The sequence below is a fragment of the Ptychodera flava genome (genome assembly GCF_041260155.1).
Source record: "Ptychodera flava strain L36383 chromosome 3 unlocalized genomic scaffold, AS_Pfla_20210202 Scaffold_27__1_contigs__length_13241970_pilon, whole genome shotgun sequence".
Classification (NCBI taxonomy): Eukaryota; Metazoa; Hemichordata; class Enteropneusta; family Ptychoderidae; genus Ptychodera; species Ptychodera flava.
Window position 1 is genome coordinate 11,527,534 of NW_027248281.1, and position 288,358 is coordinate 11,815,891.

Genomic DNA, 288,358 nt, shown 5'->3' on the forward strand with positions numbered 1-288,358 from the left:
ACTTTATATTTGCTAGTCAGAAAGTTTCTGTTTTGCTAAGTATGTGCTTAACAGCTATGCTTGTTCATGTAGTTTGCCCTAGACGACTTTCTAACACTATCCTTGTTCCAATTATCAAAGACAAAAATAGTGATATTACAGATAAAAACAATTATCGTCCTGTTGCACTTTCCACTATTGCTTCTAAAATAATTGAACTTGTTTTATTGCGTCACATTGATTCTTATCTGGGAACGACTGATAACCAATTTGGTTTTAAGTCAGGACATTCCACTGATATGTGCGTCTTTATTTTGAAGGAAATTATCAATTATTATAGACAACATGGTAGTAATGTATTTATCACATTTATGGACGCCTCTAAGGCTTTTGACAGAGTGAACCATTGGACGCTTTTCAAGAAATTAATTCAACGTAAAATTCCCATTTACCTTGTCAGATTCTTGTCAAATGGTATCGAACTCAAACTATTATTATTCGTTGGGGTACATGTTTATCTGAGGGTTTTACTGTCACTAACGGTGTAAAGCAAGGTGGTATTTTATCACCAAAGCTCTTTAATATCTATATTGATAATTTGAGTGTTCTCTTATCAAACTTGAATACTGGCTGTAATATTGGTGGCATTTTTGTTAATCACTTAATGTACGCGGATGATATCTGCTTGATTAGTCCTTCTGTCAAAGGTACACAAAAGTTAATAGATCTCTGTACTCATTATAGTGATATTCATGACATCATTTCAACAGTAAAAAGACTAACTGTATGTGCGTGTTTGCGAATCACAGTAAGATTCGGCGCATTCCATGTGTGTATCTGAACGGGGTTAAATTAACCTTTGTTGTTAAGAAAAAACATCTAGGGTTCGTGTTAACTGACCATTTCAGAGATGATGATGACATTGAGCGGCAGACGAGATATTTTTACGTAGTAGCGAATATGCTAATGAGAAAATTCCACATGTGTACTTTTCATGTTAAATGCATTCTATTTAAAGCGTATTGTTATCAGTTGTATGGGGGACCAATATGGAATAGCTATTATGCAAATGTCTGAGAAAATTGAAAGTTGCTTACAATAATGCTGCACGACTGTTATTGGGTTATGAGAAACGGAGCAGCGCGAGTCTAATGTTTGTATCTAACAGAATAAGCAACTTTGATGCTCTTCTGAGAAATCAGATAAACAGCCTGAGACAAAGACTTTTGAAAAGTAGCAATGCAATTGTACGAAATGTATGTAAATCATTGTACTTCAACTCAGAGATGGTAAAACACTGGAATAAGTTACTCTATGTTTAAATGTCTGTTTAAAAAGAAACCCATTGGATTATGTATGTAGATATAATCAATTTTTCTATCTTTTCAACCATAATTTAATTTTGTAACTGAATTTTCATACTATTGCCTTATTTGACTATTATATGGACGCTCAAGTCCGAAATAAAGATATAATAATAATAATAAAAAACATACATTTTTATAGCCTTATGATCAGATGCCTCTATTTCATTTTCCAAAGGTTGCACGATCGATTGCCGATCACCAAAGCAAGAATAATAATGGGGTTGGTGCAAGTATTTCGCCGTATGCAACTCTGTCAGTGCAACTTCATATAGTCGCTTTGTGAGTAGCGAAACACTGGCAATGTCTGCCAGCAAAAGAAAAAAAACCCAAAACCCAAAACGCAAAATGTTGATATTCACACAGATTCCTGATCGAAGTTATGAGTATTGTCGTTTTTTATGCAAATGTGTATTTCCAAATCTCGTGAAATTTACGTACACCTCAACCTGCCCAATAGTAGTCGACATGGGATGATGATTGCGACGAATTTGATGACTAATGTGATGGTAGTACAGCTAATAGTATTGTATGGACGATGTTGATTAAGTTGATTACGAAAATATTTGTATGACTGACACATATTCAATACTTTCATCGCTGTGATTAAAATTGCATGGCTCAATTCGTATAAGATTATGATTCAGTGAAATATAACATGTCATAGAGGACGCCTCGGCGACGTTTGTTTATTAAGAGACATTATAACTTGTTTTTAGTGAGAGATCAGTGAGATTGATGAGATGAGAATGGATACGATTCGTTAAGCAATATACAGAAGCAACACTCACAATTGAACGCTAGTCTCTACTGAAAACTGATCGATTTGACTCAGTGATAGAAGTTCAATGTTAAACATTTTTATCCAGGTATATGCAGGAAGTCAACCATGGCATAATGCAGAAGACTTTAAGGCTCGGGTTGTGTCCTATCACATATCTAAGAGTTAATGAACATACATTGTATCCACAGAAGCTCTCATATAGCAATGATTAAACGTTGCTTAATTTACTGCACTGACGATACTTGCTAGCGGGAACAAAGGAGAGTGTCACCATCTGACACGTATCATTTATTAAGCTGGATATCGCTATCACTCACTCTACCGGACTGTTAAAGATTACCTGAAGATATGCATAGCGTATTTGAAAGTCATAAAAGAAAAAAAAAGTTTCAGTTATGATGACCGGATGTAGTAAAACTTGTCGTAAGAAGAAAGAGCATATTACACTACTTATATGTCTCATTATATTTTTCGTTTCTAGGCTTTCAAGAAGTACAGGTGTATACTGCATGCGGTATACTTTACTCACTATCAACGCTTGCGATATATTTAACGTGATTTCTTGCCGGTAAATTCTTCAGATGCAAGCGACCCCTGAACAAAATCAGCGTACTAGTCTGAAGGGACTGTTCCAGGGCTGCCCGGTGGTACACCTCCAGTTTAAAGCCTAAATAGCTTGTTCTTCTCAGTGAAAATTCAGATTTGAAGATAGTCGATTTTAAAGATGGCAGACAGTTGCTGTAATGCACTTTCATTGTTTTGCTTTCTGTTCCATATGTTTTTTACGACAGGTGAGTAAATCAAACCGCTCTCTAACTCTGCTTTAACATGTAGTAACTATTAATGCAACACAGATGATTAAGTTTTAATAGACGCTACGTAACTGTGGTCCTGTAGATTGTCACCGTAAGATGAAATTTCACATATATTTTGGTGACTTGAACTTCTTCCATAATCTGTGACTTCAAAAAAAAATATTTTGATGAAGAATTAACTCACCATATATATTCAAGCAACAGTCGATAATCGTGTGCTGTTTCTGATAAAATGTACCAAGTTCGCTGTGTTGTTTAAAATCAAAATCAATTCTTCCTAAATCATTAAAAAGTACAAATGCGCTCATCATACCTTGTAATACAGAAAGTCTACACAATGACATAGGATGACTTGGTTGAAATCTATGTATAATACGAAATACAATCACCTGTAATTTCAGTTTTGAATCTCGCGTTCTTGACACGGCTTGAAAATCGTTTTTACATTCACGTTTATCTCCTGTCATTATTTTCCGAAAACTGCGTTATTCAAAAGCAATACGTAAAGAATTGTCATCGTTTGACAGTGTGTGACAGTGTCAAAGGTCAATTCCTTAAAATCAGCGAAAGACTTTTCTCACTCGTATCGCTTCTAATGATCAACCATTCTATTATTGAGGAGAGTACAGATATCTAGGAAACTGAAGAATTCCCGCATTTTGTTATCAACCATTTGCCAAGAATTGTACTTTTTAGTGGTGAAGGTGTAGGGCTTGCTCTGATTCTCGTCTTTATAGAAGAACAAACACGGAAAATGTATTATTACCCTGGCTTCTCATGGTACAATCATCATCTGTTACTTATTGGTTTTGTTTTCTTAGGATTGGAAAGTGAAGTTCTGAAAGTACACCCTGGTAACGTGGAGTATGTCGTGAACGAAGGATCCCAATTATTGGTCGCTTTTGTGGTTGAAACCAACCGTGCAATCAGCGAGAATGACAGAATTGACGTGGAAATGTCGTATAATTCAAGTGTCACCATCGACGAAAGTTTATCGCTTGATGTCACTTCATTCAGCGTTGGTAACTACAGCGTTTATTTGCAGATCAACCAAGGCAACATTTTCATGACATTCGGGATCGATAGTGTCAGCAAAGCAGTCCAAGGAGAGTATGAAGTAAGGATTCACATTGTGGAAGAGGATTCCCGTCTTATCGTGTCTCAAGGACATACAAAATTTAACGTCACTATTCGACAGGGTAAGTGTTAAGAATACATACAGGTCCCTTTAATTTTACCAAGCATTTTAACCTTAGAATGGCTACCTATTCACCTCTCTCTCTGTCTCTCTCTGTTTCTCTCTCTCTCTCTCTCTCTCTCTCTCTCTCTCTCTCTCTCTCTCTCTCTCTCTCGTACGACTATCTTGTAAGCACTTTCAGAAGGTCTTTTTATTAGGATCTGATTTATACATTTCTTGTCTGCACAACAGATAAGGAGACTGCGCAAGTCACTGCAAGTTATCGAAGACACCGGATGAGCTGGCATCGCTATTCAAGAAGTTACCACCGTAAAAGAAATCATGTCAGTGGAAACGCACAATAATAAAAAAACAACAACCGAGTAATCTTTCTTGTGATTTTCTCGTAGCTCAAGAATTATCTTCATCGTGTAATGGGACATTTCATATTCATGTGCGAAAATTCTCGCCATTGATGTCGCATATACTGTAGCAGATATCGGAATGACTGTTATTTAGATGCAAGTGACAAACAATGCTACAATGGCGCAGTATTGTGACGGATCGGACTTTGTGCCATTGACTGATTTGATGTGTCACGTGATTTATAATTAAGCCAGGAATAGACACAAAAAGACATTCTGAACACTCTTGGTTGAGTAGAAGTCTTCTTTATAGAACATGAGGATGGGAGTTTTTCGTCGATCTGTTTCCTGTTACAATTGACAACATTTTCAATTGACATTTCATAGCATTAAACTGAGAAATCGCATATTTTTTGCATTGGTTGATCAACTAGCCAGGCGAGCAACCGAAGCATCAGAGGCAATATTTATCAAAGAAAGTTGCCAAGAAATCCTGTCATGCGGCTCGTACCACCATCCTCACAAATTGAATGTGCGACTTTTATTCGCATCTTCTAAATAATAGAAATACTTTTATTTGACGTCCGTATAGAATGCAATGTACCGTAAAGCCGTTATGACTCAGATAAGACCCATGTTAACGCATATGCGATTTAACAGCCTAAGAAGAAGAAAAGATATACTTTTAAAAATATTTCGCGGTTTTTTTTATATAGAATACGAGTACATTTTCTTGCTAATCTACAAAAGGTGCGTGAAAATGCGACTTAGTAGCAATGCATATACGACATATGGTGTGAAACACGCCCAACGCTTATTAACAAATGAATTCTTGTTGAGTTCAGTTTTGAACCATATAACACAGGAAATCACATACATCCGCATTATGTTGACAAGATTAGACTAGACTCTATAGGTTAACATTACTTTTGATGCATAACAGGAAATTGTGATTTACGAAATGTTAAAAAAAAACACAATAAAAAAACTATGTTTTAATGATTTTACACACGGACCCTGGAGCTGCCACAGTTTCTGAAGTGTTTGCTACACTAAGAAATACCCAAGCAACGGTCAAAGGTAACCAAGCTAGACCAAAGTGTGAAAAGTACAGTATACAGAAAACGGAAACAGAAGAAAGAATCGTTTGTGTGTTATGTCACATGCAGGTTAAAACTCTTTGCCTGAAGTCAAACAAAAATTACGAAGCCGTAAGTTTATTATCGTTACGAGATTTGCATCTCGTAAAAGTAAGCTCCCGGTTACAAGATTCTGTGGTGTACGGGTTCGTGATTCCGTTTGGTGTGTGTGCAGACACATGCTATGACCGAGTTTTTCAGTCTAATACCATCCAACTTTCATCAGCTACAGAAATCATCATCCAATAATGTGTTAGGGAAGCCTAATGAAAAGAACATTAGACAAAACTGTCGAAGTAGGTTGTGAAGTTCACTGTTCTGGTACCATTTCTGACTCACAAATGTTCACAAATGTTCTGACTTTTCGTTGTAGCCATAAAGCTGCTCTTTTGACCGTACATGTCGTTCAGTCGATAAAAATGTCTTTTACCCATGCCTCTTGAAGTCAAACACCAACTCTCAGCCGATAATAAATGGCCATCGACATTACTCAGTTCATTTTCATGTTGACAGTTAGAGGGGCGTTAGCAAATGACAGTACCAGTTGCAAGAATTTAGTGCGCAGGCTTTTCTTGTAACCACGGTAAACACAGGAATTCAGCGATATTTAACTCGATCTCGACCTCGTGACACGAAATACGATGTCCCAGATGTCAATAGATGTCCCAGATCTACGTTAATCTCTTCCCTAAGGGACAAAGTCGGCCATTCTTCATGAATTTTGTTTGATACGAGATACTACTTATATTGTTTGACATGTTGAAAGATAATGAATGGGTGACCATGCATATATTCAACCCCGGTTTTAGACACGATACATGAAAAAATCGCGAAAATAAATTGATGGTCATAACCATTAATTCATTGTTGCGATGGTTTCATCTAAATGGTCTAAAAGCGGGGTCGAATATATGCATGGTCACCAATTTATTCAGTATCTTTAAAAATGTCAAACAATATAAGTAGTATCATGCATCAAACAAAATTCATGAAAAATGGCTGACTTTGTCCCTTTAAGTTTAACATCCGGGAGATGCTGATCCATATTCACCGCGACCAGTTCACTCGGCACGGCAACGTTGGCAGGATAGGTCAGGGGACCAGCGGGGCAACTCGAGATTCGTGAATCGAGACTTGTGTTATTACGTTCTCTTGATAAACGTAGCCTGGTCTAAACTCTAACAGTCAGTCTTGTGACTCAATTCATACATATATACAACATTTCACGACGCCACGAGAAGAGTAAGACAAGTTTTAATGTTGTGAATTCGGAGTTTCATTGAAATATGCCTTTAGGATCTCTACGAAGGTCGAATTGGTAAATGATAGTTTTAGTCCAACAGATCTCAAAATCTTATCTACGTTAATGACCATACTCCATTTCCTGTAGTCATGTCTCACTTGCTCACGTCCCGTTTTCGGCGTTGAAAATCGTTTAAGGCCGTGTCTCTTATGGTGTGCCTGGTATGATTTCTACGACAACAATTGTAATGACTACGCCTAGCCCCCAAAACAGACACAGACAAATATTAAATAAAAAAGAAAATAATAACGCATTTCGCGAAGTACAGCCAACACAATAAGATTGGGTATTGATCAGTGTTCACTTATCACCATCGTCAATATCTGTTTATGTGAATAACACGTTTCTATCAGAACACGATAACTTGTTATGGCACCTCTAGCAAGTTGTGGATAAATAAGAGCTTGTTTGTATGGAAGCGAACAAAGTTTATCAAACTAAAGATAGTTATCTATACAAACGAGCGTACCGTGCTTATTTATGAGTCCCTTGAATCACGGTTTAACCCCGGAGTAACTGTGCTTGTATGCAAACGCATTTTCATGGTAAAGACATCACGGCAGATGTGGAACACGTAATTTTAGTATTGTAGCGATATAGAAGTCATTGTTCTTTATGGAAACGTCACAGGATGAGGACCGCAATGATGGGGACAATATAGCTTGAAGTCGGTGAGTGTGTGTACATATGTATAATCATGTCACCAAGTTAAAATGCATCAATGTCACTTTTGTGTGAAATATTTCGACTAAAATTACTGCATTACAATGCTACTTTGTCTTCACAGACTGGTAAAGAGCATGAGCGTGTGTTAGGACCCTAAAAGTGTCCCTGACTTCAAAGGTGTCCCAATGCAAAATGTTCAGTAAGGGACCGTTCAGTTTTTACGGCCTGGGGGGAGGCGGCAAAATTTTGTCACCGGTGTTCAAAAAAAAATACAGAACCCCCCCCCCCCGTGCATTTTTCATGAAAAAAAAGATGACCCCCTTTTGTCAGACGAAGAAAATTGATGAACCCCCCCCCCCCCCCCCGCTGAAAAATAACCAAAACCCATATGTCAAATTTACCCGCACGGTTTGGATTTGAACTCCGGTACGCGGCGCACTTTATTCGTGTAGCAGAGATGCCAGTGCACAAACTTCTCAGCCACATCCATTGAAACGTCTGTTAATAGGACGACTGTAAGGCAATTTTTAACTACATTTCCATGGACAACTTATGTCCAAGGACATTTTATAAAGTAAACTTTATTGGAGTGGTTCGCCAGAGCCAGCCCTACGGTTAAGAGGGTCATGGGCCATTACGTCAAGTCAGCTTTATTCTAGTGGGCCACCAAATGTGGCCCGCCGGTAAAGAGGGTCGATCATGGCCATTGCATAAAGTAAACTTTACTGGACAGGGATGCTGAAGGCGTCCGGCCATTAAGATTGTCACTTGGTACTACATAAAGTCAATTTATTGTAGTGGGCCGCCGCAGGCGGCCCGCCAGTAAAGAGGGTCGATCATGGCCATTGCATGAAGTAAACCTAATTGGAGTGGGCCGCCAAAGGCGTCTGCCCGTTAAGAGGGCAATGGGTAATACGTAAGGTATATTTATTGTATAAGGTGAACTTTATTGTTGGTATTACGTTTTTGAAAATGTGGTGACCCCCTTTCCTACTAATGAAAAAGCCGTGGCGGATTCCAAAAATACGATGACCCCCCTGGATTTTGCCGGCCCCCCGGCCGTAAAAACTGACCGGTCCCTAAGATATGGGGTTAAATTCATGTCTGATAATACCCACAGCAAAATGGGACGCTTTCGTAGTTACGTCTTCATTTTTGAAGTAATATCAGCTGCGCGCTATTTGATAACTTCTTGTTGGATAAAAATATACGAATTGGGGCTGAGGACAGAATTAACAATGGAGAGGGCTTATATAACAATCGTGACATTTGCGTGCATGAGGTGTAAACTCTGGCAAGTGCATATGTGCTAATGCGTGGAGTGAGGGCGAAAGGCAGAGTATATGTAATAAATACACTACGTCTCGGCCGAGATAAAACTGTCGCGATAACTACTAGTAGAGTAAAATTGCACTTACGAGATTACGGTGGCTTCATTAATTACTTAGGGGTGGCCGAAAGATAAACGGGTGTTCCCATCACATGCGATATGATCCTCCCCATAAAGCCTTTATCTAAAACGTGTTCCTTTCCCTTTCTTATTTATAAAACATGATCCTCCCCGTTCCAAAGTTGGAAGCTTGAAATGCGGGTACCACCTTACAGAACTACTTTGCACCGAAGACTTCCATGTTAACCTTATCTATAATTTGCTTATTAATCCCCATGAACATCGTCCAGGGGTACTTAATGGTTTGGTGATGTTCATGAGTCTGTGTTTGCGTCCGTGCCTCCGTTTACGCAAATTATTCAGACTCTATGCCTGAAGTGATTTCATTAAAACTTGACACACGGGTTACTCCTTACATCATACATTTGCATGTCGATTTGTTATGTGATAAAATCCAACATGGCTGCATTGTCCATATTGTTACAAATTCTCATGTCGAGAGCCATAACTTCGGCACGTCTCCGCCGATTTTATTCAAAGTTTGTACAAGGACTTTGATCAGTGCCATACATATGCTTTGTTTTACGATACGATCCAAAATGGACGCGTGAGGGCCATTCTGTTTCAATTTTTTCATATCCGGAGCCATTAACCAAGACATGTCTCAACCGCTTTTATTCAAAAAATCGTACAACGAAATTGACCTATGTCATATATATTCAAATTATGTTTCACTATTCAATCCAAAAATGGCCACCAATGCGATTTTATTCAAAGTTTGTACAAGGACATTGACCAATGTCATACATATGCACTTCGATTTTTTACGATACGATCCAATATAGCCACTATGCGGCCATTTTGTTACGATTTTTTCATGTCCGGAGCAATAACTCAGACATGTCTCAACTGATTTTTTTTCAAGTTTGTACAAGGACGTTTACCTGTGTCCTACATATACACGTCAATTGGTTTAACTGTACAATCAAATCTGGCTGCCTGGTGACCATTTTGTTACGTTTTGTCCGTGTCTGGAGCCGTGACTCTGACACATATAAACCAATTTCAGTCAAAGTTAGTACAAGGACATTTATCAAATAATATGTTATACATGAGCATGTCGATTGGGTTTACAATCCTATACAAAATGGCTGCCTGGTGGCCATTTTGTTACGATTTTTTCATTGGCAGAGCCTAAATTCAGACATATTTCAACCAATATCATTCAAAGTTGGTACAAGGACATTGACCTATGTCACAAATATGCACATTATGTCAATTAACCACTAAATTTAATTTAATGAATTTTCGTAATTAAACTAATGTGTCAAGATAAAGTACATTAAATTTCACGAAACTTGGTACATGTAATATTCAGCTCACATTGCTGTAACTGAGTGAATAAAGACATTTATTAGTTCCATGTTAATTAATTTTAATTTTGATAATTTGATATCATGATTGAATATTTAATGAACTTTCCTAATTAGAGTGATATGTCAAGAAATATTGTTCGATTTTGATGAACCTTGTTAGATATGTTGATCTCAAAGTGTCGTTATACAATTCAAATACTCTTATAGCAGCTTCGTTAAAATTAATTGCTAATTTTCACATACATAATGAATTTTGCAGGGTATCAAACTTTATGAAATTTGGTACAGGTGATAATCTGTTAGTGTTATAATAGGATAAAAAAAATTTGGCAACATCCTGTCGATTAATTATTAGTTGACTCATTTAATGACTTTTTGTAATTAGGGTAATTAGCCGAGATTGGTTTTACATTTTCAGCACATGGAACTCATTCTCGGCCATTAACCCCAATCTGTATCACAGTATCTTTAATTACACACCCAATTAAAGAAGAGGACATACAATCAAATTACCCATTAACAAGTGTGGACTGTGTCATCAACGATGATTTGTTCTTCAAACTTTGCCCTAATTTTTCATATTATAATCATATATGGTCTTATTATTCTTGCTAAAAGATATTTCTCCTTATTATTAACTCATATGGAGCACATGATAATTTCGAATAAATTGCTTGCCTCTTGCAATTCCATGCCTCTAGAAGTGGCATTTTTATCCGGTATGTCTCATATTTGTTTCTCACATATGCACCTCTAACCACCTTGATCTAGTCAAGTACATTCATATCAATAATATAGCATTCACAAGTGCGCAAATGTAATTAGCTTTGTATGGGAAAAATATTGTTTCTAGTTTCCCCTTGGACACCCATGTATAGTGAACTGACATTTTATGCCAATACTATATTGATTGTACAAATATGCACACTTATCCACCCTAATCTAGTCAATTATATTCATATATACTCTTCAAAACAATATATAATGTACTTATTACCCAATTAGTATCAGGGAAAATCGTAATTTTGGATGAAATTTGATAACTATTCTAGTACACATGCAATTATTATCATATCCCTGTAGTCAAGCCGAGTACATTGATATTTGAAATTAGCAATCCATGATGACTAACGCCATAAGTATCTAGAAAGCCGTTATTAGCACAGAGGGGTATATGTGACAGCAAGGATATATCATATATAATATCATTTTAAATAATATGTAAGAGCATTAGTCATTCACTGGAATTTTATTTAACTATTTTCTCTGGAAATTAAATCCGCTAAATTAAATCCCAGTGAAAATGTTAAATTAGCAATAGTACCTGTTTTACTGGCAAAATCACTGAACTTAAATCTTAGTGAAATACCTAAAACATCAAAATAGTGAAATTAAATCCTCGTGAAAATTAATGATTTTACAGTATGCCATATCTCATACAAATACTTAGATGGATTGATAGATAGACAGATAGATCGATAGATAGATAATATAGATAGATATATAGATATATAGATAGATAAATAGATAGATAAATATATGGATAGATACTAGATAGATAGATAGATAGTTTTACACACACATTATGTCAGTGTCATCCGTATCATCGTAATGAACACATTGATATATTAAATCTAAAAGCTGTAGTGTATGACAGCTTATAAAATTCACTTTAAAGGAACATTGTAAAGAGGTTTTAAAAGTCTGTAAACAACATTTTGCATTATTTTCGAAATTGGTAAATGTAAAATATGACCTTCGTCTAAGGCTAACTTTACAAAATGTGATCCTCCCCTAAGGACAGCTTCAGATTTGTAAAGAATGACCCTTCCCTATTTCCCGGCCCGCCCGGAAGCTTCCTTAAGTTTTTCTCACATACTTATATCAGTGAAATGTGAACCTACTTGACATTGAATGCAATCTTTGCGCTTTTACATAATGTACTACCTATGGGGCTGATAGTGAAAATAAAAGCTATGGCTCAACTGGTAGATTGCACACCTAGTCTATAGCTTGTTAGGGTAATGTCAGCGTGGTCACCTAGGTCAGCTTCAACGTCTAACAACAATGAAGAATGTTCCAAACAGCCAGGGGTGACCGTCTGAACATAAACACGGTATGTTAGCGTTCCATCCATCCGTTCTTCCGTCAGTCCACACGCCTATCCATCCAGCAAGCCAGCCGCTATCCCTCCATCCGTCCCTCCGTCCCTCCTTCCATCCATCCCTCAATCCATTCGTCTATCCATCCCTCGGTCCATCCATACCATTAAAATATGAAAGAACAAAACAATCGCCTTATGGTCCACGTTCATTAGCTTGCGTGAACTGAACATTTGACAACAAGTATCAGTAAAGCTACCGTGTACGTAAAGGGTACAAGTCTGCGTTGCACTTTATATGTAAAAAAGAAAACAAAAGTTGTGCCAGTGTGATTTCCCGTGGTAAGGAATGTCATCAAGTAGTTTATATTAGAGAAATAGCTAGACTATACAGAATGTTTTTCTCAGTAAGAAAGGTCAATAGGTGAAATCACAGAGGCTGTTGAAATCTGGGAAAAACAGATAACGATTAAACAAACAATCGAAACCTGACAAAATGTAAAATATTATCGTTGACACATAACTACTTCTCACTGGAATTTAAATTTCAAGATGTTTTTCGCATCATATATATCAAAATGAAGTAATAAATCTTCTGCTAGCATGGTAGAGAAGCACCGTGAAATGCAATCATTTCATGGATCACGTTTGCAACAAATTCGCTGAAATGAAGCGTGTCTTAGCACAGAGATAATCACCGTTCGCCGTTTGCATCTTCTAATTTCAGCCCTACATGCACCTATGTGCCCTTGACTGTCTGTGTAAACAATGCAAGCAGGCTAAGGCGAAGCGGCATTGTGTTGGTAACAGGTTGTTTTCGATTTCGCTCACTCGCCATTGAATCTGACATATTTAATGACAATGCCCACGTGTTTCAATATTGTTATTTGCAGATGTCTGTAACTTAAAACTTTTGCCACAGGTTCGCAACTTCACTGAATGTATTATGATCAACATCATGAACGATATTAACTACAGATTAATTCCAGAGGTCATTAAGGTCACAAATATGTAAATAGCTGAAATGAAATTTTTTAGGAATTTTCTAGAGTAAACATGCTTAATGACTTTCAATAATGTTTTATGATAGTATCTTTCATGCACACACAAAGTTTCGTCAATGCGGAACAAGTCAATTAAGATATATATCCCTGATTGGAAAAGTTCGTTCATAATGCAAATTAGCAATTAACTTTTATGTCGCCCCCTTATGTCTTTCATGGCGGATAAAACCCGTGTGATCAACAATTATATATTATCTAATCCAATTCTTTGCAACCTTTCTCAATGTAAGTCCTTATTTTCTGAAATCCTAATTATGCATATGAGCATGAAATATGCAAGCCACACTAACCAAAACTGATCAGTTCTTGCCATACTCAAACAATATCTATGTACCAGATTTGAGTCTGATCCAATAAGCCGTTATTTAAATATCATGCCAATGGACAGACACGCAGACAGACAGACAGTCATCACTGCAACGTTAGCTCATGTGTGTGAATAGGTGAGCGAAATTAACAACTCGCATCCCATATGCTGGCAGGTTTTCCTCCGATGCCGTGGTTCTTAACTATTTTTTCTATACTGATAGGATGTAAAGAAGACTGTTAAATCAAGTTAATACGGCGAATAATTTGACTCTTGTATTTAACCTCTATACTGTATTTGCTACTCTTAATGAGTTACTGTGGTGTTAAATAAATTATTAGGTGCACCAGCAGCGATCTACAATATCACCTAAAACAATATATTTAACAGCATTTCTTTGACAACGAAATTTTCTCTCGTCTTTCTGTCCCTCTAGATAACATAACAATTGCATCTTTGTATAGTCCAACCATATACAACTGCAGACGACAAACAACACATCTCATTAAAATAATAATAGGTGGAAGGAAACGAAAAGCGGAACATACTTTCACGGATAACCTTTGTGATCTCAGATGATCAGTCACAAAAGGTTGCCTATTTTTGACATAAGTTCATATCAGACGCATGCACATGTCATTGATTTGTAACGTTTGAAATCAAAATATTTTCAGACTTGCAATATCCACTCCTCGTAAACGTTGTTTCTTTCCTTTTGAACAAGCCATTAAATAGATAATGTATGGCGATTGTTGTATCCCTATACCAAGACGTACAGAATGATAAGAACTGATAATATCATGTTAGTACATTTGCTTTCATTTAAACAAAATAAACATGATCTCAGCTTTCAGATAAAGCTTATCCTCACACTGGAACGTTTACATACAATTCTAATGGGGGAGGTTAGCATTTAAGCTTAAGGATATACATGAAGCTTAAGATGTAATTATATACGCAGACTGCGATGACTGTGAATTCCTTCCTGCATGATTTAAACCAGATTTCAAATTGGTGTATCAGATGAAAACTGATTTGACATTATCATAAATGCTGTATCATATCGCTCACTTACAAAAGAAAAGAAATAGTCTCTGATTATAAAAGCCTGAAATCCGATTTTAACTTCAAAACCCACATCAATTCTATCGTTGGCAAAAAATGCTAAGCTTCCTAAGTTAAACCTGTAAATATTTCACCAATATACAGTCTCTGCCGACTTTGTACATTTCCTTAGTTCGTTTAAATCCTGAATACGCCTCTTCTGTCTGGTCTCCGAACGAAAAAGTATTTCGTTGAAAAACTTTAAGTCGTTCAGATGAAATTTATCAAATTTCTCTGTTTCAAACAAAATATTCCCTATGCATCAGAACAGTATGATTAGACATGTAAATATTCCACCTTCCCCAGCTTTACGCCTGTGGCAAGGTCGCTGATCCTAATCGTTTACACAAGTGTGTCCATTTCGGGGTTGATTCATCCTGTCTTGTAGAATGGATAAATTACAACTTTCCAATGAGGACACTTCGTAACTCTGATACTTTTAAACGTGAGAAATCTTGCCTAAATGTTAGGAAGTGTACCCTTCTTTCAAGATCAATATCTTTTTATAATGATCTAGCAAGTAAATATAATTTTGTTGACATCTTCGTCAATAGGTCAGTCTTCTGTCAGACCGTCAAAGATATTTTGTACATATAATGGGTGTTTGTGTGTGTGTGTTTATGTGTTTGTATCAGATTTTCATCTTTGCGAATATTGTAAGCCCCGTAAACTGGCTTTAGGATTTTTGGTTCTGAATAAATAAAATACAAGATATGAACTGAAAATGCTCACGTGTTTCAGTATATACATTGCAGTTGTCTTTGCCACATGTTTGCAACTTTATCAACATCGTGAATAATATTCACCGCAGATTAATTTTAAAGGCCATTAAGTAATATATAAATATGTAATTAGCTGAAGTTAAAATTTCTCTGACAGCTGTCATTGTATCACCACTTTATATAGCAAGTGTAAAAGACTTGGTCATGTCCTCCAAGCGATATATGCCAAACGGTGAAAGCTCATTAGATATGCAAATTATAAATTAGCTGACATGAAAATGCAAAATATCTTTCACTTATAAAACATAATTGTCATAAATACACATTGCGAGTTTCATAAGCTTTTTAAGATTCCGTCCAGTCCCTAATTGGGAAAGTCACTTAAATATAATATGCAAATTAGTAACTTGTGATGTACAAATGCCAACCACTGTCATTAACATTCTATCATATTACTATAATGTACATAGCAGGTTAATCGACTTTGATGACGTCAATCAAGATATATCCCTAAAAAGAAAAAATCGTTAAATATGCAAATTAATAGTAACATGCGTTAGAAAATCAACGGTAACTTTTTGTAATATTATATCAAAGTATTTACAATATAAATAGCAAGTTTTATCAACTTTGGTCTAGTTAATCCTGATATACAACCCTAATTAAGAACGTTCGTTGAATACTCAAATTAGTTATTGGCTAAAATAAAAATGCTAAACGACTTCAATAACATCTCGGCTATTTGGAAAGTTCGTTAAATCTGCAAATTAGTTATTAGATGTTCTAAAAAATTTTAAACCGACTATTGGTCATTATAGCTTCTTCGATGTACAGAGCAAGTTTCGTCAACTTTGATCAAGGCAATCAAGATATACATTCCTAATTCGGAAAATATATTAAATATGCGAGTTAGGAGTTGGCGGCAGTAAAATGCTTAATGATCTTCAGTAATGTAAAATCATAGTATCTACAATACATACACCAAGTTTTGCCAATTTTGGTAACATCTATTCAGAGATGTATCCCTAAATAGGAAAGTTCATCAAATATTCAAATCAGCAATTTACTTTCATGTTACCCCTTTGTGTCTTTCATGGCGGATAAGTCCCTGTGCGATCAACATTTGTAGGAAATCTCATCAAATTCTGTGCAACCGTTCTCATTGTATGTCTGTTTTTTCTAAAATCATTAATTATGCAAATGAGCACGAAATGTGCAAGCCACATCCACTAAAAACTAATCAGTTTTGCCATTCTCGAACAAACTCTATTTAACCGATTTGATTCTGATCAAATAAGCCGTTCTTTAGATATCGTGTCCACAGACAGACAGACAGACAGACAGACAGACAGACAGAAAGACAGACAGGCAGGCAGGCAGGCAGGCAGAGAGACAGAGAGACAGACATCACTGCGACATTGGCTCACGTGTGGGAACACATCAGCTAAAATGAAATGAAAGTATCAATAGGCTATCCAAAATTGAGCCAGTAGTGATGACGAACATGTGATATCCTCATAACGATTTAACTTTGCAGTGTCTCGTGATTTGCCTCACTACTCGTTATTCGATCGAAGGCGACTTGTTCATGACATGCAAATTCTAAAAAGGCTTTCGACTGCCAAGAAATGTATTTTGACATTTTTAATGCATTTCTCCTGAGTACTGATAAGTGTATTATGGGCCCTGGGATACTGGAGTCCTTTAGAAAAAATCCACGATGATCGACGAGGCGGCTGATGGCTTAGGTGAGTACACCTGTGAATTGATAGGTTGTACGGTTGCTTTAGGTGTTGTAGTTTTCGAAATGTGGCTGGTAACAAGGTTAGCATTGATGTTGTATTGGTAACATTCATATAAAATAGCTTGGGCAATGACATGCTAATATATTTTGACTGCAATATATGTTTGTCATCTTAAGATTTTCGATGGATTAAAAAGCTTGTTAAACGATTATTCTCCAGACACTGGCGTCTGGTGACTACTCTTACCAATCATTATGGCCTCATTTGCCTTTGGTTCGATGCACCAGTACATAACACAACAATGCAAAAAGAAGCACAGTATATCAATGTGACATGTACAAACAGTGATCCTTAGTGTATGCTACATTTTTAGAAGAAAACCAGCCATGTGGAATAATTTCAACACAGGTAACCGAATATACCGGTCACAGTCCATGCACTGATTCAGTACCTGTCATTTGACTTGTGAACACATGAAACACTCAGCAAAATAGCCATTGCAAGGTCAGCTGCTAGGGTCAGCTGCTAGGGTCAGCTGGAAACAATGATAAATTTCCCGTCAACACAGCATGCAAACAAACTGGGGCTGGCGGTAACGAGATCTTGCACGGAGCAGGGGAGAAAAGGGGGAGTTACCGAGAACCTTCAAGTTGGACATTTCAGAGAACATCAAGGGACTCTAATTGTTTATTCAATGCAAAGTAGATACAGATACCACATTTTATGTGAAAGAAAATAGTACCTTCATTAAATGACCTATAGCGCTAACTTTTGGTGAATGTTCCATTATTTTTGTTTTAAGGTAGAATGGACCTAGCGGATAGATATTCGAACTCTCATTTTTTTACAGACTTTTCTGATCTGAAAAAAATCGCTGTCTTAGACTTTCAAAGATCATGAATTTTATTTCCCCCCCCCCCCCCCCCCCGCGGAGTATACACAGGGAAGGCATCCATTTTGAATTCTAAAGCTTAGCATGTTTTGGAGACTAGAACAAGATCTCTTAAATAACATAAAAACAACATAAGTGAAAAAATTCTCAACAGTTGCAGTAAATGAGACATCGGCTCTTTTTATGATGCAAATACTCCCTCTCGGGAACACAAAAAAACGCCAAAGAAACACTATTGACAAAAGCAAAGGTCACCTTAGTGAAGGAAACTGGAAATACAATTATGGCTGGTGAACAAGAAATTTATAAAAAATATTCAAGATAAAAAGGATTTATCATCATAATTCCCAACAGTATGTATCAATAAAGACAACAAGACTTTATCCGAGCGGATCTTCAAGGCTGGGAACGTACATTGCCAAAAATTTAATTAATACTGCATTCTGTTATTATCAACGAGCAAGAAATGTAGTAGATTATGAGTAATATTGACAGAACTTCGGTGAAATCCTGGATATCTATGTCAGTTTGCCCTCCGTAAATGGTCATTATACGGCCTTCTTGGAAGTCAAATTCAATAGAGTATCATGCTGTCTCTAGCATAAAATGATGTTTTAAGAACACAAAATTGATTTTTAGCTGCTCAATGCTGCAAATGCTACATTGAGGTTGTCAAACATTAATGATATGCAATGTAGGAAAGTCCATTCTTCTATAAGAGGAATGAAAACTCGAAGATTTTCAATTTACTTGGGAAAATCCTTCGCAATCTTTCCTTTGTTTCGGACAATTTTAAGCATTGACTTCTCTAAACTCATATCACAGCGTCCTTCCTCTGTGTGACCTTATTGAAGAGTCTCTGATATAGCGTGTCTTGAAGATTTTCAATTTACTTGGGAAAATCCTTGGCAAGTTTTCCTTTGTTTCGGGTAATTTATAAGTATTCACTTCTCTAAAGTAATATCAACAGCGTCCTTCCTCTGTGTGACCTATTTAGAACAAGAGTCTCTGATATAGCGTGTCTTTTTGAGTAGTGTAAGAAGGCAATTTTTAAAATGTTTCCTGCTTGTAGATTAACTAATTATTACGTACCCACAGACTACTATATCGGCTGTAAAAAGAGAAAGGATTACTATAATTGATCTCTTGACTCGGGTCACTGCGTTGTGAGCTGTGTTGCCGAAGCATTGCTTGCACAAGTGGCTGCAGGTCTGTGGGTCAAAGGGTAAAGGTGATCAGCCACATCTCACCCCTTGACAGGAGAGGGGTTTACAAATCAACACATTGCCCACAGTTACTTGTTGGCTGCAAGTCCACTGTACGCCTATACGCGGCCAACAGATAAGTATAATCACAGTTGATAGAGGGACTGTGGTATAATGTATATAAAGTACACTTCACGCGTATACGCACTTATTGGCTGCGTAGGATGTAGAGTTTACTTGTAACCAACAAGTAAGTGCGTATGTTGGTGTAACGCGGCATAGAAGTTAACTCGCCATCTTTGCAAGTTTGCAAGATTGTTTAAGGTGACGTCAGAATGTTTGATGATATCCGTGATTTTTGGAAAGTCCTGAATGCTAGGCGCTGTCGATCAGAAGCTTTCAGAAACCGTTCAAACATCGTCGTTATCACTACCATGTAAACAACACCGTTTGTAAAGGTTTATGCACAAGGACTTGTAGCACAGTAGCCATGGATTGGCAAACACTTACCACGTATACATTATGCACGCGCACATTGTAAGATAGTGACTGCATCTTTCATCAAAGTGTTTGAGAGTATGCCTAATAATACAGAAATGTTTTTCCGGTACGATAATTCTGACTTTCAGTTCCGCAAAAGCCTTGTATAAAAAGTCAGATAACTGCAAATTCTTACATACTTCTCCCTTGAACTGCACTGTGCTGAAGTCATGTCGTTAAAGCGCTATGTCTGTTTCCTTGCAGTTCTCATACTCGGTAAGACATGTATATCCTATTTTTTTACCTTTTGTGTCATGGTTTCGAATACGCAAGATAGGGCATATAACAAATGTGATCAAAGAAGTTATATCAACGAATTAGGTGTGTCTTATAGACGCAGTCCTGCAGGTGGTCACATTGCCACTGTCAAAGCGCACTTTGTACGCATTCACGTACCCTTATATGAGCAAATAAGGGTTAGCAATGGCAATAACGCATGCACTGACATCCTTTGTTCTCAGTGGCGAGAAATATTGTCGACGGGACTACAAAAAACATGCGTTATTTTCCGTATTTCAGCTTTATTGCCTTGGGAGTACAATTTAATAGACATGGCTCTATTTCGTGATTTTATTAAGCAAACGAGTATGTACTATTAACACTCATAATTCGAAATTCGAAAATCGACTCTGATAGGATATTAAGGTCTAAACAAAGAATTCAAAAAGTTTATAGAGCATGCCTAACCAGCAGTAATCAGAATCAGCATATCGCCAACTTTAGCATCACTCTCTTGTTAAAGGATTGCCAAATCATTAATGCACACTAATTTTAAAGCAAAAGTCAACGGCCGCTACTAATACTGAACAGCTCCGCTTCACATCACTGTTACATAAATGAATTTGATCACCTAGCTGAGGCTGCATAAACCATGACCATGTAAGTAGTTACTCTTATTCACTAAGGGTCCAACAAGTCCTGTTGAAAGCCGAACGGTTGTGCCAGTGTTTTGCACAAGTCGAAAGAACGGTGTTGTGACGCAGTAGAAAAGAGAAATCGTTTAGGAAAATTAATGAATTTGAATTTGTCAAAACAAGGGTTTGGATTAGGTCCAAGGCGAGATGCCTCCCTCTCATCCAATTGTGTAATTAATGTTAAAACGTCTTCCAATTTGTCGGATTTAGTTTTTACTAGATTATATGAGATTAGCTTTTGGCCAACTGTAATTGCTCTTATGTTTGCTCCACTCAGATCACATTTTACGCTTCTTACATTTCACAATCGTTCTAATGGATCTATTTCACTTTTCTGGGTAATCGAGAAGCGTTATTTCACGAGGGGCTGGATCTTAATTTATATCTTCAGCTTCATTTCTGGTAAACAAAATTACGTCATCAAAGGTATAAATGTACTTTACATTAAAAATATTTCATATGTAAAAATCATTGTGTGGTTAAATAGATCGACATTCTTGTATCTATATTTGAAATGACTTTATCACGATTGGAACTAATTTGGAATAATTTGATGGTGAAGTAATGTCAATTTTATCTTCAAATGTTATCTCATCTGGTTTTCTTTTATATTACACGCTCTTGTTATGAGTAATTTGCGATATTGCAACATTCAGCTATATGACACCTAGCAATTTTTGAGAAATTTGCAAAATATGAAAATCCAATCATCCCAAATTAGTTCCAATCATGTTCCTCTAAAAATGGTAGGTTTTAACTTCAAAGTTATCAATTGTCATAATTATCCATAGTTGTGACTGTAATGAATGCAACAAACGAAGATGCTAAGACTGAGAAAGTCTCTATCAGCAGTGCGACCGATAGATTGATGTAACCTTAAGACTTTTGTCAGGCGTCAGATTGTCTTTCTGGGAAATTTACTGACTAGAATACAATTTAAATGAAAAACAAAATGCTATGACACCAAATTTATCCTCTTACAGACCAGCACAAACCTGACATGTAATGTTTTAACAAACAGTTCATCAAGATGCGATGGCACACGACTAATGTTTGAACTAAAACAAGCAGTATTCGCTGCTGAACTACCATCTCATAAACGTCAAGGAGAACAGCCTGATTTTCTCTTGACAAGTCTTGCTATCGACTTTTGAATTATTTGAAGTTTTATCAATTTCAAATGCGAGGAGGCCGAACAGTAAGCTGTTGTAATAATCCGAACGAGATGTAATGAACGCATTTATGAGTTTCTCAAGCTCAGAGCGGATATTTTAAATTTCACTGTGCTTATTTATCGACAGCTTATTTTACAAAAAATTAATCACAAAACTTAAAAATATTGAACGGAACCTCTTGAATTAATGAATTCTTTGCTTGCCCGGTATTATCATGTTCCTCTAGATCGTCTAAATTTTGGCGAATCCTCGACAAGAGTAGATAATGTGGTCGACACGCACTGAATCTAGAGTCATTTCAACTTTTGTAACATATTTACCCATAATCATCGATACCGATAATTTGACGTATCAATGACCATTCAACCACTGTGAGTTTCAGGGGCACATTTTGTACATTCTCGATCAAAGGCGTTCTCTGCTGTCGATATGGTTTGGTTCTTGATGACAAAAGACTTTTCCCTCTCTATATCTTTGTCAGTTTTTTTTTTGGCTGGGGAAAAATTACAATAATTTAATGTAATGACAGGAAAAGGGTGCCAGACATTTTCATCATATTACAAAAGTATTATTAACACGATTGGAACTAATTTGGGATAATTAGATTTTCACATTTTTTAAATTTCTCGAAAGTGTCAGGTGCCACAGAGTTGAATGTTGCAATAATACAAATTACTCATTAAAACAAGTCTGTAATGTAAAAAGAAAAGCAGATGAGATTACATAAATCGGCGTTACTTCACCATCCAATTATCTCAAATTAGTTCCAATCATGTTTATTGTATGATATTTAACCGAGCTCCGTAGTGGTATTACAAATATTTTCAATCAAGTACCAAGCAATTCTGGATGTGGTCTGGCACACAACCATTCTTGTGTAGACAATAGAACTTTTCTAAATTTTATCTGCAGTCTAGCGCTCCATATCTGATATCGCTTGATAATACTTTATGTACCAAACCTATCATCGTAAGTGACAGTTTTTACGAAATAAAAACGTTAAATCATCTCCGTAAAATCAGACGCCGGTTCGTTTAATTTGACCAAAATTGCTCTGAAAGTAATAATAATTATATTGTGAACCGTGACAATTCGTAATATTTACATTACAGTGACGTTACTAGGGTGAAACATAAAAGAAAGGAGACGAGGAAATGTAGCAAAATCTAGCAATGCAATAGTTAAGCCTGGTACCAGTTTGTCACATTTTGTCGTAAGATAAATTCAAAAGGTCTCTTTGTTCAATGTTGTTTCAAGGTCGCGTATATATATATATATATTATATATATATATATATATATATATATATTATATATATATATATATATATATATATATATATATATATATATATATATATATTATATATATATATATATATATATATATATATATATATATATATATATATATATATATATATATATATCGAAGTATACAGATGTTCGCTTGGAAAATGACTGTGCTCGTGCTAAAGCAGAGCGTTATTAATAATGACACTTCAAGTACAAAGTAATATGTTACTTACGTTTCATGCATCATGCAATCGTCAGACAAGAAGGTGAAGGATTCTTAACTCGACTCTAATTTTTATGATTGAGATATGCCATTTTATCTGTAGGTGGGGTCAAAATTTGATACTGTAATACATTTTTGGTGGCGGCATTTTGAAGCCAAGTCAGAGCGTTTTTTTTAACAACGTAGGTTTGTCAGCATTGATAACGTGTAGTTTTTTTTATACAAAGATTACATCGCTTGCCCGTGTTAGAGTAGCTCAGTGCTTTGTCAAAAATTGTTAAAGACTTGGTCTTTACTTTTCAAGTTTCATGCTACACTTTGACAACTGTTATATTTTTGTATTTCCCGTTACGAAACGATTAGCATGTGATTAGCAAAGCGCGTCTTAACGGTGTTGTCAGTGAGGCCGGTGTAAAACTTCTCTTCGTCGTCCCCTGCTGATACCTTGGCCTTGTAACCCATGCCTTTGACCTGACAGTTACCCTTCCACGGGCATGTAGACTTGCAATTGGCCAATCTTTACGCTTGTCCCTGGCGATTACCTTCTTATTATGCGATTTGAGTGTGCTGGCCATATTCTTTATTTTAATGTGCAAAAAATCAAACGATTTACGTAAGAGATTTTCCGAGATTGATGGGTAGAAGTTGACAATGTCAAATGTAACGAATCTACTCTTTGACATATCCTCCGTAATGTTTCTAACATTATTCTTCTCCACATTTAATTTCAGGTACATATACTGTGAGGTCCACTGAAATATCCTCAGAAATTGGCGACGTTATTGCCTTACCTTGCAAATATGATACGCCACTTGTGGAATACTCTCGGATCACCATCGATTGGAGGAAGGAATCGCCCGGCAGATTTAGTCTAACCCTGTTGACGATCATCGATTTCAGCGTTAATGGGGTTGTTGATCCCAGATACAGCGCAAAAGAGGACGGTTCATTAATAATACGTAACGTCACTTTGGAAGACACGGGATCATATAAGTGCATAGTGGTCTTTCGGTTGAATGAGCCCGTCGACGGCATTGGTTATCATACTGAAGTGGACAAAGTCAATGTCACGGTTAAATGTGAGTATTCTGTAGTCAAGGTTTTAAAGGGCCAGTAGCCTAAACTTTTGATAATTTTTCTAATATTTTTGTTTTATATTGCCACCATAATTGTGTGTTCTACTCCCCAAGACATGTAGATATACACATTATTCAGCTTGTGGACTCAGCATGTACAAATGTAAACTTTCTTTGTTATTTCGGGTTGACAAGTGAATTAGGGCCCTGACCTGAATTCAAATATCTACCATACCTGTGCATTTTACACATATAAACACTTGTTGACAAGCTGAATATTGGGCGTTTCAACATTCTTTGGGAGGTAGAATAAGAACTTTCAATTGACAAACAAATATGAAAAAACTTCGAAAGTTAACAATAATTAAAGATTTTCAAAAATATAGAGGGTCAACATAAAGGTTTGAGTAGAGTGTGTTTAGCCTTGTAGAATAGCAATTCAAACGTTACCATTTGACAAGGTGAACATGAACGTGGTAACGTGCTATGTAAGTAGAGACGTTAAAGTGATCTCTGTTTTCTTGTGCATTGTTTTAGCGACTATTCGATCAGTCAGCGTTTATCCGAAATTGGAGACGGAAAATGGCCTGGCAAAGAGAAAAAAAGGCGATTCGACCCTTGTTTGCAAGGCAGAAAACAGTACACGGCCAGCGGCTGACGTCTTACACTGGAAGTTTGACAACAGTCAACATACTCGTCACAAGATTATTTACTTCGATGAACAAACTACGGACGGGAAGATGAACGTCTTCAGTGAGTTGACTTTAAAGCCACCACGCCATGCCCCTAATTGGTACAACGTGTCGTGTTCGGTTCTAGAGGGCAAATCTAACATTTTGACCTCATCGTTACTTGTGTACATGGACCCGAGGCAGGGTAAGATTTCAATTCAAGTAAAGTAATGTCCATAGTATTAGACGAGGCTGGAACTTTCTTTGGTGAATGAATGATGCAAACAGAGGACGATATTAACATTTCATTTTTCCTTTATAACGATTGTTAAAATATAGTTTATATTTTAACAATATTCAATGGTAAATGTAATGTTTTATTTTTAAATGCATTTGCTGTTCATTATGATACCTATAGAGATATTGCTGACTATTGTCCGCCTCTCGGCTATTTTCCACTAGATCGTCGGACTAAGAAACTGAAGAAACGTGGAAGAGCTGGGAGGGAAAAGAGCAGGAAACGAAAGAACCTCAAGAAGTTAAGGAAAGAGAAAGGACGGCAACTCAAGCAGCAGAAACGACGAAAGGAAAGACAAGACATCCCAGCACAGGCTGAGAATCTCGAGCTTAGTGACCTCGACCAGCAATGAAATTTCATCGATCATGTATAGATCCACTAGATTGTCATCTGGGTGTAGACTCACTTTATATAACCTCATACCAAGCGTTCCTTACCCCTTTCTGTATATTTCGCAATTTTCATCAGTCATCTGTGTAGAAAGCGGAGAAAGTGTTTGGATTTTAGGCAATACTGTTATGGGTAGCAGTGAAATTATTCTCGACAATACGGCGTATTATAGTCATCATGTCGCACAAAGAGTCGCGTTCCATCATACAGCAAGGAACAAAAACGTGGAAGCTATTTGTTTGTTAAGTGGGAACATAAATAATACTCCCAGGCACTATTTTTTTTTTTTTTTTTTTTTTTTTTTTTTATTATTCATTTTAACATAAAAAAGAGATGGAGCAGGTGTACAAGTGTAATAATTCAGAAAAAAAAAGGAAAAATTCAATCTACATATCACAGTGCATTAAAGAATTCTCCCCAAAGATCATTAAATTTTCTTCCTGTCTTTTGTCTATATATGAATTTCTCGATACACAATTTTCTCTTAAGTTCTGCAAGGAAAATAAACAGGAAAAGATCTTCATTTTTTCTCTTCTGTGTATAAATAAACCATTTTCCATGAAAAATACAATAATTTAAAATGTGACTCATTTTGTTTGCGGAGGTTATACCCAGCAATACATGTTTGGTGGAAATACTAATACTAATATTCATTACTTGAGAAATCCATTTTGTAAACGAAGTCCAAAATTCTTTGTAGAATTACATTCACCGAAGTAGTGAACTACGGTGTCCTTTTCCTGGCAGTAATTACAGTTTTCTGAATTGGTAAGCTTCCACTTAAAAAGTAGTGCATTGCAAGGGAAACTCTATGTAATATTTTGTATTGTAAAGCTTGTATTTTAGTTTCTTTCACTGAACGGAAAACAAGTGTATAGATTTTTGCCCAGTCTTCTTCTTGAATATCCGAAAAAAATTCATTCCATCTCTGTTTACTAGAATTCTTAAACACTGGACGCTTAGACATAAAACGACTGTATAGCTGACCAGTTTTCATTGTTGAAGCGTCTCTGACATTGCTTTCATTTGTGTCTCTATCCAGAGATAAAATGGTTTTCCAGGTTTTTGGAATAGCAGATTTTAACGAAAAGTAATGAATGAAATTTGTTGGGTTCAATTTATGTTTCTGTTGAAAAGTTTGCATATCAATAAAGCTACCAGTATTGTCAACAACATCTGAAACTTTCTTAATACCTGCATCATACCAAGCTCTGAAAAACAAAGGCTTTTTGTCTGCAGTGACGATATATTTATTGAACCACAATGGTTCATTAAGGATGTCTTTTTTGGTATTTGGCGTTGATGAGTGGATCTGACTATGATATAATAACATCTGTTTATAAAATAAAGGCAAATCTTTCTCAATGAAAGTCTTATCAAGGTTTGAATGTACAAAGTCTTCAAAAGAAATATACGGAAAAAAGCTTTGCAAGTAACATTTCCACCTTCCGCTCGGATACTCCAAGAAACGTTTTATCCAAGCAACTTTCAAAGCTTTTACATGACATTCAAAATCAATCATATTTAAACCACCCGACTCTTTCGGGCTTGTAACTATTTCTCTTTTAATTTTGTCTTTTTTCCCTGACCACAGAAAATTAAAAATAATAGAGGTTACCTCTCTGATTATATGGTCAGGAACAGGTAGAACTGAGGCAATGTAGGTTAGTTGTGGTATGGCAAGTGTTTTGATGATAGTTACTTTGCCAATAAGAGACAAGTTTCTCTGAGACCAAATGTTCAAAATCGTTTTTAAATTTGCCACTCTGGGTTCAAAGTTTAACTTTTCCATAAGGCGATCGTTCTGGTGAAACCACACGCCCAAAGCATGGACTGGACCATTTGCCCATTTCAACCTAAACGGTTTCTTAAGTAGGTATTTAGGTGGCTTACCAAGCCACAGTGCCTCTGTTTTACCTGGGTTCAATTTGAGGCCAGCTCCCCAATAGAAGGCAGTCAATATATTAAGCGCATGTTGAATGCTTATACAATCTTTCAAAAACAAAGTCGTGTCATCTGCAAGTTGCGATATTTTGACTTCTGAACTATTGATAAGTAAACCTTTATGTTTTTAGTACTACGGATTTTAATTGCTAAGGTTTCAACAGCTATAACAAATAAGAGTGCACTAACAGGGCACCCTTGTCTAATGCCTCTACGTATAGAAAAGAAAGCTGTAGTGTGACCGTTATTTGTGACACAACTACTAATGTTACTATATAAAAGTTTGATCCAAGAACAAAAGGTTTTGCCAAAATTGAAAACTTCTAAAGAGCGGTATAAAAAGGGCCATCTAATAGAGTCAAACGCTTTCTCGAAGTCGACAAATAGGAGAATACCGTTGATATTTTTAGTCCTGCATGAATGAAGCACGTCACAAATTAAACGTATATTCTGTCCAATGTATCTTCCTTTAATATAACCACATTGGTCAGTATCAATGATTTCAGAGACGACACGTTGTAGCCGGTTTGCAAGGAGTTTGGCAAGAATTTTGTAGTCGGTATTTAATAGCGTAATGGGGCGCCAATTTTTTAATACGCGAATATCTTTATCCTTTTGGGGATCAACGTGATTATACCTCTTCTTTGTTCTATGACAGTTGTTTATTATTAAATGAGTAGCGAAAACTATCATACACTAGATTTTTAATATCGTCCCAAAAATAATTATAAAATTCTGTGGTGAGACCGTCGGTGCCTGGTGATTTCCCAGTCGGTAAGTTTCTCAGGGCCTCTGAACATTCTTCTAGAGATATTTCTTTTTCGCAAAGAGATTTGTTAACCTCATTTAATCTCGGAATATTTTGTTGATTGAGAAAGTTACTTTCGGCTTCAGTAGTGTTTTCGTAGTCACTTGTATGAATTTCTTGCTCAGAGTAAAGGTTATGATAAAAGTTGAACTCTTCCTCCAGAATGTCATTTGGATTAGTTAGGATATCCCCATTATCCTTAATTAACGTTCTGATATTTTTTAAAGAAGCGTTTCGCTTTTCGAGTGAAAGAAAGTATTTAGTGCAGCGTTCGCCCTCTTCTACCCAGCGAGCACGTGAACTAATTCGAATCATGGCGCCTTTTGTATAATTACTATTTATCATTTCTAACTCTCTACGTGTTGTGTCATACATTTGACTGTGTTCTCATCAAAATTTTCAGAAAGGAGATGCTCTAAATCAGTTAACTTCTGATTTAACTGGCTTTCTTCTTTTTTCAGACGTTTTGATCGAGTAATTGCATAAGAGATTGAACACTGACGAATATCGCATTTTATCAAGTCCCAAAGTAAATTCTTATCATCTAAGTTACTGTAGAGCGTCTTGCTATTGTTTATTGTGTGACGAAGTGCCGTGATATGATCTTCCTCGTTTAATAGAGCTGCGTTGAATTTCCAATAACCTTTCCCTCTTGTTTGAGGGTGACTATGTTTTAATTTCAAAACAATTAAACTGTGCTCTGTTTTAATTGCAGATTTTATAAGACAATCACTTACTAGGTACATAAGATGCGTTGCTATGAGCCAGAAATCCAGTCTACTTTGTATGACTGGGTTATCTTGTCGCCAGGTGAAACGTTTTAAATCTGGGTTCAATACACGCCAAATGTCACACATATCATACGACTCAATCATTTCAACAATCTCTTTAGCATAACTTGATTGCTTATCTGAAGTACCACCTGATTTGTCAATCGTAGGAAACATACAGGTGTTAAAATCCCCTCCAATAACGACAGGTGTGTCTCCACAGTCACTGAGCAAATTTCGTATCTTGCTAATGAAAGCTTTCTGTTCAGACGGTTTGTCTTGAGTAGGGGCATAGACATTTATAATAGTGTAGTGCAGGTCATCTATTGTGACTTCAAGGCGGAGATAGCGACCGTTATCATCAGTTTTTTTATCATGCAAGGTATAACCTAGATTAGGAGGGAACAGGATAGCAACTCCTCTTGCATTTGAATCGCCATGTGACCAAAATATGTCACCTCTCCACTCATTTTGCCATACCGCTTCAATATTTTTTGTTGAGTGTGTTCTTGTAGAAACAATATACCATCATTAAAGTGCCGTTTCCACCAACGAAATATCTCCCGCCTTTTTTGTCGATTACAGAGTCCTCTAACGTTTAGGGAGTATATGGTAAGATGATCACGGATCATGTACAAATTGTAGTAAAAACAAGAAAATAAATTGCAATAACAATGAAAACTTACCCTGCAACATCAAACACAACAAGGTACGAGCAGAAGATGAAAAGACACGAGAAGTAAACAAAAAACACAGAGGGAGAGCCCTTATCAGGGCCGCCAGAGTCACTGTATCGTAAGACATACTGTAACGTGATCTTTAGGACTAACCGGCTGATCATTTGATTTGTCTTTGTATAAAACCTGTTCAATTTGAAGCTTGTCAACAACAGTTCCTACATATCCAAGGAGTCGAAGCGTACAGGGCGACTGTCTTTGGTTTTTTTCACGTACACAATACCATCGCGTGTCCAAGCCTGCCACCACTTTCGTTCTTTAACTAGTTGTCTCGCTGAATGAAATATACTTGCGTTTGACTTTGTCAAACTCTCATTAATGTATACAACGCCGGTCTCTTTCGACAACTTCATGTCTCTGAGAGTTTTTTGACGGAGTTTGATTCTATTCTTGTAGACACGCTGTGAAACGTCGCAGGACTGGAACTTCGCAAATATCACGGGTGCACCGTTAGTTTTCCGCTTTAGTAAATGGCAAACATCGATATCGGCTCTCGAGAGGTTAACTTCCATAAAACTACATATCTTGATAACTGTATCTGTTACTTCTTCGTTGGTCTCGAGCGGTTTATCAGTAATGACGCCATGGAATTCAATGCAATATTTTCTCGCGTATTGTTCCTGCCTGTTGGCATTGTCCTTCAACTTTTCAACTGTTTCTTTGACATGAACGATTTCGTCTTCCACAGCCATTATTTTCGTGTCATGGGCCGCAACTATGCTATCGATATTCTGTACACTATTCTGCAATTCTAAAATGTGTTCTTTTATTTCAGTCTTCGTTGCAACCAATTCTTCGGACAGCTTTTCATAGACTTGCTGAAGTGTCATGGTCGATTGTTCAACAACGGTACTTCGTGCGGCCATGTTGGCACGTGGTTTCTTGCTACTATTATAGTCGTTTTCGGCTACGCACCTCTTACTCCTGTTACGTTTCCTTCCCATTAGCTGCCAGAACACTTACTCGAACTTCGACTGTAGTTTCAAGACTGCATCTCAACCGGTGCCCAAAAGACAGGGGAAAATTACAGAGAGAGCTCAGGCAGGGACCCTGCGTACGTTGAATAACTAGCGCCCTCCCCCCTCCAGGCACTAGCTGACAAGGGGAAGTGTAATGGATATTGTCGACATTTAATCTACCGTCTTGTTTATCAAAACCTGAGACCAACATTTATCGGTTTAGAACAAATACCCTTATCACATATATGCCAAACCCTTTTAAAAGCTTATTTATAGATAAGCCTTAATCACAGCCTGTAAACGAAAAATTTGCCTGGAGCGATGATACTATGTATATTGCTGTTAAAAATGTGCCACAACTCACTTCCAGCTTTAGCAATGGCGGTGATAACGACAAAAGAGTGGACAATGCAGGTACAAGTTTCAAAAGGGAAGTATTGCAACAATATTGACACTTGTGAATATTTCGTTGTCAAATCAGCTAAAGACAGCACGAAACAACTTCAAAGCCAAAATCAAATTATGAACGCAGTACAAAAAGGCCTTTGTCGATTTTAGAAAGCTTAAAATGTTCTTTGCGAAAATATTTTATGATAACACTCGAGATGAAAGAATTGTAAATATCACGAAGGGCATTTTTACGAGTTCATAAAGAACGACGTCAGTAAACTACAGATGTCTAGAATTCGATTTGATCTAATTTTGGATAATTGGATTTTCATTCTTTTCAAATTGCTGAAAAGTGTTAGAGGCCGTTTATCTGAATGTTGCAATATTACACATTACTCATCAAAGCAAGTGTGTAATGTAAAAAGAAAAGCTGATGAAGTTACATTTGTTGATTACATCTACATCACTTCACCATCCAATTATGCCAAATTAGTTCCAATCGTGTTGTGGGTGTTTAGAAAAGAAACAACTCACTTAAATAAGGGTAAGAAGAAATTCATTCAAAGCGCTGCTCTTTCGAGAAAGCCTCGAGAAAATAAGTCATTTAAAAGGAATATATAAACATTTATTATCTTCAAAATGTGATGCGCCAGAAAATCCCAAAAAGAGCATGTTAGCCACACATCCTATCATTTACATTCAGTTTACTTTCTATTAAACTCCACATCAGCTTACCATACTGTCTGCAAAGCAATATAAAAAACAAAATAAAGGAAAAAAACTTCAAAAAATATATACCATTACTTTGATCAATATCTTGTCTGTCTTGCATCAGAATGTCTTGCCAGGAAATTAACATACCAGATTTCAATTTCTTTCAGATTAGAACAAATTGATCATGCTCCAGATGAGTTATGGAATAGATTGATGAACGATAGTCAACATACTCTTATCACTGTAACTTTGTTGATTTTTTAAACTTAAATTGTAAAGGCAAGTGAAAGCTAAGGCAGTGCTTTTGGGAGCCAAAAGTTCTTGAGTAATAAAGTTCTTGAATTTCCAAAAGGCGATTTGAGCTGATTTTACAGGTAGATACTATTGTAATGTCGTCTGTGTAATTGTTTACCGACCCATGCAGTACTTATGAAATGGCTGCATTTCATGTCTGAGGACGATATGTTATATGTAATACGACTTTCGTCAGTATTGGCCAGTCTTGTAATATTTTTTACAATTTATGTACGTTGACTTGTTTTTAGAAATGTGTTCTTTGTGATATTAACCAGTCCAGTATAATTAATATCCACAAAGTTAAATGAATCCAATGTGCTAATAAGCATGCCGTCCCATTGAAACATTTCACCATGAAAGGGCCAGTAGCTGTACGTTTTGATAATTTTTCACTACTATGAAAGTGCTTTTATTGAAATAACTGAGCCATTGCTGGTTTTTACGGGTGGTGTAATTCTCGTCGCGCGTTCTTTTTTAGACAGTGTATTGAAATATTGTTTTATGTCGATCGTCACTTCTTTGTTTATTAGGAAGTTAAAAAAGAGAAATAGATGAATAAGGGTTTTTATTGTTATATTTTGTGTATGGAGAACATGGACAATTTTAGTTTACATTACACAAGGAGATCAAATTCACGTCTTGGTGTTCGTTATCAGCACTGGAAAGCTGAGTTATTTGTAATATGTAGTTTGTAATGTCAATTTCGAAAGTCCATGCGTCTTCTGTTCTTCGAGATACATAATTCGAATGTTATAATGTCGAAATATAATTAAGTAAAGATGGTATAAAGTACAGTTGTTATTTACTCCTTCATCACCAGAGGGTTTTCCAATTTTAACGTGCTCTCTCCTCGTCATACCGAGACACAAAGTACACGGAGAAGCAGTAAATCTGGCGACCGAGACCTATAAGCTTGTCTATCAAAAAGAAATACTTCAGTTGAATCAAAGTTTAAAGTTTGTTTCCTTTATGTCGATAATTTGAATGACTTTAAGATACCATGTACCTCACAGCACATATCTTGTGCTCACAGCAAGCTAAACGGGTGATTCTCTATCCATTAATCTACACATAATACATGTCAACTACACTTTCTTGTTCTACTTCTCAAAGCATGTTCGGATACACAGTATTCTGTTGGTCAACTCAGCCTGTACATATGTAAAATGCATTTTATTGATAAAGAACACTCTGGTCTGACTAGAATTGAAATATAAACAATAACATTGCACTGCCATATACACTTATAGCCACTGTATTCCCGATCTAAATAGGTTGTGTTTCTTTATTTTTTGGGGAATAAAACAAAAATTTGCAGTGGAAAGACAGACGAAAAACTGTAACAAAATTATCAGAAGTTACAGCTACTGACCCTTTAACTCTGTTATAGAAATCTTTATGACGAAAGGTTGAAGTATAATCATGTTCACGACACCAAAACACTGAAAGAACAAAGCTGAGTTTCTGAAATTTGTCAGTAACAGTTTTTCATTGATAAAAGATTGTATATTGCTTACTGAACTGAGTGATTCAGTAAGCAATTTACAATCTGTTATCGATGAAAAAGTGTCTTTATTGCCTGTTTTTGCCTGTAACAGAGACAATCAATCGGTAAGCCATTGCGGAGGATAATTACATTGGGAGCTTATCGATGAAAAACTAGAAAAAGACGACTAAAATAATTATGTCATCCTAATCATGTATTGGCTTTTCTACATCTTTACACAGTTAGCTGCATCATTATATAGGACAGCAGCCTTTGTGGTTAGAAATGCCTCAATTTTTGCAAAATCGCAAAACTTTAATTCAATAAAATTAGAGTATTTTCTACAATCTAAAATGGTTGTCACTTCCTTGGCGCACCAATTCTGGTGCATATCTACAATCACTACAAGTTGCCATGGTTATCGTATCTATAGTGTCTTAACTTCCCCATTTTCGCATCTACTTAGGTCTATAGTCAATCCTATCAACCGTAGCCTCATTAAACTTCCTATGAAGTTTTCATTTTGAAAAAAACGTGCATGTATTTAATAACAACTGCTGTCAAACGCCATTTCTGAACCTAATTACTTCGACATCGTCCTTCTGTAGAAAAAAATTAAAATTAGTAGAAGCTAATTTTGTAATTTTTGTCCATTTCCACGATTTCCCGCGGAATTCTTGGCCCAACTATTATCATATAGACGTTACGAAATAAAAAACGCATGCACTTACACGCAGCCTGGTCGTTTTGCTGCCAGGAATCTATGAGCACAGGAAGTACGATGTTTTATGCATGGCACTTCAAACGGTGATATTATTTGTTTCACGATTCTATGTTTTTTTAGTCAATTTTAAAAATTCTTTTCAATTTTAAACTCGAATATTTAATTCGCTTTTAATTTTTGATCACCCATTCTGCTATATCAACAGTCAAACAAAATTAGGCAAGGTAGTATGTCACTCAGTAAGATGGACGAATTGTTATAGACAATAGAGTAGTCCGTGAATGTTTTGACTCTATATATCCTCGTACAATGCTAAGCATGAGCATTTTATTGTAATACTTTCAAGCACTTTTGGTCGGCGTCGATAAGGTCAAGATGTGTTGACTCTGCTCCAGTCAGTCTGACCTCATGGCGAGACATTATACGGTAGACAAAGACTATCCAGAAACGGATGATTGAGTCGGCGAGCAATCGCAGAAGTCATTCTGACAATGAACTGTCGTCTTATCTGACAGACATAATCACTCTAGTGGGATTTAACATAAGGTGTGGTCATTCTGAACAATGTTGTTCAAGTGTACGAAAGGGGAACTACCTCAACAGATCAAAGGGGCAGCGCTAAATGGGAAATACCGTGACAATCATAACTGATGATAACGTCAAACTACATTGATATTTTGTTGCTATGCACATTACTTTGAAACCTATTTTTCATGTATCATTTTCTGCGATTGAATGTGTGCGCATGTGTGTTTCTGTGTTGAAAAAATCATAATCACATATTTCCTGAATAAACGGCTAAATATAAAAGTATTTCAATAAACCATATCAGAAATAAACAATTGAATCTCAAAAGACCGTGTCAAGCTGCGTTCGCGTATTCGATCGGCATATCATCAAATAATTCTGTGATATTTGTATGAATACCAAAATTGTTAAAAGTAACAGAAAAGAGTATTGCAAAATTTTGCAAACAGATCCATTGCCAGAAAAATAATATTTTACATGGTCAAACGTTACTGTTACAAAAAAATCAAGCATAAAATTGTATATAACAACATAAATACCACACACTCATTTTTTCCACCTTTCAGTATGGTTGGTATATCGTTGCGACTGTGTAACGGTAGTTTAATATCCGAATGCCATTCAGACAGGGCGGTCGCTTTGAAGTTGTCAAGCTAGGTACCATATGTGTTTGGGGAAGTATCTTCATAGCTACAAAAATCACCGGACTATTTGTAGTACATGCATTTGTCAAATAGATTTAGAAAATGATTGTCAGAATTCGTCCGAGTGAATATTATTAATGCATAGATCAATTTTGCTCCTTTATGACCAGTCAATCAATCTCCATATTTTTTAAATTTGCGCAATTTTGTTGATTTCAGCATTTATAGTCCAAATGTGCGTCATATATAACTGATACATCAATAATTGATATGCAGTGCTGGTGTCATAACGTAAATGAAAAGAAGCTGGATCTGACGACGAGTGCTGATGTACAACTGGAACTTATTTATTGAATACGGAACCATAACTGTGAATGTCCTGTCTCGGTCACTCCACAAGAGAGTGACCGTGGTTATCGGTCCTCGTGTCGGTCACTCCACTAGAGAGTGACCGTGGTCCAAGTTAAGTCCTCTGAGTTAGTGTGTCTATTTATACAATATCTTGGCTATGTCGGATGCCGACGCCATAAAGAATATAATAAGAAAATGCTTTGATTTACCGACATTAGAAAGGATTACAAAAGTAGAAATTATCACTTGCCCGTGCGTGGCTTGCTGCAATTCTTTTGTTTCAAAACCACGCCATTTTCTCATGGAGGTATTCTGCGTACTACCCCCATGTTCTGATGTGTTTCAACCAATCGTAATATTGAGCCGTTGTTATCATTTTAATTTATTCATGGCGTGGTTTTGAAACAAAAGAATTGCAGCAAGCCACGCACGGGCAAGTGATAATTTCTACTTTTGTAATCCTTTCTAATGTCGGTAAATCAAAGCATTTTCTTATTATATTCTTTATGGCGTCGGCATCCGACATAGCCAAGATATTGTATAAATAGACACACTAACTCAGAGGACTTAACTTGGACCACGGTCACTCTCTAGTGGAGTGACCGACACGAGGACCGATAACCACGGTCACTCTCTTGTGGAGTGACCGAGACAGGACATTCACAGTTATGGTTCCGTATTCAATAAATAAGTTCCAGTTGTACATCAGCACTCGTCGTCAGATCCAGCTTCTTTTCATTTACGTTATGACATGGTGGAGATACCAAACCCGGTGCGAAGACTGACTTTGGGTCGTCAGTCACCTCTCGTCGCCAAGCGAGAAGCTCTTCTATTAATTCCCCGAAGCACGAAAGTCACCATTGCCAAGCCGACCACTTTGCCGACGAGCGAGTTCCCCGTGTGAGTAAATCCTCTACGATCCGCTCTCAAGAAACAATCAACTTGAAGATTCACATCGAACAATTCCCCGATGAAGGACGTCTTGAAGACGAGGAACTCTTCCTGTGACGAGGAAACGGGCCACCCATAATCAACGATCAACAACAACCATGCAGTAATTCTATGATGCGATCAGTAAGTTTGAAATTTAGAATGATAGGTTTGTTTAAATGATTGTATTTTCGATTAATGTGAGGACTAGAATATGCTCTCTGATTTCTTTTTAATTTTTAAAAGGGCTCGTTAATCGCATATCTACGACAAAGTAACACATAGCAAATCTTCGAGCCTACTACACACGCGGGATGGAATACTTAAATATTATAACTCAATTCAAGCGGGTTGGGAAAGAAGAAAATTTTTGAGTACGATTCTTGGCTTTCAATTTTTCGATTATATTGTCATTTCGAAAGTTGCGTTTGTATGTAATCACTGTGACATGTGTGAGAAAATTTTCAAACGACGAGATCGCTGACTAGAATTACTGAAAGGAAATTAACCAACCTCGGTAACTGTGTGGCTTGCTGCAATTCTTTTGTTTCAAAACCACGCCATGAATAAATTAAAATGATAACAACGGCTCAATATTACGATTGGTTGAAACACATCAGAACATGGGGGTAGTACGCAGAATACCTCCATGAGAAAATATGTTACTGGGTAATTCTTGTAAATGTGTAAATGAGTGAGATCATGTCGTCGATACTGTGCTGGTATTTCGTGGCGCCAGCATTGTTAGAGTCCAAACAAAGAAACGTCAGCTTGATCACTCGCGTCCAAGAACGCTAATGTATTTTGAGCGTGAAATATTACTATTCTGTGCGCCAATTTGGAAGATTATGACACTGGGCTGAGTTTTCACCGTTTAAGGGAATATCTTCTTCCCTTAGACATTGAATTCATTATCGCGAACATATGTTTTCAAGTCCAATTTGTTTGAAAAAAGTCTCTATATAATCATAATGTTTCAAGTTCTTTTAAGAATCTAGGCTTCTGAAAGACTCGATGGTGAAACTTCTGGAGAATGATTAACGAAAAGCATGAATACAGTTTTCGTTTTAAATTATGAACGGAATCACAACATATGTGTTGCTCTTTATTTCAAAAATAATTTGCTTTGCATTTTCTCTGGTAAAATTTTCAGCAAGGCGATGTAAAGTGAATGAATGCTACCATATTATTATTAACTAAAAGTAGATTTTGACTAGCTGTATATTCTTAAAACAAAGAAATAATTCACAGTATAATAACTTCGCCATGACGTACTCTAGCGGCCGGCAAGAATGCGTGTTTTGGGCAACAAGTTTTATTTGCTTCAAGTATTTTCACAGAGTCGACCGGCTTTTTCTACGAGGGTCGTTCAAAAACGTATCTCGGGAGACATCACAATTGATGAACCATAAAGTGGCAGGGAGACTCCGGTCTGTAAATGGCAGCTTCTGCGTGTATAAGTATCGCTGATACAAAATTCATGAACGCCATCTTCGTTGATCGCTGAAATATAAAAAATATCCCACAGACAGAATCAAAACAACGAAAATGTGAAAAGCTCTCCCCGAAGAAAAATGACTTCATCGTGACCTACTATAGAAAAGAATCGATACGATAGATATTAAAATCGATTTTCTCTTTTCTAAATAAATAAATGTCACGCACCAACACATCTAAACACATCTGTCCGGAATTGAAAACCGCCGCCCACAAAGTGCAGAACAACAGTCCCTCTTCACACCGGGACTGTGCAGGGAATTACCCCGTCCGCTGAACTTACTCGCTGCTACCGTAAATACCATCCGGAAGCAACATAGCGTCGGTCGAGTGGCCATTTTGCGTTGACGGTTTACTAGCGTAAGAGAATTTTATGAAGTTTTGAAACTATTTACTGATAGGAACTTGCCTGTAACTCCACTTATGGCCATCTTTGCGAGTTCATACTTGTAATTTTTCAAGAAACACCACGCTCACTGTTTTTGACAATTCACGCTCAAATTCAATACGTGCACTATAATTTACAGAGTTTTAAAGCCTTCAAGTTGTGCACTGGCTGAGCGATCTTCCTTCCCTGTTCAAGCATTTTGTCGAAAACACGAAGGTATTTTAGTGGAAGAGATAAACCTTAACTTGTTCCAAATGATCGTCGCTTCGATTATAATATTTCCTCCCAAGCTTGATATTGTGTGCGGAAAGGTCAACCGTCGAAACAAATAACAACGAATGGGACGATTATCCATGAGAGCCTGAAAGAGTGAAATCTGCAAACTTTGATTTTGGTCAATTATAATTTTGCACCTAAACTGCAGTCTTTTTTATTACTAGTATACTCCAATAGCATGTCAAGGTAACTTTCCTGAGTATTTGGCAAGTACACTGGTGGCATCCGCGTTTAATTTACTGACGAAATTGCTGCAGGACGAACCGGTGGACTGAATGTAAACTACTGTAAACAAAATAGGTGTTCTCAGAAATTTACTCGTGCTACTGTCAACAAACCCAATGATACCCCTCAAAAGGCGTTCACAGACTTTTGATCAACTGATCGATGCGGCACAGTTCAGGTTCCAGAAAGAGATTCATACACTTTTACATTAATTCATAGTCGCGATTGACCGAAATCAAAGTTGGCAGATTTTAATGTTTCATTGCTCTCATGGATAATCGAGGCTACTTTTTATCTTCAGTCGTATTTGAAACCATTTCAGTCCCATCCGTTGCTTTTTGTTTCGAAGGTTGACCTTTCCGCACACAATATCAAGCTTGTGAGGAAATATAAATCATAATTAAAGCCACGATCATTTGGAACAAGTTAAGGTTTATCTCTTCCACTAAAATACCTTCGCGTTTTCGACAAAATGCTGAAACGGGGAAGGAAGATCGCTCAGCCAGTGCACAACTTGAAGGATTTAACTGTGTAAATTATAGTGCACGTATTGAATTTGAGTGTGCATTGTCAAGAACAGTGAGCGTGGTGTTCCTTCAAGTTGAAAAATTACAAGTATGAACTCGCAGGGATTGCGATAAGTGGAGTCAGCATGCAAGTTCCTATCAGTCAATAGTTTCAAAACTCCATAAAATTCTCGTACGCTAGTAAACCGTCAACACAAAATGGCCACTCGACCGACGCTATGTAGCTTCCGGATTGTATTCACGTGTAGCAGCGAGTAAGTCAGCGGACCGGGTAATTCCCTTCACCGTCCCGTGTGAAGAGGGACTGTTTTGAACTTTGTGCGCGGTGGTTTTTCAATGCCGGACAGATGTGTTGGCGTGTGATATTTATTTATTTAGACAGCAGAAAATCGATATTTCTATCTATCGTATCGATTCTTGGAATAAATGACGACTGTACTGCCTGGAGAGATCTCAGAAAGATCTCGTTAAATTCACAGCGACTTCACATGGAGTCCGGTACGCGTCTTATTGCTAATGCAAGCGGAAACCTTCCTCTGTGCGCGCAGGGGAAAAACAGTAGCAAGGTCTTGTGGACGTGACTTGGGTCTCGTATGTACGACTTTTACTGAATTTGACCATATTTATCACACATTCAGTAACCATGGAATACTCGATCATTTTCGACAAATGCTGGTGATATAACACTTTGATAAGAATGGATTTTTTGCCTGGGTCTAACTAGTAACAACACGAACTCCAAGGGGAGCTCTCATCGAAAATGTTGAGTTCAGACCAAACGAGTTTAAGAAAACACATACTTCAGGCAACTTTAAAGGAATTGGATGTGGATATGTCAGACTCAGGCAGTTATCCCATATTTGTAAGTAAGATTACTCTTCAAACTCTTACATTGGTAGTGTTTATTTCCATTCGTCCAGGGAATTTGACCAATTTCATTTCGAGAATGTTGTAGTTGTTATGTATCTGATCTGGCCAACATTTGTGTTAAAGTCTGTACAAGGCACATTTCGCGAAGCGGAAGATTTGAAGCGCTATTCACGGTTTATGCTCACAGTACAAATAGATTGAGATAAATCACATGTTTATGCCAAGTTATTTTTTATCTTCAAGCAAACACGATGACATAAACAAACCAAAAATCTTTATGGCTTTGTATATTAATGAGAGTACCTTGCTCCCATTTCATTGCGAACGACTGTCACAATTTGGTACGGCGTCGGTACATATGTCAACGAACGGGCGAAAACACATTAAGTAGGTCACAGTCCAGTAACTGAAGGAATCGTCCATTTCTGCTAAGAGGGGGTAAAGACCAGCGAAAATCAACAGAATTACGAGTAGAAACATGTGACTATTTAACAACTTAATTCGCAATGTCTTCCAATACGCTACCAGAAGAACGACACATGCCAAATCAACCTACCCTTTTCATTCTTCTTGCGTGGGATTAGGAAACCCAGCAACACTATTTTCAAGTACATAAGCGTGACATTTCTTGGTCTATTAAAAGTCACTTAGACAACATCTTAGATTTGTTTAGTTGGTACTTTCTTGTTCTGGTGCTCTGCTGCTGATGAAATGGTACGCTCTGCTCTGCAGCGTGCAATGCAATACTGAATAGAGGGATTGTAAACAATCCCAATGCTGTCTATCTTGTTATTTGTTTTCACAATCGTTTCGCCCCGTCAACAAACATACCACAAAAAATACTAAGAATTACTGGTGCAGGACTGACCAACGCTGGAACCACACCTAGGTATAATTTTCTAATATTGTCCAGCGGCATGTTTGTATTTTGTGCCATTTCAAGCATCCTATACAAGCCTCGCTTGTCCCATAAGTATAGTTGTAGTGCAATGCTTCCAATGTTTGCCACAGATAGTATTTGTCACTTAGAGTACGATTTTACCACATATAATTTTAAAGGGCCAGTAATGCTAACTTTCGATGGTTTTTTTTCATTATTTGAATTTTATACATCGATTGCAACTTCTTATTCTACTCCCCAAAGAATGTTAAAACATCCACTATTTGACTCGTCGACTTAGCGTTTATATTTAAAATGCATTGTTATTGTTTACATTTGAATTCTAGTCCAGAGCAGAAGTCACTTTAATTTCAATAATAACAATGCAGTTTACACATGTATGGGCTGAATTGACAATCTGAATACTGTGTATATCAACATGCTTTTGCGGGTAGAACAGTACGTTGTGGTTCACATTCAAAATAAAAATGGTGAAAATATTTATCAAAACTTAGCATTACATGCCCTTTAATGAAATGTGGAAACTGCTCTGTGTTGGCCAAGACCAGCGCTATTACTCTTATTTATAAGTGATATAGTTTTGTTTGCTTAAAAATTGCATTAATTAGTAGTTAACGATGACATCGGGAAAAACATTGCAAGGTTAACCATATGATACACGCTCTTGCATTTTCTCGGCAATCTTGACAATTGTTTGTTGCTATCTTTTGCTGGCACAATGGAGGCAAACCCTCCATTCTGGCATGTGGACAGCATCAGAAAATTTTGTCCAACCGATTATACATGGCCTGTGTTAAATATAGTAACCTCGGGCATTTTAAGTCACAACACAAGGAGATAAAAATAAAACACTGTAAGACCCCTCCAAACAAAAATACCAGGTTCCTATAACACGTGACAAGCAGTGCATATTGCAGAGGCATGCCTGTAACATGTGAGTCTACTAGTTGGTAACGCCATGCAAGATAGTTTATGTGCTACCTCCATGCTCTATGCCTGAAAAGCAGAACATTGAGAAGACAAATTCGATGAAAACACGGACTAATTCAGCGAGCACATTGGGACAGAGAGCTTTTAAGCGCTATTGTTAAGACACATGCATACTTTATGATGGTAAACTGATTTCCAGGGTGAAAAAAGGGGAACATAATGTTGGGAATTTCCAACTTGAGTAAATATTTAAACAAAGCATAGAGTTTACCTCCGGACGCACCTATTCATCCTAGTGAATAGGCACTTTAATTTGAATGCGAATGGAGGGGCCTATCAATGATGGCATTGTTGATATGCCTGACCCCTCTATTCAACCCCAGACAGCTATCAATAGTTGTTTGCGTCTGAAAGGTCTGCTGTACCATAGACCCTGGACCCGATAGACCCTGGACCCCAGGGTCTCTGACTGTACAAAACATACCGTTCCTAGTAAACACCACTGCAACACCTGGAACGACTTGATGGTCGATACCACAACTTATGAGGGCGCTGTTGAATACCAACATTACACCTTGGTCACTCATCCACGATATAACTGTTTATATCGGCGGGGTGTGCACGAATTGAATAGTACGTATTGATTTGTTGACGTGTGGCCTTTGTTACTATCAGTTTTTTTCAAAGTAGTAACTTCCGACCACCCTTTTACTATTCGTTCTTTCATAGGGGGAATTTATGTGTTTAACTCGCCTTGGCTGCTGAGAGGTACCTTGGGATCTTCAGTGTATTGACTACACGAGACGTTTAGAGTTCGTTGGTACTACATAGACTTTATTTCTCTGTAGACAAGCTTGACAGTTGCCATCGCCCAAGATACGCTTCTCCCATAGTCTAAATGTCTTGGGTCCGCTGTGTTCCCCTCTCAATGTTCCAATCTCTCCGAGCAACTCAGACTGTTCGTTGTATGTTTAAGGATGGGATTTTAAACGTTATCTTTAAGGCGTGGTTTGGATCATACGATAGACATGAATTAAAGATAAAATGATACATCCAATCATAAACATCAGTGTCACAATTAATATTCAAACGTCACTGTGACACATGTTCTTGTTTTCGTCCTGACTTCCGTAAACACCCTCGTAAAACGGAATTAGCGTTATTGTGCGTTTGCCTAAAATATGGTTTGTATGCATATCGACTTATAATTGAATTCTTGTTGTTTTAATTAACCATTTTACTGGTGTCGATGACCGCTAGGTTCATTAACCTTTGTCTGAGATAAAATATCTCTGTAACACCTTATAAGTCATAGGACGAACGATTTAGAGAAACCTGTCATTTGCAACATATTGTACACTCTCTATACGTTTCTGTACCATGTATGCGATGTAATGCGAGAAATTGTGACCCAATATGCTGTACAACAATGGTAGTTATACTTGCGCAACGTAATGATGTATATAATCGTTACGTGTAACATCAAGGGAGTCGGAATAACTGGCTCTTTAATCACTGAAATCACTGAACGATTATCAGTGGTAAGGTATCCATGTTGACCATGCTGAACAAGTCGCTTATGGAAACGAGAATGCAGTCACAGGGGCCAACGAAAATGTCCGTTTCGATGGCTGGAGTGTCTTGGTCTCAGCACCGGTTTTTCGTTACTACTTTTTACTATATTTTAGCAGAGTTGACTATGTTATTCTCGAACTACCTACATTGGCTTTCTTGGGCTTACCTTAAGATTTCTATTTCCCCTTCACTGTGTCTTGTATTTTGTCTGTGACACTATCACTATGCTGCGTCTATTATCTGATGTGTGTGATTACCCGATAAGCCAAGTCGAGCAAAGTTAAAGGCATGGGCCAGGCGTCAGATTGTCTTGCCAGAAAATTTGCGTACCAGATTACAATTTCAATGGAAAACAAAAGGCTATGACACCTCCATAATCCTCTTACAGACTAGAACAAACTCGATCCATTTGATTGTGTCCCCTACCTTTAAGTTACTAATCGGTGGACATGGTCACCAGATTAACTTTGACCAAGTCAACAACGAACGGACATAATATTCTGTTTGCTTTTGCCCTTGCTTGCTTTAGTGCATCAGTGCGTTCGTTGTTTACTTGGTCAAAATTGAGAACTAAGCAATTTCAAGTAAATTTAAAATGCTTACTGACTGTCGATCGCTTGCAATTGCATGATAATAAAATTACTGACTGTCGATCGCTTGCAATCGCATGATAATAAAATGAAGAAGTGTAACTTATAGTCAAAATTTGCAGTTGCCTATAGAGCCGGATCATAATTTTTGGATACTCAAACTCGTCACCTCCTTTGTTGAATTTTCACACCTAGCCCCCCCCGCTGTTTTCACTTTCACCTGCTCGTAGACATTTTTCACTCTGAATTTTTTGTAGTTTTCTGCTTCAATTGTTTATTCCACTCTTGCATACGATGAAGGAGGTTACACGTCTTTGAAAGCTTGTGCTGCAGTAATCATTCATTTGGTCATAGCGTGCTACAAACCTTAGATCCTTTGGTTATTGAATGATATTCATAAACTTATTTATGTTTATTTGATGATGTTCATGAATTTGAGTACAGCATCTTGTATGCACTCCTGATCGTAAATTTCCTTTCTTTATCCGGGCTATAACCACAAAGCTACTTGAAACAGAAAGTAAAACTTTTCCAATGAATATTTGACGAACCTGTACCAGGTTTGTTTTGATTATATGTTTTGCCTAAGTTTTTGTTTTGAAATTCAGAAATCAAATTGATTATATTTTGCTTATTAGCTATTATGTTCAGACTCCTGAGCCGTCGGTGTCATACCGATGTTTGTGTCTGTTGAAGCAATAACCTTTTGAACGGCCAATAAATGAGTCTCCAGTTATTATGAGGGAGTTGGCCGGAGGGATTGGGGAGGGTCACTTTTTACAAACTTGCCGTATAGGTGGAGGGTCACATTTACAAACTTGCCCCAGAGGGAGGGCACATATTTTCAAACTTATCCTGGGGGAGGTTCACATTTTACAATGCTCAGTTTATGATGAATGCAAAGTCTGGATGAGCTGTGTAAAGAAACTTCACAACAATCATATGAGAATTGCAATTGCGGTCACTGCAATTTGCATAGTACTAATAAAATGCCTAGGTTAAGAGCACAATTTTTCCGTGTATCAACTGCAGTATCTGATTCAAATCCTTAAGAAATGATGGAATGCCAGTGTTTTGCTTTTTAACACATCCTATATTTGTACAGGTTGCATTGCTTTTGTTGAAAATTGAATTCAAGTTCGGACTAGAATTTGTTTGTCAACAATAACAATAACAATACACGTTTATGAGATGAAGGGAGTTGGAAAGGAAATAGCATTTGATACACAGAATAAACTAAATGTATGACCAAAAGTTACAGCAAATACCCCGATTGGCTTTAATATTTTTCTTGCTACATCAGGGGGGGAGTCACAGTTTATATCATGGACGACCCCCAGTTTCCTCTGGCCCACCCTCCTGATTATAGCTATATGCCCCCTAAAATGGGAATTGTATATTGTGTAGAAGTGTGTTTAGTGATTGCCAGCGATTCGTTAGGTTATTGTCCACGTGACTTACACAATTAATACTAATTTGCATAATAAGATATCCTGATGTCCGTGTTCACAGAACCACTGCATTAGAAAACAATCATATTATGACAGTTTTCAAGGTTGTTTGTCAATTTTATTACGCGGCCAAATTTGCTTTCTTCCTGGATGTTTACAATCAGGGTTTTAAGTAAGCCAGAGTGTCTTTTACAGCCAAGGCGGCATCAAAACAGGTCCAATAATCAGTATCATAAAAGGTGAATATTATAATTTAACTAATGCCAAGAAACAAATAGAGACAATGATTTTAACGAAAGGGTCATCTTAAACAACCACCAATCTGAGCATGTTCGGTTCAAATGTGGTGTTTCTGAAAGGTAGATTTATATCATGAAATTCACACCAGACTTTGTTCTTTGTCTACACAAGTAAGATCTCTTTCATTCAGATATCTTTCAACCTTTTTTGAGATTGGGGATTTGGCTGAGCGGTTTTGTCTGTGGCTTCTCCACTAGGTGACTGGGTACCGTACGTTGTGAGTTCGAACCCTGTTGAAACCACCGTATTTTCTACCCTGGGTTGGTAGCTCTGCTGGTGGACAGAATTGTCCCCTAGGCTGTCTTTCACCCAGTTTAAGCGATGTATTCATTGCTTCACATCGATAAAGCTTGTGTGTGATAGTGAGCTGTACCAGCGTGAGTGCTTCACGAACTCTACAGCGTGTGGATGGGTCAGAGTCAGAAAAATTGTAACAATTTAGCTCGGTTATTGAACTAATCTTTTTTGAGATTGGGGATTTGGCCGAGTGGTTTAGTCTGTGGCTTCTCCGCTAGGTGACTGGGTACCGTACGTTGTGAGTTCGAACCCTGTTGAAACCACCGTATTTCATTCAAGACACACTATAATTAAATGGTCCTCTTCATGGAGACATGTTTCTGACTTTGTTAAGGACTTTGTTTGAATTACATGCGCGGGCTTTCCTTTGACTTGTGACGCTGCATAAATCGAAAGAGACGGTTAAGAACTAGGCGTGAATTCTCACCCGTGAAAACACAGCTACCTGCACTGTGTGTTATGTATTACACACATCGTGTTCTGGTGCGGTCGTTGTTTGGTTTTTGTCGAGACAGGTGATTTGTCGCGGATTGACGAATAATTTAAATTGCTCCTCACCGCGACTGAATGCTGAGCGATACAGGTTTGTCAGACCACGGTCTCAGCTCATTGAAGCTCTTATAACAGTTCAATGAGTATTTATAGACATCTGGGGACAATGTACACAAATCTAGAATATATTAACCAGGTGTTCGCCCTACTTGCTGGAGTTGTTAAAAGCGTAAATTGAGCTGACAATTTCACGGGAAAAAGACAGGTAATAAATGTAAATTCTGTTGACGGATTTACAACCCTTTCCATTCATCAAATAATGAAAGCTTTGGTAGCGTATCACGGCTGCAAAATCACTAATGAAGATCCAGACAGGACGTATAAACGATAAGTTTCGATATTTTGCATAACTTTGAAACTATTTTTACAACATCTGGTTTTTGCTTAGCTTGCATCATTTACTCTTGCGGAATGTAAACGTTTATAAGAGAAACGTTTGGAATCAGTCACGATATTATGTTCAGACAATCTGGACACGCATGGCTTTCCTATCTGAGGGCATCGGCTGTGAGCTGACATTTAAACTGGCCCTCCCAATATGACCTCTAACAGGTCAACTTTGTACAGGTCTTCGCAGAGTATGTCGTAAAACACTGGAGCTGCTGATAACAAATCATTAAATATGGAAAAATCTAGATAATGAGTTTTAGAATGTCTAAGGCGAATTTGTCCCTATACTTTGCTCCTTGGCTACGAAACTAGCATCGAAGTAGAATGCGTCTGGGAGTCATCTCTCGTCACACTCAAATTTTCACGTGACTTTTTTGGCCTGCTTGACTGTTTAGGCTGATTTTGAAGCTCTCAGTGTAATTGAAGTTCGCATCGTCTTCTCTTTGTGAAATCAAATATTGCATATTTCGCAGAGAGTTAAAAGAAGGATGGCGACCATTTTGAATTTCGAGTGTCGATAAATGTTTGGTAATTTCTCTATCTATTGCCAAACTTTACCCGGCGAACCATGGTTTACGTTTGTCAATTTGAAAGAGAATATTTGAAAGTTTCGCAACTCAGAAGAAAGTTCAAGAGATGGAAGGTCTTTAAATTACGAGGAGCGATTTTCCTTAAAGATTCAAAAGTCATGCAAAATGTCAAAGAAATAGGTGATATCAATCAGCTCGTTTATCACATGACTCTTATCGTTTATATATGTGACATGCACAGCTTGGTGACTGTTTAAGTTACAGAATTTCGCAGGACACTTCAAAGTCATGATACTAAGTCAGTGAGCGTGTGAAATCGACCTGACCGAACGTCGTAAAAAATTAAGGGGTCAGTGGCTGAATCTTGGTGTGTATCTTCGTTTCTTTTCCTAGATCTTATCAATCCAACAAACGATAAAAACGTCATGTAACTTACAGTCCAAAGTGAGATTTATGTACCACCAGGCGCTCTGAGCTTCCGGTTTAGTATTTCGTTTCAAGTGCGAACACAGGAAAAATTTGAAATTCACTTATGCTATCGATTAGGCCAAACACAAATAAATGTTGTTTTTTCCGGTAATCTAACTTTACCTAGAAAAACCTGCCGAACCTAGATATTTTTATGCATTTAAAATAAAGTCATGTAAATTCTGTCAATTTTACAGTATTTTATGGGTGTCATCGAACAAAAGATAAAAGTATAAAATATTATCTGACCTACTTACCTTCCCTAATTTACAGGGATAACGCACATACATTTTATATTTGGCCTAATATCTGTGATTCGTCCGGTAAAGAACTATTCTTTCTGTAACAGTCGCCTCTTCATATACTTAATATTTTAATAGCGGCCGTGTTGACCTCGTCGGCGGATTAAATCGGTCGGTCAACATCGTGCGACACACTGAATAGTGTGAAATTCACGTGAAAGTCATGTCATCAGAGTGTATCACGAGTTAAACCCCTGATAAGATCAGCACGGTAGCTAATTGAGTAGTGTTGATCGCCTATCAGTCGTGCTTGGTCAGGTGATCTTAGATTGCAATAACAGGTACAGGAGGTGGCATATACATACAATACAAATCTCTCTTGGAAATATCAAAGATATCTATCATCAAAAGGATATTAAAAAATTCCCGCCATTCCCTGTGGCCATGTATCGGAGCCGACCTATACATTATATTGACCTTTTCGAAATCTCTGCAGCAGTTTCTGTCATTGTCTGTGTGTCCCTGTAGGCCGGTGAGATTTCAGAGTGTGGCATTTTATAGAAATCATTGTAACAAACGCTCAGAATATCCTACCGTCAAAGCTGGATAAGAATGGACACTAAAATTGATCCAAATGTTTTCACATTTGTGTAATTGGTTCGTAAAATTGTTACAAACTTTGCATCAATAGTTACACTGACTTGTTGCAACTGCGGTGAAAATCAAAGACCTTCATGGACCCATATTCAACACACACCAGGGAGTACACTTTGCAGTGCCATTCACATACATAACAATTATATCACACTCCTTGTCGCCGTCCTGAGGTGCTTTTATCACTTGCCGAGACAGAGTTGAATTGTCATCAGACTTGTGTTGCTTTTGCATTGTGTGAAGTTCTTTGGCAAAAATAAACATGATCCGCCAGAAGTTGTACGTGGGAAAGTTTTCGAAATCTTTACCCTACACACAGACACTAATCAGATCCTACTGACAGGATTTATTGGCTCTATCTCAACAAAAACATTGACAGCCTACTGTGAAGCAACACTATCATCCGTCTGTTGATTGCCGCAACTTGGTAAATTTGAAAAAAACTTCAAAAACCAATTACACAAGTGTGATAACTTTTAGGACAATTTTAGCGTCCATTTTTATCTGGTTTTCATGGTAACAAGGCGTAATATACAGGACACTGCCGAAGTGTACACTGTACCAAGATATACATCCCGGTATTTTGTAAATATTAGCCTTATTATTTGCACACCTTTCAAAGTGCAAATTTACAAGCAAAGTCAAAAATAAGAGTGTTTAAACACCGTTCATTTACACCGTGCTGCACAATCGCCAGCAAACTCGAAGCACGTCCAGTGCGTCAGCCACGCCTATCAACCGACGGACTCAGCGCTCATAAATGAATTATGTGAATAAATGAATTATGTGAATAAATTTATCACAGGTTTTGGAATTATCTTCGTTCACATTATGACTTGGTGATAATAGAATGAATATTTTTTTGGGAAAAAGTGAGGTTTTGTCTTGTATTTCATGATGTAGCCATGGTGGCGTAGATGTGAACAAAACAATTTTTTTCAGTAGTTGCCATAGTCCGGTTGTGTGACACGCTTACAAATGTAAACTACCACAGTCTGATATTTCCATCGTGTGGAAGGTCTTTCATAGTTTAAATTACTGATAACAACGTTAGCATCTGTGTAACTGAGTTATCCATTTAGATAGAAAAGTTCCACGTAGAATACGTGTCCGGGAACACACAGTATGCCGCGGCATAGGTCTGTATCAGATAAACCATGAATAAACACAATACATTTGCGTAGACGATAACATTTCATTAAAGTCATCAGTGTGACGATTGTTCAGTGTATCAGTATAAATCTAACAAAAATCGGTAGAATTAATGCTACCGTTTGCTCTGACACAACGCTGCTATGAAATGGTTGGTTTGTAAATGAGTCTATGCTAACATAAGTTAATATTGCCAGCCCGTCGCTTTATTTTTAATGAACCTCGTGCCACTCTTTTTCAAATTTTGACTTACAGAGTTAATGTTATAACTTCATTGAAGCTTATAATTAAATGCTATTAAATTCAGATCATAGTGTTTCATTATGACAGGGCTAATGTACTCATCACTTAGGATTTAATGTCGATTGGTGAAAAAAATCAGGTTGTACAGGATTAAGGCGAAATACAAAATGTGTTTTACCGTAACATGCCTCCACCAATTATGGTAGGTTGGTCGGGCTAATTTGCTGAGATCCAAAAATGACGGTAAATGGAGAGACTTTACTCCCTTGTTTAGAAAATGAGTGTATAGGGTCTGCAGGTTTTTCTTCCTAAGGTACGTGACATGCTGATCAGTTTACCGGAAACTTATTTTTTTTTTCATTTGGCCTGAGTTTGTGGTAAGTATACATTATTCAGTTATGCTGACCACGGTGGCGTAACATTGGGTGAGAATAAATGGTGTGTATATATGAATTGTGTATATGCGTTTTATTGCTAGCTACACACTACTTTGAAATAGATTCAGATCTTGCAGTCTTTTTATGGATAGTCAATTGATTCACGGCTTGGCAAGCCAGGTCATGTATAGAGGAACCAGCTGTAGAAAGAACCGCTATGTTTCAACTTAAAAACAGACCAGACAGACACACAAGCGAGAACCAGTTTCATTGATACGTATAAAAACTTGCCGATTATACAGACGCCGCTGTATCTTGTCAATTATGGCATGATGTCAATAATATGCATTACAATTATATTTGAATACTCGTTTTTATTTTAAATTACATTGTCACTATGTTTGTTTGACTCAGTGTCCGAAAGTATAATATTTCTGAATGTGACACGTTGGACGATGTATTGAGACAATAAAACAGGCAAGTCCTCACATCGAATATGAATCAGAAACTCTATGCAACATATATGGCGAAAGAAAAATTGCATTAACTTACCAGTGAATGTATTTCATTTACACTTGAAAGTATATGTATATATTGGATAGACCGTAACTCTGTTAGGCAGCTGGGTGTACTTTTACTACTTCTTTGAAAGTTCAATTATTCTGAAAGTTTGTTGATCAAAGTACTCATTTTAAAAGCGATCATTCTTGGAATATTGTTTTCCTGAAACATGTGTGTTTATAACGGTTGACAAATATTTGTGTTAAGGAACTGTGTTGGGTTATGTACTGTGATCCTAGTAACATTCTTCCAGGCCAGAGTAGAGTCGATCAGAACGTTTCCATGAATTGCAGAAATAACTTGGCAGACGGGTGAACATAACTTTAAGCATGTAAAATCATACATTAGTATCCAATATATTCCATTGACATCACGGGTTTTTGTGGCTTCTTGGCGAGCGCTTTAACGTTTCATCTCAAGATTGCAGGTGTATCTTGACATAATTCGCTTTGTGGTTCTAGTGTATGTATGATTCAAAACAGGATATAGTATCAAATACAACAGACACAGACAACAAGCTAAATACCTGATGTTATTTAAGTTTGTTTTGACAACCAACTCGTTCAATGACGGGCACCAAATCCCTCCCAAGTTAACCCTCGCGTGAGGGAACATGCATTGGGACATGTTAGATAGCCGGAAGAGCCGCGTAAGTAACAGTTAACTTGTCTCCACCGTAACTGTTACGCGAAACAAGACCAGAGGGGAAGTTTTCTGTGGAAGAATTGATATAACTTTTCTAAACCTCGTTCAAAGCCATGGGGATGTATAATACGTTCCGCAGGAATATCGTGACATTGGGCGTGCTCCTCGGTAAGTCAGCTTTTCAGTTTCGCGTTGCTTGGGCTGAGAACAGACATATTACCTGCATGGTACTGAGCATGTTCATTCAGCTGGTGTGCTAGATTGCCGCGTAGATCGTTTTGATTAGAAGACAGGGTATAATTAATTTGAGTGACAGAATTATGTCTAAGCATTGTTGCTTAATCGTATTTTCTCACTTTCATATGGCACTATTGGTGGTTGGACGAATAGAACGTTTTCTAATAATCTTTACGGCCCTGATACGGCTTTTGCGGCCCGAGGTCGTACGGCGGAAGGGCCCGAGCGTGCGAGGGCCCGTACGCCGTACGACCAAGGGCCGCAAAAGCCATATCAGGGCCGTAAAGGGTTTATCATATACCTTATGGAATGAAAAATATGTGGTTTACATAATATTCAACATTGTTAAAGAGATAAAAATGCGTGCAACATCAAAAATTCATCGCCATTTGTGTCAGTTTTTCATAAATACGATGGCCGCTTCCCGTCGCGGATTGACATACATAATGACGTCATTTGTTTACCTGCAGAATTCTAGAACGCGCAGAGCAACATCCGTTCTATTACGTGACCAACATAGATCAAGGCTGAAATCGAGGTGTAAGAAGACAAAAGCGTGATGTCAGTTTCTTGTAATTTATACTGAACAGGCACGCACTTAGTACACAAAGGATTTCTCTGGAATTTAGAAATTAAAGCCGATGTCACCTGCGCGGCTCCACTGTCGCCACGCGCAACTACGATCTGAGCGAGCAGACGTTTTTTTAATCTCGCGCTGGCTTTGTGTACGAATGGAACGTTTGCGGATAGCAACGCGCGTAGTAACCAGAATCGAGATAGTCAGAAATTCACGCGATTGCCCATATTTGGGCACTGGGCCGGAGCGTGATACGTAAAAAAAATGCACGGATCTGAGGGCGCTTTCTCCCATAGCTTTACACAGGCACGTGAATGTAGGTATATGAGAATGTCTGTTGAGTCACTGTGGCTTGGGTTTGGCTAAAGTAACTCTGAAGAGAATCGTTCCATCCAGGCAATTTGTGAACCACAACAGGACGCGGCTGTCTTTTTGCGTCAATCACTGGAGATATCACTCCCTCAACAAAATGAACACAATCGCCGTAAAAGCCTCGAGGAAATAGAGAACGTTCATGATGAAAATGTTGATTTGGTTTTAAGATAGTACCTCGAAAATATTAAAGACATAAACTTTTTCTCAAAATTTTCTCGGTGAAACTTTCAATAATGATATTACCGAATCAAGAATTAAGAATTGAATATGTCACTGTATCAAATGCATCGATGCATTGATTGTGCACTATTAATAAGTCAAGTGTATCTCGAAGGAAAAGTCGTATATTAGATTCCTTGTTTAATACTCTCTATGAGCATGAAACGGTAATTACTTCACGTTTGGTCAGAGAGACGAAAATGTACGTACGTGAGCGCGTGCCTGCGTGCGTGCGTGCGTATGTATGTATGTATGTATGTATGTATGTATGTATGTATGTATGTATGTATGTATGTATGTATGTATGTACGTATGTACGTATGAATGTATAAATGTATGTTATCTACCTATCTATCTATCTATCTATCTATGTCTACATAGGTATTAATGTATGAATTGGTGGGAGGATGGGTTGTTGGACGGATAGATCAATACATATGTTCAGCATGTGTGTGAATTTGGCATAGGCTAATAAGACGTTCACCTTAATATCCAGACCTGACGTATCCATCACGCCATTAATTAACTGTCTTCAGTGAAATCGACTTCATTTTTAGGCACAATACTGTAGGTCTTTCTATTACTTTATTTCTAATTTGTTTCAGTATTACTGGCAATTACGGATGGTCACGGAAACGAAAGTCGGTGTAAGATTATACAGAATTCAAAAAGTGTGAGTGTGAACGAGGGAGATAACATGGAAATGAAATACGCACTAGACCTTTCCAGTCCCTTCCAGCGGAATTGGAAACTAGAAATCGATATCTATCACTTTGGACATGATAGTGTGAGAATTGTTCTTCAATCGCATGGTGAACCTGAGACCCTCGGGCCTGGAAGTTCACTTGTGACAGTCAAGGAGGTAGGTTGCAGTGCACTAAGTCTCACTTTCAAGCAGGAAGATTGTAGGAAAGAGTACTCTGGCACTTACCGGACTCAAGTTCGGGTCAACGAGATCAACGACGAACACCGACCACCTATCCAATTTATTCGGAAAATGTGTACAATACAGACGGTCCTCAACGTTGAGGAAGGAAGTCGTTCAAGTCAAGGTATGTAATTTTGAGAGGCCCCGTGCTAATAATTATAATTATGGGATAAAGCCAATTTGTCGCTGATGCTTTTCAATCGTACATTCCTTGTCGCTCAATAGTCTCAGAAACTACAGCTCATGTCTTTACAAAGCTTAAAACCTTGTTTAGACTAGTTGATAGTACACTTTCACTTCAAATAATTGCATGAACAGGCAGCCTTATGGGCTATTATGAAAATCTATCTCTCCAGAAATGCGTAGCAAATACATCCCAAATCTCTTGTGTTGAATGCTATTTGCAAATAATAGTAAATGCGGCCAAGTACCTTAGGCAGTATATTAAATAAAAATTGTTGTGAAGAACGTCATGTAAATCTAAAACACATTTTCTTCTCCTGATCCAATGAACCTGTAATTTTACTTGATTATCAGTGAGAGTGCTTGTACATTCACTATTGGTGTTTCAGTCTTTGATTTAAATTCACATAACTCAGTTACTGCAAGGACTAGACGTTTAGTTTGTGCCCGGGGTTTCTGTTAAATATTCATTATTATATCATACCAGTATATTGATGGTGCAAATACAGCCATCTGATTGGTCGAGACGCGAAAAGAACCATGGTATATTGGCGATATACCACGGCTGGCATGCGCACCAGCTCTCGGCTTGAGGAAAAGTCCTTTTATGACGGTCCACGCCAGAATTTCGATATACTGTTATGATATAATAGCAATAAATCACACCCAGCGACGGTATACCACTCGATTTTGACCATTTCACTTCATATATGCACTCGCTATCGCTCGTGCATATATGTCGTGAACTGGTCAAAATCTCGTGGTATACCATCGCAGGGTTTGCTTTATTGTTTAAGTATTGCAACACCTCATTCATGTGACGCCGGCATAGATTTTTCTTTGCAATTGTAAACACGCGATGTACGGCCGATTAAGTAAATTCTAAGATATTGGCCATGACATGTCGGAACGTCAGTCGTTATTTTCTAATGTTTGATTTCCTACATTGCAAGAAGATATTCCGTCAGATTCGCTCAGCATTGAATTTATCAAATGTTTACGGTAACCGAACATTTAAGTAACTGCAATGAGCAAATTTTGATGTATAGCTATGTTATCTCTCAATTTTCAACAGTCAATTATATATATATATAATTATATATATAAAATTATATATATATAATTATATATATATATATATATATATATATATATATATATATATATATATATATATATATATATTCACTGGACAAAATGCTTTATTTACTTTCAGTTTATTTACGTATATTGACGTATATGGAACACAATATTAATTGTACACGTAACGTATATCTTTGCATATGGAACATTTGAATAAGTTTGTAAGCTTAGCGTATATCTATGCAGATCAAGAGCTTGAAACCCGTCAATGTCAGAAAACATTCTTACTGCTGCAGGGATGATTGGTACGTGTCTTGGGTTATCGGCTATGCTTATTATGTTGTTTGATGGACATCTACGGCACTTTTGACGAAGGAGACAACACAAAATATCGGTAATATAGCGTATTAAAATGTCAGTGGTTTAGAAATCAAACGTTTCAATCGCAAATCAACGACGAAGACACACATTCATAACAAAATTTAGTATCGACGGTATTTTGTATTTTACATATATATTTTAATACTCTATATTATGTTAATGCTTCATTACCCTCCCACTTTTGCATTCACCACATGTGGAATATGGATTCATCGTAGTCATATACCTTTAGTGTGACGTCATACCGTAGGGACACTGGGTCTATGTATGTGATATATATATATATATATATATATATATATATATATATATATATATATATATATATATATATTATATATAATCCCATGGTATTTTTCTCTGTTTGACGTCATCGTATACGAGTGTTTTTCGCGGAGCCGTACAACTTCGAGCCGAAGGCGAGAAGTTGTGCGGCTCCGCGAAAAACACGAGTATACGATGACGTCAAACAGAGAAAAATTCCATGGGATTATACATTTATCACATGAACAGTCTTCTTATTTTTCTTTGATGTGGATGGATCAAAATTATTGTAACAAAGTGCATGGTTTTTATCGCGATTTTGTGTTTTTCCTTACGCGGATTACTTTCATTTATTGGGTAAAGCGGTCCGTCACCCAGGAGATGTGCGAATGTTTACAGGCATACTTTCATTCATAAATCCGATTAAGCTGAACTTTTGATATCTGAAATTGTATCTCCACCAATCAGACATACGGATTCGGTCACGTGGGCATGTCAATCATTGTCTCGCGCTGGACCGATGCCAAGGCAAGTCTACCCTCATGAGCGGACATGACTTTCACCGCGCTAGCGACGGATAACCATAGTATTTTGCGTTATTTAGAATATTTACAATTTTATTAATGAAACTAATGTAACAACACGATCGAAACATTAGTTATCATTCTTAGAGATGCTGTGGATTTTAGAATATCACAAGTTTACGACCTTGGCGAGCCCGAAAGTTTCAGATCGATGACACACAGAGTGTACGCTTGTAAGTTGTAGTGGACACTGCCGTCACCGGTCTTCGCCGGTGGCCATCTCGGTTGTCAATTTTTCGTCTTACGGACTTTGATGTTTGTTGTGACACATATATCGCCCGTAGGTACATCCCAATTTTGTTACTTGGCGGGAACTCTGTTCTGCTGTGAGTGTTGTTCGAGTAAACTTTCGAAATACATCGGATTCTAAGGCGCTGCATTGTAGGTCGACAGCTTACGTTTTCACTGTTAACCTTACGCTGCAGGTTTGATTCCGATCGAGAAACGACGGAATAATTTGGGTGATGAAGGAAATTTATCGTTGTTCGTCGAATGACTTTATGCTTGTGCCTTCTATGTCGCTTTCCCTAAGATTATAGAGTACTCATTTATTAAGTTGAACTTTCGATGAGGTATATATTTCGGGTTTATCGCTAACCTCGATCGGCAGGTACGACGTCGCTTTGAGCCTTACGACTTGAGCCGTGACGTTACTGAGCCATTATAACGATCGACGGTATCCTCATTCGATTCTTGGGAATAGCTAAAGCTTTAACGACTCGAAATGTCGTTGGACATGCCTTCTGTTTTCCATATCTGGATTTATCGGGTCACTTTTGACAAAATGTCATGAGAGCACGGCAACGATCACGACAAATCGGTCTGTGTGGCAACGTGCATATACGAACGTGAACGGTGCCATTGCAGAAAAAAAGTTCCGGTTGATGACGTACAACAGCGGTAATATGGATTTCTTATCTGTGCTGGTGTACGTCACACAGGTGGAGATACGGGCCAGTTCATGTGATAAATATATATATATATATATATATATATATATATATATATATATATATATATATATATATATATATATATATATATATATATATATATATATTCGTTGGCTGATGGATAGGTGGATGGAAGTGTCCAGTAAGTGCATGTGTGTGAATTATGAATCGACTAACACGACGGTCATCTAAATATTGTTTTTCAGCTTAAAAGGCCGTATCCAACACGCCAATAACTTTAAAATGCCATACAAAGGCTGTATCATGGCAAAGTGTATCATGATATTGGCAAAGAAGCGATCTTCAGTGACATTGATCTCACTTTTAAGGTACAGTACTGTAGCTCTCTGTATTAATTCATTTCTATTTCATTTCAGGAGCACTTGCAACTACACGTGGTCATGAACACCAGTGTAAAATGATACAGAATTCCCAGAGTATGAGTGTGCACGAGGGAGGTACGATGGAAATGAATTACGCAGTAGACCTTTCCAGTCCCTTTCAACGGACTTGGAAACTGGAAATCGATATCTATCACTTGGGACATGATAGTGTGAGAATTGTTCTTCAATCGCATGGTGAACCTGAGACCCTCGGGCCCGGAAGTTCACTTGTGACAATCAAGAAGGTGGGCTGCGCTGCACTTAGTCTGAGTTTCAAGCAGGAAGATTGCAGGAAAGAGTACTCTGGCACTTACCGGACTGTAGTCCGGGTGGTAAATGTCCAGGTCAAACAAGGAGGAGATATGGCATCATTTACAATTTTGGGACAGTGTGAAATAGAGACGGTCCTCAACGTTGAGGAAGGGAGTCGTTCCAGTTAAGGTAAGTATTTTTGACTGGAGACGAGGCCCCGTGCTAATAATTCTCACTGTGGCCCAGGGTAAATGGACTTTGGCACGTGTTGGTTTCAATCGTAATTTCCTTGTCGCTCACTAGTCTCAGAAACTACCGCTCACATCATTACGAAGCCTCGCTCTTTGTTTAGACTCGTTGATAATAGACCTTCACTCAATTAATTGCATGAACTGGCAATCATATATTGCGAAAATCTATCATTCCAAAAATGTATAGCAAATACATGGCAACATTCTTGTTTTGAATCCTTCCACTTCAATTTTTCATTATTTTTGAATTAAGCTTATAGTAAATTAATTAATGTAACATTTCTTTTGTTATTTGCAGAATCGGCCATCAGTTTTGTAACATCGGGTTTGAGAAAGCGAAGTGCCAAAATGTTCTGAATTAATCTGACTATATTCTAGCCATATTCGTACCATTCTATATTATTCGGTGCGTGTATTTTTGACGATGAAATATGTATTAATGTGTAGAAATGTATTTCTGTTTATTGGATGATGTTAATAGTAGTGACTACCTTGTCAAACTATGTCAATCATCTTTCATCCACTCGTAATCATTGAAAAAAATACGTTTTTCATCGAGGCTGTCATCCACATGTAGAACAGCAAGTAATACTTTTCTTGAAACGTTTTGTCAAAGATTTGTTATTGAAATTCGTAAGAAAGCAAAGTGATACATTTTTACTCATTATATCATGTGCGCATACACCTAAGCCATTCTATACCTATGTATTTGTCTGTGTCTCTACATATCTATCTGTTGAAGCTATGCCTTTAGAACGGTCCAACAATTGGTCAGATTTTTGTAAGCGCGACTTACATTATGAATCGCAATTTGCATACTCAGTTAACCGGATATCAGTGTTCTCTGCATTAGGAATTCACATGTACACAATTATACCATGGTAGTTTTGAAGGTCATTTGTCAGTGTTACTAGGAAATACATTTGCTTGTTTCGTAGATTTTCACTAACAGATTTATCTCTTTGGAAAAAAATTTATGAAACTTGTCTGACATATTATAAAAGTACATCACAGTGGTGAACGGCGAGTAGCAGTTTCGTGTCACTTAACAAGCGTATTTTGCGATATTTTAATTAAAGTTATATAAATCGATTGTTACTCTACCACATTGATATCTTTTCAAATATTGTCCATCAGAACTATCAGTGAACAGAAAACATATATACTGTTTTGTGTTAAATATCCGGTGATCTTTGTATTTAATTAGCCTTTAATTATAAACGTTTGTTTTCATCTTTGGATTTGCTTTTGATTTGCGGCGTTGAATTTGATAATCTTTATCTCGAAAAAGGATGTACAAGCTCATGACCTTTGCTAGTACTGTAGTTCATGGTAAGCCATGTTAATGACGCCAAAGAAATGGAAAATATCTTTTATAGCCAAAATGGCATCAAAACAGTTTTAATAATCAGTTTTATTCAAGGTAAATAAATAATTTACTTGGACCAGGAAACAAACAGCTACCTGCAATTAGTGTAATTATCAGAAGAGATTATGTAACACATCGTATTCGGCGTCAGTCATTGCTTGCGAGACAGGTGATTAATTGCCGATGGTTGACGAATAGTTTAATTTGCAACTCATGGCGACTGCAATGCCGAGCGACACAGGCTTAGCAGACCACGTCCTCAGCTATGAAAAGCTCCATTATCGGTAAACAGTTCAATGGGTATTTATAGACATCTCAGGACAAGGTACACAAATCTAGAGTACATGGTTGACCCTGTATTCGCCCTAGTTGCAGGGTGAGCTGACAAAGTTCAGAGGAAAAGAAAGGCAACAAATGTAAAGTCGGTTAACGGATTTAGATCCCTTCAGATCCATTGGTAGCGTATCACGCTTGTAAAATAACTAATGAAGATCCAAACAGAACGCATAAACGATGTTTGAATATTTTGAATCACCTTTGAAGCTGTTTTCGCAACATCTGGTTTTTGGTCATCTTGCACCATTTGCTCTTGCGGAATGTAAACGTTTATAGAGACACGTTTGGAATCAGTCGCGATATTATATTCAGACATTCTGAACACGCATGGTTTTCCTTTCTGAGGGCACTGTATCGGCCGTGAGCTGACATTTAAATTGGCCCTTCCAATATGACCTCTAACAGGTCAACTGTGCAAACGTCTTCGCAGAGTACAAGTATGTCGTAAAATAAAGAAGCTGTTGATAACACACCATCAAATGTAGAAAAAATAGAAATGATTTTTAGAATGTCTAAGGCGAACTGGTCCCTATACTTTTCTCCTTGACTACGAAACCAGCATCGAAGTAGAATAAGTTTGGGATTCATTTCTCGTCACACTCAAATTTTCACATGACCTTTCTGGTCTGCTTGACTGTGAAGGCTAAGTTTTAAGCTCTCAGCGTTATTGAAGTCTGCATAGTGTTTTCTTTGTGAAATCACAAATTGCATATTCCCCAGAGAGTTAACACAAGGATGGCTGCCATTTTGAATTTCGTTTGTCGGTAAATGCTTGGTAATTTATTTAGTTATTGCCAAACTTTGCACGATAAACCATGGTTTTCGTTCGTTAATTTGAAAGAGAATGGCTGAAAGTTTTCGTGACTCGGCAGAAAGATCTGGCTACTAAAGGTTTAAGTATTTCAGTTGCGAGGCGCGATGTGTCTTAAAGCTTCACAAGTCACATGCAAAATGACAAGGAAGTAGGTGATATGAATCAGCTCGTTTATCGTATATATGTGACATGTAAAGCTGGTGACTGTTTAAGTTACAGAATTTCACAGGACACTTGAAAGCCAGTCATTCTGAGCGGAAACCGTCAATTCGTGGTGACCACATTTGATACTAAGTCCGTGAGCGTGTAAAATCGAACTGATAAACGTCGTAAAAAACGAAGTAGTTAGTGGCTGACACTTGGTGTTTTATCTTCGTTTCTTTTTCTACATCTTATCAGGCCAACAAACAAACAAAACAACGTCATGTAACGAACAGTCTATACAGAGATTTATGTACACCTAGCGCTCTGAGTTCATAGTGTTTAGTTTCAAGTGCAAGCATGAAAATAAAATTATGTAAATTATCTTTATTTTACAGTATTTTATGGTTTTCAATGAACGAAAGGAAGAGTATAAAATCTCATCTGACCTACTTACCTACCCTAATTTTCGGGGGAAGCGCACATACGTTTTTATTTGGCCTGATATTTGTTATACGTCCAATAAAGAGCTATACCCTCTGTAAACAGCCACCTTTTTCTTGACTTAATATTTTAGTAGCAACCTCTGACCACTTGACCACTTACTATAGTCCATAAACGCTCTTAAATGCCCTACCGTATTGACCTTGTCAGCGGATTAAATCGGTCAGTCAACATCGTGCGATACACTTAATGATGTGAAAGTCACGTGAAAGTCATGTCATGAGAGTGTATCACGAGATGTTGACCGATTGATTTTAACACTTGATGAGGCAAAGACGGTAGCTGATTGAGTAGTATTGATCGACTATCAGTAGTGTTTGATCACGTGATCACAGACTGCTATAAAATGCTCATTTACGGGCGAGGAGACGGCATATACAGAATACAAATCGTTCTTGGAAATATCATGATATCGTCAAAAGGATATGAGAATTTCGAACCATTCCCTGTGGTTCTGGTGTCTTGTCTCGGATCCAATCTATGCATTTTGTTGATATTTTTTGAAATCTCTGAAGCAGTTTCCCTCATTGTTTGTGTGTCCCTGTAGGGCAGCGCGGTAAACCTTCAACTGTACGACGTCCCGGGCGCGCCTATCTTCATGTAAATGTTATTACTTATGCAAATAAGATGACATAGGCCTATCCTCAATACAAATACATGTACACGGTATTGAAGGTGACCCAGAACTATCCTCAATACAAATACATGTGCAGGCTATTAAAGATGACCAAGGCATATCTCAATACAAATACATGTTCAAACTATGAAAGACGATCCAGGCATATCCTCAATACCAATACATGATTGTACACACTATGGAAGATGACCAAGGCCTATCCAGAATACAAACACAGGTACCACTATGGGAGATGGCCCAGGCCTATCCTCAATACAAATACAAGTACACACTATGGAAGATGACCAGGCCTATCCAGAATAAAACATCGGTACAGACTATTTGTGTTGACGATAGGCCTGGGTCATCTTCCATAATGTACACATGTAGATTCTAGATAGGCCTGAGTCATCTTCCATACTGTGTGCATGTATATGTATTTTGAATTGGCTTGGGTCATCTTCTATTGTATGTACCGTACATACACTGGAAGGTGAATAAGGCCTTTCCAATATACACGTATTGTATATAGGCCTTTGTCATCTTCCATAAGCTTACCGTGCATATATTGGCGTTGTGGATAGGCCAGGGTCATCTCCATAGCGTTTACATGTATTTGTGGATAGGCTGGCCACCTTCAGCCATATACTGAGTAAGTCTATTGTAGATTGGGTCATCTGATTTGCATGGGTCATAATATTTACATGAAGATAGGCCTGGGAAGTCGTCCTGTTGAAGGTTTATCGCGCTGCAAAGGCCGGTGAGATTTAAGAGTGGCATTTTCTAGCGATAATTATAACAAATACTCAGAACATTCTACTGTCAAAACCGGATGAGATGGACACTGAAATTCATCCGAAGGTTTTTACACTTGTGTTATTGATTTGTGAAGCTGTTCCAAAATTTGCCGAATAGTCGCAATGACTAAGTACCTGGGTGAAAATCAAGAGCTTTGATTTTACGGACCCATATTAAATACACGCCAGGAGCACTTCACATTACACTCATTACTGCCGCCCTAATAAGTTACATTTTATCAAAGCCTTTCATCAAACTTTTCTTGCCTTTTGATTGTGTGAAGTTCTTTGGCAAAAAAAAAAATCATGACTCGCGGGAAAAGAGGTGTACATACGCCAGAAGCTGAACGTGAGACAGTTTTCGAAATGTACGGGGATAGAAAGTCAGAAAATCTTTCTAGTGCAAGCAAAATTTAAAATAGAGTGTTTGAAACCCGCTCATGGACACTGTGTTGCACGATCGCGAGCAATCTCGGACCGCGTCTCAGCCTATAGAACGAGCCTATAGAACGAAAACTAAACCCATACACTCTGCGCACATGAATAAGTGGCAGTTTAGCGGAATTATTTCAATACATTTATCACAGGTTTTGGACATGTCTTCGTTATCTTCGTGACTTAGTGATAATAAAATGAATATGGGGGGGGGGGGGGCAGTTAGTGAGATTTTGTTTTTCACGTAGCCATGGTGGCGTAGACGTCAACAAAACATAAATTTTTCAATATCATCATAGTTGCCACAATTCGTTTGTATGGCACGCTTACAAACTTCCATGGCGTTGGATAATTATGGAACTAGCATACTGATATTTCCATCGTGTGAAAAGTCTTCCATAGTTTAAATTACTGATTATAACGTAAGCATCTGTGAAACTGCGTTATCCATTTAGATAGAAAGGTTCCATGTAGGATACGTGTCCGGAACACCCATATGCCGCGGCAGAGGTCTGTATCAGATAAACCATGAATAAACACAATACATTTGCGTAGACGATAACATTTCATTAAAGTCATCAGTGTGGCGATTGTTCAGTACATCAGTAATGTAACAAACATCGGTAGCATTACACCGAGGCATTCGTGTTGCTCTGAGATGAGCAATAATGCTGCTATGAAATGGTTGGGTTGTAAATGAGTCTAAGCTAACTTAATATTGCAAACCCGTCGCTGTATGTTTTATTGAACCCCTTGCCACTTTTTTTCAAACTGTGACGTACAGAGTTATGACGTTATTCTAGCTTTAATGCTTCATTCAGATCTTAGTTTTTAGTTATGATTGCGCTAATGTACTCACCATTGGGGCTTTAAAGTCCAAAGTGGTGAAGAAATCGAATATGAATTTCAGGTTGCATAGGATGAAGGCGACATGAAAAATGTGTTTTAAGGTAATATGCCTCCAAAAATTATGGTAGGTAGGTCGGGGTAATTTATTATATTTATTTTTTGTCGGTTGGGATCCATAAAAGATAGGAAATTGAGAGAATTTATTCAATTTGCTTTGGAAATGGGTGTACAGGGTCTGCAGGTTTAGCGCAAACACACATCGTTTCATTGGGTCCGAATTTGTGTTCAGTATTATACAACATTTAATTTCACTGACCACAGTGGAATAGCATTTGGTAAGCATAAACGGTAGTTATGGATGAATCACTTGTGCACAAACGTTTTATTGCTAGCTACTCACTTTTAGGAACTTTAAAATAGATTAAGATCTTGCAGACTTTTATAGACTTCGATTGATAACGGCTTGGCAAGCCAGGTCATGCATAGATAAAATTTCCACTTTAAAAGGAGACCGACACAAAAGCGAGAACCAATAAGATTCATAGATACATCTACGTATACCAGCTCGCTGATAACAGTGACGTCACTGTTTCTTGATAATTATGGCACGATATCAACAATGTGCGTTGCAATGACATTTGAATACTCGTTTAAAGTTTTCATTACATTGTCAATTTTGTTTGACTCGGTGTCCGAAAAACTTTTATTTATGACGGTGACATGTTGATTGCAAATCTACACGCATTCTGTTAACCTTTGACTCTCGTTGGACGATGTATTGACTCAATAAAACAGACATGTCCTTACAGTTATAAATCAAAACCGAGCTATTACGATTCGGATTTTGAAAAACGCCCCTAGATATGAATCAGAGATTCTATGCAACATACATGGCGACAGAAAATTTAGACATTTTTTTAATCACAAAAAATTGCAATAACTCACCAGTGAATGTATTTCATTTACATTTGAAAGTATATGTATATATTGGATAGACCGTTACTCTGTTACGCAGCTTGGTGTACTTTTACTACTTCTTGGAAAGCTCAATTATTCTGAGAGTTTGATGATCGAATTACTCGTTCTAAAAGCGATCATTCTTGGAATGTTGCCTTCTCGAAACATGTGTGTTTATAACGGTTGACAAATATTTGTGTTAAGTAACTCTGCAGGGTTATGCCTGTTATGCACTTTGATCCTAGTATCCTTCCTGCCGAGAGTAGAGTCGAGCAGAAGGTTTCCATGAATTGTAGACAGAACATGGGAGACGGGTGAACATGAAGCATGAAAAATCATATTCCATTGACATCACGGGTTTGCTTGGCTCCACAATAAATATCTTCAGAAACTTTGATCAATCCTTGGAGAGCGCTTGAACATTCCATCCCAACATTGCAGGCGTATCCTGACAGATTTCGCTTTGTGGTACTAGCGTATGAATGATTCAAAATCGAATAAAGTGTCAAATACATTTCACGGACGAGCTAAACACCTGGTGTTATTTCAATGTGTTTGACAACCGATTCGTTCTCTGACGGGCATCCAATCCCTCCCCAGTCACCCCTCACCCGATGGAGCATGCATGGGAAGATGTTAAATAGCTGGAAGAGCCACACAAGTAACATTTTAACTTGCCTTCACTGAGCTCGTTACGCGAAACAAGAACCGAGGGGAATTTGTGTGCCTGAGAATTGATATAACTTTTCCAAAGCCTGGTCCAAAGCCATGGGAATGTATGAAATGTTCAGCAGGTATATCGTGACATTGGCCCTGCTCATCGGTAAGTCAGCTTTTCAGTTTCGAGTTGCTTGGGCTGAGAACAGACGTATTACCTCCATGGTCTGAATATGTCCACACAGCTGGTGTGCTAGATTGCCGTGTAGATCGTTTTGATAAGAATGCGGTGTATAATTGTGTGACTGAATAACCTGTTGGTTACAACAAGACATGTGCGTACGTATACGTTTCTGCTTAATCGTATTTTTCTCACTTTCATTACGCATTATTCGTGGTTAGACCAATGGAACGATAATTTCGAATGTCTATTGAGTCACTGCAGTGGGGGCTTGGTAAATCAAACTCGAAAGAAAATCGTTCCATTCAGGCAATCTATGAACCAAAATAGGATGCGGCGTCTTACTTGTGCCAATCACAGGAGATCTCACTCACTCCCCAAAATGACCACAATCGTCCTAGATGCCTCGAGGAAACAGTGCACGTTCATGTTGAAAATGTCAAGTTGGTTTAATTTTGTATGCGCCTCAAAAGCGAAAGACGTAACCTTTTGCTCAAACTTTTCCTCAGCGAGACTTCCAACAATACTCTTACCAAATCAAATATAAAAATCACTGATCACTCTGCAGAATTTAGTAGCCTGCAAGAGAAATTAATTACATGGCATTTACCAACACATGAAATTCAGAATGACCGCCATGCCCGTCTTAACTCTACGAGGAAAATAACACTGTTCTTTTCCAAAAACTAAGACGGTGGAATTTTGTTCTTACTTCCATCAGCTTTAAAATGAGTCCCCACAAGAGGTAGACTAGAAAAGAATTGCAATAAGTTTAGAGTTCTAATATCTGTCCTCGAGGTGCATTCTATATTTAATAAATTAAACGTGACAAAAGAGTTCAAAAACAAAATAAACAACCTTATCTGACTTGTGATAGCGCTGATATGTCGATAGCATCTCCCCTCAACGCTTCACGTGTTTTTGTCACCTATGTGAAGTGGAACAGCTGGTCTACGAATGGACAGGGAAAAGCTTTTGGATAATGTTATATCTGCCACTAGTAATCAAATAAGTATACAAGCAACCAAGCGAACAAACAAAGAAACGAAAGGAAACAAAAAGGGCCAGTAACTGTACATTGTTATGATTTTTCCAATTATTTTTGTTTCTGATATCAACTACAGTTTGTCCTTTTTCTCCCCAAATCATGTCGACATACCATAGTTTACCTTGTCAACACAGCTCATACACCTGTAAAATGCGCTGTTATAGTTTTTATTTGAATTCTCGTCCGGACAAAAGTCACTTGAGAACAATGACAATGCAGTCTACATAATGTAAAATCTGAGTTGACAAGCCCAAAAGGAATCTGTATCTCAACATGCTTTGGGGAATAGAACAAGAAACAGAAACAGTGAAAACATAATCAAAATTATACTGGCCCTTAAATCAGACAGTCCTTCAATTTTAAAGAGAAAATATTTTCATTGCTAGTAAAACTCCTTCATTAGGTGTAAACTTACCTTTGGCTGTATTGAATTGGGTTTCCACGTCAAGGATATATCGGTTAGGAGCAGGACTGAGAGATGGAAGTTGTCTAAACATTTAACTTTTCTGTTAAACAGTTAACAGAATATACTTGAATAAGAGTGGTCCATAAAAATAGGATCATAAACTGTATTGCCCCAAGACTGCCTGCCCACAAACAGTATAAATTAATTGTGAATGTCTATACGACAATATTTAAAACGAATTTAACTTTGAAAAATACACATTTGCTTAAAGTAACAATCATATTCTTTATGTCTTAGTTATATCGACATACGGCTGGATAATTTCATATCTGTAACAGAGCCTGATCAGTAGCTATGTCAGACACTGAGATACATTCCATGAGAATTAAAAGTTTAACAGATTTTAATGGGATGAGTACGTAAGGATAGAGTGGTGTAATTCCTGACTTTATCCAGTGCTGTAAACACAGGCAAGAAACACTGGTGCACGGTTAGCGGTGAATGTATCAGTATCAATTTCGCTAGTTCTGACATAACAATTGCACAGGCAGATGTTATTTGGTGTGAATTTTCCCAAGAATGTGCTCAATTTAAGGGTACATTCATAGTGCAGATGCACGTAGATATGTGTATACAAGCCACATATCAGTGTCCACTGCACTACACATTCCTGCAGATCGATACTGGTACTGTTACACAAATAAATTTTATATCCTATAGCAAGTACAGTGTGCACAGCAATTAAGGTATATAGTCCTGTAGACATACAAGTGCTGCAGAAATTTCAGGCCCTGTAATTGTGCACGAAGCGCTATATACAGTCTTGTAGACATATGTACTATTGCGTATGGAAATCTCACATCGTATAACTTTGTACACAGCACTACATGTAAATACAGTCCGGTACATACAGTACTGTTATATACAGAAATTTCAGGTCGTGCGAGACACTCTTCCGTACAAGCAATGCACCCAGCAGTGTTCAGGTGGTGGCTATTGCAGAGATGTTCTACCAATTATGAACTGACACAGACGTGTACCTTCACACCAGGGTTCTGAAAGGAACTATACAGGGCTAATAGCAGGATTGGACATTTTTGTTGTAAATGGTAATATTATACTATCCCTACAGCGGGATAACTTAAAAGAACAGGATATATTTCTGTCATACACAAATACTACTTAAAATTTACAAATTGTAAAGAAAATATGGGCAGATTTAATAATGGAAAATTTTATTTGAATAACGAGATTCCTTGTTCTACTTTGTGATGTTTTTCTCTTGCATTCAAATATTGAAACTCGCAACAGGTTCCGGTGCAACGCATTCCACAGCAAAAATAAAACTTCCATTGGTCAGCGGTACGTCCTTTATTTAAGTCAAAGCCGGGGCCGTCCCTTTGTTAATGTGATGAGAGATACATATATTTGTAGTCCAAAGTTCGTGTTCAACAACCACCTGTTGCCGATCGAGGCCGACTAAGGCCATTAGCTTACTTTATTTACGCTGAGTACGATATAATCAGATTTTTATTTGGTAACGTCAGTAAAGCAGTGTGCGGTTGAGAGGCAATTTTGTGATCCTGCATATGGATGCCAAACGCTATAACACAATTATTGAATAGTCTGACGTAAATTGTAACTTTGAGTTCATCCGAAATAGGACATGAACATATCAACACATTGATGACATTTTAGAACAGCGAAAAAAAATCGACAACCGCACAGTGGCCATTAGATTGGCTTCAATGTGTCGCATGACGGGATTACAATTGGCGTGGGAAAATGGGTTACTCAAAAGTGAAACAGGAGACATAAATGAATTCGAAATATCGATGATTTTATAAGAGTGAACCCTCTGTCAAGTGTGATGTTCAAGTTTTCGAATACTATATCACACACGCATATTCGTTTGAACATGGCTGCTGTAAATTAGGAATACTTTCTTAATGTTTAGTCATGATAAATTTAGAGGTATCACTTGAGTGTTGAACGTTGGTGTGGAACCAAAACCAGTGTCTTTTTATGACATTGTAAGTGATGTTGAAGACTCCTCTTTGATGTACAAGTCCGGAAGCAGTAATTCTCTTGACAAATAAGTCACGTGACAGTCTTCTTGAAAATATTATCAGCGTCACGGTGTTTACTTTTGTTTTCGATGTAGAGTCTGATTAGTGCGACTCATATATCGTGACGTATACTGTCTGTCTTTTTCACGAAACACTTCACAGAACAAAGGTGTCGCCTACGACTTTCATCGTGACTTTTCTCTTTGTATGTTATCATGCCGAACGTCTTGGTGCAGCGTTGTGTATGCCGACGTGTTTGTCAGCATCTGGTACCGAACCCCGGGAAAACCCCAGCACGGTCTTATCAACACCCAGTAATGCATAAACACGACGTGAGTTCACCCGGGCCGACTTTTACATTTCACGTTTTTTCGGGTTTCAAAGTACGCGCGAGATATTTTACGTCAGTTTTGAAACGAATTAAGAGTTTATCTTTCTCTCTGTTTACGATACGGTTATTTTTGTTGAAATTCTTTTCGTCTGGTACCGAACAACCGGAAAGTAATAGGCTCTTGTTAACATTGCAGTGCGTGAACAGGGCACGAATTTAACCGGTCGCGATACAGTTCACTGATCCCATTTCGTTCCCAGTTACGCGAGCTATATCACGTCGGTTCCGAAAGCAATAACTAGCCGCTGTTTCTTTTCATAATGGAGAGTAAAATATTTCATTTGCATGAAGTATATAACAATATAATTATTTGATCATTTACTATCATTACATTAGCTACCTTCGTCTGTATGCAATTACATGAGTGTAATATCAACATTCCTTGCAACCGTTTGGTATGGCTGAAACATGTTTCATCGGCATATGAATTTTCTTCGATGTTTCCTTTGAGCTAAGACTCTCTTTGAGAAATAAATGCGGTAAGCGGGTAATAACTTCATGTTTGACCGGTGCAATTAAGCATGACCCCGAGATGGCCTAATGATTGAAGGGCCATTTTTCTCAAAAGAAATATAAACAAATAGTATCTCTTGGTGACATTATGAGTCCTAAAGTCTTGCCAATCTGGTAACGCAATCAACCAAAAACGCAGCTTTTGTGTACGTGAAATTTTATATTGCCTAGCATTATACCACTTAACATGTCATATATACGTAATGGCGAATGTGAGAATACCATGGGGTCCAGTATCTTTTGAGAATAATTTTACTCATCAAATCTTTAAGCGGTGAGTGATAATGATGTTGGAAATGTAGCATGAAGGGATCGAAATCTGGTGTTCAGCTTTAAACGACAAAAAACACACCACGACTGGTGAATGCACACGTAGTATTGTTAACACAGAGATCATTCGATGTCTTCGTGTGAGGTTAGTTGCTTTCGGTCTCGATTGTAAACATCATGGAATAAATTTCCAGTACGTGATGCTGACATAAGGAGCGATTTGTCTTGTTTTTCAAATCGAAGTCAATGAAAGATTTGTTTGTCTGAATTTTGTTGACCAGTGTTCTAAATATTGACTTTACAGATGCTTTCCTCTGACCTTTCAAAACATCAAACCAAACATCAAATCAAAAGGAGATAAAGTGAAAGTAGATCATGATCAATAAAGTCTAGAAAATATGGCAACTTCGTTCTTGAAACACTTCACACACAAATCATTCGAAAACGCGCCTGCCCAACTCTGATTTATCAAGCTCTGATAAGATTAGCAGTACACTTGACAACATAAAACATTCCGAATTTATACTAGGTGAAGATAAGCGTTCAAGATCAAGACGTGACTATCACAGTTAAGCGAAGATTAAGAAAACCACTTGAAACACTGAATGAAAAAAGAGGAACTCGGAATGGTGGACGTGAAGAATGTAATGCAAATCGTAACCGGAGAAAGGCATAAAGAAGCCTTGACATGTTATTTTTGTAGTAAAGTAAGGATGAGTGTCGGATCGAGACATAAGAGGGAGCCTGCGAGGAAAAAACTAGCTTTTGAGATAGAGACACTGGAAACTGGAAACTTAGAACAACGGTTCAAGACGGAAGAAAACTTTGTCTTTGAAAGGAGATAATATAAACACTTCATATTCTAATGACGTTTAGGCATGATTGTTTGCAAATCTCAAGTCTATGAGTGAATCGATGACAGCAATGAGGATTTGGTGATAGGGTAGGGCTTCAATACAGTCAGATATTATATTAAATTGAGATATAATGTAAGAGGTTTCATTTTGCAGATCACGTTCAGTGAGATCTTTGACGTCACAGTATGATTTAAAGACGCCAATGCAGCGAAATGGTTGGTTTCTTCATAGACAGTAGTCTCGCTTCTACTGTTTATGGTTTGTTAGTCGGTCGGTTGGCTGGTTGCATTATCAACGATAGCGCGGACTAATTTCTTGTCGATGGAATCACCATGTTAATTACCATTTTCCCAAATATATCCTGGAAATCTCAAATGCTCTTCACACCTAGTTGACAACATTTCACGTATCGTCATACATCGGAGTCGCGAGAAGAGATGCACTTCATTAATGTTTGCATAAGCATGGTGAATCCCGCATTCCATGGTTGAAAAAAGCCATACATATGTTATACATCTCTGTCACGATCAGTCATAACACGTGGACATAAAACAATACATATAATAACTCATGGAACATAGAAGACAGATATTAAACACAGCCCGCAGAATGCTATTTCGTATATTATCTCATCACATTAATGTTTGTTCGCTCAAGAATCATATTTATCTTGCTAGAGAACCATTAAATATTCTAACCATCTTTCGCACAAGAAATTAAAATAGGGAGAGCTATGAACCGAGCGACTGAAAGTGAAGTGAGTTGTGCGTCAAAGACCAGAGATGGCTCACATGGCGTGATCAGACCAGAGCACATAATATCTAATTTAATTTTGGTGGTTGTACATAGGGTTCACTAATATACACAGATCAGTTACAGTAGTTCCTTGATGTAGCCGAAAAGAGAATGTCGTCGATATCTTTCATCTTCTTAATCCTGGCTGTTGGTAAGTTATTGAACTCGTATAAATAGTGACACTGCAGTTTGTAGATTTAGCAATATTACATCAAACTGACGACCTGGAGATATGTCTATCTTTCCCTAGACATTGCCACAGACTTAAACTTTAAATAGCTGAAGTCGAGACTAAGACAGTAAAATGAAAAACATTCCGCAGAGCAAAAATGTGTTCTGAATAATTAACATTGACGTGGAGGTTGACTATAAAAACTGGATGATATTTGAAAGGGATTATGCTGCACAGACTTCGAAAAGTAACTTTTTTAAATTTTCGAGAATGTAAAAGATTGCAAAGATTATTTGGTGCATCCATAATTGTATGTTCCGTAAACAGTTGTAAATACGTATCATCATAAGTGTAGGGACAAATTTAAAATCGCTATGCTTTTTTTCAGCTGCGACTTGTTATGTCAGGGCAGCTGCTACACAGCTTAGACGTCATGATCTACGGCTATAGTTTTTACCGATATTGAATTATGATACCACAAAAACTCAATAGATCAATATTATTACACTTGTTTTTACTATGTCTGACATCCTTAGTAAACACACGATATTTCAACTCTCATGGGGTTGATTTCTCTGTAATCGACGTACATTATAGGAAAATAGTTACGCCTGACAGTGTTGGCAACTCCTCAATTTAAAAGTATGCCTAGGTCCCGCATATTGCCGACGGGTAAACGTAAACCATTAGTATTTTAATTGAAATCAATCTATACTCTTGATAATATGCATGCTGCAACACATATCCTAACCGACCAACTTTATGGTGTCGCATACGCGCTGTTGAATATTCTTTTCTTGCGTGTAATTTGTACACTTTGCGAAATATACGATTTTCTATAAAAAACTGTCTCAAATTAAGCCACATTTATAAGTCTTTTTTCAAATACTAACGAACTCCACTTGCCTTGAATTTATCAATGCGGTCAACGTGTTTGCCATGGTTACTGAGTATTCGTGATGTAAGCGTACATGCCATTTGGTGAATTCGCGCGATGCAAATGACCAAGACTGTTGAAAGTAAGAATCAATCAGTGGCCTGGAAGAGAAGTCAAGTAATCAAACGAACACTTTTCTCTCAGAAGAAACCACCTCCAAGAACATAAAGACCACGGTATTGATTCATAGAAGTTAGAGCCTGTTGTGGTCGACAGAGTAATCGGGAAATGCAAATGTTATTCACACTGATCTTAGCGAACTTTTATTAATATCAACACCCTAAGTCGTTCGACGCTGATTCACAGCCATTATATATTATTGCCTGAATACATGGGTTTATGTGCCCGAGAGCAGGTGGCAATTTGCCCGACGCAAGAAAGGCAATTGTCTCCTGCTGCGACGGCACATGAACCCACGTATTCAGGCAATAATATTTCTGTTACATACCTCATCACAGCTAATGCTATATGACATTTAGTTATATACAGGGCATTTTCAAACAATTTTACCATTATCGACCAGCATCAAACAGATTTTAACGAAAGTCAAATTAACAGTGCGCGCATGGATATTTTACACCTAGCGTTATGCGTCTACTCTGATGTCGAAAACGTCGAAAGGCTTCACTGGACTGGGTAACCATGAAAACCGGTCAGTACATCGTTCATCGGCCCGGACGTTCCTATTCAAATTAATGCACTGATTGGCACTCACATCGAGGCATGTAATAATGTAGTCTGGTTATTACTATACCTTTTTTTACTGTGTGACGGCCGTACCTCTTTGCAACAATAGTCCCCTTGAACAAAATTATACTAATCTAAATTGAGCGAAGCGCCGGTATGATAAAATTAGCCAAAGACATGTGACTTGTCACAACTCTATAAATTAGCCTGTAGCTGTAATTATATTGATAATTGTTTCCACTATTTGGTTTTGTATGTTAATTTCACATTCTTGTTCTCCTCCCGAACACGTGTTGAAACGCCCAGTACTTAGTGTGTAAACACAGGCCCTACACGTGTAAAGTACAGTATCATTGTTTACATTTGAATTCTCGTCCGGACCAAATTCATCACTTGTCACCAATAATAATTCAATTTACACATGTACATATTGAGTTGACAGGCTGAATACCGTCAGTGCATCTCAACATGCTTTTTGGAGTGGAAAAAACTGTAGCTGATATTGAAAACAAACATACTTTAAAGTATCATCGAATGACACAACAAAGAGCCAAAATCTTCAAAAAGCTTTGAAGTTAGTCATTCATGCATACAAACAACTGCCCTATGCGCATGTTGTGATCATGGCAGTCGCAACAAGTAACTCCCGGTATACCTAACAAACTCGACCTTGTTGGTTTGTTCTGATATTAAAATAAATAATTGATGTAGCGTGATAAAACAGCACGAGTCAAGCAGGCTTGTATATCAATTCAAGTCATAGAGAATACGCTTACTCATACGATCTACAAAACTTTCCACCGTATTTCGGCAACGATGTGCCATCGACGAAGTATTCCTCATCCATTTAACTTTAGGGAAAGAGACTCTGTTAGTCAGTATCAGTGCAGAAATGATTACACATTAAATGCATCATAGAATTATGGAGTGCATTTGGAATAATTTTGCGTAGATTACCTACATCAGTGTGTAGAACAGTCACAAATAACTGCAATTTGTGTGTAAATGAATGATGGCACTGTTTGTAGAATTACATATTTCAATGGAAGGATTATAGACTAAACATGCAGAACCAAGCACTGCATTATTTTCGTTGTGGTGGCATATTTACTGGTCTCTGTGCATGTGACTTGTCCATTGCTCCTGTTGACGTGTTTAGCCAGGTTGAAAGCACTGACGTAAATGGAAAGTGATAACAGTTTGTAATTACTATCAAAGTACAGAGGAGACGTTCGTTGGTAGGAAATACTCTTTTCACAGGAAATCCCAAAGGCTTAAAAGCCAGAACAAAGCATACTCATTTCCCCAAGTAGGCCTAAAACCTTCACTGCTTTCTGTGGTGCTTACCTAATTTTAACATCTCATGTGATTCACCTTTTTTCCAGTGTTTTCCTTCCCTGGCTTCGTACAAACCATTGTCTGAATTCGTTTTACGTCTTTATTTAAGCAATAACCCCCGCTGCAGGTTTGTATACTCGAGATGTTGGTACAATGCGCGAGATATGACATAAATGTCGAGCGGATTGTACTAAAATCGACAATATACAGGAATGCGGTAGGGGAATTACATTATGTAAAATTGTGTCTCTTTGTCTTCTTATTTGGGTACTTTCGTCACTTGAAGTCCGAAAAGCAGAAAACGGACGTGTGAGAGATCGATCAACGCCTGAGACCGAGTATTTTTATAAATTGGGATAACGTTGACAACACACGCACACTGTATCCAACGATAACATGCATCACGTTCATCAACATTATTGCATGTTATTCACATGCAACGCGAACACTATTAACTTTTGAAAAAACCTGCTGCTGTAGTCATAGAAAGCGGGTCAAGAGATCACAGCAAAAGAAAAAGTAACATTTTTTGTAAATTTACATTAGAACAATTGTCCTCACTTTTTTGGCACACTAAAAGTAGATTTATATATTATATCATGGTACTATGCACCATTCTTATTGGAAAGGAGCTCATCCCAGTGATGCTAAAGTATTGCTTTAGCACTGATAGCAGTACTAAAAAGGGCCCCTAAACTAGCATACGCAAAAATTGTCCAGTTGGTGCATTTGAACTTAGCTATCAAAACTTAATAGAAAACAGTCTGTTTTATTTCAAAGGCCAGAGTCCGAATTTTGAAAAATTGTCTTACTCTGTACCGTACAATGTTATGTTGTTTTACCAAAATATGTACCCCTTTTATTCTTTTGGTGGACGTTTGCAAACATACTACACTGATATTCTGCCTTTTTAACATATTTAGTATGAGGGCGTTTTCATTTCTCTGCTTTTTGAACACAGTATGAGGGGGTTTTCATATCATTTTCAATGAGTTGATTAGAAACATAGATTTGAAAAAAGTATGTTTAGTAAAAGCACGCTATCTTAACCGCCTCGTTAATTTTTGTAGATGAGTAAAGATCTCGATGAAATACGTTTTGCATGCGAGGGTTTCACGGGGTGGCGCTAAACAATGCCTGGAGGCATTACGCTGTGCCCTACTTACTGGGCAACGGGACCTCCCCTATCACAAAACTTAGAAGCATACGAGTACGTACAAAATGTCCGACCTCGCCGCTCTCTTGGACATCAAATCACATTCTCACCTTGTTGTTTGTCGGTGTGCCATCTTTGTCTTCGGTGAGTTACTATTCTAGATGATGACATTGTCATTTCAGTAAGTTAAGTCCCGTTCTAGAATCGTATTCAGCTGTCCAATACATTTGCATATTGGCTCTGTGTTACTATATGTCGCTGTAGCTAGTTTCTACATTCTTCCGTTTTTTCCAAAGAAAGGGCGTCCATTTCCAGATGGACGTGCTATCAGAAGACAGACGAGTGCTAGATCCAATAAGCTTTGAAGCCGTGTCAATTTTTATGCTAAATTTCAATATTTTTATGTGAACCAACATAGGGCAATTGCCGATACTAACATTAGTAACATAACGTCATAGGGGAATCACAATGAAAAAACGTGTCATGCCGTGGCATGCATAGTTGGCATAGATCCATAAATGAACAGTAATGGAGCAGCAGACTTTACGTTTGCGACTTCTGTTTTCTTGAAATCCATATGTACTATGCAACGGCAGTACCGGCAGTCGAGAGACGGCCGCGACAAGAAACTACTGCTAGTCGCGAAGTCCCATAGGAACAGGCAAACAGCAGGGAATGCCAAAGGCATCTATTGATTGATAATTTGTACGTGACTTTTGTAATTTAAGCAACTATGCGTGAATCTAGTGCGTATTTCAGATTGACCTTAAATATTTTTTTTAAAAATCAATTTATTATCTTCTGATGTATAAATAATAAATTATTCTGATGTATAAAATTGTATTCAATTGTAATGTATATTACAATGGCATGGACATTCATAGATCATCTGCTATTGTCTTAGAGTTACAAACTGGAACATTCCCTCACCTCGCTGTCAGAATTACGCTCGTGATCATCGCATGATTACCCAAGAGCGTTATATTTATTTTTCAGTCCGTTTTTAATTAATTTTTGACGAATTTCTTGCGAATGTATGTATGTATGTATGTATGTATGTATGTATGTATGTATGTATGTATGTATGTATGTATGTATGTATGTATGTATGTATGTATGTATGGATGGATGGATGGATGGATGATGATGGATGGATGATCGGGTGGATGAGTGGTCGGATGTATGGGTGGGTGGATGGGTGGGTGGGTGGATGGATGGATGGATGGGTGCTCGCAGGGATGTTCATATGTATGTTCAGTAAGTGTGTCTACGTGTCTTTGGAATAGACTAATGAGGTATTGATGTAAATGTTCTTATATAGCTTTAACGATGTAATCGACGTATCAATCACGCTGATACTTGACTGTCATGCAAAAGCTGTGTCATAATGCAAGTAAAGAAGCGATCTCTTTTTGAGGTAGTGAAGGTCTCTATATTTATATCTGTGTTCTATTTTGTTGCAGTTTTACTGGCAATTAAGGATGGTCACGAAATCGAGGGTTGTAAAATTATACAGAATTCCAAAACTGTGAGTGTGCAAGAGGGAGGTACTATGGAAATGAAATACGCAGTAGACCTTTTAAGTCCTTTCCAACCGAACTGGACATTGGAAATTGATGTCTGTGAATCGGATACTGACAGAGTTGTTCTAAAATCGGTTGGTCAACCCGAGGTACACATATCTAACCGTTCACTTATGACAATCAAGGAAGTAGGTTGCGGTGCACTGAGTCTCAGTTTCAAGCAGGAAGATTGTAGAATATCCCACTCGGGCACTTACAGGATTCAAGTCCTGGTCAACGAAGGGCGGCGAGGAACAACGAAGAAAATCGAGAAGCAGTGTACAATAGAGACGGTCCTCGACGTTAAGGAAAGGAGTCGTTCGAGTCAGGGTAAGTTTTTTTGTTCGGAGACGAGGCTCCTGATCAAGGATAATCATTATTGGCTCAATCAAACTGGGCGTTGGCACGAATAAATTCAATCGTAACTCCTTTGTCGCACCTAAACTGCAGTCATTTTGCCATTCACGAACAGCCTTCAATAACAAGGAATTACCATTAAAATCACTTTAACCAGGACCAACAATTGATTACAGTCAAAATGGATAAGTTTGACACTGCAATATTTTTGTCATTTCTTGATGACCTTGCATTGCCTTTGCCTTTGATATACTGTCAAAAACCTCTAACTGCAAGGACTAGATGTTTGGTTATTGTTGGATATAATGTCCTTTTACTTACCAAAGAAAGGATTTGTGTTGCTTTTTTTATGCTTAGTTACATATTAAGTATGGAACAAAGATTTTTCAATGTTTTGCAATGTCTTTGGTTGACTTTTGCCTTACTTTCGAATATTTCAGCAATTAAAAGGGCTATATCGTTTGTGTTTATTTGAGGGTGGACAATATGAGACAAAAGTTATTCTCTAAAATATGGGATGACGTTGGGTCGGCTCTGATGACCTTTGCCTTACTGTAACGTATATCAGAAGCTACATGGGCTAGAGTTTTCGGTTCGGTTGGATGATAACAAGTATGAGACTAATAGAATCCAACAAGCCAATGGACTGAGATGGAACATCTCACACGTGTTTTGGAATTTCTGTCTCGCAGGAGCAGGACGCGGAGTGAGACAGAAATTCCACAGCTTATGTCAGACATTCAATCTTAGCCCATTGGGGTTAGGATTTATTCTTCTGACATACCTTGAATATTTGAGAAAATTGCAAATGTCGTATCCTTTTGAAGGAAACACCGTTGTCATCGATAACGTACCTTGATCCATATCATTCACTTTGAAAGAGATATTTCACATCCACTCACATATGATATAGGAAACGATGTTTAACTGATACAAGTTTTCTTCCCACTGCATATTAAAAATTTGGCAATATGTCAGTCAGGATATACACATTATTCTCCAAACTTTTCCATGACCTTTGATGTAATTTCATAAAAATACGAGCTAGAAGTTTGGTTTCATATCAATAGTGAACAGTATACAAAGGTATCATTTCCCAAATATTCATATGACCTTGGATGACCGTTGAAATAATCTCACACATTTTAGTAAATATAAGGACGACAGTTTCGATTTTTGAAATGATGATCAGAATGTTTTTTCTCAAATTTCTGGATGACCTTAGTTGACCTTAATTTAATTTGATGTGTTTCAGCAACTGGAAGGCTAGACATTTTGTTTCTTTTGTATCTTAACTCGTACATACGCACATAGAATATTGCGAAAAACTTGTTGAATGACCTATGACCTTTGACCTTCTTTCAAGTAGCTCAATAGCAATAAGGGCTAGAATTTTGTTTTTGTTTGATGACTACCGATAAGAGATAAGCAACTGTATTATCTTCAATATTCGGGATGACCCGTGGATGAAATTTGACCTACTGTCACGTATCTCAGCAACAACAAGGGCTAGAAGTTTGGATACTTATATTGACCTTTATACAGATAAAACATTTCCTCGAAATACTTTAACGACCTTTGACCTACTTTCCTGTATCCCTGCAATGCAAAAGATACAGGTAAGGTATTTGACAGCAATTGAAGCTTATCACTCTCAGAACAAGAACCTCATTAATGATGCGCATACCTAATTTGAGCCTAAAGAGCCTAAAAAGGGTTAGCCAAATTCTTCAACTTTCATACAGAGCAGTTTGGACATACAACAAATTATCTGCTTACAAATCGAACTTAAATGTTCTTTTGTTACACAGTTCAGTCATGCTTTGGCCTAGGTGTCGATGCTTACAGCTTTAATAAGTCTTTAATAACTCTCCTTACCTTCAGCTTTGCCATATCAATAGAGGTTAAACCTTCTTTTCGCATTTGTCTTTTAATGTGCAGTTTTGCATGTGCTTATCTGACAAATTATCTTTCTATTTCTCTCGTTAGCCACAACCAATGAAATCCGATGCGTGCCCAAGGACGAACATGTCCCTACCGGTTCCACTTTAGTTTCTGAGAGCTTAGAAGATGTCATTGTCCCTACAGTATCAACACACAGGCGTTAGTAGATTTCATTGTTGTACCAGTTGTGTAAAATGCTTTGAACTCCAATCTAATAATGAAGGAGAATTAGAAAACGAAGTATAGTGTAATAATCAGGATATGGTGATGATGATGATGATGACGAGGCCACAATCTCCATGCTGGCCTATTCATACTTCTATTTCTTTGGTATACGTCTCATGAGAAAATCACTGAAAACTTTGATGAAAGCTGCCTCGGAATGTATGAGTAGTGAAGTTTACAACTGCGCTTTAAATTGTACATAGTTTTTATTTTATGTTTTGTTAACAAGGCTTCATCGAGACCACGAAACAGAGCAAGACGCGATTTACAGACGGAAAGACTTCTACGTCCGATGGTTCCCTGTCTGTCTCGACAGTAAATCCTTATGAGGGCGTTATGAGACGAAACAATGACGTTGCCGAAACGGGAGTGTCCTCTACCTTAATATTGGTTTTTGCATTAGCAGTGTTTAGTGGAATTCTCTTGATAGGACTGATGCTGATGGCGGTGATGTATTCCAACAGACCAAGAAATAGACAAACAAGTGAACATATCGTACGTTTCACGGCAGGCCAACCTGCACCAGTGGATGTGTGACTTAAATCATATCGCTGAAGATACTGTAGTGCACATGGAACGCGTTGCGTTAAACCAGTCCTGCAAAGTCTGGGCGTGTGGTAAGGGTATTTCCGTCCAAAGTCCTCAGGGAGCTATCACAATGACCATCCAAGTGTGAAAGGCGTTTATTTAAAGCGTACTTGCAGAACATAATGTTGACCGTTTCGTCATGAAAAAGAGTTCTTTTATCACAATGGAAGCAAAAAAATTAATAACAAAGATGGGTACAGCAGTCAATATGAAACTTGTAGCGAAGTTGTGCATATGATTCCTGACATTACGCCAATGCTATAGTGTCTGCCAAAATCTTAACGATACATCACGTGTATATCCATTCTCCTAAGCTAAGTTCGCTTAACACCAATGATTGTAATGATATTGCAATTATTTTCATAGTATCGACTGTCAATAAAAAATTTTGAAAGGGTATGGAAACAACATCGAACAAATGTAACTATAGTATCATACAGTACAACCCACCATATCCAATCTTTTTTCAAAAGTGAAGATCTGACTAAACAGTAATGTTTGTTCAAAGATTAGAGGAGAAAATGGCAACCATTAGATGAGCCAAAGTCACTGTAGATTTATGCCAGTCACTGTCAAACACTGTCATTCAAAGTCACTTCTATTTAACGTGTAAAAGATACTGATTGATTACCCCCTGTGCAGTTATTATAATTTGCACGGCTATAGATGTAAAAGTCGCCAGAGCCTTGCTATTCATTGTTATATTATAGGATCGTGTCATTTACGATTGAACAAGAGTTCTCGCCGGCCTTGGTAATGCGGACCCTCAACTAGCACAGACGCCTATATGCGGAAACAATGTGCATTCCTCTGTAATAGCCGAAGGTGCATGCTATGTATCCTTCGAATCAACAATAATCGATCCCTGACGCTGAATTTCTATTTGACGACATTTGCTGCACAAAATGTGATTCTGCCTCCTCCATTCTTTTCTTACCAATTTTAACGCCACGAACACATATTAATAAAATGTAATAGCAACAACCCCATTTGAAAGGGGGACATACACTCGATTTTGGGTAAAAATCACTCCATATAGCATTGGCAACCAAAGGAAGTGCAAAATATCGCGCATTGTACACAAATCCCGTGTTTACCGGCCTGACGTTGGGGTTATTGCTTAAATATTTACTCATATCTTATGTGAGCTATGATACTTTGTTTAGATATCCGTGAGAGTCACATGAGGCATTTCATTAACTTTTTCATCGTAACGAGGATCAAAATTCCACAGTATTACCATGTTTGCTATCTTTTCGCCCAATTCATTTCCGACATATGAATGTTTTGGCTATAAAACATGGTCCAATATTATAACGTCTTATAGTTACGTTGACCCAGTAATTCGTTTTACCTTGAGTTACTGAAGTTGATAGCAAGACCTCAGAGAACGTAATATTAACATGGTTAACTAAAATGATTTGTTCAGCACAGTTATATCAATAGATTGTTTTTAATTGTGCACATATTTTTGACTGTGCAAATATATATGACAACATACCGTGTAAGGAGTATTAGTGATGACGTCAACGACCATATCCAGTGCTTATTATCTCAAACAATTCATATTGGTTTATTTTATATAAAGAAATGTAAACTCTAGAGATTTATTTATGTATTGTTTATATAAAGGACGATGATTATCGTCACCTCATGTAAGATTAATGTTCTGACCTATGCCGTAATAGCTAAGCTTATCCATTATCCATTGTTTGAATTCTGTTTAGATGAAGAAAGCGACGCATTGTGCGGAAAACGTTTTAGCCCAATAGTTCTTTTATCGGTTCCATGATGCACTGCGCTACGGTATAACAAAGCGTACGTCACTCATAAAACCTTTTATCCATAGGGTAAATGCAGGGTATGTTACTAATAGAAATATAATGGTAGGTTATACCCTGACCTACCTTTTTGTGGATAAAAATGCAGGAGACATTTTTCGACATTGCAAATTTGTGTAATTGCTGTATAACAAACCGTTGTACAACACAAAATCAGTTTGCTTTTGTTGTTTTGAATTTGTGCACGAAGTTAGATACAGCAACAGCAATGCATTGTGGGATAACCGGTAAAAAAGGACGATACAACTGTTAGTTGTAAGAGATTCTCTGTAAATCGCTCACGGCTATGGTTTATTTCTGAATGGAGGCATTATCGTTTTAAAAGTTCTCGTTGCAACGGCATGGCACATCCACCATCTAATAAACTTCAATGTATCATATCAATTGATCACACATCGAATGCGAAACTTTACCTGTGGATTCAATAACGTTTTTAGATGCTGATGAACTAAGAAATAATTCACATTAAAATTTATGAAATATTTTTGCAACAATGATTAACTTTATTGTCTATTCATGCGTTGTTGTGTAAGTTGGCACATGGTCTAAAGCATTGCATTACTTGGATGATGAAATAAAATTGAGCATTTTTGTGATTCTGCCGTATTTATTCATTCACTAGAGGATATATATATATATATATATATATATATATATATATATATATATATACTCGTTTAGTTCAAGATCAGCTGGAGTAGAGTGCTCAATACTAGAGTAGAGCTAAATACACAACTGAGTTTATCAGGATAATCTGAAATATTACATTTCCACTACAAATTTGTTTCGTATAGGCTGCAGAGCCGCCTACACTCATCGGGTGGCTGTGATCGACTGACAAATTTGTAGTGGAAATGTAATATTTTAGATTATCCTGATCAACTCAGTTGTATATATATATATATATATATATATATATATATATATATATATATATATATATATATATATATATATATATATATATATATATATATATATATATATATATATATATATATATATACAAGCAAATACTACTGACCAATTTGAGTGTTATCTAATCATTAAAAAATTCAAACACAATACAGACAAGAACGTACACAAGCAAACACACAAACAAACTGTCATACAAACAGTGTTATCAAAATCTGTCATGATAGGCATTTGAAACACTATCACAATTTTTAGAGAACATGTATTCCCATGTGTACTTCTACTAGAAACGTTCGCAAGAAAACCATTGCAAAATCTACGCAGATTTTGATGCCTGGCTTCTGTATTTTGGCAGCTTACCAATATTAACTTCATATTGTTTCTTGTTTGCCAAAGTAAAGCAGTGCTATACGAAAATTTTACGTTAAGAGTTAGAACTCTGTTTTCGGTCGTTTCTTGAATAAAGCAGCGATTTGCGGGATCGAAGATGTACGTTTAACCAATGCCTTTAGTTTAGGATATCGATCCAATATGGTGACTTCGAAGAATGGGGCATATTCCATCCGCACGAAAAACTCGAAGTCAACCCATGTAGGCTAAAATGAATAAATGGTAATTGAGAGAGAGAGAGAGAGAGAGAGAGAGAGAGAGAGAGAGAGAGAGAGAGGGGGGGGAGAGTGTTAACAAAGCAGACGTTATAATGCAGACGTTAGCAGACGTTGAAATGGCAAATAGAGATGTCAATATATTTTAGCAATTTTTCATTTACCGATTGTCCGACAAAGAATCCACTTCTTCCACTGTTTGCGAAATGGATTTTTTCTAGAGCTGCTAATATAGAATCTACCTTCACTACAAAGTCAGCCTTGTGTTCGGCCTATGGAAAAATGTAAATGGTGTATTTAAAGTGTGTATTTCAAATTGTCTTTACTAAATACTGCATATCATCTATTCACTGTAACAGTTCAAGGAGCACCTGAAATGAGTGTAAAGCAGGGTGGTTAATCCGACTCGTTAGACAGGGTACAAGCCATTCAAAAGAATCACCCAGTCACAGATGCTGGTCACTCCTTGGACAAATATTTTGTAGCGTGCAAACAAATTCCTTAAGACTCAAAATTATTTGTCTGCAACTACTTTGCAATAGTCGTCTACAGCTGATATTCCGTAATGCGTTCCCTCTTAAATAAGACGAAGCAAATATCCGATCTATGTTTCACGTGGTTTATTCGAATATAAGCATGTCTTCAAGACTGAGAATAACATATTCTCTGAGTAGAATGTTGTACTACAAACGTTGAGAACGTTTGGGAACGTTTGGGAACGATTAACTGAAAACAAATCAAACAAAAGGATACAGGAGTGAGAACTAAGCTACGTTCACACTATGACACAGGAAGTAAATACTCTCTATGACACAGGAAATTAGAGACAGGAAGTAACTAACAGGAAGTAATACTCCCTCTAAGATGACTCAGGGGTCAAAGGTCATAATAGGTGGGGTGGTCACGTGACCCAACTCAGTAAACGCCCTCTAACGGTGACTGAATGTTTACTTTCGTTGACAAAATCTCATTTGCAAAAACGCAGTCTTGACTTAACGAGTGAACAATTAGCTGCTTTGAAACAATCACTAACTCAAAGTTGCATAAGAATACAATCACTAAAACTACTTTAACTAAAAGGTCTCAAAGGAAGATACTATAAAACGTAATCAGAGTCAGTTGAATGTGTCCATTATAATGTTCATTGTTGGGTCCTACTAATTACTGCCCGTGACTGCCCGTAGCTGCCCGAGGACTGCCCGAGAACTGCCCGAGGACTGCCCGAGGAGCAAGTAGGCCAAATTTCGCCCATTTTAACACTAAGCCAATAGGTTGAACTTATAATATGCCCAGCCAACAAAAGATATCATTGATTTGGTGTTTTCTGTAGCGGTTTTAGAACCCGAAAGACGCCGGGCTTTCAACGAGAAAGACGTCCCCAACTTGATTGAGAGATCATACCATTCAGTGCAAGGGGTGGTAGGCTGTCAGGCTGTACGCGCTCGGCGAGGTTATTGTGCCACCTCTCGGACTGAATGGTATGATCTCACTATCAAGCTGGCGACGTCCTTCAAGACCGACGTCTTCCGTGTTCCAAAACTGCCGGAGAAAACATCAGGTTAACGCCAAATCAATGATATTTTTGGTTCGCTGGGCATGATATAAACTAAACCTATTGGCCTAGTGTTAAAATGGGCGAAATTTGGCCCACTTTTTCCTCGGGCAGTGCTCGGGCAGTTCTCGGGCAGTCCTCAGGCAGCTACGGGCAGTCACGGGCAGTAATTAGTAGGACCGTCATTGTTCGCACACTTCAATGACTCCTTGGCCTTTTGTTAGGCGCATGTGCTCTTAGAGTCTCACAATGGAAGAAGGCTATTCAATGTTCCTTCAAGAATGTCTGCTTTAAAGTCACAAAAGAATCAACTGAATGGCTTACCGATTTTGTTCGGAGTTGTATAAGACTATCGCATCAACAGGTTCAAAGCTGTTCCATCAAAATGGTCTTTACAAGCAATCTTGGCGAGAACTATAGCCGGTCGCCTTAAGAGACATGTACACTCTCCAAAGGTCTAACTCAAAGTGCCCAAAAGCACGCTTGGAATGGGTACATGTGCGCATTGCGTAATACAAAAGGTAAACATTGAAGGACGGAAGTTGATGGTGAGTCATGACTTTGAATTTGAACTATGGCCAAATAAGGGTATGTTGATTTTGACCGTAACATTTTGCATAGATTGTAAAGGCATTGCTGAAGGCAAATGTTCGCCTAATTGCAAAAAACGAAAACGTCATCACGTTTTTTCCCTGTGAGTCTGTACAATTTACAATTAGTCAAATTGTGGTTTTTATACACTTTACTTTACTTTACTTTCATGGTTCAATGTTGACTACATTATACTTTATTTTTGTACATCACTGACACTTCAGAATCACAGGGTCGGAATATATCAGTCGCGTGATAATTGTATTTGTTATATCATACGAAAATGTAAATTAGTATTGATTCATGGAAACTAAAATTATGTCATATGATTAAAAGTGTTTGCAAATTAGGCAGTTATGTTTCCACATTCCCCATACTTTCATATTAATTTTTATTTTATCCTTTAGCTAACTACCTTCTTTGTTTCATCTTTCTCAACGAAGATTTTTTCTGACACCAACGTAAAGGTCTTCGCATACATCAATTATCATGTCTATTTTTGCCTTCTCAAGATTACTTATTCCAGCGAAACCTCCAGATGAAGAAAAGAAAGCAATCAACGACAAATTGGCAATTATAAAATATTAATAAAATTACGAGAGGGCTCTTCAAAAATTATATGCCTTTATTTGAACGAAATATTTGAGAAAGGGGCAATTAATATTTGTTACGGTAAAGTATATATTCTAATAACAAAGAATTTGCATGATATATACTTAACCTGATTTATTATTTTCAATCCTCATTTTTGTGATGTTGACTACGTTCAGTAGCAAAGGTTGTGCATCGATCAGCGGAAGGTCAGTCGGCAACTAATTCTTATACATTTTTTATTATTTTGGTTGTGTTTGTACTTTACACATTCTCGGTTTACTTGGACATCCTCGAGAAAACAAAAAACGAATTGCCGAAACCTACCTAAATTTTTAGATTAAAAATTGATTTACATCGGAAGAATGCTATTGAATCTGGAATTGAAAAAACAAACTTTATCTGAGGTAAATTCTATCTAAGGTATGATTCTTTTAAACTATTTTCTGATACGAAGTAAACCACTGGCACACTGAATTTAACTTACCATATTCGTTAGCGGGATAACGGCCACTGGCCCTTGACTGTGCAAGTTGCCAAGTACGAACTTTCCATTGATTTCCAAGCACGGCACTTGATCAAACGGATATTCTTAAATACAAAAGCCCACAAAGGGATGTTATCGTCGTGAAGGATAATTGCTGTTGTGTGCACAGAACTGCGTTTGCTATAAAACATTTCGCAAACATTTCGCTCGATGCGTCCACACAATCCTTCCATGACACATTAGATGTTCATAACAAGTGTAAATATCACAGTTTGCTTTTTTGTTTTATATTTGCTCGATAACCAGTGTGCCCCCGGCGAACATCGCTACCTTCGTACAACGAAGCATGATTATCGCACTTGTTTTTTAAAGGGACGTAAGCTGTAACTTGTGGCATGCAAGTTTTTCAGTATTATGTTCCTGTACATCAACTACCGTGTCTGACCCTAATCAGTTTGTCATGCTGAAATTTCGAGTAGTCTTTTTGTCAACACAGCTTGTATGTGTGTAACGATCATTGTTTATTGTTTACAAATGAATTATAGTCCGGACTTGAATACAATTTTCAACAGTAACCATGTAGATTATACTCATATAGGTTGTGTAGATATGCTAGGTACTTGGCATTAAATTACAGTTTAGGGATTCAATGCAGAAAGTGTAGGGAAACCACAAAACAAAAGTTCTAATAAAATAGCCAAAAGATACAGCTTATGGAGCTTTAATGAAAATATCTTTATACGCATCAAATGACAAATTACTGTAACAAAATTGATTAGTATCACATGCTTTCTCCCTCGTGTTGTCTAAGGTTTTGCCAATCTCTTGTGTCTCGTGTCCTCGTCTAACTATTCACTGTTTGTATGACCAATAGAAAGAGGATGTTATAATTTCATCAATGTTAGAATTGTCGCCTGATTCAGATGAATATTCTCTGTCCGTGTTGTTATTGTTGATCTCGCTATATATTCTGTCAAAGGCTGACGCCAATCGTAAATGATAGCTATATTAAAGCTTCTGTCAGCCAGGGCATCCGCGTTTACAGTAGTACAATTTTAACATTCCACTTGCCTTGGGACAACAATTTAAAAGCCCGTCGATTCTACCTTGTCAGATCCGATGGATGACCTTCGTATGTCCTGTAAATCAAGCTTCGGAGAGCAGTCGGTTTCTACTGTCGTCAAATTTGATCCAACTGTCAAGATACAAACAAGTAAGTGAATGCCACACAGTGAAGTTTAATTTGAGTCATAGGGAAAACACTGTAAGTAACATTTCACGGGCCTCGTTCGTCCTGAAGTTTCGTTGTCTTCGACAGCACAGTATCATCGCCATGCTACAGGTTTATTATATAACGCGCAGAATGTCACCTCGCAAATTCACCTACCTACACACAAACGCATCCTTTTGTACTCATTCCGTGAATTACAATTCATTTTGTAAAGCGAAAAAAGTACTCCCTAGTAAATGTGAGTACACGGAATTTCTTAATTTTATGTTTACTTATATCAATACGTTGTTCACGTTACAGACTCACTACCAGTGACGTCACGACGAAAGATGTCCCCCATGTTGTCCTTCGACGGAATGAAAGGCATGATGATATTGATAGCAGCCACCTGTGTTGTCATATTGATTCTGCTTGTAGGCAGCATTTGGTGTTGGAGGCGAACATATCCAAGATATGTAAGTTAATCGCTATAGATTTGAGTAATTAATTGATGCAACGACATTACTATGCTTTTCCCGATCACAGGGTTCTGCAAGCATGACGAAACACTTTAGGCTTCGAATGTATTTTAGTACAGGAAATCCAGATTTGGAGTCACTCACTCCATTTCTCTATATTTATTTAAAACATCGGGTTCATGTCAGAACATTTGCCGTGATATGTGATATAAATAAGAAGACGGGGATTATTGTATTTGCCAGAATTTTAATTTGAAGTTCGGACGTTTAAAACATATTTCCCTCTATTCATCCTGTATGGATATTTACTTTGTAACTTTCCCAAAGTTAGTAATAGCTGTCACTAACTCACTCACTCATACAGATAAGCCTTTTTCTCTGAGAGAATTCAGTGCTATTCAATTGCAAATCCTCGAAATCAAATAAAAACCAGTCCTTCTCTACTAAATAAACACAGCATGATAAATCATAGTTACTCTAAGTCTGACGACTGTTGATTCTACGACAATGCTAACACTCTGTATTAGGTTTTAACTTCCTTGAGAAAAATAACCAACAGACTATGTCTCTTGTTTATTTTTGTATCATATCATCAACTACAGGTGGCGACCGCTATCACTGATGTCGAAAACCAAGCCTTTGTAAGCCAACGTAAAGCAGAATCCTTGCTAGGTGAATATGCCAACGACAATAAACAGGTGGTCGAAGACAAAACAACCTTTTCCATGGTGATAGATGCAACCCATTACCCAATATGGTAGAACATCAACACTGCTTGAGCCTAACATCATTGCCATCCCAGAAAGTGGTTCCTATATCACATCACCTGCTATAAAGGCGTACTTGCTCATGTAATTTACTCTGTATTGTATAGTATTTTATTTTATTGAGTATTGTGACCTTCTTTGTCGTTAATTTGCAGTTGACATTTAGTAAACTACTATTATGATCGTTTAAAGGTTTCTCATACGGTTACACTTCAATTCGCTATAGTACAATCACATTTGTTAGAGTCGTGGGATTGAACAGTTTAAATAGAACTATTTCCATGACCTCACCAGTAATACTTTTTGAGTTTAATCCTTTGTTATGTACGATGTTCGTGATTTTCTGGAAAAATAAATTACAATTACAATTACAATCAAACCAAACTGAACCAATGACCATGGAGTATTCGACACCAAGTTATTCAGTTTTTGAGAAACATAGTGATGGAAATGGCAGAAGTGACATTGCCTGCTGAAGATGATGCAACATCGACTGCATCAAGTACAAAGTGGTACCACATCTTGCGAAGTGTCCTTACTAGTCGCCCTCTAGCATCTGGCTACGTGCACGTAGAACGCGACCGTGAAGTATCCCGCTCCGATATCGTAGTAGGGGAACAGCTTGGTGAAGGTCGTTTCGGCAAAGTCTTTAAGGGATGCTTAAGACTCTCAACCAAGAGTGGACGCAAAGACGTGGCCATCAAAATACTTCCAGGTACGATCGATAGAAATCATGTTTCCCTTTTCGAAAGCTTTATCATCTGATAGGACCTCGTGTTGATTACCCTGCTGTTGCATTCAGGTTATAGGTTAGGACTGCGTCCATTTTTTCTCTTGATTTTCATCTTTTAAATGAACAAATATGAATTGCTTTAAACGACTGGTTTTCGTTGTGACAAATTGATCTGTCTCTTATAACCACATGGTTACAATTTCATCTATTTAATCCTTATCCTTGCTTGTTCGTTATATTTTTTTCTGCCCTTCGACCGATTACCTACGCAAAGATGACTTCATTACAATGAGAATGTGTTGACAATGACAAAAATACAGGTTTGGAAAGCCGAAAAACGGACATAATCTGCATTTTATCTCGCTTTCAATTCCATTGAAGTTATCTGATGCTATTATAGAAATACGCATTAAAATGTCATTTATCAATCATCCTAAAATAAGGTTTTTAGTTTGTTAAAAATGATAAGTATCGATCATTATTTCTTACACGTATTTCCAGTAAAATAAATATTAAATCAATCATGACTCTTTAGTTAGAGGGCATCTTGAGAAGAATGTGGATACCAATAAAAGACTTATTTTTTCAGGGAGCACTAGGGCGGTGATCTTTAGGTATAACTATCGTTTGTGTTCTTCTCCTAGATTGCAGCAGTGCCGAAGAGTGTAAGAGACCTGTACTTGTATGTGACTCACCGAGTCCGCACGAACAATGACTACAATTGTTTAATTCTACAATTTCCAAATATGAAACTGGAAAAACACTGCAACCAAACAGAACAATTTTGCAAATAATACTCTTGGAGGTCCCAGTTTCTTAGGCCCAATGGTCTTCAGGTGTGTCTTAAACTCAAGAAGAACGATATCCTTATATCGAGTTAACGAAATTGCATTTCTTTGATAATTGTAATTGTATTACATGATAAGTAAGTCTTATCATATACCCATGCCCATATTGCTACATCTTAGTGACGATCACCGTAAAATATCAACCGTGATATTTCACGGTAAACGTCGAGATATGCACGATGAACGTCATCAGTTTTAGAGTTTTTTCGAACTACATTAGCAGTTTGTTGGTAAACAACGTAAACAACAGAATGGCTGCCGCTCCCCGCCTGCGAAGCGATGTCTAGCAAACATTCTGCCGCTCGCACGGCGCCGGCACTGTGCACGGTCTCCACCGAACAGGTAGTGAGCGCGTGGCGTGACAGCGATGTCGCGCGCGCGACGACTGTTGACATGGCAACTCTGAGGGTAAACTAACAAAATGACGTCACTCCGAGCGAGCTCCATGCCGTACGACGATCGAAATCAGGATAGATTTAAAGCTGAGCAGTTTTTGATCGGTAACATTTGTAATAGCATATTGCACCTTAAAACGTTCCTTCTGTATGACGATTTTTGTATCCCGGTGTCTTTCTTCTTGGGTTTCATTAAGATATGGACGACTTGCAGCGATGTCGCGCGTGATGTTGACATCTTCGTCGTACACTTTATGAATGAAGCCTGTTCACATAAATATTCTGATATTTATGCGCAAGGCGTGATAAAGTAAAGCCTCAAAATTAAAGGTTTTTCGTTCTACTAGTAAGAATTCCCTAAAATTAAGGGCATGGGTATATGATAAATCGGTTATTACCCGATATCGCCTGTTCCTTGTGTCTTATCAGCATTCGTGTCATTTTTATATGTGTCATTTGTATATATGACATATATGTATATATATGTGTGTCAAAGTGTATTTGTTTGTTTTTTGTATGTAAGTATGTATGTATATATATATGACATTGTATATTCTGACAGCTGTTCAATGGAGCACACCACGCGGAGTGGCAGACAGAGAACTGACAAGCATGTGACAGTGTTAAGTTAACAAATGGTTCATTTGCATATTTTATGAAGTTTTGTAATTAGTCATACCATTCCGAAATAACTGGACCAAATGTGATGAAATTTGCTGCAGATACTGATCTGACAGATATCTAATCATGATGTAAAGCGTTTAGTTGTTTCGAGTTAAATAAGGGTTCATTTGCATATTAAATGAACTTTGTAATTAGCGATATTACTAAAAAATTAGAGCATTACATTTTGATGAAACTTGCTACAGATATTGATCTAATAAATATTTAATTGTACTAAGAAGCATTGGGCGTGTCAAGTTAATAATTAGCTCATTTACACATTTTAAATAAAGTTTTGTAATTAGTGAGACGTTTATACGGTCTACTGCTACAGTAACTATCTCTGACGAGGATTTATTTTATTATGTTATTCAATATTCTGTCAATAAACAAAATTCATACCAATATAATCGACACCCGTGTGAGGCATGTAATAAGAACAATAAGATATATGTTATATCATTATATGTAGCAGGTTTCATCAATTTTCGCACAGTACTCTCAGAGTTAAATCACTAATTACAAAACTTTATTTACTATGTAAATGAGATAATTATTAACTTCACACGCCTAACAGTACGATTAAATATTTATCAGATCAATATCTGTAGCAAGTTTCATCAAATGTAATGCTGTAATTATTGAGTAATATCACTAATTACAAAGTTCATTGAAAATGCAAATGCACCTTTACTTAACTCCACAAAACTCAATGCTTTACACCAGAATTAGCTATCTGTCGGATCAGTGTCTGCAGCAGATTTCATCACATTTGGTCCAGCTATTACGGAGTTATATGACCAGTAAAATATGCAAATGAACTATTTGTTAACTTGACACTGCAAAATGCTTGTTAGTACAATAAGACATTTATCAGATCAATATCTGTACCCGATTTTACTAAGTTGGGTGCCGTAATTTCAGAGTTATATACCTAATTACAAGATTCATTCAATATGCAAATGAACCCTTAACTAACTTCACAATACTAAATGCTTTACACCACAGTTGGATATCAGTCGGATCAGTATCTGCAGCCGATTTCATCTCATTTGGTGCAGTTATTTTGGAGTTATATGACTAAAAAACTTCATAAAATATGCAAATGAGCTACTTGTTAACTTGACACTGCCCAATGCCTCTAGGTATAATTAGATATTATCAGATCAATATTTGTTGCAAGTCTCATCATGTATGGTGCAGGAATTTCAGAGTTATCTCACTAATAACAAAAGTTCATTATATATGAAAATGAGCAGATAATTTACATGACATATACAGTATCATGATAATCTGAGATATCTGAGATTGTCATCTGTGAAGAGTTTCATGAAATTTTGTGGAGTGTTTCTTGATATATGTCTACACTGTCATTACCGTCTCCATAGGGAAACCATTATAGGAAAAAAACAATATTGCACAACTTCATGAATAGGCAAGCCACACTAACCAAAATCTAATCAGTTCTTACAAGTAGCATATGGTACATTTGCACCAAATCTGACTTGAATCTGTTCAGCTGTTTTTGAGTTATCGTGTAAACAGACAGACAGACAGACAGACAGACAGACAGACACACTCACTCACACACGGACAGACAGACACACATCGCTGTGACATTAGCCCACGTGTTCACACACGTGAGCTAAAAACGATCATGATTGATTTGAGATCGGCGTTCATTATTTTGTGTGAATTGAAACTTTGAGAAATATCTATTCAGTAAAGCGACCATCATGATGCATGACATAGGGTGCATGTCTGCTTTGCACTTAACGTGTAAAAGTCGTGCAAGTATGATTTTCTGTGGCAAGGCATGTCATAATATACTTTATTAATAGTGAAATATCTAGGCTATACAGAATGTTCTTCTCAGTGAGAAAGGTCAATAGTCGCAATCACAGAGGCTGTTGAAATCTGGAAAAACTGATAACGTTTAAACAACAACTGATATGTTTTATGTGTCAAAACAAAATTTAGAATTATCGCTGACACAATGTTTTTCGCATCATATATCAATGAAGTAATATTAATCTTCTGCTAGAATGGCAGGGACTGCCTCGTGATGTTGACATCATGTTATGTATCAAGTTGAAACAAATTCGCTGAATTGAAGCATGTCTTAGCATACACTTATTTCACCGTTCCCTGTTCACAGCTTCTAATTTCAGCCCTACACTGATGTGCTCCAACTGTTGACTTGTTAACAATGCAAGCAGGCAAAGGCGTGGCGACATAGTGTTGGTAACGTTTTTTTTAACGATTTCGCTGCCTGACTGGAATCTGACATATTGAAAAATATTTGTATCCGACGTGCAGTCAGGTTTTCCTCGGATCCAAAGATTGATAACCTAGTATTTGCACAGTGACTGACTGTATAGCTGACTACGTGAGATGTGTTTGCCAGGATGTACCATATAAGAAGAGCGTTCTGTGGTAAAAATTTTGTTTTGTGGTACGAGAGTTTTGTTGTACGAATTTTGTTGTGTGTTTACATCACGAATAATGGCAAAAAGACATCGGACTTCCTCATGTATTTGGAAAATGCTTGCACCCACCGAAGGCGGCGCATCTCAAAAGAATAAGAGAATGAGAGAGTTGGATTTCCCAAATTTTGTAATTACTATTTTTTCCTTTGGTCTACTTTGATAATTTTTTCTCAAGACATTACCAAATCAGTTTTTTTCTTCTCCGTCTGCAGAATCATTTTTCCCAAACTCCTCCCGACCCCCGCAATGTAACGGTTCTCACCTAACTAAATCAGTGATGAGTAGAGACAGCAGCGAAAAGCGGAACATATTCTACTTTCACAGATCATCTTTGTGATCCTATAGGACGTGTCAAAGCGAAGGCTTGATGTTTTGGCATACGTTCATATCAGATATATGCACATGTCTTTGATTTATAACTTTCGAAATGAAAAACGTTTAGATTTGCAATGCCAAGCTCCTCGTAAATGTTGTTTTCTTTCATTTTGAACAAGCCATTCAAGAGATAATATATAACGATCGTTTATATTCATAACAAGAAGGACCGGTAATATCATGTTAGTACATTTACTTTCTCAACTAAAAGAAAAAATCTCAGCATTCAGATAGGCTAGCGCTTGTCTTCATACTGGAGCGTTTAGGCAAAATTTTAATTTCACTGTAAAGTAGAAAGATAAACACGATTGGAATCAATTAGGGGTAAGTGGATCTTCACATTTTTCATATTCCTCAAAAGTGTTAGGTGCCATATAGCTGAATGTTCCGATATTACAAATTACTAATAAAACAAGTGTATAACTTAAAAAAGAAAAGCAGATGAGCTTACATTTGCGGATTAAACAAGCATTACTTCACCATCCAATTATGCCACATTGATTCCAATCGTGTTGATAATAAATTAATCTTAAAGTATCTAAAATTCTTATCAGCCTGTGCTGAATAGAACTCTCGCCATTACGAACAAGTGTGTGTGTGGGAATGTTTATGAAGCAGGATTTTTTGAGTTCAAATGATGGAGGCAGAGGCGGCAGCTCTCTTTCTCCGATTAAACTTTATTACTACTGTTTACTACTGTAACAGCTACGTTGAACTAATGCTACAATAACATAATGTATCAGTGGGTGGATAAGTGACGACCAGTTCCAGTGGTGAGCGATGCGCTCTGAGTATACGCATACACATACACTATACTGTACATAAACATACACTAAAGTAAAGTGCTTGATTCAGGCTGTGATATTGCCTGTTTTGACGGGAAGTAAGAAGTGTCTTTGACTTTGATTGGTCAGAGATGAGCGTCAAGTCAGAAAAAGTTACAAGTATGTGCAAACACAGGATATTGGAAGGAACTGACAAGATGGCATTTTATCTTCATTATCAAGGAATTAAGAAGCTATCTCTGCTTAAAGTTTCTCAGCAAAGTGATATCCGTTGAAGAAACGTGGCCATGACGAGTCTCGTGATTTGTTACCTGGCTAGTTATTTCATCCAGGGCGACATGGTCATGACATGTGTATTCTAAAAAGCTTGCGACTGCAAAAATTGTATTTTAGCATTTGTATTGTATATCTTTTGAGTACAGTAACTGATAAATATCTCATTGGGGCCTAGGACATCGGGTCCTTTAAAAATGCAAAATGATTGATGAGGTGGCTGATGACGTAGGCAAGTGCACCAGTGCGTAAGTCTGCTCTAGAAGAAGCTTTAGATTTCTAAAATGGATGTTAAGTCAACAGATGAGCGGTTACAAGGTTGGCATCGGTGTTGTATTGGTTTCATTTCAGACAATATAACGAAGACATAGATATGCAAAAGTATTTTATTTGTAAGCTACGATTTTCGATGGATTGAAAAGCTCGCTAAACGATTGGCGTTGCTATTCTCAGGATACTGATGTACAGTCTTCTGAATTATCATTTTTGGCATAATTTGCATTTGAGTCGATGAGCCAGTACATAAAGCAACAATGTGACAAATCAGCACAATAGATCAATATGACCTGTACAAACAGTGACTTTCAGTGTATTTTACATAGTAAGACACAAGTTAACTGTGCGGATTAATTTCAACACCGGTGACAAATATGCCGGTCAAAGTTTATACTTTGATTCAGTACTTGTGATTTGAATAAGAACGCCATGAAAACGTCAACGAAATAGCCATCACAAGGTCAGCTTGTAGGGTAAACTGACTAGACATGATAATAATTTTCTCCTGTTCACAGCGTGCAAACAAACTGGGTGTAGGTACGCGATACTTGAAGGGGCAGGGGAGAAAATGGGAATTTCCGGGGAACCTTGGAAATTCCTGGGAAAATTAGGACCCGCCAATTGCTTAGTCCATGCAAATCAGACATAGATTCCAGAAAACGGCACTTTCATTGAAGAACTGTAAGCGCTAGCTTTGATGATTGTTCCACTATTTTTGTTTCATACGTTTGAATGATAAGATAAGTTTTCGTCTGTACACACTATCTGAAATTCGACCAAGAGCGTGTTGTAAAACCTCTGCCATGATAAGATGCCACGATGTTTTGATAGGAAAGCAGATATTATCGATGGTGATGATAAATTCACTTATAAATATGCAAGATAAATGTTATTGTTCGTTGGCTGTATTTTGTAAAAGTGCGTTTTATTTCTGCGACATATGTTTCTGCTGTGAGAGCTAGATATAGGTCATGACCATTGACGTCATACAGACATCATACAAGTCACATTGCATCCTAGTGTATTCATGTCCATGACAGACCCGGAATGTTTTCAACACTAAACACACTTTCGGGCTTTTTCAAGCTTGAGGAAAAGTTTAAGTCGGTCACTTTCGGAGCGCATACTACATTAATGTTGACTGCAGTCTTTTGTACTATTTCCCAAAGCGTGTTGAGATACACAGCATGCTGAACTCAGACTGTCCAAGTGTAAACTGCATTTTGTTGCTGATAAGAGATTTATGTTGCTAACTAGAATTCAAATGTAAACTATTTACACATATAGGCACTCTGTTGACAAGCTAAAATGCAGATGTTTACGCATGTTTTGGAGAGTAGAACAAGATCTCTCAATTAATATAAACAACAATTGGGTTTACAACCATCAAAAGTTACAGATACTCACTCTCTAACCTATTGACGACATTTTCTTCGAATAAACACTCAACCTGAATATCAGCGTATAAGCAGGCTGAAGAATCAACAGCCAAAGATGGTCATAACATAGAGTAATGGAAAGGCAAGTAAGAACTGAAGGTGAAAACGCATTCAGCAAATTTTAATTGTGCCTAAGGACAGTAAACAGCATGGAGAAATTACAAGACAATATTTCATACCTTTTACGCAGCCGAAGGTCCCGACCTACAACATGTGGGAAATCCAAAGAAACGTTGTTGACAATAAAATCAACCAGAGTTGGCTGTAGTGGAGGAAACTGGAAAGACAAGTCATGGCAGGTGAAAACGCATTCTGGAAGGTGAAATCACGTACTAGTAGGTCGATGCTTTGAATGTCAGTAAAATGCACGCGAGCGTTAGGTTGTTTTTCTCCACGTGGCATCAATGAGAGTGAATATTAACATAGGATAAGTAAAAATGAACTGTAGTGGATGTCCGTGAGATATACTGAAGTAATTCAGCCAATTTTTCCCAAATAATGAAAACTTTTATAACGATTCGATCAGACGAAATCGAAAATAAAATTTGTTCCACTATCCATCTACAATTTTCAAAACAAGTTATAGGCTAAATAGTGTTTGCAATATCTCTTTCCACGGCGTGCGGAAAACTACATAAGGAACAAACAATTATCAAAAAATCACCGCGGCTTCGCTCCAAAAGACACGAAATAAGACATTCGCTACAATATTTATATTATCCTCGCGGTGAAGATATGTTATTTTCATTTTTTTATATTCTTTCTTGGTGTTGCTGATAATATCGATGGTGGTGATAGTGTTTTGAAGGCGGATTTAGCTAGCAAAAAGTCTGCGAGTCTCAAGAAAATGACCTGTTTGCCGAAGATACATAAAGTATCGGTCAACAAATGAAAGTGGTCACATGCATTTTGATTTGAATTAATATATATTCCTAAAATATATACGTTACCATTTCAGCGACGTTGGACCCGCAAAAACAATAATTTGTAAAAATATTCAAGGTGAAAAAATGTATCATCATAATTCCGTACAAAATGTCTATTGGTAAAACCATAAACACATCTATCGGTTTCCCCTTACAGGGAGGTCACTACAAGGCAATTTGAATGTTGACTCTTGATTGTACTCTTAGTTCAGAAGCCAACGCTGCGGTGTAGGTTTTGCACTGGACTAGAATTTGAGATAATGTATGTTCGAGATATCAAGAAAGCACTTATTGAACGTCCTATGCAATGGAGTACCATGCTGTCTCTGACATCACATGATAAGTTTCGGACAAAAAGTCACATCTTTGCTGATACTGCAGGTGTTAAATTGAGTTTGTGAAATATCAATGATATGAAATTTAGGAAAGTCCATCCTTCTATAAAAAGACGGAAAACTTAGTTTACTTGGGAAATCCTTCGCAGTCTTTCCTTTGTTTGGGACAATTTTTGAGAGTTAATTAATCTAAACTCTCAGCGCGTTTGACTGTGTGACCGTAAATGGAGACTTTTGTTCTGGTGCGATAATTAGCTTTCAGTTCCGCAAAACTCCATATAAAACCTCAGATAACTTTCAATTTTTAATCATACTTCTCGCTGTAAGTGTACCGTAAGGAGATCATGTGGGCAAAGCGCTTTGTCTGTCTCTTTCAAGTTCTCGTGTTCGGTAAGAAGTGTACTTTCTATATTTTCACTTTTGTGTCATGGTTTTTAGAGACGCAAGAAATGGCTGTTACCTAATGCGATCAAGGACTGTAAGATACTTGACGCATTTAGGCATGATTGTTTTTTGAAGTTCTGCAGGCAGTCACATGGCCAAAGCACATTTTCACATGTACAATTTTACGCGATACTTATGAAGGGCCGGGGGACGAGGGTTAGCAATGGCAAACACTATATATAGAAAACATGTTTTTGAATCTTGTGGTTTAGAACATCTCGTAGTTTACACATCGTGTTGTAAAGTTTAATTGTTGTCACCAAACGGGTTAGTTTTTTAAACACTTGCTGTTGAGAATCAAACTCCATAAATCTCTACAAAACCATGAATCTGATGGTCAGCTGAGGGTTACTGACGTAGAATGAGGGAATGAGGGACAAATTCTTCCACGATCTTTCATGAATCATTTCGGTGAAATACCGAGAACAATGTTAATTGCAGTTGCAACTCGATTCATCGTATACGAAGACATTGATGCGTTGTCCTTGGGTAGTGTGTGTATTTACAGCAAAAAACAGGATGGTCGGACAGTCTCATATACATTACGTTTACTTTTTTGTACGTGGCATACAAGTTTTGTAGATAACGTTGTAGATTAAAAGAACCGACTCATTTGAGTGTCTGGATAGATCACTCAAGAGAATTGCTAAATTACTAAGCTACTGCAGTGAACTGCAATAAAACTGCTTACACTAATTAGTTTCAGCTGTAGCCAGCTGGCAATGTAGACAACATTATATGCCCCATGCAGACAGTTTGTATGGGGAAGTTGAAATAAACAAGATTTGTACATGGACCAGTGCATGGTAATGTTACATTGATTTTAATCTTGAACACAGGCTGCCAAATCGTAAACTCTCATTTACAACACCAGACAGAGCTAGTTTTGCCTTTGAACAAGCAGAATTTTTTGACCTTGGTCAACACTAAAGTGAATGGCCACGGGTGAAACAGAAACTGCCCAGTTATAACACACTACACGCCAATCTGCCAGCTGGCTACAGCTGAAACTAATTAGTGTAAGCAGTTTTATTGCAGTTCACTGCAGTAGCTTAGTAATTTAGCAATTCCGTTGTGTGTTCTAACCAGACACTCAAATGAGTCGGTTCTTTTTATCTACAATGTTATCTACAAAACTTGTGTGCCACGTACAAAAAAGTAAACGTAATGTATATGAGACTGTCCGACCATCCTGTTTTTTGCTGTACTTTGCTATTCAAGAATAATGACACCTCCAGTGTCCTTCAATTGAAATATTTATATGATTATGTAAAATCAATTTTCTTGAGCGTTTGTCTTGCTTACATGAATGAACACAGTCGCGGTGGATGTGTTTGCTTGATCATCTGAAAATTTATATTTGTCATTTATTGGAAAATTGCGTTACGTGAATATTTTCCTTTTTTTATTATGTAAATTCTATACGTGACCGTAGATAACTACAAAATGTGGTCATAATAATAATATCGATGCTAATGATAATAATCATTGTCCTCCTCATCATCATGTGGTTTAGCTGACGGCAATAAGTACCTATGCAGGGTTTTCTCTCGACTGCGCAAATGTCCAATTGTGCACTTCTAGACGTTGGCTGCCATGAAAAAGTTACTTGCAGCGCGGAAATTGAGCAAAAACAAAATAACACTGTATGAGGGTGACCCAAGCACATAGTGTAATTACTGTGACTTTGCTGTTGTGTCAGTATTACTCTCTCGGAAATGACAAAATATCACCTGTCATTCAGATTTGATGACATAATTTGAAATACTGTATCAATGATGGAATATTATGGAAATTCCAGCTTTAGCATTGTGCAGGCACCTTTTGTGATGATCGATCTCCATTGCAATGAAACGCAAACGTTTGATCGGCGCCAATTGGCGCATATTTCCAAGGATTTAAACCCCTTCATTCTCACAAAATTGTGTCCAAGGGAGCAAATACGACATATTCTGAGTCAAGGAAACCTGTGAGTGACAAATCCGCAGAAGATGGAGATCAGCCGAGCACATCGCAAGCTGAAAAAACACAATGTCCATGTTAGAGCGGATGCTGCATGCGCGATGCAACATAGATGACGCAACTGAACTGGGTTACGATCGTAATGATGTTGGGGAAGCACTTCCTAGGGAGGCAAAACCAACATCAACAGTGACTGCCTCCTAAAATGTCAATTCTGCCCCTCAGTGTTTGATGAACGGGGCACAAAGTGCGTCTTTCAAAGAGCATGCAGAGAAAACACTGCCTATGTCTATGTTGAATGGATGTTGAACTAGAGCTCTGAAGAGGGAAAGGCTCAGAACAAAGGGGTACACTAATTACTGAGTTGGTTTAAGACAAACATTATTGCCGGAAAAGGCATAGCATATTCCTATTTGTAAGTTGAGACTACAGGATTCATCCGGGATTCATAGCACAGGAGGGAATCCCTCTTTTCCGAAAACGCATGCACTGACATTCTGTGTTCTAAGAGGTAAGAAAAATATTGAAGCTGATATTGTCACCACTACAAACAAAGCCATACTTTACCATCCGTATTTTATCTTTACTGCCTGAAAGTACAATACCGTTATATTTGTGAATTTAAGCTTGCGAGTATGTACTAGTAACCATCATATATTCATAATTGGAAAATATAGACTCTGATTGGATGATTAAAATAAGAGAACAGTGGCACGTACGAGACAGAATAATACAATATCAATGGTTGGAATTCGAAGGTGATCAGGACAAACACGAGTGATTCTTCTCTTTCTACAAAACCTGTATTTACATGAAACGCATGAAGTATCGGCCTTCCCTTAATTTCATCCCATTTATCTCTTTCAATCACCGCATCAACAAGTCGATTTTCATACATTGAATGAATGAAATATAGCATGGTCGAAATTAAAGACAATAGATTATAATTAGGAAGAAGAAAATTCAGAAATCAGAGAGAGTAAAGCACACGTAAAATGACAATATTTAACAACAAAAATTGTCAAAAATAAGGTAAAGTGAAAATAAAATATAAAATTAAGTACATAAAACGTCATCGCAAGCAGAGCACTAAAATCAGTTAAAAGCTAATGGACCAGATAAATCTGTAAAACTAAGTAATGAAAATTTCAATTAGCTGCTAACTGTGATTAGCAAGATAAAATGGTTACACGATATCTAAACAAGTTGTAGTTAGCTTTAGGAATATGGCACTTACATCGAAAGTTGTACTGATGAACAGATGAATTTTGGACATCGAAGTTTGACACAAAGTCGATTAAAAAGTAGTCTTCAAAATTTCCGCGTCATGCGCAGTGTAAGTATTGAACTTTCTTTGATATCAATCGATACATTCCAACTTTTCCCCACACAGAAACTGGGCAGTTTGGATTATTCATACATATCTTAATTCTACTGTTCGTAATGTTATGTCGTAAACACATCTATCGCACACTTTAAACACCTTTACCGGGTTCTTGAACCCGGTTGGTCAAAATTGGCTGTTCTGGCCTTTTTGATCACCCCTCTTAAAATGCTTGGATAGTTGACTTGGAAAACAATTAACATTAAAAGTTTCATTAGCAATTAAGCCAAACACCGGAGACATGACACACGAACAATCGCAACAACAGCGATTCTTAAAAAAGTCAAACTGGACTCCACGATCAGCAAAAAATACAAAAACCTGAAAGCTATCTGAAGCTGCTAAACTCGCACTTCTAGAGATACCCTTTCAAACAAGGAAACAAAACATGTCGCGTGCCCAAAGAATCGCGATAAACCAGCTTGCAAACAGTAGACAAATTACCATAAAAACCCTTCGACAAGGGTCGGGTTTTGTCTTTGTCAACACAAAAGATTACGTACACGAATGCGAAAGGCAATTACGCAACACTGAGTATTATACACAACTAGCCAGTGACGACACAGAACGAACAGTAAACAAAGTACACGAACTATTAAACAAAATGTACGAGAACAAACACATCGATCATGATACTTGTATCTTGATCCAGAAAACATAAAATCCGTACCCCGCAGTGGTACTTATTGCCTAAAAATTCACAAACCTCGGCAAAATTCTAAAAGACACACTATTCAAAACAAAATTTACTGAAGTAAAGAAACATAGAACAAACAAACTGAACCACCAAACGGACTCACAACGAGACCCAAACATTAATATACTTGCCTCGCTACTCGAAGAGCAAGACCACTAAAATGCTTTAAAATAATTTTTCACAAACACAAACTAAGGAAAGAATCTACACTGCGACTGATGAGAAACCACATTCGTTTTTCGAAACGCAAGCGTCAAAGGGCCACTCTATCAACTCTGTAACACAATAGGTCCGGCTGCGTCTCGCCATAAGCTTTCCCCACACAAACAAAACATTACCGTACACACTGATCAAAACTTCCCTACAAATATCCGAGGCGAACAAACATTTTTGTTAACACAAACAATCGGATAAGAATGTAGGAACACATTTTTGAAACGAATCAAACACAAACTCGACACAAAAACATTTTGGATAGTTAGGTGGGAGCGTCTTTCACACTTTTTACATTCATTGCTCATGTGTGGGGGGTTGTCAACCTGATGTAATCGCAAATCCTCAGATTTCCATCTGATATAAGTATGTACGTAAACAAGAAAAGTAAACTCATGAATTTTAATAGACGGGGTGGCTATGACCAATTTCAAGCCAGATTGGTCACAGCCACCCCGTCTAAGTCTGTGTGGGGAAAAGTTGTCATGATCCTTGCTGATACATGTGTTGCCATCAAAGCCGGACAGTCAGCTGCAGGGGTGTCATGCTATGACTCACATATATATGCAAAGACAAATACAGTGAGTCACATATTTGACAGGAATCATGGATTTTACCTACGGCGATAATTCAGAATATAATAACTTGTGCTATCTATGGGGACATATTAAGAACAATATTGAATATTGAATTGAGTTGAATATTTATCTTCAAGAAATTAAACTTCATTGCAAAAATTCAAAATGGTGTGCAAAGGACAGACTAATAATTAGAAAAAATCAGAAATAGCACATCGCAAACTTTAGCATAACGCTTTTGTGAAGAAAAGATACGTTCCAAAGGATTGCAATATTGATAATGTAAACTAATTTTAAAACTGAAGTCAACGACTGCTGAGGACAAAGAAGAGTTCGTCTTACAGCCTTCATCATTGATACATACATTGAATTTGATCACCTAGCTGCAGAAACCAAAACTATTGAAGTAGTTACAGTGATTTGCTGAGGGTCTAACAAGGCCAAATGAGAGCGTGTACGCTTGCGCCAGTGTTTGTGCACAAGTCGAAAGCACAGCGGTGTCACACAGTAGGAATGTAGAATCGTTTTGAAACTCCATGAATGTGAATTTGCCAAAATACGGTTTTTGATTAGAGCCAAGGTCTGACGTAATCAATTTCATAATACCTGTATCATTTTGATTTAATGCTTAGGCATAATAATTACAAATTATAGGTGGCAAATAGCAAAACTGACCATTTATTCAATACAATATGTATAGTTCATTTCATCACCATCATTTTCAGTTCGCCAAAGTGTGAAATGAATGATAAATGTCCTCAATTTGTCAGATTATTTTTGTACTAGTTCGATCAGTTTTTGGTAAACTGTAATCGCTCTTGATGTTTAGTCCCCTTAGATGATATTTTACCTTCCTTACATTTGTCAATCGTTCTATGGATATATTTCACTTTACTTAGTAAACGATTAGCCTTATTTCAAGGGGAGGGGACTCGATCTTAATTTCAATTTTCAGCTTTATTACTTATATACATTATAAATACATCTGGTTCTGAATCAATGTTTTGTGCATTAAAATGGGTGTTTTACTTTTGTGGTTAAAAGGATTGACATGCTTGCACCTATGTTACGACTTTAAAAAAGGTAGGTTTTAACCCGACTTTAAAGTTATCCTGAGCTGAATTGCCCGTGGCAGTGACTGTAAAGAATACAACTAATGAGGTGCAAAGTTGGGAAGCCTTTATCCCCAGAGTAAGCAGTGCGACCGATGGGTTGATGTAATCTAAATACATTTGGCAGGTGTCGGGTTATCGTCCCAGGAGATTTACTTTTTGGATTACAATTTCGATGGAAAACAAAAGGCTATGACACCTCCATAATTGTCTTCCAAACTAGAACAAACATGTGATCTCTGGGATTGGGTCCCAAGTCTTTAAAGGGTCTATGACATGCCCCATACAACCAAACGTAAAATCACTCTTTGGGTCCTGAAGTTAGCTTACGTCACTGTCTTGCCATTGCGTATCGCCCCCTTGTCCAGATAAAACGCAAGTAAAAGTTACGTGTGGGCGTGTACCCCTAGCCAAACCCGTTCGACTTTTTTCGTCTTTTCGAAGTTGAGCCGACGATTTATCATAATACAGGCAAACCGTCTTTCACATCTTCGCAATCTCATGTCCGTAAGGGTGTTAGGCTACGGCTTCCTTTGCTCAGAAAGTACACCCTGCGCGCAACCCACGAGAGAACATTGTAAGCTTAGTCATAACAGTGTGTTTAGTTTGCTATAGTGACATGGTCTTTTCAGGAGATGTCCAACGGTCACATGTCGCGTACGGCCGATGGCCTCGCCGATCGAGTAAATTAAAATGACTGAAATTAAAATGACTTGTCAGGCTATGTGATTAGGTGTACTATGCTTTCGTGTCAAGTATGGCAAATAAACATCACAAGAACGATAACAGTCGATGTCACATTCTCATTCATCGGGAAACATTTGTGCGGCAGGAAACTTCTCGTCTCTATACACAATCGTGAACGGTGAAGACGGCGATTCAGAATGGCGACCCGACAATGCGGCGACAAGCTTTCTTTGTTTTTCTTCATCAAAACATGTACTAAATCGGCCTAACACTTCACTTTTTGCAGGTTACGTTTGCTCTGAAAATGCAGGGGAACATGAGTCGATTGCATCATTTGTCTAGTGCTCCAAGGAAATGATAGTTCTGTCAAAGGTCGACGTCCAACACAGCTACACTCAGAGTGATAGTTTTCGGAAAGGGTAGTGAATTTCGCCCAAAGCCGTTTCATAAATGACGAACACTACGAAATCTCATTACAATACTTTTTGAAATGTTTTTTGTATTTATCCTAAAACTGCTAACACGACGGACATGGTATTAAGGGGGGTCAAGTTCCAAAATTTTGACCCCGTGTTGAGTGCGTAGTAACTGGACTGCTATCGCAGTAATCGGACGTCGCATTTGGAAAGTGATTAGGGGCTAAATGTTGATAATTCGAAACTTCAAAACCCCAATTTCCATTTTCGATGTGTTTGAAAAAGTGAATGTAAATATTTCGTGATAGCTAGTTACATTTAAAAGACGACATAACCATATATCGACGTGTTTGGCGCTTATACCTACCGGACATATGGGCTGTCTCTGTGTGTTGCTTTCGGCACCTTTTATCGTATGGTCTGGCTAACTTCGCCAAATTTCTATAACCCGTAATAGCTTCTACTAAACAAAATATCCAAAACGGGACAACAGTATCACTTCACGTAATATGAGGTCACAAAACTTGTATATCACACAAAACGCTATCATTACGGAGCGAAATGAGTCCGACGAATAGCATGTGATTGAATGTCCGAAAACTGAGGTCGTCCGAAAACTTTCACTTAGTGCACTGTACTGCAGCTACAATATGCAATGCATTGAATCGAAACACCCAGGCGCGGGATTACTCCACTTTTTATAAAATAAATTCAACAGTGAAAAGTGCAAACTTAGACTGATACTGTTTTATTTCATATAAAGAAATAAAACGTAGCCTCATCGTGCTTTCAAATATATCCCGAGCATTCTGTTGTTTTGTTCACTCTCGCTTTGTTCTTCAAAGTCAGAATCTGACTCTGAATCGGAACCACTCGTCCCGGTTGCCTTGGGTTGCCTATGCGCCTTCAAGCTAATTCCCCTCGAAATCACTTTCTGAATTCTGGTCAACACTGTCCTCGTTGAAAGCAACATTAGTCCCAGCAGCTGGACCGCCGGTGTGGCTTCCTTGCCAGTGTTTACTGGGCATCTGTGAGCACTATTTATATAGCTGACTTTGTTTGTGGTATAATTTATGCAAGGACCACTAAATACACTTTCATAACAATAGCGTGGTACAAATGACGTCAATTGTACCTGTTGGTCAAGATGCAAATACCACTGCCTGGCTCGGGTGCGAAGAGGCCCCCTGATCACCAGACATGAAAAAGGAGTCAAATTTCGCCCTTCGCGCACATCTTTCCGAACTGACAAATTGTGCAATCCATAGACAGGTCCCTTAGCTGACTTTTTGAAGGGAAAAAATAAAAGCTTAAGAAATCATGTCATAGGGCCTTTAATTTCACGATTAGAATACAAGCGCAACATAAGGTTTAACAAGTAATGCGTGTAATCATCAGTTCATCATGATACACGAAGTAATACAAGAATAAACAGAATGAAGTACGAGCCCATGAACGTCAAGAAGAACAGGCGTTATGTGAACACTGTTCTTTTCTTTTCTTTGCGACAAGTCGAACTACCAAATTTTGAATTTTTTGAAGTTTTACCGATTCTAAATACAATTAGGCCGAACAGTAAACTGTTGAAATGACCCGAGCGAGATATAATGAAAGTATGTATGAGTTTCTCAGGTATAGTACAAAAGTTGTCATTTCCACGGTGCTAAGGTCTGTCGAAATGGCTCATTTCGCAAAGAAGTAATAAACACTAAAATAATATTGAGGAACGTCTTGGATTAAAATATCTTGTCCCTCCAAATTATTAAAAGTTTCAGGGGCATATAAATTGATACACCCACGATCATTAATAGTATCTTTTCTGGATATGGTGTTCCCACTAGATATCTTTGCCGGTTTTAAGGGGGCTGGGGAAAATTTACAATAGTTTAAAGTGATGACAAGAAAAGGATGCCAGACTCTTTTCATCTCAAGTATATTACTTTCTGCGAGCATTTTTGTTTTTACGCCTGCCTAGATATGGTCTAACACATAATCGTTCTTTTGTAAACAGCAAAACTATAATTCAATTTTATTTGCAGTCAGCACTGTCTGGTATCGGTTGATATGACTTTATTTGCCAAAACTGTCACTGTAATTGACAGTTCTTAATACATCATAACATTTACTGACCACTATAAAATCAAACGCAAGTCTTATTTCTAAAATAGCAGAAAGATCAAGCTTCGAGGTGGACTTTTAAGTACTGTATGCCTAATAAGTAAAACAATCCGTGCTTTTGCCAATGAAGCCTTGTCGTAATTCGTAGAATGAACTTAAGTGTATTCGTTTAATATGACCAACATTGCTCCCATATAAATTATATGTATTGTTCACTATGACGATTTGTAAGATCAGAAATTTTAGTGCTGTAAATGGGGCAAACAGGAAAATAATGACTCAAGCCTAGTAGCGATGCGATAGTCGAGCCTGGTACCAATCTTTTATATTTTGCCATAAAATAAAAACATGTGATCTCTATTCTAGTGATTGTAATGTTAATCCGGCCTCAGCGGATATGAATCTTACGTACACAAAACAATATATATATATATATATATATATATATATATATATATATATATATATATATATATATATATATATATATATATTATATCATGCTACCTTGCGCCATTCTGATTGGACGAGAGCTCATTCCACTGATGCTAAAATACTGTTTTAGCACTGATAGCTGTGCTAAAACAGGCCCCTTAAACCAGCTTTTTCGAAAATTGCCCGGTCGGTGCATTTGAAGGTACCTATCTAAACCATTGACCCTCGAGAGACTGAAACAGTCCACTTTGTTTCAAAGACCGAAGATAGAATTTTGATACACAGATAAAGTGTGGGTCTGTAACTCACCTCTTGATATAAAGAAGTTGGGATCGATGATGAAAGACATCTCTGAAGCAGCACGTTTGGGGTATGATGCACACAATTATTAGGGCGACAGCGCATCGTGCACTTTGCGGGAGTCGAGACGCGATATATCCAAGTACCGCTCTTTAAAATGAAGATAGTATACGTTCATACACAAATAAATTGACACTTCCTCACAGTAACGGTATGTCAGATATCAAAGTTTGGGCTAAAACAGATCGGGATGTCCTAACGATGTAGACCAAGTAGTTCAAAATAACAATAGGATGACTCCTGGCGACTGCGACAATATTTGACATCAGATGCAACGAGCAGTGTCAGCGTCCAGCTCTCCCTGCATCGGGCTACACACTCAGAATCTGCACAACTGTTCATCACAGTTGCAGTGGGTCATCGCAAGTCTGGATTATTTTAAAACTGCTTGTTTTCTGGTACAATTAACGTCCAAATTATCCATCAAAAATAGATCCTGTAACTTCACTGTGCCACCACTGAATGTTGCGACAGTATGTGCGGTACAGAATGACACAAATCTACATTAGTATGCCAAAAAAGCCAGAACTATTGTTCTTATGTAAATTTACGAAAAAAATTGTTACTTTTTTCTTTTCATTTGAACTCTTAACCCATTTTCTGTGTGAGTGCAGCAGGTATTTTTTGACAAGTATCGTTCGTGTTGCATGCGAATAACATGCAATGTCGATATGGACGTAATGCGTATTTATCGTAGGATACTGTGTGCCTGTACGGAATCCGAACTTGTAAAAATGCTCGGTCTCGGGCGCAGAATTTCCGACGTTCGATCTCTCAGACGTCCGTTTTCTGCATTTGGCGCTTAGAGTGATGAAAATACCCAAGTAAGACAACAAATACACGCAAGTTGATATAATATAACAGCAATAACCCCCTTCGCAGTCGGGTATACACTCGATTTTGGTACAATTCGCTCCATATAGCACTCGCCTATCGGCTCGTGCTACATGTCGCGAATTGTACCAAAATCTCGTGTATACCCTCCTGCGGCGGGGTTATTGCTTAAATATATATATATATATATATATATATATATATATATATATATATATATATATATATATATATATCAGTAATTTATTTAACATTATTATTCTCGTCTTTAATGAGTTGCAGGACCACATATTACAAGGGTGTTGTCCGCGGATATATTCTCAGAAATGGGCGACAGTATTAATTTACCGTGCGAATATAAAAAACCACAAACAGCATACTCCAGGACCACTATCGACTGGAGGAAGGAATCACCAGACAGCTTTAGTCTTACCCTATTGACGATCATCGATTTCATTGTCGATGGTGTTGTTAATCGTAGATACAGCGCCAAAGAAGACGGTTCATTAATAATACGCAACGTCACTTGTGAAGACACGGGATCATACAAGTGTATAGTGGCCTTTCGGTTGAATGAACCAATCGACGGTATTGGTTATCATACTGAAGTGAACAAAGTCAATCTAACGGTTAAATGTGAGTATTCTGCAATCAAGTTTTCAAAGCGGCAAGAACCCTAACTTTTGATACTTTTTTCAATGTCCACCATGATTTCTTCAGTGTTATACTCCCCAAAACATGTTGATATACACAATATTCGGCTTGTTGAATCAGCCTTTACATGTACTACGTCGTTATTGTTCACAAGTGAAGTTTGGTCGGGATTAGAATTCAAATATAAACAAAACTAGTGCATTATACACATAAGGACGCTATGTTGACAGGCTGAACATTTGATGTTTCAATATCCTTGTGGGAGTAGAATAAAGAATTACAACTGACAAACAAAAATAAAGTAATAAAAAAGTCATCAAAAGCTACCATAAATTAACGGTTTGCGAGATGTGTCCTTTAGAAATATTGAGCGGAGTGGGATAATTGGATGATGAAGTAAGGTCTTTAAAATGTAAGCAAATGTAAGCTATTCTGCTTTTCTTTTTACGTTACACACTTATTTTAATGAGTAATTTGTAATGTTGAGTAGGGCACTAACGGTTTTGAGAAATTTGAAAAAAATGAAGACCCAACTTTCCCAAAATAGTTCCAATCGTGTTCGCGGTGTGACATTGTGAACGGTTTGAGTAGAGTGTGTGTAGACTGATAGAATAGCAATAAAATCGTGGTAAATCTGAATGCGATAAATTAGGACGTAAGTAGATACATTAAAGTGATCTCTGTTTTCCTACGGATTGTTTTAGCGTCTATTCGAGGGGTCAGCGTTTATCCGAAACTAGAGATTGGAAATGGCGTGGCAACGAGAAAAAAAGGCGATTCGACACTTGTTTGCAGGGCAGAAAACAGCGTACGGCCAGCAGCTGACGCCTTACATTGGACGTTTGACTACGATAAACATACTCGTCACAAGATTACTTATTTCGATGAACACCGTACGGATGGGAAGATGGACGTCTCCAGTGTGTTGACTTTAAAGCCACCACGTCATGTCCCATATTGGTACAACGTCTCGTGTTCGGTTATTGAGGACACATGTAGCATTTTGACCTCATCATTACTTGTGTACTTGGAACCCAGACAGGGTAAGATTCAAAGTCAAATAATATATATATATATATATATATATATATATATATATATATATATATATATATATATATTACGGCCGATACAATATTTGTAATCGCATTTTCTGTTCTTAACGATATCCATGATGATATTGCTGACCATTGTCCGCCTCTCTGTCTTTTTTCACTAGATCGTCGGATTAAGAAAGGGAGGAAACTAGGAAGAATTGGAAGGGAAAAGAACAAGAAACGAAAGAACTTCAAGAAGTTAAGGAAAGAGAAACGACGACTACTCAAACAGCATGAACGACGAAATGAAATACAAAACCTAGCACAGAATGAGAATGAGTGACCTTCTTCTCGACCAGAAATGAAATTTCATTGATCATGAATTGATCCACCAGATTGTCTTCACTTCTGGTGTAGAGTAACTTTGTATAACACTAACCTCAAGCCATCCCTCCTCTAACCTCTTTCGCATATTTTCGCAATTTTCAACATTCAGCCCCAGCAAAAGCGGCGAAAGTGTTTGGATTTACGCAGTACTGTTACAGGTATCAGTGAAATTATTCTCCTCAAGACGACGCATCATCGTCATCATGTCGTACAAAGAGTGCACATTCCATCATACAGCGGTGAACAAAAGACAAGGAAGTGTCATTTTGTTTTGGCACTAGCTGGCGAGGGGAAGTGTAATTGAAACTGTCGGCATTTAGTCTACCGTGGTGTTTATCACAGGCTGAGAATAACATAAATTAGTTTAGAAAAAATATCCTTATCAGATACATGCCAAGCCTCTATAAAAAGCTTAATGGCAGATAAGCCCAAATCACAGCGTTTAAACAAAATGTTTCCCCGTACCGTTGATACGATGTATAGTGCAGATAGAGAAATGTACCATAACTCACTTCCAGCTTTAGCAATGGCGATGATAAAGACAAAAAAGTGGACGATGATGGTTTAATTTTCAAAAGCAGGGCTCGAAATTAGCGGTAATTCCGCATCCACGGACTACCTACTTTTCCCTGGCGCTACCAAAAGCCATGAAATGGTAGCCCACACAGACTACCAAAGCCTGGGACATGAAATTACTTGGTTCGACATGATTTTGATCGCTGTGAGATGACCGACGCTGATAGAGTCAACCCAGCCGGACACAGAAAGGCCAGACTATGACCTTTTCATGGAAATTGAAAGGCGACAGTGCAGTCGAATTTGCTGCGACAAACTTCCAATGAAATATCATGACTTATGTACTTTGATGACTGGCTCGGGAAATGTTGGACAATGAAAATTCATTTTCATTGTTATTTAATCACAATGTATCAATCACAATTAAAAACAAAATTATACATAGCGTCCTCTGTACTAAACCCAACTCTCGACTTGGCCGTCTTCATATGATACGTGTCAATATGAGAATTATAAATTATTTCGACGAAAAAATCTTCATTCAAACATGGGCTACCAGACCTTGTCACTGGGCTACCAATTTCAGAAAATGGTAGCCCAATGGGACTACCAGGCGAAAAAATTAATATCGAGCCCTGGAAAGGGAAGTATTGCAACATATTGACACTTGTGAACATTTCGAATTTTCTACTCAGGGAAATGTTGGACAATGAAAATTCATTTTCATTGTTATTTAATCACAATGTATCAATCACAATTAAAAACAAAATTATAAATAGCGTCCTCTGTACTAAACCCAACTCTCGACTTGGCCGTCTTCATATGATACGTGTCAATATGAGAATTATAAATTATTTCGACGAAAAAATCTTCATTCAAACATGGGCTACCAGACCTTGTCACTGGGCTACCAATTTCAGAAAATGGTAGCCCAATGGGACTACCAGGCGAAAAAATTAATATCGAGCCCTGGAAAGGGAAGTATTGCAACATATTGACACTTGTGAACATTTCGAATTTTCTACTCAGGTCAAGAAAGCACTAAACAACTTACAGTGAATTTCAAAATAGCTTTGAATTTCATCGTGCTTAACCCTTTGAATCCTTCTCGGAGAAAAATGTCCGAATAATGTCATAGGGTACCAGGGGGGTCAGGGTGCAGAGGGTTAAGCTTAGCTGATAAGAAAAACGTTTCTGGCGACAGAAAATGACGCCACTTGTATTCAGTACAGACGTTCTCCTTCAATAGATTTTGCAACAATTTGACCAAATACGACGTTCACTGTGCTACAGTCAACATAGTCAATGTTGCCGCGCCCCCGTTGAAAAACTCACCCGTACACTGACTGCTAAAACATTTTATTCTGCCTTCATCAAATTTCCCGTCGAGAACGTGTACTGTGTACGGGTCAGTACAACGATTCGTGTTTCCAACTCTCAAAATATTCTGTAAGTGAGAAAAATGAACATCCTCTTGGGTTAAACTGTTGCAAAAACTATCAAAGGAGAAGGTTTGTAATAAATGAACTTGGCATTATTTTCTATCGCCAGAAACGTTTTTCTACTCACCCAAGGACGTTGTAATACCAAGCTATTTTTAAATTCACAGTAAACCTAAGAGCATTCAAAATCAAATTGCAAGAAATGATGTTGTTGATATAATCATGTACACCGTACGAAAAAGCTTTTGTCGATTTTAGAAAATTTTAACTATTCTTTGCTAAAAATAATGAAAGATGACACCGGAGGTGAAAGCATTGCAAGTATCACGAAGGACATTTTTACAAGTTCATTGAGAACGACGTCAGTAAAATGCAGTTGTATAGGTGTTTAGAAAAGAAAGAACTCACTTAAATATTGGCAGGAAGGAGAAATTTGTTCAAGCCCTTGTTCTTTTGATGTAGCCTGGAGAAAAATAATTCAATGAAAAGGAAAAAAATAAAATGTGATGCGCCAGGAAATCCCAAGTAGAGATGTTAGCCATACATTCTGTCATTTACATTTAACTTACTTTCTATTACACTCCTCGGTCAGCTAACCATACTGCTTGCAAGATAATATACAAAGCAAAATAAATAAAGAAAAAACCCCAAAGTACACAAAGACTTGGCAAAATATCTACAAATTACTTTGATCAGTATCTTGTCTGTCACACATCAGCTTGTCTTGTCAGAATATTTACTTATTTAACTAGATTACAATTTCATTGGAAAACAAAAGGCTATGACACCTCCATAATCCTCTTACAGATTAGAATATACTTGACCCCGGGGATCGAGTACGCGGCGTATTTTAATTAAGCACGTCAGATAATAATTTCTTCGTCACTTGAATCAATCTTTTTAGCATGCAGAGATTCAAAATGACAAGATAAACGCTTGAACGTTTTATGTTACACTCAAAATAACCAATGGGGTAGATTGATTAACAATAAGGGAGCCTTCAGAAATTACAGGGGGTGAGTCGGAGGAATTTGGGAGGGTCACTTTTTAGAAGACTGTTCAAGGGAGAGGGTCATTTTATATTAACCTATCTCGGGGGGGGGGGTCACTTTTGACGGAAGGTGATATTATGGTCAAGCCTTTGATTGTCTGTGTGATATAATCCTAATTAGGAAATCACCAACAAAATACATCAATTCTTATCCACAAGTTTCATAATAAAGCAAAGGAGATGCAGTGGTATCCTACGTTAAACGCAGTGAACAGTTAAATCTGATGAAAGACAAAATACAAAAACATATTCAAGAGGTTGAAAAGTGTATATCGATTACCAAATAAACATGAATGCAAAGATATTATTAGTTTTTATATTGGAAAAGTTGTGCGTAGTTCTCTCATAGACATCCATGTACAGTGAATCAACATTTCACTAAACTTTCAAATTACTTTTGTTGCACACACATGGACTTGTAACCACTCTAGTCTAATCAAGAACATTAATATCAATAATTTAGCATACATAAATGCACAGATTTACGTAATTTTATATTGGAAAAAATTATTCATAGTTTTATCATAGACTGCCATGTATAGTTAATCAACATTTTGTGAAATTCCAAAATCACTTTTCTTGCACACACATGGACTTGTAACCGCCCTAGTCTAATCAAGAACATAATTATCAATAATCAAGCATATAAAATGCCAAGATTTACCTATTTTTGTATTGGCAAAATATTCATAGTTTAATCATAGATTACCATGTATCAACATTTCGATGAAATTCCAAAATCACATTTCTTGCACAACCATGGACTTGAATCACTCTAGTCTAATAATGAACATATACACACATATACACAAATGTGAATGTTACTTCCCACTTCAAGCAAAGTACATTTAAATATATTATCAAACATATAAAATATACAGATATAGCATGTTTTGTGGTGGAAAACTGTCAATAATTTGCCTGATAGATGTCTCCATGTATCATGATAGTGATGGTATACCACGAGATTTTGACCAGTTCACGATATATATGCACGAGCGATAGCGAGTGGTATACCGTCTCTGGGTGTGATTTATTGCTATTATATCATAACAGTATATTGAAATTCTGGCGTGGAACGTCATAAAACGGATTTTTGCTCAAGCTTAGAGCTCGCGCGTATGTCTGCTGTGGTATATCGCCAATATACCACGGTTCTTCTCGCGTCTCGACCAATCAGATCACTGTATTTGCGCCATTAAAATATACTGGTATGATATAATTTTTGATGAAGCACTGTATCAGCCACATCTTGCCTTCTTATATTTGCACACAATATGGTGACCATCCCTCAAATGTCTGAAATATCACATCTCTACAAAAATGCCAGAGAGATAAATTGCGACTCTCCCTGCAATATACACCAGCTCTCCCCTCTCTAATTTATCCCTCATTAACATAAAAATTAAACTAATTGTTATTTAAATTAGTTGATTTTGTTTCATTTATTCCTAGGGAGAATACTGCAGTAGTCGGGGGGGGGGGGTCAAGTTTTAGAATGTCGGAAAAGGGAGAGGGTCACATTTTAGACGGGAGGATAGGAGCGGGTCACATTTTATGGTACAGGTGTGCGCGGATTTCTCCCGGCCCACCCTCTGTAATTACTTAAGGCTCCCTAAGACAATGTAATATTGTTACTGCAATGTTGCTGATTTCAAACATCGGTATGTGGTTGCTGTGAAGGTACATGAAAACTAAGGTAGAGTTTTGTAAGCCAAGTGTTCTTGGATGACGACGTTCTTGACTTGACGAAAGGCGAGTTGGGTTGTGTTTTCAGGCAGATACTTTTGTAATGTCAATTTGTGTAATTGTTTGCCGACCAACAAAGCTATTACTGCATTTTATGTCTGAGGATGTTATATTCAATATGATAGACTTTCGTAAATATTTGCCAGTGTTTTGATATTTTTTACAATTAATATACTTTGACTTGTGTTACCCTCCAGTAGAATTCAATATATCCACAAAGTTGAATGGACTCAATGTAGGAATGAGCATGCCGTCCAATTTTAACTACTTCACCATTAAAGGGCCAGAAGCTGTATTATTTTACAATTGTTCACTACTATAAACGTACCTTTATTGAAAAAACTGAGCCATTGCTGATATTATACAGGTGGTGTTATTCTCGTCGCTCGATCTTTTTGCACATTTATTCGAAAAATTGTCTTTTATGGATCGTCTTTTCTTTGTTCATTAGGTAGTTTAAAAAGAGAGAGATAGAGGAATGAGAGTTTTTATCATTATATTTTTTTAGTATGGATAACATGGACAATTGGTAGTTTACATTGCACAAGGACATCAAATTCATGTCTTGGTGTTCATTATCAGCACTGGAAAGCTGAGTAATTTGTAATATGTCATTTGTAATGTGTATTTCGAAAGTCCATATGTCTTCCGTCCTTGGAGATGGATAATTTGAATGTTATAATGTAGAAATATAGTTAAGCAAAGATAGTATAAAGTACAGCTGTTATTTACTCTTATATCACCTGCTGTTTTTCAAGCTTTAACTTGCTCTCTCCTCGTCATACCAAGACACAAAGACAGGAGAGAAGCAGTAATTCTGGCGACCGAGACCTAAAAGCTTTTCTATAAAAAAAGAAATACTTCAGTTGAATCAAATTTTATCTTTTGTTTCTGTTACATCGATAATTTGAATGACTTTCAGATACCGAATACCTCACAGCACAGCCCCTGTGCTCACAGCAAGCTAAATGAGTGATTATCTATCCATGAATCTGTAAGTAATACATGTCAACTACACTTTATTGTTCTATTCCCAAAAGCACGTTGAAATATATGTACAGTATTCAGTTCTGCTCCCAAAGAATTTCAGATACACAGTATTCTTTTTGTCAACTCAACCTGTAGGTGTGTAAAATGCATTTTATTGATAAAGTACATTATGGTCTGACTAGAATTGAAATGTAAACAATAATAGTGTACTGCCATATACACTCACAGCCACTGTATTCCCCAGCTAAATAGTTTGTGTTTCTTCATGTTTTGGGGAGTAGAACAAGAATTTGCAGTTGAAAGACAGACGAAAAGCTAACAAAATCATCTTAAGTTACAGTTATTGACCCTTAAACTCAGCTACAGAAATCTTTGTGACGAAAAAAGTGAAGTATAATCATGAACCTGAAACTAAAACACTGAAAGACCAACCGTGAGTTTCTGAGATTTGTCGGTGATTCGGTGAGCAAAAAGTAATTTTTATCAATGAAACTGTATTTAACACGATTGGAACTAATTTGGGATAATTGGATTGCGAATTAATGTCGAGTTAATATACAAATGTTATCTCATCTGCTTTCCTTTTTTATATAACACACTTGTTTTCATGAGTAATTGGCGATATTGCAACATTCAGCTATATGGCACCTAACACCTTTGAGATATATATATGAAAATCCAATTATCCAAAATTAGTTCCAATTGTGTTTTTTTATTACCTGTTATATTGCCTGCATTAGGGCCTGCATTAACTTAGCAGTCCCCGACTAGCCCGAGTTGGTTATCAGAGGATTAATATCTATGTCAACATATGCGAACAGATTATCTTTTAGTGTAAACAAAACATTAGCACTGCAGGAACTACTTTTAACAAGGCCCACGCCGGTCGCACTCAGGATTTCCGACCAACGTTAAAAGTGCCGTCAAGCACTTGCAGTGACTTTGAGGTCATCATTTAGTTCATAAAATTGCATGAAAAGTTTACAAAAACAATGGTACTATAGAATCCCTTTCAATAAAATGCTGTTTAAACAATACCAGCGGTTAATTAACGTACGCTGATTTTGCATACGGAAAGCTTTTTAAGCTGGTTGAGGGTACGTTCACAAAGGTCATTGCCCTTTGAACTAAAGTTTTTCTGTCGCACAATATCTCTGTACGATCGAAATGAGACAAACTGAAGATTTTTTGCTTTGTATGGAAGTTTATATCCTTATAAAAGAAAGTACGGTAGCGAAAATCAGCACAACAAAACAGGACTTTTACTAAAACGTACTCCTTCAATTTCAGTTCAGACTCAATGAGTGGCATTGCGGAAAGGTGCATGCAATGCAATGTAAGTCACGAGCAAACTTTGGTGTCAACGGATCCAGTCTTTGAATTATCAATGAACACTCACTAATTTTTCTGGTCCAAAAGCCAAAGGCTACTTGTCCATCGCAATAAGCCTCTATGTTTGCATCGTGTTCATTTGTAGCCGGATGCGGGCCACATTGACGGGCTACATCCGTATTTTGGCCGGCTACTGTTCAGCAATGTTTCGCTCTCTAGCCCCAAAATTCTGGTTTTGATAATAATATTTTGATATTTTTGTTGTCTTGCAAGCCGGATATAACATTTCAGAAGTGCCGATGTGGCTATATGTAGTCTAGCAATTTACGCGGTGAACTTGATGCTATCTAGTATCAGCCTGTAATACCGCGATCTGCGTGTACTGTACTGGGAATCGCTCTCGAGGTCAACCTTGCTTTCCCGAGTACAGCCCGAATTATTCCTACGTTCACATGGGGTGTAGCGTACCATTGGACAGACGTTACGCCCACGATTAGCCGACCATTTCCGAATATAGCCGACGTTTGTTTCTCTCAAACGTGAAAGAGAAGAAAGTCAAAGTCGGAAGAGAAAGTCGACGCTTGAGAGCTTTGGTTTTCTGCGTAAGAGTAGGGCCTTGTCTGATAGGTTTGGTAGGTTTTTGATCAAATGTAAAGCGACCAAAAGTTACTGAGTCTCATTTTTCATACTTTTGAAACGCCACGTCAATCCATCCATGGTCGATCATAGTGTCAATATTCAAGTCGATCGACATTGCGTTTTCTGCAGGGACCGTTGTTAAGCGGAAGGGAATGTCTACGCTTGAAAACTTTGATTTTCTGCGTAAGAGTAGGACTTTGTCTTTTGACTTAGGGAGAAACAGTCATATTGAATTTTCTACTCCATCCTGGGAAAGTCACTGAAATTTTTCCATTTTGTCTTCTGGCTCTGTTTCACTGTCAATTACTCGCGCTACCGTCCACCGGCCGGCCTTGTCAACTGCCTCTACCATTTCTCCTTTCTTATATGTAAGAGTGGCCATACTGTAACAAACGGTGTCTGGCTAGCAATTCATTGATTTCGTTCTTTTTATCGGAGATGTCACAGGATACGCGCAGCTCATGGAGTAAGGGCACGTTACGTTGTTTGCATGTTCAATGCTGTTGTGATCACATTTGCATATATGATCAGTGCGCGTTACTGAAGTGAAGCGTCCGAAAATAGGAAACTTGAATGAAAATGAACGCAGAACGATATTTTGTTTCACCATATTTCTAAAACCTAATTCAGAGCCTAAATTAAAGAAGAAACTAGATTACTTGCATTGAAAAGTTGGTAGTTCACTTTTCCTGTCAACATAGTTCCTTGTGCAAGCATATGTGTGTGCCCGTGGTATTGAGTGAGTCGTTACAGCCCTGACGTTCCTATCATAGCACCAGCTGGATAAGATAAACACAACAATGGAACATTAACACCTTTGGGGATTAAAAGTCTTCTGTTTGTCACCCGAGTTGACAGGCCGCAACTTGCGTTTAAGGTATCATCCAAGTTAATGGAGCCTTCCTGTTATGGTAACAGGGCAAGTCGACCTGTGAGCCATTGCGTAGGATAATTGGATTATATATTGGATAATGACTTTATTGAACCAAGTAAAAGTAACTGAAATTCGACGTGCATATTTGTTCCGAAATAGATCATACTTATCGTATGTGCACGGACTACAGGAAAGTGAACACTTTAACAAAGACAGACACTTTCCCACTCCCGAGGATTGATGATTGCATCAATAGAGTGGGACAAGCCAAGTATGTGACCAAATTTGATCTACTAAAGGGATTTTGGCAAGGCCCTCTGACGGATCGTGCTCGTGAAATATCCGCCTTTGTTACACCAGACGGATTATTCCAGTACAAGGTGATGCTGTTCGGAATGAAGAACTCTCCGGCCACATTCCAATGGATGATCAATGACGTCATATCCGTGCTAGACGGATGTTGACCTTTCGTCGGTGACGTCGTCCTGTACAGTGACACCTGGGTGGGGACACATCAAACTCATGCAGAAGTTCTTTGAAAGACTGAGCAAAGTAATGTTGACTGTCAACCTTGCCAAATCTGAGTTTGGTTGGGCGAGGGTGACTTACCTCGGACATTCTGAAGGACAGGGTGAGGTAAAACCTGTTGATGACAAAATCAGTACCATTTCAAGTTTCCCCATATGCAAGAGACAACTGATGCGCTTTCCCGGTATGGCTGGTTACTACAGAAAATTATGTCCAAAGTTCTCTACAATTAATGAGTCTTTGACTAACTTACTTAAAAAGAAAGTAAAGTTTGTTTGGTCTGAGCAATATCAACAGGCATTTGATACACTCAGGGCTCGAAAATTCTCGCCGCCCGACGCCCGTGACAAGTGAATTTTGAGTCTGGGCAAGTGAAAACAAAATTCTCCCAGCCCGACCGACAAGTGAATTTCAATGAGGCCACTGTACGTATGCGCTGCCACTCTCTACTTCTTTGAGTGTACCGCTTTAGATATGGCCGGCCGATAAAATAGCTCTGTTCTACTTGGTTACAAAATGGCAAAATATTGACGTCTTTGCACGATGTTTTTTTCTTCTTCTGAAGTCATGTCACGATGCCTCCTCAACAGAAAACTACAGCTTACAATAAAATGTTGTAAGGTGTTGAAACAATTTACCCTCCTTCCTACAAAGTTGCAATGTATTGAAACACTTTACTCTCCTTTCTACAAAGTTACAAATTCCCTGGTACGTGAAGCAAACATTGTTGCTGTTTGATTCTGCAATCGCGGTCCCTCAGTCCCTCATAGACGGACCGTGCTACAAAACATCATGGAGGAATGATGAATACACTGAGGCTTGGCTTTGCCTCTGTGAGTCCCGCGTACCGGTCGTCCTTTTTAGTCCAAGTTTTATCTACTTTGCTTGAATCAAAATTTGGCCTGCAATTACTCAGTTTGATAGTAAAAACCATTATTTCAAAGGAAACTTTCACAAACAGAGTCAGAATACAAGGGAAAAGGAGAAAAATTTGAGGTTTTCTGAAAGGTCAAATCTGGGTCATCTTATGTGATGTCATGAATGAAGACCCTTTAAGTACACAATTATGGTTCAAAAGAAACCACCTAGGGAGGTCCAATAGGTACAATCTTATGATAAAAGGTAATTTCTTGGTGCTTTCCAATTTAATGGCATTTAGCTTGACTGTCAGTTTTAAATTAAATTTTATTAACAGTTATGGCAAAGGGAAATTGTCAACAGTAGTTGCAGTACATATCCATTTCAAATCATCACATTAATATTTCTGCAGAGTCCTCCAGTTTAATAATGTAATAGTGAACATCACCAGACATTTCTTGATGATATCAAAATATCAAATGAAAATGTTCCTGGGCTACAATGTTATCATTATCATTAAAACTATTATTACTCTTTAAAACATTGGGAAATGAATTGAACAATATCAGTGTGTCTTGTTTTAAAGGATACTTATGCTAAAGATGCTATTGAGCCTGCTTGATCACAACTATGACACAACACCACAATACTTGTATACACTGTCACTATGCTACCGAATGCTTTCTTCTGCATGGAAAATTTGTATTTGTGTGGCTAACAAAATTTACATCATGACTTAAAGAGTGCATAAATGTGCCACATAAGGTAGTAGAGCTTGTAGTGTATATGTATGATAAGTTGTCATACTGTGAACACTAACTCAATGCTGCAGAAGTATTCTGTATCTGTGGTAATACACTTCACATTGCTACCTGATTTTAGAATTGCCACCTAATTATTTCTTGTGGCAAAAGTTTACCATCAGAAAAGAAAAAGTATTTTGATCCCTTCAATGTCATAAAAAACACAGATAATTAATGTAATAAAAACTAAACAAATATTTCTTTAATGTAAAAACTATCATGAACAACATACAAAACATCTTGATTTGTAAAATTAGGAACTCCTGAATGTCGAGAAAGCTGTTGCTACACTTGAGATCATAAACTGTTTAAAAGTTGCTCAAAATGGCTACAAGATTTTATATTTGGCTAAAGAGTCGGCTAATCATTTTGGTGATTTAGGGGAACCCTGCAGTTTCTGCACATACCACGTGGTAGCAGTAAACTAAATGATACTGAAAGTTTCATGTGGGCACAATTTGACACAACACCGCTGGCCCATTATATACTTACCCTTAGTGCACCTACCTGACTTGCCTATTAAAACCAGGTACCAGGTCATGATGACACACAATGACAATGACAATGTACCGGTGTTGTTTTATTGAAATGCATTACATGTCCCCCAAAAATTTAATTGGTCACCCATTAAGACCTACTATGGGTCACTGTGTCCCCATGCTAGCAAAAGCTGGCTGAAACACTGTGTATGTGTACGTTACATAAGATATTATTTTTGATACACAGAATAAGGACACAGATTTATCAGTAATTTACAGCTATTGTTTCTTTACAATGACATTAATAAAACCATACATATTTACTCTTAAAATCATCTGAAATTCAGGGGAAGTGAATTTTTCTTCCGGACAAGTGAAATTGAAAATTCACTTGCCCTATGGCAAGTGAGTTCTAAAAAAAAATTTCGAGCCCTGACACTTAAAGCCATACTTCATAGTGCGCCAGTCTTGTCTGCACTAGATTACAGTTTGCCATTCAAATTAGCTGTAGATGCTAGTGATACGGGTGCTGGTGCTGTTTTATGGAAAGAGGATAGTCATGGGATAGATTATCCTGTTTGCTATTTTTCACGCAAATTTTACAAATCTCAGAGAAACTACTCTACAATTGAAAAAGACTGTGACAAATTTGTTACAAATCAACATTTATTTTGTCATCTTTGTCTCTCGCTTGATGTTGTATTGATACAATAAAACAGGCAAGTCCCCACAGTTATAATAAAAAACTCGTGCCATTCGGATTAAAAAAAAATGCCTGTTAATAAGAATCAGAGACACACTGCAACATATATGGAAAATTAAGAAAATTAAGACATTTTACTTTAATCACAAAAAATGCATTAAGGGGGCACTGCACCAAACAGCGAATTTTGCTCAAAAATCACTTTTTGCAAATATTCATTCAATTTTAATGAATTTGTGGTCAAGCAGTCGAAAGTTACATGATAAAGAAGTGTTGATTTATGCAAATGTATGCAAATCACCCTATTTCTTGGCTGCTCCTTATCCAAATTTCAAGATTTCCAAAGAATTTAACTCAAGTGTGACTTGGTCAAATTTTCTGAAATATTCACACATTATGTTCTTTGAATGTTATATAAAAACCGACTACTTTGTTTGGCAATAACATATTTACATTTAGAATAAGAGGCATTTTAATTTTGCCAATCATGATTTCACGCACTTTTTTGAATCGAGTATCAGTCTTTCAACCCATGCCATTTTAGAATGAGGAGAGATAAAGCAAAATAAAATAGTCGTTTTTTTGTACATATACTCTTCTTTTAAGTGAAGTATTAAATTTCAGAAAATAGCATAAACTTTTTGACTTAAATCTATTTTTATCATTAACACTAACATTGAGGTTTTTACACCAAATATACACCCATTTCATTTTTTAAGTGAACTATTAGTATAATAAAGAGTCTCTACTTTTTGAAAATATATAGTATGAGAGGATTTCAATGTCATCTGTGTTGGCAACATGCAGTTCCACCTTAAATTACCAGTGAACGTAGCTAAATTACACTGGAAAGCACATGTAAATATTGAAGAGACCTTACCACTGTTACACAGCTGGGTGTACTTTGACTACTTCTTGGAATGCTGTATTATTCTTAGAGTTTGTTGATTAAAGTATTCATTCTATAAGCGACCATTCTTGGAATATTGGTTTCTCGAGACATGTGTGTTTATAAATATTTGTATTAAGTAATTCCACAGGTCTGTACACTGTGATCCCTCTATCTTTCCCAGCGAGAGCAAATCTGACGGTTCCGCAATAAATATCTTCAGGAACTTAGACAGCTTGATAAATTCTTGGTGAGCGCTTTAACATTTCATCACAAGACTGGATGCGTATCCTGATATATTTTGCTTTATAGTACTGGCATAGGAATGATTCAAAAACAAATAAAATGTTACATAAATTTCACAGACAGCATAGCTAAACACCCGATGCTATTTCAGTGTGTCTATCCAACAATTTGTTTGCTGACATGCATCCAATCCCTCCCCAGTCACCTTTCGCTCGATGGAGCATGCATGGGGAGACGTTAGATAGCTGGAAGAGCCGCAAGTAACGTTTTAACTTGCCTCAATAGAACTTGTTACGCGAAACAAGTCGTGAGGGGAAGTTTTGTGTCTAAAAATTGATATAAGCTTTTCCAAAACCTCATCCGAAGCCATGGGGATGTATGAAATGTTTAGCAGATATATTGTGACATTGAGTCTACTCATCGGTAAGTCACATTTTCACTTTCATTACGGAGTATTGTCCACTCGGCTGGCTGAGCACGGATGTGTTACCTTCATGGGCCGATCATGTTCAATCAGCTAGTGTGCTAGATTGCTGCATTCATCATGTTGATAAGAATACAGCCTCTAATTGTGTGACTGAATAAGTAGTTGGCTACAACAACAAATGTGCTGACATATACGTTGCTTCTTAATCGTATTTTCTCACTTTTATGAGGTATTATTCGTGATTAGACGAATGCTACTATAATTTCTAATGTCTGGTGAGTCACTGCGGGGAGGGTTTGATAAACTAAATCCAAAGAGATTTTTTCCATTTAGGTAATCTATGAACAACAACAGGACGCGTCGTCTATCTTGCACCGCGCCATTCACAGGAGGTATCACTCACTCAATAAAAATGCTCTCAATCGCCCTAATCCTGTGTGAGATAGTTAGCGTTCATAGTGAATATATCGTTTTGATTTATGGTAGTATGCTCCTTGAAAGTGAAAGACGTAACCTTTTGTTTAGACTGATTTTAGTCGCGGTTTTAGTACCTCAATCTTCACATCGCCGGGCCAAACTTCATGTACCCATGTTTGATTTTCTACCGTAACTTATCCATAGCAAGCAAGGACATTCTTTTTTGAGTCAACGGAAATTGCGTCCACATGTTTCGATGAAATTTTCCTGTGTCTCGTCTAGAATGCATACCGATGGCGGTGAGGTCAGTGATGAAACTACTTGTTGGTGGGTATCTGTATCCGTACATCTGCATTCCTTGCGATGGTCGAGTTATCTTTGCAATTTTCCCTTGTGACTAGATTCAGACAAAGCTTTTAAACGTTTACTGCGCTCTCTGTACACCTCCTTTGGCCGTATTTACGTGTTACGTCGCTGGGACGTGACCCTATAAAATTTAATTAACGCCCTAAGTCTCACACTGTGAACCATGCTAGTCTACTGTTTGTTGTTGCGTGAGCGAGGGACGCTACGCATGCGCAATTGCATGGTTCCCTAGCCATGTGCAGAGAAAGACACAGCAGACAACCAAGCCATATGCATTTTCATATCATGCATAGCCGTGGACAGAGATTTAAGGCTGCCATATCTAACTCCACAATCACTTGCTAGGGTGTCTGAGAGACCAGCCCCAGCTGCAGTACCCTGAACCATGGCCGTTTTGTCGATGAAAATGGAGCAAAAACAAGCTGTAAACAACGACTTTTGGCCAATTTGGCCTTTTTTAGTTAAAAAAAATGAAATGTCGTCACAACAAAACAACGGAGATACAGGATTTTTTTATGTATTTTGGGCATTATGTTAGACAAACCAACGGGACTTTTTTTCTGAGAAGGCTATTTCTTGTTCTGTCGGTCTTCAAACTTTATTGTCCTGATATTGATGGGTATCCGTGTCCTTCCGATGGCTATTAGCAGAAGGAGGACATCCACGCAAAATATGTCCGTAGCTAGCATTATCGAATGCCTTGAAATATATATTTTTGTACAAAAACCAGGGAATGCTTGAGTAGATTTTGGTTTTGAAAATTGTAAAATATTAATGAATTATTAATTATAAAATTAAATGGTGTCATATTTCTCAATATTGTGACATATTTACGATTATTTCTTTTCCAACATAAAGTTGAATATGTGATTTTTAACCCAAATACTGATATTTTTAAGTCTTTATCTTCATTTAAACTACGAAGAAATAAAAGTTAATAACATGAACCTTTGGGATCAAAAATACCATTCCTAACCACCTTGAGACTACATAAAAAAGGATCGTAAACAGTAATACCTCTAGACTAACTGCTACCTGCCCACAAACAATCATAAATTAATGGTGACAACATTTTGAATGAATTTAACTTTGTGCAATACACAATGGCCAACGTAGCTATCACATTCTACACGTCTTCCTTATATTGAAACAGCTGGAAAAACAATCATTTTTCTATCATATATGTAATACAGCCGAATCAGTAGCTGTGACAAAACTGAGATACAAGCCCTGAGAATTGAAAGTTTAACAGATGTTAAAGAGATAATTACATAGGGATTCCTGACTTTATCCAGTGCTGTGAACATAGTCAAGTAAAACTGGTGCATGGTTAGCGATGTAAAAGCATTAATTTTGCTAGATCTGACATAACAACTGCACATAAGGCAGATATTGATGGAGTAAATTTTCCCAAAAATGTGCTCACTATGAGGGTACATTCATATAACAGATGCTCGTAGATGTATGTGTATACATTTCACATATCAGTGTCCACTGCACTACATACATTCCTTTCAAAAATGGTATTGTTACATAAATAAATGTCATGTCCTGTTGGAAGCACAGTACACAGTACTGTAGATTTCCCATAATTCATTATGATGTGTATATTCGGAGATTCCTCATTGAAGTCTACCATGTCTCCCATGTGTAGACAAATTCACAGACTATTTATCAAAATTTTGAAAACTTACTTTTATGCATACCATCGTTCTCAATTCTAATGTTAAATGATTTGGAAAATTATGCATAATTGAGAGAGAGGAGATAGCATTTTTGTAAAATTTGCCGCAGATTGTGTCCTCAGCCAAACAGAATAATGTGATGGAAAGTAGGTAGACTTGTTGCACCTGTTTTATAAAACAAAAGGATATTGATTTTTTGCAATGGAAGTGACAAAAGAAATTTAAATGCTAAGTTTTCTCATAGAATGACCCCTTCAGTTCGTCATAACTTGCTACCCAAATAGCAAGGCATTTGTAGTACCTAAAGACTTTTATGGTTGTTTACAGGTTATTTTGAAACTTTCACTAAGATATCTAGACCGACTTCTACTAGATATTATTTAAAATTATTATGATGCTGCACATTATTGCTTACATGCAGAACTAAAAACCATTTTTAGAAAAGTGACCAACTCGATTTGTAAACAGTGATCAGAAATACGAAGTTTTGTGACCAATTTCCTACAGCTTAAATTCTTGATATCCAGTAAGTAATTTTCTAAACCAAACTTAGTTTTAAATTATCTGTATGTTCCGAGCTTATTATTTCCCTTCCCAAGAAACTTATTATCATTGTGTACATCACTGTACCAAGAAACTTGATAATCCTTGCGTAAGTTATTCTGGACAATTTTATAGTTGCATTAATAACCGACACCCCGACACCCCCCTATGGCAGTACGTACGTACGCGTACGGCAAATCGTCGGCATACGACCACAAAATTACCTCTGAAAACTGTTTCACGCTGCACAATTCGATGACCCTCTGCTGGGAAGTAGTTATCCGACAGCTGCAGTCTTTTTGTTGAGGCTTTCCGTTTGTTCTTTATTGCCTTTATCAATGGGACAACGCGAAATATTTTACCGTCGCCAGCCATTGTTTACATATTGATTTTGAAATTCGTTGGATATTGCGGGGTCAAGTCCGATCATAAGCCATGTGCGCATGAGCTCCAAATTTACCCAGCAGCCTCGGCGAAAGTTATTCGGCCATAGGGCTCTATGGGGAAAGTTGTTTGTGTATCATTTCCTCGTCAAAGTCTGGTCGCTGACCAACATGTCTGATATAGTCATCTTTCATATATAGATGTCTTCAATGAAGGAAACAAGCAGCTGATAAAGGTCTTGAGGGTGTTTGTCCAGTTCTAACAAAATGTCATTTAAGTCTAAAAAGTGGGTGCCCGAAGATTGGAATCCATAGTGGAGGCAGATAGCTTGTCAAATAGCTGACACGGAGGTTGAATTTTTTATTATGGTATTGCGTGAAATGACGGGACAGTAGTTGGCGATTTGGCCATACATCAGCTCTAAGTGTGTGACTTTGAGCAGCGCTATGCATCTTTTTGCTTCAGGTAGCCTTAATTTTCTTACCCCATTTGCATCCGTTGTCGAGGAAGGTGGTGAAGTTTGCGTCTAATGACAAGATGTACTGAAGATGTTTCATCCTTAGTCAGGTGCAGCCAACGAACAATGCACTTTTAAAGGGGTCCTTACTATGATATTATATATTGTGCATGACAAGTAATGTGAACTGACTAATTTTAAGTCATTAGGGTAATTGATTAGCTGTTCATAATTTGCCCTCCCACTGAAATTTTTTTGACTTACCCTCCCCACTCAAACTTCATTTTACCCACTCCCCACTTATTTTGCCTGTTTCCCCTCCCCACTGTCAATTTTTGAAGCTCCCCTGCCCTGAGGCAAAAAAACTTGCCGATTTCCCCTGCCCTGCAAAAAAATCCCCCTCAAAATTTTATCATTCCATTTCCCCAGCAGACATGAAGCTACCTTATCCTTAGATAGAAAATATTGTCGATTTTCCCCTGCCCTGTGAAAAAATTTCCCCTGAAAACTAACATTCCCCTGAAGACATCATACAGTACTGCAATGGCCTTCTATTTGGTTTCCATCCCGAATGATAAGGTTGACTGGCTCCTACATGCGTCTCCTATATAACACGACACCCCAAGAAAATTGTATTTTGATTTTCAATTCATATATCCACAGAAAAATAAAAAACATTTTGTGCCAATAGAAATATTCAGATCTTTTCTCCACAAGTTTTCTAAAAAGGCGCCCTCTATCGTCACAAATATGTCGATATACGTTGTCGATGTTCTTTGAACAGTCCCCCTAGCAAAGGTCTTGCTTGGTCCAGACTTTTTATCGGTTCACCTACATGTAATATTATTTTCATTCATATTTTGGTAAGAATTATATGAAAATATTACACAGAGACTGCCAAAAGTCCTTTTAAAGTTACCTATATTTCATTGTTCGAAAACTCAATTTTACCTGCACGTTTGGGGTAAGTTTAGTCACAAAGGACTGATCATGAGGTTGATTTTGTAAATTAACATTTTGATGAAATAATTTTTTTTATTATACAAGCAAGGGAGTAAAATACTGTGCAATACTTGTGCTAAAATCAATAGATTGAACTATCCTTGTGAAAGTTATCATTGAGCTGATATCCACAATCAGGGCTCAGAAAATTTATGCAGAAAATTTAACAAATTCCATATAATGACCTTGCCCTCCCCGACAAAAAAAACCTAAAATTTTCTCCCCTACTACCTAAAAATATGTCCCCTCCCCAAGCAAAATTATAATTTCCCCTGGCCTCAAATATTGCTCCTGGAATAGCTTTTTCGATGATTAGCTCCGTTGGCTGCACCTGCTTAGTTAGAGACCATTGCTTTGGCGCTCGCACGCTAGCCATAGTTTCTATATGTCGAAAGACCATACACTGAGGTCACTGAGAAAAAGTGATCTTTCTACTGCTATATGCAAAGCGAGTCCACCCGTGGATGATTTGACATGCTGCTGAGACCAATGAAAGTTATTTTGATGCGTTGAGGTTCGTTTCGTCGCTGCCACCACGCCAGTAAGTAGACAAACACGCATGAACGGTAGAAACGTGGTTTAATAGCCGAACAACGACATAGCAAAGGAGAGCGGCCGAGCTACCTATGATGAAATGTTACATAAATACAAATAAAACAGGCCTAATGGGGCAGTCCTGAATGTACACCATACAGGTACTGCAGAAATTGCAGGCACGAAGCGCTATATACATTCATTTAGACACATATATCATTACATATAGAAATTTCACTTCGTTTTACTGTGCACAGTCCCTGTAGATACAGTACTGCTAATTACAACAATTTTAGGTCATGTGAAACACTCCTCTGTTCAAGCAATGCACCAAGCAGTGTTCAGGTGGTGGCTATCGCAGAGATTTTCTCCTGATTATGTGCTGACATAGATGTGTACCTTTCTATACACTAGATTTATGATAAAAACTGTACAGTGCCTTTAACAGGAGTGAACATTTTGGCTGTGAATTGTAATACTATACTATCCCTGCAGTAGGACAGCTCATCATCATGCAGTAGGACAGGACATCTTTGTGTCATATGGTACGTGATATAACCGGGGTTATGATGGTATTGTCGGTTACTTGGTAGCGTCTCGGGGCCGGCTAGGCTGGTATTCCGATGTTGAAGGGATGTAAGGCAGAGAGTACTGTATAATATAAAGATGCTACTGTATTCCACAGAGCACTAAGCTAACGTAGAATCTATCTAGAATTGAGCTGGAGAGACTTACCAATATATACGTGGGTCACGACAAATAAACATGCTCTCATGAAGAGCAATTACAGCTCATGAATAATCATGACATTACGCTATGTCACATTTCCCCCTCCTTATTTTGATGGTGACAGGGATTATTCAGAAAATCAGTAAAAATTAAAATATAATAATACTTTTCTAATACTACTGAAACTATAAGAAAGTACATGACAAAAAAAACTACTGTCTAAGTCCGGTACAGCAACTTGGGCAAACACCATTACTATAAGGGTTGAAAATTCAACTTTCAATTTTGAAACGGTGTACATATATCAGGCCACTACAGCCCTTTCACTACATCATTCATGCACCTGGGTATTTTGTATATCAACATTCTTTGGGGAGAAGAACAGGGAATTATGGTTCAAATTCAAAATAAAAATGGTGAAATTATTATCAAAAGTTAGTATTGCTGGCCCATTTGTGATAAATACAACAAAACTCTCCAAAAATACTTGTTAAATCAATCACAACAGGATAATGTGCTCATACACCGACAAATTTAAAATTGTATTCACGTACAAATGGGATTGCCTTTGGCTATCATTGCCATAGCAATGGCTGGTGGCCTGCAAATGAACTCACTCACGCACATAATAGACATTTACTAAATCAACTTTCATAATTATTCAGTCCGTAATGTCTCATGTATCGCTCTAGAGGAGGACTACAGCCTTCCTGTTTTTGAATTTCTACTGCCTGGTAAAATATGTTCTGAATAAGTTTTGGGGCAGCGACTGTCGTGGACTTTTTCTGTAAATTGTGTAATCAACTCTTTGTACTAAACACAGTAGTGTCATACTTCTTCCGTCCCTTTGCTACTCCTGTTTTTCCTTGTATTTCATCAATAACAACACCTGATATAGGAGTTAAGGCTATCAGTACCGGAACTATCAGAATAGCTGCTATGACAACAGAACTTACAAGAATTCCCTTAATTATACTAAGAACCATATCAATTCTTCCCATGAATTTATAACTGCGACGAAAAGCAGAACTAGTTCTTTCAATGTAGTCGGCAAACTGTTCAACAATTTCAACAACTGAGATGTGCATTTTCTCCTAACATGATATATGTAAGGGTTGATAAAACATCATTGAAGTAATATAGAGACCCAACACAATATGGCAGAAGGACCTTCAGAATTTAAAAGAAAAGTGTTCGATGGGTCACTCAAGGGGGCAGAGCCCGTTAATGTGAGTTCTACATTGACTTCTGAAGACGTGTTAAGATTGAGAGTGCCAGCTGGAGCTGACACCCAGTGACATGGGACGACTCAGAGATGAATTAGCACTCTTACAACATGATGCTAACGGTAATGCACAAAAACACAAGATATTGAAATAGGACCGATGAATGGAACAATCTAATCCCCGACTATAGAGATTTTGTTGATCAATTAGAGATGGCGAATAAGAGTCTTAATGAGCTTTACAATGAAAAAGATAAAATTTCTCTCTCAGAGGAAACTCTTACATCTGAACTCTGAAAAAGACTAGCTAAAATCGCTAATCGAACTTAAGTGCAACATGACCTAATCAGTGAGGCACGTGAAAGACTGGTGCAGACTAGGTCTCTTCCTGATGTAGTTTCCGATCAAGAATTGTCACACAAACTGAAGCTGACTGAGTCATTTAAATGGCATGGTATAACAATCGCTGCACTACTTACTGCCATTGGAATGACACTATCAACAATTGCCCTGGCTGTGACTAAAGATCTGTTTGACAATTGACTCAAAGAGTTTACTGAAAATAGGTAGTATGGAAATGTGGCGACAGTTCCAGGCATCTGAGATAGAACCGTTTTGGTAGACCGGAATCACTTTCGCTATTTTTAATTGGTCGGGGAAAATGCCATGACTAAATGAACGATTGATTATATGAGCCAGTGGATGACTAATAACAGGTGCCGCATGTTTAAAAATTTGGGTGTGAATCTTGTCGTGACTTATTGAATTTTTATGTTAAAGACTTGCAATTTCGCTGACGACTTTTTGTTCACTGACAGGCTGAAAAAAATAAGAGTTTGTATGATTTCCATGTAAATAGTGGTAAAAAGTCAACATTCGCTTCGATTTAAGTAGCAAGGTTTGGACAAATTTTTGTGAAATAATCATTAAATTATTCTGCAATGTCAATACTATTTGGCAGATGCTTTTGTCGGGGTAGTTGCGATTTAAAGTAGTGGGGAATGTTTTTCTTCTGACTTTTGTTAAGAATTCCTCTGACCACTTCCCAAGTTTTGTTTGTGTTCCCTTTGGCATTGAGCATCGATACTGCAAAATATTCCTTCTTGGCTGACTTCAGGAGTTTTGTAAGGAAGCTCCTATATACATTATACTTGTGCTTTAATTCGGCATTTTGTTGGCTGTTTTTTACTTTCGTGAATAGTTTGTGTTTTGTCCTTATTGATTTCATCAGGCCAGAAGAAAGCCATGGCTTGCGGAGAGATTTAGAACTGTTCTTAACTAATCTAATTTGAACATGTTTATTCATGACTTCGAGAAAAATGTTGTTAAATGTCTCATATACCTCATTAGGATCGGATAAATCATACATGGGCAGACAAGATACATTATTTAAATCGTGTAAGAATGCGTTCTGGTTATAACTCCTGAACTTATATTTCTAAGTATTTGAGTTGGAATTAAAAACATGACTAAATTGTTTAAGGACGTCAAAAATTGGATAATGATCGCTAATATATGTCAGAATTGTACCTCATTTAATGAAATAGAAATAGTTTGAAATATCGGTAAGAAAACAATCAATAATAGTACTGGCTTGGTTTGTGACTCTCGTTGGTGTGTTGATTATCTGGGAGAAATTATAAGAAATTACAAGTTTAAAGTAATTATAAGATGGAGGAGCATCCGCTGAGCACGTCCAAGATAACACAATCCTGGCCTTCTATTGACAGCTGGTTGAGGCAAGCCTCGAAACTCTCAATGCAACCATTGTAGGTTGTATTCGGTTTTCTATAGATGACAGCTATTAATTGCTTTTTGTTATTAATGAGACTATTAACCAAGATAATTTCAAAGTTCATAATTTTGGAGATGTTAATGCCAATGTTAGAAACCTAATCATGAATGTACATCCTCCATCTTGAAACTCTTCTTTGTTGCAAGTAAGCAACTTATTTGAGGGTAAATTGAAAAGATTTGTTTAGTTTGAGTTCAACCATGTCTCTGAAAGACTTTATGACTTAAAGTTGCAAGTCTACCTTCGACAATTGATACTGGTACTTCACCCTGGCCTTCCGCCATCTTGTCTTTGTTGTTCTGTGACAGTATTCCACTTGTCCTTGGAAATCGTCTTGCTTCATATCAGACACATATTTCTAAGTCGCCTTGACACAAAGGGACATCCTTTTGGTGCCACAATCGTTACACTTCATTTTCAACAGATTTCTAGAGACCATTTTAGAAGTTGGGTTCAGAAGTCAGTTTCATTGAAACTAGCCGGAAAGTTGTGAAACTCATCCGTCAACGACACGCTACGTGAGCTATATCACATAGGCCGAGAAACTAATAACTAGCAGCTTTTTTATAAAGGATAGTAAAAGCTTTTATCGGCATGGATTATATCACTTAAAATAATATGATTGTATATTTGGTCATTTACTGCCATTACAACTATGTTTAGTTACCTTCTTCTTTTATACCATTATATGAGTATAATGTCACGCATTTCCTTACAACCATTTGGTACAGCTGCTGAAACTTTGCATGTTGCATCGGCAATTATCATGTGTTTTTTTTTCTCCATTGTCTTTTTTGACATAAGGCTCTCTTGACAAAGGAACGCAGTTAGGGGATTATAACTTTATGTTCTGCCAATGTAATTAAACATGCCGAGATGATATTTGAAGGGCCAGTTTGATCGATTCTTCTGAAAAAAACACAAACAAATAGTGTCTCTTGATGACATGATGTGTCTTCAATCTAATCCACACAGTAGGAGAAACTGCTTGAAATAACAAAGTACTCCACAAACAAAATTGCTCTTGTAAACAGGAAATTATTTTTTGCCTGGGATCATGCTTCTTAAGATAACTTACATACAAATGGCATATGTGAGGATACAGTGTGCTTGAATATCTAGTGAGTAATACTATTACTCATTAAATCATTGCTCAGTGAGTATCAATGATTTTGAAATGTAGCAGGAATAGATCGAAATCTGGCGTTCAGTTTGAATCGACAAAAATCCGTCACGACCGGTGAATGCACAACTAGTTTTGCCAGAACAGAGATACAGTGAACTGCCATCGTTGTATTCGTGTTAGGTAACTTGCTTTAGGTCTCGATTATAAACATTGAGGAATAAATTGTCATTCCGTAATGCATACGTATGAAGCGATTTGTCTTAAGCTTGTTTTAGTTATTATAGACAATAGTCTATAGAAGCTATTGGGATCGGTATCCCTCCGGCGTCTGGCGTCTGTCTGTTTGTCTGTCTGTCTGTCTGTCTGTCTGTCTGTCTGTCTGTCTGTCTGTCTGTATGTATGTATGTATGTATGTATGTATGTATGTATGTATGTATGTATGTATGTATGTATGTATGACATGTTCGTGTATATGTTCAGTATATGTATGTATGTGACTGTAATTGACGAATGAGATGTTGATGTAAATATCCTTATTTATAAGCTTTTAGGGTGTAACGGACGTATCAATCACGCTTATATTTGATTGTCGTGCAACGCAGTGTCATAATATAAGTAGCGAAGCGATATTCAGAGAAATGATCTCACTTTGAGATGAGATACTATAGGTCTCTCTACTAATTTGTGTTCTATTTTGTTTCAGTATTACTGGCAATTACGGATAGTCACGGGGACGAGATTCAGTGTAAAATTATACAGAAGTCCAAAACTGTGAGAGTGCACGAGGGAGATACCATGGAAATGAAATACGCAGTAGACCTTTTCAGTCCTTTCCAACCGAACTGGACATTGGATATCGATGTCCGTCGATTGGGACAAAATGGAGAAAGTAGTGAAAATGTGGTTCTGAAATTGTATAATAAAACCGAAACCCACGAATACGGCTATACATTGGTGACAATCAAGGAGGTAGGTTTTAGTGCACTGGGTCTCAGTTTCGAGCAGCAAGATTGTAGGACATTTCACTCGGGCACCTACAAGATTGAAGTCAGGGTCAAAGAACAGGGAGGACAAACGAAAATATTCAAGAAACAGTGTACAATAGAGACGGTCCTCGACGTTACGAAAAGGAGTTGTTCAAATCAGGGTATGTATTTTTAACCGGAGACAAGAACCTTGTAATTATCACAAAGGTACCAACTGCAGCAAACCCTCACCTCGCCTTTGGAATTACAGAGGTGATAATCGGATGATGACACAAGAGGGTTGTTTTTAATTTAAAGTCCATTTTATTTGATATTAGCAATGTCCACACAGATAATAAAGCAACTTCGATAGGAGCTGCCCAGCTAGAAATCGCAGCTTCCTTACTCTGTTAAAAACAACTCATAATCTACTATAACTTTGACAATCGCGTCTGCAAAGCTGACAGCCGTTGGGGCATTCTTTATTGAATCGTACTGACATATAAACGTAGCCTAGAGGAAGGTCTATGGCTTGCCTGTGTTCGCGGCATCAAGATATTGAAAATTACGTTTTTGATATATATCTAATTCTTTTTGGTTCGAATTATTTGTTCTAAAAAGGCAGAAAATATATCTTTCCGAAAACGCGCAACATCATAAAGGTGGGTGTAAAATATCACCTGTGGCAGAGATTAGCGTGGCTGCTGATGAGACTCCCCAGAAAACTTATATATCACCCATGTTATGTTAATACTATCATGGTGAAGAGCTGTATTGCAAAACCTTACTTGTCTGTTTATAGTGGTATTACGTGAGCTAGAGAGGGTCTACGTGCACCCCGATAGGATAACAAACCTGTATTTTTCAGAACCTCTGAATCACTAGAATACGAAATGGAATTTTAACAGATAAAATATAGGGATACAATAGCTGTTACGGTCATGTTTTGAAGGGTACTTCAAAATCACGATTATGCGACCAACATGCATTTACGTCAAATCTGTCTTCTTGTAAGTCATTTGCTCAGCTTATTTCTTAACATAACCGCACTTGTTTTGTATCATTAGAGAGGCGATATAAGATGACATATTGTTATATGTAATATCTTCTAAACTTTTTGTGAGATATGACCAAAACTTGCCCAGTACCTCAAAGGTTAACATCGCCAATTACTCTTCATCTCAAATTGTATCAATTTTTGGCGAGACAACAAAAATGCAATGCTTTATATGAAATCGATTTCGTTTGGTGCAATTTGATAAAGTCTTTTAACAGTAAAAAAATATTTGGATTCTAAAGCTGTAACAGGCATATTCTGAGCGGTTCCGCACAATCACAGTAATGCAGACTCATATGCGTTTTTATTAATTCTGTCTTTTATAGGTCATCTGATGAGCTTATTTTATTACATAACTATGTTTGCTTAGTATCATTAGAATGGTTATTTACTAGTCTTTAAGATGACATATTGAAATATGCAATATCTTGCATGGTTTTCATGGGTTATGACAGAAACTTACCCCATATCCCAAAGTTATTATCGAAAACTACTGTTATAGCTAACGTAAAATGCTAGCAATTTTTACATAGACAAAACAAATAAGGTAATGCTTTGTATGACATTTTATTTGGTACTGGGTCATGTCAGAACAATGAAATAGACTTTTAAGGGAAAAATAGTGCGATTGTATAGCTGTAATAGTCACATTTTGAAGCGTACAGCAAAATCACAGTATTGTCGGATATTATTTTTATATTTCGATGTAAACTTAGGGGTCTGGGGTAAGTTTTGGTCATATTTCATGACAACTATACAAGATATTGCATGTTACAATATGTCATTTTAATGACTAGTTAATTATCTTTCCAGTGATACCTAACGAATTAGGGTATATTCAATAACAAACTCTGCAGATTACTTATAAAAAGACAATTTTTTACAAAAACACATGCCAGTAAGGAAAACTGAAATTTTGCGGTATCCTTCAAAATCTTACTGTTACAACTACAGAATTCCAATACTTTTGTTCTATTTAAAGTCTATTTCATATTTCTGACACGAATTATTACGAAATAAAACAGATTTCATACAAAATATTGTACAATTTTAGTAAAAAAATGGTAGAATTTATTTTGCTATGACAGAAATTTTCGATGTAAAATTCAGGGTATGAGGTAGGTTTTGGTCATCTTTCACTAAAACTATACAAAATCTTGCATGTTACAATATATAATGTTAAAAACTAGAAAAATACCTTGCTAATGATACCTAACAAGCTACGTTATATTCAAAAACAAATTCAGCAGATGACTTTAATCCCAATATTTTACTGTTAAAAATATATTACATATAACTGGTATGTCCCTGTACCAAAAAAAACCCCAGATTTCATACAAACCATTGCATTTTTAATATGTCTAGCTAAATATTGGCAGAATTTTTAGAATATGGAGAATATGTCACATTTAAGAGGAATAAATTGCCTTTCTGATGATACCAAACAAGTGAGGTTATGTTGAAAAATAAGCTCAGCAAATGACCTATGACCTATAGTGTGTTTGGCAGTTTTTGTGTCCATATAATGCGGAAGCACTGCTGCCAAGGGGCACCCTATTTTGGGTGATAAAGCACCCAAACTTTCGCCACACAGAGTGTAAAAACACCTTCCCCGTCGCTGCACAGCTAAATATTGATAAAAGAAATGCAGACACAATTTCTCTCATATGTTGCCCTTTCCATTCTGGTATTTTGGCAAGAATTTCACTGAGGAATTCGAAAAATATCTAGCGATAAGTCATATACAAAAATCGATGAAAACACAGCAAATAGCACAAACGATTGTTAACTCGTCATTTTTTACAAATAAGAAGGAAACCCGAAATAGAGGGAAACTCAAATCAAACCGTAGAGTTTTAGTTAACCTTCATGAGATATGTAATCTCAAATATTGTAAAAAAATAATGGCTCTATGAAATAGTAAACAAAACGGTTTATTTTCAGATGTATTTTAGCTCACGTGTTCACACTTTGATTTTTACTTTGAACCATCGCCATTGCTCTGCAGAAAATCTGCAGCGTATAATATCAAGAAACATAAAATGTCCTTCTACTGATTCATTCGCCCATGATCTCTCATCATCAATTCAGCTTCAGCCAAACACCGGGTATCGAGAAAACTGGACATAATGAATCGCGTATTACGTGACACATTTGATAACCATGCCCTGACGCATGTGAAATGTGTTCAAAATAGACAACCTGCACCATGGATCATCAAGTCTGTGACGAATGCAAGATCAGAAAGAATTAAAGTTTAACGGATTTTGAGAAAATCTAAACTAGAAGTACATCGACAAATTCACAGAGAGTTGCAGACTCACGTTGTTCGCCTCGTTGAAAATTCCAAACGTTATTATTATTCAGACTTAATTGACTATAGCAAAGGCAACCAGAAACAGTTGTTTAATATCGTTGAACGGTTAATCGGCCAACCTCGGAGATCTGTTCATATTCCGAAGCAAGATAACCCGTCCGAAATCGCCAATCGCTTTGCAGATTTCTTTTTACATCGTGTGAAGGCTCTAGTTTCGAACTTGAGCCAGTCATCCGACGATCTTCACCATCAACGCTCGTCACCGATCTGCGATTTCAAACCCGAGTGTCGTTTCGAAACTTTAATGCTAACAACAACTGAGGAAGTCTTGCGTACCATTCGGTCATCTCCTTCGTCAACATGTTCCCTAGATCCAATGCCTACTAAGATCCTGAAGCAGCCAGAAATCGTACAAGTGTTACTACCGTACATAAGTGAGCTCTACAATGACTCTTTACGTGATGGTATTGTACCCACTGATTTTAAACACGCTGTTGTTATACCTCTTCTCAAGAAACCATCTCTCGATCATGACATTCTTAAAAATTATCGCCCTGTTTCTAACTTACCATTCCTATCAAAGGTATTAGAACGCATAGTTGCTACTAGGCTGACCAATCATATTGCTAGTCATTTCCTGAGTGATCCGTTACAAAGCTGGTCACAGCACTGAGACTGCTCTCTTAAAGGTTACTAATGACATATTGTTAGCGCTTGATGCAAAACATGACGTATTTTTGGTTTTACTTGATCTTTCCGCAGCGTTCGATACCGTAAATCATGATATTATATTAAGTCGGTTGTCAGACATTCTTTGTGTTTCAGGAAATGCGCTTAATTGGTTCCGCTCATATCTTTCTAACCGTAGCCAGTGTGATGTTATCGATTCCACTAAGTCATGTTTCCGTCAAATTGATACCGGGGTTCCACAAGGGTCAGTTCTTGGCCCTATACTATTTAATGTATATACACCTTCTTTGGGGAAATTAGTTGCAAGTCATTGTTTCCTGTATAGTTTTTATGCAGATGATTCATCATTATAAATGTCTTTTAAGATCAATGAAGCTTCTGTGACAGCCAACAATCTTGAACTTTGTATGTAGTTAGGTCTTGGATGTCTGCAAATTTCCTTTGTTTGAATGATGATAAAGCAGAATTTGTAACTTTCTCTGCATCTTCCAGTAATGCTTCGGGTGATAGAATACAGGGGAAACAGGTCGGCGACACCTTGATTTCTGCTCAAAGTACGGCGAAAAGTCTTGGAGTTATCCTGGATTCTGGTCTTACGATTTACCCTCATGTCAACAATATCTGCCGCTGAGCTATTTTTCACTTACGACGCATTGCAATTATTCGCAAATATCTTTCTAGATCAGACACGGAACAGTTGATTCACGCTTTTGTGACATCTCGCATTGATTCATGTAATTCTCTTCTTTATGGTCTTCCGAAATACTCAATTAATCGCCTTCAACGTATTCAGAATATAGTTGCTAGAATTGTAACTCGCTCAGGAGTCACTGAGCATACCCCGATTTTGTTTCAGTTGCATTGGCTGCCTGTTTCTCAACGTATTGTTTTTTAAGATTCTTATCTTCACCTATAAATGTATCCATTCACTCGGTCCAAGTTATCTTTCAAGCACAGACCCGTAGTCTAAGGTCCGCTGACCAATTTAAATTGTGTCAAAGCAGGTCGCGCAAAAAGAAATATGGGGACCGTGCCTCCAGTATTGCTTGCCCCTTTTTTATGGAACAACCTTCCGATTGAGGTTCGTCGCTCCCCAAGCCTGCCTAGTTTTAAATCAAGTATTAAAACATTTCTTTTTAATTCTGCTTTTAACTGAACTCATCCATTGTATTGATGTTTTTTTGTTTTGTTTTTAATTCTTGTAACCTTTTTAAAATTGATTGTATTTTACCCAGCGTCTCTGATCACAATATTTGATTGGATTTAGTCGCTTTATAAATGAATAAATTATTAATTATTATTATCATATATCAAGAAATACTGCACAAACCTTATGAAAGTTTTCACATATGACAATCTCAGAACATTATGATGATACTGTGAGTGTCTTATCTATTATCTGCTCATTTGCATATTCAATGAAACTTTGTAATTAGTGACATAACTCTCATATTCCTGCACTAAATTTGATGATGCATGCAACATATATTGACCTTATATATAGCTAATTGTACTCAGAAGCATTAGGCAGTGTCAAGTTAATAAATAGCTCATTGAATATTTTATTAAGTTTTGTAGTTAGCCATGTAACTCCGAAATGAAACCTGCTTAAGACACTGATCCGACAAATATCTAACTGTGGTGTAAAGCATTTAGTAGTGTTAAGTTGTTTAAGGGTTCATTTGTATATCTAATGATCTTTTTAATTAGGTGTATAACTCTGAAATTACGGCACCGAATTTGGTCTAACCTGCTACATATATTGATCCAATATACATCTAATTGTACTGAAATGCATTGGCCAGTGTCAAGTTTATAAATAATAACTCATTTGCATATTTTATGAAGTTTTTAAATTAGTCATATAACTCCAAAATAAATGCACAAAATTTGATGAAACATATTACAATAGTTATGAGAGATATCTAATTATTTCATAAAGTATTGAGTAGTGTCTAGTTAATTACGATTTCATTTGCATAATTTACTAACTTTGTTATTAGTGATATTCCTCCAAAATTACAAAATTAGATTTGATGAAACGTTATACATATGTTGATCTGATAGATATTCATTTGTCCAATGAAGCATTAGGCAGTGTCAAATAAATAAACACCTCATTTGCATATTAAATAAAGTTTTCAAAATAGTGATTTAACTCTGAGAGTACTGTGCGAAAGTTGACGAAACCTAATACATATTATGATATAAGATATGTCTGATTGTTCTGTGAAGCTTTCTACTATTAATGAATTTGTCGTAAAACACATGAGCACATTCGGTTCACATCTGGTTCATTTAACGATGTGGCGAACAAGCTGCAAGTTCCCATAGAAAGCATTGGCGTCTAATGTACAAAACAGATTGCACACTTCTCGCTGGTTCAAATTCCTCAATTCTGAATCAATGACGGTGAAAAGTGGCATTGTGATCCTTTAACTGACAAACAAAATTTTTATGGTTTTATATTTTTGAATTTCTTGACGAAACATTTTTATTTGCATTGCATTTATTCAGATCACTGAAATATACTCCAGCCCACAAAAAATGGTTATCTTGAGGCATTTTAATCAATAAGCGTCTCGTAAGTTATACAGACCAAATACCTGTCATGATGTTGTTATTTTTACAAAATAAAGGCAAACATGAACGATTAAAATTGCAGCAAAATAGAAAGAAACAGAGAACAGAGGCAAACACGACGCGGAGTCTCCACTGTAATCGTAGTGTAGTGAACGTTATCGATCGATATTCTTTTATCGGAAATTGATACTGTGTTGTCTTGCTCACTCGCAAGTCGTTCCAAGCTCACAATGGCGCCAAACTTGGCTGAGTGCGCTAAAATATGCTGAAACATATAAGTATCACTTAAGATTGAAAAAATTATGTCGTCGAATTAATTTCAGTACAAAAAATCAACGAATACGTTGACGTTATTGGCAAGTAAGTCAATACAGGAGTTATAGCGGAAATATTCTCAACGTGATCTGAGCACGCGCGTGCAGATTTCGATCGATATTCTATTGACAATATATTGATACAATGTTCGCTGTCGTCAATAGCGACCGCCGGAAAGAGCTTTCAGATAGGACATACACTTGGCGGAATTTCCCATTCAGGCGTAATTTCTTCCCACAGTGTAGTTTTACTCTTATAAAACATTCAAACACCGTCATGGAATAGCCTCAAACTTAGCCGGCTATTGAACCACTGTTTTGGGAGTGGAGATTTAGCCGAGCGGTTCTCTCTGTAGCCTCTCCGCTAGACGACTGATGCCGTATGTTGTGGGTTCGAACCCGATTGAAAACTAGCCGTATTTTCTACCCTGGGTTGGTAACTCTGCTGGTGGACAGAATTGTCCCTTAGGTTATCGTTCGCCCAGTTAAAGCGATCAAATTCGTTTCTTCGCTTCGATAAAGTGTAAACATGCGTGCGTGAGTGCTTCACGAACTCTACAACGTATGGAGCGGTCTCAGTCAGAAAAATGTAACAACTTAGCCGGCTATTGAACCACTCTTTTTTGGGAGTGGAGATTTAGCCGAGCGGTTCTCTCTGTGACCTCTCTGCTAGGCTACTGATGCCGTATGTTGTGGGTTCGAACCCGATTGAAAACTAGCCGTATTACCTACCGTCTCCATTTGTGACCTAAACATATTTATGCTTTATCGATGCTAGGGAAACATTGAAATTGTGCTTTTGGTATGTTTATCAACAAACTGCCTTCATTCAGGTTTCTAGTTAACATGATTATAAGTAAATAATGACGGCTTGCAGAAAGTTCTGTTGATCACAAAAAATAATTAGTACTCTTTACTATTTGGTGGTTTCTGTGTAAAAATGTTGTACATTTTCTCAATTTAATGCTACTGAAACCTTCATTTTTTGACTAAACGTTAAAGACCAAGAAACGAATTCAGTAACAACGATGTTTATTGGTCAGGTCACATAAAATTGAACAGTCATTCGAGAAAGTAAAATATGGGAAGTTTACTTCAAGTCTATTTTATCTCTTGTTCTGTTGATATTAGTCGAAATCACATCTCTTTGTATGTTTCCATAAACCAGACATTTTCGTCACGGGCGGTACTTACACTGGAATGAGGAATGAAACCCTGGTAATAAAAGAAGGCAAAGACGCAACTCTTCAGTTTCCTTCCGAAAAGCTGGCCGTACCATTGGAGAATGCTGTAGTGGAATGGAAAAAACTGAAAGGAGACAATGAGTGGAGCTTAATTGCATATCACTTTCGAGGCTACGCTAATTACACCAAGCCAGAGCGTTTTGTCATGACCAGTGACCTCTCACTCATAATACGTAATGTGACCCCGTCTGATGAATGCCTTTACAAATGCATGGTGAGCTACGAGCACCAACTCCAATATGAAACCCTTGTGAGATATGTACAACTAAGCGTCTCAGGTGAGTAGCAAATTATGATGAATTTCGTAAATAGGGAAGGTGATTAAGCAAATAATTTCTAAATATGCTCTCACCCTCAAATGTAAGCTTGGTTTTTTACTAACTCATTTCGCTGAACTGTATGTTATTTGAAGTATTGTCAAACTTTTAAGTTACATTAATGTATCATGAGTATTATCACAGGGCACTGTAGGCATTATTCTTCTGGAAGTTATGATCAATAAAATATCAAAACAGTTTTTATCATACCATGGACGTCTATCTTTTTTTACTTACATGATTATACAAGCCTTACCTGTGTCGCATCTGCATTTATTACTTTGCCCTTTCTATCTCAGTTTAATATTTCAAGGAAAACAGTTTACATCTCTTAATTGCCCTCCCTAATGCCCTTCATTAATTTGTTCTGCCGATCAACAATGCAGGTCATAAGGTAATGTGTTTTACCTTGTAAGCTGCTTACCTTATGAGCTGCTATCGAGTTATTTGATTAGTGCGATAAGCTCCTGCGTTGATGATCGGTAGAACAAAGTAATGAGGGGATTAGGAGGGCAATTAACAAATATATAAACTGTTTCCTTTGAGAATGTATACAGAGATAGCGAGGGCAAGTACTAGGCACACTACCGACACCGCTAATGTTTGTATAATGGAAACAGATTAACACGCAGCATTTATTGATCATATTCATAAATTAAAGACGACTAATGCCTGCAGTACCCCTTAGTATGTTGTGTAATTATAGCGATATTTGTCGATTGAAATATATAAACGTTTTGCTTTGAGCATGCACAAGCAAAGATCTTGCTTTGCCAGCTATATAATAGAAGTTCCAGGATGTAAACTGGCCCTTAATTTTAAGGTATCTTGATACGAAAAGGAACAAGTTTATGTCATATTATAAATCGTAAAGCCTTGTGGATCATATTATCGATTCATTTGGAATGTCATATCTTACTTGTTAAAAATGCAGCAAGCAACAATGTAACACCGTTTTGCTTCCAAATCTGTCTTCTGATGGTCAATTGTTTCGAAGATGCTGTCATTTTGTCCCCTGCTCATCTAATAACAATTACATTTTGTTTAGATTTTATTACGCTCATGCGTAAGATTACGCACTTGGCACAATGTCATCAAATTATATCCTCGCAACATCTTCAAACATATGCCTGTGTAAAGCTATGGGAGAAAGCGCCCTCAGATACGTGCATTTTTTTACGTATCACGCCCCGGCCCGGTGCCCAAATATGGGCAATCGCGTGCATTTCTGAACTACATCGATTCTGGTTACTACGCGCGTTGCTATCCGCAAACGTTCCATTCGTACACAAAGCCAGCGCGAGATTAGGAAAACGTCTTCTCGCTCAGATCGTAGTTGCGCGTGGCGACAGTGAAGCCGCGCAACTACGATCTAAATTCTAGTGAGGTCCTGTGTATACTAAGAGCGTGCCTCTTCAGTATAAATTACAAGAAACTGACATTACGCTTTTGTCCTTCTTACACCTCGACTTCAGCCTTGATCTCTGTTGGTCACGTAATAGTACAGATGTTGCTTTGCGTGTTCTAGAATTCTGCAGGTAAACAAATGACGTCATTATGTATGTCAATCCGCGACGGGAAGCGGCCATCGTATTTATCAAACACTAACACAAATGGTAATGAATATTTGATATCGCACGCATATTTATCTCCTAAACAAGTTGAATATTATGAATACATATTTATCATTCCATAAGGTATATGATAATACCTTTACGGCCCTGATACGGCTTTTGTGGCCCTTGGTCGTACGGCGTATGGGCCCTTGCACGCTCGGACCCTTCCGCCGTACGACCTCGGGCCGCAAAAGCCGTATCAGGGCCGTAAAGATTAATCAGTTCTACATCCTTGGCCGAAAATACAAGAAACTGAATGACATTAACTTCAGCCGTATCTCTTGAGCGTACAGCTAGCTACGGACACACTCACATGTCCAAAGAAAGCAGGTTCACTTTGATCAAGGATTGTGGATATGGTGTCCAAAAGTCAAGTCATGGTAGCAATGAACACTATTTTTATACGGCCAGGTATCAGAGTGATAGAAGACATGCGAATATACTTCGAGAACAACAGTGATGCGATCTACAAAAGCATAGTGTGCGAGGCGACGAACTGCAATCCACAAGCGTCACTTTCCTGGGTTATCAGTGGAGGAGAATTTGTCAGCGGTAATCGAGATCTTAAGATCACTCACGACCAAGATGACGCAGGGTATGGAAGAACCACCTCAAGAAGTAAACTGACTTTCTTTCACAGTCGTGGGAGGCAGGAAATCAACGTGGATTGTATCGCAAAGCAGCCAAGCTTTAGGGAGAATTCAATATCGACAGTCGTGGAATTTGATTCCCTTGTGAAAGAACCAACAGGTCTGTCGTTATCATCAATGTAGTTAAGAAATGACACTCTGGGAGCCATTACAGTGTCAATGAACTCCGCTCACGTCCATCGAATTTTATGTTGTAAAGAGGTCAGTAGTTTACGACGATGCTCGGAAAGACGTGTAGTAATAGATTACATTTAGTGACACTAAGTGTTCGTGAAGATAACTTACACACTCGTATTTCAGTGTATTCAAACACAACACAACCCGATGACTAACCTCAGCAAGATGATCAATTACTTTTTTGCAGATGAACATGTAGAGGAGTTGATAGAAAGTGTAACCAAGAAATTGTCATTGGCATATTGCCTCTGACATTCTGTTCCCTGATAATGCTTCATTTTATGGGAAATAATCCAAGTGAAATGGTGGAAGATTGTGAGAAATGGTCATGAAATTGCCCGGTGTAATAAAAACCCTCCCATGCTAGTGTTTTATCACATTTTATCATATGTTTTACATTGATTTATTTACTATTTAACAGACATGTCACATCATTTGACGCCACAACCAGAGATTTCCCAAATGAAAGAGATGGTATCATTGATCGCGATATCAACGTGTATAGAAATTCTGGCAATCACGATTTCAATAATTGTTGTGGCTCTTTCATGCCGTAGGCGAAAATCTCCTGGAAATGTAAGTATGGTAAAACTTTGTTCTTACTTTTAGTAGTTGATTTGAATAAAGGTAATGTAGCACTCCTTTACGGCCATATACAGACGGATATCAGCCACTGCTTATCCTTGTAACCCATTATATACTTACCATTACCGGAAAGGTTGATTATTGAACAGGTCTCATTCAAGTTCAACCAGCACTTCATAATATAAAAGACACTGTCGGACAATTGCAGTATCTACTAAAATCGAATATGTAAGAACTGCACTAAACATTACTTCTGTCCATTTTTATTCTTAAAAAACAAACATTGGCAAAACACCTTTAGATTGATTTCTGTCGATGATTATATATTTATATACAGATGATAAATATCGAAAACAACAGGGACGACCAACTCCCTGAACAACAAACAATATTTGACACTGTTGTGCAGTCGACAGAAGCTGGAATAACAACAAGTGTGTTGGAATCCGCACATTATCGTTCTCACTTCAGATATTCAGGTAGTTTAGAACACAACGGCCTATCAAGCGACATGACCTCTCAAGAACATGGCAATATGTTTGCATGCGTGACTCAGCCTAAAGATCTCACAAATTGGATTTCTCCTGTGGGCGGCAATTCCTTGGCAGAGGTGACCATGCTTGAAGATAATGCGATATCGACGACATCGAGGGCGTCAAGTGTTACCATATCTAGCGAAGAATCATTGAGCGGTCGCCGTCTAGCATCTGACTATGTGCATGCAGAACAGGAACGTGAAGTAGCGCGTGACGATGTCCAAGTAGGTTTACAGATTGGTGAAGGACATTTTAGTAGAGTGTGTAAAGGATGCCTTAAACTTCCTGGTAATCAGGAACAAATAGAAGTGGCCATCAAAATACTGCCAGGTACGATTGTTAAAACCCTGGTTTATATTATTTGTTCACCGCAGCTCTCCCACATTGTTTAAGGTTCCAAGACAAGAAATTGACCTTTTCAAGCTACAAGCTCCATAGTGGTTAATAAGCTCAGAACCGCCGTAAATTAAATATTTTCGGAAAGCCTAGATACAGAGCAACATTTTGGTTACCATAGTGTCACCATTTTTACATAACTATCACGTGACAGGCAATTTGCATAACCTTTCAAAAACCGGTTTTCCCTATGTTTTGTCTCAATACTTTGAGATATGTGGCTGAAATTTGTATGAGTGCAAACAATTCCAAGCATCTTCCAAAATGTGTCTCAGATTTTTTTTAAAACTTACTCAAACAATTTTTATGCCAGAGAAACTTCCAGAGGGGTGAATTTAACCCTAGTTGATTTCTTTAAAATTGTGCTCAAATAAAAACTAAGCAAGATATAAACAATCTGAGACACACTTTTAAAGAGCCTTGTAACAGCTTGCATTCCAGCAAGTTTAAGTAAGATATTTTGAAGTATTGAGACAAAACATTTGGAAAACCGATTTTTGAAAGGTTATGAAAATTACCTGTCACATGATAGCTATGTAAGCAATGGTAATACTGTGGTTACCAAAATGTTCCCCTATATCTAGGCTTTCAGAAAATGCATAATGTACGAGGGGTCTGAGCTTATTAAGCACCAGAGAATTGTTATATTAAAGAGGTCAATTTCTTGTCTTGGAAGCTTAACTGAATGTGTCAAATCCCATCAAAATTTCAGACACAAAGTATGCAGGCAGCATTATAATATTTTCTTGTCTCGCGTAATAATTTCCTATGATATCGTTTCAATATATCTTTTCGTTTCTAATATGAGTCATATATTAACGAGGAGCTGCATGTTGCAAACACAGTTTTTTCAAAGCAATATTTCTTATCAAAGATGACAAAGAAACCACCTCATACCATATATTTTCAAAACGCAGAGACTCTTGAGTTTAGTATGGTAGCAGTAGTTTACTCAAAGGATGACGTGGGTGTATATTTCGGGTAAAATTCCTCAATTTCGGTATTAATGATAACAATTAATTTAAGTCAAAAATTTGACGCTATTTTTCTAAAATGTAATATTTCACTTGAAAGAAGAGTATATGTAGAAAAAAACTACAATTTTATTTGGCATTATCTATCCTCACTCTAAAGTGGTAGGGGTTTAAAGACTGAAATTCTTAAAAAAATGATTTACATCATGATCAGTAAAATTTAAATGCCTCTCTTTCAAAATGTAAGAATTTTATTGCCAAAAAAATTAGTCGTTTTATTATATAGTATTTAAAGAACTTAATGTGAAAATTTCAGAAAATTTGACCCAGCCAGAGTGGAGTTAAGTTCTTTAAAAATTTTGAAATAGGGAGGAAAAAGAAGCTAGAAAATCAGGTGGTTTGCAAACATTTGCATAGATTAACATTTCTTTATCACGCAACTTTCGACTGCTTGAGAAGCTAAAAGGTGAACGCAACAAATATGTTAATATTGGGTTAACAGTATAGTTAAAATTTATTGAATATTTGCAAAAAAGTTATTTTGAGCAAAATATGTTGTGTTGGGTGCAGCGCCCCCTTAAGAGGATGGGGATGATCCCTAGATGCAAACATTACACGATCATTTCGACCGTGCTCTAAAGTGTTTAATTGTTGTGATTAATTCTGAGTAATTAATTATGAGTATCGGGGTCCACATGAAGCTTGACGCGCGCCAAGAACTGTACCATGCCATATGATTACATGATTACTTGTGGCATAACGAGCGTATGTATGATTTTTGGAACGTAAATTACGGATGCTGGATAAGAATTGTGCTCTTCTAACAGCGAATTTTGTGCAAAAAACTGATCTTTGATCCCCATTACAGTATATATTTTCTGAATGCCTATGTATGCGAACCGTGTCATTTGTATTATGTGATCGTTGTTTTGATAAGTGACAGAACAGAAAATTTATATAAACTCCGACAAAGCAGTTTTTAATCTGCCAAACATTGTTGTATCGATCTCGAAAAAGGCCCGGCGACTTGTGTCTTTGGCTATAAATGTTATTCTACAATTATCCAGTTGATGAAAGGCCCATTTTAGTGGCGGTAACGAAAATACTACTGGCGGATAAAAATATCTTAGACAGGCTTTTTGAGATGATGATGTTGTCGATTGTTGGCGCTCATCTACACCTCAAATGCTGCTATGTTTGAGTAGGGGACGATGAAACTGATTTTATTCCTGAGATGACTGTCACATTATTTGAATAATGATGATAATAATGAACATCAAAGAATTCGTCAATTATCCGGGCTCTCAGGGAATATATACTGTAATTGGGTGTAAAGCTCAATATTTTGTTCTGCAGAGTATTGGTTGTTTGAAAGGGCCAGATACTTGTCATGTAATCTTAAGCCCTCAATCGGAATTCAAGCCCTTCAAAAAAGTTATGTTTTATCAATTTTACAAGCTTTTGCATGACAGTGAATGTAACATCAACAGTTTATAGCCAATTAGATGTTAAAGAGATGTTACGACTAAGATAATGCCATTTTAATAACAAGTTGAATGGCCTTTGACAAACAATACAGTTTAGTTTAATATCATTCTAGACGATGTGATTTGTAAGACAAAAGATTTTACGTCACACTGATCACCTGAATGTCAACAACGGTTAGTTTTCATTAAATAAGATCAAAGATAGCATAATTTGGCTCCCGTCCTCGAAGTACAATGATATTTAATGGGTTTTTTTTAAATTACAAATGAGTACATAATGTCACGTAGCGTGGTTGTAATGTAGCTATTGTCGGATACGTACACTCTGTGGTACAAGTTTAACAGGATGGAAGCATCTCTCAACGCCGAGCATGGCTGAACTATCTGTCAATATATCACCCGGTCAATGTTAATGACTTGAGCAGTTGTCAAAACAATACGTTCACTGAGAGAGGATGGACTCTCCTTCAGAGGTCACGAAAATAAACAAGGGAGAGGATTCTCACGATGCACCACGAGCAGGGGTCAACTGTCGGTCATTCATTGTCAGCCATACCAACTAAATTCAAGCCATAAAAAATAAGGAAAATTTAACTTCACAGAGACTGATGTTTCTCTAAAGTGTTAGGAAGTTCAAGTGGTACTGTTATTCATCCTGAGTTTTCATAGTAACATTTTTTTGTGTTTCATCGTTAACTGGTTACAATAATTCATTAAATTTACAAGTTCGTTCACGTCACGCTTATTAAATTTGATAATATTTAAATCGTGTACGTCCTTCTTATAAAAGTCATCAAATTTATCAATAACGATACCGGACACTCTATGCCCGCAAAAACTTTGAACACAATATCAATGGATATACTCGCAACAATTATTAAAAGTTACATCAAGTATTGTTCTGCAAGTTGTCAGCAATTTCACTTGACATAAAATCTTAAAACTTGCAAATCACTCTAGCGTACGCGACATTCCTAATATTTCTTTCATAACATCGTCTTTATCTAGCATGTACCAGTACCGAAGAGTATGAACGTTTGATACGTGAACTGGATATCATGAAGAGACTCAGACCACATCCACGGGTGGTCCAACTGCTTGCATGTTGCACATTACCGAAAAGAGGTAAGACAGAATTTGCAATCACAGAATTACCATTGCCCACCTTGAAATCAACAGGCGATCTTTAACATTGCACCTCAAATATAAAATGCTCAGATATCCACATCGAATTTCAGTGCAAGCTATTACAATTTCAAAGCAAGTACTGAACCTTCGCAGACTCGAAATCATCCTCATTTTTTCACATCAGATTGAGTCTTAGACGGATGGCTCACTGATGTTATGAATGATAGGTTCCTATCATATATCAAATGTTCGTACAAAAGCGTTTGTTTGGAATTCGATCCTCTATCCCTGGTGACAATACTCGCTTGTATTTCTGCTACTATGATAATGCTAACTTCCCTTTGTTTAAAAGCAAATGTACCGTTTACTGGCAAATGTGGAGCGTTACAGCCTTCTTGACTACAGCGCATTTCAAAAGTTTGCTACGATAAAAACGAACATTACCTATTATGTGTTGTGTATTGTCAGAACCGATCTTCCTCATCGTTGAATATCTACCAAACGGATCGTTGAAGGGTTATCTGCAGAAGAATCGTCCTACCGCGAATACACCGATGACAGACCCAATGGAAAGGAGCAGAAATTTGACAGATAAGGATCGTATTAAATTTGCCTACCAAGTAGCTGATGGAATGACATTTCTACACGAGAACAATGTACGTAAGAATAAACAACATCGTAATATACTTTGTAGGTGATTGGACAAAACGGTAACAATTCAAGTTAAAAAACTTCACAGAAGAAATAAAAGCATAGTAATGTAGCAACCATGAACATTTTCGCGCAAGATATCCGTAATGTTATTACCTCCTACTGCCTATTAATGAAACTTTCCTTCATATCTTAGCAATCCTAACGAAACATAAAATGGGCATTACTTGGGACTTTCCATCAAAAGCGAGACAGTGAGTTAGTGAGTACAATCATAAAAGTATTATTCAACCTTTACTCAATCCAAAACAGTGTATGTAATATTACACATTGTATTTTACACTTCCCATTAGCATAAAGGCTTTAACTTGTTGTCTGGACACTTGAACTTCTTGATTGAAATCGGAAACATGTTATTTTGTGCAGATTTCGTCATCCAAACAAGGCAGCTATTCATCGCAACTTTCTATCGTTCATTGCTATGTACCGATTTGTAGCAACAACAGTACGAAGATTTAATATTGTTTTTTTTTCAGTTGATACATCGCGATTTGGCATCAAGAAATATACTCGTGACCAACGATGTTAATTGCAAGATCTCTGACTTTGGACTTGCTCGAAACATTGGACCCAGTCAAGAATACGTAATGCAATCACCGGTGAGATCCTTTGATAGTAATCAATCTAAATGTAGAGTAGAGTTTATATTGTTTTGATAACATATCTTATTACATGCCTCGTATATCGAACATCGCGCGTTCCATAGGATTCAATGGTAACTCGCCAATGACGTCGAGGGCCGCATAGTCATCATTGGACTGAAAGTGAACCGGAACTATTTTCAACTTGACAACTTTTCTTATGTAAAAATGTCGAAATTTCATGTTTGCACAGGAAATCCGCATTTAAAAAAAATTGCAGAAACAAAATTTATAAACCGCATACCAGTAGTTAAAAATATATCATTGCGCCATTCGATGATGAAAATCGTTCCATTGTTAACGAATTTTCGTCTAAGATGGAAATAAAGCAATGGATTATCTTTTGGCAATAAATCTAAATATTTTGAGTGAAAACTGTGTAAGAGAGGCATGTAATAAAACCATTATAGCCCAAACATGCGACTATGTACCCTCGGGGCAAGAGGGCCATTTGCGCTCCTTACGTCGGGCAAATGGTCATTCGCCCTCGGACACATAGTCCCATGTTTGGGGTATAATGTATATTATAACACACCACATGCTCATTCCATGTCGCGATTCGCCAGAATACGTCACGTGACGTGAAAATAGATATGTCTAGTCCCCATCGGATCGACAAAAGTGAAGTCAGGGGGTATTTGAAAAACTATTTCCCTAGGGAAATAGTTCTGACCAAATTTGGAAAAGTGCCCGGTCACGTGACCGTAGTGTCGTCTGCAGCTTTGCTACAATGGCGGGTGACTAGAACGTGATGTGCGTCCGGGATAGGTGACGACATATTCTCTAAAACAGATTTTCCAACGTTTTCCAACATTCCAACAGCGTAGGAACTTGAACAGCTAATCGACGGAAAAGATTAAAGCGCAACTAAGGATGTCGCTAGGTATGCTTAGAATATTTTTTGAAAGATAGTGGTAGCACGTAGGTAAAACTGAAACCGATGTGGAAACATCGCCCGGTAAACTTGTCACAATGGATTGTTGCCGTGCAAAATATCAAAACACATTAAAAACTATATGACAATACAACATGAGCATGTGGTGTGTTATAAAACACCTATAGCCTGGTCTTTATTCGGGCTATAGCGCTCGTCTATTACCCCTCGTGGCCGTGCATTACCAGAAACACATCGCTATACCCCTCGGCCTACGGCCTCGGGGAGTAGCGATGTGTTTCTGGTAACGCACGGCCCCTCGGGGTAATAGACGGGCGTATAGCCCTCATGACCAGGCAATAGGTGTTTAATATGTCCATTTACAGGCTGTTACAGCCCCTGTAAAGGAAGGGTTCTCAGTTCCAAAATCAAATCGTTACACGAGGTACAAATGCATATTGCATACCTCGATGCTTCCTTGTCTGTTTCCTTACATTCCGTCTTATCGTTACTTCGACACGTACCTGGGTTAAACATTCTCACTGATCTGTCCCCCTCAGAGGGACAGTGTTTAAATGAGTATTAACTCGAACGTGTTTCGTCATCTTGAACCTGTCTCGACTTGCATGAATTTGAGATTTATTGCTGTCATTGTGCTTGGCCTCATTCTCGTCGCTGCTTTGTCTTTAACACTGTCTCCGACGATGAATTCTGAAACTTTCAGTACACTTGATTATTTTAGGGAACACTTCCACTTCGTTGGGAGGCACCGGAGTCTTTAACATCAAACGTTTACACCTTTAAATCTGATGTCTGGTCTTATGGAATCTTACTTTGGGAAATCATTACATTTGGCCAAAGGCCCTATCCAGACTTGAATAATTGTGAGGACGTGCGAACGAAAGTCAAAGAGGGCTATAAAATGGCCATACCAGAAAACTGCCAAAAAGGACTGTAAGTAATTGTATCAATTGTATCAATTGTATTAGATCTCCTTTTCTTGCAAGACATATATAATAACATTATTCTATATGTGCAAACGCTATTTCATCCTCTTCACCTTCTCCATAACAGTCTACTGCAAATGTTTATATTGTTTATTGTTTTGTTATGCTATCTGTCTATGTATGTATGTATGTATGTATGTATGTATGTATGTATGTATGTATGTAAAGTAGAATAACACTTCATCCTGTTTATTGGACACAGGGGTGATATAATTAAACAATGTTGGCAGTATGATGCAAAGAAACGGCCTTCATTTAAAAGGATTGTCGACAACCTGGAAATCATGAAAGAGGTAATTGCGAGTTTAAACAAAAATTTATCAAGAAGATATCACATTTTAATATCATTATCACTATTGTTATGAACAACAACGGCAGTCATGCTAACGACAATCAAAAGGGATACCGATAAAGCAAACCATTATTATTATTATTATTATTATTATTATTATATTATTTATTTATTTATTCATTTATTTATTTGTTGTATTTGTTGTATTTGTTGTTATTATTTTTTATTTTTTGTGTGTTTGCTTGTTTTTATTCACGTAATGCATAATTGTATTTCAGGCTATGTTTGTATGCAAGAGCAATCTGAAAAAGTTAATGTTTGATTGGTTCACAAATTTAGCAAAATGTTTATGACTCCCCATACTTTATATCATAGTCTGAAGGATAAACAATCATTAAGTACAACGTTTAATATTTGATAACATTGTAAATTTTCGGTGTACTTTTTTCACAGGACCACGTCACTTTTTAGTGCAATGTTTTGATCCGTGTATGGTTCCAGGAACACACTATACTCTTCTCAGCTAGTATGCCACAACAGTCCCCATGAACGCTGAGCGATGACTGCGGAGCACGGTGATATATATCAACAAAGGGCTTACCATAGTCCAACAAACAAGCCTTGTTTGCTACAATTTGTGGTTGTGAAACCATCGTTACATTTTCAATGGTCTGTTGTTTAGTCTTGATATTATTGTAGACTGTGACATTTGTAAATAGGCGATGTATTCAACATTAGATTTTTACGGATTTAAAGTTCAATTATATTTCACGACCATTTGAAGACATAGTTTATACTTATATTATACTATATTGAGAATGCGATGTAATTTATAAATATAGAATTTAAATCATCTTTCTAGTTTGTTTTTGCTTTAATTTGTATATAACACATCGCATCACATCAATTTGCCATGTTTAAACGCTAAATCGTATTGATGGGATACACCACATTAAAGTACAAAAATGCGAATTTCAAGAGAAAACTGGGTACTCCTGCTTTTAGATGTAATTTTTAGAGTTCTTGCAATTACTTACGGTTTTTGTCAGATTTTTTACTCAAAGTTAAAGAACTGACATTTTCTCAGTAGAATTCCGTCAACTTCAAACATCCCAGAGATCTTGTTTAGTTTTATCACAATTATGATCAAACAATCGGCATCAACGTTATATCTTATACATTATGTGTTCATCAGCCATCCGGCTTCTTTACTGGGCCAGGGAATTCACCTGCGACATATGTGTTATAATACACCCAAAGAGAACATCAAGTCTTCCTTGTCTTGCTGCACAGTATTGAGATGCACAAATCAGTAGAGATGTCGTCGTCTTTTAGTTGTACTACAATTCTCGTTTCCGGAAGAAAGAATTTATTCTTATGTCAATGTATTAAATAGCGACAAATGTACATAGCACAATAAGAATTAAATGTCATGTCAGTCAAATGTATAGGATAGTCGCACTTTTAGAAAATACCGGCAGCACTTTACCAGCACAGGCTCGACTATTTTTGGTAGGTTGTGCATTCGGGCATGATAATACTATTTGTGACATTAATGTTATTGCAGAAGTCGAATATGTCCATTTGATTCAGGTGTAGGAATGCGTTGACCGTATATTTATAACTCTCAGATGGCGAAAACATTTTTTTTTCTGGATTATCGTACATCGTGATGAAAACACGCACGATGATAACAAGATAGTATAAGAAGGATAAGCATTGAGTATTGATGTACCAACCATTCTAAATTAGGACACGTCTTCATCAGTTCTGTTCAACAAAGTCTGTAAAAGTGATATGACAATTACTCTCTCTCTTACTCTTATACACGCATATAGTGTGGCAGATAAAGCGACTGATAGAAATTAGCACTTGAAAATGACATTTTATATTTAGATTATCTGATTACTTACTATCTGATTCCTCCTTTTACGTATAAGAAATTTGAATAAAATGTACTTTCTTTCTGATGGTGTTCTTCAATTAATCGAAATTAGTTCATCCCTTCTTCACCGTCTTTTTGTCTTTGTCCGTCAATCAAAATACTTTCATCCTCAATGTCCTGTCCTAATTTGTCCGATTACTGTATCGTATACTACTAACCTCTGTGATGCGTTCCGGCAAACAACATACAGAGATATGGGAGGCCCCACTATTGTACACAGAACGGACAATTTGCGAGATGTTTTGCGAATACATAAATTGTCACTATGCTGGCGTTTTCACCAGGTGATTCTCAGCACTGATGATGAGGAGAGGTACCTACTAAAGACAACCTTTGTCGATATCAAGACGGGGAAGTGGAGACAGTAGCAATGGCGGTAACCTTAAAAAATTGCTTGATCAACGAACATACATCTATTTTACTGCAATGTTTATGCACATTATCCTTGGCCATGAGCTAACAATTTATATGTTAGTAATTATTTTTTTTAATATTTCAAATACTAAGTTCCCCTATAATAAAGTATGCTGTCATTCACAAATTAATCACTTAGATTTACTTGTTCATAACAACTTTTTGCAAACCTAAGGTGTCAAAGTTATTTTTATTTATTTGAAAAATAAATTTCTCTTTGCATGTTACAATGTCATTATTTGATTATAGACTGATACGCATATCTAAGGAAGGGATTTAATCGATTTAATCCGTCGGAATTTTCTGTCATTGGAGCATTTGAATCTCACCTACATTTGAATCCCCTGAATACTGCATGGTTGCATTGCACCATTATCTGTCACAAAATACCAACCCCTTTTCTGTACTGCAGAACCACTAATATCGTAATGATTAAGACCTGTACATGTCTAACATTTACCTAAAATGCCTCAGAATAACACCATTTCAGTTGCTAAATACTCAGGTTTCTACAACAGGAGGTGTGACCGCCATCCACATGACCACTTCATGGTGTATCGCTCCAGAAGATGGGTGTCAGAATTTGTCCGAGTGAATATTGTTAATGCATCGGTCAACTTTGCTGCTTTATGACCAGTCAGTCGATCTCCATATTTTCAAAATTTGCGCAATTTTGTTGATTTCAGCATTTATAGTCCAAATGTGCGTCATTATAACTGATACATCAATAATTGATATGCAGTGCTGGGCTGAGTTGTCACCGTTTGAGCGAATATCTTCTTCCCTTAGACACTGAATTCATTATCGAGAACGTATGTTTTCACTTTGTTTGAAAAAAAGTCGCTATCATAATGGTTGTTTTAAGAATAAAAGCTTCTGAAAGACTCGTTTGTGAAACTTTTTGATAATGATTGATGAAAAGCATGAATATAGTTTGCTTTTTTAAATTATGGATGATATCACAACTCACGTGTTTCTTTTTATTTCAAAAATAATTTGCTTTGCATTTTCTCTGATATAATTTTCAGCAAGGCGATGTAAAGTGAATGAACTCTACCATATCATTATTAATTAAGAGTAGATTTTGACTAGCTGCATATTTTAAAAACAAAGAAATGGTTCGCAATTGAATGACGTCACCAAGGCGTAAATAGCGGCCGGCAAGAAGGCGTGTTTTGGGCGACACGTTTTATTTGCTTCAGGTATTTTCACAGAGTCGACCGACTGTTTCTGCAAGGGTCGTTCAACAACGTATCTCCGTCGACGTCGCGATTGATGCGCTAGAAGGTGGCAGGGAGACACCGGTCTGTCAACTTCTGCGTGTATCAGTATCGCTGATACAAAAGTCATGAACGCAATCTTCGTTGATCACTGGAATATCAAAAAATATCCTACAGACAGAATCAAATCAACAAAAAATGTGAAAAGCTCTCCCCTGAAGAAAAATGCCGTGGTTGTAATTTCGCACGTGGTTGCAGTCTTTTTTCCTCGTATACTCCAATAGCATGTGAAGGTAACTTTCCTCGATATTTTGCTGGTACACTGGTGGCATCCGTATTTAATTTCCTGGCGAACTTGCTGCAGGACGAACCGGCAGACAGAGTGTAGACGATAGCCTGCAAACAAAATAGGTGCTCTCAAAATTTACTTTTTCTACTGTCAAACCCAATGATACCCCTCAAAAGGTGTCCACAGGCTTTGATCAACTGATCGATGCGGCACAGTTTAGGTTCCAGAAAGAGATTCACACGTTAATACATACAATTCATAGTCGCGATCGACCGAAATCCAAGTTTGCAGATTTCACTGTTTCAGGCTCTCATGGATAATCGAGGCTACTATTTTATTTTCAGTCGTATTTGAAACGATTTCAGTCCCATTACTTGTTATCTGATTCGGCGGTCGACTTTTCCGAACACTACCTCGTTATGCTTGTGAGCATATAACAACTTGAAGACTCTAAACTGTGTAAATTAAAATGCATGTATTGAACTTGGGCATGCATTGTCAAGAACAGTGAGCGCGATGTTCCTTGAAAAATTACACCTATGAACTCGCAGGGATGACGATATGTAGAGTTTGCACGCAAATTGCTATCAGTGAATAGTTTCAAAACTCTATCAAATTCTCGTACGCTAGTAAACCGTCAACACAAAATGGCAACTCGACCGACGCTATGTTGCTTCCGGAGTGTATTCACATGTAGCAGCGAGTAAGTTCAGCGGACGGGGTAATTCCCTGCACAGCCCCGTGTGAAGAGGGACTGTTGTTTGGCACTTTGTGGGCGGCGATTTTCAATTCCGGACAGATATGTTTAGGAACAGTTGGCGTGTGGTATTTACTTATTTAGACAATGAAAAATCGATATTTCTATCTATCGTATCGATTCTTGGAATAAATGACGACCGCGCTACCAGGAGAGATCTCAGAAAGATCTTGTTTAAATTCACGGCGACTTCACATAGAGTCCGGTGCGCGTCTTCTTGCTAATGCAAGCAGAAACCTTCCTCTGTGCGCAAAGAGGAAAAAGTAGCGAGATCTGGTGAACGTGACTTGGGTCTCTAAAGTACGGATTCTTCTGAATTTGACCACATTTACCTCACAATCAGTAACCATGGAACAATGGATCATTCTCGACAAAGGCTGATTAAATAGCATCTTGATAAGAATTGTTTCGTTGCCTGGGTCTAACTGGCAGCTACAGGAACTCCAAGGAGAGCTCTCATCGACAATATGGAGTTCAGACAGAACGAGTTTCGGATAACATATACTTCAGGCAACTTAAATTGGATGTGGATATGTCAGACTCAGGCAGTTCTTCCATATTTGTAAGTAAGATTACTGTTTAAACTCTACATTTTTAGCGTTTATCTCCTCATCCAGAGAATTTGACCAGTTTCATTTCGAGAATAATGTAGTTGTTAGGTATCGGATCTGGCCACCATTTGTGTTCAAGTCTGTACAAAGCACATTTTTCGAAGCGGAAGATTTGAAGCGCTATTCACGGTTTATGCTCACAGTACAGACATATTGAGATGAATCACATGTTTATGCCAAGTTATTTTATCTTCAAATAAACACAATGACATAAACAAACCAAAAAGCTTCATGGTGCATATTAACGAGAGCATCTTGCTCCCATTTCATGGAGAACGACTGTCACAATTTGGTACGGCGTCGGTACATATGTCAACGAACGGGCGAAAACACATTAAGTAGGTCACAGTCCATTAACTGAAGGAATCGTCCATTTCTGCTAAGAGGGGGTAAAGACCAGCGAAAATCAACCAATTTACGAGAAGAAATATGTGACTCTTTAACAACTTAATTCGCAATGCTTTCCAATACGCTACCAGAACAACGACAAATGCCAAATCAACCTACCCTTTTCATTCTTTTTGCGTGGGATTAGGAAACCCAGCAACACTGTTTTCAAGTACATAAGTGAGACATTTCTTGGTCTATTAAAACTCACTTCGACAACATCTTAGATTTGTTAAGTTGGAACTTTCTTGTTCTGATGCTCCGCTGCTGATGAAATGGTAGGCTCTTCTATGGCCTGCGAATGCAATAGAAGGATTGTAAACAATCCCATTGCTGTTTATCTTGTTCTTTGTTTTTCACAATTGTTTCGTCTCGTCAACAACAACAACACCAACAGCAACAACACCAACAAAAACAATATTGATTCATTGTTGATTCAATATTGATTCATTGACAAATCAATAACGTGAATACTTGTCAATTAATCATACTAGGAGAGTGGAAAATGTAATCTGTAATAAAAATGATATTTTGTGAGAAAAATTACAAAGAATTACTGGTGCAGGACTGACCAACGCTGGAACCACACCTAGGCATACTTTTTATAATATTATCTAGCGGTATGTTTGTATTTTGTGCCATTTCAATCATCCTATATAAGCCTCACTTGTCCCGTAAGGCAATTGCGGCGCAATGCTCTCAAAGTTTGCCACAGATAGTATTTGTCACTCGGTGTACGATAATACTACATAATATTAATTTTATAGGGCCAGTAATGCTAACTTTCGATGATTTTTCATTATTTGTATTTTATATCGATTTCAAATTCTTATTCCACTCCCAAAACAATATTGAAACACCAACTATTTGACTTGTCAACTTAGCGTTTATATTTGTAATTTGCATTATTATTGTTTACATTTGAATTCTAGTCCGGACCAGAAGTCACTCTAATTTCAACAATTACAATACAGTTTACACACGTACGGGCTGAATTGACAATCTGAATACTGTGTATATCAACATGCTTTGGCGAGTAGAACAATACGTTGTGGTTCACGTTCAAAATAAAAATGGTGAAAATATTTATCAAAAGTTAGCATTACTGGCCCTTTAATGAAATGTGGAAATTGCTCGGTGTTGGCTAAGACCAGCACTATTACTCTTATATTTATAAGTGGTATAGTTTGGTTTGCTTTAAAATGACATTACATTAGTAGTTAAAATAAGAAAAGCATTCCAAGGTTAACCGTGTCATGGATGGCCCAGACGATACATGTTCTTTCATTTTCTCGGCAATCTTCACCTTTGTTTGTTGCTATGTTTGCTGGCACAAAGGAGGTAAATACCCTCCATACCGGCATGTGGACAGCGTCAAAAAATTTTGCCCGACCGATTACACATGGCTTGTATTAAATATAGCAACCCTGAGCATTTTAAGTCACCAACACACGGAGAAAAAATAAAATATTCTGAGCCCCCTCTAAACAAAAATGCCAGGTTCATATAAAACGTGACAAGCATATTGCAGAGGCATGTCTGTAACATGAAGGTCTACTAGTTGGTAACGCCATGAAAAAAAGTTTATGAGTTACCTCCATGCTCTATGCCTGAAAAGCAGAACATTGAGAAGACAAATTCGATGAAAACACGGACTGGGGTTACTTAATTCAGCGAGCACATTGGGACAGAGAGCTTTTGAGCGCTATTGTTAAGGCACATGCATACTTTATGATGGTAAACTGATTTTCAGTATGAAAAAGGGGAACATTATATTGGGAATTTCCAACTTGAGTAAATATTTAAACAAAGCACAGAGTTTACCTCCGGAGGGACCTATTCATCCTAGTGAATAGGCACTTTAACTTGAATGCGAATAGGGGGGCTATCAATGATGACATTGTTGATATGCCTGACCACTCTTTTCATCCCCAGACAGCTATCAGTAGCTGTTTGCGTCTGGACGGTCTGCTGTACCATAGACCCTGGACCCCAGGGTCCCTAACCGTACAAAACATAATATCGTTCCTAGTAAACACCTCTGCAACACCTGGAGCGACTTGGGGGTCGTTACCACAACTTATGAGGGCGCTGTTGAATACCAACATTACACCTTGGTCACTCATCCACCGTATTCCTGTTTATATCGGCGGGGTGTGCACGAATTGAATACTACGTGTTGATTTGTTGACGTTTGGCCTTAAATGTCATTGGACGAACGTCTTAGTGAAACCTGCTCTCTATACGTTCCTGTACCATGTATGAGATATAATGCGAGAAATTGTGACCCAATGTGCTGTACAACAATGGTAGTTGTACTTGTGCAACGTAATGATGTATACAATCGTTATGTGTAACATCAAGGGAGTCGGAATAATTGACTCTTTAATCACTGAAATCACTGAACGATTATCAGATGTGAATTCTTACCCGTGAAAACACAGGTACCTGCAATGTGTGTATAACACACATCGTTATCTGGTGCGGTCGTTGTTTGAGTCTTGTCGAGACAGGTGATTTGTCGCTGTCGATTGACGCATAATTTAAATTGCTCCTCACCGCGACAGCGATACTGAGCGATACAAGGTTGTCAGGGTATGGTCTCAGCTCATTGAAGCTCTTATATCGGTTAACAGTTCAATGGGTATTTATAGACATCTGAGGACAATGTACACAAATCTAGAATACATATATAGTTGACCAGGTGATCGCGTTACTTGCTAGAGTTCATCACAGCGCAAATTGAGCTGACAATTTCATGGGAAAAAGACAGGTAATGAATGTAAATTCGATTGACGGATTTAGATCCCTTTCCATTCATCAAATAATGAAAGCGTTGATAGCGTATCACGGCTGTAAAATCACTAATGAAGATCCAAACAGGACGCATCAACGATAAGTTTGGGTTTTTTTTCTAAACTTTGAAACCATTTTTACAACATCTGTTTTTTGCTTAACTTGCATCATTTACTCTTGCGGAATGTAAACGTTTATAGAGACACGTTTGGAATCAGTCGCGATATTATGTTCAGATAATCTGAACACGCATGGCTTTCCTTTCTAAGGGCACTGTATCGGCCGTGAGCTGATATTTAAATTGGCCCTTCCAATATGACCTCTAACAGGTCAACGGGACAAACGTCTTCGCAGAGTACAAGTATGTCGTAAAATAAAAAGGTGTTGATAACACACCATCAAATATAGAAAAACATCGAAATGAGTTTTAGAATGTCTAAGGCTAACTGGTCCGCATTCTTTTCTCCTTGACTACGAAACCAGCATCGAAGTAGAATGCGTCATCTCTCATCTCGTCACAATCAAATTTTCACATGACTGTTCTGGTCTGCTTGACTGTGAAGGCTAAGTTTGAAGCTCTTAGTGTTATTGAAGTCTGTATAGTTTTTCTTTGTGAAATTAAATATTGCATATTCCCCAGAGAGTTAACATAAGATTGGCGGCCTCTTTGAATTTCATTTGTCTGTAAATGCTTGGTAATTTGTTAATCTATTGCCAAACTTTGCACGATGAACCATGGTTTTCGTTTGTTAATTTGAAAGAAAGTTTTCGAGACTCAGCAGAAAGATCTAGCGACTAAAGGTTTAAGTATTTCAGTTGCGAGGCGCGATCTGTCGTAAAGCTTCACAAGTTACATGCAAAATGACAAGGAAGTAGGTGATATGAATCAGCTCGTTTATCGTAGGATTCTTATCGTCTGTATATGTGACAAGCAAAGCTGGTGACTGTTTAAGTTACAGAAATTCACAGGACACTTGAAAGCCAGTCATTCTGAGCGGCAACCGTCAATTCGTGGTAATCACATTTGATACTAAGTCCGTGAGCGTGTAAAATCGAACTGATAAACGTCGTAAAAATCGAAGTAGTTACTGGCTGACACTTGGTGTTTATCTTCGTTTCTTTTTTCTAGATCTTATCAGTCCAACAAAAAAGTCATGTAACGAAAAGTCTAAACTGAGATTTATGTACACCTAGCGCTCTGAGTTCATAGTGTTTCGTTTCAAGTGCGAGCACGAAAAGAAAACTATGTAAATTCTCTTTATTTTACAGTATTTTATGGTTCTCAAGGAAAAAGTATAAAATCTTATCTGACCTACTTACCTACCCTAATTTTCGAGGGAAGCGCGCACATACGTTTTTATTTGGCCTGATATTTGTTATACTTCCAATAAAGAGCTATACCCTCTGTAAACAGCCACTTTTTTACTTTTACTTGATATTTTAGTAGCAACCTCTGACCACTTGACCACTTACTATAGTCCATAAACACTCGTAAATGACCTACCGTGTTGACCTTGCCAGCGGATTAAATCGGTCAGTCATCATCGTGCGATACACTTAATGATGTGAAAGTCACGTGAAAGTCATGTCATGAGAGTGTATCACGAGATGTTGGCCGATTGACTTTAACCCTTGTAGCTGATTGAATAGTGTTGATCGACTATCAGTAGTGTTTGGTCACGTGATCACAGACTGCTATAAAAATGCTCACTTACGGGCGAGGAGAGGGCATATACAGAATACAAATTGCTCTCGGAAATATCATGATATCATCAAAAGGATATGAGAATTTCGCACCATTCCCTGTGGTTCTGGTGTCTTGTCTCGGATCCAACCTATGCATTTTATTGATATTTTTGAAATCTCTGAAGCAGTTTCCCTCATTGTCTGTGTGTCCTTGTAGGGCAGCGCGGTAAACCTTCAACTGTACGACGTCCCGGGCGCGCCTATCTTCATGTAAATGTTATGACCTATGTAAATAAGATGACCTAGGCCTATCCTCAATACAAATAGAGGTACACGGTATTGAAGATGACCCAGGACTATCCTCAATACAAATACATGTGCAGACTATTAAAGATGACCACGGCATATCCTCAATACAAATATATGAACAAACTATGAAAGATGATCCAGGCATATCCTTAATAAAAATACATGATTGTACACACTATGGAAGATGGCCCTGGCCTATCCACTGAGAATACAAATACAAGTACACACTATGGAAGATGACCAGGCCTATCCAGAATACAAACACATGTACAGACTGTTTGTATTGATGATGGGCCTGGTCATCTTACATAATGTACTCATGTAGATTCTAGATAGGCCTGAGTCATCTTCCATACTGTGTGCATGTATATTTATTTTGAATTGGCCTGGGTCATCTTTTATTGTATGTACCGTACATACAATGGAAGGTGAATCAGGCCTTTCCAATATACACGTATTGTGTATGGGCCTTTGTCATCTTTCATAAGCTTACCGTGCATATATTGGCGTTGTGGATAGGCCCGGGTCATCTCCTTTGCGTTTACATGTATTTGTGGATAGGCTGGCCACCTTCTACCATGTACTGAGTAAGACTATTGTGGGTAGGGTCATCTGATTTGCATAGGTCATAATATTTACATGAAGCTAGGCCTGGGAAGTCGTCCTGTTGAAGGTTTATCGCGCTGCGAAGGCCGGTAAGATTTAAGTGTGGCATTTTCTAGCGATAATTATAACAAATACTCAGAATATTTTAGTGTCAAAACCGGTTTTTACACTTGTGTTATTGATTTGTGAAGCTGTTCCAAAATTTGCCGAATAGTCGCAATGACTAAGTAACTGGGTGAAAATCAAGAGCTTTAATTTTATGGACCCATATTAAATACACGCCAGGAGCACTCCACATATACAAATTCATATTACACTCATTACTGCCGCCCTAATAAGTTACATTTTATCAAAACCGAGTCAGAGTTCAGTTTTCATCAAACTTTTGTTGCCTTTGCATTGTGTGAAGTTCTATAGCAAAAAAAAAATCATGACCCGCGGGAAAAGAGGTGTACATACGTCAGAAGCGGTACGTGAGACAGTTTTCGATATGTCCCGGGATAGAAAGTCAGAAAATCTTTTTTGTGCAAGCAAAGTTTGAAATAGAGTGTTTGAAACCTGCTCATGGACACTGTACGATCGCGAGCAATCTCGGACCGCGTCTCAGCCTAGAGAACGAGCCTACAGAACGAAAACTAAACCTGCGCATAAGTGGTAGTTTAGCGGAATTATTTCAATACATTTATCACAGGTCTTGACATGTTTTCGTTATCTTCTGATCATGACTTGGTGATAATAAAATGAATATGGAGGGGGGGGGGCAGTTAGTGAGATTTTGTTTTTCACGTAGCCATGGTGGCGTAGACGTTAACAAAACATAGATTTTTCAATATCATCATAGTTGCCACAAATCGTATGTGTGACACGCTTACAAATTTCAATGACGCTGGATAACTATTGAACCGTCATGTGAAAAGTCTTCCATAGTTTAAATGACTGATTACAACGTTAGCATCTATGAAACAGTTATCCATTTAGTTCGAAAAGTTCCATGTAGAATACGTGTCCGGGAACACTATGAATGCCGCGGCAGAGGTCTGTATCAGATAAATCATGAATAAACACAATATATTTGCGTAGACGATAACATTTCATTAAAGTCATAAGTGTGGCGATTGTTCAGTGTATCAGTAATGTAACAAACATCGGTAGCATTACACCGAGGCATTCGTGTTTCTGTGAGAATAGCAGTAACGCTGCTATGAAATGTTTTGGTTGTAAATGATTCTAAGCTAACTTGATATTGCCAGCCCGTGGCTGTATGTTTTAATGAACCCCGTGCCACTCTTTTTCAAACTGTAACTTACAGAGTTAACATTATGAAGTCATTCTAGCTTTAATGCTTCATTCAGATCTTAGTTTTTAGTTATGATTGCGCTAATGTACTCACCATTTGGGCTTTAAAGTCCAAGGTGGTGAAGAAATCGAATATGAATTTAAGGTTGCATAGCATGAAGGCGAAATGGAAAATGTGTTTTACGCTAACATGCCACCAAAATTATGGTACTTAGTTCGGGGTAATTTATTATATTTTTTTTGTTGGTTGGGATCCATAAAAGATAGGAAATTGAGAGAATTTATTCAATTTGCTTTGGAAATGGGTGTACAGGGTCTGCAGGTTTACCGGAAACACACATCGTTTCATTGGGTCCGAATTTGTGTTCAGTATTATACAACATGTAATTTTGCTGACCACGGTGGCCTAACTTTGGGTAAGCATAAACGGATTATATTATGGATGAATTACTTGTGCACATACGTTTTATTGCTAGCTACTCACTGTAAGGTACTTTAAAATAGATTAAGATCTTGCAAACTTTTTATAGATTTCGATTGATAACGGCTTGGCAAGCCAGGTCATGCATAGATAAACCAGCTGAAGAAAGAGCCCAGATGTTAAATTTCCTCTTAAAAGGAGACCGACACAAAAGCGAGAACCAATAAGATTTATAGATACGTCTACGTATACCCGCTCGCTGATAACAGTGACGTCACTGTTTCTTGATAATTATGGTACGATATCAACAATGTGCGTTACAATTGCATTTGAATACTTGTTTGAATTTTTCAATACATTGTCAATTTTGTTTAACTCGATGTCCGACAAACTTTTATTAATGAGGGTGACATGTTGATAAAAAATCTAACCTTTGTCCCTCGTTGGACGATGTATTTACACAATAAAACAGGCAAGTCCTCACAGTTATAAATTAAAACCAAGCTAGCGATTCAGATTTTCAAAAACGCCCGTAGATATAAATCAGAGACTCTATGTGGCGACAGAAAATTTAGACATTTTCTTTAATCACAAATAATTGCAGTAACTTACCAGTGAATGTATTTCATTTATATTTGAAAGTATATGTATATATTGGAGAGACCGTAACACCGTTACGCAGCTTGGTGTACTTTTACGACTTCTTGGAAAAATTTATTATTCTGAGAGTTTGATGATCAAATTACTCGTTTTAAACGCGATCATTCTTGGAATGTTGCCTTCTCGAAACATGTGTGTTTATAACGGTTGACAAATATTTGTGTTAAGTAACTCTGCGGGGTAATGCACTGTGATCCTAGTATCCTTTTAGCCGAGAGTTGAGTCGAGCAGAAGGTCTCCATGAATTGTAGACAGAACATGGGAGATGGGTGAACATGAAGCATGGAAAATCATTTATTTCATTGACATCACGGGTTTGCTTAGCTCCACAATAAATATCTTCAGAAACTTTGATCAATCCTTTGCGAGCGCTTTGCAGGCGTATCCTGACAGATTTCGCTTTGTGGTACTGGCGTATGAATGATTCAAAACCGAATAAAGCGTCAAAAAAAATTCACGGACAAGCTAAACACCTGATGTTATTTCACTGTGTTTGACAACCGATTCGTTCACTGACGGGCATCCAATCCCTCCCCAGTTACCCCTCGCGTGATGGAGCATGCATGGGGAGATGTTAGATAGTTGGAAGAGCCGCGTAAGTAACATTTTAACTTGCCTCCACTGAACTCGTTACGCGAAACAAGACCAGAGGGGAATTGGGAATTTGTGTGTCTGAGAACTTATATAACTTTTCCAACACCTGGTTCAAAGCCATGGGGATGTATGAAACCTTCAGCAGGCATATCGTGACATTGGGCCTGCTCATCGGTAAGTCAGCTTTTCACTTTCATTACGGAGTATCGTCCAGTTGGCTGGGCTATGAACAAACGTATTACCTCCATGGTCTGAGCATGTTCACACAGCTGGTGTGCTCGATCGCCGCGTAGATCGTTTTGATAAGAATGCAACATATAATTGTGTTACTGAATGAGCTATTGGTCAAAACAAGACATGTGCGCACGTATACCTTGTTGCTTAATCGTATTTTTCTCAATTTCACAATGCATTATTCGTGGTTAGACCAATGCAACGATAATTTCGAATGTTTTTTGAGTCACTGTGGTGAGGGCTTGGCAAACCAAACTCGAAAGAGAGTCGTTCCATTCAGGCAATCTATGGACCAAAACAGGACACGGTCGTACTTACTTGTGCCAATCACAGGAGATCTCACTCACTCACCAAAATGACCACAATCGCCCTAGATTCCTCGAAGAAAGTGAACGTTCATGCTGAAAAAGTCAGTTTAGTTGATTGTAGTATGCGCCTTGAAAGTGAAAGACGTAACCTTTTGCTCAAACTTTTCCTCAGCGAGACTTCCAAAATTACTCTTATCAAATCAATTATAAAAAGTCATTGACTGCAGAATTTGGTAGCCTACGAGAGAAATAAATTACCTGGCATTTACCAACACTTGAATTCAGAATGACCGCCATGCCCGTCTTAACTCTGTGAGGAAATAACACTTTACTTTTCCAAAAACTAAGAAGATGGAATTTTCTTCTTACTCCATCAGCTTTAAAATGAGCCCCGAAAAGAGGTAGACTAGTGCAATAAGTTTAGTGTTCCAATATCTGTCTCCGATGTGCATTCTACATTAAATACATTAAACGTGACAAAAAGAGTTCAAAAAACAAAATAAACAACCTTATCAGACTTGTGATAGCGCTGATATGTCGATAGCATTTTCCCTCAACACTTCACGTGTTTTTGTCACCTATGTGAAATGGAACAGCTGGTCTACGAATGGACAGGGAAAACCTTTTGGATAATTGTATATCTGCCCCTAGTAATCAAATATATTGAGTAAATAAGCAAGCGAGCGAACAAACACAGAAACGAAAGTAAATAAAAGGGGCTAGTAACTGTAACTTTTGATGATTTTTCCCCATTATTTTTGTTTCTGATATCAGCTCTAGTTTGTCGTTTTTCTCCGAAAGCATGTCGACATAACATAGTTTACCTTGTCAACACAGCTCATACACGTGTAAAATGCGCTGTTATAGGTTTCATTTGAATTATCGTCCGGACAAAAGTCACTTGAGAACAATGGCAATGCAGTCTACACATGTAAAGGCTGAGTTGACAAGCCCAAAAGGAAGCTGTATCTCAACATGCTTTGGCGAGTAGAACAAGAAATAGCATACTGGCATTTAAATCAGACAGTCCTTCAATTTTTAAGAGAAAATATTTTCATTGCTAGTAGAACTCCTTCATTAGGCCACCGTGAAGGGACGGTGATTAGGCGTAAACTTACCTTTGGCTGTATTAATAGGGTTTCCACGTCAAAGATATATCGGTTAAGGAGCAGGACTGAGAGATGGTCGTTGTCTAGACATTTAAATTTTCTGTTAAACAGTTAACAGAATATACTTGAATAAGTGTGGTCCATAAAAATAGGACCATAAACATTATTGGCCCTAGACTGCCTGCCCACAAACAATAATAAATTAATTGTCAATGTCTATACGACATTATTTAAAATGAATTTAACTTAGAGCAATACACATTCGCAAAAAGTAGCTACCACATTCTTTACGTCTTAGTTATATCGAGACACAGCTAGAAAGATAAAACGTATAATTTCATATCTGTAACAGAGCCTGATTAGTAGCTATGACAGACACTGAGATACATCCCCTGAGGATTTAAAGTTTAACCGATTTTAATGGCATGAGTACGTAAGGATACAATGGTGTAATTCCTGATTTTATCCAGTGCTGTAAACACAGGCAAGAAACACTGGTGCACGGTTAGCGGTGAATATATCAGTATCAATTTTGCTAGTTCTGACATAACAACTGCAAAGGCAGATGTTATTTTCCTGTGTATTTTTCCATGAATGTGCTCAATTTAAGGGTACATTCATAGTACAGATGCACGTAGATATGTGTATACAAGCCACATATCAGTGTCCACTGCACTACACATTCCTGCAGATCGATACTGGTACTGTTACACAAATAAATTTTATATCCTATAGCAAGCACAGTGTACACAGCAAGGTATATAGTTCTGTAGACATACAGGTGCTGCAGGAATTTCAGGCCCTGTAACTGTGCACGAAGCGCTATATACAGTCTTGTAGAAATATATACTATTGCGTATAGAAATTTCAAGTCGTATAACTTTGTACACAGCACTACATGTAAATACAGTCCTGTATATACAGTACTGTTAAATACAGAAATTTAAGGTCGTGTGAGACACTCTTCTGTACAAGGAATGCACCCAACAGTGTTCAGGTGGTGGCTATTGCAGAGATGTTCTACCAATTATGAACTGACATAGACGTGTACCTTCACACCAGGGTTCTGACAGGAACTATACAGGGCCAATAGCAGGATTGAACGTTTTTGCTGTAAATGGTACTGTTATACTATCCCTACAGTGGGATTACTTAAAAGAACAGGATATATTTCTCTCATACACTAATACTACTTAGAATTTACAAATTGTAAAGAAACTATGGGCAGATTTAATAATGGAAAATTTTATTTGAATAACGAGATTTCTTGTACTACTTTGTGATGTTTTTCTCTAGCATTCAAATATTGAAACTCGCAACAGGTTCCGGCGCAACACAGTGAACAGCAAAAATAAAACTTCCATTGGTCAGCGGTACGTCCTTTATTTACAGTCAAAGCCGGGGCCATCCCTTTGTTAATGTGATGAGAGATACATACATTTGTTGTCCAAAGTTCGTGCCCAACAACTACCTGTTGCCGATCGAGGCCGACTAAGGCCATTAGCTTACTTTATTTACGCTGAGTACGATATAATCAGACTTTTATTTGGTAATGTCAGTAAAGCAGTGTGCGATTGACAGGCACTTGTGTGATCCTGCATATGGATGCGGAACGCTATAACACAATTATTGAATAGCCGCTGACGTAAACTGTAACTTTTCTGTTTGAGAACATCCAAAATAGAACATGAACATATCAACATATTGATGACATTTAAGAACAGCAAAAAAAAAAAATCGACAACCGCCCAATGGCCATTAGATTGGCCTCAGTGTGTCGCATGACGGGATTACAATTGGCGTGGAGAAATGGGTTACTCAAAAGTGAAACAGGAGACATAAATGAATTAGAAATATCGATGATTTTATAAGAGTGAACCCCCTGTCAAGTGTGATGTTCAAGTTTTCGAATACTATATCACACCGCATATTCGTTTGAACATGGCTGCTGTAAATTAGGAATACTTTCTTGATGTTTAGTCATGATAAATTTAGAGGTATCACTTGAGTGTTGAACGTTGGTGTGCAACCAAAACCAGTGTCTTTTTATGACATTGTAAGTGATGTTGAAGACTCCTCTTTGATGTACAAGTCCGGAAGCAGTAATTCTAAAATAAGTTACGTGACAGTCTTCTTGAAAATATTAAACAGCGTCACGGTGTTTACTTTTGTTTTCGATGTAGAGTCTGATTAGTGCGACTCATATATCGTGACGTATACTGTCTGTCTTTTTCACGAAACACTTCACAGAACAAAGGTGTCGCCTACGACTTTCATCGTGACTTTTCTCTTTGTATGTTATCATGCCGAACGTCTTGGTGCAGCGTTGTGTATGCCGACGTGTTTGTCAGCATCTGGTACCGAACCCCGGGTAAACCCCAGCACGGTCTTATCAACACCCAGTAATGCATATACACGACGTGAGTTCACCCGGCCCGACTTTTACATTTCACGTTTTTTTTCGGGTTTCAAAGTACGCGCGAGATATTTTACGTCAGTTTTGAAACGAATTAAGAGTTTATCTTTCTCTCTGTTTACGATACGGTTATTTTTGTTGAAATTCTTTTCGTCTGGTACCGAACAACCGGAAAGTAATAGGCTCTTGTTAACATTGCAGTGCGTGAACAGGGCACGAATTTAACCGGTCGCGATACAGTTCACTGATCCCATTTCGTTCCCAGTTACGCGAGCTATATCACGTCGGTTCCGAAAGCAATAACTAGCCGCTGTTTCTTTTCATAATGGAGAGTAAAATATTTCATTTGCATGAAGTATATAACAATATAATTATTTGATCATTTACTATCATTACATTAGCTACCTTCGTCTGTATGCAATTACATGAGTGTAATATCAACATTCCTTGCAACCGTTTGGTATGGCTGAAACATGTTTCATCGGCATATGAATTTTCTTCGATGTTTCCTTTGAGCTAAGACTCTCTTTGAGAAATAAATGCGGTAAGCGGGTAATAACTTCATGTTTGACCGGTGCAATTAAGCATGACCCCGAGATGGCCTAATGATTGAAGGGCCATTTTCTCAAAAGAAATATAAACAAATAGTATCTCTTGGTGACATTATGAGTCCTAAAGTCTTGCCAACTGGTAACGCAATCAACCAAAAACGCAGCTTTTGTGTACGTGAAATTTTATATTGCCTAGCATTATACCACTTAACATGTCATATATACGTAATGGCGAATGTGAGAATACCATGGGGTCCAGTATCTTTTGAGAATAATTTTACTCATCAAATCTTTAAGCGGTGAGTGATAATGATGTTGGAAATGTAGCATGAAGGGATCGAAATCTGGTGTTCAGCTTTAAACGACAAAAAACACACCACGACTGGTGAATGCACACGTAGTATTGTTAACACAGAGATCATTCGATGTCTTCGTGTGAGGTTAGTTGCTTTCGGTCTCGATTGTAAACATCATGGAATAAATTTCCAGTACGTGATGCTGACATAAGGAGCGATTTGTCTTGTTTTTCAAATCGAAGTCAATGAAAGATTTGTTTGTCTGAATTTTGTTGACCAGTGTTCTAAATATTGACTTTACAGATGCTTTCCTCTGACCTTTCAAAACATCAAATCAAAAGGAGATAAAGTGAAAGTAGATCATGATCAATAAAGTCTAGAAAATATGGCAACTTCGTTCTTGAAACACTTCACACACAAATCATTCGAAAACGCGCCTGCCCAACTCTGATTTATCAAGCTCTGATAAGATTAGCAGTACACTTGACAACATAAAACATTCCGAATTTATACTAGGTGAAGATAAGCGTTCAAGATCAAGACGTGACTATCACAGTTAAGCGAAGATTAAGAAAACCACTTGAAACACATAATGAAAAAAGAGGAACTCGGAATGGTAGACGTGAAGAATGTAATGTAAATCGTAACCGGAGAAAGGCATAAAGAAGCCTTGACATGTTATTTTTGCAGTAAAGTAAGGATGAGTGTCGGATCGAGACATAAGAGGGAGCCTGCGAGGAAAAAACTAGCTTTTGAGATAGAAACACTGGAAAAGAAACTAAAAAAAATTAGAACAACGGTTCAAGACGGAAGAGAACCTTGTCTTTGAAAAGGAGATAATATAAACACTTCATATTCTAATGATGTTTAGGCATGATTGTTTGCAAATCTCAAGTCTATGAGTGAATCAATCATTCATCATGACAGCAATGAGGATTTGGTAATAGGGTACGGCTGCAATACTCAGATAATATATTAAATTGAGATATAATATAAGAGGTTACATTTTGCAGGAGATCACCTTGAGTAATATCTTTGACGTCACGGTATGATTTAAAGACGCCAATGTAGCGAAATGGTTGGTTTCTTCATAGACAGTAGTCTCGCTTCTACTGTTTATGGTTTGTTAGTCGGTCGGTTGGCTGGTTGCATTATCAACGATAGCGCGGACTAATTTCTTCTTGGTGCAATCACCATGTTAATTTACATTTTTTCCAAATCTATCCTGGAATTCTAGAATGCTCTCCACACCAAGCTGATCATACTTTTTTCTTCGCGAAGCTTCATACATCGCAACGGCGAGACGAGACTCAGTTCACTAATGTTTGCAGAAGCATGGCGGATACCGCATTCCTCGGTTAACATTAGAGATGCATATGCCTTACAGTTCTGTCACGATCAGTCGTGACACATGAACAGGAAACAATGAATATAATAACTCATGGAACATAGAAGACTGACATTAAATACAGCCAGCAGAATACTATTTCCTATATAATCCCATCACTTAAATGTTTCTTCGCTCATGAATCATATTTATCTTGCAAGAGAACCATTATATATTCTAAAACCATCTTTAGCATAAGAAATTACACTAGGGAGTGCTGCGCAATAAGCGACTGAAAGTGAAGTGATTCGTGCGTTCAACACCAAAGATGGGTCATACGGAGTGATCAGACCACACAATATCAAATTTGAGTGAGTGGTTGTACATAGAATCAACTGATATAATAAGATAAGTTACAGTAGTTCCTGGGGGTTAGCCGATGAGAGAATGTCGTCAATATCTTTCATCTTCTTAATCCTGGCTGTTGGTAAGTTATTGAACTTGTACAAGTAGGGAAGCGGCATAGTGTGTTGATTTAGCACCGCCACGTCAAACTAATGACCGACAAGTATGTGTCGGTCTTTCCCTAGCCATTACGACAGACCCACAACTTAAATAGTTGAAGTCTTAGACTTAGACAGAAAAATGAAAAAGAAATTTCGCATGGTACAAATTGCTATGGATATTAACATGTATGTGAAGGTAAAGTATAACACGGGATAATTTTTTGAGGAGTAGTATGCATGCTGCACAAACTTCTAAGTTTTGAAACATTAAAAGATTGCATGTTAGCACCATGACCAATTCCTCCAAAAATTATTTGGTGCATCCATTTATGTGGGTTCCGTGAACGGCATAAACCCCGGATCGAAAAGGCCCAGGATCGAGATTAACCATTGTGTTGAGAAGATTATGGGGTGTTTCTGTCTTTTGTTCTCCTTTGAAATTGCAATCGTATATAAATATGTTGCTAGAATTTTGGATTAAGTCCGCACAGGGCTCTAAGACAAAACATCATAATACGTGTAGGGACAAATTCAAAATCGCTACTGCGACTTATGTCAGGGTAGCGAATACACAGCCGATCTATCATTATCTGGGGCTATAGTTTTTTGAATAATCATACCACCTAACTCAATAGTATAACATTTTTACAGTTGTTTCACTACTTCTGACCTCATTAGTAAACACACAATGTTCGAACTCTCACAGAGTTGATTTCTTTGCAATCAACTGATATCACCGCGAGATGTTACTGTTACACCTAAAAATGTTGGCAACAGCTAAATTAAGACAGGCTAGTTCCCATAATGCTCACCAAAAAACCACTGTAATGTAGTATTTTAGGTGAAATCAACCAATATTCGTCATAACCTCTATACTGAAGCACATATCCAAACAGAATTACTCATAGCGTATGCCCGGTTGAATATCCTCATTTTTGTTTGTTATATGTATATTTTGCGAAATATACGATTTTCTAACAACTGTCTCAAGCCAATTAATAAGGTCAGACTACAACCAAAAGGAGGTCAAGGTTTGTTTGTATGCATGCTGTGAATACGCATGATGCACGTGACCCGAAATATTGAAAGTAAAAATCAGTCAAGTGATCAAGCGAACGCTTTCCTCTCAGTAGAACGCGCCTTCTAGAACATAAGGACCCCAGTATCGATTCATTGTTGTAGTGAGACACCTGTTGTAATGGACTGGGTGAACATGAACTTGCAATGTGTGTAATGTTGATCTGCATCATTAAACTTAAGTTTGTGAATATTCATTAGATATGAACGTCCTAAATAAGTCGTGCGACTTAGATTCACAGCCATAGTTGTCTGGCTATTATTTGTATATTTTTCTACTGCGTGACTGCTTTACCTCTTTGCAACATTAGCCCCCTTGTCAATGAACAGAATTATTAACAGTCAAACTTGAGCGAAACGCCGCGCCGGAATGAAGAAAATAGTGTAAGACAAGTAACATGCCACAACTCTGTTATTTGGCCGGTTGCTTACCTATTGATAGTTTTGATCAATATTTGGTTTCGTAAGTCAATTGCAAATCCTTGTTCTCCTCCCTGACACGTGTTGAACACGAGGTCTACACGTGTAAAATGCATTATCATTGTCTACATTTGAATTCTTGTCCTCACCAGAATTCACCACATGTAAGTAATGCTAACTCAGTTTACACAAGTGCATGCCGACTTGAAAGGTTCGATACCGTCAGTGCATCGCAACATGCTTTTTGGAGTGGAACAAGAAACTAGCTGGTATTAAAAACATATATACTTAAAAGTATCATCAAAAGCCACAACCGCTGGCACTAGGCAAAATCTTCAAACAGCTTTAAAGTTAGTCATTCACGCACAAAACTGCCATAGGCAAATGTAGTGAGCATAGTGTTAGCAACAAGTAATGCCTATGCCTCATCAACACTACCTTGTCAGTGTGCTCTGATCCTGATTCAATGGTTTGATGTATTGTGCGGGAACAGCACTACAAGCAGGCTCGTATTTCAACTCAAGTTTTGGAGAATACGCTTACTTATACGATCTACAACTACTCTCAACCGTCTTTGGCAACGATGTACCATCGATCCACTGAACTTCATAGCACAGACGTCGACTCAGCTAGTGAGTATCAGTGTTGGCATGACTTTATATCGAATACATTATATAATGCTGGTGTCTGCTTTGAAATATTTTCGTGTAGGTTATGCCCACTGCAGTGTGTGGAACAGTCACAGATGATTGTAATTTGTGTTTCAAGAAGAGATAGCACTGTTTGTAGAATGACATAATTTGATGGAAGGATCTTAGACTAAACATGCACAACCAAGCATATGCATTAATTCCGTTATGGTGACATATTTACTGGTTTCTGAGCATGTGACTTGTCCATTGGTCCAGTTGACGTGTTCAGTCCAGGTTTTAGGCATTGCCGTGACAGGGGACAAAAGATTGTAATAAGTATTAAATTATAGAGGAGACGTTCATGTGTATCAAAATTTGTTTTATTGTAAATATCAAAGACTTAATGCAATATAAAGCATACTCATTTTCCCCAGCAAAATCTTCCCTTCTTCCTGTGGTGCTTTCCTAATTTTAACATCCGATGTGATTTTGCCAGGGTTGTTCCAGTGTTTTCCATTCCTGTCTTCTTGCAAACAATTGTCTAAGTGTGATCATTTTCTTCTAACGAGGCTCCTCAATCCGGTTTTCCAAATAATATTTGCGATTGAGTTGGGCGAACAAACCGACTTGCTTATTTCACAGTAATTTTTTCGCTCAAATAAGTCCAGTATGTCTCATTTCAATCACGTGTACAGAGAAGAAGACAAATCGTCATCAATACCAAGCACCTTGATTATTTTTATTGTTTATTTATAATTTTCCGTAATCAAAAGTATTCTTCATTAATTTTTATGAGTTGAAAAAAAAAGCTGCTGTCTTTTCAAATGTTTACTTGTGTATGATACACACGCAGCAATAAAATGTTTGTTTGGTTTTTTTTCTAAAAAACAATTACTCGTTAAGATGGCGTTGCACATTATACAGGATCTATTTTTATCAAACAATCATTCAATTTATATTAATTTGTTAACCCAAGATTAAATGTTATTTGGATTCACCTTTGAGTCCCCTACCTTGAACTGCAGTCATTCGGCACTAGAGCAATGTAACATATTTCTTGTGGCAACTTCAGTAATGTGATAGACCTTTTTAAGTAATACCAGCAATCGTAAATTTGGTGAAAAGGATGTGTACGTGAATGCAAAGGTATCCAGATTACCCGACTTCCAGGTCAGTCTTTCATCCTTTGCCTCATGATTATACATAGTGCAAATTGTCGTTTTTTTATTACCTGCAATATGTAACCATTTCATTCTTTGAGCACACTTTTGCCACCTGGTCCGGGGTCACTTGTCGTGATTTTGGCTTCTGTGTGCATTTCGTGAAGACTCTTGTCAACATATATCATTTTGTTCCTTAATACCTGGACAGTCCAAAAAACATTGTTGGCATTTTTTCTTTCCACTTTGTCAAGGTCAAATTCAAGGTCATTCGTTACTCAGCAAATTCCACTTATTAAGCATTGCAGTGCATACAAATTGGCTATAATCATTGACAAAACTACTTCATAGTACCTTCAGTGGTGTAAAAGAACTTAACAGCTCATAATAGATTTAAAATACATTGTTTGGGGCATTATTGTTTCTTTTTTTAACCGTTTTATGTGGATTTATATTAAGGATTTGCTTGTGTTGCAGTTGTACATCGTAACCCATGCATAATGACATGGATCAGTTTCTGACATGCACTCGCTTGACAACTACATCATAGACTTTATTTTATCAATTTCTGTGCATTTCAGCGTAAGCCATCCGCATTATTACCAGCTCTGGTAGGTTGTAAAATCCAGACCTCTGCGCAGAATTTAACTAGTGTAGACTGGATTGCTGTGCAGCTAACAGTGTACTCTTTGATTGTAGTAAGAGCAAGTCATCCCTTTTTCCTCGCATTTCTCTCCAAGTCGTGTAAAACGATTTGGATGTTTCCTTAGTAATAATAGCAGGAATTAGAGACTTGTTACTAAACAAGGGCTACATGTAGAAGCCATTTATCAAAACTAAGCCTCTGCACTGAGAAATATAGGCTAGCTATTACCTGTGTCTTTTAAAAATCAACTCCAGTACACATAATGTTGTACTAACCAAGACACCCATTGTTAGAACATTGATATAGAGTACGGAAAATGATACATTAACAATAGGTTTATCCTTTATTGAGACACAGGTTTAGTCCATAGGTTATTTAGGGTTAAAGACTACAAAAGAAGTCAAAGGCAGTGTTAGTAGTTTCTCAGAAACCGTTGTCCAAAGGATATTTACTCGATATTTTAACGTCACGGAATAGTCAACAATTAGTGATTGCATTTCACATATAAATATTTCACATAACTGACATTGCAGGCACATAATATCGTCAAAATTTTCAGTATGGAAAAACATACCATTCCTCCAAAAAGAGGACGTTCTGAAACAGATTTACAGTCTTTTTCAGAACGTTCTCTTTATGCCTGATACGTCAGGAAGCAAGTGGTGAGCTTGTGTCAATTCCCACTGCATATGACACTGTGCTGGAGTTTGTTCACCAGAGAGGTGAATTTGATGATGGTGTCTTTCCAGAAATAAGTTCAAGACTCAGGGATGATGATTCTTTTTCCCTTCGAGCTTGTGGTGCTAGCTGGCATAGGGAATGCTATGCAAATACTTGCCACAGAGGTCTACTCCAGAGAGCAACATTGCGCTATTAAAAAGCATTACAGCAAGGTGATAGCTCTGTATTATCATTAGGTAAAGCAACTTTAAACCTCATCTATCATGGAAAGTGCTGGTTCATCTGAACCTAAAGTTGCTTTCACTAGACCATCAGCTTGTACATACGACAAAAGCATGTGTTTTTTCTGTCAACAATATAGTTTTTCTTTGGGTCCTCCTTGGGAAAACTACAAAGGGCAATAAACAAAGGAAAATCAGACTTGTTAAAAGTCAGACTCCGTGGTGCAATAGATCCAAAGGATGCTAGAGCCATTGATATTAAATATTACAAAAGATGTTGGACCAAAAACGTTGAAAATATCTTGAGAAATTGAAACACAAATGCAGACTTATACTCATTGTGTGAGAGTGCATCTGCAAATGTCGGTAATGACAGTACCACTATGCTTGCTGCTGATATAGAATTTTTCTCCTTGTTGGAAAATGCTTTCGCTGAAGGAGCTGTTTTTAACCTGGGAGAAGTACATGACTCATGTTTGGCAATACATAAGGAACATGGAATTGTGTGATCGTATTACTTTTATAGCTAAACTTTCTTCAGATTAGAGTTATGGCATAAAAAGTCATTGACCTTTGACAGGAAATGTTAAGGACCGGTCAAATTCTTCGGCGGCAGTGAATTATTTTTTGCCGGTGTCAAAAAGTGGCCGACCTCCCTATTCCAACTTTTGAAAACAGGATGACCCCCCTGTGCGCGACAAAAGGTGGTTTTCATGTTATTTGTAAGCTAGGACCTTAAAAGTGTCAATTCTAAAGTTTGAATACAGTATTTGAATGAGCTGTGAATGTATTCCACGCTTTTTATGCATAACCAGATCACCAGAACTGTTATAAGACAAATGTAAAATTTGTGAAATTTTAGTGCATTTTGCTTTCTATAACTGAATTCTCATAGAGGAAACAGAAAAGTATCAGGAAGTTGTCATGCGGACTGCATATTTAATAATGATTAGTACACTTTGCAAAACAGACTTTCAATTTACAGACAACAAGATATTTCTGACATATATCTATGATAATACTGCGCCCTAAGGGCGCACCGAAAAATATTAAACATCCAGATATCTCTGATATATATATATATATATATATATATATATATATATATATATATATATATATATATATATATATATATATATATATATATATGTGTGTGTGTGTGTGTGTGATATATGAAAGTCATGCGGATGAAGGAAAGGACGTGATTAAAGATATGTTTGATATTTTTAAAGTAATGGGCCTGAAGGGCGCGCCGAAAATCTTTAAGCATAAAGATATCTCTGATATATATGTCTGATATATTTCAGTTTCGCGCTTGTGGAGGGGGGGGGGAAGCTCTCAAAAATGTGTCTTATTATTATTAAAGTTACGTGCCCGAAGCGCACTCCGAAAATGCAACTCAATGATGAACTTTGTGGGTGGCAAGATGCATTTTAGGCAAGTATGAGCACGTGTCGACCCCCCCCCTATTTGGCATTTCAGAAACACGGTGACCCCCTCTATCACCAAGTCAAAAACAGGTTGACCCCCTGAATCCACCCCAAACGCCAAAGAATCTGACCGGTCGCCCTTAGACATGTGATTTCCTGAAACTGTTGTATAAGTTTTATGAATCTGATATTGTATACAAGATAATCAATGTGATGTTTATGATATGGAAAATCAATGTGATATTTAAAATATGGAAAAATTAGAAAGAAATTTCATACTGACCTTTAATTGACCTTTGGTAAAGTAGTTCTATATATTCTTAATGCAATAGCCGTTTTTTCAACAAACCTAAATGTTAATGATTGTAAGGAATAATCCATAACAAAATGTGTGTTTCCAAAAATCATTTTGTTGCAAACTGGGCATAAAAATATTTTTATAGCCAAGAATAACTGATTTTTGTTGATTTTAAGAAAATGACCTTGAAATGACCTTCATAGTTGTCAGAAAAAATGCCAACAATGTTTTTTGAAAATCTTGGCCATTAAGTAAATCGATGAGCTAGGTTGGCAAAAATCTTCACTCAAATCACACGGAATGACAATTGACCCCGGACTACTGCTTCTTGAATGTATTTTATATGAAGGTTTTCTGTTTCATCAACGCGTCACCTTAACTTTACTGTAAATTTTTCTAGACAAGTAAAGATCTCGATGAAATACGCTTTGCATAAGAAGGTTTTACTTGGTGGCGCCAAACAATGCCTTCACATTGTAGGCGTTTTGTCATACGTATCCAGCAACGGGACTTTCCCTTTCACAAGAACTGCAAGCGTACGATAAAAACAAAGCCTTCTTGGACATTATGCCTCATTTTCAACTTGTCGTTGGTCAGTTTGCTACATTTGTTTTCGGTGAGTGACAATTCTAGATGCTAATGTGGTCATATTTCAAATGTTAGTACCGTAACGCATCGTATTTAGCTATGGATTACGTTTGCCGGTGACTCTATGCTACTATTCGTCGCTGTCGTCGCTAGGTTATTCCACTTTTTCAACAAAGGGAGTCAACTTCCGCATCGACTCGCTACAGAAGACAGACGAGTGTTAGATCCGACATGCTGCTTTTAAGTCATGTCAATTTGTATGCTAATTTTCTATATTTCATGTCAGCCAACATAGGGCACTTGCCGATACTATGATTAGTAATATGACGTCATAGGGGATTTCAAAATTACAGTGAAAACCATTCATGCCTTAGCATGCCAAGTTGACGTAGGGCCCATGAATGAGCATTCTGGACTGAAGAAGCGACAGGCATGTTTTGGACTCTTTAATTTCCTTGAAATCAAAATGTTTTTTTCCACAACAAGAGATTTAAGAGTTTTCGTCGTTGAGAACAGACCATGTGCATGTATGCATACATACATACATACGTACGTACGTACGTACGTACGTACGTACGTACGTACATACATACATACATACATACATACATACACACATTGTTTGAAAATGACATTGAACACACTATTTTTATGACATTTTTGCATGATCAGTGTTTGAGTCACAATATTCAAAACCAAAACATGGCAATACATTTTGTAGAAAACAGTTCTCAGTTTGCCAGAGATTGAAGATCAAAGAATATGTAGTAATAGATAATCCGTGACCTTCTTGAGTCATTTCTCCATCTGCCAGTTTCCAATGAAAAGCCTGAAGTTAATTAAAATATAAGTTTTTCTGATTATGAATGATGAATTCACAACAGTTCAGAGGGGGTGTCCTCCCTCTCGCATCGAAAATTTTGAGAAATTGCAATGGTGCAATTTGAGAGGTGTTTCAATTTATTTTGTACCAAAAATTGAGTAGCCCCCTCTCATTCCTCCGAACCCGAGGCCGTAAATAATGACAGCTCCTTTAAGGTGTAATGGACGTATCTATCATTGCAATTCTTAACAGTAATGCAAACGCTGTGTCATGATATTGGTAAAGAAGTGTTCTTCAGTGAAATTGATCTCAATTTGGGGTACAGTACTGTTACTGTATTGATTTATTTCTCTTTCGTTTCAGTATTACTGTCAATCGCGGATGGTCAAGCGGACGAGAAGTATTGTAAAATTATACAGAATTCAAAGAATATGAGTGTGGACGAAGGAGGTACAATAGAAATGAAATACGCAGTAGACCTTTGCAGTCCCTTTCAATGGAATTCGACGCTTGAAGTCGATGTCTATCAATTGGGACACGATGGACCGAGTAGTGAGAGAGTGGTTCTTAAATCGCATGGTGAACCTGAGACCCTCGCGTCTGGACGTTCGCTTGTGATAATCAAGGAGGTAGGTTGCAGTGCACTAAGTGTCAGCTTCAAGCAGGAAGATTGTAGGAAAAATTGCTCTGGCACTTACCGGACTGAAATCCGGTTCATTGAAGAACAGAAAGGACAGGGAGTAAAATCGAACTTTCTCAAGAAGCAATGTCAAACAGAGACGGTCCTGAACGTTGAGGCAGGGAGTCGTTCAAGTCAGGGTAAGTTTTATGACCAGAGACGAGGCCCCGTGCTAATAATTATAATTATGGGCTCAAACTAACTTGACGTTGGCACGTACTGGTTTCAATCGTAAATTCCCTGTCGCTCACTCGTCTCAGAAACTATCATTTCTTTTGTTGAATCCTTCCACCTAAATTATTAGATTTGCAAATAAAAGGAGATGCCGTCATGTGAACTTAGCCAGCATATTGAATAAATTTTTTTTTGAAAAACTTCAATCAAAGTAAAACAATGTTTTCTGAACCAATGGACCTTAAAGGCGTCCCAGTCGGTCGTGCGTTTGCAGCCATATTGTCATTTACGAACAAACTTCAATAACAAGGAACAAATATTTAAATATTTTTTCCCAGAAGAAAACATTATTGCAGCAACATTGACAAGTTCGGCTTTATAATTTTTTTGACCTTTTTAGGACGAATTTGGATTGCTTCTGATTTATTTTTACAAAACTCAGTAACTGCGAGGACTAGGCGTTTGTGTTTTGGGATGTTAATTTGTATGAGTCAGATTTGTTTCTTTAAAATGTTGAAAGACCTTGGATGACCTTTTACCTTATGCCACATAACTAGATGTATCAGAGAAGGGATTTGTGTTTCTTTTTTAATATCGACCGGTATGCAACAAAGATGTTTCAAGGTTTGGGATGACCTTTGATGAGTTTTGCCTTATATTTGTGTATCTCAGCTCCTATAAGGGCTAGAGTTTTCGATTTTGTATGATGCTGAAGAGTATGAGACTAATAGAATTCCACAAGCCAATGGACTGAGATGGAATGTTTTACATGATTTTGTGACTTTCTTTCTTACACAAGCTGTACGCGACGTGAGACAGAATTCCCCCAACGAATGTGAGACATTCCATCTCTGTCCCTGTGATTATATTTCTGAACTTCCTTCAATATTTAGGAAAATTTCACTTATCCTATTTTGTTGTATGAAGCACCATTGTCATCAATAACATGCTTTGATTGATATCATTCACCTTTGAAAAATTAAATTAAAATCCACTCACATTTAATATGCGATACATGCTAAATGATGAAGGTTTCCTTAATTATTTGGAAATGTATCAGTCATAATAACCACATTATTCTCAAAATATTCCGTAACTTTTGACCTAATTTCTTACATCCAAGCAGAAATGAGGGCTAGAAATTTGGTTCCTTATGAATAGTGAATAGTATGCAAAGAAATCATTTGCCAACTCCTTGCATGACCTTGCATGACGATTAAAATAATCTCACATATTTCAGTAACTATAAGGGCTAGAGTTTTGATTTTTGGGATGATGATCAATAACAGAATGCTTTTTCTAAAATTGTGGATGACCTCAGTTGACCTTTGATCTAATTTTGATGTATTTTAGACACTGCAAGACTAGACTTTTTGGTTTTGTTTATCTTAACTCGAAAGTACGCAAACGGAATATTGCGAAAAACTTGTTGGATGACCTATGACCTTTGACCTTCTTTCAAGTAGCTCAATATCAATAAGGGCTAGAATTTTAATTTTGTTTGATGACTTCCAATACCATATATTTGGGATGACCCTGCATGAAATTTGACCTACTGTCACGTATCTCAGAAACAACAAGGGCTAGAATTTTGGATACTTATATTGACCTTTATACAGATAAAATATTTCCTCGAAAAGCTTTAACGACCTTTGACCTACTTTCCTGTATCCCTGCAATGCAACAGATACAGGTAATAGACATCAGATCAGGTCCAATAATCGTTATCATTCAAGGTAACTAAGAAATTTACCAGGTCCAAGGAACATATTGAAAATGACAAAGGCAATGGGGTCATCTTGAACCACAAAATAGTGGTGGTACCAGGTGTCCGGAATGGGTAAGCGTACCCTGCCAGCTAGCCGCACCCTTCAAGATTGACCCAAAGCGACAAATCAATTGTTATTTGGTAAATTCACCAAATTACTTTTGTGAGTCAAAATTTGGTATGCTGTCACTCATCATTTGAGTAACAGACAGGTAATATTTTGATACAACATCTCCTTATCTACCATAGAACTTCTTAAATGATTTCACTAATCTATTTTCTGAGAATATGGGGCAGCAATTTAAGCTAATCACTCTCAGAACAAGAACCTCATTAATTATGCGCATACCTTATTTGAGCCTAAAGGGCCTAAAAAGGCTTAAACAAATTCTTCAGCTTTCATACAGAGCAGTTTTGACATACAACAAATTCTCTGCTTACAAATCGGACTAAAATTTTCTTTTGTTACACAGTTCAGTCATGCTTTGGCCTAGGTGTCAATGCTTGCAGCTTTAATTAGATTAGCTCTCCTTACCTTCAGCTTTGCTATATGAATAGAGGTTATTGTCAAACCTTCTTTTCGCATTTGTCTCTTTATGTGCAGTTTTTCATGTGCTTATCTGACAAATTATCTTTCTATTTCTCTCGTCAGCCACAACAAATGAAATCCGATGCGTGCCCAAGGACCAACATGTCCCTACCGGTTCCACTTTAGTTTCTGAGAGCTTAGAAGATGTCATTGGCCCCACAGTATCAACACACAGACGTTAGTAGATTTCATTGTTGTAGCAGTTGTGTAATAAAATGCTTTGAACTCTAATCTAATAATGAAGGAGAATTGGAAAAAGAAGTATAGTGTAATAATGAGGGTATGGTGATGATGATGATGAGGCCACAATCTGCATGCTGGCCTATTTCTTTGACATACGTCTCATGAAAAAGTCACAGAAAACTTTGATGAAAGCTGCCTCAGAAAGTATGATTAGTGAAGTATACTACTGCCCTTTAAATTGTACATAGTGTTTTTTTTATTTTTTGTTAACAAGGCTTCATCGAGACCACGAAACCGAGCAAGAAGCGATTTACAGCCGGAAAGACTTCTACTTCCGATGGTTCCCTGTCTGTCTCGACAATAAAACCTTATGAGGGCGTTATGAGACGAAACAATGACGTTGCCGAAACGGGAGTGTCCTCTACTTTAATATTGGTTTTTGCATTAGCAGTGTTCAGTGGGATTCTCTTGATAGGATTGGTGCTGATGGCGGTGATGTATTCAAACAGACCAAGAAATAGAGAAACAAGTGAACACATCGTACGCTTCACGGCTGGACAACCTGCACCGGTGGATGTGTGACTTAAATCATATCGCTGAAGAGACTGTAGTGCAGACGGAACGCGTTGCGTTAAACCAGTCCTATAAAGTCTGGGCGTGTGGTACGGGTATTTCCGTCCAAACTCCTCAGGGACCTATCACTATGATCATCCATGTGTGAAAGGCATTTTATTTAAAGCGTACTTGCAGAACATAATGTTGACCGTTTCGTTATGCAAAAGAGTTCTTTTATCACAATGGAAGCAAAAAAATTAATAACAAAGATGGGTACAGCAGTCAATATGAAACTTGTAGCTAAGTTGTGCACATGATTCCTGACATTACGCCAATGCTACAAAATCTTAACGATACATAGCGTGTAGATCCATTCTCCTAAGCTAAGTTCGCTTAACACCAATGATTGTAATGATATTGCAATTATTAGCATAGTATCGACTGGCACTAAAAAATTTTGAAAGGGTATGTAAACAACATCGAACAAATGTAACTATAGTATCATACAGTACGACCCACCATATCCAATCTTTTTTCAGAAGTGAAGATCCGACTAAGCAGTAATTTTTGTTCAAAGAGTTGAGGAGAAAATGGCCACCATTAGTTGAGCCAAAGTCACTGTAGATTTATGCCAGTCACTGTCAAACACTGTCATTCAAAGTCACTTCTATTTAACGTGTAAAAGATACTGATTGATTATCCCAGTGAAGTTATTATAATTTGCACGGTTATAGATGCAAAAGCCGCCAGAGGCTTGTTATTCATTGCTATATTATAGGAGCGTGTCATTTACGATTGAACAAGAGGTCTCGCCGGCTTATGTAATGCGGACCCTCAACTAGCACAGACGCCTATATGCGGAGACAGTGTGCATTCCTCTGTAATAGCCGAAGGTGCATGCTATGTATCCTTCGAATCAACAATAATCGATCCCTGACGCTGAATTTCTGTTTGACGACAATTGCTGCACAAAATGTGATTCTGCCTTCTCCACCCTTTTCTTACCAATTTTAACGCCACAAACACATATTAATAAAATGTAATAGCAACAATCCCATTTGAAGGGGGGACATACACTCGATTTGGGTAAAATTCACTCCATATAGCATTGGCAACCAAAGCGAGTGCAAAATATCGCGCATTGTACACAAATCCCGTGTTTACCGGCCTGAGGTTGGGGTTATTGCTTAAATATTTATTCATATCTTATGTGAGCTATGAGACTTTGTTTAGGTATCCGTTTAAACGCGAGAGTCACATGAGGCATTTCATTAACTTTTTCATCGTAACGAGGATCAAAATTCCACAGTAGTACCATATTTGCTCTCTTTTCGCCCAATTCATTTCCGACATATGAATTTTTTGGCCGTAAAACATGGTCCAATATTATAACGTCTTATAGTTACATTGACCCAGTAATTTGTTTTACCTTGAGTTACTGAAGTTGATAGCAAGACCTCAGCGAACATAATATCAACATGGTTAACTAAAATGATGTGTTCTGTACAGTTATAATATTATATAGGGCTCAACCCTTGATGTCGCGCCAGGGGTTAAGATTGGCAATGTTATTTGTATTGATTCATGATAAACTGTAATTGTTACTTCATAAACGTTTATATGACAACTATGCCCAGTTTCCCTCTGATGAAAGCAGTTCACGTACTTACACGACGTCAAACCCTGCAGCAGGGCAGGTATAGATTTTCTGTAGCGTGTAAAAAACTTGGACAAAAATTGGCAATTTTTACAATGATAACTGCCTATGGCGTTAAACAAGGGACGTATTATGCAATAATTATCATTGCAATGGTAACCGCACTGTCCACCTTCCACTTGCAAGCTGCAAACTATAGCGTTCCGTCTAAAAACTTGCAATTTTTGAATCAAATTATTGACACAGGGGGCGCTCTTCTATAATTCAATCCCAGCATTCTTTGCGTATGCCCCCGTTCATATGCACGACAGTTTTCTCCGTTTATCTATATCAACGATACTTTGTATCAGCGACAAGGTGTATAATAACATTTACTGGCTAATAAAAGAGGTATATTTTATAAAAGGCATGTTATATCATAGTAATTTGTTTCGTATTTGTTTATTTACGAGTACTCAAAAAAACATGGCGGCGCCCAAGAAAGAAGGGTACACTTCCGGTTACTCGCATAGTATATTATGAATAAGCGCATGCGTAGTCAGTAAGCCACTGGCGCGACTATCAATAGATTGTTTTTAATTGTGCACATATTTTTGACTGTGCAAATATATATGACAACATACCGTGTAAGGAGTATTCGTGGATGACGTCAACGACCATATCCAGTGCTTATTATCTCAAACAATTCATATTGGTTTATTTTGTTTAAAGAAATGTAAACTCTAGAGATTTATTTATGTATTGTTTATATAAAGGACGATGATTATCGTCACCTAATGTAAGATTAATGTTCTGACCTATGCCGTTACAGCTAAGCTTATCCAATATCTATTGTTTGAATTCTGTTTAGATGAAGAAAACGACGCATTGTGCGGAAGACGTTTTAGCCCAATAGTTCTTTTACCGGTTCCATGATGCACTGCGCTACGGTATAACAAAGCGTACGTCACTCATAAAACCTTTTAGCCATAGGGTAAATGCAGGGTATGTTACTAATAGAATATAATGGTAGGTTACACCCTGACCTACCTTTTTGTGGATACAAATGCACGAGACATTTTTCGACATTGCAAATTTGTGTAATTGCTCTATAAGAAACCGTTGTACAACACAAAATCAGTTTGCTTTTGTTGTTTTGCATTTGTGCACGAAGTTAGATACAGCCAATGCATTGTGGAATAACCGGGAAAAGGACTATACAACTGTTAGTTGTCATTTACTGTAAACTGCTTACGGTTTATCCTGAATGGAGGCATTATCGTTTTATAAGTTATCGTTGCAATGGCATGGCACATCCACCAACTAATGCAATTCAATGTATCATATCAATTGATCACGCATCGAATACGAAACTTTACCTGTGGATTCAATAACGTTTCTAGATGCTGATGAACTAAGAAATAAATCACATTAAATTTTATGAAATATTTTTGCAACAGTTATTCACTTTATTGTCTATTCATGCGTTGTTGTGTAAGTTGGCACATGGTCTAAAGCAGTGCATTGCTTGGATAATTAAATAAAATTGAGCATTTTGTGATTCTGCTGTATTTATTCATTCACGAGAGGATATATATATATATATATATATATATATATATATATATATATATATATATATATATATATATATATATATATATATATATATATATATATATATATATATATATATACAAGCAAATACTACTGACCAATTTGAGTGTTATGCAATCATTAAAAAGTTCAAACACAATAAAGACAAGAACGTACACAAGCAAACACACAAACAAACTGTCATACAAACATTGTTATCAAAATCGGTCATGATAGGCACTTGAAACACTATCACAAATTTTAGATAACATGTATTCCCATGTTTACTTCTACTAGAAACGTTCGCAAGAAAACCATTGCAAAATCTATGCAGGATTTTGATGCCTGGCTTCTGTATTTTGGCAGCTTACCAATATTAACTTCATATTGTTTCTTGTTTGCCAAAGTAAAACAGTGCTATACGAAAATTTTAAGTTTAAGAGTTAGAACTCTGTTTTCGGTCGTTTCTCGAATAAAGCAGCGATTTGCGGGATCGAAGATGTACGTTTAACCAATGCCTTTAGTTTAGGATATCGATCCAATATGGTGACTTCGAAGAATGGGGAATATTCCATCCGCACAAAAAACTCGAAGTCAACCCACGTAGGCTAAAATGAATAAATTATAATTGAAAGAGAGAGAGAGAGAGAGAGAGAGAGAGAGAGAGAGAGAGAGGGAGGGAGAGAAAAAGAGAGAGTTAACAAAGCAGACGTTATAATGTAGACGCTAGCAGACGTTGAAATGGCAAATAGAGATGTCAATATAATTTTTCATTTACCGAATGTCCGACAAAGAATCCACTTCTTCCATTGTTTGCGACATGGATTTTTTCTAGAGCTGCTAATATAGAATCCGCCTTCACTGCAAAGTCAGCCTTGTGTTCGGCCTATGGAAAAATGTAAATGGTGTATTTAAAGTGTGTATCTCAAATTGTCTATACTAAATACTGCATATCATCTATTCAGTGTAACAGTTCAAGGAGCACTTGAAATGAGTGTAAAGCAGGGTGGTTAATCCGACTCATTAGACAGGGTACAAGCCATTCAAAAGAATCACCCAGTCACAGATGCTGGTCACTCCTTGGACAAATATTGTGTAACGTGCAAACAAATTCCTTAAGACTCAAAATTATTTGTCTGCAACTACTTTGCAATAGTCGTCTACAGCTGATATTCCGTAATGCGTTCCCTCTTAAATAAAACGAAGCAAATATCCGATCTATGTTTCACGTGGTTTATTCGAATATAAGCATGTCTTCAAGACTGAGAATAACATATTCTCTGAGTAGAATGTTGTACTACAAACGTTGAGAACGTTTGGGAACGTTTGGGAACGATTAACTAAAAACAAATCAAACAAAAGGATACAGGAGTGAGAACTAAGCTACGTTCACACTATGACACAGGAAGTAAATACTCTCTATGACACAGGAAATTAGAGACAGGAAGTAACTAACAGGAAGTAATACTCCCTCTAAGATGACTCAGGGGTCAAAGGTCATAATAGGTGGGGTGGTCACGTGACCCACCTCAGTAAACGCCCTCTAACGGTGACTGAACGTTTACTTTCGTTGACAAAATCTCATTTGCAAAAACGCAGTCTTGACTTAAGGAGTGAACAATTAGCTGCTTTGAAACAATCACTAACTCAAAGTTGCATAAGAATACAATCACAAACTACTTTAACTAAAAGGTCTCAAAGGAAGATACTATAAAACGTAATCAGAGTCAGTTGAATGTGTCCATTATAATGTTCATTGTTCGCACACTTCAATGACTCCTTGGCCTTTTGTTAGGCGCACGTGCTCTTAGAGTCTCACAATGCTTTAAAGTCACAAAAGAATCAACTGAATGGCTTACCGATTTTGTTCGGAGTTGTATAAGACTATCGCATCAACAGGTTCAAAGCTGTTCCATCAAAATGGTCTTTACAAGCAATCTTGGCGAGAACTATAGCCGGTCGCCTTAAGAGACATGTACACTCTCCAAAGGTCTAACTCAAAGTGCCCAAAAGCACGCTTGGAATGGGTACATGTGCGCATTGCGTAATACAACAGGTAAACATTGAAGGACGGAAGTTGATGGTGAGTCATGACTTTGAATTTGAACTATGGCCAAATAAGGGGATGTTGATTTTGACCGTAACATTTTGCATAGATTGTAAAGGCATTGCTGAAGGCAAATGTTCGCCTAATTGCAAAAAACGAAAACGTCATCACGTTTTTTCCCTGTGAGTCTGTACAATTTACAATTAGTCAAATTGTGGTTTTTATACACTTTACTTTACTTTACTTTCATGGTTCAATGTTGACTACATTATACTTTATTTTTGTACATCACTGACACTTCAGAATCACAGGGTCGGAATATATCAGTCGCGTGATAATTGTATTTGTTATATCATACGAAAATGTAAATTAGTATTGATTCATGGAAACTAAAATTATGTCATATGATTAAAAGTGTTTGCAAATTAGACAGTTATGTTTCCACATCCCGTATGTTCCATTTCCCATACTTTCATATTAATTTTTATTTTATCCTTTAGCTAACTACCTTCTTTGTTTCATCTTTCTCAACGAAGATTTTTTCTGACACCAACGTAAAGGTCTTCGCATACATCAATTATCATGTATATTTTTGCCTTCTCAAGATTACTTATTCCAGCGAAACCTCCAGATGAAGAAAAGAAAGCAATCAACGACAAATTGGCAATTATAAAATATTAATAAAATTACGAGAGGGCTCTTCAAAAATTATATGCCTTTATTTGAACGAAATATTTGAGAAAGGGGCAATTAATATTTGTTACGGTAAAGTATATAACAAAAAAATTGCATGATATATACTTAACGTGATTTATTATTTTCAATCCTCATTTTTGTGAGTTGACTACGTTCAGTAGCAAAGGTTGTGCATCGATCAGCGGAAGGTCAGTCGGCAACTAATTCTTATACATTTTTTATTATTTTGGTTGTGTTTGTACTTTACACATTCTCGGTTTACTTGGACATCCTCGAGAAAACAAAAAACGAATTGCCGAAACCTACCTAAATTTTTAGATTAAAAATTGATTTACATCGGAAGAATGCTATTGATCTGGAATTGAAAAAACAAACTTTATCTGAGGTAAATTCTATCTAAGGTATGATTCTTTTAAACTATTTTCTGATACGAAGTAAACCACTGGCACACTGAATTTAACTTACCATATTCGTTAGCGGGATAACGGCCACTGGCCCTTGACTGTGCAAGTTGCCAAGTACGAACTTTCCATTGATTTCCAAGCACGGCACTTGATCAAACGGATATTCTTAAATACAAAAGCCCACAAAGGGATGTTATCGTCGTGAAGGATAATTGCTGTTGTGTGCACAGAACTGCGTTTGCTATAAAACATTTCGCAAACATTTCGCTCGATGCGTCCACACAATCCTTCCATGACACATTAGATGTTCATAACAAGTGTAAATATCACAGTTTGCTTTTTTGTTTTATATTTGCTCGATAACCAGTGTGCCCCCGGCGAACATCGCTACCTTCGTACAACGAAGCATGATTATCGCACATGTTTTTTACAGGGACGTAAGCTGTAACTTGTGGCATGCAAGTTTTTCAGTACTATGTTCCTGTACATCAACTACCGTGTCTGACCCTAATCAGTTGGTCATGCTGAAATTTCGAGTAGTCTTTTACATCAATAGCTGTCACTAACTCACTCACTCATACAGATAAGCCTTTTTCTCTGAGAGAATTCAATGCTATTCAATTGCAAATCCTCGAAATCAAATAAAAACCAGTCCTTCTCTACTAAATAAACACAGCATGATAATTCATAGTTACTCTAAGTCTGACGACTGTTGATTCTACAACAATGCTAACACTCTGTATTAGGTTTTAACTTCCTTGAGAAAAATAACCAACAGACTATGTCTCTTGTTTATTTTTGTATCATATCATCAACTACAGGTGGCGACCGCTATCACTGATGTCGAAAACCACGCCTTTGTAAGCCAACGTAAAGCAGAATCCTTGCTAGGTGAATATGCCAACGACAATAAACAGGTGGTCGAAGACAAAACAACCTTTTCCATGGTGATAGATGCAACCCATTACCAAATATGGTAGAACATCAACACTGCTTGAGCCTAACATCATTGCCATCCCAGAAAGTGGTTCCTGTATCACATCACCTGCTATAAAGGCGTACTTGCTCATGTAATTTACTCTGTATTGTATTGTATTGTATTGTATTGTATTTTATTTTATTGAGTATTGTGACCTTCTTTGTCGTTAATTTGCAGTTGACATTTAGTAAACTACTATTATGCTCGTTTAAAGGTTTCTCATACGGTTACACTTCAATTCGCTATAGTACAATCACATTTGTTAGAGTCGTGGGCTTGAACAGTTTAAATAGAACTATTTCCATGACCTCACCAGTAATACTTTTTGAGTTTAATCCTTTGTTATGTACGATGTTCGTGATTTTCTGGAAAAATAAATTACAATTACAATTATAATCAAACCAAACTGAACCAATGACCATGGAGTATTCGACACCAAGTTATTCAGTTTTTGAGAAACATAGTGATGGAAATGGCAGAAGTGACATTGCCTGCTGAAGATGATGCAACATTGACTGCATCAAGTACAAAGTGGTACCACATCTTGCGAAGTGTCCTTACTAGTCGCCCTCTAGCATATGGCTACGTGCACGTAGAACGCGACCGTGAAGTATCCCGCTCTGATATCGTAGTAGGGGAACAGCTTGGTGAAGGTCGTTTCGGCAAAGTCTTTAAGGGATGCTTAAGACTCTCAACCAAGAGTGGACGCAAAGACGTGGCCATCAAAATACTTCCAGGTACGATTGATAAAAATCATGATGTTTCCCTTTTTGTAAGCTATATCATAGGACCTCGTGTTGATTAGCCTGCTGTTGCATTCAGGTTATAGGTTAGGACTGCGTCCATTTTTTCTCTTGATTTTCATCTTTTAAATGAACAAATATGAATTGCTTTAAACGACTGGTTTTCGTTGTGACAAATTGATCTGTCTCTTATAACCACATGGTTACAATTTCATCTATTTAATCCTTATCCTTGCTTGTTCGTTATATTTTTTTCTGCCCTTCGACCGATTACCTACGCAAAGTTGACTTCATTACAATAAGAATGTGTTGACAATGACAAAAATACAGGTTTGGAAAGCCGAAAAACGGACATAATGTGCATTTTATCTCGCTTTCAATTCCATTGAAGTTATCTGATGCTATTATAGAAATACGCATTAAAATGTCATTTATCAATCATCCTAAAATGAGGTTTTTAGTTTGTTAAAAATGATAAGTATCGATCATTATTTCTTACACGTATTTCCAGTAAAATAAATATTAAATCAATCATGACTCTTTAGTTAGAGGGCATCTTGAGAAGAATGTGGATACCAATAAAAGACTTATTTTTTCAGGGAGCACTAGGGCGGTGATCTTTAGGTATAACTATCGTTTGTGTTCTTCTCCTAGATTGCAGCAGTGCCGAAGAGTGTAAGAGACCTGTACTTGTATGTGACTCACCGAGTCCGCACGAACAATGACTACAATTGTTTAATTCTACAATTTCCAAATATGAAACTGGAAAAACACTGCAACCAAACAGAACAATTTTGCAAATAATACTCTTGGAGGTCCCAGTTTCTTAGGCCCAATGGTCTTCAGGTGTGTCTTAAACTCAAGAAGAACGATATCCTTATATCGAGTTAACGAAATTGCATTTCTTTGATAATTGTAATTGTATTACATGATAAGTAAGTCTTATCATATACCCATGCCCATATTGCTACATCTTAGTGACGATCACCGTAAAATATCAACCGTGATATTTCACGGTAAACGTCGAGATATGCACGATGAACGTCATCAGTTTTAGAGTTTTTTTCGAACTACATTAGCAGTTTGTTGGTAAACAACGTAAACAACAGAATGGCTGCCGCTCCCCGCCTGCGAAGCGATGTCTAGCAAACATTCTGCCGCTCGCACGGCGCCGGCACTGTGCACGGTCTCCACCGAACAGGTAGTGAGCGCGTGGCGTGACAGCGATGTCGCGCGCGCGACGACTGTTGACATGGCAACTCTGAGGGTAAACTAACAAAATGACGTCACTCCGAGCGAGCTCCATGCCGTACGACGATCGAAATCAGGATAGATTTAAAGCTGAGCAGTTTTTGATCGGTAACATTTGTAATAGCATATTGCACCTTAAAACTTCCCTTCTGTGTGACGATTTTTGTATCCCGGTGTCTTTCTTCTTGGGTTTCATTAATATATGGACGACTTGCAGCGATGTCGCGCGTGATGTTGACATCTTCGTCGTACACTTTATGAATGAAGCCTGTTCACATAAACATTCTGAAATTTTTGCGCAAGGCGTGATAAAGTAAAGCCTCAAAATTAAAGGTTTTTCGTTCTACTAGTAAGAATTCCCTAAAATAAAGGGCATGGGTATATGATAAATCGGTTATTACACGATATCGCCTGTTCCTTATGTCTTATCAGCATTCGTGTCATTTTTATATGTGTCATTTGTATATATGACATATATGTATATATATGTGTGTCAAAGTGTATTTGTTTGTTTTTTGTATGTAAGTATGTATGTATATATATATGACATTGTATATTCTGACAGCTGTTCAATGGAGCACACGACGCGGAGTGGCAGACAGAGAACTGACAAGCATGTGACAGTGTTAAGTTAACAAATTGTTCATTTGCATATTTTATGAAGTTTTGTAAGTAGTCATACCATTCCGAAATAACTGGACCAAATGTGATGAAATTTGCTGCAGATACTGATCTGACAGATATCTAATCATGATGTAAAGCGTTTAGTTGTTTCGAGTTAAATAAGGGTTCATTTGCATATTAAATGAACCTTGTAATTAGCGATATTACTAAAAAATTACAGCATTACATTTTGATGAAACTTGCTATAGATATTGATCGAATAAATATTTAATTGTACTAAGAAGCATTAGGCATGTCAAGTTAATAATTAGCTCATTTACATTTTAAATAAAGTTTTGTAATTAGTGAGACGTTTATACGGTCTACTGCTACAGTAACTATCTCTGACGAGGATTCATTTTATTTTGTTATTCAATATTCTGTCAATAAACAAAATTCATACCAATAAAATCGACACCCGTGTGAGGCATATAATAAAAACAATAAGATATATGTTATATCATTATATGTAGCAGGTTTCATCAATTTTCGCACAGTACTCTCAGAGTTAAATCACTAATTACAAAAGTTTATTTATTATGTAAATGAGATAATTATTAACTTCACACGCCTAACAGTACGATTAAATATTTATTAGATCAATATCTGTAGCAAGTTTCATCAAATGAAATGCTGTGATTTTTGAGCAATATCACTAATTACAAAGTTCATTGAAAATGCAAATGCACCTTTACTTAACTCCACAAAACTCAATGCTTTACACCAGAATTAGCTATCTGTCGGATCAGTGTCTGCAGCAGATTTCATCACATTTGGTCCAGCTATTACGGAGTTATATGACCAATAAAATATGCAAATGAACTATTTGTTAACTTGACACTGCAAAATGCTTGTTAGTACAATAAGATATTTATCAGATCAATATCTGTACCCGATTTTACTGAGCTGGGTGCCGTAATTTAAGAGTTATATACCTAATTACAAAATTCATTAAATATGCAAATGAAACCTTAACTAACTTCACAATACTAAATGCTTTACACCACAGTTGGATAGCAGTCGGATCAGTATCTGCAGCCGATTTCATCTCATTTGGTGCAGATATTTTGGAGTTATATGACTAAAAAACTTCATAAAATATGCAAATGAGCTACTTGTTAACTTGACACTGCCCAATGCTTCTAGGTATAATTAGATATATATCAGATCAATATTTGTTGCAAGTCTCATCATGTTTGGTGCAGGAATTTCAGAGTTATCTCACTAATAACAAAAGTTCATTATATATGAAAATGAGCAGATAATTGACATGACATATACAGTATCATGATTATCTGAGATATTTGAGATTGTCATCTGTGAAAAGTTTCATGAAATTTTGTGGAGTGTTTCTTGATATATGTCTACACTGTCATTACCGTCTCCATAGGGAAACCATTATAGGAAAAAAAAAACAATATTGCACAACTTAATGAATAGGCAAGCCACACTAACCAAAATCTAATCAGTTCTTACAAGTAGCATATGGTACATTTGTACCAAATCTGACTTGAATCTGTTCAGCTGTTTTTGAGTTATCGTGTAAACAGACAGACAGACAGACAGACACACACACTCACACACACACGGACAGACAGACACACATCGCTATGACATTAGCCCACGTGTTCACACACGTGAGCTAAAAACGATCATGATTGATTTGAGATCGGCGTTCATTATTTTGTGTGAATTGAAACTTTGAGAAATATCTATTCAGTAAAGCGACCATCATGATGCATGACATAGGGTGCATGTCTGCTTTGCACTTAACGTGTAAAAGTAGTGCAAGTATGATTTTCTGTGGCAAGGCATGTCATAATATGCTTTATTAATAGTGAAATATCTAGGCTATACAGAATGTTCTTCTCAGTGAGAAAGGTCAATAATCGCAATCACAGAGGCTGTTGAAATCTGGAAAAACTGATAACGTTTAAACAACAACTGATATGTTTTATGTGTCAAAACAAAATTTAGAATTATCGCTGACACAATGTTTGTCGCATCATATATCAATGAAGTAATATTAATCTATTGCTAGAATGGCAGGGACTGCCTCGTGATGTTGACATCATGTTATGTATCAAGTTGAAACAAATTCGCTGAATTGAAGCATATCTTAGCATAGACTTATTTCACCGTTCCCTGTTCACAGCTTCTAATTTCAGCCCTACACTGATGTGCTCCAACTGTTGACTTGTTAACAATGCAAGCAGGCAAAGGCGTGGCGACATAGTGTTGGTAACGTTTTGTTTAACGATTTCGCTGTCTGGAATCTGACATATTGAAAAATATTTGTATCCGACGTGCAGTCAGGTTTTCCTCGGATCCAAAGATTGATAACCTAGTATTTGCACAGTGACAGACTGTATAGCTGACTACGTGAGATGTGTTTGCCAGGATGCACCATATAAGAAGAGCGTTCTGTGGTAAAAATTTTGTTTTGTGGTACGAGAGTTTTGTTGTACGAATTTTGTTGTGTGTTTACATCACGAATAATGGCAAAAAGACATCGGACTTCCTCATATATTTGGAAAAATGCTTGCACCCGCCGAAGGCGGCGCATCTCAAAAGAATAAGAGAATGAGAGAGTTGGATTTCCCAAATTTTGTAATTACTATTTTTTCCTTTGGTCTACTTTGATAATTTTTCTCAAGACATTACCGAATCAGTTTTTTTCTTCTCCGTCTGCAGAATCATTTTTCCCAAACTCCTCCCGACCCCCGCAATGTAACGGTTCTCACCTAACTAAATCAGTGATGAGTAGAGACAGCAGCGAAAAGCGGAACATATTCTACTTTCACAGATCACCTTTGTGATCCTATAGGACGTGTCAAAGCGAAGGCTTGATGTTTTGGCATACGTTCATATCAGATATATGCACATGTTTTTGATTTATAACTTTTGAAATGAAAAACGTTTAGATTTGCAATGCCAAGCTCCTCGTAAATGTTGTTTTCTTTCCTTTTGAACAAGCCATTCAAGAGATAATGTATAACGATCGTTCATATCTTCATAACAAGAATATCATGTTCTTTGAACTAAAAAAATATCTCAGCATTCAGAAAGGCTAGCGCTTGTCCTCATACTGGAACGTTTAGACAAAATTTTAATTTCACTGTTTAAGTTCAAAGATAAACACTATTGGAACTAATTAGGGATAACTTGATCTTCATATTTGTCCTATTTCTCAAAAGTGTTAGGTGCCATATTTCGATATTACAAATTACTAATAAAACAAGTGTATAACTTAAAAAGTAAAAGCAGACGAGCTTATATTTGCGGATTAAACAAGCATTACTTCACCATCCAATTATGCCACATTGATTCCAATCGTGTTGATAATAAATTAATCTTAAGGTATTCGGCATGACGAACAAGTGTGTGGGGGATCGTTTATGAAGCAGGATCTTTTGAGTTCAAGTGATTGAGGCAGAGGCGTCGGCTCTATTTCACCAAACTTTATTACTACAGCTACGTTGAACTACTGCTACAATAACATAATGTATCAGTGGGTGGATAAGTGACGACCAGTTCCAGTGGTGAGCGATGCGCTCTGAGTATACGCATACGCATACACTATATTGTACATAAACACATGCTAAAGTAAAGTGCTTGATTCAGGCTGTGATATTGCCTGTTTTGGCGGAAAGTAAGAAGTGTCTTTGACTTTGATTGGTCCGAGATGAGCGTCAAGTCAGAAAAAATTACAAGTATGTGCGAACGCAGTATATTGGAAGGAACTGACAAGATGGCATTTTATCTTCATTATCAAGGAATTAAGAAGTAGCTATCTCTGCTTAAAGTTTCGCAACAAAGCGATATCCGTTGAATGAACGTTGCCGTGACGAGTCTCGTGATTTGTTACCTGGCTAGTTATTTCAACTAGGGCGACATAGTCATGACATGTGTATTCTAAAAAGCGTGCGACTGCAAAAAAAATGTATTTTTAGCATTTGTATTGTATTTATTTTGAGTACAGTAACTGATACAACCGCGGCAAAGCCAGTGCATAGGTAACTGATTGTTATACAAACACTAATAGTAATTAATATGTAGTCTAACTGCGCCTTGTTTATCTAAATTTGTCGCTGTCAGTTAGAAATCTCAGCAGGGTGGCGTTAAATGGTACTGTCTTCAGGAAGTCCATGCCAAGTTGATTTCGTATATTTATGTTTGGCAAGGGGACTTCTCATATCTAAACCAAACACCCCGTGGTTTATTAGCTCTTTAGCAGTAAAATAAAGATGCCGCTTCTATACTTTAAGGTTTTCCAGTACTTGTTGCTATTGTAGTTTCTGTTTGTATTACAATCAGTTATCTATGCACTGGCTTTGCCGCGGTTGTAAGTATATCATTGGGGCCTGGGACACCGGGTCCTTTAAAAATGCAAAATGAATAATGAGGTGGCTGATGACGTAGGCCAGTGCACCAGTGCGTAAGTCTGCTCTAGAAGAAGCTTTAGATTTCTAAAATGGATTTTAAGTCAACAGATGAGCGGTTACAAGGTTGGAATCGGTGTTGTATTGGTTTCCTTTCAGATAATATGACGCAGACATAGAGATGCAAAAGTATCTTAATTGTAAGCTATGACTTACGATTGATTGAACAGCTCGCTAAACGATTGGCGTTGCTATTCTCAGGACACTGATGTACAGTCTTCTTAATTATCATTTTTTGCATAATTTGCATTTGAGTCGATGAGCCAGTACATAAAGCAACAATGTGACAAATCAGCACAATAGATCACTATGACCTGTACAAACAGTGACTTTCAGTGTATTCTACGTACTAAGACACAAGTTAACGGTGCGGATAAATTTCAACACCGGTGACAAATACGCCGGTCAAAGTTTATACTTTGATTCAGTACTTGTGATTTGAATAAGAACGCCATGAAAACCTCAACGAAATAGCCATCACAAGGTCAGCTTGGAGGGTCAACTGGAAACGATAATGATTTTCTCCTGTTCACAGCGTGCAAACAAACTGGGTGTAGGCACGAGATACTTGAAGGGGCAGGGGAGAAAATGGGAATTTCCATGGAACCTTGGAAATTCCTGGGAACATTAGGACCCTCCAATTGCTTAGTCCATGCAAATCACACACAGATTTCAGAAAACGGAACTTTCATTGGAGGACAGTTAGCGCTAACTTTGATGATTGTTCCATTATTTTTGTTTCATACGTTTGAATGATAAAATAAGTTTTCGTCCGTACACACTATCTGAAATTCGACCCATAGCGTGTTGTAAAACCTCGGCCCCAATAAGATGCCAAGATGTTTTGATAGGAAAGCATTATTCCCATAAATAAGCATATATTGCCGATGGTAATGATAAGTTTACCTATAAATATGCAAGATAAATGTTATTCTTCGTTGGCTGTATTTTGTAAAAGTGCGTTTTATTGCTGCGATATATATGTTTCTGCTGTGAGAGCCAGATATAGGTCATGACCATTGACGTCATACAGACATCATACAAGTCACATTGCATCCTAGTGTATTCATGTCCATGACAGACCCGGATTGTTTTCAACACTAAAACACACTTTCGGGCTTGTTTCAAGCTTGAGGAAAAGTTTAAGTCAGTCACTTTCGGAGCGCATACTACATTAATGTTGACTGCAGTCTTTTGTACTATTTCCCAAAGCGTGTTGAGATACACAGAATGCTGAACTCAGACTGTCCAAGTGTAAACTGCATTTTGATGCTGATAAGAGATTTATGTTGCTAACTAGAATTCAAACGTAAACTATTTACACATATAGCCACTCGGTTGACAAGCTAAAATGCAGATGTTTACGCATGTTTTGGAGAGTACAACAAGATCTCTCAATTAATATAAACAACAATTGGGTAACAACCATCAAAAGTTACAGATACTCACTCTCTAACCTATTGACGACATTTTCTTCGAATGAACACTCAACCTGATTATCAGCGTATAAGCAGGCTGAAGAATCAACAGCCAAAGATGGTCATAACATAGAGTAATGGAAAGGCAAGTAAGAACTGAAGGTGAAAACGCATTCAGCAAATTTAAATTGTGCCTAAGCACAGTAAACAGCATGGAGAAATTACAAGACAATATTTCATACCTTTTACGCAGCCGAAGGTCCCGACCTACAACATGTAGGAAATCCAAAGAAACGTTGTTGACAATAAAATCAACCAGAGTTGGCTGTAGTGGAGGAAACTGGAAAGACAAGTCATGGCAGGTGAAAACGCATTCTGGAAGTTGAAATCACGTACTAGTAGGTCGATGCTTTGAATGACAGTAAAATGCACGCGAGCCTTTGGTTGTTTTTCTCAACGTGGCATCAATGAGAGTGAATATTAACATAGGATAAGTAAAAGTGAACTGTAGTGGATGTCCGTGAGATATACTGAAGTAATTCAGCCAATTTTTCCCAAATAATGAAAACTTTTATAACGATTCGATCAGACGAAATCGAAAATAAAATTTGTTCCACTATCCATCTACAATTTTCAAAACAAGTTATAGGCTAAATAGTGTTTGCAATATGTCTTTCCACGGCGTCCGGAAAACTACATAGGGAACAAACAATTATCAAAAAATCACCGCGGCTTCGCTCCAAAAGACACGAAATAAAGACATTCGCTACAATATTTATATTGTCCTCGCGGTGAAGATATGTTATTTTGATTTTTTATATTCTTTCTTGGTGTTGCTGATAATATCCGATGGTGGTGATAGTGTTTTGAAGGTGGATTTAGCTAGCAAAAAGTCTGCGAGTCTCGAGAAAATGACCTTTTTGCCGAAGATACATAAAGTGTCGGTCAACAAACGAAAGTGGTCACATGCATTTTGATTTGAATAAATATATATTCCTGTAATATAGACGTTACCATTTTAGCGACGTTGGACCCGCAAAAACAATAAATAAAAAATATTCAGGGTGAAAAAAAATTATCATATTAATTCCATACAAAATGTCTATTGGTAAAATCATAAACACATCTATTCGTTTCTCCTTACAGGGAGGTCACTACAAGGCAATTTGAATGTTGACTCTTGATTTTACCTTTAGTTCAGAAGCCAACGCTGCAGTGTAGGTTTTGAACGAGACTAGAATTTGAGACAATGTATGTTCGAGATATCAAGAAAGCACTTATTGAACGTCATATGCAATGGAGTACCATGCTGTCTCTGACATCACATGAAAAGTTTCGGACAAAAATTCCCATCTTTGCTGTTACTGCAGGTGTTAAATTGAGTTTGCGAAATATCAACGATATGAAATTTAGGAAAGTCCATCCTTCTATAAAAAGACGGAAAACTTAGTTTACTTGGGAAATCCTCCGCAGTCTTTCCTTTGTTTGGGATAATTTTGAGAGTTAACTATTCTAAACTGTCAGCGCGTTTGACAGTGTGACCGTAAATGACGACTTTTGTTCTGGTGCGACAATTAGCTTTCAGTTCCGCAAACTCCATATAAAACCTCAGATAACTTTCAAGTTTTAATCATACTTCTCCCTGTAAGTGTACCGTAAGGAGATCATGTGGGCAAAGCGCTTTGTCTGTCTCTTTCAAGTTCTCGTGTTCGGTAAGAAGTGTACTTTCTATATTTTCACTTTTGTGTCATGGTTTTTAGAGACGCAAGAAACGGCTGTTACCTAATGCGATCAAGGACTGTAAGATACCTGACGCATTTAGGCGTGATTGTTTTTTGAAGTTCTGCAGGCAGTCACATGGCCAAAGCACACTTTTAAATGTAAAATTTTACGCGATACTTATGAAGGGCTGGGGGAAGAGGGTTAGCAATGGCAAACACTATATATAGAAACCATTTTTTTGAATTTGTGGTTTAGAATATCTCGTAGTTTACACATTGTGTTGTGCAGTTTAATTGTTGTCAACAAAACGGGTTAGTTTTTTTAAAAACTTGCTGTTGAGAATCAAACTCCATAAATCTCTACAAAACCATGAATCTGATGGTCAGCTGAGGGTTACTAACGTAGAATGAGGGAATGAGGGACAAATTTCTTCCACGATCTTTCATGAATCATTTCGGTGAAATACCGAGAACAATTTTTATTGCAGTTGCAGCTCGATTCATCGTATACGAAGACATTGATGCGTTGTCCTTGGGTAGTGTGTGTATTTACAGCAAAAAACAGGATGGTTGGACAGTCTCATATACATTACGTTTACTTTTTGTACGTGGCATACAAGTTTTGTAGATAACATTGTAGATAAAAAGAACCGACTCATTTGAGTGTCTGGATAGAACACTCAAGAGAATTGCTAAATTACTAAGCTACTGCAGTGAACTGCAATAAAACTGCTCACACTAATTAGTTTCAGCTGTAGCCAGCTGGCAATGTAGACAACATTATATGCCCCATGCACAGTTTGTATGGGGAAGTTGAAATAAACAAGATTTTTACATGGACCAGTGCATGGTAATGTTACATTGATTTTAATCTTGAACACAGGGTGCCAAATCGTAAACTCTCATTTACAACCCCAGACAGAGCTAGTTTTGCCTTTGGACAAGCAGAATTTTTTGACCTTGGTCAACACTAAAGTGAATGGCCACGAAAGAAACTGCCCAGTTATAACACACTACACGCCAATCTGCCAGCTGGCTACAGCTGAAACTAATTAGTGTAAGCAGTTTTATTGCAGTTCACTGCAGTAGCTTAGTAATTTAGCAATTCCCTTGTGTGTTCTATCCAGACACTCAAATGAGTCGGTTCTTTTTATCTACAATGTTATCTACAAAACTTGTGTGCCACGTACAAAAAAGTAAACGTAATGTATATGAGACTGTCCGACCATCCTGTTTTTTGCTGTACTTTGCTATTCAAGAATAATGACACCTCCAGTGTCCTTCAATTGAAATATTTATATGATTATGTAAAATCAATTTTCTTGAGCGTTTGTCTTGCTTACATGAATGAACACAGTCGCGGTGGATGTGTTTGCTTGATCATCTGAAAATTTATATTTGTCATTTTTTGGCAAACTGCGTTATGTGAATATTTTCCTTTTTTTATTATGTAAATTATATACGTGACCGTAGATAACTACAAAATGTGGTCATAATAATAATATCGATGCTAATGATAATAATCATTGTCCTCATCATCATCATGTTGTTTTGCTGACGGCAATAAGTACCTATGCAGTGTTTTCTCTCGACTGCGCAAATGTCCAAATTGCGCACTTCTAGACGTTGGCTGCCATGAAAAAGTTACTGGCAGCGCGGAAATTGAGCAAAAACAAAATAACACTGTATGAGGGTGACCCAAGCACATAGTGTAATTACTGTGACTTTGCTGTTGTGTCTAGTCGTATTACTCTCTCGAAATGACAAAATATCACCTGTCATTCAGATTTGATGACATAATTTGAAATACTGTATCAATGATGGAATATTATGGACATTCCAGCTTTAGCATTGTGCAGGCACCTTTTGTGATGATCGATCTCCATTGCAATGAAACGCAAACGTTTGATCGGCGCCAATTGGCGCATATTTTCAAGGATTTAAACCCCTTAATTCTCACAAAATTGTGTCCAAGGGAACAAATACGACATATTCTGAGTCAAGGAAACCTGTGAGTGACAAATCCACAGAAGATGGAGATCAGCCGAGCACATCGCAAGCTGAAAAAACACAATGTCCATGTTAGAGCGGATGCTGCATGCGCGATGCAACATAGATGACGCAACTGAACTGGGTTACGATCGTAATGATGTCGGGGAAGCACTTCCTAGGGAGGCAAAACCAACATCAACAGTGACTGCCTCCTAAAATGTCAATTCTGCCCCTCAATTTTTGATGAACGGGGCACAAAGTGCGTCTTTCAAAGAGCATGCAGAGAAAACACTGCCCATGTCTATGTTGAATGGATGTTGAACTAGAGCTCAGAAGAGGGAAAGACTCAGAACAAAGGGGTACACTAATTACTGAGTTGGTTTAAGACAAACATTATTGCCGGAAAAGGCATAGCATATTCCTATTTGTAAGTTGAAACTACAGGATTCATCCGGGATTCATAGCACAGGAGGGAATCCCTCTTTTCCGAAAACTAATGCACGGACATTCTGTGTTCTAAGAGGTAAGAAAAATATTGAAGCTGATATTGTCACCACTACAAACAAAGCCATACTTTACCATCCGTATTTTATCTTTACTGCCTGAAAGTACAATACCGTTATATTTGTGAATTTAAGCTTGCGAGTATGTACTAGTAACCATCATATATTCATAATTGGAAAATATAGACTCTGATTGGATGATTAAAATAAGAGAACAGTGGCACGTACGAGACAGAATAATACAATATCAATGGTTGGAATTCGAAGGTGATCAGGACAAACACGAGCGATTCTTCTCTTTCTACATAACCTGTATTTACATGAAACGCATGAAGTATCGGCCTTCCCTTAATTTCATCCCATTTATTTCTTTAAATCACCGCATCAACAAGTCGATTTTCATACATTGAATGAATGAAATATAGCATGGTCCAAATTAAAGACAATAGATTAGGAAGAAGAAAATTCAGAAATCAGAGAGAGCTAAAGCACACGTAAAATGACAATATTTAACAACAAAAATTGTCAAAAATAAGGTAAAGTGAAATAAAATATGTTAAAAGCTAATGGACCAGATAAATCTGTAAAACTAAGTAATGAAAATTTCAAGTAGCTGCAAACTGTGATTAGCAAGATAAAACGGTTACATCTAAACGAGTTGTGGTGAGCTCTAGGAATATGGCACTTACATCGATAGTTGTACTGATGAACAGATGAATTTTGGACATAGAGGTTTGACACAAAGTCGATTAAAAAGTAGTCTTCAAAATTTGCGCGTCATGCGCAGCGTAAGTATTGAACTTTCTTTGATATCAATCGATACATTCCAACTTTTCCCCACACAGAAACTGGGCAGTTTGGATTATTCATACCTATCTTAATCCTACTGTTCGTAATGTTTGTGTCGTAAACACATCTATCGCACACTTTAAACACCTTTCCCGGGTTCTTGAACCCGGTTGGTCAAAATTGGCTGTTCTGGCCTTTTTGATCACCCCTCTTAAAATGCTTGGGTAGTTGACTTGGAAAACAATTAACATTAAAAGTTTCATTAGCAATTAAGCCAAACACCGGAGACATCATGAGACACGAACAATCGCAACAACAGCAATTCTTAAAAAAGTCAAATTGGACTCCACGATCAGCAAAAAATACAAAAACCTGAAAGCTATCTGAAGCTGCTAAACTCGCACTTCTAGAGATACCCTTTCAAACAAGGAAACAAAACATGTCGCGTGCCCAAAGAATCGCGATAAACCAGCTTGCAAACAGTAGACAAATTACCATAAAAACCCTTTGACAAGGGTCGGGTTTTGTAAGTATTGAACTTTCTTTGATATCAATCGATACATTCCAACTTTTCCCCACACAGAAACTGGGCAGTTTGGATTATTCATACCTATCTTAATCCTACTGTTCGTAATGTTTGTGTCGTAAACACATCTATCGCACACTTTAAACACCTTTCCCGGGTTCTTGAACCCGGTTGGTCAAAATTGGCTGTTCTGGCCTTTTTGATCACCCCTCTTAAAATGCTTGGATAGTTGACTTGGAAAACAATTAACATTAAAAGTTTCATTAGCAATTAAGCCAAACACCGGAGACATCATGAGACACGAACAATCGCAACAACAGCAATTCTTTAAAAAGTCAAATTGGACTCCACGATCAGCAAAAAATACAAAAACCTGAAAGCTATCTGAAGCTGCTAAACTCGCACTTCTAGAGATACCCTTTCAAACAAGGAAACAAAACATGTCGCGTGCCCAAAGAATTGCGATAAACCAGCTTGCAAACAGTAGACAAATTACCATAAAAACCCTTTGACAAGGGTCGGGTTTTGTCTTTGTCAACACAAAAGATTACGTACACGAATGCGAAAGGCAATTACGCAACACTGAGTATTATACACAACTAGCCAGTGACGACACAGAACAAACAGTAAACAAAGTACACGAACTATTAAACAAAATGTACGAGAACAAACACATCGATCATGATACTTGTAAGTATCTTGATCCAGAAAACATAAAATCCGTACCCCACAGTGGTACTTATTGCCTAAAAATTCACAAACCTCGGCAAAATTCTAAAAGACACACTATTCAAAACAAAATTCACTGAAGTAAAGAAACATAGAACAAACAAACTGAACCACCAAACGGACTCACAACGAGACCCAAACATTAATATACTTGCCTCGCTACTCACACATAATCGTTCTTTTGTAAACAGCAAAACTATAAGTCAATTTTATTTGCAGTCAGCACTGTCTGGTATCGGTTGATATGACTTTATTTGCCAAAACTGTCACTGTAATTGACAGTTCTTAATACATCATAACATTTACTGACCACTATAAAATCAAAATTTCTAAAATAGCAGAAAGATCAAGCTTCGAGGTGGACTTTTAAGTACTGTATGCCTAATAAGTAAAACAATCCGTGCTTTTGCCAATGAAGCCTTGTCGTAATTCGTAGAATGAACTTAAGTGTATTTGTTTAATATGACCAACATTGCTCCCATATAAATTATATGTATTGTTCACTATCACGATTTGTAAGATCATAAATTGTAGTGCTGTAAATGGGGCAAACAGGAAAATAATGACTCAAGCCTGGTAGCGATGCGATAGTCGAGCCTGGTACCAATCTTTTATATTTTGCCATAAAATAAAAACATGTGGTCTCTATTCTAGTGATTGTAATGTTAACCCAGCCTCAGCAGATATGAATCTTACGTACACAACACAATATATATATATATATATATATATATATATATATATATATATATATATATATATATATATATATATATATATATATATATATATATATATATATATATATATATATATATATATATATATATATATATATATATATATATATATATATATATATATCTTATATCATGCTACCTTGCGCCATTCTGATTGGACGAGAGCTCATTCCACTGATGCTAAAATACTGTTTTAGCACTGATAGCAGTGCTAAAACAGGCCCCCTAAACCAGCATTTTCGAAAATTGCCCGGTCGGTGCATTTGAAGGTACCTATCTAAACCATTGACCCTCGAGAGACTGAAACAGTCCACTTTGTTTCAAAGACCGAAGATAGAATTTTGATACACAGATAAAGTGTGGGTCTGTAACTCACCTCTTGATGTAAATAAGTTGGGATCGATGATGAAAGACATCTCTGAAGCAGCACGTTTGGGGTATGATGCACACAAATATTAGGCTTAGGGCGACAGCGCATCGTGCGTTTTGCGGGAGTCGAGACGCGATATATCCAAGTACCGCTCTTTAAAATGAAGATAGTATACGTTCATACACAAATAAATTGACACTTCCTCACAGTAACGGTATGTCATTATTTACCAAAGTTTGGGCTAAAACAGATCGGGATGTCCTAACGATGTAGACCAAGTAGTTCAAAATAACAATAGGATGACTCCTGGCGACTGCGACGATATTTGACATCAAATGCAACGAGCAGTGTCAGCGTCCAGCTCTCCCTGCATTGGGCTACACACTCAGAATCTGCACAACTGTTCATCACAGTTGCAGTGGATCATCGCAAGTCTGGATTATTTTAAAACTGCTTGTTTTCTGGTACAATTAACGTCCAAATTATCCATCAAAAATAGATCCTGTCACTTCACTGTGCCACCACTGAATGTTGCGACAGTATGTGCGGTACAATATGAGACAAATCTACTTTAGTATGCCAAAAAAGCCAGAACTATTGTTCTTATGTAAATTTACGAAAAAAATTGTTACTTTTTTCTTTTCATTTGAACTCTTGACCCATTTTGTGTGTGAGTGCAGCAGGTATCGTTCGTGTTGCATGCGAATAACATGCAATGTCGAGATGGACGTAATGCGTATTTATCGTAGGATACTGTGTGCCTGTACGGAATCCGAACTTATAAAAATGCTCGGTCTCGGGCGCAGAATTTCCGACGTTCGATCTCTCAGACGTCCGTTTTCTGCATTTGGCGCTTAGAGTGATGAAAATACCCAAGTAAGACAACAAATAACAGCAATAACCCCCTTCGCAGTCAGGTATACACGAGATTTTGGTACAATTCGCTCCATATAGCACTCGCCTATCGGCTCGTGCTACATGTCGCGCATTGTACCAAAATCTCGTGTATACCCTCCTGCGGGTAATTTATTTAACATTATTATTCTCGTGTTTAATGACTTGCAGGACCACATATTACAAGGGTGTTGTCCGCGGATATATTCTCAGAAATGGGCGACAGTATTAATTTACCGTGCGAGTATAAAAAACCACAAACGGCATACTCCAGGACCACTATCGACTGGAGGAAGGAATCACCAGACAGCTTTAGTCTAACCCTATTGACGATCATCGATTTCATTGTCGATGGGGTTGTTAATCGTAGATACAGCGCCAAAGAAGACGGTTCATTAATAATACGCAACGTCACTTGTGAAGACACAGGGTCATACAAGTGTATAGTGGCCTTTCGGTTGAATGAACCAATCGACGGTATTTGTTATCATACTGAAGTGAACAAAGTCAATCTAACGGTTAAATGTGAGTATTCTGCAATCAAGTTTTCAAAGTGGCAAGAACCCTAACTTTTGATATTTTTTTCAATGTCCACCATGATTTCTTCAGTGTTATACTCCCCAAAACATGTTGATATACACAATATTCGGCTTGTTGACTCAGCCTTTACAAGTGTAAACTACGTCGTTATTGTTCACAAGTGAATCTTGGTCGGGATTAGAATTCAAATATAAACAAAACTAGTGCATTATACACATAAGGACGCTATGTTGACAGGCTGAACATTGGATGTTTCAATATCCTTGTGGGAGTAGAATAAAGAATTACAACTGACAAACAAAATAAAATAATAAAAAAGTCATCAAAAGCTACCATCAATTAACGGTTTGCGAGATGTGTCCTTTAGAAATATTGAGCGGAGTGGGATAATTGGATGATGAAGTAAGGTCTTTAAAATGTAAGCAAATGTAAGCTATTCTGCTTTTCTTTTTACGTTACACACTTATTTTAATGAGTAATTTGTAATGTTGAGTAGGGCACTAACGGTTTTGAGAAATTTGAAAAAAAATGAAGACCCAACTTTCCCAAAATAGTTCCAATCGTGTTCGCGGTGTGACATTGTGAACGGTTTGAGTAGAGTGTGTGTAGACTGATAGAATAGCAATAAAAACGTGGTAAATCTGAATGCGATAAATTAGGACGCAAGTAGATACATTAAAGTGATCTCTGTTTTCCTATGGATTGTTTTAGCGTCTATTCGAGGGGTCAGCGTTTATCCGAAACTAGAGATCGGAAATGGCGTGGCAACGAGAAAAAAAGGCGATTCGACCCTTGTTTGCAGGGCAGAAAACAGCGTACGGCCAGCAGCTGACGCCTTACATTGGACGTTTGACAACGATAAACATACTCGTCACAAGATTACTTATTTCGATGAACACCGTACGGATGGGAAGATGGACGTCTCCAGTGTGTTGACTTTAAAGCCACCACGTCATGTCCCATATTGGTACAACGTCTCGTGTTCGGTTATTGAGGACACATGTAGCATTTTGACCTCATCATTACTTGTGTACTTGGAACCCCGACAGGGTAAGATTCAAAGTCAAATAAATAAATAAATAAATAAATAAATATATATATATATATATATATATATATATATATATATATATATATATATATATATATACGAATAAATACATATGTGTATATCTATAAAGGCAAAAAAAAAACTGAAACAATATTTTACGGCCGATACAATATTTGTAATCGCATTTTCTGTTCCTAACGATATCCATGATGATATTGCTGACTATTGTCGCCTCTCTGTCTTTTTTCACTAGATCGTCGGATTAAGAAAGTGAGGAAACTAGGAAGACTTAGAAGGGATAAGAACAAGAAACGAAAGAACTTCAAGAAGTTAAGGAAAGAGAAACGACGACTACTCAAACAGCATGAACGACGAAATGAAATACAAATAGTCCAGTCAATTTAGGGTTTAACCTAGGACTAATTGCAACAGAAATTATTTCTTCACCATGACCTTTGGAAAGGTCTCACTAATGACATATTAAAAGTATAGGAAAATATAAGGGGTGCAAATTGGTTAAATTTGCATATATTCAAATTAGCTATATATCGCCTTTAAAATGACTGCTATACTCACATTTTGGACATGTAAACTGAATTCAAGTGACTTTTTTCATTGCAACACAATTTAGTAAGGTTCAACAAGTTATTTTCTAAATGTCTTGAACAATAAAGATTATGCAAATTAAGTAATTTGCATATATTCGCAGTTTTTCCACTATTTCAGACAAAATGAATGTTTAAGCTCATATTTAAACAATTTTTTTTCTCAATGAAATTGTTAAGGTTTTGCAAGAATTACCTAAAACAAATGGGGTTGACCTAATTTGCATGCTAATTATTTCATTACAAAAGGCCTAATTTGCATAATTGACATAACGGTCTTCTGAATACAATAAGACTACAATAGCTTCCATTGACATTTTCTGGTTATTCAGAAATGCAATGAATAAAGAGAAGAGTTTCATCGCATTACTATTTAAATAAAGGGAATCAAGAATTCTTTCTTTGGATATTCTTCTTTCTTTTACGACGATAAGGTTATTCATAAAAAATCATTGGACGTGTTCAATAATTTGACATCAATTGTCATTTTCAGTCATTTTATCCTACAACATGTTCGATTGCAGTAAAATTTTTGAAGGAATATTTTATGCTTTTGGTCACTATCTTCAATGACGATGGAAATATTCAGTTACTAATAAATGGTTCCCCACACTTAACAGTTGTGCCTGTGAATCATCTTTCTCATTATTAAACTATCATTAGTATAAATACGAACATCATTTGAATCACCATGATGGTAGTGGTGATGACAATTATTATGATGGTCATTATCATATCAAAATTTCTTCCTCTTCCTCTCTGTTTACATCTTCCTCTAGGTGGTTCATTTGTTTACAGCCAGAATCCTTTCGTTGACAACAGAAAGTCTAGATTTTGCTTTCTTCTGGGGTTATTCATGCTGCTGCAGTCATGGTAGAACCCATAAGTATGGGGAAGGGCAACTCAATGAAAAGATGTGAAGCATAGGATGATATAATTGTACTGCGTATCATATCAGATCTTAGATGTGCAAGTATCACTCATGGGGCTGTTATGTAATGGACTTCCCATTTGCAGATTATTAGACTTTTGTATTATCACCAATAAGATCGATCACTTAAGGAATTGAGAGTCTGGCCAATCTGAGGTGAGACTTCGATAAGGTTCAAAATACAGGATAACAATTTTATGATAATTTGATGTCCAAATTTGATATCCTAATTGATAAACTCATTACCGGCAGCTTCTGTGATGCAAATCCCTCATATTTTGGTTTTTTGTTTCACGGTCATGAAAATTTGAAAGAGCAGCTAGACCATGTAACATTATGAAAAGTATCTAGATTTGCATTTACCAGTGATTTAGATTATCATGATTCAGTCAACAGATTTTTTTCAGTTTTTCCTTAAATGCTATGGCTGTGTACGGTAAGATTAAACAGGAAATCTCTCTCTTCAGTCCATTATATGACTTTATATTAATTTCAATTGTTGTCTTCAAGAAATTTCAAAATTTTGAGAAATGCAGTGTCCTTTGATTATTGTAATGTCTTTCAGCTGATAAAGGAACAGTTTCCTGATCCATATTTTATGATAATTGGCAATATAGTATAACAATTGTATCTCTACATCATCATGATCATTATGATTTATTTATCATTATTATCATAAATTTCTGTATGTGGCATGAACAGGCAAGTTGCACACAGTCAAAAGTATATCTGATTTACCAGTGACCACACAACCTGGTCTTTAATTACATTTTACCAACACTTAATCTATATTAGTAATACGGGGTAAGGGTGAAAATAAAAGAAAATAGAGCTGAAACACAAATTTTCTTCAGCCTCGCTTAGTACAAAGTGTTGGTTATTTGGCCAATCATTTTGGTATGCATTAAGAAAATCCAAATCTTCCAGTAAGTTGCCAATGTTATTGACATCATGCAAATTCTCTAGATAATTGAAATGAACTATACGAATAAATCATTGTTTATTTTTACTGGGCTTTTCATTCTGTAGGCCCTATTTGTATATAATCATTACAATGAGTTAAAATACACAGAAAATAAATAACCACGTCAATTTCTTTGTACTGAGCAAAATGTTCATTCAAGTTATAAAATGGACATCTTTCGACAGGAAGACTTTAAAGTATTGAATAACTTAAACAAGTAGTGTCTCTTAATGTAACTTCTCATTTTACTGATAACATAATTAATTAAAATAAGTTGACGTCAATTTAAAAAATTAAAGAAAATTACTTTAATGGTCATCATATAGGATTTATGCACATGAGGAATCGCTCAAAATTAGGTATAAAGTATATTTAGCAATGTTAGTAAAAACTTCCAATCTCCCTTTACGATATTGTAAAACATTTCAAGTTTCAATTATTACATTTAATACAGTGTAGGCATTTCCTATAAAATCTTTTAAAATTAGCCCTTTGTACAAGACTTTGAATATACCTTTCTTGGACCTTTAAGTATTTAAGGTGAAGAAATAATTCATATTCCAATTAGAAAAAGGAAGTGACAAGGTTGACTTATTGGACAAATGCAAATAATAATTTTTTTATCGCTGTAAGATATATTTGAAAACATTCCCTGAACTAAAAACAAAAAATGATGTTACATAGTCATTACAATGTCAGCTTATCTCTTAAATCACTTTCGTAAATAGATTATCAGCACCAGGTTTGTATACCATCTATGACCCATTTAGCATTTGGGTAAATTAGCTGTCTTATGCACAACTTCATTAAATGTACTTTTCGCGATCCCTGGGATCGCCTTTGTTCTAGTCTGTAAGAGAATGATTGAGGTGTAATAGCCTTTTGTTTTCCATTGAAATTGTAATCTGGTGGGTAAATTTTCTGATGAGAAAATCTGGTGCCAACACAGGCCTTTAAACTTGCGATATGTAACTTACATGACCCTACTAAAATTTAGTTCTAATGATCTCCGTTGTTTTTAAACATTATATATAGTCATTTATACTATAGGTCAAAACAGGGAAAAGTAAAGTGGTAGTAGGGGCGCATTGCAGTTAAAATGAGGAGTCTTAAATGATTTTATGCATTGCCTACAAACACAAAAAGTACATTAAATAATCAAATTGCTTGAATGAAATATCAATTTGCTGAATATATTTTTAAGAAATATATTAACAGCAACTATTTTGTTCCCTTTTCTAAGTTTTATATTTATTCAAATTATGCACTGTCTCCCCTCTTAATAGTCATTTTGTTTGTCATTCTCCACATTCAATACAGAGTGGAAACAAAAACTACTTGTTGTGTAGATTAAATATAATTTTTAAGTGAAGTGCAGTGGCAGCCATACTTGATTTAGGCAAATTAGAATATTTCTCGGGCGATAAAATGTATTCAAAAATATTGCCTGTTCAAAATTTAAGATAAATGCATACATTACTTGAACATGATGTCGCATTTTTCTCAATTCAATATGCATATTTCTTTTATCAGTGAATGTATTGCTCCCATTATCCGTTTATATCTATACATATTAGGTAATGTTATACCTCTTAGATTGTATTGGACTTTAAATATGTCATTCTAGGACCTCTCTAAAATACACAAAGAAAAATTAAATGCTATTGCTGTCAGAAGTAGCTTATATAGTTACTAATTAGGGACATACAAAGAAAAGCGAAGTGTTGTGGCGGCCATATTGGATTTATGCAAATGAAGAATATTTCTATGACGACAAAATATTTTAATCAACCTTGCCTGAATCAAACACAAGGCAAATAAGCCCAAAATCCGCATATATCATGTTTAGCCGAATATTTTTAGTAGCAACACTCTATCAGCACCTAGTTAATAACCATAATCTTTTTACATATATGCAAATTAGGCATTGTTTACATTTCTAGATTGTACGAGGCTTTTAGTATGTCATTGTAGGACTTCTCTGAAATACAAAGTGTATAAATAATTCTATTGCTGTCAGACTTAGCTTAAAAATAGTTATTAATTGGGAAATATACAAAGAAAAGTGAAGGTTGTGGCGGCCATGTTGGATTTATGCAAATTAGGAATATTTCTATGACGACTAGATATTTCCATGAACATTACCTAAACCAAAAACAAGGCAAATAAGCCAAAAACCTGCATAACATATAATGTTTAGCCAATTATTTTTAGAAGAAACATTCAATCAGCACTAAGTTTGTACCCATAATCTTTTTACATCAATGCAAATTAGGCACTGTTTACAATTCTAGATTGTACTCGGCTTTTAGTATGTTATTCTAGGACTTGTCGAAAATACAATGTGAAAAAATTATTCTATTGCTGTCAGTATTAGCTTAAAAATAGTTATTAATTCGAGAAAAACTAAGAAAAGTGAAGTGTTGTGGCGGCCATATTGGATTTATGCAAATGAGGAATATTTCTATGACGACAAAATATTTTCAACAACATTGCCTAGACCAAAAAGGAGGCAAATAAGCCAAAAAACCTGTATCAAAATCATGTTTAGCCACATATTTTAAGTAGAAACCATCTATCAGCGACAATTTTATACCCATGAGCCCCCTTTACATTTATGCAAATTAGGCACTGTTGCACCCCTGAGATTTTATTATACTTTTAGTATGTTATTTCTAGGACCTTTCCAAAATGCATGGTGAAGAAAAAAATTCTGTTGCAATTAGTCCTAGGTTGACCCCTTTTTTGGCGTAGATTGACTGGACTAAAAGCCTAGCACAGAATGAGAATGAGTGACCTTCTTCTCGACCAGAAATGAAATTTCATTGATCATGAATAGATCTACCAGATTGTCTTCACTTCTGGTGAAGAGTAACTCTATATAACACTAACCTCAAGCCATCCCTCCTCTAACCTCTTTCGCATATTTTCGCAATTTTCAACATTCAGCCCCGGCAAAAGCGGCGAAAGTGTTTGGATTTACGCAGTACTGTTACAGGTATCAGTGAAATTATTCTCCTCAAGACGACGCATCATCGTCATCATGTCGTACAAAGAGTGCACATTCCATCATACAGCGGTGAACAAAAGACAAGGAAGTGTCATTTTGTTTTGGCACTAGCTGGCGAGGGGAAGTGTAATGGAAACTGTCGGCATTTAGTCTACCGTGGTGTTTATCACAGGCTGAGAATAACATAAATTGGTTTAGAAAAAATATCCTTATCAGATACATGCCAAGCCTCTATAAAAATACCGTCAATGACGCTGTACCTTCTCTAATGTGTGGCCAGGTCAGGTAATTGGTTGTTGGCATGGAGTTGTTGGTAAATAGTTGATCATGTAGGGGCATGAGGTGGGATATGGACCCAAAGAACCCAAAAGATGATTAAATACATCAATCAAAAAAATTCTAAGCTACTGTATAAACTGCCTAAAGATAGTTCAATGTGGAAAAAAGTTAAACAATTCGGAAATAAGAATTAACAGTCCAAAATAGTAATGACGCACTTCCTTACTGACCTGAGTGCATGTGAAATACACAACCTGGCATCTGTAAATTAAATGTATACCAAGTGATCATTTCCAGTCACTTTTAACTGTTTTTAATGGATTTTCCAAAGAGTCCTGTGGAAATGATGAAAAACGCCTATCTGGTATTGTGTTTGTATAACCTCATGGCTGAAAATTGTCATAGTATTGAAAAAAAATTGAAAGTGAAGAAATTACTGTTTTTAATAGGCATATTTTCCTTGAAATACATGACCATGTAAAGAATATATGCTAAAAGTGTTTAAGAGTAAATTTCTTTTCAAAAAATAATTTAATTTGTGACCAAAGGATTTTTATTCTTTGAGTTTACAAATTCAAACATTGCAATTTGTTCAATCATCTTGTGCAGTGCAAAATTTATAAAATGACTGAAAAACAAAAAAAATTGGCAGAATTACAGTCTTTGTGATGTAAAATTATGGGTTGACATCACGATAACTGTTAATCTGTTTGAAGTACTAATATACTATAATTTAAAAAAGAAAAATTCATACAGAAACGGTAAAATATATTGTCAGCAATGTAGTGTTAATTTTGACTTTACATCAAAATATGCCTTTGCTGGATACCAAATATATAGGGCGAAATATCAGCCATGTTCAGCAAAATCCACACAACAGCATTGATCCTTTTCTAATTTGATTTGATTTGCTTATGTTATCCTTGTATGACAGTCAGAACAATATGGAACTTGAACACAACACAGTGAATAAGTATGCTGTAAATGAAATGGTGTGGCTGCATCCACATGCAGCAATAGGAGTGCCTTTGTCTCTCACCCTCATTTCCAACCTGTCCCATCCCTGAAAAAATAGTTTGGTCTTATATTTATAATGTTAATAATTTCTGTATTTGTTAAAATGTGCGCATCTCAAAAACTTTTGATCATAAACATTTTCATTGTTTTTTATAGCTGACCAATCAGTTAACCTGTTTATTTTGAATATTTGCGCATTTTTCCTCAGTATTTGACATTTTCTGAATACCTTCTTATTCAGTTTGTCATTTTCTAAAAGTTTAAATGCTCCATTGTGTGGTCAAGCTTTCCACAAGCATCAAATGTGGTACTTCATATAGGAGGGTCTGCCTCTAGAGGGCGGGCATCATTAACACTCCTGTGTTTGTTGGTTAATTCCTCCACGTAGACTTCTGATTGTACTGTTAACATTGAACATGGCCGACGTCCGATTTTCCTGTCTAAAACTTTCACTCATTTTCGTTCATATGACTCTGAAACTCCAGGAAACGATTGGGAAGAAAGGGTTATCTTGAAATATTGAGGTACTCGCCGATATTTTGCAAAATTAAATGAGAAAAAATGCAAGGAAAATGCCGACAGGCTTACACAATGACAGTTTTCAGACTCGGAGGCATATGATCATCTCTGCAGATTATGCAACAGGCCCAGATCACGTGAGGCCATGAGGGGATATCCACGCAACTCAGTACCAAACAAAAGCGCTCACAGAGTGAGCAAACACAAAGTGAGTACCCCTAACGTCAGCTCAGTAGTCTGTAATAGATTGTAGTCAACTAAGAAACCTTGGAGAAAGGCTTAACACTGTGGCTATGCCGCTAAGTCCCTTTTGATTTTTGTCATAGCTCAAAATCGTTCTCCCACACCTCAACCTGAGCCGTGAACACCCCCACCAGTTTATGATATGACCCATCACAATGGCATGCCGTCAACGGATCTTGACAGACGGAAGTCTTGACAGACGGAAGTTCTTGACAGCAGCATATTGGTTTTCAACTCTAATACCTTCTCTGTCTATAAATAGACACGAGAAGGTAAAAAACTTAATGGCAGATAAGCCCAAATCACAGCGTGTAAACAAAATGTTTCCCCGTACCGTTGATACGATGTGTAGTGCAGATAGAGAAATATACCATAACTCACTTCCAGCTTTGGCAATGGCGATGATAACGACAAAAAAGTGGACGATGACGGTACAATTTTCGAAAGCAGGGCTTGAAATTAGCGGTAGTCCCGCATCCACGGAGTACCTACTTTTCCCTGGCGCTACCAAAACCAATGAAATGGTAGCCCACACATACTACAAAAGCCTTGGACATGAAATTACTTAGTTTGACATGATGTTGATCGCTGTGAGATGACTGACGCTGATAGAGTCAACCCAGCCGGACACAGAAAGGCCAGACTATGACCTTTTCATGGAAATTGAAAGGCGACAGTGCAGTCGAATTTGCTGCGACAAACTTTCAATGAAATATCATTTTCTGAACTTATGTACATTGATGACTGGCACGGGAAATGTTGGACAAAGAAAATTCATTTTCGTTGTTTTTTAATCACAATGTATCAATCACAATTAAAAACAAAATTATAAATAGCGTCCTCTGTACTAAACCCAACTCTTGATTTGGCCGTCTTCATATGATACGTGTCAATATGAGAATTATAAATTATTTCGACGAAAAAATCTTCATTCAAACACGGGCTACCAGACCTTGTCACTGGGCTACCAACTTCAGAAAATGGTAGCCCAAAGGGACTACCAGGGGAAACAATTAATATCGAGCCCTGGAAAGGGAAATATTGCAACATACTGACACTTGTGAACATTTCGAATTTTCTACTCAGGTCAAGAAAGCACTAAACAACTTACAGTGAATTTCAAAATAGCTTTGAATTTCATCGTGCTTAACCCTTTGAATCCTTCTCGGACAAAGATGTCCGAATAATTTTCATAGGGTACCAGGGGGGTCAGGGTGCAGAGGGTTAAGCTTAGTTGATAAGAAAAACGTTTTTGGCGACAGAAAATGACGCAACCTGTATTCAGTACAAACGTTCTCCTTCAATAGATTTTGCAACAATTTAACCAAATACGACGTTTACTGTCAATGTTGCCGCGCTCCCGTTGAAAAACTCACCCTTACACTGACTGCTAAAACAATTTATGCTGCCTTCATCAAATTTCCCGTCGATAAAAAAGTAGAGAACGCTAACGATAGTCTTTTTTGGTACACTGTGTACAGGTCAGTACAACGATTCGTGTTTCCGACACTCAAAATATTCTGTAAGTGAGAAAAGTGAACATCCTATTGGGTTAAACAGTTACAAAATCTATCAAAGGAGAAGGTTTGTAATAAAAGGAGTTGGCATCATTTTCTATCGCCAGAAACGTTTTTCTAATCACCCAAGGACGTTGTAATTCCAAGTCATTTTTAAATTCACAGTAAACCTAAGAGCATTCAAAATCAAATTGCAAGAAATGATGTTCTTGATATAATCATGTACACCGTACAAAAAAGCTTTTGTCGATTTTAGAAAATTTTAAATATTCTTTGCTAAAAATTATTTGAGATGACACCGGTGGTGAAAGCATTGCAAATATCACGAAGGACATTTTTACAAGTTCATTGAAAACGACGTCAGTAAAATGCAGCTGTATAGGTGTTTAGAAAAGAAAGAACTCACTTAAATATTGGCAGGAAGGAGAAATTTGTTCAAGGCCTTGTTCTTTTGAGGTAGCCTGGAGAAAAATAATTCAATGAAAAGGAAAAAAATAAAATGTGATGCGCCAGGAAATCCCAAGTAGAGTATGTTAGCCATACATTCTGTCATTTACATTTAACTTACTTTCTATTACACTCCTCGGTCAGCCTACCATACTGCCTGCAAGATAATATACAAAGCAAAATAAATAAAGAAAAAACCCAAAGTACACAAAGACTTGACAAAATATCTACCAATTACTTTGATCAGTATCTTGTCTCTCACACATCAGTTTGTCTTGCCAGAATATTTACTTATTAAACTAGATTACAATTTCATTGGAAAACAAAAGGCTATGACATCTCCATAACCCTCTTACAGATTAAGAACACATACTTGATCCCGGGGATCGAGTACGCGGCCTATTTTAATGAAGCACGTTAGATAATAATGTCTTCGTCACTTGAATCAATGGTGTCGTTTTAGCATGCATAGATTCAAAATTACAAGATAAACGTTTGAAAGCTTTATGTTACACTCCAGATAACCAATGTGGTAGATTGATGAACAATGAGGGAGCCTTTAGAAATTATAGGAGGGGGGGACAGGAGGAATTGAGGAGGGTCACTTTTTAGAAGACTGTTCAAGGGGGAGGGTTGATTTATTATATTAACCTATCTTGGGGGGGGGGGGCACTTTTGACGGAAGCTGATATTATGGCCAAGCCTTTGATTATCTCAGTCATATAATCCTAATTAGGAAATCACCAACAAAATACATCAATTCTTATCCACAAGTTTCACAATAAAGCAAAGAAGATGCAGAATGTCCTACGTTAAACACCGTGAACAGTTAAATCTGATGAAACACAAAATACAAAAATCATATTCAAGAGGTTGAAAAGTGTATATGGATTACCAAATAAACATAAATGCAAAGATATTATTAGTTTAATATTGAAAAAATTGTGCATAGTTTTGTCATAGACTTCCATGTACATTTCAGTAAACTTTCAAATTACGTTTGTTGCACACGCATGGACTTTTAACCACTCTAGTCTAATCAAGAACATTAATATCAATAATTTAGCATACATAAATGCCAAGATTTACCTATTTTTGTATTGGAAAAATATTCAGAGCTTAATCATAGATCACCATGTATAGTGAATCAACATTTCGGTGAAATTCCAAAATAACATTTCTAGCACAACCATGGACTTTATACGACGCTAGTCTAATTATGAACATATACACACATGTACATGTTACTTCCCACTTCAAGCAAAGTACATTTAAAGATGTTATCAAACATATAAAATATACATATATAGCATGTTTTGTGGTGGAAAATTGTCAATAATATGCCTGATAGACGTCTCCATGTATCAAGATAAGTGATGGTATACCACGAGTTTTTGACAAGTTCACGACATATATGCACGAGCGATAGCGAGTGTATATATGAAGTGAACTGGTCAAAATCGAGTGGTATACCGTCGCTGGGTCTGATGTATTGCTATTATATCATAACAGTATATTGAAATTCTGGCGTGGAACATCATAAAACGGATTTTTGCTCAAGCTGAGAGCTTGCGCGTATGCCAGCCGTGGTATATCGCCAATATACCACGGTTCTTTTAGCGTCTCGACCAATCAAATCGCTGTATTTGCGCCATCAATCTACTGGTATGATATAATTTTGGATGAAGCACTGTATCAGCCACATCTTTCCTACTTATATTTTTTACAAAATATGGTGACCATCCCTCAAATGTATGAAATATCACATCTCTACAAAAATGCCTGGAGAGATAAATTGCAACTGTCCCTCCAAATACACCAGCCCTCCCCTCTCTTATTTCTCCCTAATTAACATAAAAATTAAACCAATTGTTATTTAAATTAGTTGATATTGTTTCATTTATTCCTAGGGAGAATACTGCAGTAGTTGGGGGATCAAGTTTTAGAATGTCGGACAAGGGAGATGATCACATTTTAGACAGGAGGATAGGGGCGGGTTACATTTTATGGTACAGATGTGCGCGGTGTTCCCCCGGCCGACCCCCTGTAATTTCTTAACGCTCCCTAAGACGATGTTATATTGTTACTGTGATGTTGCTGATTTCAAACATCAGTATTGGGTTGCTGTTAAGGTACATGAAAACTAGGGTAGAGTTTTGTAAGCTAAGTGTTCTTGGATAACGACGTTCTTGACTTGACGAAAGGCCAGTTGGGTTGTGTTAACAGGCGGATACTATTGATATGTCAATTTGTGTAATTGTTTGCCAACCAACAAAGTTATTACTACATTTCATGTCTGAGGATGTTCAGTATATTAAATATGATACCACTTTCGTGAATATTAGCCAGTGTTTTGATATTTTTCACAATTTATATACGTGGACTTGTGATACGTTTTTAGAAAGTTTAGAATTGTGTCCTTTGTGATATTAACCAAATATCAAGTAGAATTCATTATATCCACGAAATTGAATGCCTTCAATGTACGAATGAGCATGCCGTCCCATTTTAACTACTTCACCATTAAAGGGCCAGAAGCTGTATTTTTAGCTCACGTGTGTGAACACGTGGGCTAATGCCTTAGCGATGTCTGTCTGTCTGTCTGTCTGTAAGTGTGTGTGTGTGTGTGTCTGTCTGTCTGTCTGTCTGTCTGTCTCTTTACACGATAACTCAAAAACGCCTGGACAAATTCATGTCAGAATTGGTAGACAGGTACCATATACTACCTGCAAGAATTGATTAGATTTTGGTCAGTATCTCCTGCATATTAATGAAGTTATGCAATATCATTTTTTTCCATATAATGGTTTCCCTATGGAGACGATAATGACAGTGTAGACATATATCAAGAAATACGGCACAAAATTTCAAGAAACTTTTCACAGGTAAGAATCTCAGAACATTATCATGATACTGTGACTGTCATGTCAATTATCTGCTCATTTGCATATTTAATGAACTTTTGCTATTAGGGACATAACTCTGAAATTCCTGTATCATACTTTATGATACTTGCAACAAATATTGATCTGATATATATCTAATTATACTTAGAAACATTGGGCCATGTCAAGTTAATAAATAGCTCATTTGCATATTTTATGCAGTTTTGTAATGGGTCATATAACTCTGATATAACTGCACCAAATTTGAAGAAATCTTCTGCAGATACTGATCCGACTCATATCTAACAGTGGTGTAAAGCATTAAGTAATGTCAAGTTAATTAAGGGTTCATTTGCATATTAAACGAACTTTGTAATTTGATGTGTAACTCTGAAATTACGGCACTCAAGTCAGTGAAATCGGGTACGGATATTGATCTGATAAATATCTAATTGTAATCACAAGCATTTGACAGTGTCAAGTTAACAATAGCTCATTTACATATTTTATGAGGTTTTGTAATTGGTCATATAATTCTGAAATAACTGGACCAAATGTGATGAAATCTACTGCTGATACTGATCCGACAGATAGCTAATTGTGATGTAAAGCATTTGGTTGTATGGAGTTAAGTAAGGGTTCATTTGCATATTCAATTAACTTTGTAATTAGTGATATAACTCCAAAATTACAGCATTACATTAGATGTTAGTGAAAGTATAAAATATCATCAGATCTACTTACCTACCTTAATTTTCGGGGGTAACATACACTCGTTTTTTTTATTTGGCCTGATATGTCTGTAACAGTCATCTCTTCTTTTACTTAATATCCATATTGCAGTCTATGATCACTTGACCACTTATTATAATTCATAGACACATGCTTAATGACCTACCGTGTTGGCCTTGTCAGCGTATTAAATCGATAGTTCAACATCATGCAACACGAATAATGGTGTGAAACTCACTTGAAAGGCATGTCATCATAGTATATTACGAGATGTTGGATAGGATCAGCACAGTAGCTCATCGGGTTGCGTTGATCCAATATGAGTGGTGTTTGGTCATGTGATCACAGATTGCAATTTAAGTGTTCAGGAAAGGGAGATTAGACGGCGTTACAGAAAATAAATCTCTCTTGGAAAGATATCATCAAAAGGATACGAAAAATTTCGCGCCATCCCCTGTGGTAAAAGAGTCTTGTATCGGATCCGACCTATGCGTTTATCGATTTTTCAAAAATCTCTGCAGCACTTTCCGTCATCGTCAGTGTGTGCCTGTCGGCCGGTGAGAATTCAGAGTGTCGCATATTCCAATAATATTTACAAAAGCAAACTCTCAGAATATCCTTGTGTCAAATCCGGATATTACGATTGTTTCAATCGGGTTCTAACTCACAACGTACCGTACCTAATTACCTTGCGGAGAAGCCACAGACAAAACCGCTGGCCAAATCCCCAATTTAAAAAAGATTGGTTCAATAAGCTAGCTAAGTTTTTACAATCCTTACTGCGACCTCTCCATACGCTGTAGAGTTCGTGAAGCACTCACGATCGTACACACACTATCGTACATCGCACACAAATTTTATCGAATCGGAGCAATGAATACATCGCTTAAACTGGGCGAAAGACAGCCTTGGGGACAATTCTGTCCACCAGCAGAGCTATCAACCCAGAGATAGAGAATACGATGATTTCAATCGGGTTCGAACTCACAACGTACGGTACCCAATCACCTAGCAGAGAAGCCACAGAAATTGATGCAAATGTTTTCACACTAGTGGAATTTGTTCTCTAAAGTTGTTCCAAAACTTGGCTTAATAGTTGCACTGATTTGTTGCATTTGCAGCGAAAATCAGAGAGCTTACATGGACCCATTTTAAACGCAGCCAGGGAGTACACTTTGCGGTGCCCTTCACATAAAAAAATTATATCACATTCATTACCGCCGCCCTGTGTTTCATTGTACCACAGTCGAGTCAGAGTTTAGTTGTCATCAGACTTTTACTGCCTTTGAATTGTGTTAAGTTGTTTGGTAAAAAAACATGACAATATAATGTTATTAAAAAGGAATCAAGGTATAAAAATGTATTTGTTACGAACATTATTTATATGACGCCATAATTATGTAGATACATTGACATCACTTTTATCGGCAACCTTTTTTACACATCTATGAATCTTCTGATTTCCGGTATTTTTGTATCTTCATATAAGTTGAAACATCGGGGCTCTTAGTACAGCTTGTCTCTCTATGCATTACCTGGCTTGGCAGGCGTAAATCAACGTAATATATCCATAAAAAGACCGTAAGATCCGTATCTAATTCATAGTACCCTGAAATGTGTGGCTATCCAGAAGCACTTGTAAACCAGGGCCTGTACACTCATTTTCTAAACCAAATTGAGTAAATTCTCTAAATTTACCGATTTTCTATGGATCTTAGCCAACAAACATAAATATTCCTTTGACCTACCTACCATAAATTTTGGAGGAACGTAGCCACATATTTTTTGTATTTTATTTTATTTTCATTTTACTTAATACACAGAACAGTGGGCAAACCAACTTACAGATCTGAGAAATCAAAAAAAAAATAACAACATCACAAGAAAATATACGAGACAACCACAAAAAATAACACGTCACATGAAATTAAAAAAAATACACAAATAAAAAAGTGACTAGATAAAAAAGTTTTAAAACGTATACAGCGTAGAAAAAAATCTATTTTACAATTGGAAGAGACATCCTTAAAAACAGTATGCATCTGAACACTGTCGAGAATTTTCTGCAATTAACAGAATGCAAGTCTGGCTTGAAAAGAGGTTTCGTCCATAAATTCTTATTGGGAGAATAAAAACAAATTTGATGTAAAATATTGGGTGAATCATATTTTGTGTAAAAAAACACATATCAAGGGTAAGTCTTCTCTTGATTAGGGATGTTCAGAATTCCACAGTAAAATTGGTAGCTCGAGTTGCTGCACTAAACATTAAGTTGCGACAAATATACTGAACAAACTTAATTTGCACTCGCTCAATTTTGCTTGACAGGGTCTTGCTTGTTGACCACACAACAGAGCCGTACTCTGGAATGGATCTTACAGAAACAAAATACAGAGAATGTGGTCGTTTCAATCGGGTTCGAACTCACAACGTACGGTTCCAAGTTATCTAGCTGAGAAGCCAAAGACAAAGCCGCTCGGCCAAATCCCCAATCTCAAAAATGATTGGTTCACTAGCCGAGCTAAATTGTTACAATATTTCTGGCTGCAACCCCTCCACACGCTGTAGAATTCGTAAAGCACTCAAGCTTGTACGCTCACTATCACACCTCGCACACACTAAGTTTATCGAAGCGAAGCAACGAATATATCCCTTTAACTGGGCGAAAGAAGTCTCGGGGACAATTCTGTCTACCAGCAGAGCGGCTTGCAAAAACGCTTGATAAATCAAAGAGATTTGAACTTCAAGGCTCTTGAAACAATGAAACATAGAAACCAATCAAAGTTCTGTCAACAATATTTGTAGACCACAGGACAGTGCTCCTCAATGCCAAATTTCAAGGTCACAGGCAAATACGATTTCGAGAAGGACATTTTTTAAGTATTATTTTTCACATTTTCAATGACCTTTGACCTGTGCTGTACCTCTGCAGCTAAGCTATAGTAATGGTTTATTCTAACCTATGTAAGAGTCCGGAAACATTTGTGTCTGATGAGCATTGACTAGTAGGTGACCAAATTGTACACAAAATTTTGATGATACCCTCTGACCTTTGATCCTGGCAACAGAGTGGACATCATAAATTATACACATATCTAATAATTAGGTTCCAAATGGAGCCAGAGATCTGATTCTTGGTATACATGGGTGACTATGAGAACATAGCTTTATGACGAAATGTGATATGACTAGCTACCTCCTGTACCATATAATAATGTAAATATCTAACGCCACTACGTGTTGTTTCATTGTTGTGTTGACCTCTTGTAGCTCTTTACTTGTTGCTTTGCGCATGCATTCCCCTCTCTCTTTTCCCACTTAGACTGTGTTGTTGTGTTAGCTTACACCAGTCGTAATAAGTTCTACGTTTATCTCCGACATTCTGTGTTTGGTTGTGGGCTTGACCTTGTGGTTAAACAGGGATTGTTTTCCAAATGGCATGGTGACAGCAATCTATGGACCTACACGATATTTAGAAGATAAGGGAACTTTCTTACCTCCTACCGACCTGCCGTACAGATTTGATGCATAGGTGGACAACCAGTCAGTAAATATAATATTACTGGGTATCACGGACGTTCGGACACTTCCAAGCTACACTCAACATAGTGAACCTTCGCCGCGCACCTAGGAAGTGGTACTTTAATAAGTCAGAAACCATTACGTCCTTTGAAAATTGGCGCCAAAATCTGAACTTGTCTCTATGACTGGACTCGAATTTCGAGCTACCATTGGGAGAGGGCACCAGATGGAAAGCCAAAACAAAGTCTTCCCCACTTAGAGGATTTACTGACGATGGCAAAGACACCCCCGCTGCTAAACGGTGTACAGCACAACAAAAGGTCAACACCCTTAAACTCATGCTGGGTCACATCGCTAACTATTACTCCATTATCTCTCGTAATAAAACAGTTAGAAAGTCAACATCAGTGGACCATATCTGGCAAACCATAAGTCTTCACTATTGATTTCAGTCCACTGGAGCCATCTTCAGGACTTTTGTGACCTGATGAGCAGCAAGAGGACCTTTCAAACGCATGACAGCATTTGTTGAAGACAACCTACTTCTTAAGGACTGTGGCATTACTCATAATGGAGAGAAAAGAATTGATGAAGAGCTGTCTCTCTCCTTTGAGAACTATGTTATATTGACGTGGTTACAATTGGTCCAGAAAGACCTGCCAGTGCTCCGTACACAGACACTAGCATCAATAAAGCCTGAGATATCTCAAGCCCTCACATCACGTCTGGACAAAATTCGTTCACTGGAAGATGTTGCGCTAATGCGCACCACCGCCTCACAATACCAAGATATTAGCCACAGTAGACGTGCCGAACCGAGAGCAAACTCCAGAGACCAGCTACCGTCCTGCTCTTGTCTTTTATGTAAACAAGCAGGCCGTCCTAATGTCTACTTTCTCAGCGGATGCAACTTCTTACCAGCCAAAGACCGTAAATATATGGCCAGGGTGAGACAGATTTTCAATATCATAGAAGAGGCAACAGATTTTGACGTTCAACACGATAACATTGGTGGTGTGAACAATGACATCCCCAAGCTGATAACACCCTGTCTGCCATGAAGGTCGAGTTTCATCAAGATCCTTATCTCGACGTTTTGAAGGTCACCAAACTGGCAGACTAACAATGGATGGATGGTGCTAGTGGTAATATAATATGCCTAGCTGCTGCCGAATGACTGAGTGTACCAACTAAATCAAGTTTATAGTCCGTTCAGCAAGCTGACAGTTCATCACCCCTAATGGTCACTGCAGAGACAAAGATTCTACTGACACGTGACTGTATCAACTTTACGTTCGAAGGTCTTGTCGTCGATGTGGACATTTTAGCAGGTACACCATATATGGAAGCCAACGATATAAGCCTTCATCGAGTAGGACGACAAGTTACTCTTGGGAATAGATCGACATACACATATGGTTCACATTCCCACAATAGACATAGCAACATCTGTCGGGCCCGTGTCTTACGAGCCCCTGCTCAACCCACTTCCATTTGGCCAGACGACTTCATTGAAATGGACAATACTTGCGATTGTTATCTATCTGAGGAAACCTATACACTTGAGCCACATTTATGACCAAAGAGTCAAGGTGCACAGTAAGTATAATGGCTATTACCTGATGTATATCAAAGTCTGTCCGGGAAAATTCGCATACCGAATTTGTCTTACACCCTAAGACACTTAAGCGCATTGAACACTTTTGCACTATTCATCCAGTGTCAAGCCCAATCACAGATGGCTGCAATATGACCAGCCCATCTACCAAACCATTGACCATATGCAAAGATGTTACTCACTTGGCCTCCATCAGGTAAGACCCAGACAAGCAACCAGCTAGCTGAGTGTGGAAGATACATCAGGACAGTTCCGTCAGATCCCTGTCAATCCAGGATGTTATCTCTGGCAATGCTCAACTCCCTTTCACAAATATGGGTGCACGGCAGGACTTACAGTCTGAGTGCTCAGATCGACGTGGAACACAGGTAAACTTGGCCAAGGGAACTCGCCTGTCCACAAAGATGATGGCGGACATCAATGATGTCAAACAAATCAATGATCACAACCTTATCATCGAACAGCATGCTCAGTGCCTAGCAAATCACAGTGCTAGAGTCCAAAACTCAAAGAGGCAAACTGCCATTCCTCTACCTCTGCAAGTCGGCGATCGTGTTTATGCAGACTGCTATAAGCGATCAGCCCATGACTGATATTTAGTTACCAGTGTTGACAACCCATGATGTAACATCCGAAAGTTCTGTGGTGATCAACTACGTTTGACGTCGTACCATGTTAAAGAAAGTGAGTGCTATAAAGTGCCAACAGCTACAGGTCCAACGTCTTATCGTTGGCTAACAAGACAAGATTTTCCGTCGGACGAGGAAACCCAACCACGTCCAGTCCAGAGTCCTCTTGAGCCTTACGACATCTCACACATTCTTTCTTCGCAGGGTAAACCTCCAGATCAACCTCTTTCTTCATCAGAGCTAGCCTGCGACGACACTGTTCCGCGGCCACTACCAGGTGGCAGTTCCATTGTTGACACTTCCATTTATGCCAAGGACAGTAGACGATCTCCACGCTAGTGCAAGCTCCCATGACACTTAAAGGGGAAGTTCACCAATGATGATTTTTACATATGTGGTAGCTCTGTGGTCATTTACCCAGGAAAAACTATTTTCACCATTTATAACTCGCAAGAATGTTTACAAAAACGATGAAAATAGTACAGGAAGTTGCCCATGTAATTTGAATCATGGGAAAAAGCTCCAAGCTTGGAGCTTGCATAATTTGATATGGAAGGGATCATCTCCGGACGGGTAAGGCCCCCACATTGTCCACTCACAGTAACTCGGTAGTAAACAGCAACACAAAATCTGACAGTGGACAGTTTATTATAAGTGGATCATCGTTTATGCAAGGATACTCAGTATAAACAAAAGGTATGTAAATACGCACAGCCTGGTTTAAGCATGGATGAGTGGGCAATGCCATACCCATGGGAAAATGGTCCCTTCCATATCACATTATGCAAGCTCCAAGTTTGGCGTTTTTGCCATGATTCAAATTACATGGGCAACTTCCTGTACTATTTCTATCGGTTTTTGTAAAAAATCTTGCAAGTTATAAATTGCGAAAATAGCTTTTCCGGGGTAAGTGACCACAAAGCTAGCACATATGTAAAAATCATCCTTGGTGAACTTCCCCTTTAAAGTGACTTTATTCATGACTTGAGTAGTTTCAATTTGCGGCAAAGTTCTACGCCATCCCCTAATGCATCTTAAGGCAGTTGACCAATGTTTGTAGTTTTTTTTCTGTGCTTTCTTTTGAGCTTAAATACTTGTCATGTAGAAAAAAAGCGTTGACGCCATAAAGTATTGTTGCATTGTTGTGTCCACCATCTCGTGTTTGGCGTGTAACTCTCTACTTTTTGTTATTCGCAAGAGTCCTTCTATCTCTCTTCCTGCTTCGCATGTGTAGTTGTGTTAGCTTAGACCACTTGTAATAGAGCTTTACGTTTGTCTCCAACATCCTGTGTTTATTTGTGGCTTTGACCTGATTATTGAATAGGAATTTTTTCCCAATTGGCGTAATTCTTGGCTTCCTAATAGAGCTACAGGTTTGAGTTTTGATACACTGGGATAGCTATCGAAGCAAGGGTTTTGACGACATGTCAAGTGCTCTCGATATTATTTGACCCCAAATATACATATATGTTCATAACTCAATACCCATAAGTGCTACACTCTTAATATTTGGTATGATGAGAGCCTTTATAATGGCACATCCTGTGTCTCGCAGCCTGTATCTAATTTTGTGCTAACCAATAGAGATAAAGGTCTGATTTTTGGTACATAGGGATAACTATGGAATACATTGTTTTGCAAAATGTCACGTGGCCCCGATTAACTTTTACCTCAAATATACATATAAATTTATAACTCAGTAACCATAAGTGCTAGACACTTCATGTTTGGTTTGATGGGAGACCTTATGACAGCACATCCTGTTCCTCATTAATTATATCTGATTTTTGGTATATTAGGGATAACTATGGAAAACAATATTTTGATAAATATGCCTATACAACCACACGTAAAATCACTTTTTGGGTCTTGAAGTTAGATTATGTCATTGCCTCGCATTGCGAATCGCCAACTTTGTTCAAATAAAAGGCAAGTAAAAGTTACGGGTGGGCGTGTACCCCTAGTTCAACTCGTTTGACTTTTTTCGGCTTTTCGAAGTTCAGCCGACGACTTATTTTAATACGGGCAATCAGTCTTCCACACTTTTGCAAATCTCATGTCCGTAAGGGTGTGAGGGGAGGGCTTCCTTTGCTCAGAATGTACGCCCAGCTCGCAGCGCACAAGAGAATATTGTAAGTTTAGTGCCTACATGGACATGTTTTAGTTTGCTATAGTGATATGGTCTTTTCACGAGATCACCAACGGTCACATGTCGCGTACGGCCGATCGCTGCGCCGATCGAGTAAATTATAATGACTTGTCAGGCTATGCTATTGTGCCAAATATGGGAAATAAACATTACAAGAAGGATGACAGTCGATGTCACATCATCATTCATCGAGAAACATTTGTACGGCAGGAAACTTCCCGTATATACACAATCGTGAAGACGTAAGCTTTCTTTATTTTTTTCATTCAAAATAGGCCTAACACTTCACTTTTTGCATGTATCATTTGCTCTGAAAATGCACGGGAACATGGGTCGATTGCACCGTTTGTCTCGTGCTCCAAGGAAATGATAGTTCTGTGAAAGGTCGATGTCTAACACAGCTACACCCAGTGTGACAGTTTTCAAACAGGGTAGTGAATTTCGCCAAAGCCGTTTCATAAATGACGAGCACTACGAAATCTTATTAACATACCTTTCGAAACTTTACTATGTTTATCCTCGAACTGTTAACACGACGGAAGTGGTATGTAGGGGGTTTCAGGTTGCCAAATTTTTGACCCTGTGTTGAGTACGTAGTAATCGGACTGCTATAGCAGTAATCAGGCGTCGTATTTTGAATGTGACTAGGGGCTAAACGTTGATAATTTGGAAGTTCAAAACCTCGATTTTCATTTTCGATGTGTTTAAAAACTGTTTGTAAAACTTCGTGATCATTAGTTACGTTTAATCCATAGACGAATCAACCATATTTCAACGTGTTTGGCGCTTACCTACAGGACATTTGTGCTGTCACTGTGTGTTGCTTTTGGCACCTTTTATCGTACGGTCCGGCTAACTTCGCCAAATTTGTAGCGCCCAAAATAGCTTCTACTAATAAAGACTATCCAAAACGGGACAGCGGTATCGCTTCACTAAATATGAGGTCACGCAATTTGTAAAACACTATCATTACGAGCGAAGTGATTACGATGAACAGCATGTGATGGACACACTAAGTTTACTGTACTGCTGCAACATGCAATGCATTGTACCGAAACACTCAGGCATGGGATCGTTCTACTTTTTATAGAATAAAATCAACTGTGAAAAGTTTAAACTAAAACTGATACTGTCTTATTTCATACAAAGAAATGAAATGTAACCTCATCGTACTTTCCAATCTGTCCCAAGCATTCTATTGCTTTGTCCACTTGCGCTTTGTCCTTTAGAGTCAAAATCCGACTCTTACGAAAAGCCACTCATCCCTGATGCTTGTGGTTGCCTACGCGTCTTCAGACTAATTCCTTTCGGAATCAATTTCTGAATTCTGGTCAACACTGTCCTCGCTGGAAGCAACTTGACAAGTTCCTGCAGCTGTACCGCCTGTGTGGCTTTCTTGCTAGTGTTTACTGGGCGTCTGTGAGCACTGTTTATATAGCTGACTTTGTTTATGGTCTAATTTATGCATGGACCGCTAAATACACTTTCGTGTCAATAGCGTGGTATAAATGACGTCAACTGTACCTGTTGGTCAAGATGCAAATACCGCTGCCTGGCTCGGTACGAAGAGGCCCCCTGATCACCAGGCATGAAAAAGGAGTCAAATTTTGCCCTTCGCGCACATTTTTCCGAACTGACACAATATGCAATCCATAGACAGGTCCCTAGCTGAGTTTTTGAAGGTAAAAAATAAAAACTTTGGAAATGATGTCATAGGCCTATTATATGTGCATATATGTTTATAACTCCAAAAGTACTACACCCTCCGTATTTGGTATGATGGGAAACTTTATGTTGACACATCCTGTACCTAATCAATTATGCGCATATCTAATTCTGGGCTAGCCAATACAACAATATGTCTGAGTTTTAGGTACACAGGGATAACAAGCGTAGGAAACATGTTTTGAAAAATATCACGTAATCTCGATGACGTTTTAACCTGAAATATGCATATAGGGCATTAAATTAGTTACCACAAGTTCTATACCATTGATATTCGTCTTGATGGGGACCTTATGCTGCAAGTTTCTATACATCATAAATTACTTTATAACTTATTCTTTACTAGCCAATAGAGCAATACTCTATTTCATATTTGATTACATTGTCACTAATTGTGCTGGATCAGTGTCCAAAAAGCTATCACATTTGACTGTGACAAATTTGATACAAATCAACACCTATTTTGTCAACTTTGTCTCTCGCTTGATGTTGTATTGATACAATAGAACAGGCAAGTCTCCACAGTTTAATAAAAAAACTTGTGATTAACAAAAACGCCTGTTAATAAGAGTGAGAGACACACTGCAACATATATGGCACAGAAAATTAAGACATTTTACTTTAATCACAAAAAATTCATCAAGGGGGCACTGCACCAAACAGCGAATTTTGCTCAAAAATCACTTTTTGCAAATATTCATTCAATTTTTATGAATTTGTTAACTGGTTGGGTCCACCCTTTAGCTTGTCAAGCAGTCGAAAGTTACATGATAAAGAAGTATTGATTTATGCAAATGTATGCATATCACCCGATTTCCCGGCTGCTCCTTATCCAAATTTCAAGATTTCCAAAGAATTTAACTCCAGTGTGACTTGGTCAAATGTTCTGAAATTTTCACACATTATGTTCTTTGAATGTTATATAAAAACCGACTACTTTGTTTGGCAATAACATTATTGCATTTTGAATAAGAGGCATTTTAATTTTGCCAATCATGATTTTACGCATTTTTTTGAATTGAGTATCAGTCTTTCAACCCATGCCATTTTAGAATGCGGAGAGATAATGCAAAATAAAATAGTCGGTTTTTTTGTACATATACTCTTCCTTAAAGTGAAGAATTAAATTTCAGAAAATAGCGGCAACTTTTGACTCAAATTGATTTTTATCATTTATACCAAAATTGAGGTTTTTTACACCAAATATACACCCACTTCATTTTTTAAGTAAACTTTTACTAAAACCAGATATGAACTGAATATGCTCACGTGTTTCACAACAGGTTCATTAATAGTCAGTAAACAGACTAGAAAATTTTAGCATACTTACAGAACAACTTGACATACTAATGTGACCCTTGAATGGAGGGAATGACTTTGAGTTAGACAAAATTACAAACTTATTAATCAAGCATTGAAATTGACTGCTGGCGACTCGACTTGTGTTGACATTTATCAGACGCCTTTGACCTGTCTCAACGAGCAAGGAGATATTACGCAACATTTGCAGACCTCAGGATAATCATTAACCAAAACACAAGAACAAATACAGACATTGTATATTCTGAGAGCAGTTCAATTGAGCAATCGACCCGGAAGATAGACTTCTGATAAGACTATATGTGTATACGGTCTACTGCCAGAGTAGCTATCTTTGACGAGGATTTATTGTATTATGTTTTTCAATATTCCTGTCAATAAACCCAATTCATACCAATATAATCGACACCCGTGTGAGGCGTGTAATAAGAACAATCAGATATCTGTTTTATCTTTATATGGAGCAGGTTTCAGCAACTTTCGCACAGTACTCTCAGAGTTAGATCACTAATTACAAAACTTTATTTAATATGTAAATGAGCTAATTATTAACTTGACACGCCAAATGCTTCTCAGTACAATTAAATATTTATCAGAACAATATCTGTAGTAAGTTTCATCAAATAGAATGCTGTAATTCTGGAATAATATTACTAATTACAAATTTCATTAAATATGCAAATGAACCCTTACTTAACTCCACACAGCTAAATGCTTTACACCACAATTAGCTATCTGTTTGATCAGTATCTGCAGCAGATTTAATTACATTTGGTCCAGTTATTTCGGAGTTTTATGACTAATTACAACACTTCATAAAATATGCAAATGAGCTATTTGCTAACGTGACACTGCCAAATGCTTGTCAGTACAATTAGACATTTATCAGATCAATATCTGTACAAGATTTCACTGACTTGATTGCCGTAATTTGAGAGTTATATACCTAATTACGAAGTTCATTAAATATGCAAATGAACCCTTAATTAACTTGACACTACTAAATGCTTTACACCACAGTTAGATATCAGTCAGATCAGTATTCGCAGCAGAATTCATTAAATTTGGTGCATTTATATCCGAGTAATTATGACTAATTATAAAACTTCATAAAATATGCAAATGAGCTATTTATTAACTTGAAACTGCCAAATGCTTCTAAGTATAATTAGATATGTATCAGATCTATATTTGTTGCATGTATCATCATGTTTGGTGCTGGAATTTTTAGAGTTATGTCACTAATAACAAAAGTTCATTAAATATGCAAAGGGGCAGACAATTGACATGACACTCACAGTATCATCATAATGTTCTGAGATCGTCATCTGTGAATAGTTTCCTGAAATTTTGTGCAGTATTTCTTGATATATGTCTACTCTGTCATTACCGTCTCCATAGGGAAACCATTGTACGGAAAAAATGATATTGCATACCTTCATTAATATGCAAGCCACACTCACTGAAATCTAACCAGTTCTTGCAAGTAGCATACGGTATCTGTGTACCGAATCTGACATGAATCTGTTCAGGCGTTTTTGAGTTATCGTGTAAACAGACAGACAGACAGACAGACAGACAGACAGACAGACAGACAGACAGACAGACAGACAGACAGACACACACTAACATTCACACACACTCACACACACACGGACAGACAGACAGACATCGCTATGATATTAGCCCACTTGTAAACACGTGAGCTAATAAAGAGTCTCTACTTTTTAAAAATATATAGTATGAGGGGATTTCCTTGTCATCTTTAATGATGAATATTGCTTTGAAAAAAACTGTGTCGGTAACATTCAGCTCCACCTTAACTTACCAGTGAACATAGCTAAATTACACTGGAAAACACATGTATATATTTGAGAGACCTTACCACTGTTACACAGTTGGGTGTACTTTGACTACTTCTTGGAATGCTCTATTATTCTTAGAGCTTGTTGATCAAATTACTGATTCTAAAAGCGACCATTCTTGGAATATTGGTTTCTCGAAACATGTGTATTTATAAATATTTGTATTAAGTAATTCCATAGGTCTGTACACTGTGATCCCACTATATCTTTCCCGGCGATAGTATATCTGACGGTTCCGCAATAAATATATTCAGGAATTGATATATTTCGCTTTATAGTACTGGCACATGAATTATTCAAAAACAAATAGAATGTTACATAAATTTCACAGACAGCATACCTAAACACCCGATGCTATTTCAGTGTATTTATCCACCAATTGGCTGACATGAGGGCATCCAATCCCTCTCCAGTCACCTTTCGCTCGATTGGGAGACGTTAGATAGCTGGAAGAGCCGTTTTTAAATTGCCTCAATGGAACTTGTTACGCGAAACAAGTCGTGAAGGGAAGTTTTGTGTCTAAAAATTGATATAACTTTTTCCAAAACCTCTTCCGAAGCCATGGGGATGTATGAAATGTTTAGCAGATATATTGTGACATTGAGTCTGCTCATCGGTAAGTCAGATTTTCACTTTCATTACGGAGTATTGTCCACTCGGCTGGCTGAGCACGGACGTGTTACCTCCATGGGCCGATCATGTCCAATCAGCTAGTGTGCTAGATTGCCGCATAAGAATACAGCGTCAAATTGTGAGACTGAATAAGTAGTTGGCTACAACAACAAATGTGCTTACATATACGTTGCTGCTTAATCATATTTTCTCACTTTTATGGGGCATTATTCGTCGCCAGACGAATGCAACTATAATCTGCTGAGTCACTGCGGGGAGGGTTTGGTAAACTAGATCCAAAGAGAATCTTTCCATTCAGGCAATCTATGAACAACAACAGGACGCGGTCGTCTAACTTGCGCCGCACAATTCACAGGAGGTATTACTCACTCAATAAAAGTGCACTCAATCGCCCTAAATGCCTGTGTGAGATAGTTAGCGTTCATAGTGAATATATCGTTTTGATTTATGGTAGTATGCGCCTCGAAAGTGAAAGACGTAACCTTTTGCTTTGACTTTTCCTCCATGAAACGTTCAGCAATACTCTTACCAAATCAAATATATAAATCATAAATCACTTTAATTTGGTAGTCTGCGAGAGAAATAATTTACCTGGCATTTACCAACACTTGAAATTCAAAATGACCGCCATGCCGGTCTTAACTCTATGAGGAAAATAACATTTTACTTTTCCAAATCCTAAGACGATGAAATTTTTTCTTGCTCCCTGAGCTTTAAAATGAACCCACAAATAAGATAGACCAGGAAAAAAAAGCAAAAAGTTGAGTGTCCTAAATATCTGTCCCGAAGGTGCATTCTACCTAAGTCAATTATAAAACGTGACAAGAAAATTCACTGACAAAATAAACAAACTTACTAGACTTGTGATAGCATTGATATGTCGATAGCATTTTACCTCAGCAATTCACTTGTTTGTGTCAGAGAAGATGCGTGTCCATATGAAATGCAACAGCTGATCTATGAATGGACAGGGAAAACCTAATGGCCAATGGTACTTATGCTCCTAGAAATAAAATGCATCAGCAAACAAGCAAGTAAGCAAATAAACAAATGAAGAAGCAAACGAACAAAATGGGCCAGTAACTAATTTTTGATGATTTAATCCGTTATTTTTTTATAATATCAACTAAGGTTTGCCGTCTTTTTCCCAAAAAAAACATGTTGACATACCTATCAGTTAGCTTGTTAACACAGCACACACAAGTGTAAAGTGCGCTGTTCTAGTTTTCATTTGAATTCTCGTTCGGACAAAAGTCACCTTACAACAATGACAAAACCGTCTACATATGTAAAGGCTTAGTTGACGAGCTTAACTGGACGTAGTATCTAAACGTGCTTTGTGGAGTAGAACAAGAAACTATAGACGACATTGTAATGGAAATAGCGGAAATATGATCAACAGTCGCTGCTTCTTGACCATAAAATAGCTATTCCTTCAATTGCAAAGATACTTTTTCCCAAAAAACTATCATATGGCTAAAACTTACCTTTGGTTGTATTGAATCGGGTTTCCACGTCAAAGATGTATCTGGGTAGGAGCAGAACGGAAAAATAAACGTTGTCTAGACATCTAATTTTTCTGTGAAAAAGTAAATATAATATATTCAGGGTGGTTAGAAAGCATAGAGGGTCAGTTAAAATTTGTGAAAATAATGAGTTTCTTGCAGTTTATATTGATAAAAACAAAATTCATAAAAAAATAAAGGTCACGAGGTAAGGATACCTGAAAAACTGCACAGAAAGGTTTCAAGAAATACGTTATTCTCACTTTTACCGGGGAGTACGAGTGTAAAATCAGTCAGCCCATAAAGGTCATGATTGTTGCTTTCTCTGTGGGAGGCTTCCTCTCCACGTGTCTCGTATGACCACTACCAAAGACGTATTCGCGCGAAGACACTCGAGATTCGATAACATTATGAGCTTCAAAGAACTACTTGCCAAAAGTCCACAAAGAATTTTCTAAGAGAGGGGTAGTAAACCAGTCTTTTTACTACTGTGAAACCGCTGCCGTGTTATTCGGTTGAACAGGTGATCACGTAATATGAAATAGAACTGAAATACGGAGCATTATCTGATAATGCTACAGCATGAAAATGCAGCGATAAAGTCTGTGACTGGATTGCCAAGTTTCTTTGGCCTGTCATGAAAATGTGATAAGTAATCGACATTATTAAGAACTAAAACAGATATTTTTATTCTTTGCTTACAAGACGTTCAACGTTATTTGACTTTACCCTGCATTTGATTTGTTTCCAAACCATTATTGACAACGCACAGAGAGATCTTGTTTGACAGCATACCGCCGTGTGTGTACATTTATAAAACTTGCGTCCTCCAGAATGCCATTGGTACGTAATGAGCCGGGGTCATCTGGCTCGTAATCAGTTTATGCAATGTTGTATGAAGCCTTCTTTGCTTACATTACTCTAAAAATTTCGTTATCAGGGTTTATTCAGACAAAATTTTAAGTATCGATTGTGATGTACAAGGTCACCATTTGATTTTAGTCCCGCTTTAGTACCTCAATCTTCACACCGCGGGCCAAACTTCATGTACCGATGTTTGATTTTCTACCGTAAGTTATGCATAACAAGCAAGGACATTCTTTTTTTTCTGTCAACGTAAATTGGGTCCACATGTTTCGATGCAAATTTCCTGTCTCTCGTCTAGAATGCACACCGATGGCGGTAGGTCAGTGTTAAAACTGCTTGTTGATGGGTATCTGTATCGGTACATCTGCATTCCTTGCGATGATCGAGTTATCTTTGTAATTTCCCCTTGTGACTAGCTTCAGACAAAGCTTTAAAACATTTCCTGCGCTCTCTGTCTACCTTGTTTGGCCGTATTTACGTGTTACGTCGCCAGGACGTGACCCTATAAAATTTAATTAACGCAATAAGTCTCACACTGTGAACCATGCTAGTCTACTGTTTGCTGTTGCATGAGTGAGGGACGCTACGAATGCGCAATTGGATGGTTCCCCTAGCCATTTGCAGAGATAGACACAGCAGACAAGCAAGCCATATGCATTTACATATCAAGCATAGCCATGGACAGAGATTTAAGGCTGCCATATTTAACTCCAAAATCACTTGCAAGGGTGTCTGGAAGACCAGCCCAGCAGCAGTACGCTGAACCATGGCCGTTTTGTTGATGAAAATGCAGCAAGACAAGCTGTAAACAACGACTTTTGGCCAATTTGGCCTTTTTTATAGTTTAAAAAATGGAAATGTCGTCACTACAAAACAACGGAGACACAGGATTTTTTTCATGTATTTTGGGGATTATGTTGGACAAACCAACGGGACTTTTTTTAAGAAGGCTATGTCTTGTGCTGTCGGCCTTCCAACTTTATTGTCCTGATATTGATGGTATCCGTATCTTTCCGATGGTTATTAGCAGAAGGGGGACATCCATGCAAAAACTGTCCCCTAGCCAGCATTATCGAATGCCTTGAAATATATATTTTTGTAAAAAAACAAGGGAAAAAATGCTTGAGTAGATTTTGTTTTTGAAAATTGAAAAATTAATGAGTCATTAATTGTAAATAAAAATGGTGACATATTTCTCAATATTGTGACATATTTACGATTATTTCTTTTTTCATATGAAGTTGAATATGTGATTACCAAATGCTGAAATGTTTAGTCCGTATCTTCATTTAAACTATGAAGAAATAAAAGTTAATAACATGAACCTTTGGGATCAAAAAAACCATTTCCAACCACCTTAAGTAGTCCGGTTCATTTCATAATTGGCGACTCATTATGATAATGTATTCCGACTTTTAGCCAATCATCGACAATTTTTACTGATGGCGCGCTGGCCGCTGATCGACTAATGATAGGAGAAAATATTATGGTATAGCGTTGCCAAATTTTGAAATGACCCGGACTGTTAAGAGTGTCGGACTCCATAAAAAAGATCATAAACAGTTGTGCCTCTAGACTACCTGCTACCTGCCCACAAACAATCATAAATTAATATTGGATGTCTATACGACAACATTTTGAACGAATTTAAGTTTGAGCAATACACAATGGCCAAAGTAGCTATCACATTCTGCTCGTCTTCCTTATATTGAAACAGCTGGAAAAACAATTATTTTATTCACATCTGTAATACAGCCGAATCAGTAGGTGTGACAAACACTGAGATACAAGCCCTGAGAATTGAAAGTTAAATAGATTTTAAAGAGACAAGTACTAAGGGATTTCTGACTTTATCCAGTGTTGTGAACACAGGCAAGAAAACCTGGTGCATGGTTAGCGATGTAAGGGCATTAATTTTGCTAGGTCTGACATAACAACTGCACATTAGGCAGATATTGATGGTGTAAATTTTCCCAAAAATGTACTCACTTTGAGAGTACATTCATATAACAGATGCACGTAGATGTATGTGTATACATTTCACATATCAGTGTCCACTGCACTACATACATTCCTGTCAATAATGGTATTGTTACATAAATAAATTTCATGTCCTGTTGCAAGCACAGTAAACAGTACTGTAGATTTCCCATAATTCATTATTATTTGTATCCTCGGAGATTCCTCCGTGAAGTCTACCATGTCTCCCATGTGAAGACAAATTCACAGACTATTTATTAAAATTTTGAAAACGTTCTTTTATGCACACCATTCTTCTCAATTCTCATGTTAAATGATTTGGAAAATTATGCATAATTGAGAGAGGAGATAGCATTTGTGTAAAATTTGCCACAGAATGTGTCCTCGGCCATACAGAATAATATGATGGAAAGTAGGGAGACTTGTTGCACCTGTTTTATAAAAGAAAAGGATATTGATTTTTTGCAATGGAAGTGACAAAATGTGAATGCTAAGTTTTCTCATAGAATGACCCCTTCAGTTCGTCATAACTTGTTACCCAAATAGCAAGGCATTTGTAGTACCTAAAGAATGTGACTTTTATGGTTGTTTAGTGGTTATTTCGAAACTGTCACTGATATATCTAAACTGACTTTTAATAGATATTATTTAAAAATTATTATGATGCTGCACATTATTGCTTACATGCAGAACCAAAAACGTTTTTGGAAAAGTAACCTTCAAGGATACAAATCAAGGAGAATTGTGAGTAATTTATTGTACTCTGCAATATACACAGCAAAGTATACAGTGAAAGTAAGTAGACAAACACGGATGAACGGTAGAAACGTGGTTTAATAGCCGAACGACAACATGGCCGAATAGAGCGGCTGAAGTACTCATGATGCAATGTTACATCAATACAAAAAGGCCTACTGATGTGACCACTTTCTGTTATGTTTTTTACACAACAATAGGCATGCAAACAACAAAAAAACAAAAACAAAATATCAACAATAAAGTGTCTGGGGGAAAAAGCAGGAGTGTCGCTAACTTTTGAAGCACAAGACGTCAAAATAACAGTAAAGGAGCACCGATAAATTGTTTCTGGAAAGTGAAACAGTGTCAATGTCAAGTGAAGCCTATCCTAAAATAGGATATAGTCCTCAAAATGCTTGGGAGGGCGACGGTCCCTCTGTTGTCTACCCTGATGAGACTTTTCTATAGATTCTTTCCGGCCACACTATACTGGCTCATCAGGTATATCGCACTGTAAAGTCTTTAGGTATGCCATCACCAGACCGGGGATGTACATTTATCCGGTTGTGCGAGTAAAGTAAGTTCTATTGGTGGTTAGGAGCATTGGCACACATGTAAGGAGGATCAGCAGGCTGTTCCTGTGGTGGCTTTTCATGACAGCGTGGCTTAGCACTGTCATAAGGCATTTAGCTTGCACTGTGAGGGATAGCATCTTCATTTACCTGGTGGTCTTCTGAGTAATGGTCCACGCCAGTTGTATCAGGGAGGCAGATGACTTAGCTTTAACTTTGAAACATTCGCTGCGTTTGGATTTGTAGGAGGACGCTCTCAGTTGCGATCCCGCAAACTTTTTGATGAAGCACCATTCTCCATCAATACTTGTAACCAAGTATGTGCCTGCGACTTATTCTGGTCACCATGGAGGTAAACGTAGTCCCCGACGACTATAGTCTCGTGAGGAAATTTCCTGTCGTGGCCTTTTGCTTTTTGACTGTATGGATGGTTGACTAAGCATTGATTGTGCTGTTGAATTATGAGGTTGTGGTCTGAGAGTGGTATCTGGACATTAGTGAATTGACCATGCTGTGTTCACATTTAGCGGGCAGAAAGGCCTCTGCTCTTTATATGTGAGTTTAGGCGAGCGGTGGCGATACTCAAAATGAGTGGAGTGACGGGACCATCAGGGGGCTCTTGATGTAGAAACTCTTCCATCAATTCATACAGTGCCTTCTTAGCCACTTGGTTCTTGTTTCCGTTTTTGGTCCTTCCTAATTCCGGGCTGATACGGAGTATGTGTAGAGTGCCATCAGAAGTCAGAGTCTGGAAACCAGGTGCTGGATCGATACGAATAATGGCATTAGGGTCATCTATTAGGCGTAGCTGTATTATGAGACATGCGAGGGCGTCACATAAGGTTGAGTGCTTCTCATCATCAATGATGCATGCGGACCTGAATGAGGTGGTGGTTTCATGCAGTATAAAGATCAGTTGGCGGTTATGTTTGAAGACATCTGCTGCAAACGAGGTGCCTACACATTTTGGGGCATTGTCAGTTGACTGTTGGAGAATATTTCCTGGCAACATCTTCAATGATGCACAGATATGACACGATTCGTATACGTGATAAATGTGTTTCTTCAAGTCAAGTGCATAACAATGACGAGTCATCACCAGTTTGAGCAGGTGTTTTGATGGGTGATCTAGTTTGATATGTATGGCTGCAAGAAGGCCATCCAGTAAAGCACATAGGACAACAATCAATTCTGATGTATGACAGAATGGTTCATGGTGTTTGACTACAAGCAGACCGTAGTTTCTGATTGTTGTGGTACTGAGATACTGTTTGACATCCTTGACATGTGTAGGCTTCTTGGAGGTCTAGTTCCCTGTTTGAGGTGAGCATGTACTCGGCGAAGAACAGGACACTCTAACTGGATATTGATTCAAATGCCCTGCTGGCAAAGGGTAGTCGTACTTGGCCGTTGATGATGTCAGAAACAGATAGTGATCTGGCCACTGCATTTTCTGTACGCTGAATGAGTGTGCATATTTGGCAACGAGGCTAACTGCAAGTAGGTGCCTTGCAGCTTGCAAAGTCGGATGGAATATTGGCAGAGCTGGTAAGGTAGCAAACAGTGACTTGGTATCTGCTTACAATGGATAGGAATGATGTGACACGTGGGCTGGTTGAAAATTCACCACGGCATAGCTTATCAATGGCTTGGACAGAGGGTTTGCTATCCGTGACTACACAAGCTCGGTGGGTAGACTGTATGATGATTGGCCTGAAGTGCTTGACAGCATCTGCAATGCATAGTGCTTGCACGTCAGATGGTAGCCATGACACTTGACATTTACGAAGTGTGGCACTAAAGAACCCAGCGAGCAATGGTTTGTCATTGTGTGTGACATATAATGTTGCACCTAATCCATGCTTCGTAGTGGATCCATAAGTGACAATCCAAAGTCTATCTGATTTGCGAGGGAGGACGATTGTCTTGTGACTGAGGGACTGTTCTGCTGAGAGGAACTTCTCATGAGATAGTTGGCCCACTATAGAAGATTCTAAAGGTGCCACGAAATGAGAGGTGTGTTGTACGACGCAACCCAGTACCTTAAGAGCACCGATAAAGGACCATAGGCTACATACTGTTTCGGGCAGTGGACATGAGGCTAAGGCTGCAACACGGTGAGGGCTTGCTGTAAGTTTGCCTTCTGACCCTATTCATCCCAGGATGGTTGTAGATCGTGGGCAGATAACTGGTTTCTGGGCAGATAGTTTCAGGTTACACTTTGAAACCTCCCTGAAGACGCATTCCCAGTTTTGGAGTAGCTCTAGGGGTGAGTTTCCGCAACAATATCGGTATTCAGCGCTCTTTGCAACTGTGCCCTGTTGAATATGGTCACCTAACACACGACATATCAGTTCTTCTAAAGCAGTTTACGATCCAGGCATCCCCATTGCACAACAGGAGTAAACGCGTACGCCTTGAAATGGTGTGTCGACACCGCTATATTTCATTGAGGACTTTGTGAGAGATATTTGATAAAATGCACTGGTTAAGTCGGTGGTAACATATTTCAAGCAAGCGATAGCACGAAGAGTAGAGTTGACATCAGGCATAAGTTAGGGCTGAGGCTTATGTATCTGCCATTATCAGCAAATGCTGTGACTAGTCGAAATCCTCCTTGTGACTTCACCAGGAATGATGGTTTAAGTATTCAGCTGGTACTCCTTTTTCCTTCTGGGGAACAGAAAACTCCTGCATTCTTAAGTTCATCAAACTTCTGTTGTAATTCTACGAGCTTGTCTCTTGCGTATTGGGGAACAAAACCTTTGCACTGAGGTGGCTCGACCGGCCTCATAATGACTGATGCTTCAAAGGGACCTTTTCACCATTCTAGCCAGTGAAATTTGGTTTAAATACATCATAGTGACCTGTTTTTCTCAGATAAGATGGAATCCTGGTCCAGTTGTACGTTTGAGTAGCGATGAACCGTAGCTAAAGGACATACAGCTGTGGTATGGGGTATGTTATTATCTGTAGTAGCTGTCTGTTGGGGTGTAACATGGCTGAGTTGACAAAGATGATTATTCTTTTGAATCACACGTGGTATGGTCAATTCTTTGCACAGGCGTACTTTGCCTACAACTGAGAAAGTTATGGGAGATTGTGGCCATGACTGTGACAGTTTTAGATGGCGGTTTCTGGTTGAATTGAAGCACGGCTCAATGGCAAATATGTTTCCTTTCGTGTCAATATCTGGAGGCAAAGATAGTTCAATGAAATCTCCAGGCCATACAACGGAGGCAACACGCGATGACCTTACCATGAAGCAATGCATGCGATGAACAGCGTATGAGGTAGAGTAGGATGGTGAGGATCCATACTGTATGACATCTATCCCCTTTGTGGCAATTTGTTATTTTTCAGGGGATAGATGTCATTTGAGGTCATAAATGGCATTCCAGTTAGAATAACTTCGTCAAGTTCTTCGACAACAAGTGCATCAAGAATGAGGTCAATGATTTTACGGGTTACTGTAAAGTAAGTCTCATTTTTCACCCGAAGAGGGGCCTTTTGAATGCTTGTTTAGATCATGGCGCCGATATTCTTGGCAACAGACAATTTGATCATATTGATTTCTGTGCCTGAGTCTAGTGTCAAACTGACTGGGTGGTGCCTAAAGAATGCTTTAAAAATTGCGACTGTTTGGTATTGTCACAACAGATGCGGACTGGATTGTCTGTTGTGAAAGTCATGGAGTCGAAATACTCTTGCATGTCATCTTCTGAATCATCAGGATAATCGTCATCAGACATGTGGTTTGACGGGTTTTAGAAATATACTGTCGGTCCTCAGCAGGTAGGTATTTACAAGCGCTGAGAAAGTGGTCGTAACTCTGTCTGCCAGATTGTTTACACAATGAGCAAGTTTTTGCTTGTTGTTTACAATTTTGTGCTGACCGTATTTGTGTTGACCGTAATACCTTTGCGTCAGATGATGAAGGCACCTCGTCGAGCAGTGTGTCTAAGGCTTGGGAAATTTCCGGTTTGAGTGATGCCAGTGTTTTTCACCTTGATTCAGTTCCATAAAGTTGCTTGACTTATCTAGGTAACCCTGGGTGTAGTGATCATAACCAATCTGAGAACTATGAGGTTTTCTAGAGTCAGTGTCATTTCGTCGTCAATGTCTGGTCGCTGACCAACAGGTCTGATATAGTCATATTTCATAAGTAAGTTGTCTTTAATGAAGGAAACAAGCCGTTGATAAAGGTCTTGAGGGCTTTCGTCCGGTTCTAAAAAATGTCATTGAAGTCTAAAAAGTGGGTACTCGAAGATTGGAATCCATAGTGGAGGCAGATAGCTTGTCAAATAGCAGACACGGAGGTTAATTTTTTTATTATGGTATTGCATAAATGACGCGACAGTAGTTGGCGATTTGGCCACACATCAGCGCTAAGTGTGTGACTTTCTGCTGCGCTGTGCGTCTTTATGGTTCCGGTAGCCTTAGTTTTCTTACCCCATTCGCATCCATTGTCGAGGAAGGTGGCGAAGTTTGCGTCTAATGACAAGATGTACTGAACATGTTGGCGCCAAGCTTCAAAGGAAGTGATGGTTTCATCCTTAGTCAGAGACCATTGCTTTGGCGCTCGTGCGCTAGCCATAGTTTCTATGTCGAAAGACTATACACTGAGGTCACTGAGAAAAAGTGATCTTCCTCTTTTGTTCAAACGTGTTGCCCTTCCGAGCTCATTTGTTGACATCTGGCATGCTCAGCGTGTTGGGGAGAACGCAGATATGGTGACGCCGCGATCACGCGAGATGTACAAGTTCACGTTTATTGCGGGATCAAAACAACATTGCGTCGTGGATTGCCAGACATCTGGCTACGCAACGTGCTAGGACAATGGACTACAACGTAAGTACCGGGCATAAGTAATGAATATTTATTTTGAAATTGCTGTAAATGGCTCGCGCAGGTGCAGAAGAATGCCTACGTTGCAATCCGCGTGTCAACAAAGTTTGTATTTCCGTCCGGACAAAAATTGAAATTTTCGTTGTAAAATCACATGTTATTTAGTTGAAGGGCACGTAATGTTTCCGAATAATATGCGATTCTCTTTCATTTGACAGGCTATTCAACATGAGCCAGTGATCATTACAATCAAAACTAACGGAAAAATCGCCAGAAGATACAGCTAATGGAACTTTAAATTGAGATACTTAGAATATAATCAGGTTCAGTTCGCAGCAGATCACGTTGAGTGTGACCTTTGACGTCACGGTGTGTTTTAAGACGTAAATGCAGCGAAATAGTTTATTCGTAGACAGTAGTTTCGCTTCTACTGTTTGTCAGTCGGTTGGCTGGTTGCATTATCAACCATAGTGCGGACTAATGTCTTGTTGATTGAATCACCGTGTGAATTTGCATTTTTTCCAAATGTGTTGTGGAATTCTCGAATACTCCATACCAAGTTGATGCACAAATTTTGGTGAGTGGTTGTACATAGAATCAACTAATATACTCAGATCAGTTACCCTGAGTAGTTCTGGGTGTCAGGCGATGAGAGGATGTCGTCGATATCTTTCACCTTTTTAATCCAGGTTGCTAATAAGTCTTCAACTTGTCTAAATAGTGGAGCGGCATTGCAGTGTGTTGATTTAGTACTGTCATGTAAAACTAATATCCGGGAAGTATGTGTCCGTCTTTTTCTAACCATTGCAACCTTCTCACACCTTGAATAGCTGAATTGCAGATTTAGATAGGTAAATGAAATTAATTTTGCAGTGCACAAATCGCCATGAATATTAACATTTATGTGAAGGTAAGGTATAAAAACTAGATCAATTTTCGACGGATAGTATTCGTGCTACACAAACTTGGGAAAAAACGTGTTTTTTTTCTCTTTTTTTTGAGCACTAAAAATGCAGGTTCGCACGACCAATTCCTACAAATACTATTTGGTGCATCCATTAATGTAGGTTCCGCAAACGGCGTTAGACAAAACATCATCATACGTGTAGGGACAAATTCAAAATCGCTACTGCGACTTGCTATGTCACGGCAGCGACCACATAGCTGATCTACCATGATCTGCAGCTATAGCTTTTCGACAATAATACCACAAAACTATTAGTTTAATATTATTAAAGCTGTTTTGACTACTTCTTACCTCATTAATAAACACATAGTGTTTCACCTCCCACCGTTGATTTATTTTTGATCAACTGATATCACCGCGAGACGTTAATTACACCTCACAATATTGGCATCTACAAATTTTGATAGTATGCCTAGTTCCCATAATGCTCACCGTTCAACGGAAACCACTGCAATGTAGTATTTTAGTTGAAATCACCTAATTCTCTTTGTAATCTGTATACTAAAGAACATATCCAACCTGAACTATCCATAGCATATATGCGGTTGAATATCCTTTTTTTCTGTAGTATGTGCATTTTGCAAAATATACTATTTTCTAACAACTGTCCCAAGCCAAACTACATTTAAAGACTTTTTTCAACTATGGGCGAAATCGACACGCCAACAAATGAATAAGGTTAGACTACGACGAAGACAGGTCAGAAAGTTTAGTAAGGTTACTGTGCATTTGTGATGTGAGTGTAGGCGACTTTTGTGTATCCGCACGAACTATTCACGGTAAAAAAGAATCAGCCAATGGCTTGGAACCGAAATGAAGTGATCAAGCAAACATTTTTCTCCCAATAGTACGGGCCTCCAAAAATATAGAGACCGGTATTGATTCATAGAATTGAAAAACGTATTGTAGTCGATAGGGTTAACATGAACTTACCAATGTATGTTACAAGGATCTGCAGCACTAAACCTTTCGAACTTTAATCAAATATTGGCATCCTCGGTCGTGCGACGTAGATTCACAGCCACAGTACTCGGGTTATTTCTGCTGTGTGATGGATGTACCTCTTTGCAAAGGCAGTCCGTTTGAACAGCATTTTACCAAATTATACCAGAATTGATTAACAATCGAAATTGAGCGAAACGCCAAAATGAAGATATTACATAGAGTTTGACAAGTTCATTGGATTTTGCAGGAACAATGGTCATTTAATCAATGATATAACAAACCAAAACATTATAGTTCACGTGATATGTCACAACTCTTAAAATTGGCCATCTGTAACTATTGATGATTGTTTTCACTGTTTGGTTTTGTTCGTCAATTGCAAATTCTTGTTCCCAACCTAGCACGTGTTGAAACACCCACTACTTAGTGTGTGGAAACAAGTTCTGTACGTATAAAATACAATATCATTTTTACATTTAAATTCTCGTCCGGACCAGAATTCATCACTTGTCAGCAATGATAATTTTTTTTACAAATGTACATGCTGCGTTGACCTGCTGAATACTGTCGGTGTATCTTAACATGCTTTTTGGAGAGAACTTATACAAGAAACTTTAGCTTATATCAAAAACAAACATATGCACAACCACTAGCCACAAGCTTCTAACAGCAAACTGCCAAGTGCACAATATGTGCACATGGCAGTTACTACCAGTAATGCCGATACCTAGCCATTATATCCCAGCCAGTGTCATCTGGAACTAAAGCAATTACTTGATGTCTAGTGCTAAAACAGCACCAGTCATTCAGGTCAGATTTCAACTAAAGTTCTTGAGAATACGCCTACTCATTAGAGCTACAAACTCTCCACCAATGAGTCATTGATGAATTTTTCGTCATTCATTGGAGTCCAGACTTCGCTTGTAAGTATCAGTGTTGTCATAAATCTGTACTAAATACATGGCGTGCATTTGTGTAGGTTATGTCTACAGCAGTGCGTGGAACAGTCACAAATGATTACAATTTGTATTTAATTAGAGATGACACTCGTGTAGAATGACATGTTTTATTGGGAGGACCTCAGATTAAACATGCAGAACCAAGCATATGCAGTATTTCCTTTTCGATGACACATTTGTTAGTCTCTGAGTATGTGACCTGTCCATTGTTCCTGTTAACGTGTTTAGCCAAAAGTGAGTGAAAAAGTGAAAAACTTTTGTAATCAATATGGAAGTAGAGAGAAGACGTTCGTTGCTAGGAAATACCTATTCCACTGCAAATGTCAAATTCTTAAAACGTAGAACTGAGCATACTCGTTTTCCCCAGTAAAACCTTCACTTCTTCCTGTAGGGCTTGCATGATTTTAACATCCCGTGTCATTCCATGGTCGTTCCAGTATTTTCCATTCCTGTTTTCTTAGAAGTGGGAGATCTTAATGATGGTACCATGTTAATGACGCACCACAATTCCATAATGTGAGTTAATAGACCGCCCTGCTTATTTCACAGCGGGTGTTTTTGTCTAAAATAACCCCAGCCTGTCTCATTTAAATCACGAATACTAAACAGAAAGAGATAAATCGTCATCAATGCCAAGGACCTTGATCCTGCAGGTGGGTAAACACGAGATTAAGGTTCAATGCGCGACGTACAGCACGAACCTGTCGGCTCGTGCTATATGAGAAGCGAATTGACCAAACTTGAGTGTAAACCCGAGTGCAGTGGGGATTTTTGCAATAAAATTCAATCAACTTGTGTGTCTTTGCCGTTTTATATGGGTATTTACTCCACTTTAAGCCCAGAAAGCAGAGAACGGACGCTTCTGAGACCAAGTATTTTTCATGAGTTTGGATCATGCTTAAAACACACGCGCACAGTATGCAACGATAACATGACATTTTATTCACATGCAACGCGAACACTATTAACTTTGACAAACTATCTGCTGCAGATACATAAAACGGGTCAAGAGTTCAAAGCAAAGAAAGAGTAACAATTTTCACAGCATCAAAACACAATAATACAGATAAATTCAAACTAATGAGTTGCCTGTATTTTTAGAATAATACACACGGATTCACTCTAATCCACACGAATATAGGATTGCTGAATACAAGCAATGGATCATTGAATGTATTCATTTGTATATGCACTTTCAGCTTATACACAGGCAAAAGTCCATGCAAGTACAGTTAGAATTATTGCGCACTCATGCAGTGTTTTTTCGTAAATTTACATAAGAATAATAGTCCTCGCTTTTTTGAATATCAAAACTTGATTTATATTCTATCATGCTACTATGTGCCATTCTGATTAGACGAGATCCCATTCCATCGATGCTACAATACTATTTTAGCACCAGAAGTGCTTAAACTGGGCCCCTAAACTAGCATATTCGAAAATTGCTCAGTTGGTGCATTTGAACATACTTATCAAAACTTAATACGAAATAGTCCGCTTTTTTCAAAAGCCAAAGTCTGAATTTCAAAAATTTGTTGTACTCTCTCCACTTCGCGCCAACCGTCACAATATTTAAAATATGCTGCTTCGGAAATCATCGACGTCAACTTATTCATCAAGAGATGAGTTACAGGCCTTTACTTTTTTCTGTTTATCGAAAGTCGGACTTCGGTCTGGGTATGTTCGAATGCACCGACAGGGCAATTTTCGAATATGCTTGTTTAGGGGCCCGCTTTTGCACTGCAATAAGTGTTTAAGCATCGGTGGAATGAACTCTCGTCCAATCAGAATGACGCATGGTAGCATCATGTAATATATTTATTTTACGTAATCAAAAGTACTGTTCAGTGTGGATTATGAGTCAAAAATTTGCTTGTATGTGTGTTACAAATGTACCGATAAAGTGTTTATAAATAGTTAGTCGGCACGTTACACAACGTATTTTGCTCAAAAACTCTTTCATCAAAGATTCATTCAATTTTCATTGATTTGTTAACTAACGATTAACATATTAGTTGGGTTCATTTAGCATTACAGGCAATGTTAAATTTGGTGAAAAAGATGTGTAAATGTAAGCAAAGTTATGCAAATTTCCGACGTCCAGTCAGTCTTTCATTCTCTGCAACATAACATATCATGTAGTCTTAGATTATTAAAAACAAAATCGTAGTTTTTTCTATAACTAATCATGTATAACCCCTTCATTCTTTTAGTTGACTTTTGCAAATATACTTCACAGACTCTCTGCTTTTAGAACATATTTAGTATGATTGGGTTTTCATATTATCTTTGATGAGTTGATCAGAAACATTGCTTTAAAAAGCGTATTTAGTAAACGCAATGCCACCTTAACTACACCGTGAATTTTTCTAGACGACTAAAATTTTTTATGAAATATGTTTTGCATGCGGGGGTTTAACGGGATAGCGTTATTCAATGCTGAGAGGTATTACGTTGTATCCAACTTTAAAAACCTGTCCCCTATCACAACCAGGATATGCACTGAAAATGCTAACGTGTTTCATCACATATTGCAGTTGAGTGTAATTTAAACTTTTGCCACATGCATGCAATTTTATTTAGAGTGTTTTAATCAACATCTTGAACAATATTCACCAGAGATTAATTCTTAAGGTCATTAACTAAACAAATAGGTAATTATTTGATATAAAAATACTAAATTTGTTTGACTGCTGTCATTGTATCATAAATTTATATAACAAGTGTGATTGCCTGTGGTCAAGCCACCTAAGGTATATACGCCAGGCTGTAAAACTCATTGAGTATGTATACAAATTAGCTGACAGGAAAATGCGAAGTGGCTCTCAATATTGTTTTAACCAGGTATCATCAATGCACATAGCATGTTTTGCCAACTTTGATTAAATAAATTCCGGTATTTATCCCTAATTAGGAAAGTTCATTTAATATGCAATTTGAGAATTGTCAGAAATAACAATGAAATTACTTTGACTAATGTTATATCGAAGTATTTTGAATGTACGTAGCAACTTTCGTCATCTTTCATGTTGAGTCACTTTAGATAAATATCATTAATTATCAGAGTTTATTAAATATGCAAATTAGGAATTCGCTGAAGAAAAAATGCTTCATGACTTTCAAGAATACTATTTAATAATATCTTCACTATATGTAGCAAGTTTAGTCAACTTTGGTCTAGTGCATTCAGATATATATTCCTAATTAGGAAATTTCACCAATATGCAAATTGGGAATTAGCTGAAGTAAAATTTTTTAATGACTGTCAAGAATCTTGTACCATGATATCTTCAATATATGTAGCAAGTTTCGTCAACTTTGGTCGAGTGAGTTCAGATATATATCCCCAGTTAGGAATGTATGCAAATTAGGAATTACCTGAAGTAAAAATTCTTAGTGACTTTCAGTACTGTTGTATCATCGTATCTTCAAAATGCATAGCAAATTTTGTCAATTATCAAATAAAGTCAGATATATATCCCTTATTGGGAAAGTTCATTAAATATGAAAATTAGCAATTATCTTTCATGTCACCCCTTAATACCCCTCACGGCTGATATCTCTTGGTGTGATCAACATTTGTAGCAAATCTAATCAAATTGTGTGCGGATGTTCTTAATATTTATCAATTTTCTTCTAAAATCATTCATTATGCTAATGTGCAAAAAAGTAGGCAAGCCATACCCATCAAAAACTTATCAGTTCTGCCATTTGCAAACTGAGTCTTTGTATCAGATTTGATTCTGCTCTGATGAGCCATTTTTGACATATATCGGGCACACAGACAGACAAACAATCCCTCAGAAAGGCAGACATCCCTGCGACATTAGATCATGTGGGTAAACACGTGAGGAAAAATTGGAAGCATACGGGTACGTGCAAAATGTCCGACCTCGCTGCTCTTGTGTTGGTCGGTTTGCCATCATTGTCTTCGATGAGTGACTATTCTAGATGATAACATGGTCATTTTATTTAGTTAAGCCCCGTTCTCCCATCATATTTAGCAATTCAATATATTTGCATATTGACTCTATGTTACTTTATTTCACGACAGTTTCTAGATTCTTCCGTTCCTTGCAAAGAAAGGGCGTCCAATTCTCTACCGACTTGCTATTAGAAGACAGACCAGTGCTAGATCCTACAGGCTTTGAAGTCGTGTCAATTTTTTGCTAAATTTCGATATTTCATGTGAACCAATATAGGGCACTTGCCGATACAAAGATTACTAACATAACGTCATAGGGGGTTTTAAGAATCACAATGAAAAATAATTTACGCCGTGGCATGCAAAAATAGCGTAGATCCATGGATGATTATTTTGGGCTATAGAAGCAATAGACATCATGTTTTTGACTCTTCGATATTCTTGAAATCCACATGTACTATTCAATGGCAGTACTGGAAGTGGAGAGGAGGCCAGGACAGGAATTTTTCATGGACCGGAAGTCCCTTTGCAAAAGGCAACCAGGATAGAGAGTCAAAGGCATCTGTTGATCGATAATTTGTACAAGCGACCTAGCAGCCGATACAGCTTCACTGTGTTATGTAGCTAATAACTATTTTGACACATGTGTTGATAAAGAAGGTGCAAATCTTTGATAGCCCATTTCAGTTGCCATACCAAAATAACTGCAAAAATACACAATTAAAGATTTCATTATAATTTGGGCATATCACATTTAGATCAACCGTAAACATATCAACAATAGCCATCCGACGAGTAGGTTCCTGAGAATCAAATTTTCTTACCAAAAATGGCGAAAATTGCCAAAAAAACAATTTGCTGATTTCATTAGAATTGCAATTTATCATATTAAATAAACCCTTGGAATCTGTATACCAAATATTGAAGCTATCAAAAAGCAGTTTCTGAGGAACATGTTTTTGGACAAAAACGGCAAAAACTACCCCAAAAATACAAAATTGCAGTTTTCATCCTAATTCCAATATTTAATATTTAGTTTATCAGTAGAAACCTGTATATCAAATTTCAAACCTATCGGACCAGTACTTTTTATCATATACCAAGATTCTCGTGCCTGTGTAAAGCTATGGGAGAAAGCGACCTCAGATCCGTGCAATTTTTTACGTATGACGCCCCGGCCCGGTGCCCAAATATGGGCAATCGCGTCCATTTCTGAACTACCTCGATTCTGGTTACTACTCGCGTTTCTATCCGCAAACCTTCAATTCCTACACAAAGCGCGCGATTAGCAAAACGTCTCCTGGCTCTGATCGTAGTTGAACGTGGTGACATCGGCTTTTATTTCTAAATTTTAGTGAAATCCTATGTATACAAAGTGCGTGCCTCGGTATTAATTCAAAAAAACTTACATCACGCTTTTGTCCTTCTTACACCTCCATTTCAGCTTTGATCTGTGTTGGTCACGTAATAGTACGCATGTTGCTTTGCTCGTTCTAGAATTCTGCAGGTAAACAAATGACGTCATTATGTATGCCAATACGCGACGGGAAGCGGCCATCGTATTTATGAAAGACAGACACAAATGGCGATGAATTTTTGATATCGCAAGCATTTTTATCGCTAAACAATGGTGAATATTATGTAAACTGCATATTTATCATTCCAAAAGGTATATGATAAAACCTCTACGGCCCTGATACGGCTTTTGCGGCCCTTTGTCGTACGGCGTACGGGCCCGAGCGTGCCATATGACCTCGGGCAGCAAAAGCCGTATCAGGGCCGTAAAGATTATTAAGAAACACGTTTCTTGACCAAACACGGGAAAAATTGTCCCAATATTACAAAATTGTAGATTTCATCATAATTTGAATAGAGCACATATTGCTCATCCCGATAAATTTTATACCACACATCGAAACTGTCAGACAAGCGATTTAGATGAAACAAAGTTTTTGACAAAAGTGGCAAAAAATTACATTAAATGTAAAAATTTGGATTTTCATGCACAATTTGAAGAATCTGAAATATATCATCCCTAAGGACCTACTTACCGAATATGAAAGCTATCTGACCTGTAGTTTTTAAATAGAAGATCTTTAAAAGTTTTTTGACAAAAAATGACAAACATTACCTTAAATACAAATAGTCAAATTTCACAACGACCTGAACAAATCTAACTGAAGTCACCATAAATAAACTGCATTTCAAATTTCAAAACAATCGGACATGCTGTTTCAAAGTCGAAGATTCTTTTACCGAAAACGGCAAAAATGCCAAAATATACGAATATACAAATTTCCCCACGAATTGAACAATCGTCACTCCAGGTGAACTTCATATCAAATTTCAAAGTAATCAGACTTGCGGTTTCTAAGGAGAGAGCGATTGTTGACGGACGGATTCATACGAGACTTTTGTAATTTATGTGCCTATGCTTGATATTATAGTGCGTATTTAAAATTGACCTCACATAATTTTTTAAAATTAAATTTACTATCTTCTAATGTATAAGAATAAAAAACAAAAATGAAAAATAAAAATATTTAATCGTATGTGGGTTGGTGGATGGGTGCGTGCCTATGTATGTATGTATGTATGTATGTATGTATGTATGTATGTATGTATGTATGTATGTATGTATGTATGTATGACATGTTCGTATATATGTTCAGTAAGTGTATGTGTGTGACTGTGGAATTGACTAATGATACGCTGTTGTAAATATCCTTATTTATAACCTTTAAGGGTGTAATGGACGTAACAATCACGCTTATACTTGACTGTCGTGCAACGCTGTGTCATAATATAAGTAGAGAAGTGATCGTTAGAGAAATTGATTTCACTTTGAGATACTGTAGGTCTCTGTACTAGTTTGTGTTCTACTTTGTTTCAGTATTACTGGCAATTACGGATGGTCTTGAGGACGACAAAAAGTGTATAATTATACAGACGTCCAACACTGTGAGAGTGCAAGAGGGAGATACTATGGAAATGAAATACGTAGTAGACATTTTCAGTCCCTTCGAACCGAACTGGACATTGGAAGTCGATGTTCATCGATTTGGACAATATGGAGAGAATAGTGAATATGTGGTTCTGCAATTGCGTAATAAAACCGAAACCTACGAAAGCGGTTATACATTGGTGACAATCAAGGGGGTAGGTTCCAGTGCACTGAGTCTCACTTTAAAGCGGGAAGATTGTAGAATATCCCACTCGGGCACTTACAGGATTGAAGTCCGCATCAAGGAAGAACAGGAAGAACAAACGGATGAATTCAAGAAACTGTGTCAAATAGAAACGGTCCTCGACATTTCGAAAAGGAATCGTTCAAATCACGGTACGTACTTTCGACCGGAGACGAGAACCTTGTAATTATCACAAAGGTACCAACTGCAGCAAACCCTTACCTCGCCATTTGAATTACAGAGGTGATAATCGGATGATGACACAAGAGTAATTTAAAGTCCATTTTATTTGATATATGCAATCTCCAAACAGAGATTGAAGCGATTTCGAAAGGGGCTGCCCAGCTTGAGATCGCAGCTCCCGTACACTGTTGAAAACAGCACATAATCTACTGTAACATTGACAATCGCGTCTGTAAAGCTGACAGCCGTTGGGGCATCCTTTGTTGAATCGTATTCACATATACTTGTAACCTAGAGTTATGTTTACGTTTTGCAAAACAGTGTTCACGGAATCAAGAATTGATATTGAAACCTGTGTTATTGTCATTTATATCTTTGTTGTTGAATTATTAGTTCTAAAAAGGTAGAAATTATTTCTCTTGGAAAACCCGCAACATGAGACTCCCTAGCAAGCTTATGATTATCTACGCCCACTTTTGGTCCAAAATTAATTTCTGAACTCGCTTGTCAGAAAGCTTTTAAACTTGGTAAGCATGTTCCCAGTGTTAAACTTATTTAAGTATACTCACTCTGGCCTGTCATACAGAACCAAATGTTAGCTAAGTGTCATTGACGCTATGTTTCACCTGGCCATTTCGTAGGTGGTATGGTCATGAAAATTCATCTATTCATATTAGTGCCGGTGCAATTCTCAATGTTTTCTAGGACGCGAAACTTTCATACAACGCAATTTAATACTCGGCTCCAACTCGGTTTGAGTACTATTTCCAATATATGTTGTTTACTCTAGCCTTGGGTTAAACTTATTTAAGTATATTTACATTCACCCAAATGTGAGCTAAGTGTCATGGACGTTATATGTTTCATCTAGTTCTTTCGTACGTGGTATGGTCATGGAACGCCATCACTTCATTTTAGTGCCGATATAATTCTCAGTGTTCTAGAGCGACGCTTCTATACAACGCAACTTAACGCCCGGCTCCAAGCTGTTCTAAGATATTCTGTTCACTCTAGCCTGTTGAATTCAAGAATAAACATAATTTTCTGACATTTTTATTGTTTTTAGCAAAATCTAAAACGTCTTGCATTCCAGCAATGTTACTTTATGACGGCAATTAAATTAAGAACCTATCAGAGAATAAAGAATGCGATTTGAATTAACCGTGGCTCGATAAATGAAGGCAATTCGATGGCATATTAACCTGAAGATTACACATGCTTGGTCAAGTAGAGTCACGTGTTGCAGGTCGTTCATTTGAATTTTTCTTGAAGAATATCATCTTTTTTTTCTCTACTGCACCACGAAGGTCATTTCAGGTCACAAGTGAAAATAACCGGAGTGTCAATAGTGTAGTCCTGCTTTCATTTTATACCTGGACCCTCTACCTTTGCACAACCAGTCAGCCGTATATGCACAAAGTTCAGGCGCCAATCTTTAAAAATCAATGATATTGATCACGGTGATATTATGATTTATAACACGCCACATGCTCATTCCGTGTCGCGATTCGCCAGAATACGTCACGTGACGAGCAAATAGATACGTCTTGTCCCCACCGGATCGACAAAAGCGACGTCAGAGGGTATTTTTTGAAAAGCTATTTCCCTAGGGAAATAGTTTTGACCAAATTTGGAAAAGTGCCCGGTCACGTGACCTAAGTGTCGTCTGCAACTTTGCAACAATGGCGGGTGACTAGAACGTGATGTGCGTCCGGGATAGGTGACGACACATTCTCTTAAACATATTTTTTCCAACATATTCCAACATTCCAACAGCGTAGGAACTTGAACAGCTCATCGACGGAAAAGATTAAAGTGCAACTAAGGATGTCGCTAGGTATGCTTCGAATATTTTTTGAAAGAAAGTGATACCACGTACAACTGAAACCGCTGTGGAAACATCGCCCAGCAAACTTGTCACAATGGATTGTTGCGGTGCAAAATATAAAAACACATTAAAAACTTTATAACAATACAACGTGAACATGTGGTGTGTTATAAAACACCTATAGCCTGGTCTTTATTTGGGCTATTGCGCCCGTCTATTACCCCTCGTGGCCGTGTTTAACCAGAAACACATCACTCTACCCCTCGGCCTACGGCCTCGGGGAATAGCGATGTGTTTCTGGTAACACACGGCCCCTCGGGGTAATAGACGGGCGCTATAGCCCTCATGACCAGGCAATAGATGTTTACTAAAGAGCCTTAGCCGATTCCATATTGCCTTCTGCATGAGAGAACGATATAGAGACTAACGATCACGTTTTCTTCGCCTATCCTTAATGCATGACTCTATATGTATTAAAGTGGCACTCCCACTTGGTAACATTTTTAAACACATTTTTTCAGTGCCAACGGTCGATATTTGACGTGGCGACTGCGCGCGGATTGCGAGATATCGATTAAAACATGTCTTCAAAAAAGTAAAAGTTTGAATTCCGGTGGCCCACCTGAATTCAGCTTCCGAACATCGAACGTTTGGCACTGGGGCCATCGTCAACTAAGCTATGGAGTATGAGTCTACACTGACGCTGCTGTACGCCACAGTACCACTTGCCTCGGTGATCGGTCATGCCCCGTGGGAGAAAGCTGAGTCTTACTGACTTGGTGATAAAACAAACAAAAAATTTGCTCATTCCACCAGAATTCGCATAGGTGACTAGTCCAGTTACGTGCGGTTGATACATAGCGGACACCGCGTGGTATGCATAGACGCATACCACGCGCGTGGCGAACCACACGTACTGTGTGGCAGACGACAAAATGTAGTCATCGGAAGCGGCTAATATTTACACCTAAAAACTGATGTTTATGTGGTATTGGTTAAAAATATGATACAACTGATTTAGAATAATGAAAACGACAAAAGCTAAGAAGAAGTTTTCAAAAACTGACCTGTGGTAAAGGTATAATGCTGTATGTAAAGTCTTCGCAGTGGGAGGTAAAATTGCGTCGTTCGAACTTATTATTGACTCCCTAGAATATCGTCAATCAGCACAACAACAAACCTTTGGGGGATTTCGCGTCATAATCAGAAACGATCGTAAAACTTCGGGATGTGAAAAATACGCTCGGCAAATGACATGTTTTTATCGATATCTCGCGATCCGCGCGGTCACCACGTCAAATATCGACCGTTGGCATTAAAAACATGTTTTTTTAAAAATGTTACCAAATGGGAGTGCCTCTTTAAGTACAAAAATGCACACTTGCTCGACCAACCTGTGGCATATTGTGTGAGTTAAGAAGTAGCAATAAGGTATACAAAACATGATATTGCTTTTACCATTCAACTTACAGTATGCACGTTCTATTGGGCAATATTTACATTATCTGTAGTGTTTTATGTTCGCATTAATACACAAATTGAAAGAGCCACCATTATTTACGGCCTTTGGGTCGGGGGAATGTGGGGGGGGGGGCTCACTCCAAAATCGATAGCAAAACGGGGGTTGCTCAAGATGCGCCAAGAAAGAAGGAGGGGATGGGGTACTCAATTTTTGGTGCAAAATAAATTGAAACACCTTTTAGATTGAAATTGCGCCATTGCACACATCAATATCTCAAAATTGTCCATACAACGAAGGGGAAACTCTTACAAATTCTCTCTATCCTCTCGCGTGTTCTCCCCTGTACTATCAGATTTTGCCCAGTCAAATATCCTAGTGCGAACCCTGTCATGATACCCATTCAAATTAAAAGATACTTTATTACATGCCTCGTATTACTGAAATATACTCCTGCCCACAAAAAATGGTGATCTTGACACATTTTAATCAATAAGCGTATCGTAAGTTATACAGACCAAATACCTGTCATATTGTTGTTATTTTACAAAATAAGGCAAACATGAACGATGAAAAGTGCAGTTAAATAGAAAAAACACAGAACAGAGGCAAACACGGCGCGGAGTCTCCACTGTAATCGCAGTGTAGTGAACGTTATCGATCGATATTCTTTTATCGGAAATTGATAAAGTGTTGTCTTGCTCACTTGCAAGTCATTCCAAGCTCACAATGGCGCCAAACTTGGCTAAGTGCGCTTAAATATGCTGAAACATAAAAGTATCATTAAAAATTGAAAAAATAGTGTCGTCGATTTAATTTCAGTACAAGAAACCAACGAATACGTTGAAGTTATTGGCATGTACGTCAATACAGGAGTTATAGTGGAAATATTATAATGTTACCTGAGCACGCGCGTGCAGATTTCAATCGATATTCTATTGACAATATATTGATACAATGTTCATTGTCCTCAATAGCGACCACCTGAAAGCGCTTTCAGATAGGAAATACGCTTCGCTGAATACTTCCCACTCAGGCATAATTTCTTCCCACAGTGTAGTTTTACTCGTATAAAACATTCAAACACTGTGATAGAATAGCCTCAATTTACCTACGGTCTCCATTTGTGACATAAACGTATCTGTGCTTTATCGATGCTAGGGAAACTTTATTGACATTGTGCTCTTGGTATGATTATCAACAAGCTCCCTTCATTCATGTTTCTAGTTAACATAATTGTAAGTAAATAACGACGGCTTGCAGAAAGTTCTGTTGATCACAAAAAATAATTAGTACTCTTTACTATTTGGTGGTTTCTGTGAAAAATATTGTACATTTTCTCAATTTAATGCTACTGAAACCTTAATTTTTTGACTAAACGTGAAATCCAAGAAACGAATTCAGTAACAACGATGTTTATTGGTAAGGTCACATAAAATTGTACAGTCATTCGAGAAAGTAAAATGCAGGAAATTTACTTAAAGTCTATGTTATCCCTTGTTCTCTTAATTTTAGTCAAATTCACATATCTCTTTGTATGTTTCCATAACCAGATATTCTCGTCACGTGCGATGCTTACACTGGAATGAGGAATGAAACCCTGGTAATAAAAGCAGGCAAAGACGCAACTCTTCAGTTTCCTTTAGAAAAGCTGGCCGTACCATTGGAGAATGCTATAGTGGAATGGAAAAACTGAAAGAAGACAATGAGTGGGACTTAATAGCTTATCACTTTCAAGGCTACGCTAATTACACCGAGCCAGAGCGTTTTGTCATGACCAGTGACCTCTCACTCATAGTACGTAATGTGACCCCGTCTGATGAATGCATCTACAAATGCATGGTGAGCTACGAGCACAAACTCCGATATGAAACCTTTGTGAGATTTGTACATCTAAGCGTCACAGGTGAGTAGCAAATTAAGATAAATTTCGTAAATAGGAGGTGTGACTAAGAAATTAATTTCTAAATATGCTCTCGCCCTCAAATGTAAGCTTGCTTATTTACTATCCCATTTCGCTGAACTGTATGTTATTTGAAGTATTGTTAAACTCTTAAGATTGATTGATGTATCACGAGTATTATCACAGGGCACTGTAGGCATTATTCGTCCGAAAGTTATGATCAATAAAATATCAAAACTGTTTTTATTACACCATGGACGTCTATTTTTTTCCTTACATGATTGTACAAGCCTTACCTGTGTGGCATCTGCATTTATTACTTTGCCCTTGCTATCTCAATTTAATATTTCAAGGAAAACAGTTTATATCTCTTAATTTCTCTCCCTAATGCCCTTCATTAATTTTTACTGCCGATCAACGATGCGGGGCTTATGGACCTGACCAAATTACTCGTTAACGGCTCATAAAGTTAAGTGTTTTACCTTGTAAGCTGCTTACCTTATGAGCTGCTATCGATTTATTTGATCAGGGCGATAAGCCCCTGCATTGGTGATCGGTAGAACAAAGAAATTAAGGGATTAGGGAGGGCAATTAACAAATATATAAACTGTTTTCTTTGAGAAAGTATACAGAGATAGCGAGGGAAAGTACTAGGCACACTACCGACGTACCGGTAATGCTTGTATAATGATAAAAGATTAACAGGCAACATTTATTGATCATATTCATAACTTATAGGTCACTATTGCCTGCACTACCCAGTAGCATTTTGTGTAATTGTAGCGATATTTGTCGATCGAAATATATAAAAGGTTTGCTTTGAGCATGCACAATCCAAGATCTTGCTTTGCCAGCTACCTAAGAGAAGTTCCAGGATGTAAACTGGCCCTTAAGTTTAAGGTATCTTGATACGAAAAGGGACAAGTTTATGTCATATTATAAATGATAAAGCCTTTTGGATCATATTATCCATTCATTTGGAATGTCATATCTTACTTGTAAAAAATGCAGCAAGCAACAATGTAACACCGTTTTACTTAAATCTGTCTTCTGATTGTCAATAGTTTCGAAGATGCTGTCATTTTGCCCCCTACTCATTTACATTTTGTTCAAATTTCAAACAATCTCGTGCGTAAGATTACGTACCCGGCATAATGTCATCAAATCATAGCCTCGCAACATCTCCCAACATATAATCAGTTCTACACCCTTGGCTGGAAATACAAGAAACTGAATGACATTAACTGTAGCCGTACCTCTTGAGCGTACAGCTAGCTAAGGACACACTCAGATGTCCAAACAAAGAAGGTTCGCTTTGACCCAGTATGTGGATATAGTGTCCAAAAGTCAAGTCATGGTATCAATTAACACTGATTTTTATACGGCCAGGTATCAGACTGATAGAAGACCTGCGAATATACTCCGAGAACAACAGTGATGCGATCTACAAAAGCATAGTGTGCGAGGCGACGAACTGCAATCCAAAAGCGTCACTTTCCTGGGTTATCAGTGGAGAAGAATTTGTTAGCGGTAATCGAGATTTTAAGATCACTCACGATCAAGATGATGCAGGGTATGGAAGAACCACTTCAAGAAGTAAACTGACTTTCTTTCACAATTTTGATAGGCAGGAAATCAATGTGGATTGTGTCGCAAAGCAGCCAAGCTTTAGGGAGAATTCAATATCGACAGTGGTGAAATTTGATTCCCTTGTGAAAGAACCAACAGGTTTGTCGTTATCATCAATTTAGTTAAGAGATGACACTCTGGGAGCCATAACAGTGTCCATGAACCCCGATCACGTCCATCGAAGTTTATGTTGTAAGAGATCAGTAGATAACGACGATGCTCGGAAAGACGTGTAGTAAAATATTTTACAGTTCGTTAAACTAAGTGCTCGCGAAGATAACTTCCACACTCGTAGTTCAGTGTAATCCAACACGACACAATCCGATGACTAACCTCAGCAAGATGACCATTACTTCTTTGCAGATGAACATGTAGAGGAGTTGATAGAAAGTGTAACCATGAAATGTCATGGGCATATTGCCTCTGACATTTTGTTCCCTGATAATACTCCATTGTATGGGAGATAATCTAAGTTAAATGGTGAAAGATTGTGAGGAATGGTCATGAAAATTGCCTGGTGTAATAAAAACCCTCCCCTGCTAGTGTTTTATCACATATTATCATATATTTTTGCATTGATTTATTTACTATTCAACAGACATGTCACATCCTATGACGCCACAACCAGAGGCTGCTGTCACAATGTCTCCTGTTGATTCAAAAACTATTTCCCACACGAAAGAGATGGTATCATTGATCGCGATATCAACGTGTATAGAAATTGTGGCAATCACGATTTCAATAATTGTTGTGGCTGTTTCATGCCGTAGGCGAAAATCTCCTGGAAATGTAAGTATTGTTTGTTCTTACTTTTAGTAGTTGATTTGAATAACGGTAATGCAGCACTCCTTTACTGCCATATACAGACGGATATCAGCCACTGCTGGTCTTTGTAACCCATTATATACAGCTTACCATTACTGGAAAGGTTGATTACTGAACAGGTCTCATTTAAGTTCAACCAGCACTTCATAATATAAAAGACACTGTCGGACAATTGCAGTATCTACTGAATCGAATATGTACGAACTGCACTAAACATTACTTATGCCAATTTTTATTCTTGAAAAACAAACATTGGCAAAACACCTTTAGATTGATTTCTGTCGATGATTATATATTTATATACAGATGGTAAATATCCAAAACAACAGGGACGACCAACTCCCTGAACAACAAACAATATTTGACACTGTTGTGCAGTTGGCAGAAGCTGGAATAACAACAAGTGTGTTGGAATCCGCACCTTATCGTTCTCACTTCAGATATTCAGGTAGTTTAGAACACAACGGCCTATCAACCGACATGACCTCTCAAGAACATGGCAATATGTTTGCATGCGTGACTCAGCCTAAAGATCTCACAAATTGGATTTCTCCTGTGGAGGGCAGTTCCTTGGCAGAAGTGACCTTGCTTGAAGATAATGTGATATCGACGACATCGAGGGCGTCAAGTTTTACCACATCTAGCGAAGAATCATTGAGCGATCGCCGTCTAGCATCTGACTATGTGCATGCAGAACAGGACCGTGAAGTAGCGCGTGACGATGTCCTAGTAGGTTTACAGATTGGTGAAGGACATTTTGGTAGAGTCTGTAAAGGATGCCTTAAACTTCCCGGCAAGCAGGAAAAAATGGAAGTGGCCATCAAAATATTGCCAGGTACGATTGTTAAAACCCTGGTTTAAATATTTGTTCACTGCAGCTCTCGCACATTGTTTAACTGAATGTGTCAAACACCATCACAATTTCAGACACAAAGTATGCAGGCAGCATTAGAATCTTTTCTTGTCTCCGTTATAAGGTGGTATTTCCTAATTTCCTATGGTATCGTTTTTTATATATCTTTTAGTTTCTAATATGCGTCATTTGTACTAAATATTAAGAGGATGGATGATCCCTAGATTCAGACATTACAAGATCATTTCGACCGTGCTTTAAAGTGTGTAATTGTTGTGATTAATTCTTAAAGATTAATTCTGAGTGTCGGGGTCCACATGAAGCTTGACGCGCGCCACAAACTGTGCCATGCCATATGATCACATGATTACATGTTGCATAACGAGCGTATGTATGATTTTTGAACGTAAATTACGGATGCAGGGTAAGAATTGTGCTCTTCTAACAACGAATGTTGTGCAAAAAATCTTGGATCCCAACTACAGTATATATTTTCTGAATGCCTATGAATGCGAAAGGTGTCATTTGTATTATGTGATCGTTGTTTTGACAAGACACAGAACAGAAAATAAAACTCCGACAAAGCAGTTTTTAATCTACCAAACGTTGTTGGATCGATCTTGAAAAAGGTCCGGCGACTTCTGTCTGTGGCTATAAACTTTATTCTACAATTATCCGGTTGATGAAAGGCCCATGACTGTAAAACACATTTTAGAGGCGGTAACGAAAATACTACGGGCGGATAAAAATATCTTAGACATGCCTTTTGAAATGATGATGTTGTCGATTGTTGGCGCTAATCTACACCTCAAACACAGCTATGTTTTAGTAGGGGACGATGAAACTGATTTTTTCCCTGGTGTGACTGTCACATTATTTGAATAATGCTTATAATAATGCACATCAAAGAATTCGACAAAATCTGGGCTCTCAGACAATATATACTGTAATTTGGTTTAAAGCTCAGTATTTTGTTCTGCAGAGTATTGGTTATTTGAAAGGGCCAGATACTTGGAATGTAATCTTAAGGCCTCAATCGGAATTCAAACCCCTCAAAAAAGCTATGTTTTATCAAATTTTACAAGCTTTTTGCATAACAGTGAATGTAACATGAACAGTTTGCAGCAAATAAGATGTTAAAGAGATGTTACGAAGAAGATAATGCCACTTTAATAACAAGTTGAATGGCCTTTGACAAACAATACCCTTTAGACTATCATTCTAGACGATGTGATTTGTAAGACAAAAGATTTTGTGTCACATCGATCACATGAATGTTAACAAGGGTAAGTTATTTTTTTACTAAATAAGATCGAAGATAGCATAATTTGGCTCCCGTCCTCGAAGGACAATGATATTAAATGTTTTTAAAATTGCAAATAAGTACATAAGTATTATGACGCAGTCACAAACTGTAAGGAAAATTTAACCTCACAGAGACTGATGTTTCTCTTCAGTGTTAGGAAGTTCAAGTCTTACTGTTATTCATCGTTAGTTTTCAAAGTAACAATTTTCGTGTTTCATCGTAAACTAGTTACAATAATTCGTTAAATTTACAATTTCGTTCACGTCACGCTTATTTTAATTTGATTATATTTAAATCATTACGTCCCTCTTACACAATTCATCAAATTTATCAATGACGATACCAGACACTGTATGCTCACAAATACCTCGAACACAATATCAATGGATATGCTCGCCACAATTATTAAAAGTTACATCAAGTATTGTCATGCAAGTCGTCAGCAATTTTACTTGACATAAAATCATAAAACTTGCAAGTAACTCCAGCGTACGCGACATTCCTAATATTTCTTTCATAACATCGTCTGTATCTAGCATGTACCAGTACTGAAGAGCATGAACGTTTGATACGTGAACTAGATATCATGAAGAGACTCAGACCACATCCTCGAGTGGTCCAACTGCTTGCATGTTGCACATTGCCGAAAAGAGGTAAAACAGAGATTTTGCAAATACAGAATTACCACTGACCCCCAGGAAATCATGAGGCGATCTTTAACATTGCACCTCAAACAGAAAATGCTCAGATATACACATCGAATTTCAGCGCAAGCTATTACAATTTTAAAGCAATTACTGAATATTTGAACTCGAAGTCAGCCTACTTTTTTCACTTCCCATTGAGTCATAGACGGATGGCTCACTGATATTATGAGTGATAGGTTCCTATCATATATCAATTGTTCGTACAAAAGCGTTTGTTTGGAATTCGAACCTCTATCCCTGGTGACAACACTTGCTTGTATTTGTGCTACTATGATCATGCTAACTGCCCATTGTTTAATAGCAAATTGTATCGTTTACTGGCAAATGTGGACCGTTAACAGTCTTCTTGACTACAGCGCGTTTCAACATTTTGCTACGATAAAAAACATATATTACCTATTATATGTGTATTGTCAGAACCGATCTTCCTCATCGTTGAATATCTACCAAACGGATCGCTGAAGGGTTATCTGCAGAAGAATCGTCCTACCACAAACACATCGATGACAGACTCAATGGAAAGGAGCAGCATATTGACAGACAAAAATCTGATTAAGTTTGCCTACCAAGTAGCTGAAGGAATGACATTTCTACACGAGAACAATGTACGTAAGAATAATCAACATCATAATATACTTTGTAGGTGATAGGACAAAACGGTAACAGTTCAAGTTAAAACACTTCGCAGAAGAAACAAAAGCATAGAAATGAAGCAACCATTCACATTTTCGCGCAAGATTTTCGTAATGTTATTTCCTCCTACTGCCTATTAATGAAATTTTCCTTCATATCTTAATAATCCTAACGAAAAATAAATGGGCATCACATAGGACTTTCCATTAAAAGCGAGACAGTGAGTTAGTGAGTACAATCATAAAAATATTATTCAACATTTACTCAGTCCAAAACAGTGTATGGAACATTACAAATTGTATTTTACACTTTCCATTAGCGTAAAGGCTTTAACTTGATGTCTGGACACTAGGACTTCTTGATTGAAATCCGACAGATGTTATTTTGTGCAGATTTCGTCATCCAAACAAGGAAGCTATTTATCTCAACTTTGTACACTTATTGCTATGTATCGGTTTGTAGCAAGAACAGTACGAAGATTTAATATTGTCGTTTTTTTTTCAGTTGATACATCGCGATTTGGCATCAAGAAATATACTCTTGACCAACGATGTTAATTGCAAGATCTCTGACTTTGGACTTGCACGAAACATTGGACCCAATCAAGAATACGTTATGCAATCACCGGTGAGATTCTTTGATAGTAATCAATCTATATATAGAATAGAGTTGATATTGTTTTGATAACATATCACATGTCCATTTACAGGCTGTTACAGCCCCTGGAAAGGAAGGGTTCTCAGTTCCGAATCAAATCGTTGCATGAAGTACAATATACACATATTAACTTGCCATGTGGGCAACAGCATACGTCTGTACTCCGAGGTACTGTGAGTCAAAAGCCTCGGGAAACAGTCCAGTTTTGGGGGTGACTCACATGCCCGAGGGGCTACAGACGTATGGTGTTGCCCTTATGGCCAGTCAATATGTGTTTTATAACACACCTCATCCGCAGTCATGCATAAGAACGGACCATACACAAAACCTGTCGCATATACTTATACCTTGGGGTGGTTCGGCACGGAAAGTTTTCCCCGGCAGGATCGCAATACTTCTGCGAAACATTCAATGCACCTTTTATTGTCGTTTTCATCCGTTTCGAGTCCTTGTTTGAAACAATAGCATATATAGTGCTTCTTCAGAAAGTAGGATAAACCTAGACAGATCTCGACTATCGTTTTGATCGGCCGCAGACGACATTTTTGTTTACATTCCGGTTCGTACATGCGCCAATGTCGTGTTTGACGTCAGCAGGCATCATTTTTCGGAACTGATGCCTGGCAGGCAACAGTTCCGACAAATGATGCCTGATGACGTCGTTTACGTGCATCAGCACGAAAAGAACCAATCACACGTGACTCTCAATTGGCGAATTAGAACACAGACTGCGGATGAGGTTTGTTATAAATGCATATTGCATACCTCGATGCTTCCTTGTTTATTTCCTGACCTTCCGTCTTACCGTTACTTCGACACGTATCTGGGTTAAACCTTCTCACCGGTCTGTCCCCATCAGAGGGACAGTGTTTAAATGATTATTAACTTGAGCGTGTTTCGTCATCTTGAACCTGTCTCGACTTGCATGAATTTGAGATTTATTGCTGTCATTGTGCTTGGCCTCATTCTCGTCGCTGCGTTGTCTTTAACAATGTCTCAGACGATGAATTCTGCAACTTTTAGTACACTTGATTATATTAGGGAACACTTCCACTTCGTTGGGAGGCACCGGAGTCTTTAACATCAAACGTGTACAACTTTAAGTCTGATGTATGGTCTTATGGAATCTTACTTTGGGAAATCATCACTTTTGGCGAAAGGCCATATTCAGACTTGGATAATTGTGAGGACGTGCGAACAAAAGTAAAAGAGGGCTATACAATGGCCATACCAGAACACTGCCAAAATGGACTGTAAGTAATTGTATCAAATCGGGCCACTTTTAGATTTCCTTTGCTTGCAAAACATATATAATAACATTCTTCAATATGTGCAAACGCTATTTCATCCTCTTCACCTTCTCCATAACAGTCTTCTGCAGATGTGTTTATTGTTTATTGTTTTATTAACCTATCTGTCTATGTATGTATGTATGTATGTATGTATGTATGTATGTATGTATGTATGTATGTATGTATGTATGTATGTATGTGTGTGTGTGTGTGTTGTATGTATGTATGTATGTATGTATGTATGTATGTATGTATGTATGTATGTATATGTATGTATGCTTGTGTGGATGGATGGATGGATGGGTTGATGAGTAGATGTGTGGATGGATGGATGGATTGATATGAAGCCGTGCAAACGATAAACGTTATATAACACGTTATCCTGTTTATTGGACACAGGGGTGATATAATTAAAGAATGTTGGCAGTATGATGCAAAGAAACGGCCTTCATTTAAAAGGATTGTTGATAACCTGGAAAGCATGAAAGAGGTAAGTGCGAGTTCAAAATAATATTTCTCAAAACGAATGTGGCTGGACACATTTATAGAAGAAGGTTCTGTATTGCGTGATGAGAAAGTTACGGTGCAGAGAATGAGAACGACACTGTCTCTCCTTTGATGTGTAACAACGAACTAACTTTATTGCGTGAAAAGAGGCGCGAAAGTCACCTCAACTTGTCAATCAACCTGAATAACTTGCAACATTGTCTCAACTTAGTCTGAGGTATTTTTGCGTCCCGACAACGACATCACATTTTTAATATCATTATCACTATCGTTCTGAACGACAAAGGCAGCCATGGTAAGGACACTCAACAGGGTTACCGATAAAGCAAAACATTATTATTATTGTCATTATTATTATTATTATTATTATTATTATTATTATTATTGTCGTTGCTGTTATTTGTTTGTTTGTTTATCTGTATTGATGCAAGTTATGAGTAGTTGATTTTCAGGCTGGGTCTGTATACAGGAGAAATCTGAAACAGTCAATATTTGATTGCTTCACAAATTTAGCAAAATGTTTTTTACTCCTCATACTTTATATCATAGTCTAAAAATCATTAATTATTGAGTACAACGTTTAATATTCGATAACATTGTAAATTTTCGGTGTACTTTTTTCACAGGACCACGTCACTTTTTAGTGCAATGATTTGATGCATGTATGGTTCTAGGAACACATTATATTCTTCTCAGCTAGTCTGCCATAACAATCTTGAATATGAAACGCTGAGCGATGACTGCGGAGCACGGTGATGTAAATCAACAATCCAACAGCCAAGCCTTGTTTGCTACACTTTGTGATTCTGAAACCATTCTTTTAGTGTTTAAGAAGATCATTACATATTCAACGGTCTGTTGTTTAATCTTTATATTATTTTAGACCAGACTGTAACATTTGTAAATTGGGGATGTTTTCAAAATTAGATTTTTTACAGATTCAAAGTTCAATCATATTTTACGACCATTTGAAGACATAGTTTATTCTATATTGAGAATGCAAGGTAATTTGTAAATGTAGAGTTTAAATAATCTTTTTATTTTGTTTTTGCTTTTGTACATAGCACATCGCATCACATCAAGTTGCGATGTTTAAACGCTAAATCACATTGATGGGATACACCACATTAAAGTACAATAATGCAGATTTCAAGAGAAAACTTGGTACTTCTGCTTTTAGATGTAATTTTTAGAGTACTTGCAATGACTTAAGGTTTTAGTAAGATTTTTTACTTAAAGTTTCAGTTAAAGAACTGACATTTTCTCAGTAGAATTCCGTCAACTTCAAACATCCCAGAGACCTTAGTTTTATCACAATTATGACAAAACAATCGGCATCAACGTAACGGTTGTTTCTGATAAATTGTGTGCTCATCAGCTATCCGGCTTCTTTACTGGGCCAGGGAATTCACCTGCGATATATGTGTGATAATACACCCAAAGAGAACATCAAGTCTTTCTTGTCTTGCTGCACAGTATTGAGATGCACAAATCAGCAGCGATGACGTCGGCTTTTAATTTTACTACATTTCTCATTTCCGGATAAAAGAATTTATTCTTATGTCCAAGTATTCATAGCGACAAATTTACATAGCACAATACGAATTAAATGTCATGTCAGTCAAATGTATAGGATAGTCGCACTTTTAGAAAATACTGGCAACACTTTACCATGACAGACTCGACTATTTTCGGTAATATGTGCATTCGGTCACGATAATACTATTTGTGACATTGATGTTATTACACAAGTCGAATATGTTCATTTGATTCAGTTGTAGGAATGCGTTGATCTCATATTGATCACTCTCAGATGGCGAAAACATTCTTTTTCAGGATTATCGTACATCGCGACGAAAACACGAACGACGATAAAAAGATAGCATAAGGAAAAGTATTGATGAACTTGTGCATGTCTTCATCAGTTCTGTCCAACTAAGCCTGTAAAAGTAAAACGACAATTACTCTTGCGCTACCATTGCTTGTCAGGACGATGTGATTTCGGTGTTCTCTGTTTCTTTGTTTGTCAGTGTCTGCCTGTCTGTCTGTCGCTGTCTCTGTTTGTCTATCTATCTCTGTCTGTCTGTTCGTCTCTATTTCTGTCCTCTCTGTCTCTCTCACTATTATACACTCATATAGTGTGGTAGATAAAACGACTGATGGAAATTATGACTTGAAAATGACTTTTTATATGCAGATTGACTGATTACTTGTGAGTTTATTTCTTCTTCCGCGATGTTTGCGCAACGGGACACCTAGATTTCGAACCATGAAGTGGATATCGCCCTCACGGCGTAATTTCGTACTTCTTTGTTCCTTTTGTCAGTAAAAGCGTATATGACAGCACAGTCATTGTTGCAAATTTGTGAACATTGCGTTTCGATACATCCAATAAACTTCAAAAATTAAATTGAATCAATTAATCAATAAGTAAATAAATGAATAATTCATTCTATAAGTAAATCCAAAATAATATCGACCCCTCTATTGATTCTACTTCTCCGGAAAATTGGATCAACTGTTGAATGGAAATGTCTGCAAAATTCTCATTTGTCCTCATACAATAACTGATATTTCAAAGCATCAATCAAGGTCGGGACGACACAGACAACACATCAGCCCGACGAAAGACATTTGTAAAGTGAACTAACTGAAATATGCTCGAGCCTTGCAGCGTCATCCTGATATTAGCATTTATCCTCCTTTCACGTATAAGAAAATTTGAATAAAGTATACTTTCTTTCTGATTGTGTTCTTCAAGTAATCGAAATAATTTCATCCCTAATTTAATGTCTCTTTGTCTTTGTCGATCAATCGAAATACTTTCATCCTCAATGTCTTGTCCTAATTTGTCTGATTGCTGTATCGTATACTAGTAACCTCTTGTGATGTGTTCCGGCAAACGAACACACAAAGATATGGCAGGCCCCACTATTGTACACAGAACGGACAATTTGCGAGATGTTTTGCGAAAAGACGAATAAATAAGGTGTCACTATGCCGGCGCTTTCACCAGGTCATTCTCAGCATTGATGATAAGAGATACCTACTACAGACAACCTTTGTCGATATCAACACGGGGAAGTGGAGACAGTAGCAATGATGGTTACCTTTAAAAATGCTTGAATGACGAACCATACATCTATTTTAGGGCAATTTTTATGCACATTAACCTTGACCATGAGCTAACAATTTATATGTTATTAATTAATATTTTTTTAATATTTCAAATACTATCTAAAGTGCATTTCCAAAGTTCCCCTATAATAAAGTATGCTGTCATTCACAAATTAATCACCAAGATTTACTTGTTCATAACAACTTTTTGCAAACCTCGAAATGTCAAAGTTATTTTCATGTATTTAAAAACACATTTCTCTGTGCATGTTACAATGTTATTATTTGATAAATTATTGACTGATACGCATATCTAAGGAAGGGATTTAATCAGTCGGAATTTTCTGTCATGGTACGCATTTGAATCTCCCCTGCATTTGAATCTCCCTGAATACTGCATGGTTGCATAACACCATTATCTGCCACTAAATACCCACCCCTTTTCTGTGCTGCAGAACCACTAATATTGTAATAATCAGGACCTGTACATGTCTAACATTTACCTAAAATGCCCCAGAATAACACCATTTCAGTGGCTAAATTTTCAGGTTTCCACAACGGGAGGCGTGACCACCCTCCAAATGACCACTTAATGGTTTTATCGCTCCACTTAATGTCACAAAATATCCCTTTTTCAGTGCCAGGAAAAGTTGCTTTATAATTTTATGTTCTGGTTTAAGCTTAGGCCTACAGCTGTGTCACTTTGAGGTAAAATTTTAATCTGTTTAAATAAAATTATATTACATCTTTGTCACTGCAGAGAATTTTGTGACGTATTGTGACCTCAGATGTTTTCTACATCTATAAATTCTCTGCCGTTGTTAAAACAATAAAACTAATGTACCCTTCCTAGGCCATAATTGACTCTAACAAACTTTGCACTCCATAATTTACTCGGCTATGTATCGTACATGTGCAAAGTTTCCTTTTGTCCGTTATGGTCCGGAAGGGGAACATTGTTTCGTAGATATTAAATTAGATTTGAAATACAGATCACCGTTGTGTGGCAAGCATAACTGATGGTGAGGTCAAATTATTTTTGTTTCTAGGCATCACACGCACATCACTTTGAAACATACATGTCATGTGTCGTTTTCTGCGATTGAATGTGTGCGCATGTGTGTTTCTGTGTTTACAAATCCTAATCACATATTTCCTGAATAAACATCTAAATTCAAAAACTCGATGTTTCAATAAACCATATCAGAAATCACCCGGCCCTCAACTCTACAAAGACTCTGTGTAGATATGTTCGGCATATACAAATATTGTTCGGCTTATAGAATATTTGTATGAATACCAAAATTTTTTAAAAGTTACAAAAACGAGCACTGCAACACTTTTTGCAAACTGATCAATGACCAGAAAAGTAATATTTTACATGGTCAAAGTTTACTATGACACAAAATATAAGCATGACATTTTATAAAACTTCATTAATACCACACATTCATGTTTTTTCGCATTTCAGTTTGGTTGATTTACCGTTGCGACAAACCGGTAGGTTCATATCCGAATGCCATTCAGACAGGGCGGTCGCTTTGAAGTTGTCAAGCTATGTGACATATGTGTCGGGGGAAGTGTCTTCATAGCTACAAAAATCACCTGACTATTTTTAGTACATGTATTCGTCAAAGAGATTTAGAAAATGATTGTCAGAATTCGACCGAGTGAATATTGTTGATGCATCGACCAATTTGCTGCTTTATGACTCATTAAATCTCCACATTTCTTAAATTTGCGCAATTTTGTTGATTTCAGTATGAATAGTCCATGTATATATATATATATATATATATATATATATATATATATATATATATATATATATATATATCGTTATATATAGTTATATGTATATAGTTTTATATATATATAACTGATACATAAATAATTGATATGCAGTGCTAGGCTGAGTTTTCATCGTTTGAGCTAATACCTACTTCCCTTACATTGCTTTGATAATCGAGAACGTGTGTTTTTGTCTCGAAAACAAATCGCTATCATAATGATTGTTTAAAGAATCTAGGCTTCTGAAAGACTAGTTGGTGAAACGTGAACATATATTTTTTTTAAATTATGAACGATGTCACAACAACACATGTGGTTTTCTATTTTAAAAAATTAATTTGCTTTGCATTTTCTCTAATATAATTTTAAGCAAGGCGATGTAAAGTGAATGAACTCTACCATATCATTATTAATTAAGAGTAGATTTTGACTAGCTGCATATTTTAAAAACAAAGAAATGGTTCGCAATTCAATGACGTCACCAAGGCGTAAATAGCGGCCGGCAAGAAGGCGTGTTTTGGGCGACACGTTTTATTTGTTTCAGGTATTTTCACAGAGTCGACCGACTGTTTCTGCAAGGGTCGTTCAACAACGTATCTCCGTCGACGTTGCGATTGATGCGCTAGAAGGTGGCAGGGAGACACCGGTCTGTCAACTTCTGCGTGTATCAGTATCGCTGATACAAAAGTCATGAACGCCATCTTCGTTGATCACTGGAATATCAAAAAAATATCCTACAGACAGAATCAAAAAACAAAAATGTGAAAAGCTCTCCCCTGAAGAAAAATGCCGTGATTGTAATTTCGCACGTGGTTGCACTCTTTTTTTCTCGTATACTCCAATAGCATGTGAAGGTAACTTCCCTCGATATTTTGCTGGTACACTGGTGGCATCCGTATTTAATTTCCTGGCGAACTTGCTGCAGGACGAACCGGCAGACAGAGTGTAGACGATAGCCTGCAAACAAAATAGGTGCTCTCAAAATTTACTTTTTCTACTGTCAAACCCAATGATACCCCTCAAAAGGCATCCACAGGCTTTTGATCAACTGATCGATGCGGCACAGTTTAGGTTCCAGAAAGAGATTCACACGTTAATACATACAATTCATAGTCGCGATCGACCGAAATCCAAGTTTGCAGATTTCACTGTTTCAGGCTCTCACGGATAATCGAGGCTACTATATTATTTTCAGTCGTATTTGAAACGATTTCAGTCCCATTAGTTGTTATTTGATTCGGCGGTCGACTTTTTCCGAACACTACCTCGTTATGCTTGTGACCAGAAAATGCAGAGCTATAATCATTGGGAACGCTTCCACTAAAATATCTTTGAGTTTTCGTCAAAATGATGAAACGGGAAAGAAAGACCGCTCAGAGAGTGCACAGCTTGAAGACTTTAAATTGTGTAAATTAAATGCATGTATTGAACTTTGGCACGCATTGTCAAGAACAGTGAGCGCGATGTTCCTTGAACAATTACACCTATGAACTCGCAGGGATGGCGATGAGTGAAGTTTGCACGCAAGCTGCTATCAGTGAATAGTTTCAAAACTCTATCAAAGTCTCATACGCTAGTAAACCGTCAACACAAAATGGCCACTCGACCGACGCTATGTTGCTTCCGGAGTGTATTCACATGTAGCAGCGAGTAAGTTCAGAGGACGGGGTAATTCCCTGCACAGTTCCGTGTGAAGAGGGACTGTTGTTTTGCACTTTGTGGGCGGCGACATGTGTTCAGGAACAGTGGGCGTGAGGTATTAGACAATGAAAAATCGATATTTATATCTATCGTATCGATTCTTGGAATAAATGACGACTGCGCTACCAGGAGAGATCTCAGAAAGATCTCGTTAGAATTCACGGCGACTTCACATAGAGTCCGGTGCGCGTCTTCTTGCTAATGCAAGCGGGAACCTTCCTCTGTGCGCACAGGGGAAAAAGTAGCGAGATCTGGTGGACGTGACTTGGGTCTCTTATGTACGGATTCTTCTGAATTTGACCACATTTACCTCACATTCAGTAACGATGCAGCACTGGGTCATTCTCGACAAAGGCTGATGAAATTACACCTTGATAAGAATTGTTTCGTTGCCTAGGTCTAACTGGCAGCTACAGGAACTCCAAGGGGAGCTCTCATCGACAATATGGAGTTCAGACCGAACGAGTTTTGGATAACATATACTTCAGACAACTTTAAAGGAATTGGATGTGGATATGTCAGACTCAGGCAGTTATCCCATATTTGTAAGTAAGAATACTGTTTAAACTCTACATTTTATCTCCTTTCATCCAGAGAATTTGACCAGTTTCATTTCGAGAATGATGTAGTTGTTATGTATCGGATCTGGCCACCATTTGTGTTCAAGTCTGCACAAAGCACATTTTTCGAAGCGGAAGATTTGAAGCGCTTTTCACGGTTTATGCTCACAGCACAGATATGTTGAGATAAATCACATGTATATGCCAAGTTATTTTATCTTCAAGTAAACACAATGACATAAACAAACCAAAAAGCTTCATGGCTTTGCATATTAACGAGAGCATCTTGCTCCCATTTCATGGCGAACGACTGTCACAATTTGGTACGGCGTCGGTACATATGTCAACGAACGGGCGAAAACACATTAAGTAGGTCACAGTCCATTAACTGAAGGAATCGTCCATTTCTACTAAAAGGGGGTAAAGACCAGCGAAAATCAGCCAAATTACGAGTAGAAACATGTGACTGTTTAACAACTTAATTCACAATGTCTTGCAATACGCCACCAGAAGAACGACAAATGCAAAATCAACCTACCCTTTTCATTCTTCTTGCGTGGGATTAAGAAACCCAGCAACACTATTTTCAAGTTCATAAGCGTGACATTTCTTTGTCTATTAAAAGTCACGTAGACAATATCTTACATTTGTTAAGTTGGTGCTTTCTTGTTCTGATGCTCTGCTGCTGATGAAATGGTAGGCTCTTCTATGGCCTGCGAATGCAATATAAGGATTGTAAACAATCCCATTGCTGTCTATCTTGTGCTTTGTTTTTCACAATTGTTTCGTCTCGTCAACAACAACACCACCACCAACAACAACACCAACATAAACCATATTGGTTCATTGTTGATTTAATATTCATTGATAACGTGAATTCATGTCAATTACTCATACTAGGAGAGTGGAAAATGTAGTTTGTAATAAAAATGATATTTTGTGAGAAAAAGTACAAAGAATTACTGGTGCAGGACTGACCAACGCTGGAACCACACCAAGGCATACTTTTTATAATATTATCTAGCATTATGTTTGTATTTTGTGCCATTTCAAGCATCCTATATAAGCCTCACTTTTCCCGTAAGGCAATTGCGGTGCAATGCTCTCAAAGTTTGCCACAAATGGTATTTGTCACTTGGTGTACGATAATACTACATAATATTAATTTTATAGGGCCGGTAATGCTAACTTTAGATGATTTTTTCATTATTTGTATTTTATATATCGATTTCAACTTCTTATTCCACTCCCCAAAGAATATTGAAACACCCACTATTTGACTTGTCAACTTAGCGTTTATATTTGTAAAATTCATTATTATTGTTTACATTTGAATTCTAGTCCGGACCAGAAGTCACTCTAATTTCAACAATTACAATGCAGTTTACACATGTATGGGCTGAATTGACAATCTGAATACTGTGTATATCAACATGCTTTGGCGAGTAGAACAATACGTTGTGGTTCACATTCAAAATAAAAATAGTGAAAATATTTATCAAAAGTTAGCATTACTGGCCCTTTAATGAAATGTGGAAATTGCTCGGTGTTGGCCAAGACCACTATTATAAGTGGTATAGTTTGGTTTACTTTAAAATAGCATTAACAATTAAAATCAAGAGATCATGTCTATGTCAAACTAGCATAATATCTGAAGGTGAGATTTGACTTATGACAGCTTGTCGGATTTAAAGGAGAAGTTATTCTAAAGAGTTAAGTGGGTCCAAGGCGGGAAAAGTTTACATTAGTAGTTAAAATAAGAAAAACATTCCAAGATTAACCGTGTCATGGATGGCCCAGACGATACATGTTCTTTCATTTTCTCGGCAATCTTCACCTTTGTTTGTTGCTATGTTTGCTGGCACAAACGAGGTAAATACCCTCCATACCAGCATGTGGACAGCATCGGAAAATTTTGTCCAACCGATTACACATGGCTTGTGTTAAATATAGCAACCTTGGCCATTTTAAGTAACCAACACACGGAGAAAAATAAAATATTCTAAGCCCCCTCCAAACAAAAATGCCAGGTTCATATAAAACATGACAAGCATATTGTAGAGGCATGTCTGTAACATGAAGGTCTACTAGTTGGTAACGCCATGAAAGAAAGTTTATGTGCTACCTCCATGCTCTATGCCTGAAAAGCAGAACATTGAGAAGACAAATTCGATGAAAACACGGACTGGGGTTAGTTAATTCAGCGAGCACATTGGGACAGAGAGCTTTGAGCGCTATTGTTAAGAGCATGCATACTTTATGATGGTAAACTGATTTTCAGTATGAAAAAGGGGAACATTATATTTGGAATTTCCAACTTGAGTAAATATTTAAACAAAGCATAGAGTTTACCTCCGGAGGGACCTATTCATCCTAGTGAATAGGCACTTTAACTTGAATGCGAATAGGGGGGCTATCAATGATGACATTGTTGATATGCCTGACCCCTCTTTTCATCCCCAGACAGCTATCAGTAGCTGTTTGCGTCTGGACGGTCTGCTGTACCATAGACCCTGGACCCCAGGGTCCCTGACAGTACAAAACATAATATCGTTCCTAGTAAACACCAATGCGACACCTGGAGCGACTTGAGGGTCGTTACCACAACTTATGAGGGCGCTGTTGAACACCGACATTTCACCTTGGTCACTCTTCCACGACACACCTGTTAGCCTTGGTTTTATATCGACGGGATGTACACGAACTGAATAATACGAGTTGATTTGTTGACGTTTGGCCTTAAATGTCATAGGACGAACGTTTTAGAGAAACCTGTCATCTGCAACACATATTACGCTCTTTATCCGTTGCTGTATCATGTATGCGATGTAATACTGGAAATTTTGACCTCAATACGCTGTACAACTATGGTAATTGTACTTGTGTGACGTAATGATGTATACAGTCGTTGTAGGTAACATCAAGGGAGTCGGAATAACTGGCTCCTCAGTCACTGAAATCACTGATCGATTATCAGAACATTTCTCTGTGGTAAGGTATCCATGTTGATCATGCTGAGCA

The 288,358-nt window shown here is 37.5% G+C and overlaps 10 protein-coding genes and 2 long non-coding RNA genes across 21 annotated transcripts in view; 10 read left to right on the plus strand and 2 right to left on the minus strand.

The window, feature by feature from the left end:
- The window catches only part of LOC139126488 (uncharacterized), a 9,275-nt gene extending 3,776 nt beyond the window's left edge, over positions 1-5,499 (plus strand). Inside the window, exons 2-4 of the mRNA XM_070692544.1 lie at positions 2,609-2,918; positions 3,764-4,141; positions 4,372-5,499. Coding sequence (XP_070548645.1) covers positions 2,852-2,918; positions 3,764-4,141; positions 4,372-4,484 — 558 coding nt within the window. The 5' untranslated portion in view covers positions 2,609-2,851 and the 3' untranslated portion in view covers positions 4,485-5,499. The remainder of the gene's footprint in view (positions 1-2,608; positions 2,919-3,763; positions 4,142-4,371) is intronic.
- A 1,907-nt stretch (positions 5,500-7,406) lies between these two features.
- Positions 7,407-34,539, plus strand: LOC139126292 (uncharacterized). Of its 3 annotated transcripts, none has more exons than XR_011550519.1 (5): positions 7,407-7,597; positions 24,377-24,724; positions 25,259-25,597; positions 25,855-26,351; positions 31,428-34,539. XR_011550519.1 is itself a non-coding variant. In XM_070692332.1 (5 exons), exons 1-4 carry the CDS (start codon positions 17,377-17,379, stop codon positions 26,040-26,042), a joined length of 903 nt encoding a protein of 300 aa, XP_070548433.1. In that variant the 5' UTR covers positions 17,215-17,376; the 3' UTR covers positions 26,043-26,351; positions 31,428-34,539. The 3 variants fall into 3 exon arrangements, 2 of the variants coding, with proteins under 2 accessions (XP_070548433.1, XP_070548432.1); XM_070692332.1 differs by lacking the exon at positions 7,407-7,597 and adding an exon at positions 17,215-17,404; XM_070692331.1 differs by lacking the exon at positions 7,407-7,597 and adding an exon at positions 19,786-20,254.
- A 1,784-nt stretch (positions 34,540-36,323) lies between these two features.
- On the plus strand, positions 36,324-62,885 carry LOC139126293 (uncharacterized). Of its 6 annotated transcripts, none has more exons than XR_011550521.1 (5): positions 36,324-37,506; positions 55,017-55,463; positions 56,902-56,999; positions 59,165-59,611; positions 59,972-62,885. XR_011550521.1 is itself a non-coding variant. In XM_070692334.1 (4 exons), the coding sequence occupies exons 2-3, from the start codon at positions 55,109-55,111 to the stop codon at positions 59,608-59,610; spliced, it is 801 nt and encodes a 266-aa protein (XP_070548435.1). In that variant the 5' UTR covers positions 36,345-37,506; positions 55,017-55,108; the 3' UTR covers position 59,611; positions 59,972-62,885. The 6 variants fall into 6 exon arrangements, 3 of the variants coding, with proteins under 3 accessions (XP_070548435.1, XP_070548436.1, XP_070548434.1); XR_011550520.1 differs by having other exon boundaries at positions 36,387-37,506; positions 56,852-56,999; positions 59,972-61,828; XR_011550522.1 differs by lacking the exon at positions 36,324-37,506 and adding an exon at positions 40,681-41,137 and having other exon boundaries at positions 56,852-56,999; positions 59,972-61,828.
- A 3,880-nt stretch (positions 62,886-66,765) lies between these two features.
- Positions 66,766-85,081, plus strand: LOC139126294 (uncharacterized). Of its 3 annotated transcripts, none has more exons than XM_070692338.1 (4): positions 66,766-67,314; positions 79,432-79,860; positions 81,877-81,990; positions 82,286-85,081. In XM_070692338.1, the coding sequence occupies exons 1-4, from the start codon at positions 67,260-67,262 to the stop codon at positions 82,591-82,593; spliced, it is 906 nt and encodes a 301-aa protein (XP_070548439.1). In that variant the 5' UTR covers positions 66,766-67,259; the 3' UTR covers positions 82,594-85,081. The 3 variants fall into 3 exon arrangements, with proteins under 3 accessions (XP_070548439.1, XP_070548440.1, XP_070548438.1); XM_070692339.1 differs by lacking the exon at positions 66,766-67,314 and adding an exon at positions 77,958-78,112 and having other exon boundaries at positions 82,487-82,732; XM_070692337.1 differs by lacking the exon at positions 66,766-67,314 and adding an exon at positions 77,963-78,112.
- A 381-nt stretch (positions 85,082-85,462) lies between these two features.
- On the minus strand, positions 85,463-88,045 carry LOC139126413 (uncharacterized). The gene is made up of 3 exons (XR_011550562.1): positions 87,882-88,045; positions 86,170-86,277; positions 85,463-85,996 (listed from the first exon to the last, which is right to left on the minus strand). It is a non-coding gene; the product is annotated as an uncharacterized lncRNA (long non-coding RNA).
- Positions 88,046-90,342: 2,297 nt separating this feature from the next.
- On the plus strand, positions 90,343-92,124 carry LOC139126280 (uncharacterized). The gene is made up of 3 exons (XM_070692324.1): positions 90,343-90,439; positions 90,758-90,912; positions 91,518-92,124. The coding sequence occupies exons 1-3, from the start codon at positions 90,346-90,348 to the stop codon at positions 91,674-91,676; spliced, it is 408 nt and encodes a 135-aa protein (XP_070548425.1). The 5' UTR covers positions 90,343-90,345; the 3' UTR covers positions 91,677-92,124.
- Positions 92,125-101,525: 9,401 nt separating this feature from the next.
- On the plus strand, positions 101,526-117,116 carry LOC139126495 (uncharacterized). Its single transcript, XM_070692551.1, has 4 exons — positions 101,526-101,609; positions 112,742-113,095; positions 113,818-114,156; positions 114,333-117,116. Exons 1-4 carry the CDS (start codon positions 101,564-101,566, stop codon positions 114,491-114,493), a joined length of 900 nt encoding a protein of 299 aa, XP_070548652.1. The 5' UTR covers positions 101,526-101,563; the 3' UTR covers positions 114,494-117,116.
- A 30,310-nt stretch (positions 117,117-147,426) lies between these two features.
- LOC139126457 (uncharacterized) lies at positions 147,427-160,871 on the plus strand. The gene is made up of 10 exons (XM_070692514.1): positions 147,427-147,774; positions 149,841-150,179; positions 150,678-150,832; positions 151,179-151,707; positions 155,243-155,359; positions 155,831-156,018; positions 156,550-156,672; positions 158,331-158,542; positions 158,798-158,888; positions 159,341-160,871. Exons 1-10 carry the CDS (start codon positions 147,453-147,455, stop codon positions 159,356-159,358), a joined length of 2,094 nt encoding a protein of 697 aa, XP_070548615.1. The 5' UTR covers positions 147,427-147,452; the 3' UTR covers positions 159,359-160,871.
- Positions 160,872-172,895: 12,024 nt separating this feature from the next.
- On the plus strand, positions 172,896-194,634 carry LOC139126296 (uncharacterized). Its single transcript, XM_070692340.1, has 4 exons — positions 172,896-173,052; positions 187,968-188,423; positions 190,878-190,991; positions 191,272-194,634. The coding sequence occupies exons 1-4, from the start codon at positions 172,998-173,000 to the stop codon at positions 191,577-191,579; spliced, it is 933 nt and encodes a 310-aa protein (XP_070548441.1). The 5' UTR covers positions 172,896-172,997; the 3' UTR covers positions 191,580-194,634.
- A 272-nt stretch (positions 194,635-194,906) lies between these two features.
- On the minus strand, positions 194,907-196,806 carry LOC139126156 (uncharacterized). Its single transcript, XR_011550488.1, has 3 exons — positions 196,644-196,806; positions 195,563-195,670; positions 194,907-195,392 (listed from the first exon to the last, which is right to left on the minus strand). It is a non-coding gene; the product is annotated as an uncharacterized lncRNA (long non-coding RNA).
- A 12,250-nt stretch (positions 196,807-209,056) lies between these two features.
- LOC139126400 (uncharacterized) lies at positions 209,057-217,687 on the plus strand. The gene is made up of 4 exons (XM_070692464.1): positions 209,057-209,139; positions 215,863-216,216; positions 216,943-217,281; positions 217,536-217,687. Exons 1-4 carry the CDS (start codon positions 209,094-209,096, stop codon positions 217,685-217,687), a joined length of 891 nt encoding a protein of 296 aa, XP_070548565.1. The 5' UTR covers positions 209,057-209,093.
- A 35,514-nt stretch (positions 217,688-253,201) lies between these two features.
- On the plus strand, positions 253,202-279,040 carry LOC139126348 (uncharacterized). Its single transcript, XM_070692417.1, has 12 exons — positions 253,202-253,349; positions 264,092-264,538; positions 269,410-269,762; positions 271,149-271,487; positions 271,987-272,177; positions 272,520-273,048; positions 274,909-275,025; positions 275,497-275,684; positions 276,217-276,339; positions 277,411-277,622; positions 278,061-278,151; positions 278,795-279,040. Exons 3-12 carry the CDS (start codon positions 269,540-269,542, stop codon positions 278,810-278,812), a joined length of 2,031 nt encoding a protein of 676 aa, XP_070548518.1. The 5' UTR covers positions 253,202-253,349; positions 264,092-264,538; positions 269,410-269,539; the 3' UTR covers positions 278,813-279,040.
- Positions 279,041-288,358: the final 9,318 nt, after the last annotated feature.

What these genes read in the sequence shown, in the direction of transcription:
- LOC139126292 (XM_070692331.1), top strand. Translation starts at nt 20,209, where the DNA reads ATGTCGTTAAAGCGCTATGTCTGTTTCCTTGCAGTTCTCATACTCG. An exon ending in CCTTGCAGTTCTCATACTCG is followed by an intron (nt 20,255 to 24,376) that starts GTAAGACATGTA and finishes ATTTAATTTCAG; the next exon opens with GTACATATACTGTGAGGTCC. An exon ending in GTACATGGACCCGAGGCAGG is followed by an intron (nt 25,598 to 25,854) that starts GTAAGATTTCAA and finishes ATTTTCCACTAG; the next exon opens with ATCGTCGGACTAAGAAACTG.
- LOC139126293 (XM_070692333.1), top strand. Translation starts at nt 53,117, where the DNA reads ATGGGGATGTATAATACGTTCCGCAGGAATATCGTGACATTGGGCGTG. An exon ending in GACATTGGGCGTGCTCCTCG is followed by an intron (nt 53,172 to 55,016) that starts GTAAGTCAGCTT and finishes AATTTGTTTCAG; the next exon opens with TATTACTGGCAATTACGGAT. An exon ending in AGGAAGTCGTTCAAGTCAAG is followed by an intron (nt 55,464 to 59,164) that starts GTATGTAATTTT and finishes ATTTCATTTCAG; the next exon opens with GAGCACTTGCAACTACACGT.
- LOC139126294 (XM_070692337.1), top strand. Translation starts at nt 78,034, where the DNA reads ATGTCCGACCTCGCCGCTCTCTTGGACATCAAATCACATTCTCACCTT. An exon ending in AAGGAGTCGTTCGAGTCAGG is followed by an intron (nt 79,861 to 81,876) that starts GTAAGTTTTTTT and finishes TTCTCTCGTTAG; the next exon opens with CCACAACCAATGAAATCCGA. An exon ending in TACAGTATCAACACACAGGC is followed by an intron (nt 81,991 to 82,285) that starts GTTAGTAGATTT and finishes TTTGTTAACAAG; the next exon opens with GCTTCATCGAGACCACGAAA.
- LOC139126280 (XM_070692324.1), top strand. Translation starts at nt 90,346, where the DNA reads ATGGATGACCTTCGTATGTCCTGTAAATCAAGCTTCGGAGAGCAGTCG. An exon ending in AACTGTCAAGATACAAACAA is followed by an intron (nt 90,440 to 90,757) that starts GTAAGTGAATGC and finishes TTCACGTTACAG; the next exon opens with ACTCACTACCAGTGACGTCA. An exon ending in GGCGAACATATCCAAGATAT is followed by an intron (nt 90,913 to 91,517) that starts GTAAGTTAATCG and finishes CATCAACTACAG; the next exon opens with GTGGCGACCGCTATCACTGA.
- LOC139126495 (XM_070692551.1), top strand. Translation starts at nt 101,564, where the DNA reads ATGTGGGCAAAGCGCTTTGTCTGTCTCTTTCAAGTTCTCGTGTTCG. An exon ending in CTTTCAAGTTCTCGTGTTCG is followed by an intron (nt 101,610 to 112,741) that starts GTAAGAAGTGTA and finishes AATGAGTTGCAG; the next exon opens with GACCACATATTACAAGGGTG. An exon ending in AGTCAATCTAACGGTTAAAT is followed by an intron (nt 113,096 to 113,817) that starts GTGAGTATTCTG and finishes GGATTGTTTTAG; the next exon opens with CGTCTATTCGAGGGGTCAGC.
- LOC139126457 (XM_070692514.1), top strand. Translation starts at nt 147,453, where the DNA reads ATGAGGAATGAAACCCTGGTAATAAAAGAAGGCAAAGACGCAACTCTT. An exon ending in GGCGAAAATCTCCTGGAAAT is followed by an intron (nt 150,833 to 151,178) that starts GTAAGTATGGTA and finishes ATTTATATACAG; the next exon opens with ATGATAAATATCGAAAACAA. An exon ending in GAAAACTGCCAAAAAGGACT is followed by an intron (nt 158,543 to 158,797) that starts GTAAGTAATTGT and finishes TATTGGACACAG; the next exon opens with GGGTGATATAATTAAACAAT.
- LOC139126296 (XM_070692340.1), top strand. Translation starts at nt 172,998, where the DNA reads ATGGGGATGTATGAAACCTTCAGCAGGCATATCGTGACATTGGGCCTG. An exon ending in AGGGAGTCGTTCAAGTCAGG is followed by an intron (nt 188,424 to 190,877) that starts GTAAGTTTTATG and finishes TTCTCTCGTCAG; the next exon opens with CCACAACAAATGAAATCCGA. An exon ending in CACAGTATCAACACACAGAC is followed by an intron (nt 190,992 to 191,271) that starts GTTAGTAGATTT and finishes TTTGTTAACAAG; the next exon opens with GCTTCATCGAGACCACGAAA.
- LOC139126400 (XM_070692464.1), top strand. Translation starts at nt 209,094, where the DNA reads ATGTGGGCAAAGCGCTTTGTCTGTCTCTTTCAAGTTCTCGTGTTCG. An exon ending in AGTCAATCTAACGGTTAAAT is followed by an intron (nt 216,217 to 216,942) that starts GTGAGTATTCTG and finishes GGATTGTTTTAG; the next exon opens with CGTCTATTCGAGGGGTCAGC. An exon ending in GTACTTGGAACCCCGACAGG is followed by an intron (nt 217,282 to 217,535) that starts GTAAGATTCAAA and finishes TTTTTTCACTAG; the next exon opens with ATCGTCGGATTAAGAAAGTG.
- LOC139126348 (XM_070692417.1), top strand. Translation starts at nt 269,540, where the DNA reads ATGGAAAAACTGAAAGAAGACAATGAGTGGGACTTAATAGCTTATCAC. An exon ending in CCTTGTGAAAGAACCAACAG is followed by an intron (nt 271,488 to 271,986) that starts GTTTGTCGTTAT and finishes ACTATTCAACAG; the next exon opens with ACATGTCACATCCTATGACG. An exon ending in GGCGAAAATCTCCTGGAAAT is followed by an intron (nt 272,178 to 272,519) that starts GTAAGTATTGTT and finishes ATTTATATACAG; the next exon opens with ATGGTAAATATCCAAAACAA.